Source organism: Sebastes fasciatus, chromosome 15, assembly GCF_043250625.1.
Source record: "Sebastes fasciatus isolate fSebFas1 chromosome 15, fSebFas1.pri, whole genome shotgun sequence".
In the NCBI taxonomy this organism is placed as follows: domain Eukaryota; kingdom Metazoa; phylum Chordata; class Actinopteri; order Perciformes; family Sebastidae; genus Sebastes; species Sebastes fasciatus.
In genome coordinates, this window is record NC_133809.1 from 11166459 (window position 1) to 11396914 (window position 230456).

Consider the following 230456-nt stretch of genomic DNA (forward strand, 5'->3'; position numbering starts at 1 on the left):
TGCAGTAAACAAAACACAAATACAGGCCAAAAATGTGACAAGTTTGTATCGCAACCTGTGGCGGAGACGCCATCTGTGTGTGCGTCACATCGTAGGGTAAAAGTGGTAAAACACAAACGCGTTATAGATCACCGGGGGTAAGTAGTTTGAGCCAGTCAGCCATGTAAACAGACAGTGTAACACTTCATCTCTTCCATATTACTCCGTCTCACATATACATCTCTCTTTCTGTGCAACCTTTCTCGCATCTCCTAATGGAGTTGTCTGCTCAGACAGACAGATTGGAAGAATGGAATCAAAGACATTAAGGGAGAGAGACTGAGTGAATGAATGTGCGTGCATGAGGGTGGGAAAGCGAAACTAATAGCGAGAAAGTCATAAGACGTAGACTGAGCGTGAGCGGGGCATATCCCACTATGATTCCCAGAGCAGTTTGTCTGATGCAGGAGGAGTGAGGCGGCAAGGGAATGGGAATATTATGCTAATGGGGCGAGGGATTGCAACAGCGACGCTGACACAGAGGGATGATGGGATTTTAGCCCTCCTGGGGAGGGAAAACGGGGGCTGCGGCGGTGCATGTAGACTGTGGGTGGGTTGGTAGGTGGGTGGATGGGGCCCTGAACGCAGCGGAAAGTTTAACACCTCGTGGCGCGGGAGGGGGAGGAAAGCACGGCAGAGTGACTCCTCTCCTACCCTTCATGCTGTCAGAGCTGTCAGTCAGGCAATTGAAAGAAGATGAGGAGCAATGACACAGTCTTTGTCTCGGCAAAGCAAGAGCAGCGGTCCGGTTCAGAGGTGGGGGTGCAGCAGGAGGGGAATGAGTTATGAGCGGGAAGGCGAAGAGGAGCAATGATGAAGTGATCGGAGGGAGAAGGGGAGCCTTTTTAGGGGCCGGCCCACTGTGATGGAGTGGCAGCCATACTGGATGAGTCACCCCGGCCTCTGGGAATGATGGGTACTTTTTCAGATAGTTGTCAAGTCACATTCTGTGATTAACAAGAGGCAGACGGCGAGGAGAGGGAGGATCAGTTTATGCGACAGTGCAACAGTGACGTGACTAAAAACTGATGGGGTTTGTGTCGCCGCATACACGGTTGAGCTGTTGAGAACAAACATGTAATTCTGAAATACACATAACATTATCCGGTCTGTAAAACTGTTGTCAAGCTGTATTTATTAAAGTACTTGGTGTCTCATGTAAGGACACAACAAAACCTGCAATTGCTCTTAGCGTTTCTCATAATTTGAAACAAAATCAATTCGGCTCACAGGTTCTGATTCTTTCCTTCCACAGAGGCTCTCTGGTGGGCATTTAACGGCACGTAGTTCACAAAGAAATAGTCATCAATCAATTCTGTTGAAGTTCTGTCAAGCAAAACTGAAGCCTGCGTATTACGGGGAACTTTGGCACGTTTTTTTGCTGACATTTCTATATTTGAATGTGAGGCATTGTCACAGACACATTAAAGTAAAAGTCAAATCCTCCCTTAGCTCAGAGCAGTGGTGGAAGAAGTGCTCCGATACTTTACAAAAGTAAAAGTAGAAATACCACAGTCTAAAAATACTCATTAGAAGTAAAAGTCTCAAATTCAAAATAAGTAAAAGTACAGAAGTATTATCAGAAAAAAGTATCAAAACTAAAAGTACTCATTATCCAGAATGGCTCCTTTCACAGTGTTATATTTTTATAGAATATTATATTATTATATTTTTATTGCTAGCACACACATGAAAGAGCATTTTTATGTTGCAGTTCCTCAATGTGGAGACAGTAGTAGATGCTTTTTGTACTAATGGGTTGATTTGATGTATAAATGATGTGGTTTTTATGTAAAAAGTAGGGCTGTCAAAGTTAACGTATTAATGCAAATACATTTTAACAGCACTTTCTTTAACAATCGATATTTCGGAGGTTGTAGCAAGCTCACTTTTAAAGTTAGAGTGAAGATACTGGCATCATATAAAACTAAAAAACCTAAAGAATCCATTGGTACCAATCATGTCATACTAGCTTGTCGAGAAGGAGGCTAAATAACGCTCCAAACTTGTGCTACATTTTGGCGAGGAAAAACTGTCATGGCCATTTTCAAAGGGGTCCCTTGACCTCTGACCTCAAGATATGTGAATGAAAATGGGTTCTATGGGTACCCACGAGTCTCCCCTTTACACACATGCCCACTTTATGATAATCACATGCAGTTTGGGGCAAGTCATAGTCAAGTCAGCACACTGACACACTGACAGCTGTTGCTGCCTGTTGGGCTTCAGTTTGTTATGATTTGAGCATATTTTTTATGCTAAATGCAGTACCTGTGAGGGTTTCTGGACAATATTTGTCATTGTTTTGTGTTGTTAATTGATTTCCAACAATAAATATATACATACATTTGCCTAAAGCAAGAATATTTGCCTACTCCCATATTGATATTAAATACTTGACAATCTCTCCCTAAGGTACATTTTGAACAGATAAAAAATGTGCGATTAATTTGCTAATAACTTGAGATTAATCGTGATTAACTATGGACAATCATGCGATTAAACATTTTAATCAATTGACAGCTCTAGTAAAAGTAACTAAGTGTCAAATAAATGTTGTAAAAAGTACCATATTTCCTTCTGAAATGTAGTGGAGTAGAAGTATGAAGTAGCAGAAAATGGAAATACTCATATAAAGTATGTCAAAATTGTACTTAAATACAGTACTTGAGTAAATGTACTCATCCTACCACTGGCTCAGAGCTTCCACCAGATTGAAGTTGCTTTTTGGTGAGAATGTTTTTAGATCCCCTACAGCTCTGCGCCTGTTGTTAACATGCATCTCTTGTCTGGCTTTTCCATAAACACGATTAAGATGAATTACACTTCTTCATCTTCGTCTCTCTAGCAATATGCCGAGGCATCACTCACATCGCTTCCTGTCAGAACGATGCTATCTGAGCGGGCCTGCCACCTGTTTGCCATCCGTAATGGGTTGATTTTTTGTATGTGAACTTTTGCATGACATCTTCATTAGATAGATGATACCCCTCGGTTTATTACTTCAGAACAGAGCTAATACCTTGGAGTTATCTTTACATTTATAGTGTTTATGTTGTCAAACTGTCGATGTCACAATTTGGAACAAAAGCCTCCGGTAAAGTGGCTAACCGGCGGAAAAGAAAAGTGCTGCTTTCTGGTCCCACGCACATCTCTTTTTTGTTTCTTCAGTAGATGTCAGAGCAGACGGAGCGTGTTGCTGCAGTGGAAAGCCGAGTCGCAACTTGATTTGTGTCTAATCCTCCAGTGTGTCTGCGGCGTATAGCAGCCATCACTCACCGCTAACTGTGTTAGCCATTAGTATCAATTAATCTCAACAAACACTGTCGGCCATTACACTCAATACATCACCGCGGGCTCTGCTAACTATGTACCGCGCCGAACACAACAGTCGCACAGCCCCGTCGCTCTGCGGGAGGAGATGAGAGATACATGTGTCATTCCCCATATGGCTAAGTGAGAGAAAGAGAGGTGCAACTAGAAACAGGGAACTGAGACAGAGGCTAGGGGGGAGAGAAGAGTGAGAAAAAGAAGGTGATGCATAACTCATTGTGGGCCCTGTGGGACGGAGGAGCGTAGCCTCTGTCAGCACAGTAAATATACTCTCAGTATTTGTCATAACAGTTCATTAGTGCTGGGGAGAGATTTACGTAGGGAGCAGGGGTGAGGAGAGTGGATTAGGAAAAGGGGCATTTTGTTTTCCAAAATACATGTGCGAAATTTTTTTTTTTTCTATAAACATATTTTAAAACTCCCCGACAGTTGGCACCTTACCACATAAACGTATTTCCATTAAGCCTTCCCCCGTCTCTCCATTTCTCTCTCTCTCTCCAGCATTTTTAAACTGCTTAAATTAGCCTCCTCATCATTCTGCTCTTTATAATCCTGCCTCCCTCCCCCTTTCTCCTCTGTTGTCACTAGGAATAGAATAATCTATCTATTGCTCTTTACACGGCGGGCTGTGCATTATCTAATATAGGAGATGGGAATGTGTTGGGCAGCGAGAGAGAGAAAGAGATGGAGAGAGAGAGAGAGAGAGAGAGAGAGAGCGGGAGTTGCGTCATGCCTTATATATCATCTTGATGAGAGGCTCTGCAGTACTGGACTGAGTTTAAGTTGGACCATGTGTGGACTATGTGGACTAAGGTTGAGCACCCATGGGGAAGGCTGATCAAAAAATAAATGAATACATAAATAAAACTGCATCTTTTTAACAAAATGCATCTGTTTATACTGCTATTATTGTCCATTATGAATCATCATCCAATTAGAAATTGTTACAGCTCTGAGTGACATAGTGTTATGTTGTGGCCAAAGTGTATGTAAATACCTCAAAACTGTGTGCTGGTGTAGGCCAGTGTTTCCCATTAATTACCTAGACCCGCCACAGTTTCATAATGAACCAAAGATATTTTTTACACTTCTCAGCGAGTGGGTTTGCGCAGTCTGCCCGGGGGATTCACATCGGCGGGTCAGAGAGGGCCGCTCGGTGTGGGAGGATCCCTTCTTGGGACTTTTTCCCCGTTGCCGGCTGGCCCCTGCTGAGCATTGCCTCCGCAAAGACCGGCTCCAGGTCGGCTTTTCTAAAGGCGCAAGTGTAAAGGTGGCCCGCAGCTCGTCTTCATAGATCTAGTCTCATAATTTTGCTCTCAAAGTGCACCAGATTGATGCATTTAACTTTTAAAATGTACAAGATTTTCTTCCAGGAGAGCATGCCCCCCGACCTTTCTAGAGGTTCCGAGGTCCACCCACCCGGGGGATTCACCTCGGCGGGTCAGAGAGGGTCGGCTCTAGGTCGGATTGGAAAGGCGCAAGTGAAAAGGTGGCCGGCGGCTCGTCTGCATAGATCTAGTTTCATAATTTTGTTCTCAAAGTGCACCAGATTGATGCATTTAACTTTTAAAAAGTACAAAATGTTCTTCTGGGAGAGCATGCCCCCAAACCCTCCCTAAAGGTACTGAGGTCCACCCACCACAGTCTCACAAAATCCTGTGGAAAACACTGTTTTCAGGCTTGTTGTAATTTGTAGCACAGCAGTGTTGCATTTCTTTAATAATTACTAAAGCAAGTGCAATAAAAATGGATTTTTGTGTCAATTATTACCTTGGTGAGATTTACAAAATTTGGGCACCCACGGTGTGGATAATTCAACATTTTGGGAAATACACTTCCGAGAGTGGTATCAAAATATTGATATCAACCTCATGTCTGTCTGTATCTGTGAAACGCCAGGCCTGGCTGCGTTGAAAATTAAAATTTAAATGCCTATATACCCACAACTCTAAGGCATATTTGGACACTTTATCATGTTTGTTTAAGCCATACATAAATAGAAATACAAAAACAACAATTTTAGGTGATTTTTTTAGGGAGAGTTTGCACTTTTGCGTAGCATCTTAGGCTGTACCGTGGGTAGTCCGATACGCTGAGCACAAGGTTTGGTTGAAGTCTCTGTAACAAGCATGATGATACCAAACCTGGCAACTGTACTGTGACAACAAAACGTTGAGAAGCTGTGCAGTCAGGCACACATCTGATGTTCGCCAAGAAATAGTTCTATTACATAATTTTCTCCTTAAAATATCTATTGTCTATCTGGAGGCTAAATAAAGGAGAAGTAACACTTACATTTGTCAGATTTAGAGGACACTTTGGGCAGAGCCAGTTTAAGTGCTCCTTCTGCCTCCGTTCTTTATGCTAAGCTAGGCTTAACACAGACTCCAGCTCCTTTAGTTAATACAAACACATCTCATCTCAGAAAGCAAATAAGCGCAGCACTATCTCCTTAAAATGTTTGAACTCTTAAAAGCTGCGCTAATTAATATTTTCATATTAACAATGGGTCAAGTGATTATGTAACATGAAAGTTGATGAACCTACAAAGGATATCGCTCAGCTCTGCAGTTTCCCATCAGCTCTATGAAGTGTTTCAGTATCTTTTAGCTCAGTGCTTTGGTTTTATGGTCCGCAACTTTACTGTTTGGTTCTCTCTCACTGCTCTCATCAATCTTATTCTCAGTCACAGCCAGATAAGGCCACTGTGTGCTGCTTGCCCTGCACCAAACTAAAGACTTTTACAGAATTTAGTGGCTAAAAAGCGATATGTCCCTCAGTAGTTGGTGGAGACCAAAACAAAGATAAAAGGAGAGTGAATGTTCAACTTATATCAGTCAGGCATGCAATAACCAAATGTGTGCTAATGTCGCTGCATGTCTGCTGGATGTATAAATAGCAGTGGTGGAAAGTAACTAAGTACATTTTCTGCTACTTTATACTATTGTACTTGTTACTCCACTACCTTTTATTTGATACCTTTTAGTTACTTTGCAGATTGAGATTAACAATACAAAATATAATCAACAAATAATGATGATTTATTATTATGGATAAAGATAAAATGTTATTGATCCCGAGGGTACATTCACAAGCGTCCCAGCAGTATATAAAGTAGTTCAAATTAGCTCCACCTTTACCAGCTGCAACATTAACGTGATGTAAGCTACACATGAATGCATCAATAATTATAATTCAGTAATATAACATGAAATGGGCCATTCTTCATAATGAGTACTTTTAATTTTGTACTTTAAGTTAGGGCTGTCAAAGTTAACGCGATAATAATGCATTAACGCAAATTCATTTTAATGCCACTAATAACGGGGTCAGAGTGAAGATACATGGCATCATATGAAACTAGAAAAACCTAAGGAATCCATTGGTACCAACCATGCCATACTAGCTTGTCATGACGGAGGCTTAAAAACGTTCCAAACTTGCGCTAAATTTTGGCAAGGAAAAACTGGCATGGCTATTTTCAAAGGGGTCCCTTGACCTCTGACGTCGAGACATTTGAATGAAAATGGGTTCTATGGGTACCCACGAGTCTCCCCTTTACAGACATGCCCACTTTATGATAATCACATGCAGTTTGGGGCAAGTCATAGTCAAGTCAGCACACTGACACACTGACAGCTGTTGTTGCCTGTCTGGCTTGAGTTTGCCATGTTACGATTTGAGCATATTTTTTATGCTAAACACAGTACCTGTGAGGGTTTCTGGACAATATTTGTCATTGTTTTGTGTTGTTAGTTGATTTCCAATTATAACTATATACATACATTTGCATAAAGCAAGCATATTTGTCCACTCCCATGACAAATCTCCCTTTAAGGTACATTTTGACCAGATAACTTAGCGATAAAATTGCAATTAATCGAGATTAACAATGGAAAATCATGAGATTAATCACAATTAAATATTTTAATCAATTGACAGCCCCACTTTAAGTATATTTTCATGCTAATACGTTTGTACTTTTACTTAAATAAGATTTTGAATGCATGACTTTTACTTTCTACACTGACTTGCTACTTTTACTTAAGTAAAAGTTCTGAGTACTTCCTCCACCACTGGTAAATAGGCAGCTGTTTGCTAAGAAGTTCCTCATATCAACTTTGTAAGATGATAATATGTCAGTGTTGTGTTTACAGTTTATTCCGATGCCCTCCAGTGGCGAAAAATTCAATTAATAGTGCTTTGAAGACAGACAGGGAGGCTGACAGACAGACTTCTTGGTCATCCAGGCACTTACAACAGCTGTGCCTGGTCTGTGGGAATCAACTGGCTTTTGCAGCCTTTTAAGACACTTCTTAGAATGAGTGCTGACATGCTGGCACGAGTGCTGATCCGCTCGGGGATCGCCTCGTAGGTGAGTTTCATTATTTATTCTTCAGATTAGATTAACTATAATGGACGGGGGTCAATGACCCAAGAAGATCATTACTTATCCACTGACTCAGGCAGCGGCCTATACCTTGCTATTCCTCAATTACCCGCTGACAGACAGCCGCGTTGGAAAACCGGGTCATGCCAAAGCCTCAGCCTCCCCACGTATATTAGGCTAAATCTCCTTCCTCTCACCCCGCTACCCCTCTCTGGGACTCTCCGGGGAACGTGGACGAGATTGAGTGCTCCATTGTTTCTGCTAATGCGGTTTAGCTGCCTGTCAAAGAGGCGGTTTGGGAACTGCTCTAGTCTTAACCACCAGCTTGTCTCTCACTGTTGCTGTATACGTGTGGGTTTGCTTGTGTGTACATGATACTGTAAGCACTTTGTATACATAAATCATATGCATTTCTCGTCGTTTATGTTAAATTACTTGCAAATATTAATTTCACAGCCCACCTTCTTATCAGTGCTTTCTCATGGCACTTTTCTATAAGTTCGCCTGCCTCTTTTATCCTGCTTCCATGCTTAAAAACTTGCATTTATTGGTTCCTCTCTTTTTAACCTCCCCCCCCCAACCCATTCCATATGTCTGCTTAACCATAGAAATGCATTTAAATGTATTTACCCCCTATCTGCCTTTGCTCCCTGACTGCCAACCCCGCTTTCCCCCTCTTAAATAAACCAATTTAATCATGGAGGCTTCTTCGCCCTTGTGTGTGTGTGTGTGTGTGTGTGTGTGTGTGTGTGTGTGTGTGCGTGTGTGCAATAGCGAGAGAGAGAGAGTGATCCCCACAGGCTTGTGTGTGTGTTTGCAAGTGTGCACGTGCATCCTCCACTTCCCCTGTCAGCGGTGGGTTCAGTGATGCCCAGCATACTCATCCAAAAATCGGTGTGACCTTGCCAGTCAGCTAGTCAGTCAAGCATTGCGGGGCATCTAGTACACCTGCCCTCTTTATACTGTTTGTGCGCGTGTGTTTGTGTGTGTGTGTGTGTGTGTGTGTGTGTGTGCTTACTGTATGTGCATGTGTGGATGAATTTCCCCTCCTCCTCATTTCCTGTCTTATTTGTTTAACTCTGAACTGTAACACACAAACAAGACCCAAGTCCCCCAAGATCAGCTGATTAGCATCTGATTGGGCCTTTAATCCTAATGACTTTTTCCACCACACGCTTTTAAGATCAGACTGGCTTTGTCGCCCAGTTCCAGCCAATAAAACACGCTCCCTTCAGGCCTGTCCCAAAGTGACAGCGATGATTGCATAACGTCGCATTTTGAATGTCGCCGCTTGAGATCGCGAGACAAGCTGGGATACCCAGGTGGCAAAAATGAATAAAGTATATGCTATCCTTTCCCATAACTATTAGGGCTGGGATGATTCACTTATCTCCCGATTTGATATACTATCACGATACTTGAGTGCCGATTCAATATGTAATGCGATTCTATATTATGATTTATTGCGATTTTTGGTAACTTTTTCAATACTAAAGTTGAATCATACACTTCTAGGGACTTTTACTTTGGAAAATCTTTAGATTAATACACTAAAAATGATTGATTTTCAGCATTTATGTAGTCAGCGATGTCCTGAAGTCAAATATATCAGTCATTGTCAGGCATTATTTATTACATTTTTTCCAGCCAAGAAAAAGAATAAAGACATTTCCCTCACATATTAGTGGCATTTCTTTCTAATCTATAAGGGACATGTAATGTTTTATACTTCTGGTAAATATAATACAATCTTATTTCCATATATATATTTTGTATATACTGTTCCCTTTGTTAAAACCTTAATTTGAAAACCGGATGTCACACATGTATACTTCCGCTAACTTCGCCAAGTCCATCGCTAGCTCTCCCGTCAGCTCCGTTCTCTTCATACATCCATGGTCGGCTCCATCGGGGCCGTTTGAATGCATTTAACATAAATGTCAGCATATGGGCGCAATACGGTAACGTTTCTTGTCCATGACAGAGTTAGCATGCAGCTTTAGTCGTGATGTCTAGCTCTGCTTTCCCTGGCAATGTGTGAAACCCAAAGTGTTTCCATACTTTACTGTATGTGTAGTGTTTACCACTTTGTATTTAATATGTGAGGGTGCAGGTCGTATCTACGCGGACCCTCTGATGTTTTCTACTTTCTAGTTTCGGCTAGCTGCTGCCGGCTGCGGTTTGTGTTTGTTGACGTATTCGATTCTGGCATTAAAGAATCATGAAACTCCTGAAGCATTGAACAGGTGTGTATTCAACAATTTAGAACTGTAATAGTTCTTGAAAATGCCTGGATGTGAGTGTTTCTAACTAGCTCTAGAAATGTGAAGCAGAGTGTTATTGCAAAAAGAGCCCAAGTGCTGAGCAGACCTTCCCTGGATAAATAGAGATTAGAAACACACACACACACACAGTTGCCAGCCAGGTCTTACGTGAAATAGACCAGGCTCAAAGGCGAATACCAAACAATGCAGCAAGGAGCTGCAACGCCGTAATTTCAGGACAAGCGCGAGTAATTCAGCCAAAGGAAATCCTGATCTAGCATCTCATCAATCACTTCCGCGCGAACAGCAGCACCTGTGTGTGTTTTGTTCTCATTCTGTTAACTTCCTGTCTCCTGTGGAGGGACGTTGAGCTTAATTCATTTCTCTAAAGAAGCAATCTGGCTCCGGGCCGTTCGGCGGAAAAAAAAAACGGAGCGGCGTCTCCATCATCTTAATATCAAAAATGGCCCGCGTCCCTCCCCCTGCCCCTCATCTGCTCTAGCTGGCACGCCCCGGGGCCGTTTGTCAGGCAAACAGCGTCTCATATGAGAGTGGGGTTGACATCGGTCCATCAGGAAAGACAGATGACACGTTTCACTACACCTTTATAGAATTGCAGAGGCTTGTCCGTCAAACTGCCGCAGAGAAGAGGAAAACCCAGTGGGTCAAGGTAGGAATGGAAAGAGTTTTGCTTCTGATTCTCTGTACTTTACTCTGCTGCCACCTTCCTCACTTGTCTCTGTAATGGATTATGCAGACAAAGCACAACCAGTTCACTGTTGGCTCAAACCCTATTACATATAGAGGCTGGATGTGTTCTTGGATAAGACATCAGAGTGTGTGTGTTTGATTCTTGTCCTGGAAAATGTAATCCTGAGATTACACTTGGCAAACTAGAACACTAGTGGCTGTGCATTTTATGAACCGATCATCACTGATGTCTTCATCAATTAACGAGCTTGTCAAAAGCTACAGAGATATACTTTCGAGGCCCTGCGGCATCTTGATTGCTTGCCCTCGTTTTACAGATGTGAGTCATTCATGCAGCATATCGGTGCACTTTCACACCTGTACAAAACCTGCAATTTCCTCATTAAATACAGTCTTACTTCAAATTTGTACATTTATTAGTAATTATTAACTTCTCAAAATGTATGTAAATCAGGAGGAAACCTCCGGGTCTGAAAAGTGAGGCCAATGTGGAAGTGCCTTAAACTTGCATTCTTTCTAATAGCCAGCAGGGGGCGACTCCTCTGGTTGCAAAATGTCACATTGTATAGAAGTCTATGAGAAAATGAGCCTACTTCTCACTTGATTTATTACCTCAGTAAACATTGTAAAATGAGTTCATGGTCTCAATCGCTAGTTTCAAGTCTTCTTCAATACAGCATGATGTTCAGTTAGTAAATTATGGTCCCATTTAGAGTCAAATAGACCATAAAGCAGGGGATGCTTTAGGGTGTGGCTACCTTGTGATTGACGGGTCGCTACCACGGCGTTGTCCGGTCTGGGAGTTGTCCGTGTTGTCCGGTTTGTCTCTTTACATGCATAAATGACAAAAGAGAGGTCATTCAGGTTTATGTCCACAGTCCTTCTGAGTGCTCCAAACTTCGCCTTTTATTGTCCAAAAGCACATTTAATTATCATTCGGCCTCGACATGTTTCATGTGTTCCTGCTTTGGCCTCCTGTGACTGTAACATTTTTCAAATGTAAAGTAGTAATTAGTCTGAGCAGTGCTAACAAAGCGGATAAAAGCCGGTAGTCTGCCATCTTTGTTAGTGTTTCTAGTGCAGGCTCATTACACAAAGCAACAATGGGCATGTGTGAAATGAGGAGAAACGCTCCGTTTTACACGACCACACAGATACAAAGTAACCGGAGTACAAATATGCACCTGAGAAGGCGTTTTCAAAAATATCCAATTTGTTGACCAAAAATTCTGTTTGCGTGTGAACAAGAGGCCAAAACGTAAAGGAAAATATCTGTTTTTAAAAATATCTATGCCAAAATGCTAAACTCGAGGCTTCAAAAGCGTTGTCCGCAAACCAATGGGTGACGTCACGGTGACTACGTCAACTTCTCATATACAGTCTAGGATGTAAATGCAAGTTTACATTTTCCCCGCCTCTTTTGTGATTGAATAGGGTGGCTGTTGAAAGCATCATTGTGAAACAAAATTACAGTTATTTTTTTGTATATGGTGCAGCACCAAGAGCAAAACATGTGGAAACCTGAAGAATTTGAAATCAGCCTAGCTGTCCCTGGTGTGCAGCTGACATTTCTTTTTTTTTTATTTCTTTTTTTTTTATTAAAATTCTTTTTATTTCTTTTCCCTATGTATTCCTCCTCCCTCCTGCAGGCTGATATAACTGTTGGAGGTGATTTAGTATCAGAAAGCTGGTGAGGAGGAGGAAAAGAAGCAGAAAGGGGGGAGTTGTCCAAAGGGGGAGTAATAGATGGACGGGCAGGGATCACTAGGGGACACGGGAGGGCCGAGGAGCTGACACCGAATCGTCTGAATCAGGGTTTCTCAAGGACTTTTGTAATTCACAGTTTGATCTTGGGCCTTCGGGGATCGTAGGGAGATGAATGGAAGGAAAGGTGGAGGGTAGCAAAGGAGGGATGTGGAGGGAAAGAACGAAGGGGGCTGAGGAAATTGAGAGAACAAGCTGGTGTTTTAGGAAGGGGAGATGGATTGGTATCTGATACAGTGCAACTCCGATGACAGATGGGCCTTGTTGTTTTCCAGAACCACAGAAAACAGCCGGGGCGACACCAGTGCTCCTCTGTTATAAAAGTGTGTGGAGAGGTCGCCTTTGCTGACAATTAATGAGACAGGGGGGGACTGTCCAACACGGGAGATTAATGTTGGATATTCACGCTAGCAGTGGATAAATCTAGCCTCAAGCTTGCCACTTTGAAGCACATAAATTACCGAATAGCAGTGGAATAAATACACGACTCAGTGGAAACACCTCAATTGTTACTTAGCAAACCGGTTACAAAAGCACTTGTTTAAGTGGCCGAGGTGACAACGACTGACCCCCTCATCATACTAATTCAATAGTGTTCTCTGTTTTAACTGTGCTGCAGCAACTTTATTGATTGTAAAACAACAGAGCGCTAATTGTCTCTTCAATTTGCAATGCATTTAAGTCTAGAGAGGATCGCGTCCTTATCAGCGCCGAGCCAGGCACCAGGAAATCGTGCGGGAGTCTCACACAGAAGCACACTCCACTGGATGCATATACACATATAAATAGACACGGGCGTGCACACATAATGCCTACACAGACACACACACGAAGACGCACAGCCCTACCTGCGAGCGGGGACCACCCCGGAGGCCGTTTCATCCGTCCAGTCATGTATGTGTGTTTTTTGAATACCTCAAAGGCTCGTGCCGTAGCCCGCCACTCCGCTCGCTCTGCAGCCCTAAGCTGCGGGAGGCAGAAGGAAAAAGGATTTGCGACTTCACCACTGGCTGCGATGCTTTGGCGAGTTCTGCCTATGTGGGATTTAAGTGGCTGAGAAATTCGAGGGCAGTTGATTCAATCCACTGACTGATCTGTCTTTGGCAAACTTAATACACGAATATAAGATTTTAAAACCTCAGGGGCGAAAGAAGCTCTCGACTACTTCCTTTTCAGCGGGTTGTAATAAAAAGTGTCATTGTGGGGGGGAAATACTCTCCATAGACCCTGCGGGTGCAATTTACTAGGTATTTGAATATCATAAACCATGCACACACAGCCAAACCACAGGCTCGAATCCCAAATGTTTAACACTCTGTGTTTACGAGGCAACTAAACTATACGTTGTGAAATCGCAGAGTTCATCATTTATGGTTGCAGAATTTCCACATTACAATTTTTTCCTAAATCTATCCAAAGTGTCAGTTCCAGTGGTTTGCTTTTGCTTATCCTTAAGCCAGGACCGGCTTATAGTGATAAGAGGAGCTAGCCGAGGGTCATCAGCTGCTTAGCCTCTATAGGCCTGTGTGTGTGGGTGTGTGTGTGTGTGTGTCCATCCTTGCATTTCAATGTGCGCATGTTTGGTTGTGTGCCATGTATGTGCGTCCACATTCATTATATGCCAGCATATGCACAAGCATTGTGTGTTTTGTGAGCGGTGCTGATGTGGAGCGTATATATGCAGAGGTATTCAGAGAGGTCGGGGATCTGCTTTATCTCAGCTCTCCGTTGCTGTATAAGAAATTCCTTCCCTGACCACATTCAGGGGCCAATCCTATATACTGCACCTGCACCTGCACTGAGATATGGTCATGCAGCTAGATGATATTATGGCTGTTTAAGTATGCTGAAAAGTACTGCTGGCTGCTCTCCTCCGTATTACTGTAATTGTATTCTGTGCCTGTGTTATTATATTATAATCAGTTATTCTGTATCTGCTCTGTTTCTTTGTTTTATCTTCCTCCATGTTCCTCAGCCGAACAAAATTCAGTTGGGGCGAATAAGATGATGTAGAGGTAGGGGTGTAAGAAAATATTGGAAATATCGAGTTTTGCAATATTGTGTTTTGTGATATGTATTGGTTCTCAAAAACGCTATAATTAAGAGTTGACATGCAAAGATGAACTCCGTCAATGCTTTATTTCATTTGTAAAGATATGAACCCTCTCAGTGTGTGTGCCCTCTCAAAGTAGTGCTATAATGTTGGATAGTACAAAGTACTAGTACGAAATATATCGTCTTGCTTACAGTATCACCATATAACGCTATTTAATACACAGCTTTGTTGAATACTCGATTGTGATTGGTCAATCACAGTTTGTTATTTCTTTATAACAGACCGTTGCTATGTATAAAAGACCGTTGCTATGTATAACAAACCGTTGCTATGGGCGCAGTTCTGATGTCGGACTCTGGCGGACCATTTTTGTGTCAAATTATTGATTTTTGTAAGTAAGTAGCCGTGTAATAAGCGGGATAATGTACAGCGAGCCGGTCATTATTGTAAAATAAACCCCTTCAGTCCGCTTTGTGTCAGGGTCCACACCTCCGCGAAGTTGCATCGTCCTGGTCGGGGTTTATTTTACAACAATGACCGACTCGCTGTACATTATCCCTTACATATTAAATTGCAACCCCCTGTATCACGAAAAGTATCATTTTCTTGCCAATGCACGGCCCTAGTTGACATGAGAACGGTGGTAAAAACATTTATAAGAAGTTGTGATGGCCAGGCGGGTGCATTCTGGCAGTTGAGACCAAATGCAACACTTTTATTTGGACTCTTTATTGCTTGGAGACACCAAATTTGATTTTGTTCGATCTGTTTGAGGTAGGGATTAAAGTTAAGCATAAAAGTTAGTTAGAAAAGGGCAGAGAGGGCACAGTTGGCTGTCTTGATTCCTCACGATTAACATTATGTGAGGAGGAACATGTTTGTATCCGACATACATTACAACTCGCAGCCATTAGGGCCGTTTCCAGCAAGTAGCCTATTAAACTCAAAACGAATCAAATGATTGCATTGGGTGTCATTATTCTTTTTTGTTTACATCTACATTTTATCACCTAATACGTGGCTCAATATAATCATTAAGTGATAATCATTAAGAATATTTGTTGAGACTTAAATCAGCCTCGATCCCATTCTGATAGTTAATGTGAAGAAACAACTCGAAAAGGAAAAACTATAAAAAGGCTGTTTACTAATCTGCATAACCAGCCTGTGACGGAGGCTGCAAGTATTGTAAATGTTTCTTTAAAGGGGTAGAGACACAAATATGTTCTGCTTTATTGTGTGCACTCCATTGTGCTTTACACTACTCTGGTAAATGTTGTAAAACACCCATCTTATTCAGAGTAAAACAAAAGAAAAGACAATTTAGCTCGTTCACAATGCTGTTTCACTTGTTTTAAGAATTGTGCACTGTAGAAATACCTATTTTAAAACACAGCACAAGGCAGATCAGTGTAGCAAGATGATCCTTCATGAAGTTCATTTGTACTGACAATAAATAATAACCTGAATAATAAAATAATCGTCTTGTTTTACTCTGAAGTTACAGGTCGTGGCCAAGAAATAGCCCGTCACATAACCACCGGCGTAAAATATGGGATGTTGTTTTTACACAATGACGTGTTAATTAATGAGCTTTAGAATAGGACTGGGCAATATATTCTTTATATTGATATTGTGATATGAAACTAGATATCATCTTAGATTTTGCATCGTAATATCATAATATGGCATACATGTTCTGTCTAGCCGTTCTATTATTTGCCTTTATCCACTTAGTCATTATATCTACATTACTGATGATTATTTATCAAAAATGTCATTGGGTAAATATTTTGTAAAAGCACTAATGGTCAAATGTACAATATCGTTGCAATATTTATATCAAGGTATTTGGTCAAAAATATTGCAATATTTGACTTTCTCCATATTACCCAACCTTACTTTAGAAGTGCAGGCAGGTGAATTTCGTTACCTTTGGATAGAGCCAGTGTGTAACAATTAGGGGGATCTATTGGCAGAAATGGAATATGATATTAATAAGTATGTTTTCATTAGTGTATAATCACCTGATACTAAGAATCGTTGTGTTTTTGTTACCTTAAAATCAGCCGTTTATATATGTATAGGGAGCAGGTCCTCTCCACAGAGTCCTATCTTGCACAGCCATGTTTCTCCAGTAGCCTAAAACGGGCAAACTAAACACTGGCTCTAAAGAGAGCTATTCACATTTTTATGTTTTTGAGTCAACCGCCATGTTCTCCTACACACTTGGCACACTACAGAAGTTGGTTGCAATCTGCAACCTCACCCCTAGATGCCACCAGATCCTACACACTGTACCTTTAAAAGTTTTTTCCCCCTGTTTCTGATCTTTGTGCTACGCTGTAACCTACCGCTACATATTACCATACAGATATGAGAGTTTAAATCTTCTAATAAAACTCTCTGCAAGGCAGCACATAAGCGTATCTCTCAAAATATCGTCTGTGTAGTGATTTTAGTAGAACATTTTGTTCTCTTTTGTAATTGGAGGAGAGGAGAGGTCTTCATAATCTAATGGAGAGCTGGGCACTGCAGGAGAAAGAGAAGCAGCCACGGCTGTAAGGAAATTATATTGCTTTTAGATGATTTAGAGTTTCCCTTTTAGGGCATTTTAGGACAATCAGATCTTGTATAAAAGTTGTTTACAACCCACTTGTAAGTGTTCTGTGTATTTTCCGATTATTTACCGTTCAAAATCACCCAAGACTCATACGTCTTTATTCCGGAGCGGAAGGATTATTATCCAAGACGTTATGAGGTCTGAACTAACTTCCTGATACTAAATCCTTCCTATACTGCATGCTGCGTTGTAACTCCGGACATAAATCACGTCTAGGAGCAGCAGCGTTAAGCAACACACAACTTTATGGAGCATCATTAGATATGAGGGTTTAATAGTGGAAATTTATGCCTATGGTTAATGAACCAAGTCTCAAAGTGGCTGTAACTGTTTCTGAACTGCAGGAATTAATTGGATTGCTGCAAAAATAGTTAAAGTACACGTCAGCCAGATATCTACTTTATATTCTTTACAGTTCAAGGAAATTTCTGTCTTTGATGTAAGAATTTCCATGGCGAGATTATTGATTCCCTTTAACTCCAGCTGGGAATCGGGCGCGTCTGGCGTGGAGGGAGACTCATGCATGAAATATATGGAAAATTTCTCGATGCATACAAGTCGATCTCCTGATCGGTTATATTATACACCTTTACACGTTTATATTAACGCCTCTCAGTCCGTCTATATAGACGTCAAACAAGCGGGATTTCCAAAATTACATTTACCGGGATGGAATCACGTTCCTCATTAGAAGCAACTTTTATCCATTGAAATCAGTATTTTCCTGTCTGTCTAACTGAGTGAGATCACACCAGCAGATCAATAAAGAGCTCTGTTTACTGTGTGAAACAAACACACCCAGCAGGCCATTATTCTGTCCCTCAGCATGATAGTAAAAATACATCATAAACATCTTCCAGCTGGCCTGATGCCTGGGAATCGATTATGGCTTCATTGATATCCATTGTAGCATGTCATAGCGGCGGTAATGATATGAGGAATATTAGGCCACTGACAACCATCTGTTTCCAAAATCTTGACCTTGACTTCCATGTAGTCACAGCTAAAAACGAGTCATGGATTAGATCTCAGAAATATGCGTGATGTATTTGTGCTGGTCTCGTGTTGACTATCCTGTGAGATCGATGTTCATTACTTGTCAGTTTAGAGCTTAATTATGAATGGTTATAATTAATGCTTTGCTGGTATGATGAATGGGCGTCATTGTGCGTGGTGGCACCTCGTGCCGGCGGCGACAGCGGTTTACAATATAATTTCTCCTCTGAGCCCTTGGCTATTTCATCCCCTGTGACCCCCGTGCTCCCCGTGCATTTTCTGCCTCTTCAGGCTGCCAATCGATGATCTAAATTGTCTTATACATAAGAGATGATGCAGCGGCGCCTGAAGGAGATGCATCGTGAATGGAGCTTGTCAATGGAAACTTTGTATCTTTTTCACATTTTTCTATTCACATTCAGATATTCTCTATTTGGAGGGCCATAACAGAGCTGCAAAGTATGAGGAGTTATTTCAGGCATGCAGAGCACGTCAAAGGCTTCGAGGGTCATAAAACTCTGAATTTTCAGTACAAAATATTTAAAAAAGTGGGTTTAAAAATAGATGGTATTATTTGACAAAAATTTTTTTAAGTACAAGGCCCACATATTGAAAATGTTCCAAAGCTTCCTGCCACATTTTGTGGCCTCAGAGGATGGACATGCACAGTTGTCATGGAGATCTTTCAGTTGTTATCACGTGATATTAAGTATGGAATTTCAGGCACGTCAAGATGCAACCCGGTATCACGTCGGGTGTGTAATAAACCCACCTGTCCACCAGAGGATAGTGTGTCAGTGTGATGTTTTGCCTCGCCGAGCTGTGAATATTACACAAGTCTGAAGGTGCAGTACCGGCAGAGGGGCAACAAAACCACTTAGTTAGGTTTAGGAAAAGTGTCATAGTTGGCTTTAAAATAAGTACGTACAAAACGTACGGAAAACAATTTAACGTAAGTACAGCAAACACGTCACAGACTTCACTAACGTAACTTACAAAAACAAAACTCCGGTCTCCTGGTTGAAAGTCATGTGTTTGTTGGACCCGTCCACCTCCCCTCCTACCCGCCATACAGAGCCTTTCTCACTTTATATTCTACCTCACTAGCTCTGAGCGTAGCATATTTACACGGGTGTGTTTACATGGCAGTCAGTACAGACTACATGGTGTACAATTGACATGCCAAAAGCAAGAACGGCGTTCTTATGTATTGCAAGCTTTTGCCTCGCGCATTATCGTGTCATTTCTAAGCCTTTTCTTTGGCTGCAAGATGGGTGGATTTCTATTTTATAACTCCCGTCTCTGTTCAAGCGTGCTCTAAAAAGTCTAAGCTTGTGTCCTACATATGTAAGGAGAGAAGTCAACTACAATTCCCAGGGCCTTGCAGAAAAGGTTTGGGAATCACTGGATTAGATTTTACAGAAATTTGATTACACATTCAGCTGTCTGTATCATTTCAATTCAGGATTGTGGGTCAAGTTAGGACGAACTCAACAGCTATTGTGCCGTGTTTTGTTCCCAATTAGTTTGCAACCTTGTTAAATACAATACAGTACTGTCGAAGCAGGTCGTACAAGGTTGACAATAAACCAATGAACCTTGGTAGAAAACCAATGAAATATAAAGAGGAGGATGGAGACCGGACGCTGTTATGTTGCCTTGATATTCGTCCCGCTTGAGTTTCTGTTTCAACAAGTGTTGAAGGGGAAAAAACAAAACTCCTCCGGATGTGTCTCGCGGCCAAGTATTTGGGAAGCAGGCTGTAACTTTGAGAGAGGTAAACAAGTTAATGGGGTGACATGGGACCAGCACCCAGGGGTGTTGGTACAATTCAGGTATGTCGTGTTCTCCTCTCATTCCACTGCTTTTAACAATTGACTCAAATGTTCTGTAGCTCCTGCACAAAATCCTTTTGTGTTTTTTTTTTCTTGCCTGTGTCTACATGTACAGCACAGAAGCTCTTGATGTGGCTTTTCCAACGCGGAGCTTCGTTTAGGATCGTCCCGGGAGATTTCGGAACTTCTTTGGGTTGAATGGAAGCACTGGTCTTCAAATGAACACTGACAGTTTGGTTTATTCCTCCGTCTCAGTGAGTAATCAGTCCCCATCAGCTGCCCCTAGAGCACTGTGGCGGGGTGGAGTGTGTGTCTGTGTGTGTGTGTGTTATTGACACCAGCAGAAGGACATAAACACCCCCAGGTTAAAAGAGGATGTAGCATTCTCTGATTTATTTTCGTTTTCTAGACCATACCTCATAGGAGTACCTTACAAGCCCTCATATTCATTTACAAAGACCACACACACACTCACTGTAAACACATATGCACAGCTGCACTAAAATCCCAGGATTAAAAGCTTCCGTTTGGTCACAAATTCAATGTGTGTGCCTTCCTGTGTGTGTGTGTTATGGTGTATGATGAAGAGGGAGAGAGCGGGAGGGGGAGATTTTTTTGGCAGTGTGCTGAGGGAAGGTTCAAAGCTGTGGGTTTTTCTTTTTTTTAGCCGTCTCTGCTTCAGCATGTGCACCACCAATGACCTCAATTAGCTCTGCGTCTGATAGACACACACCCTTGGATCACACACACACGCATGCATACACTGGGATACAGTTTAAAGAGAGAGGGGACGGCAGTGGTGATACAATAGGATTAGTGGAAGAAGAGTGTTTCTATTTGCTATTCAACACATGTTTGTTGCACATTTTATTATTAAAGGTAAACTTTTCCTGGTTTTCTGCCTGTTGGCTAGAAATAGAAGGATTGTGACACAGCGTGAGAAAGCGACAGAAGAAGAGAGAGACAGACCCTATCTACAAGGAGAGGGGCGAGACAGTGAGTTAAAGTTGGGCACAGATCAAAGAGAGGCTGTAAAAAAAAGAAGAAGAGAGGAGACAGAGAGTCACAGAGCCAAGAAAGAAAAGGAGAAAAAGCAAACGAGTTCAAAGACGCCAAAAAAAAGAGGGAAGAAAGGCCACAGAGGAAGAAGATGGAGGAGAACTTAAAGGCAGGGGAAGAGGATGAAATGGGGGATATGAATGAATGAAAGGAAAGCGGCATGGGGACTGAATGAAAACCAGAAGCAAGAAATGGAAAATGTGAAGAAGAGGAAGGAGCGGTTCTGTGCACAGATGTAGACGGAGGAAGCGGGGATCTGTCAAACGGCGGGCTCGCTGAGAAACAGCGCTCTGACCTTCACGAGACAAGCTGCTACCGCCGACGAGAATTTATGCACGCTATCACTTTTTATTATTGGCCTAGTACAGAGAGAGAGTGTACAGTATATGTGTGTGCATATGCATGCATGCGCGGCGGCCATATGCGTGGGACGGAAAAATTATGAATGAACATGAGGATGAGTGTGAAATGCGTGTGAGCGCCGTGTGTGGACGCACGCCAGCCACAGCGTGAATAAGGTAAAGATTGAGGGTTTTTCCCTTCATCACACACATTCTTCCTCCTTCTCTTCCATTTCTTTGCCCCCCCCCTACTCTCTTTCTCTCAGCTCTCCGCGGGAACTCCATTAGACCTTGCACTATGTTATCTTATCCTGGAAAAATAGCCAAACCGCCTGCAGCTACAGAGCAATTATTGTACACCATATCTCAGGAGGTGTTACAAATTAAACACGGCTCGGGTCATGCACGTTTCAAAGCATACAAGCAAACGTTCACACTGTAATATCCCGCCAAATCACCCGTAATCACAAGTATCCGATCCCAACGGTTGTGCAAGCTTTCTCTTAGACATTTTTTTAATTTGTTATACAAGTAGGAAGCACCTGAGGTGCAGAGTATAAGAAAAGGTCATCCTATAATGTTAATGGAGTTACAACAACTAGGGCTGCACAATAGTATATTAATCACGATTTTGGCTTCCCACAATTAAATGAACGTTATCGACTGCAATATCAACGTTCTGCTCCGCTCATAAAAGACTCAGAAATCAAGCGCTTCCTAAACTAACAGCTAGAAATGTACCGTCAATCAGCAGCCAATTGAAGATGGACGGTTTTCAGCAGTCTTGTATGTCCGAGTTTTTGCTGGTCACACACACAAGTGCACACAAACACACACACTCTCAATGTGTCGTCCGTGTGGAAGTTTTTCAGTTTGAGTGAAGAAGACATGAAGCCGCAATTTGTCGCAACTGCAAATCAAAATCAAAGGTAAGCTGTGGAGGAACAACATTAAATTATTTTATTACACGGCTTTGTTGAATACTCGATTCTGATTGGTCAATCACGGCGTTCTACGGTCTGTTATTTCTTTATAGCAGACCGTTGCTATGTATAACAGACCGTTGCTATAGGCTCAGTTCTGATGTCGGACCATTTTTGTGTCAAATTGTTGATTTTTTTTAAGTAAGTAGCCGTGTAATAAGCGGGTTAATGTACAGCTAGCGGGTCATTGTTGTGAAAGAAACCCCTTTCAGGGTGATGAAAGACCCCCGGCATTGCCCTGTTGGGGGTTTCTTTCACAACAATGACCGGCTCGCTATACTTTATCCCTTACTGGAACAACTAACTCAATCAAACACTTACTGTATATTGTAACGCTAACGTTAACGGAGGTTCCATTGAGTTACATTATGGTGCGTTCAAGCTCTACTTAGTAAATATGAGTATTGGGCGATGGGATATTATAACGCTGTCATGATGCGTTCAAATATAATCTTGTAAAATGTAGTTTTTGGCGAGAAACTTGAATACAGTTATTTGAAGGAGATTTCACAGTAATATATAATTATATATATAATAGATAGAAGATATGAGAGAGAGAAATATGACCTGTTAAACTTCCTAACATTAGCTCTAAGCAGCTTATAATATATAATTACAACTATTAATGCGAAGATTTTTTTTAATCAAAGCAAATATTTTAATAAATATAATAAATAATTTATTTCCTAATCATTTGAATTGTGTGTTTTTATGCAAATGACTATAAATGACACTATATAGATAACAATTACAAAGTAAAATGATGACATTTAGAGTTCTTGAGCACACCATGGAAGTGAAAGCAGCCTTCTGTTTATTTAAATGTGAAATTGCAATAAAAATATATAGTCCCTAAAATATATAATCATAAATAATCTAGATTATCATTTTGGCCATAGTCATGCAGCCCTAACAAAAAACCCAATCATGAGTCATCAAGAGCGAGGGGATATTGTTAAATACAATCTAAAGATTAGTGTGAGACTTTGGCGGCCTCAGGAAAATTTAGCTGAGGCCGCAGTAGTGAATAATATTCTACTTCAAAACAGTCAGTCAGTGGAGAAATGATGTGTCCAAGTAGTTGGTCTGAAGAATAAATAGCTGAATTAATTGTGGTGTAGAAGCCGTCTTACTTCCCTCTCAGTGGTCCACACTGTGGTTTTAACCCCCCGGGGATAGAACTGAATGAAAAACACCACGTGAACTCAGCAGCAACAGAGTTTTCTAGTCAAATTAAGGCAGATGTATTAAAGAAAGAACTCTATTAACAAGTGGTCCACGTGTTGTGAAAGCTTATCAGTGAACAGCGCGATCACAAGTGAAGTCTTCTGAGGTAATTGGGTTCCGAACAGGCACCACTGATCATGCGATGTGAATACTTATTTCTGTATTAAGTTGTGCAGTATATTTTTTCATTTTTAATTTGCAGTGTGTGAAATGATAGGAAGTCTATCCAGCTTATTCAGCTTGTTTGCCGACTGTTTTCAATGAGTTTAGAGGTTTATGGACGGATACTTTTCACGGCATTACATAACTGAATTAAATGCAGCCCCTTGGGGATGAATGCAGATGAAGTGGGGAAGACATATTCCGCTGCTTTCCGCACCGCTGCTGTACTTACGGGCTGAATACTGTAACCAAAACAAATTGCTTCCTTGTAGCTATCCTGCAGTACTAATGCGGGATAGCTGCACGCGAGGCGGATTTTCTACAATAGCCACCACTGCAGGTTCATTTTCAGTGGATTGAATAAATATCTGCTGTGCAGCTCAAAATGTCAGGGAACTTAAATAAATGTACACCAAGGGAGCTTGCAGACTCTGCTTTTTTTTATTATTGTTTATTCCCTCCTCCTGGTATCTTTTTCTGATCTGAGCGTGCACACGTGTGTGAGGTTATGTATCATGCCTCAGTGTGTATCTGTGTGTGTGCGCATTTTAGGGTGTGTTGCGCAGATTGCAGGAAGCTCGCGCTAGCAATCTGGCTACTTTAGAAGCATCTGCATCTATGACGGCAGTCGTCCACCTGTTGTGCGCGCCAAAAGTACTGAAAGGCTTTCCAAGAGCTTGGAGGGAAGTGAGGATGTGGGGGGGTGGGGGGGAATTATCACAAACACAGACTGATAGCTTCTGATGTCTGGCCATGGAGCCAGTTGGAGATTTGTGGCCACACCCCGACATGAGATTGGCAAAGCTGGAGGACAAACTTTTAGCTTCTTTTAACTCAACCCCATGAAAACACACACACACACACACAGATACCTGCTGGCGTCACATGAACACACCGATACCTGCAGACACACGGCAGGGCTTAAAATCCCCACACAGAAACGCACACACACTCACTCACACAACACACAAACCACAGGCTGTTTTCTGACATGTGATTAGCGATGACTCCTAAAAGTTAAACTGGCCTCTGGTTGCACACACACACACACACACACATGCTGGACACACACGCACACACACACCCACACACGCTGTACACACACACACTCGGATAAGTTAAAGAGGTTTTCTGCCCTGTGGTTGTCCTTGGGCAATATCATCACAGAGAGAATCAATAGAGCCATCGCTCAGAGTGAATGGAAGGAAGGAGAGAGACGGAGAGACATTGAGAGATATATAGGAGGAGAGAGAGAGAGAGGGTGTACAGAAAGATGGGGGGTAGAGGGAGAATAATAGATGTGAGGCAGGGGACGAGGGGGAGAGCTGGAGCAAGGAAGGGAAAGAAAAGCCAGAAAAGTGAGTAAAAGAGTGCATCATTAGAGGGAGGGAGAGTAGCAAAGAGTATCACACAGGGATGAGAGGAGGAGTGAAGTAAGCAGCTGGCAACGGTGTTTGAGGCGAAGGAGTACAAAAGGAAGCTGAAGACAAAGTGACAAGGATGGATGAAGGAAGCAAGTGGAAGTAGAACAGATGGAGGAAGAGGGAAGGAAAGCAGGGAGGGAGAAAAGGGGATGAGTGAGTAAGCAGAGCAGGTAGTGAGTGAGAGAAAAGGAGGGGAGGAGGTAAGAGCAGAAAATAAGTCTGTGATTGAGGGAAAAAAAGAGGGTAGGGAGAGAAGGATGCAAAGAAGGGATGATAGAAGAAAAGAGTGAGCCAGTGATTAATTGAGACAAAGACTGACCCTGCAATCAAATTTTGTCAGCCACATGATATACTGTTCACGAATGACACTTTATTATGTCTTATAGGATCAAACTGTGATGTAAGTGCTCTTGTCAACATGGCCGATCAGAGCGAGGCTTCCTGCTTTGAGCAGCAATAAATTGCATACGATAAAGTTGAAAGTAAAAAAACAAAACACAGCTATATTGGTACAGAGCATTTATTGATAGCTGAAGTCATGACAGATTCAATTCCTTGTGTTGTGATTTTTTAAAGCTGCACTTATCAGTTTTTTTTATATTAATGGATCAAATTAGGGGTGTAACGATTAACGTTTTTACAACAATAGGATACGTATCACTGTCCATGGTTCCGATACGATTCAAGGATGCTCATCTAGAGTGATACGATACGATTCAATGATTGAAATCGATACAGTAACTTTTTTGTTGCCAAAAATTCAATCAGTGTGACTGTGAAATAAATACCTGGATACTGGACTGGTCAGGATTCCTCAAAGTTTTTCTTGTGTCCCAGTAGAAAGTCAACACTCAGTACTTTCCCACTACATGAGACATGCAGACAGAGTAGACAGTAACTTTCCACTGATGCACAAAGAGACATCGCTACATACATAGTAATTTTCCATTACAAAGGGAGCCAGGGATAAATGAATTATGGATATAAACAAGTTAACACAACGATTAATGGCAAATACACACACCTTTTATTTGAAAATAATAAAAAGTAGACCCGCTGCTTCAGTTCTCAAGATACAAGGCAGTGCAATATTTAACAAAAAATAAAATAAACCAACTTCTCTTCAGGTCAAATGAACAGTGGTTGAACCACTTGCATCTGGTGGATGATTGTTCAATATAAACGGTAGAGCAATAATGTTTATCAAAAGATAAAGTGCGTGGCGTTTCAGTAGGAAAGTGGAAAGATTGGTCATGTCGCCATTGTTTTTTATCTGGCCTTTGCTCGTTTTGCAAACAGTGAGCGATCAGCGAGTGATTTATCAAAGACATCTCCCTTTTTGCAAAAGCCTTTATGTTTCCACACACTGGACCTCAAACGTGACTTGAAAATCTCTCGCTCATCTGGCTCTTCATCAGCCATGCTTCGTTTAGTCGTCGTCTTTCTGAGATTGGCGCTGCTGGCGCATGTCATACACAGGGAGAGTGAACCGGAGTAAAGTTTAACATTTCTTTACTATTAAAAGTGCTAAAAAATACATCCATATAACGTTTGTTGTGTTTTTATACAAGGTGCAAATTCTTAGTATCGATACAATAGATTATTTACTTTGCAAATCAATTTTAGATCGATATACGTCTCCTGTGAAGGACAACTTGCCGAGTACCTATCGATGTCGTTGGATTGTAGGAATATAAATCGATACATCGATATAGTAGATGAATCTCGTGAAAGGGTTGGCTCGTAGTGACAAAAACCCACATAGAATTATCATTTCCAACTGCACCAGGCAGCTGTTTGCAGCAACAACAACGACAAAAAAACCTTCCCAGCACCAAACAGCTGACAGAAAAAGTTAGCAATAGTTGGTGAACATAGCAGCGCACAGATGTTTTTCTCCGGAGTTGGCAACAGAGCTAAAATGAGAGTGAAAGGCAATGATTCACTGCCTTCTCTGTTTGGAAGTGTCACCTCTGTTGCACCTTTAACCTCACCCAACGGTGATGTCTCTGGGTGCTGGAGCAGAGCCAAATATACGCACTACGGGCATTCTAGTCACATGCCGAGGGCCTCCTTGCCATTATTATTATTATTATACAGGCATTATTTACTGTAGGCTACATTAAAAATATTAGTATGGAATAAAAATAGAACATATATATATGCTATATGAATTCATCGGACTGACTTGTATGTAAAAACGCTACGGAGACGCTACAATTTACTGATGTTCCCTAAATGTTGCATATGAAGGCTAGTGCTACTGTCCAGCGACTCCACATTGCAGACTGTAACAACATAAGGCTACTGTTTCAAAAATCAGAGAATACATTTATTAATCAAGGCATTCATAAGAACGTAGAACTAGCGGAACGCAAAGTATTTTTTTGTATTTCCGAACGATTTTCTGTCAAAATCAGCGGAGGGAGGCGCATAGAAGCAGCTGTTGTGGTATGTACTGTAGTGCGCTGCAGCTGGAAGGCAGCTGCTAGCAGTCTTGTATTCCTGTTTCCATGGTAATGTAAGATGGCTCTGCATTACCATATTCAACTCTAGACAGTGCTACAGCTACAGTTTTTTGTAAATCCACAGTAACTTTCTGTGCTGACTATGATTTGGATTGTCATCGTTTGTTTGTGCGTGTTGTCGTAAACCTTTTGTATGCATTTCATTTGTTCATTCTCAATTCATGGAATTAATTGTCCTCACGTTGTTCTGTGACGCTAAACATTTGGTAACGTGCATTTCAATTAGATAGGATATTAGCCCAGGTTGATTGAATCTCATTTTCAGTAGTATTTGTTCATTAGCACCTGCTATAAACAATCCAGCCTCCCCGCTGCTCCCACAATTCCAATTCTCTGGCACCGCCGCTGACTACGTGGGAGTTAAAAGTCATTTTGTTTAATGAAAATGTGCGTGGGAGGGAGTGTATAATTTAATGTAATCTATCCATTTAATCTGGCTCTGTCCTGGAGTACAACTGTACATCACTGCGGCCAAGTGATAAGTTAAATCACTTGAGGGCAGTTAACAGGTGTTAAAGGTCCCATATTGTAAAAAGTGATATTTTAATGTCTTTTTTTATTATAAAACAGGTTAAAGTGCTACATAGATACTGTGAAAGTATCGAAACACTCTGTCCACGGAGAAATACACACAACCCGTATTCAGAAACTGTGCTTTTTAAATGTGCCGTCAGGATATCTGTACAATTGTGATGTCACAAATCTACAATATGTAGACCATTACACAGATTTAAACGTAAACATTGTGTCCCAGTTTATTTCCGGTTGCAGTGTATGTGAATGACATCAACAGACAGGAAACATGTACCCAAGCTGTTGCCTAGCAACACAATTCCGTTGCAATTCCATTGAAATGCACTAAAACGGAGCGTTTCAGACAGAGGGTAAATACAGGCATATTCAGGCAGACAGTATGAGGAAAATAATGTGTTTTTTTAACATTAAAGCATGTAAACATGTTCTAGTAGAAACATGAAATACAAGTATGAACCTGAAAAAGAGCATGACATGGGACCTTTAAGTTACTCTTTAAATATCCTAATTATTGTTGACTATACAGTAACATGAATGGCTACAATCACTGGCCAATGACACAGCTTTTTTCACTTTTGTCTAACCCTAAAACATGCGACCGAGAACAAGTCAATGGTCTGGACAAGTGAGCAGTAGCAAGAGGTGGACAGCGGCGATGGGCTTCTGTGAAGACGTAATTACACGAGACGAGTCCCGGCCAGGAAGGCAGCCTGTCCGTCGTCATTTCATTAGCAGGTCCCATGTTAATGCAGTGACAAATGGCCTACACGGGAAAGAGGCTGATTAGATTGGAATAGATCATAGAAGACATAGATTAGCTCATATTAGCCTCATACAGGACCTCTCATTATTACCCAGCTGGCCTGTGCTCCTACTCTGAGGTGAGCCTCGGCTCCCCTCCTCCTCCTCCTCTTCCTCCTCTCGCCCACTCTACACATTGCAAACTGCTGTGAGCGCTCGGGGAGAGGCATAGTGGCCTATATTAATGTAATCCCCTGCACCTAGCACTGCCAGCTCAGCACAGTGCAGGCTCCTCTACGACAATGGGAGTAATGGGTAGTACGGCTCTTACTATTATCACCGCTCACCGTTAGCCAGGGAGACATTAACCTGTGGAACCCAACATGTCCATCTTTTCTCACCATGACGGTCTGCAGCAGCCTGATTTTTTTTTTCTTTTTTTTTTTTCTGCACAGCGTGAAGAAACTGATCCAGGAGATGCTTAATGTAGGCTGCGTGTATACTGCTGTTCCAAAGGATTCTCTATCTAGGAGAGAAAGTATTGAGTACATTAATTTCTCCAGCAGCTAAGAAAATTGCATTTGAAAACACAGTTGCGAGGTAGAGCTAATCTTTTTTTTTTTACCCTGTAAATGAACAAAAAATGTAATTAACCCACACATCCCTAAGGCGCGAAATGAAAAACACACACACTTAGTTTACACACATCAGGTTGATCGAGGACAATTTGCTCTATATTTGCTCCGATCTTAAAGATACAAGTTCTTTTGCTGAAACGGTCTTAAAGCTAAACTTTTAACTCGCTCAAACAATTTACAAAGATTGTATGGAAATGGGCAAATATTGTGGATCAAAGGCTCGTGATGATGAAATGATGGTGAAATGAATAAATTAAGCTTCTCGAGAAATATAAGGCAAGAACTCAAGTCAGCCGAACTGTTTTTGAAAGACGATACTTGAGGAATTTTAGTCCAAGTCGACTCTGGCAAAATGAATAAAAACACAGTGTTTGATACAATTATATGTAACAACATTTTTCAGATTGGATCCTATATGTGTTTTTACAGATGCTGCATGGGGAACAAACATCATCTATCACTGTGAAATTAATTCTGAGGCCCTGCTGTAATTACCCCACACAAATGAAATCATGGTTGAGAAGACTGCTATAGACTCCATCTCATGCTGCTAGTCTTGTTACTGTGCTTCTCCAAATTAACATCACATTTCCCGTAAACCTCATTACTTACCGCAGTAAAGCGGCGTTGCGACTTGTCACTCCTCCTCCCGAGCATCGCTCTATGCACTTTTTTTAATGTTTTACTTAAGAGGATAAATACGTTGGAAGTGATTCTTAAGCTTTTCATTCATTCTGCCATCTGCCATCTCATGAAACTCTGAAGGCTTTAATTAAGCTTCAGCCTTTTCCACTTATGTGCTGTAAAATAAGTTTGCTGTCAATCTGACCCAATGACACACTTCAAATGCATACAATATTTTGCACATGTTTATTTCCAAGAGAATGAGTCTAATTTCTAAAAGGTGTTGTCTTATATAGCTGCTTTAAAGGTGTTGACTAAGTCAACAATGTCCAGTATAGACATTTTCATTACCATTCTGTTGCTAGGGCAACAGGTTTGGTCCGAAATTACTTCCTGGCAGCTTCTGCCTTAACAAACATTGCAACAGAGAATACAAGAGGGCCCATTTAGAAAGTTTATGTTGTCAAGGTCTATAGGGATGAGACAATATAATGTGTTTTATCACAGGTCGTGATAAACAAACATTGATTGTGGTGAATTTCTTTTATCTGGATAATTGTAAATATTCTCACGAGTGACTTTAGAAAGCTGTCTAGCTCGCTATCATGGTAGAGAAGTGAGAAAATAGAGCCTGATTTAAAAAAAATACAAGAAATATTTTTTATTATTTAGATTTATTTATGCACATTTATGATTACCCTATTTAAGATTGTTTGTTTGTTTTTCACAAAAAAAGGATGTTCACTAAAAAAAAGATGTGTCCTGCGATGCAATAAAGTTAATGGTTTATTTACAAAATGTAAGGCAAAGTGATTCCAGTATGCTTTAGTGCCATTTTAAGAGTTTTAAGCGTGTTTTGATGATTATCGGGATAATATTGTGAATCGCATATTTTGGCCAGGATAAACGTGACACACAATTTTCATGTCGTCCCATGCCTTACTCCAGTAAAGGATATTTGAATCTTTTCCAATCAACACTTCAAAGTTGCACTCATTTCTTATTTTTTAGTTTTTTTAGCCATTTTGAGAAAGTGGAACAAGCTGTAAACACCACATTGACAACATGTTATGGCGATCAAATTAGCAAACTGTTGCCTATTTACACATCCAACAGACATGGACCAGCATTAGCATTCATTTGGAGTCCTGCCTCTGGCCACCTGAGGAAAGAAAGTCCAATATTTAGTCTGCTTTTAGCTCCGTTTTGGTCTCCACCAACTCCTGACAGTAAAAATGGCTCTTTAGCTGGTAAATTCTCCACTATGTTCACCAGCTAGTAGCTTGTTGCTGTTTGTTGTTTGGTGCTTGGCAGGTAGCGTACAGTCAATTTAAAAGAACATTTTCATTTGCTGCCTGTTACAACTGGAAATTACAGTAGGTTTATGGAAGAAAAACGTTAAAGTTGCAGCCTGAAGAGACCAAAACAATAAGCCAAAAAAAGCTAAAACGCTCTGTAGAGCTGAAGGGAACTGCAGATTTGGGTGAGGTTTGTCACTATGGGTGACCTCTTTCACATTATACAGTAATTCGATTTTTCGTTAATATGACAAAATATTAGTAGCTTTAAAAAATGTTAAAATCACAACTGATATGTCCTTTGAACTTATGAATGAAACGTGTGAAACCACTGTTGTCACAGCTGTTCTCGTCTCGTAATTGTTGCTTTTGTGTGTGAGTAAATTATTCAGTAGTTGTCATTCAATCCCCAACAGCAATGTCACGATTAAACAATAACATTTAATTCTAACTGAGCCCGTCTTTTCATAATGCGGTTGTGTGCAATTGTCAAAGACTGGAGTCGCCATGGGAATTTTCCGTAGCCAATAAAATCGAGTTTGTGACAACGTAAGGAGGAATACAATAAATGTCACCCGCCTTGATGTCAGTGTTGTGCCCCAAACAATCTCTGTGTCATATTAATGATGACACAAAACCTGTCTCTATTTTGACAAGAAGCTTAGTTTTTTTTTTTTTTTATCAAAATGTCATATAGCTTTCTCTACAAACACACAGACAATTTTACCCATGGCTTATTGTTTTTGCATTTCCATCCATTTGTTTCTGCACCACATAATCTGTTTCTCGAGTGAAAATTGCAGAACAAACCACAACAATCTGTTCGAAAGCAGGCCAATAATACCACAAACAGCATCTGTTTGTTTCCCGTCTTTTGCTTTACATCAGCGACAGGTGTTAGATACGTGCTCGCGTCAGCCGAGATAAAAGACGGAGAAAATGTGCAGATGTCAGTCGATACATGCGCGTGTCTTCATTGTTGCTTATGATTAGCACACGCTCGTAATGAGACTGTATTCTGAACACAATGGGATAATCAAAGACCAAGAAGGAGCATAAAGAGGAAGAAACGCAGCAAAAGAGCCGCAGGCAAAGCCCAAACTTCCACCTTGGGAAAGTTTAAATGATTAAAACCCCCTCTATCCTGCAGCTCATTATGCGCCGTGTCCCACTATTGGACCTCATCATTTTCTATAATTGCCCCCATTGGCCGAACTGCTATCTGGCCTATTTTGTCCCATTCTGCTGGCATTCCTCTAGCGACCCTGACCTGTCCCAGGCCTTGTCGTGTGACTGACAGCCCATTAGAGGACCATTGATTGGTTGGATCTCGGAATGTGGGAGCCAACCTAATTAGGGCCGAGTCCCTCCTCTCTGAATGTCAATTGAGACCCTTGGAGGAAACAAAACACCAGGCAAACGAGGTCTTTTCCAGTCCTCTGGATGGAGACTGTTGTTTTTACTCTATTAGATTAGCGTAATTTACAGTACAGAGCCTAAAAAAACAACGAGTGTGTTTACGGACACAATCTCAGGGAACGTTATGGGCAGAGCAATATATTATGCACATATTAATCAGTCATGTCCCAGCACACAAATACGCAAATGCACTCCCCCTTGGGAATTGACTGTATATTCCCTTATTCATACACATTTATTCACTGAAACGTTGCCAGAGGTCCTGATTAACACTTCACCTCAGTCACCTCCACAAACCCACATGGGGAGGTGAATTGAGAGGACACACACATTTGTATGCATGCACTCACAGAAAAAGAAACTTTCTGTCTCCCCTTTTTTCGTGCACAGACAGACATAAGTGTGTTTAAACATGCTAAGACGCACACCGGCTCGCTGAGACGGGATACGTGCGTGCATGTTGTTTTCTGGGAGCTGGTTTTTGCCTGCAGCACGTTTGGAGACTGTTTAGGATAATCAGTGCAGCTGGTCCTTGACTGAATCCACTATCCCGACATTAGTCATCTCTCGCCTTTTTCCTCCCTATTCATGCAACAACAACAGCAATGTATTCCTTCCAAAACTTACCTTGACAGTTTGGGTTTTAATGGGTTTGTGAATTCAGTCATGAAATCAGAACCCCTTGTGTGGTCACAGGAGTGCTCAAGATGATTTTTTTTTTTACTCCAGGCGAGATGCTAATGAGACGTGTTGTTGATGACGCTTTTGTTACGAAAAATTGGTGCCAGTGTAGATGACAGTTTATAGTAAGGATAACACGTTAAACATGAAAACGTACTGTATATTTCTAGTATGTATATATTGTGTTTCTGTATTGGAGTTTCTATGTGTAGCAGCTGTTTGTGTTGTGTGTTTTTTTGTTTTGTGTCTGAGAGTCCAAGGTCTTTTTAAGGACGCCAACTTAACTCGATTTGCTGATCAGCCGCAGCTCTCCCCGGCAACACAGGGAAAAATGAGAAGGACAGCTGATCAGGAAGCTCGCCAGCGCATGCAAACATACATTACATTTTATAAGTAAGTTCTCAAGTGACGTATGAAATATTCACACCCAATTTAAAAGATACATAAATGTAAACCCTTAAAATGCAACATTGGCCAACTCCGCTCTGAATATTTCATTCTCGTATTCAATTGTTTAGAGCTTTTTGTGTGAAATAATTTACTACTTAAGAGCATTTCTTTGTTACGATCGTCAGAAGAGAGTTTTGGTGTTTCGTGTTTCAACTGTTTCAAAAGCTTTTCTATCCTGCCAGAATGAAAACAGTAAATTAAGCTAATTCCTCTGGGCACCATGAGTGCTTGTACAAGATTTCATAACAGACCATCCATTTCCTCTTTTCCATCAAAAATAGCGCACATACGTATGCAGGTTTTTTAAACATGGGAAAACCCGCTAAAAATAGCCAATCGACTCCTTTCCCATTGTGAGTATGACGTGCCGTTGCACTGGCTTTTCTTTTTTTTTCCTGATGTGTCACGTTCAACGTCACAGACGCGCTGACCGTACCGGAAGCAAGGTTAGTGAAGTGTGTTTACAGTGGTTACTTCTTTCTTTCTTTCTTTTTATATATCCGCCTCTTATTCAGTCTCTCTTTCAAACTCTCAAACCAGAATTGGTGATTGTTGGAACAGTGGAAAGAAGGTTTGGATGAGTTCAAATGACTGTCGTTTGACTGGAGTCTGGTGGCTTTGAGGAGAGCATATTAATTGTATGTTTTGTATATTAATATATTATAATAATTGTCCAAATCCCTGATGATTGTATTTATCATATATTCACTTCAATGCGTGTCACATAGCATAGCACCGGAAAAGGGGCAAAAATGAGTGTGTCGACCCGGGTGTCATGTTTCCATCACTGCTGATCGTAGCAGGAGCTAAGGCTGTGCAATTAATCAAATTTCAATTATGATTTTGGCTGACAATTATTATGAAAACAAGATAATTGACATAAAGCAATTATTGTGCCACATTCCGTTTTGCAATGATGCTCTCGTTTTGTCATGTGTTATGAATCCAGCGCACCCTTTTTCCTTTAGAGCGGTACACTTTTGCCCCACGTGCCGTGTCATCACCATTCTTATCTATTTAACCAATGTGTTTATGAATAAATTGTTTACAATAGCACAAAGATCTTCATAGATCTAGCCTCTTAATATTGCTCTCAAAGTGCACCAGATTAATGTATTTAACTTTAAAATGTAGGCTACAAAATGTTCTTTCTAAATGCATGATGTTTTTTAAAGTCAATGAGCGTTCCTTTTTATTAATCATGATCTCAATATTGACCAAAATAATTGTGATTTTTGCCGTAATCGAGCAGCCCAAGTGCTGGAGCTGATAAATACCTGTGACTACTGCAGAGACATTTGTCCTGGGAATGAATACCAATTGTAACCTTTCCCACTGAAGACAAAAGCCAGGTGTTAGTGGTTGTTAGTGGGGGGTTTTGTCCTGTGGGAAAGGGGCTCAGTATAGTTGAGATATTTCAGTCTCGACCAAAGTAGGTGAACCAAGCAACCAACAGATTGACATTGCCATCCCTAAATGTAAAAACAACTTGCATAAATACCTATTTTTTTCAACTGCCTGCCTTCACAATAAGCTAAATGAGATCTTATAACACCAGAAATGTGAGCGAGCGTCTTTTTTAAACAGCTTTCAAAAATCCACAATAATGAAACCTGTAACCACCTGAGTGCTACATGAGCAGCAGCTGGAAAACAAAACAAGGAAATCTTGGCAGGAAATGGAACACACACAATCACACACACACACACACACACACACAAAAGCCCTCACAATGCCCTGCACTCTGCCACACACACATGTACAGTCACAGACACAGTACACACACACATAACTCACACACACAAAGACACACATACACGTGCAGGGTGCTGCTGTTGCTTCCAGATAAGTCTCTCTCTATAGACCAGTGTCTTTGTACATCAGGGGGAGCAGAGGGTGAAAGGAACTGAGGAATGAACTCATGTCGTTAATTTGTTTCAACTCTGAAGACATTCACACGCCAACGCCAAGTCTTCCCTTAACATTCCCACTTCTCCTGCTCCCTTCAACCCTTTCCAGTTTTGCTACACGTGATTTGTCTTTCTTTCTTCCTTCCTTTCCTTCCTTTCCTTCTTCTTCCCGTCTCTCTGTCTCACCCCTTGTTAGTCAGCGTTGTACTAAAAGGTGATATTAGTGCCTTTAGCGCTGTGCCAGGAATACTAACTCACCGCTCCCTGGCATTTCGACAGCCTCTGCACTACCTGGGTTTGCACTGCCAGATTATTTAGGATTACATTGACACACACACACACACACACACAATGAGGCGCACACATGCAAAGACTATTCCCCCTCACAGAGGAGCACTCACCCTTACTCAAATTGGCAGTTGTTGTTGGCTCACCCCTCAGCTGAACCACTGTGTTCTCCAGCAGTCTTCTAGCAGTGTAATTGCAGTTTCGGCTCAGGAATTAATCACTGATGTGCTTTAAATGGTGTGGGTTGTGTGTTTGGGGGCAAATAGCGAATTTGCCGTCTACCTCAAAGAGACGCACAAATATGAAAGGGGAGAGTGAGGGAAAAAAAAAAGATCAGAAGAAATGGGGATGAAGTTGAAGGCAGGGACCGAATTGGGCGGAGCTGAGGGAGATAAACGGAAAGGGGAACGGGTGAGTGTGTGTGTGTGTGTGTGTGTGTGTGTGAACGTTTAAAATGCAAAGACAAGAGGGCAGGTGGAGAGAGAGGCATGGAGGAGACAGAGGGCAGCGAACAGGAGGAGGGATCTCACACAGTGAAACAGAGACGTGGCCCCCGCCAGCACAGATGAAGGGCTACTTTAATTGGGTTTCTGATGCCTGCTTAATCCTATTCTCCATATTAATCCCTTACAATGTACATAATCAAAACAAACACACCCATGGGGGCGAAGCTGTTAATAGGAAACAGTAATACAGATAAAGAGTGCATGTGGGACACCTGTGTACAACCTTCGGGGACGAGCTATGGACGTGGCCCAGTCAGCGCTCTCCCTGCGCAGCGATTGGGTGCCGAAGGGGGTTTTGCGATCACACTCGAGACCCTTAATAAGCTACGAAGTATTGTGCCGCTGCGATGTAATTGTGCAATCATTCTATTCTTGAACGCGGCTTGATATATCCATGCACGAGTGCAACAAGTGGAAGCAAGTCACCTTGCCTAAAAATAAAATTACATCTAGGGCTTCCTGTTTCTCAGTTCGGTTTTATGCCTATACTGCTGAAAACGTATCTATTCCCAGTGCTCCCAATGCTTCTATTCGTCATGCAGCCACTTACCAGCCTCTAGAGTTTCCAGTGTCTATACTTAACAATGCATATAATTAATTTCACAGTTAATTCTTCTCGTTCTCATGGTGGATTTTATTTGGACTACTTTCTCTAGACCGTAAGCCTTTTTAATTAATCATTTTATTAATATTTTTTATGGTATGCCCATATTAGTGGCAACTGGGGGAAGATGCTCCCCTTAAGAACGTTATCTATTAACTGGAACATAAATATGAGGTGTTTGAGTGTGTTATTGTGCATGAACCTGCTCGGTGTTGAAGGAACAGCTTGCCTCTGGGAGTCATTTTGATTTCAGATGTCAATAGATTTTATGGTCTGCATAATGAATGTTATCTAATCAAGAGCATTGTTTTATTGATTTCTCATTTACACAGGAGAATAAACTGTTTTTAAAAGGCCACGTTAATTTAGATGGGCTACTTTAGTGGTAGTTAGTGTTAAAGTGTGCAAGTAAAGGTGCAATGCATAGTACCTGGCCACCTGCTCACAAAGAAATAGGGGGCAGCATTTCATCTCTACTACTGAGTCCAAACCATCTAAATTTACAGTCATCATTTATATAAAAAAAAAGTCAATTACTAACAAACAGTAGGGCAAGAATTCACAAAATTCATCCAAACTGCTGAAACTCTGAGAGCCGGTCAAAATAACACTACTATTAGATAATCTTCATGTTTGGTATCAGCCTATAGTTAGCGTTAGCCATCTGTGTGTGGCCTGTCTCCCGGGCTGCAGTGGGCTCCTGGTGGCGGCAAGGAAGGAATAAAAATATGAAACTATTTCTAGTTTCTGTCACTTTGTATATAATCCAGTAAACAAACTTTAAAAACACGCACGGACCCTGTACCTTCAATGTGACAAGCCCTCTGTGCAGCTCTACTTCTTCGATTAATTAGGGCAGACTGGACGCTACAGTGAATCACTATCGTCTCTCGACGTATAAGCAGTATTACAAGACAGGATGGGCCGGGGCTAGCTATAGTTATGGTAAACGGACTTGTTTTTATATAGTGCTTTTCTAGTCTTCCGACCAACCAAAGCGCTTTACGCTGCATGTCAGCATTCACCCATTCACACACACATTCATACACTGATGGCAGAGGCTGCTGAGGTGCCAACTTTTCCCATCAGGATCCAATATCTAGATACTCATTCACACACCAATGGCTATGCCTTCGGGAGCAATTTGGGATTAACTGTCTTGCTCAAGGACACACCGACATGTGACCCGGAGCAGCCGGGGATCAAACCACCGACCTTCCGATTGGTGGACGACCTGCTCTACCCTCTGAACCACAGCCGCCCCAGGCATAGTTAGCATGTTCATTTCAGTAGATATCTCTACAACACAATACACAGACGTCTTTGACATAATGTCAACACTGTAATGTCTTCACATTCTGTTGATAATGTTATTTCAGTTTTTTTATGTTTTAAACTAAAATTCTGGCCAGATGTTACACATTGCACCTTTTAAGGCATCAAAAAAAAAAAAAAAATAACCAACAATATTTGAATTGTGTCGCCAAATCTACATTTTGAAGAGAAGTCTATGACTAAAGTATGGTTTCTTCTTCACTAATCTTTTTTTTCTTCTTTAAATTCTGATTGTAATTTGTAGTTATAATTAAGGTGTTCCTTTTAAGCAAACAAGCTTGAAACATGATATTTTCTCTCAAACTGTCATGTGGGTTAACATGTTCTTTAAGACTGTGTAATGCTGAATCGCTATAGTAGTAGTAGTAGTAGTAGTATATATACAGTGTTCAACATAATAATATAATGTAGCCCCCAATATGATTATGAGGTGAGAAGAGAAACCGTTCTGGTATAGCGTTTGATTATGGGTATTTTCTGGTATTTGACATCTTGGATGTAGAAAATAGCTTCAGCAGCCTGGTACATTCAGACACATTTTATAAGGCACCTTGTGATGAACTTGACTTGACCCAATAATCATCCCAGTTTACAACATACAGTATGCAGTGAGGAACACTGTTTGTATTTGTTCCAGCCCGTCTTCAACAGGTACCTGAGGGAGAGTGTGTGAGGAGTGATGCAAGTTTAATGTTGCTGGTTTCTGCGGCAGAACAAAGCCCACAGTGCTGGTTTTCATCTTTTCTCTATATGGAGCTAGTGGAGCATGAGGAGAAGGAGGAAAGGTAAGAAAACACTCAGATTTGTCGGTAAACCGCGGTGGTATCACACCAGGTCACCCAGCAGGCTGTGAAATGACTTGTTGATCCCGGGAACGTGTGAGGCACAGAGAGGCAGTGATACCTTTATCTGCGGGTACGTCAGAGAAACCTTTTCATGTCAGACCGCACGCTGAAATAGGTCTGCAGCTTCACCCCACGCCAAAGCCGCAGAGAGAGAGAGAGAGAGAGAGGAAGTAGAGGAAGAGCCGAGGCAGAAAAACAGAGCGAGATAGACATTTTAAGCATCAGTGGTGTCTGACAAACAAGAAATTATCAGAAAAAGAGAATGTGTGGTCCCCAAGAGCCACACACCACTGCCCAGATTTTCTGCTGGACATACTGAATGTTCTGCTCTAACGCTGGCAAATTAGATCAGGGGAAAGAGAAGAGAAGAGTGAGTGCAGAATGAATGAATGAAGGGAGGACTGAGTGCTGTCCCTTGCATGAAGCCAAATTAGCATGCACAGTAGATCTCTTTTATGGCGTTGGCGCTGTCCGTGGTGCTGAAAAGATGTGGTTGCACAACGGATAATGTTCTACTTGGACCGGCAGGGAGGAAGTGGGAATAAATCTCAAGACGAAAATTGAGATTTCAGCAAGCTATTAGCTTTGTGCCGGCCAACCTGGCAGGGACATTGTGGTCAAAGCTGCTTAAGGTGCTAAAAAGTGTCCCATTACCTCACAAAACAAATGGCCACCCTCTATAACACCATCCAATTTTCTCCCACTTTCTTGGGGGAAAAAAAATCCATCTTTTTTTAAACTTGCAGCAACGTCTGCCCCCACTTAGTCGATTAGTCGACTAATTGATCGTTTTTTGGTCGTAGGCGACTAAGAGTTCTTTAGATGATTAGTCATTTTTAAGCCTCTGTGGCGGCGATAGCCATGGCTTTATGTTTTGGGGTTGTCCGTACGTATATACGTCAGTCTGGTCCATTCTCGTGAAAGCAATATCTCAGGAACGCCTCGAGGGAATCTCGACTTGGATTCAAGGATAAACTGATTAGCATTTGGTGGTCAAAGGTCAAAGGTCAAGGTCATTGTGACCTCACGTCCGTCCCTTTCTCGTGATATCTCAGGAACGGCTTGAGTGAATTTCTTCAAATTCGGCACAAACGTCCACTTAGACTGAAAGATCAGCTGATTCGATTTTGGTGGTCAAAGGTCACTGTGACCTCACAAAACGTGTTTTTGGCCATAACTCAAGAATTCCAGGCCGTTCGCACGAAAAAGGCGTATAAATGCCACGATAATGCGCAATAGCGTGCAATAAGTACGCCTTTCTTGGTTTCTGCATGTCATTTTTTCTACGCCATGCATCCTGTACTGACTGAAATGTAAACGCATCTGTGTATAAATGCTACGGTAAGAGTTAGTGACGTAGTATAAAAAGCAAGAAAGACCACATATGGTTGGCGGTTGGGGAGGTGAATGGGAGGTGGATGGGCCCAACAAACACCAAACTTTTAACCAGGAGACCCGTGATCGAGACCGTTGTTTTTTTTTGTAAGTTACATCAGTGATGTTTGTCACGTTTTTTTATTGCCATTTCTGAATTCGTAGTTGAGTTACGTTGTTTCCGTATGTATTTTACTGAGTTTACATACATATTTTAAGCCCAACCATAACATTTTCCCTTACCCTAACTAAGTGGTTTTATTGCCTAAACCTTTTAGGCAATAAAATGTTTGCATGGCGTACAAATGACACAGGAAATGGCTAAAATGCTTACTCATGACACGCGGAATGTCCGTGTAATGTTGAGACCGGGTTGAGAATTCAAATGCTAATTATGACAATTTCACACAAATGTTTAAAAATGATGAAGTGATGAGATTTTGAACAGACATGGATGTAAACGTGCAACCTAACTGGCAACTCCAGGTATAAAAACCTTGAGGTGGGTAATTCTAGTTTATGCTTTCTCATGCTTAATGACTTAGAAAGACTAATGAATTATGAGCACATCTCTGGTAAACACCAGATTTAAAGTGGTGTGGAGAAGTTGTGGAGAAACTTTAGTTTTACAGATCTCTGTTGATTAAACTAATCAATTAGTCAAGAAAAAAAAAAAAATTCTTTGCTGGAGGACAGCCCTGGAGGGAAGTGAGTTTATTATTTATTTAGAGTTTACTAAAGTGCAGAAATAGAGGAGGAAGCTCTGGTCCAAAATGTCTCTGTTGGATTGTCTTTTTTTTTTATACAAGATTCATAAGACAAGTCACAAGGACACATCGTTGATTGCTTGTATAGCTTCAATTCTGAATGAAAAAACATATTACGTGCAAAAATTCTCTCCGGGACCCGAAGAAGAGGCGGAAGGAAGGAAGGAAGGAAATGTTACCCGATGCATTTTTCATTAAAATTCAGAGGCATCCTCCGTGAGAGGTTAGATTATTGGCCGGCAGACACACACACACACACACCCTCACACACACCCTCACACACATACACACACACTCTCACAGCTGGTGCGCCTTCCTCCAGCAGAGACTGACAGAAGCGGGGCGACCGCTCTATGCTGTGCGCGCCTCTTCATCTCTCCTCTCCATCTCCACCACCGGCGCGTCTTTTTTACCCAAAAAGAACCATCAAGTCCGAGAAAAAGAAGCGGTGGAGCCGGGAGAGAAAAAGAGGAGAAGCTATGCCATCTCCATCTCCCGCCGAGCACAGCCCAGTCCTCCTCTGTTGTTGTGTGTCGTCGCTGCAGCATGGTGTCTCTCTCTGGACTCTGGACCTACTGGAGACCTCATCTCCTCTTCCTCTCCTCCACCAGACTTCTCCTGCTTCTCTTAACCGTCTTCTCCTCTTCCTCCTCTCCGGAGCCCTCCTCCTCCTCCTGCCTCCCTCACCCGCAGCCGTGCCACCTCCTCCTCGCCCGGATCGGACACACCGTGCGCCTCGGTGCGCTCCTGCCGACCCGCCAGCCGGCACGGATACAAAACGCGCTCAACCGCGCCCTGGCTAGCCTCCGGCACCAGAGCTCCTCAGGGGCAGCAGCAGCAGACTCCTCTTCGTCCTCTTCCACCACCACCACAGCCTCCCAAGCAGCACCTCCTCTTCCTCTGCTGCCCTACAACCTGAGCCTGGAGATGGTGGCTCGGTCACCCGCCGGAGGAGACCCGGAGTCCCTCTCCCGGAGCGCCTGTCAGGACCTGGTGGTCCGGGGTGTTTCTGCAGTGCTCGCCTTCCCACGCTCCAGAGAGGAGCTCATCCAGGTGGAGTTCCTCTCCTCTTTCCTGGAGATCCCCTTCATCTCCATCCTGGAGGACACAGAGCCTCTTGTGACTAAGGTAAAAAAAAGGATGGATAGTGTTTTTTTTGTGTGATGCACCTGTAGCAGTTAAAGGAACAGGGGGGAAAAAAGGTTATTATGGGACATATGTCATTGTTTCTTTATGCACTGTGAACTTTAATCAGCAGCAAACCTCTGGGCCAAACATATTTTCATTTGGACCTTTTATCACAGAGTTGACACTCACTGGATGAACCTTTCTCGTTATGCCTGTGGCAAGGATTTCTGTGTCTGAGCTGAGCTGCTGCAAAAACTCATCTCACCATGCCACATATTAAGTCACGCCGAAGGCAAAAAGGAGTAGTGTGTAAGGGAAAGGTAATTGTAACAGGGCATAATGAGATTAATTATTCTCGAGAATAATTAGAATAATGCAATTAGTGAGTACAAATATAATACGGATAATTGGAATAGTAGATTAAAAGGAGCGTTTAGTGTCTCCAGCTGTTAAATTGCACCCACTAAAATGTCTTCTTCTAGCCAAAGTGTGATGTTCTGATTGATCTGAGCTGAGCTTCTTTCTGCTGGTGAACCTGCAGGCCCCTTCACATGCATGTTTAATACGTGCCGGCTCTCTGCCTCGGTATTGGACTGAACAGTCAAGCCCTCCAGCTGCAGAGGTTTAAAGTGAAATGCTCTTTTTTTTCCTCTCTCTTTAAGCTCTCTTCTTGTGTATGTGTGTGTGTGTGTTAACAGACTCTGTGTGAGTGTGTGTATTGTGTGTGCGCCTGCAATGGGAGAGTGTGTGCATGTATGATTGAAGACGGCCGTGTTTTGGCACCTTTCAGATCGAATCACTCAAACAGTTGAGGTGCTGATAGATGGATGCTGTGGAGAGGTGCGGTGCCGGCTGCTCGTGCCATTTTGTGCGTGGTCACACATATGTGTGTTTGTGTGTGTGTGTAAATTTGTAGGTAAGCAATAAGCGTGCGTGTGTGTGTGTGTGCAAGTGTGTGTCATGTTAGTATTCCCAGCAGCAGTCGAGCTGCTTGCCAGTCAGTCAATCCAGCCTCAGTCATATCCGCCTCTATCCAACTGAGCAGCCAACTGCATCACACACAAACACACACTCACACTCACAGAAAGGCACATAAAGAGGACTTCAACTTTCACACAGGTCCAACACTACACACACTTTAACACACAGGCTGAACTAAGAGGAGGAGGCATTAGGGAGACAGGGAGGAGAGAGAAAGGGAGGGAGGGAAAGATCTATAGTTTAAGTCTGAAATCTTTGTCCTGTCGCGTCTCTTTGTCAACAATGGATTGCTTATTCAATTTCAATAAAGCTTGCATGAATGAGAAGTCACACCACTTGACGAATGTGTCGGCAATGCGAGGAGATAAGCAGGGGAGAGCAGAAGGAAAGAGAGAGAGGAGAGAGGAGAGAGGAAGGGGTGGGCCGGGATGGAGGAGCTGTGGGAGGCCTTTCAGTTTCTTTAGAAGTGTGCCAAGCAGAAACAACCATCACCCTTTTTCTCCTTTTCAATGTTTTTAGCAATAATTTCTGCATTTTCATATAAATTGATTCATGTTTTGTTGGTTAGCTTTGTTGTTTATGCTGCAGAAAAGTGCTTCAGCCTCATATTGAATTCATGAAATCTGTTTTTCTTTTTCCTCGTTGTCGGGGCTGGTCTTTCGTGCTTCATAGAAGGTGACATGTTCTAGGTGTCTGGCAGCAGCAGCAACATCTGTTTGTAAGCCGTGGAGAGAAAACAGGGCAGCTACGGTGAGGATATAAAAGACTAGGGGGCAGACACTCAGAATTAGAAATGAGTTGAAGATGTCACAGTGTACAGCATGTGACCAAGGACGAGTGATCTTTAAAGGAATGAACTGCAGAAAAACCAGCTGTTTAGAACCAAAAATATAATAAATAGGAATAAGAAACTTGATTTGCATAATATAAAATATCAAGAATGCTCCCTTTCTGTTTTTTGTAACAGTGTATGCTGTTGCTTGGGTAAGCAGTATAGTGCTGAAACTGTCCTTTATTCGTCCTTTATTAAGCAAAAATGGCAAACTTTGTCTGTTTCCATCGTCTCATATTTAAAGGGGACCTATAATGCTCATTTTCAGGTGCATACTTGTAATTTAAGGTTTCTACTGGAACATGTTTACATACTTTAATGTTCAAAAAAACGCTTTATTTTTCTAATACCGGCTGTGCTGCAGCACCACTTTTCATCCTATGTCTGAAGCGCTACTCTGATTGGTCAGCTGGCCCACGCTGTTGTGATTGGTCAATCGAACCAAACTCTTCGGACTTCGCTCTGACTAGCTTTGTTTGAGGGCGTGTCAAACTAGCCGCTAGGCAGGTGTTATGCAAATGTGTTAATTAGTGACATCACCACGTTACGGAAGAAAAGGCGGGACTTCAAGCAAGGTGTCTCAGGCAGTTCAGGAGCAGTGTTTCTGTGGAGGAGAGTAACTCCCTTTGGCGTGGACTTTGTAACAAAAAAAAATGTATTGCACTAAAGGAAAGGGAAAAAAAGCACAATAGGTCCTCTAAAAAAATTGCAGCTTTTTGCCATTTTATATTCTTGCAAAGTTGATATTTTTCCGATTTGAAAACATCCCCTTCCGAGGGGTATTTTTCACTATTTTCTGACATTTTCGTCAGTCAACAACTGATCAATTTCTCACGCGATTGCTTTGTCGAAAGCGGCAAAAATCATTATTTGCAGCCCTCGAACAGTTTGGTTTTCAGTACGTGGCCACAGTGAAGGATTGTGAAGGATTGTAATGCATTGTTCTCTCTCTCACACTCCAGGGTGTACCTCCAATAAGCTAAAAGGAGGCTGGTAGGAGGTGGGACGGGTTCTCAAACACACACAGAGAGGGCAGTGACGAGTGGGCTGGGACAACAGGGAGGCAAATTGTTACCCTGTACAAACAGGAAACGGTCCTCTGGTTTCTCTGCTGATAGCTAAACACACAAACAAAAGATATCATTCTAATTAAAAATGCTATTTACATTTTAGCATCCGTGAAGGAGGAGTACTCCTGAGAGGGGGAAGGGAGGGCTGGAGGAACGCAGACACTAAACAAACACCTCTGCCAAAAAAATTGCCGGATCCGTCACAGATTGATCCAAATAGAGTTTTTTTTTTTATGTTTGTCTCTGGAAGAAGAGTCTTCTCCCTGGAGTTTTTTGAAATTGTGGAGATATTTCTGCAGGGCATTGGGAATTGAGCCCATGTTTTTTTCTGTTGAACAGATCCCTTCTCTGGACATCAGAGAGCGGTACACCGAAAGAAAGAGACACTTGCACATGCAGCAGGAGACACTTGCTATGCTTCCTTCCATGCTGTCAAGTAGATTTTACACACATTTTTAAAATACCCCCCAAAAAATGAAAGGTGACTTGTTGAGTGTGTTTCTCTCGCAGACTAAATAGACGTCCTCAAGGTCAAAGAACATGCCCATGAGAAAAGAGCAGAGTCTCTCAAGAATTAATCTCTATCAACAGATTCTGCATTCATATGCAGAATCTGTAGGCAACGGGACAGGGTTGTGATATCGGAAGCGTTCTGGTTTACTTTTGTAGTTAGGGCTGTGTATTCGCAAGAATCTGGCGGTATGACACGTATCATGATACAGGGGTTACGATATATTCTTTAATCTAATTTTAGGAAAACTATTATAGTATACACAACTTGGATGAGAGACGAGAGTGAGAGTACTATAGTATAAAGAACACACCGCCATATCCATAAAATCTGTTGACTTTTTAATGCAATCAGAACAGTGGGATCTGCATTTGCATTTAATCACTGTAACATCCAACATCATAGCACTACTTTGAGAGGACGCATCTCTTTGCAAATTAAATAAAGTACTGACTGAGTTCATTTTTGCACGTAAACTATCAATTAATAATCAAGTATTTTGAGAACCGATATAGTATCACAAAACACAATATTGCGATATTCGATATTTTCAATATTTTCTTACACCCCTATTTGTAGTCTGAGTAATATCGACCAATCACGTACGAGCAGGATTTGGTTGAATGCATGTAAAGAGGCGGAACGCATTGGCCCAAATGCAATCTCAGAACCCATCGGCTATCGTCTGACAATGATTGAGCTTTTTATTGGTTTAAAGTTAGCTTGTAAAGTTCTATTTGTGAAACAATCCGGTCGTGCACATCGTCTCTCAACTCCAACTCCAGTCTTGCGTCTCAAAGTTGCTATTCGGACTTGGCCCAGATATCCCTGGCTACATTGGAATGCCAGAAATATAGCCCCTTGACCGCAGAGGCTCATGCTTCATTTATGATTGCCGCGTCAGCGAGGGTTGTGAGTGTCCGCACGGCCAAAGCGACGTCACACCATCAGGCACTGTCCTTTGCGTGGGTTACGCGTAGCAAGTTTTCGCCTTTCCCTGCACATCCAAATTTTTCTAACTACACGGTCGCGGATGGGCAGCGAAAATGGAGAACTTTGAGGAGCTTTGAGACTGTCCGTTTGCCGCGAAGTGAAACCCGCACGGAGTAGAAAAGATCCAAACGTTTCCTCGTCACGATTCCACATCAGCTCACGTCGGTATGGCCGTCCTTGCGGAAAGCATAACCAAAGCTTTATCAGTCATCAGACCAATATCCGATGGCTTCCGAGATTGCTGAAGAATTAATTAATATTTGGCTCTGTAATGTCTTTCTTTAGTGTCAGCTACTTTTTGCCATATATCACGTCTTCATCTGAAGACAAAGTATTGAGACTCTTGGCACAGCCACGATGAGGGGCGTCATGCAGCATGCGTGACATTTTCTTGGAGGTTGTGATGATAGATGTTTTCCCACACTATACCTTTGAGTTAAGCCAAAACCACCGCTGAAGGGTTGTCATCATTATGTACTTGACGAGTGACTTTCTTTTAATTATCACAAAAGTTTGCTATTTTTCAAATATTGCCGTGTTGCAATATGGGTGAAATCTAAGCACCGGTGGAGACGCTAAAGGACGCAGACAGACAGAGGGACAGAGAGGCAGACGGAGACAGAGGTCGGTCGTCTGCCTGCGTTCCTCCTCTCTCTGCTTAGTCAGACAGAGCTGTGGGACTTGGTGATGCGTCTCAGCAAAGGAAGTGCTTATTCCTCCCAACCTACTTAAGCTAATTAGAACCAGTGTGTGACCCCTAACTGTAAATCTCTGCCGTTCATCTATGGCAGGGAGGATGGGAGGAAAGGAAAGAGGAGGAGAGAGGGACAGAGGGAGGAGGGGAATGAAAAAGGAAATGGCCTTCTAATTCCCATCAGGGCCATTATGGGCATTTGGGCAGGTGATTTGTTCATCAAGCTTCTCACGGAACGAGGGTAAGAAATGAAATTAATGTTTAAGTGAAGAAATTCAGAAATAACCTTAATTAACCCAAAAAAAATAAACGGTCTGGGTTTTAAAATTGGTATCCTACCAGGACGTGTTTGTAGTAGCAAAGTCATTATGGAATAAAATAATTTGTCTGCGCATTTGCAAACAGATTTAATTGAGAAAGAACATCTATTCAATCCGGTTCTAATGCAGCCGGCCTTTTTTTTCTTCTTTTTTTTTTTTTAACCAAACAATTCTCTGACATTCGCTGATAATATCACAGAAATTATTTTGTGGATCATGATTTCTATTCCGGAAATGTATTAGCCAGGGAGAGCTGAAGGAAATGGTTTTTGCTGATTCCTGAATGTGATTAGGTGAGAGGAGTGGTATGGTGTGAATTCATTATTTGTCATTCTTCACAGTGGAAGCCGTCACTTTACTCCCCGCTTACACCTTTTTGGCTGCGAATTCATCCATAAAGCACAATGAATGTACAGGATTATATTTCACAGAGTCTGATTCTCAATACCATTCATGTTTCTTTCTCTCTTTGTAGCTCAACTAGCTCCATTATTTCCACATTAAATATTATATTAGAATACTCCCTACAAAAGAGAAGAGCATTTTATTCATATTTCACAGTCTAGTTTCTACCTGCCTTGTTTTTTTAACCACCCCTGTACATTATAAATACAAAAGCATATTTATTTTAATCCTGTTGCTCTGACCTCTTTGCACTTGTTACTGTGCTACTGTATTAGTAATGATGTAATTTAGCTTATTGTGCTGCTGCAATTTAAGTCCCTCTGAATCACGGCATTAGCTGAAAAGCCTTAACTGCAAATGTTGATGCCATTGTCATTAGCCCTCTCCCTAAACTATAATCACTACAATAATACACACTCAAATACAGTCATGTAGTGTATTATTCATGCATATTTTACAGATTTTATGATTCTGAATAACCTTTATTGTCCTGGTGGGGAACTGCTTTCCCCCCTCTGCAATCTATCCATCCTGCATTCTTTCATTAAGTCACTTCTTTTTTTTTTTTTTAATGACATACCTCGTTCTGCTTAGTAAAATGAAGATTAGTACAGTAAAAAACCCAATTTGCGACTTTGAATGAAATTACATTTTAATCCAGGGACCCTGCTGAATAAGACGCATTGTGGCTCTGAGCTAGCCCCGCTCTCAGAGGACACGCACGCTGCACACACTCGCGCACACACATCCCATGCACGCACGTATGCAGAGAAGCACATGCGTTCACAAATGTATACCTTCATATATACGTGCTTCACACTCACACGGTTGTCGGCTCTGTGCTCACTAAAGGTTATTAAGCCTAATGAGGCTTTACAAGGCCATACAGCCTTCAGTGTTTTCTTTGAGATGATGAGGGGATTTGTGCCCCGGCCACAGTGGGATAAACGAGTGGAATGAGGGGGGACAAAACTTGCGCCGAGCCAGAGCCGCAGGCGAAGTGACAGTTTCGAGACAAGCAGGCCACTTAATGCAAACAGCTCAGAGCTTTTTCTTTATTAGTGTTATGATGACAGTTCAGCGCCGTCTTGACTGAGCCAGATTAATTGAGCAGAGCAGAGACAGCGGAGTGTGTGTTACCCAAAAGCCCCATTTGAGCTGCTCAGTGTGGCATTTGAGTTTGTGTTCCAATGTTTGGCTTGTGTTGTTGCCTCCGGTGAAACAAATGTTTTTCCAGTGCCTCGACAACAGTACGATATTTCTAAATAATAATAATAAAAAAATTAAGCAGACCAGTGATGGATAGAGGCAGAATGGATTTATTAGGGGGGAGAGGGAGATGTGGTTGTCATTATAGAGAGTTTATATAGAGGGATTGAGGGAGGTATGTAGGGATCATGGAATGAGGGATTAAGGAAGAGAGAAGGAATCAGTTGGTAGGGAATGCTAAAAGGAGGGATCAGGGAGGAAAGGGGGGATAGGGTGTTAGGGAAAAAGGGAAAGACAGATCAACGGAAAATAGGAGGAATCCAGCAGTTGGGTATAAGGTAACGAGGAAGGACAGGAAAAAATCTGTTGCAGAATGGGGTGAGGAGGGTCTGAAAGGTGAAGAAGTGCCCTAAACTTGCATTCTTTCTAACAGCCAGCAGGGGGCGACTCCTCTGGTTGCAAAAAGAAGTCTGATTGTATAGAAGTCTATGAGAAAATGAGCCTACTTCTCACTTGATTTATTACCTCAGTAAACATTGTAAACATGAGTTTATGGTCTCAATCGCTAGTTTCAAGTCTTCTTCCATACAGCATGATGTTCATTTAGTAGATTATGGTCCCATTTAGAGTCACATAGACCATAAAGCAGGGTATGCCTTAGCGCGTGGCTACCTTGTGATTGACAGGTCGCTGCCACGGTGTTGTCCGATCTGGAAGTTCTCCGCACTTTCGTCTTTCGCCGCCGAACTTGAAGCTTCAAAACGGCAGTCCACAAACCAATGGGTGACGCCACGGTGACTACCTCCACTTCTTATATACAGTCGGGATAGAGAAAGAAAGAGGGGGATTAAAGACAGTAGCAGGGAACGATGGAATGAGGGCACAAGTAAGAAAGGGGGAAACTAAGGAAGTGGAAAAATAGGGAAGAAGGGCTCAAGGACAAAACAGAGGAATCGGGTGTGTGGGGAGCAGGGAAAGGCAGAATCAAGGAGGAAATTAAGGAATTCCGTGACAAGAAGCAAAGAGGGTAAAAAAGGGAATGAGGGATTAAGGGAGAAAGGGAGGAGTAAGCGGTTGATCACACCGAGACGCGTCGCTACAGGCCCGGCCGCTTCAAAAACGCCTTGGCAAAGACTGTCGGGCAAAACAGCAGGGCGCCTGTTGAGCGGGGCTGCATGCTTGCAACCGGGCGATTAAATGTGATTAACGGGAAAATGTGATCTCTCTCTCTCTCTCTCTCTCTCTCTCTCTCTCTCTCTCTCTCAAAGGCAGTAGCCTACATGAAACTATCAAATGAATTCCCACTTCCCTCTCGCATACTTTGTAGCTCTCTCACAGTCCAACAGCTTACTTGCTAGACAGGAAGGCAATTCAGGCACTCCAAAATACTAAAACAAGTGGCAACGAGTAAGGAAATATATTAAAGCCTTTATTATAGTGGCTAAATCATTAAAAAAAAAAACATGTTTCGACCACTGTAGGTCTTCATAGGCTGTATGGGAGCCTATACGGAGAGAGGAAACAATTTATACATTTTACTTATTTACAGAAAGCATATAAAGTCGATATTCTTGTTAAGACCAGGATACTTTAAAGCATCCAATCGATGGATCCAAAAAAGTCAAGTTTTTGTAACCCATCACCCCCCCTGACCAACGGTTTACTGTGTTCAATGCCCTCTATGTGCAACAAGGAATCATTAGCATCGTGATACTCACTAAAGTGTCTAGCCATGGGGTAAGCGCGATTCCTGACTCTGATGGCATATAGACAAGACAGGCGTTATATGACATAGGTAGTATTACGGTTAATGAAATCACTTTGTTTATAGGTTTTATCTGTGTTATGCTGGAAGATACGAATGCATGAGCCTGTCCCGGAGAGTAGGGGCGCGTCTAAAAGAAAGTCTGTTGTTCTTAACGATCTGCTCAGCATGAGTACTATATGTAGTGACAAAAAAAAAGAACAAGACTGGTGCTGAAAGTGAGAATATTTCATTTTTATGCATCTAAAATACGCAAAAAAAATGTGATGTGCAAGAGAAGAGAAGAGCGCACGGCATAGGAAAACAATGGTTTTGCGGACAACGCGTTTCTAGCCACACGTCTCGGAGTGAACAGCCTCTAAATCAGTAATAAAATAAGCGAAGGAAGGGATCAAGGCAGGAAAGGAAAAAGATGGAGGGGGTCAGGAATGGGAAAGGGAAAAAAAGGGGGATCAGATAGTAGGAAAGGAGAGCAAAATGAAGAAGGATATGGACATGGGAAGGAAGGAATAGCGGGACGAATTAGGTAGGGAATGAATTATGTGGTGATTAAATGAGAAAGGAGAAGAATGGAAGGAGGGATCAAGGAAGGAAGAAATCATCTAGGAAGAAGGTTATGAAACAGGAAGGGATAGATAATAGAAGGTTGCAGGAAGGGAAGAAGGGAGGGTATTGAGGGAATGCAGGGAGGGATGACAGCAGGTCTGGGCCTTGTGCTTTCTCTTCCATTGAGGAGTTTGATGGAGGCAGTTTTATCTAAACTGTACCGGTTCATTAGAGGATTAGTGAGTGATAACTCCGAGCTATCTGTGATTGAAAAACACCCTCACACCTTCATGCACACGCCCCATACAGATAAGTGAACACACACACAGACACATTTTGTCTGATGCAAACTTATTCAAAACACACAGATAATAAGACACATGTTGACACACTTTGAAACTTTCCACATCCTCCTAAAGTTACTCTCATCTCTCCCTTCCATAGAACCAATGCTGTGCAGCAGTTGTTTGTGTGTATGTGCGTGTATGGAAATGTGTTTTATTGTGTTACTTTAGGTGGCAACTGAGGCAGAACACCGGGAATCTGGGCCAGGTGGGCGTCTGTGATAAGGGCAGACTCGGAGACAACACACACACACATATATACAGGGCCCTATAGAAGCTCCCATAGGTCACAGGTGAAAGACGAGCAGACGGGAGAGGCAGACAGGAGGCAAGACAGGTGAGAGAAGGTGAGAGAGACATGTGCTGATGTGAGATTAAACAGATGCTGACAGATGGCTGTGGGACACGGCTGAACGAGTGCCAAAGCGACAGGTTAGCCAAACACCCAGGGGTGACGACGAGAGAGTCGGGAAAAACGACCAGAAAGGGGAAATGAAAGTAACAAAGGATGAAGAGTAAGCAAGGGATAGAGCTACAGAACGAAGCGGGCTTAGAGAGACAGAGTGAGCAACTCAGACGAGTTGAGAAAAGGGAAGATTAAAAACTGAGAAATAGACAGCAAAGTAAAGCGAGCAAAGCTATAGTAAGAGATAAAAGAAGCGAAAAAGGGGAACCAGGAGGTGACAAAAAAAATGTGATGGAGCGTCAAGCTGTCAGAGATGAAGTTATTCGAGAGGCGGGCTGAGGCGCAGACAGGGGGATTGAAAGATGATAGACCCCAAGGTAACTTCTGTGTTCCTTCTGGGATATTTATGTTGGGAGTTGGCAAGAAAACAGGGATGATTTAGAGTCCATCTGGATGGGCATCAACACCACCTGCCCGCAGAGGAAAGGCTGTCTGTAAGGAGACACACATCAGTGCACCGGTGGCGCTCGCACACATCGTTACATCGTTTACATGAGTTACATGTGTAGAAACGTGGCCATTTCGCCCATTTGGCTCTGCTCCAACTCGTTGGATTTGAAATGAAATAATCACCATCTTGTTGCAATGAATGCCGGCTTTTACGACAATGCACCGGGGCAATGAACCGAAACATACAGAGCAGGCAACCTTTTTAAGGCTAAAGAGTTGAAGAGACTTCAGGGTGAAAATTCCCCAAACTAAGAAAGTGGAGAAGTGAAGTGAAGAAGGCTTGCACCTCACCAAGGCATAAACCAGGTGTCTGCTGATGCCCATGGATCACAGACTTCAAATATTAAATATGATCACTTTGTTTGAAGTCAAAGTCCTCACTTTTTGTCTGAGTAAGCATAAATGTATAGGCCCACTACAGCTATTCTAGCTTTCCTTTTTTTTTTTTCTTTTTAGAAAGAGGATCAAACTATTTTTGATATATTTGTGGAAACAGTGTCTTAGCCTTGAGCTTCCAGATGGGCGTTTCAAAGAGAGCTGGCTTTGCTAAGCGACACGCTGTCAACCTCCATAGTGTGCTGCTGACTGATGACCGTCATATTGTGTAGCCTCCGATCATTAATACAGCAGGGGTTTTTGAAGTTTGACATTGTAGCCCCCCTGCAGACAAACAGCCTCTGTGTACTGTAATGTAAAAGAAATATTGATAGTGCAACAGGAACTAAAGTGACTAGAGACCATCTTATGATGGGATGACACCACATCCTATCCCCTCCTTTCTCAGACCACACCCATCTTCAAACTTGGCCTTCATTTAAAAAATAACTTCAACTTAAAACTTTTATTAGATTCGTCATATACATACATGAAATTTGACTTCTACATTTAACCCATCCTGAGCATTTTAGGAGCAACTTGGAGTTCAGTGTCACACTCAAGGACACGTAGACATATGGACAGTAGGAGAAGGGGATTGCACCGCCAACCTTGTGGTTAATGAACAACCTGCTCTACCCACTGAACTACAGCCACCCCTCCCTGCCTTGATCTCAACTACACACCTGTAAAGTTTCCTGACTGCATCTTGCACAGTTGTGACGCTTTCGCGTAGGTGTCTCCATTTTGGGAGGTAATCATGCTAAAATTTTTGGCAATACAGTTCCAATAGTGCTTTGGAAGATGTAATCAGGATGCATACAGTAATGTTGCCATGGAGTCAGCTACTTAGCGGTGTGGGCTACAACTAAAGCCCCGTTTCTTTAGCCTATATTTATTTACATTTTTGCAAACTGACATCATTTAAAAGCCATGCCGAATTAGCTGTTAGCAGTCCCTGTTTGCAATACACCTCTAGATGTACAGACAACTATCAGCGGATTACTGTGATACTGAAGAAAACTTAAAACGGTGTTATAAGGAGCGTCTCCTGAGCTATGATTTCTAGATGTTTATTTGCGATGACAAACAAAACCAAAAAATATCACTACCTGCTTTACTGAAACACTTCACACACTTCCCCACACGGATAAATGCACACTGCACAATGCAGAAACGCATAACACACCTGTGATCTCCTGTAACTGCCATATACTACATAGACATATTGCTGTAGATGCAATCACACACTTGGACCTGTATGTAAAACCCAATGAAATACACGCTTGCACACACCCAGACATGACAGACAGCTCTACCCCACACATGCATGGATACGCACGCTCAGTGAGATTGTATCCGGGAGCATCCATCATACACACGAGGGGTTGTCATTTGTTGGGAAGTCTTGTTTCGGTTCTGTCTCTCTCTTTTACTCCTACTGTCTGTCTCTCTATCTCTCTTCCTCCCACTGTCTTTGTCTGTCTCTCTTTTTTTCCCACTCTCTCTGTCTCCCCCCCCCCACTGTCTTTCTCTATTGACCTCTGTGTTCGCGCTGCCTCCATAAAGCAGAGCAGAGCGGAACGACTGATAAATCCTGAGTGATATCCCAGGCTGGCTGCTGGTGCAGGGGAAACATCAAGACAAACTGATATTCATATGCACAACATCTACCACATAAACACTTTTTATGGGCTTGAAGGAGACATGGCGCAACCGATGAAGAGCCACCGCGAGACGCAGGGTAGCAGGGGGGAAGAGATTTTGAAGGGGAGAGGATTGAAGGCAATGGATGGGTGAATTAGGCAAGGAGACAATAAATGAGAGCTTAAGGGTGTAGTGACACAAAGAGGAAAAAGAAAGACAGAGACGGAGAAATAAAGGGTGGAAATGGGATGTGATCAATTTTCCTTCCTCATTGCCCTTCATACAGAGGACAGACCGTCCTCCAGATAGCGCTAAAGCAGCTTCCCTGTCGCACTTATCTCCTGCCAAGTCACGCAACAGAGCGGAGCAATATTTCACTATAATTCAGGTCAGTAGCATGCATATATCTTGCATCTATTCCCCATTCGCTCTGCTTTTTTTTTTAAAAAGTAGAGCCGGAAAACACTGTAAAATTACAATTATTTATAACACTTTTGGAGGATTTATTCTTCGACCGAGATTTGTACTATTTGGAAAGAAGACGACATCCATGACAAATAGCAAGGAACAGAAACAAATAACTTTCTGTCTCAAAGGGGAGTGTGATATCTTTATGGCTGAATGCCAGCCAGTCTAGTCTGTATTGAACTCCCCAACTTAAGTTCTCGGGTTGTCGATACAATATTGGATGAGAAACATGAATGTTGTGTTTGTGGTGTATGTAAAGACGCTGTTGCAGCAGGAAACAGTGCAGAATTGAGCAGAATCAATAAGCTCTGAGCTACCTCAGGTGAGGAAAACAGAGTAGTGAGGATTTTTTAATTGAGGGAAAGGGAACGGTCAAGCAGAATATTTTAGTTAAAACGTCTGGGTGGTTCTGTTTGTTTATTTTTCCTGTTCATGAGCAGTTGAGTGGACTAACATGAGGGTATGTCAGGCTCAGTTTTTGCGGTTTATTCTATTTTTTTTTCAGTCATGACATTCTGGCAGAGTGGACTGGCCTTGAGGCATTCAGGTGGAATGGTTTGGTTGAAAGGTCCTTTTCAAGCGGGACAGCTGGGCAAAGCGGTTGGACGGAGATATCTTTTTCACGCTGCTCGCTGCTGAGAGAGAGTTGTCAGGTATAAAATTGACCTAAGGAAGAGATATCTCAATTTTGGTCGAAATACCGCCAGACTGAGTGGATTACAATCTGTACTTTACTTTAACAATAGAAGTTTTTATGTAAGATTGGTTGCCTTACAGCTGGTGATAATGTAACAGGCATTAGAACCATAGAAAGAAACTGCTGCACTGTTAGTCTCACCCACGTGGCTTTCTTCACCCAGCTGTCTACATCAAGAAAAGGCTTTCAGCACAGTGTCTAAAAATATTTTTTTCCATCCAGTTCAATGCTGAGCTTTGTGAAGAAAGTATGAAACTAAAGTTTTTCAGCCCTCAACGAATGCATCTTTGCATATTTGGATGGAGAAAAAAGTCCTATACAAGGGATTAAAACTCACACCTCTGTCCATGTCCAAATGGGTCACCATGCTGGAATATTATTCACTATCTTTAAATATAAATCCAGTGATGTTTCTAGGTATGCATCCTGTGTCTCTGATGCATTAAAGAGGACCTATTATGTTAATTTTCAGGTTCATACTTGTATTTTGGGTTTTTAGGAAAACATGTTTACATGCTTTAATGTTCCAAAAACGCTTTACTTTTCTCATAGCGGCTGTTCTGCAGCACTTATTTTCACCCTCTGTCTGAAACACTCTGATTGAGCTCCTGACCGCCCCCCCGAAAAGTCCAGTCTGCTCTGATTGGTCAGCTGGCCCACTATTGTTATGATTAATCAACCAAACCAAACTCTTCAGATTCCGCTCAAGCTCCACTCTAACTAGCTTTGTTTGAGGGTGTGCAAAACTAGCCGCTAGGCAGGTATTATGCAAATGTGTTACTTGGTGACATCACCACGTAACGGAAGAAGGCAGGACTTAAACTCAGTTTCAACACGTCCAGGTGACGCACCCTATTTTTTTCCCTTATAATGTTACATTGTGAACAACAAATCCGTGTTGCCAAAAGAAACCTTGCTGACCGGTCCCCATTTTCTGACCGTGTGATTCCCGTATTCATAGTCTCAATCAATCCTCACCGCACAGAATTCATATCAACAATCACGGCTACAAACTTGATATTGGTAACTAATCTCACGTGGCCTCTTATCGATGATGTATTCACTCATGTTGATGATGCAGAGGACGCACCGTGTTGAAAAAATATTCTCACCAGTGGCCGTCATTTCCGTACCGTCTGCGTATGTAAATCTAACCCAAGACGATACCGTGTTATTCAGTCTTAATGAGCAAAAGAGGAATGTAAAAACTCTTCTCATAAAGAAAGAGAATAAGCAGATTTCTCGAAATGTTGAGCTATTAAATTAAGTCAGTAGCTTATTTAAATTTATCTGGATTGAGTCACACTGTTAAATGTTTTTAGTTTCTGAAAAAAAAGATATCATTCTATTTATTACAAAATGATGATTTGAATATAAATATAGTTATTCTTAAAAAAAGATATTGATCTAAAGTTTTGAGATTTGGGATTTTATTTGTTTCATTTTCAGATACATTTTCAACATACATGAATATAACCAGAATTATAAACACATCAAACACCAGTTTAACACTCAAAAAAACTGAAATCTTAATGGGGACCCACTTAAATGACCACCTGTGGTTCCTGTGGACTCACTACATTGAAAAAATATCAACATCACTGTACATAAATTTCCAAAGTTGCCAAAATACTAAACCACTTTGAAACAGTGTTGTTGTGCTGAGGTTATATAAGGCATTATACACTTATTCCTCTGGGATGAGCTAGCTCAAATGTTGAATACTCATCCCACAGCTCTCCAGCTGGCAGTGAAGAAAAAATTAGGTTACATTTTCCATGAGAGATTATAAGCGTTACAAATAATATTTCATGCTTTGAATTTCTGTCACATTTTTTGCTCCAGCTGAATAAATAGTGGGGTTTTACATGTTAGTCAACTGGGAGACGGGGGACTTCCTCTCATCCGGCCACTAGTGTACATGCTTCTCCAGTTCTGGTGTGATTTATGTTTTCGGTTTGTTTGTTCTTTGGCAAAAACAAAATACAGCTATCATTGTTTTGGACATTTCCAGCGGCAGTCACTCCCAGACTTTGTTTAATGGTGCTAATTTTCAAAATGGCAGCGTATTAGAGTTGCAGCATTCATTGGCAGCCCTGTCAGCTCTGGTTAAAGGATGCCTGATAAACCAGGACGTGCCCAGTCGCTCCATTCCAGTTCTCTGTCCGTTCTTTGTCAGTCTCAATCAGACCGTCCTGACTAGAGCAGAGCTGGGCTAACGGTCCACTGCCAAGGCTTTCCCAGCAGCGGCGGTGCTCTGCCAGCGTTACTGTTTGTGGGCATGTGTGTCTTTTGTCATAATGTTGGATGTGAAAAATACTTTGTGTGGTCTGTGTGTGTTTTTAGAAGTGTGTACATTCCAGTCCTGTCTTCCATCTGTTGTGCAAGAGGATGGATTTGGGTCCAAGTTGGTGAAATACTTTGATTCATTGAACGGCTATTGTATCACATCTGAACTTTGAAGTTCTTTGGATGTAGTTGTTATTAGAGTTGGGCTGATGGTGGATTTTTAAAGGCCGATAATAACGATAGTTTGGAGCAGGCTGATTGGCCGATATCTTCTTTACTTCTGCAGCAGCCTAGTTGGCTACTTTTGCATACGCCGTTTTTATTAAATCAATTTTGTGTCACTCCTAATTTAATCATTTGTAAGAGACTATAATGTAATGTGATTTGCTGGATTACATCATTGGAAAAGGTTCTATTTATTCACAATGGGCGGATGCGCTGTTCTGTGGCTTACAGTATGACTAGCCAGGATTACTTCTGTTGCACATGTCGTACATTGTTAAATGCCACTTCCTCTGCCTCTTATAAACCATTCATGTTTGTGCATATTCCCCGTGAAGAGAGAAAGCCAAATTGGTAAGTAAGTAAGTAACAGTTGAATGATTTCTTTTCCTCCCTGTCTGCCTGTCTTGTATCTGGGACAAAGAGCTGATAGTGCTGCGTTATGTATTCAAGAGATAACTTTTTTCTCCCCCTCTACCTTGACTTTGTGTACGGTGCGTCCATGCAAAACGGTGATATATGTCCCTGCGTGACTGGTGGCGGCTGTGCAGCCATCGGCCATTATCAAAGCCCAGTTCCGCCGATAACGAAAGTTTGTAAAACGTCCTATTGGTGCCAATCAATCGGCCAAACAGATCAATCAATTTTTGACATATTCTCATCTCATAGTATAAAGTTGTCATGGTAGACGTGTTTGCCAACAGTTTCTTACTTCCACATCCAGCAGACACTGAGCAACATTCATCTGGAGTCGTGTTTCTGGCCACCTGACAAATGAAAGTCCAATATTCACTCTTCTTTTTGGTCTGTTTTGGTCTCCACCAACTCCTGAGACAAATAAGTGTCTCTTTAGCAGCTAGATGCTCCACTATGTTCACCAGCTAGTTGCGTACTTTGACTGTCTGCTGTTTGGTGCTGGACAAATAGCATACAGTTGGTTTGTCAGACCTTTCTTGCTGCAACAGAAAGCCAAAACGATGAGCTAAAAGAGGCTAAAAAGCTCTGTTCTAGCGACACCTTCCACATGGTCATTTGAGTTGGAGTTCTAAGTTATTTCTAAATACATCTACAACTTAGTTAATATTGTTGAAAGCAAAATCTAAACATATTCCATAAGGGATTTAAAACATTCAGGCCTGTATTTGGGAAGTGGTCCAGTTGCACATCAACAGACAGCATGCTCGTACGTGTGAGTGTACTATACACAGGTCAAACTGTAGACTATGAAGGAGTGCTGGTCAGTTGTAATTCCTCGCTGGCACTTACAGGATGAGATATTGATCGCAGCACACACAACTTATTTTCCTGCTTCAAGTAAATCAGGTTGTGATTGACAGCTCCCGGACTTGGACCTGTCCATCCCCATCGACTGTTGATTTCATCAGCATACCTTCCTCCGTTCTCCAGGACCACCAGTGGGTTAACCCTGCTTTCAAATCAGCATCAGCTGCTTCTCCGAGAGGCATTTATTAACAGTGGATATTTTCCAAAAACCAAACAATATTGCCGGTTGTCTCTCTGTAAGCATGCCCGAGATTGCACAAGCCTAAGTGATTAGTTCTGCAGCGGCACAAATCGCTCTGAGGTAGATTGTCAGCGCAGAGTGCAGGAGGTCCTCGGGAGGAAAGCATTCAGTCCTCCAGCTATTTAATTATGAGGGCGGCAGACCCCTGGGTGCATGGCTTCATTCTCTCACAACAGTGGCTCGCTAACAAACTCCGTTGAGTGCCTTTGATTGATCTGTAGCCATTTGAGGTGGCCGTGAAAAGACAAAAGGCAGCAGAAGGAGGGAGTGGGGGTGGGGGTGGACAGGGCAGGGGAGGTTGGGAAGAAAGATGGGAGGGAAAAAGAAGGGGACGGGGAGCGAGCGGGATGTCTGCAGGGAGAGGGAATGAGGGATAAAGGGGAGCAAGGCGTGGATGGATGGCTGGAGGGATGGGCAGAGAGAGAGAGAGAGGGGTGGGGATGCTGGCGTCTTTCCTGGCACAGCACTTTCCTGCACACACACACACACACACACACACACACACACGGACCCGGGTGGTGCATTAAGCCAAGCGCACATCAAGCCCACACAAAAACACACTTGGTTAAAATGTTGTTAGGGCTTCCACAGTATCAGGGGAGCAGAGATGTGGATGTATTTGCATAAGTGGGTATTATACTCCGAGCCAGTGGACAGTAGCGATGGCTAAAGTAGATAAGATAAAGCTTTCATTCTCTCCCCGTCTCCCCTCCCTCACCCCCGTTACCACACACAAACTCTCCATTTACTGCTCTTTTTTTCTCACTCAGGACAAAAAAACGCCTCTCTTCTTCCGTTTCCTCCTCCGTCTCCCCTCTCGCCGACCGAACACATTTTTGTTGTGCAGCTAACATCCAACTTCTTCCCCCCCTTATCGGCTTTACTGAACTCCCAGCGTGAGAACTTTTTCAATTATCCCTGCCTCTACCTCTGTGGGTTAGGGACGAAGGAGGCACTGTTTTGGCAGGATAAAGCGTCCGCAGAGGAGAGAGAGGGGAAAAAAGAGGAGAGAGGGGAGGGGGTGGGAAGTTGAGGGAGAGATTCCGCAGTGACTCCGTTCCAACAAGTCATCTTTCATTTTTATGACTTCAATCAAGTGTCCTTGAAGCCTAAATATACTCAGATCATGCACTCTTCATCCTGGCTGGAAGGCTGGGATACCTTTAAGGATAATAATACCTGCGCTGCCCATTATGTGCCCAGGATTTTAATGAGTGTCACTCTAATGTCGTCATTTATTAGCAAACAGTGTCCTGTCGGGGCTCTGCTCTGGCACAAATACAAAAACATTTTTCTCCTGGTCATTGTCTCTCGCTGTGCAGCCTCTCTCTCTCTCTCTCTCTTTCTCCCTCCTGTATCCCCTCCCACACCTTTTATCCTCCACCTCCCTCCACTCTCTCACACACACACACACAGTCTCTATCTTTCCCTTGGCAGGAGACCACTGCAGTTTGTCACATACTGTGCAATATGGTGCAGATTGGAATCACTAAAAGAGTATTTCTATTTCTAGTTCTCTCTGTTTCTCCATCTCTCTCTCTCTTTCGGTGTGAGAGATAGGAGGGTGTAAACTTGCCGAGGATGTAACCTTGCCCAGAGAACCCCTCGCTTCAGAAAGTCAACTGTCACCTTTGTGTGTGTTTCAGGACAGTTACAGAGTTATAGGAGTGTGTAATTCCATCTGCCAGCGTCGACCTCACTGGGATACTCTGAGTGTGTGTGTAGGTGTGTTTGTGTGTGTGCTCATCAAAGAGCGCACACAGCAGGACCGCCTCCTGTTCCTTCAGCCGTTCCTATCCCTTGTCCCATTGCAATCCTTCTTTTTCTCATTAAGACGTGTCCTCTCCCCTCTCTGTTTCTCCATCTCTCTCCGGTTCCTGTCCATTTCCTCATGCTTTCTTTTTTTTCACAACCCCTTTCTCCACCCTCGACTTCTTGCTCTATCAATCTCCTCTACTCTCCATTTTTGTTTCTCTCACCCTCTCCCTCTCTCTCTCCCTCTTATCGCTTTCCTTCTCCCCTCTCTCTTTCTCCTCCTACTCATTTCCCACCTGCATGGGATTGCTGTTCGGAGCCAGCGAGCCCGGCGCGTGTAATACCCTGACCAGAGTTATTTAGCCGCGTTATGACAGGTAGGGAAATGAAATCACCACTTGGCCGTGCGCGCGTGTTTTTCTTTTCGTTCCCCTTTACTGTTTCTCCTTCCCATTTACGAGACCCTGCTGCAGGGCTATTTTTAGTCGGCTGCCACCTTCTCACTGGCTTGTAAAACCCGACCGCCAGAAGTTCACTTAGGCAGAAATTCTCTATCATGATTGCTGGATTGATGAATGATATTGTTATCTGCATTGTTCTGTTTTGGCATGAATAAAGACACACACACATCTCTCTCTCTCTCCTGCATGGTCTGTAATGTTTCATAACTACTTTGGAGAAGGACTCAAAACTTCAGTAAATCTGAGCCGACTTTTGGCTGAAGATAAATTGATCAGTTCATTGATCTTCTATTTATGGGCCATGCTAGCAGCTTGGCTCTAGGGATGGCAATGTCCGTCCGTCTGCCCATGACTACTTTGGTCCAGACTGAAATATCTCAACAAATGTTGGATGGATTGCCATTCAATTTTGTCGTGATCCCCAGAGGTTGAATACTATCGACTTTTCGTGATCCCCTGATATCCATTCCCCACGACCATGAGGTTGACGGAGGTTTTTGAGTGAAATATCTTCACAACTATTGGTTGGTTTGCCATGAATTTTGGTACAAACATTCCTGTCCCCCTCAGGATGTGATGACCTGAATTTTCCTCGAGCATATTTACATAAAAAATTTGAATTTGCCCAGAAGATTGGTTTGTTGCCAAATACCTGCAAAACTAATGACATCCCCATCAGGATCAGCTGTACTTTGTATTTAATGCTAATTAGCAAAGTGAAATGGAGAGAACATGGTACACATTAAACCTGCTAAACATCACCATGTTAGCATCGTCATTGTAAGCATGTTAGCATGCTGATGCAATGTTTGTTAATGCAGTAGCTGACAGGAAGTAAACTTGGACCAAAGCTGTTACCTTTAGCAACAGAATGGCAATGAAAAGGTCTATAGTCGGGATTAAATGAAAGATTCCTTTTAACCCCTTTAGATCACATCCCCGGTCATATTGTGCACATATTTAACAATATATGGAACAAAATTACAAAAAAAAAAAAACAATTTCTTTGTATTTTTATAACAAATTCCAATCATCTTTTCTTCCTGTAAAACAAAATATGACGTGTGCTTACGTAAGCTAGTACCAACCAATTTCAACCAATAATATCATGACATCCATCCATCAATCAATCTGCAACTTTCAGCGACAACATTCGAAGCCCGCTGCTTTTTAGCGGTCCAATGAAATGCAAAGGATTTGACTTAAATCCCTCTCGTAATTGTACATCGCTCAAATATTCCATTTTACTTGGGAATACTCACAGAACAGAAGCTAAAGACACTCTAACTTCCGTTTCACTTGGACTTTAAGGGCAAGTGAAACTAGTCTAACGGCAAACAGGTGGACAAAATGGCGAGCAATTTCTAAAAAGAAATTCAAATCATGAGATTTTTAGATTTACGCACGAAAACATGACACAAACCAACATATAATCTTATAAATCCCAACCTATTGTTCCCTCAAACATCATGAGATCTTTCGCCAGAAATGTCTGCAGGATGTCATACAGTACTTTCAAAGTAGAACACTAGGCTTCTGATTGGATCCTACTCACCGAGCTATACTAAACAATTTAAGGGGGGAGACTGTTAACATGCTTCAGTCTTGATCAATTTAAAATGTGTCTGAAATGGCGTCAGATCAGCCAGTAGAGGGGCTTTTGTTGGTGCAGCCAAAGCCCTGTTATGCCTTTGCTTCCTCTCATACTGTATGTAGCGTCATGCACACAGTTTGTATGTTTTACGACGAGCAAGTTGGTCACATCACCTCTCAAGCAGAAAATGGTTGGAATGGATTATGCTCCCTGTAGTTCTCCCCTACAGTAACTCCATGTGCTGGTGTTCTCATATTTCATTCAAAACCTTTCACACCCTCTGAAAGAATCCCGTATCAGTCCAAGTACCATTAAAGTCCAATGTGAATTGATTTGCCCATGCTTTCCGTAAAGAAGTGGCTATAGAAGCCTAGAGGTCGGAGAAAGAAGCAGGTTGGGATGTTATGGTTGCTGCTGGGAAAATGTGAGGAGAGTACAGTATAAGGTGCTTTTTTAAGCAAAGTGGTGGAAGATGGAAGAAGACCGGTGTGAAAGTGCCAAACTGTGAATGTGAAGCAGGGTGAATATGACAAAGCCGGTGCATGGTTGGTTGATATTCCCTGGAAAAATTTCCAGTTGAAAAGAAAGAAACTTTTCTGAAATGGTTCTTTGCGGGGACAAAAATACTGCTGCTTTGCTGTAAGTCAGGAAAAAAAAGCAGGAACTACTTGAGAGCACACCATTTTCATCTGCATGTTTTTTTCCCCCAAGCTCAGGGGCCCAGCCGAGGTGACAGATCGGTCCCAGGGAAAGGACAGGCTGCCTGATGTTCGAGAATGGAAGACGTGTGAAGTTCTGATCCGTAAATGTCATTTTATCTCTTGGCTATCTTTCAAGAAATCATTCACTCTGTATCTCTCTTAAGGGTGCAGTTTTCCACACACAGGCACACACACACTCTCTCTCTCCCTCATCTGTCAGATGCCTAATCTGATATTAAAAGTACTCCCAAATGCTACACTACCCTTCAAAGCTCCCATTTACCTCTGAGACACATGCGTATACCCGCCAATGGCACTCCCTCCTCTTTCAGTCTTACTTAAACACGGGCACACACCCACGGGGACATTGATTTCTTCTCCACCTTTTCTCTCTCACACACACACACACTCGCACACACCGACCTTAGGCTTGCCGCGGCAGTCGGTGTTACCGGTGTCACATGGTGTTCGCAGATTACATCACTTGTCCACTGCCCCCACCATCTTTTTTTTTGATAGAATTAAACCAGTTTAATGTAAATGTAAATCAACTTTTATTGTAACACATTGTAATATCACAGCACACAGTGAAATGTAGTCTGTGCATTTAACCCATCCTAGTATTAGGAGCAGTGGGCAGCTCCTATACAGCGCCCGGGGAGCAGTTTGGAGGTCCGGTGCCTTGCTCAATGGCACCTTGGCAGTGCCCAGGAGGCGAACTGGCACCTCTCCAGCTACCAATCCACTGTCTGTACTTGGTCCGTTCTGGGACTTAAACCCGGCGACCCTCCGGTTACCAAGCCAAGTCTCCACGGACTGAGCTACTGGCGCCCCTTAAGTTCATTTTCAGTGCCGTTTTTATCAATACAGAGCCGGACGACAGACGCTATTAACTGAAAGTATCTGTTCCTTAGGGAGCCTCAGCAAAGATTTCACACACGGGGAGAGAGAGAGAGAGTTGACAGACAAAACAATGGCGGAGGATTTGGTGTCAAAGCAAATAGCAAAAGCATCTATTTAGCGATATTTCGGATTTAAACCCATAATGAGGCAATCGTCGTGCGGAGGACAGAGCGTTCACAGCCGATGTGTGCAGCCCAGCAGCGCCGGCTGGAAACCCGTGGGCTCACAGTGAAAGCTCGACCGGAGAGGCCAGACACACGGCCATCCAACGTTAAAGACCAAAGTCAGTGCTTATGAGCATCATCTTTTCTTGTAAAATGTCCGCTGTAATCAGTAACACCGGTATTGTCACGAGTTTATTAACTGGTGAGAAAATGTCCTCACTGTGACATCCCAAACTGACATGCTAATGCCACCGCAGCCGCTCTACAAATGTCAGGTGGGGGTGAAGAAAGAGGAAGGGGTGAGATGTTGGGGGGTGGAGGATGGGGGATTGAGTGAGAGATGCACACATCAGACACGAGGAGGATTTCACTTTTGTGTGAAATCACGTTATCAGACCGGTGCAGGGTATGCCAGCCGGGAGAAGGAAGCAGGAGGAAGAGGAGGAGGGGCAGAGAGACAGGAGGGGGAAAAAGAAATGTTCTAGACACTGTAGGCTTTTACATCCTGGCTACGATATAGTATAAGCAAGAGATGTTCTATTGATGAATTATTACTAGAAAGAATCACATTCCGTGCCCAGGACTGTTTAAGTGCTTCATTTGGATGTGGATGCGGACCGGCCAACAGGATTGGGTGTCAATTTCATGGTTACTTTGTCTTGTACACCAACCTAAGCTTCAAAGAAATGTCTCAGATAGAAAGAGGAGCGTATAATCGCCGACATAATGTGCGCTCACACATGCTCGTGCATACTATGCACGGTGTTGGCATAATCTCCCCCTGCTTTGGCATGTGGATGTGCACACTTTTCATTGTATATGCATCATATTAGACACAGTGTTTCAGTGCTTGCTGCACTCACACATGTGGGTAGCAGAGTATGTTTTTAAGAGGAAGTCACACAAACCTGTACGTACACTCACACACCCTGCACTGTGCTATTTATTATTTTGTTATTCCTCATCCTGTATGGGTAACATTAATTATTCATCGCCCCAAATATCATCCCAGGAGATTAATACGAAATTTATCTGTCCCAATTCCTCACCGGCAAATGCACACCCGCGCCCAGGCTGCACCTGACACTGAGCAAGAAGCCTATTTGCTATGCAGGGGGAAACCTCCGACGAGCCGAAGACCTAAAGTTGAGTTAATTAAACATTAAGCATTAATCAAAATGGGATCGTTAATCTCGACACGATTATCTGTGATATTTTGTAAATGATGTGTTCCTCCTCGGGCATACTGAGTGGAAGGGGGGACGCACACCCGGGCATGCACGCAAGCTGACAGTCGTATATACACACTGCGGAGACGATTTGCATAGCGCGATGTGTGTGTGCGCATGTGTGTGCGTATGTGGGCTGACAAGCCAGCTCTCATTGCTCTTTGATGCCCTTTACATGTTTCAATCAACATCAATCAACGCTCGCAATGCAGCTCTTCATATTAATTGAGACTGAAAAATGCAGCCGCAGAGGGAGAGGGGAGGGAGGACATTCACAGATCAGTGGATATCGCCTTCATTCAGTTAGAACATAATGGGGTCAGATGTCATCGTCGACCACGGAAACTTCGCTGACCTACGCACACCGCACGCACACACACTCGCACAAATCACACTGGCTCACATCTGCTCTCGCCTAATTGAAAGATCGCACATTAAGGAGGTGTTTGCCAACTAAGGAAATTAAGTTTGGCTCCTAAAAGTCCCACCGCTTAGGAAGATCTGACGCATGCAATCTTTTTTATGAATCTAAATTGGAGGTGACTTTGTGGAGTGTTAAACTCTGAGCTGGCATTTACAGAAAGGATTATTGCTTTCTCTGCTTTCCCTCTTTTTTCTTTTTCTTGCTCTTTAGCTTTGAGCTGCAGCTATCACTGGGTTTTTGTCGAGAGAGAGAGAGGGACCGGGTCTCTGGCTCCGAGGCGAGTCTGGGTCTTATCGTTGGCTGACTTTGTTTCTGGATATGTCTGTTGCCTTTTAACACCCGTTCAGCCTCAAACATTGAGTGTTGATGCCCTTTCATAAACTCACATTATCATCAGAGACCATGCATGCATGGACACCCAGGCACATTGTTTCACACACAGTCATACATGTGTACATTCAGCACCAGAGAAGTTGCCATCTAATCCCCTGCATTTCGCTCCGAGCTGACAATAGTTGCTTCGCTGTAAGTGGGCCACCCTTGCGCCTTTGTTGATGATAACACACCAAGTTATTTTCCACAACTATGAACTGCTCCAATTACACCCCCCGGCTAGAAGCACTAATGGCAGATAAGTGATTAGGACCTAGTGCAGAGATTTGCCCCATTTATTTGATGCTGCAATTAATACTGAAACTGAGGTAACAGAGAGCCAGATTAGTGACTTCTTTTTTTTTTTCTGCTGCCCAAAGGGAAGAGGCCGAATACCCAACAATGGTAGTGATTACATAAATGGGGGGTCTTAAAGTCCTGTTGGCTTAGAAGCATGTATCTGCAAGAACATTCTTCTGTGTTTTCTTGACTCTGCATCCAACGCAGCCTTCCAAAACCATATCTCAGTGAAAAGAAACTGCAACTGGACTCTCTCCCTGTACAGAATCTAATCAGAAAATATGCTTATTGGCTAAAACCTCCAGGGTCTCCAAATGCCCTAGGTAACTGTCTGTAGATTACATAGTTCCTGGCAATTTCACTGATGGCAAATTTGCACTACTAAACAACTTTAAAAACTAAACTGAAAAAGGTCACAAAGCGGGTCCTGAATTTTGATCAGTCTTGAGGCCCTTTTTCATCGAAGGTCTCCCTGTGAAACTCTGGTTTTAATACCTCTAATAATATTAAATTGACATTATGCTGACATGGTGGATATCTCTAAAGACATTTGTGCTTCGTTAAATTACCAAAACAGACTGACACACAACAAACCAGGTAGTATTAGGCAGTGTTTGATTCGTTGTTTGGCCTATAAAATAATGAAAAATGTCAATCAGTGTTTGTCAAAAAGCCCGAGGTGACGTTCAACACGTTTTGTTAGTCCTCAAGGATACACATGACCCGTTTTGGTGAGTGTTATTGAATGTTTGCATAGCTTTTGTTCGTTCACAATAAAATGCCACAGGGCACCTTTTAAGTTTTTGGAGATTTTTGTCGTCATGGTTACAATAAGAGCTACATGGTTTAGGGTTGGGGAACAGTCATGGCCATCATGGCTAAAACAAACTAACATTGACTGTCTGTAGGAAAAGAGGAGCAAACAGTGGTCTCATTTGTCATAGTCTGATGTTTTGTTGACCCAACTAACCACACCGACCGCCGACCTCCCTCTGCGGCCACTGTAGACGTCTTGTCAATTGAACGTATTTCATTTTGGTGCGTTTGCTGAAACAACTGTCGTTTTTCTTGGGAGGACAGTCTCTCTGTGTACCTGTGGAGCAAAATGGGCCCACAGCTCATTTCTGCACAGAGCCCCCCTAGTGGGTTAAGTGGCTCTGTCCATGATATGTGCATTAGTCACCAAAGTGCCAAGGGTTGGATATAATAACAGATCAAAATTGAAGAGGCAGTATTGACATATTGTTACGTGTTCTTTCCATTACAGTACGTGTGATTAATTCTGGTCTTATGAATGGAATGAAACAATACTACGTTTGTCAAACCCCACAATGGATGCGCATCTTTAAGGTTGCTTAAGGGTTACATCTAAAGGGAGAGATTGATGAACTAATTAGACCTCTGTATGGAGGATGAGTCATCAAAATGACTAATGGCATATTTACAAGGAAAAAAAGGGCTCAAGGGCTATGTTAAGTGCAAAGTTTTTGTAATATTATTTTATTATTTTCATCTGTATCATCCCCCAAGAGTATGTTAAGTACACCACTTTAGCCCTGAAGAAAAAAAATCCTTGTTTATTTAATGGGTTCCTTAAGTGAGTAGAGTGACGGCGTATTATCCCGTCGAACACATCAGATACATTCACCGTTTATGCATTTAGATGGTGCACAAATGCGGTGCGACTGGCTGGAAAAACTGTATCAGTCAGGGATTCACTGCTTTGCTCTTCATAGGACTTCATAGAGCTGTGGTTGCTAAAGGCTGACATTTACTGTACTTTAGATATCATATGGTATGTGTAACCACTGGAGCATTTGGCCAACTATTTCATTACAGCAAAGTATAATGTTTGTTCCTTAACAACATCACACGGTATACAATAGCACTTTGCATGCGGGTGAAAGTTATTCTACAGAGGTGTGACCCTGAGATCAACGTAAGCCGTGAGCGAACTGTACTCCTCCCTCTGTTTTCGGATGAATAATCAAGCAACCTGCAAGAATATGACTGTTTACTATTATCCAAGGAAGGGAAACAGGACAAAATATTTCCCTCCTGAGAGACATTTACTGCATTTTCAAATCTGCATTTGACAGCTGCACTGCTGTTGTTTATGTTTTGTAGTTTAGGCTCTGATGAAAAACATAGTGTGTGAGGCATGCATAATCATAACGTAGCAGCTTACGGGGCAAACAGCTGGCTGCCAAGGTCACTGGTTTGAATCCCACAATATGTTGGTGCGAATGAATGAATGGGAGTGAATAGCACACTTTCCTGACCCTTCTAAATGACCACTGTGCTGTTCTTGAGCAAGGCACTTCTTCCTCCTGTCAAGGTTAAAAGGACGTGCTTGTGTGTTGTGCAGCTCTCTGAATATGACAACCGGTCTGTTGCTGTAGAAGAACATGCATGCTCAGCAAATAGTCCCAGGATGAATAAAGGTTTAAATATAGATGTTACAGTGGTAGCTGTTGTAGGAAAACATGTCTACATCTACTTTGAATTAGGGCTGAAGCAGCCACTGCAAGTAATCCTCTCTTGAAAGTTATTAATTAGAACAACATTAGCACAGTTTATTGGCAGAGTGAGTTAATGACAGGCACAGATGCACGAAATTTATATGGGCGTGTGTTTTCCTATGTGTATGTGTGGATGGAAAAGCCAGGGAAATCCTGGTTTAATACAACCTGGGTTGAACATACAGGTTTTCAACAAACTGCCAGGTTAATAAGGTTAACCCATAGAAATAGAATAGGAGTAGAACGGCCTGTTTTCCGTGGTCATTTGACGATAACAAAAGAAAATGGCGATTGTTTTTAGTTGTTATGGTGACAACACATGTCAGTAGGGCCGTAAAGTGTTGTCGCAGCTCGCCGGGAAGGGATTGGACGCAGCTCCAGACGCCACATCCATGCCAGAGACAGATGGGCTGGCTAGTTAGCTAGGTAGCTTGTCCATCCACGGAGCGGTGGGGAGTGAGGCGTAAGGACAGCTAGAGCCAGCCACCGGCCCGCTGTTCAGCTCATTTTCTGTAACCGGTGTCGTATTAAAGCATGGCAGAATAAGCAAGCTATAGCTAACTAGCCAGCTGTTCGCTAGTTACTCATCTGGCGATAGCAATGTGCTTTCCTACGCTGTGACAAGACTGTGTGGATGCAGCATTATAACTGCAGTAGGCAGAATGTTTTTGGCATCATTGGGCAAACAATCCATAATAACCTTTCAGCATATTGCATATTCAAGTGTTATGAGAGAAAACTAGATTTCTGCACTTCCTCATGGCTCTGTTTTCAGGCTTTAAAAATCTAGCCTGTGACGGGAGACTTTGTCCAATCACAGGTCATTTCAGAGAGAGAGAGCGTTCCTATTGGCTCTTGATTCAACAGGCAGCTGTCAATCACTCGTGAATGCTGATCATACGGTCAAATTAGGCAGTGCTGATCAAATATGAATTAATATTCTGTTACTGTAATGCCTATTTCTCTCCTCAAATGTTTTCAGAAACATCTTGTAGTGCACTGTTTAGCTGTAAAATGAGAATGTTTGCTCCGGGCGGTGCTTGGTATTTCCTGAACTGATCTCTGCTGGGTCACAAAGGTTCTCAGTTTACAGCTAAACAGTACACTACAAGATGTTTCTGAAAACATTTGAGAAATAGGCATTGCAGTAACAGAATATTGATTCATATTTGATCAGCGCTGCCTAGTTTGACCATTTGATCGGAGTTCGTGAGTGATTGACAGCTGCTCAGAGACGGCAGACTCTAGCTCGGCTCTGATTGGTTGTTTTCCTCCGGTCTTTGAAATCTTGCAGATGCTATTAGGAGCACCAGGAGGACACAGAGGCACATGATTTTTTTTCAGATTACCTGTCTCGTGCACTACTGTCAGGATATAGTGACCGCTTTATAAAGATTACTTTTTTTAATCATATTTGATCCAATTCGACCCACTACTGCTTTAAGTTGTTAAATTTTACTTATTTACTTTGGCTCTCTATTCTTCCTAACGTTACTACTCCACTGCTCGTTTTAGTCTATCTGACTATCTGATTATCGAACCACATGTTACCACCGTTACTTTGGAGATTGCAATTGTATAACTGACAGAAATCGGGGGGAAAAGTATAAAATAAGACCCAAGTTGTTATAAAGTGTGATTTTTCTTTCTTAAGGTTCCTTCTGTGGTTTCTCAGTGCAGCCATACTGCTTGCATCTGTATCCATGTCCTTGTCCCCGCTTTTCTTATACAGAGCTCATGTCCTTTGAAAATTACTTTCTGAGCCATTTTCTCGAGCCTTTTACCGAAAACCAAAGTTGACGCTGAGAACAAATCAAAAATCTCAAAGCGAATCCCCCGAGGCTGGGTGGGGCCCAGTACAGGGGGACAGCGGATTGGGTTGATACAGCAGCAGCACACCACAAGGACATTTTACTGCTGGATTTCATTTCCTGCAAAACTCTATATATTCATCTAGTAAACAAAACAATCTGCTAAAAGGTATGACTCATGTTTATAATAATACTAATCTAAAATGTGCCTCACGTTGATGCCTGGAATCATTTTCAGAGGGAAGAGTAAGCAGTATCATTCTTTTTCAAATACGCCACTCTGGAATGAAACTCTCCATTTCTACATATCCTGCTCATTTTCCTCACCAGAACTGGGCCGAGGCCAAGCAACATGTTCATCTGTGCCCCAAATCAGCTCACCCCAAATGGCCCCCGAATCGACTGGAACTCACAGTCACATTAGAGAGGCACTTCTGGCGTGAACGGGGTGCCGTTTGTCATACATATTACCCCAGATTCAGATTGGAGTCTAATAGACTTTTTGTTCACTTCTTCTGTCCGCGTCGCTCTCGCTCCCAAATTTTTTTTCCCCTCGTCTCTAATTAGCCCCTTTATGCTCGCTCTTGCACTTGAAATCGTTCAATCCGGCCCGTGCATTTTCATCTCCTCTGTCTCTCTCCGTCTGCCTTTCCATCTCTCCGTCATCCCTCTCTTATAGAGATGGATGAAAGGGGATATCAGGGAGTCTGGGCGGAGAGCTCAGCTGATAGGCTAAATCAAGGCAGGTCATTTACTCACCGTGAGCCCATCCATCCTTAAGCCCCCACTCTCACACCCACACATCCTTGACTCGACACACACACTCCTCGCACAAACACACTGCCCCTAAATGACTTCCATCTCTCTCGGTGTATTATTTTACTCCTGGGAAGTCTGCTCCGAGATTCAGTATTCAACTGCGACCGGAGCAAAGGGATCTTTTCCATTACGAAGTTGTTTCGATCACACGAACCCGAGCACACTCACGCTCAAAACAAACACGCACACACACACTCTAAGACTAAGAAATATCACAAGTACTCAGACACACACTCGGTGCTCTAGACACCTCATTACTGGCATGGCGTGCTTTCACCGCTGGGGTGTTGTGAATAAATGTGTCCCCCCTGAAGTTGTTTCTGTTTGCGGCTATGCTCCCCGTGGACTGACTGTTAATGACATCACGCCACTCTGCATCTGTACTTGGGGAACTGTTGGTATCGTTCTCACGGTAACTAAATAATGTCGCCGTGTCATTGGTCCAGATGCCTGCTGGTCGAATTACAACCCAGCGAGAGGCCATTTTCTACCCAGACAGCCTCCGCGCCACCCAGAACAGCTTATTTTACCCCCCAACATGATGGCATGATTACTGCAAAATGCTTGACGCCACCTCCAGCAGGTTAGCAAGTCAGCGAGGGAGGAAGATAAAACTTGTGGGAAGAGAGAGAGAGTTATGATCTAGAAAACCGCGGTGATGGAAAACCAGCGGAAGGTGTTTCGAGAAGGAACAGAGGCGCACCATCGCGCTGTGTTCGTGTTTGACAGATGCGCGGCGTAATCAGAATACGGCGTGTATGCGCTACTGTAGAGTGGATGGATGAGTCAGGGGAGAAAATGCGATTACAGCGGCAATCATAACTCAGATTAGCCTTCCGCTGTACCTCTCGCCACTGTTCAACACAGGAATCAATCACCATCACATTCGGTACGCCGCCTCATATCACACACAGGGCCACACCAAAAGGACAAATATTATTCTCTCCGGCAGAGAAAACAACATTGTCTATAGAGCAAGGACAACAATCGCTCTCTTTAATAAATAACGGCAGCTATTATGATCATAAATAGTGAGGGGGGCCAGAGGCTGTTTGTAGGGGGGAGGATGATACATGAATCCATTCAGCATATTTCTGCTGCGGGCCTGTATCTCTGCAACCGAGGGGATCAAAGGAGCTCCCGACAAAAGAGGCGCCGATGCAGCGTGCTGAGATGACAGCCTTCACCCAATGCTAGCAGTGCACTCAGCACTAACATTGGCTGACTGGAGACCTGACTAACCAGTCCAGAACAGCACTTTCAGTCCCCCCGCTGTTTCCTCTATCTGATTATTATTGATGACATCAGGACATTCGCGAGGCCCGCGGAGGCTCATTAAATCAGAAGTCAACTGATAATGAAAGTGAACACTCTACACTGGATTACTTCATTTACTCCACGCTGCAAGAGTAGCATGTGTACGCTTTGATACGCACTTGCATTTTATGAACTCCCAAACGGATCGCCGTTTGATTGTGACTTGATAATCGTGTTGCAAAAAAATTTCCTCATGGGTAATGTACAAAGCTCACATTCACTTGGCTGCTTTGAGTGTGTGATCAGTCAATCTGTGTGTGTGTGTGCGTCGTAATATGTGTGCGCACATGTGTGTGTGTCTCCATTCTAGCTTTCATTGCTGCGGGCGGGAAAATGCTGCTCTGTGTCTTGATCATTCGAATTAATTTGAAGCCACGCTGAGAACAATATTCCATCAGATGGTTTGTAAATCACAGGCATTCTCATTTTCGGCACTCACACACTCTCGAAGACGCACTCTCGCACTCAGATACTTTGTATACACAAATACAACTACACAAACACATCCACCTCGTTACGGTTGGTTTCACGCCGATGTAGAAAATGAGCGAATCCCATTTTCTCCCAGCCTTTTTCTCCCATTCCGAATGATCCCCATAAACTCCAAGCCTGGAGGAAAAAAGAGGAGACATGGCCCGTCAAGTCTTTTTATGGCTTTTCCCACATCGCTCAGGACTACAATGGTGTTTTTACGATGTTACTGTATAACCCCCCCGCCCGACCCACCACACCACCAGGGAAACTAACAAGGTCCTTATGTTTAATGGACTCAACACGCTCATACCTCCAGCAGCCCCCAAATTGTCAGAACGATGCGCAGCCCAAGCAACGAGCAACCATTTCCCTCTAATCAAACCTAATTTGAAGTGCGTTATACACTTTTTTTCGCCTGTTGGTTCATCACGTTTCTCCCCCCAAAGGGCCACAATCTCCTGCACACTTTTCTGCTCAATCACTATATGGGAGATGGTGGGCGTAACTGGATCCCAGTCAAGGTATTTGCATATGTAATTTAGCAGTGACGATCGACTGTTAACTGTGAAACAAGATTGAGCCCCCTCTTTCAATCTGTGGCCAGTCCTGTGGTGGCGCCTAATAGCGTGTATCTTACTACTTATCACTCTGTTTCTCTGAGCCAACAGGCTGTTATGCTTAGATAACCATAGTCATTTGCTGCGTTAAGTGGCTGATTGCTTCACAGTTGCGTGTGCGAGCATGTGGCACACTTTCATGCATGTGTGAGCACATAAATGTAATTTTCTGCCACGGCCTGTGTGTTTATTGCAGTTTGGTGTGTGCGCGTGCACGTGTGTCTAACGGCGGCAGGCTCTTTCCCCCCCCACAAAGCTTAGCTCCAGTCCCCGGCAGCATGGCTGAGTAAGATTAAAGTCAGCCATATTACACTTAGCGCCGGGAGACGTAAGGAAATTGGGAGAAAATTAAACAATGTCATTTGCATACAATTACACAACAGCACGGCAAAACAGCTCGGTTAGCCGCTGTCTGGTCAGCTAAAGAGCGCTGCTCTGTGTTGCTTCTTTAACTATGCAATCACCCCTGTTTATTTGAGCTGCGAGAGAAAGTTGGAAATAATCACACACGTCCGACAGTTTCTTTATTCATTATGTATGAGCTGATGCATGCTAGTTGCTCTTGTTTTACTCCTTTGACAGTTCTGCACCGCAGGTTGGATCAAATTGCTTAGGTTGGATCATTCCATGCGAGCATGTGAGCCCACATCCGCTGTGACATTTTAGTCTGACATTCACGTTACGATGGGCTCAGTTTCCATCTCAGGCGTTCAGGTGAACTATAAGACTTGCACCCTGCTGAGAAAATCTTTCTCTGTCTTCCTCAAGACACGCCGCCGTCACCGCCTCTCTTTCAGCTACATTCAGATGCAAACCAGCACCTTTCGCCTCCTTTCACAAAATACGGATATTAAACCACATATCAATTCCTCTCCCATCTTTCATCTCCAACATATATTCGCATTCACACACCGATCTGTCTCTCTTCCTATCTCCATCCTCCCAAACACACAGCCAACTCACCTGGTGAAATATTAATGTGCTCAGTGAAGTGTTCTTGTTTGGAGTGCTGCCCTGACCGTGAGCTTTGTTTCTGGGCCGAATAGAAAGCTAAGCAGCCCATTCACAGGCTCAGGCAGAGGTCCACACGTTGGATGCAACGGCGAGGACAACTCGGGAAAAATGCCCTCGCTGTCTCCCCACCGACGCTTTGCTCAATGCAAATGCTTCATGAGTGCTATGTCAAGCCCGGCCGAGGCCGCTGTGAGCTTTCACAATAAGTCAAGCTGCAGCGAGTTAAAGAGATCCCTAGCCCGGAGCTGTGGAGGACGGACGAGAGGAGATACCCGGCTTTTCAGAGCTTCGGCTTACATCTTAGGCCTCTTTAGCTTCCCTCAACCACCAAAACCCTCCAACACACAAGTCCCACCTCTTTATTTTTTGCTCCAACTTGCTTTTAATAAGCTCTGAAACTGCAGGTGCTGTTGTTTCTTCTGTGCCCCCCTTTCTTTTTTGGCGTTGTGCATTCGGTTGCACACCTTCCAAGTGTTTTCTCATGGAGGCCTAAATAAGGAATGAGCTTAGTAACTGGGAGCTGCTCCCTCCTGTTCTGATTCAACGCACTCCTGTCGGTTTGCTTACTCCACATTGCTCAAAGATCCCTCTGGGTTTCTGCTTGAGTATTCACACCATGCTGTGTTTGTACTGTATTTGTGTGTGCGCTTGCACCGGTGCCTACTGCATGCGTGTCCGTCTGCTGTCTTGAGTTTCGGCGCATGTACTGTATGTGCGCACATGCAGTTTGTTTGAAGACCTGATCTTCGGGCATCAAACAACACTCCGGATTTGTTTAGCAGAGGTTCGGTTCAAGGCTTCTAATTTGCAGATGTGTGAGAAGCGGTATGGATTTGATATTTTATACCGGAATAATGCTGACATTTCTTTTAGACGTGCTTATCTGGCATTCTTAGTTCAGAGTCTTTAGAAACCCGTGCTTGCTTGCGCATAGAGCTTTTACCTGAGAAGAGAAAAAAAGATAAGAGCATACAGACAAACACACACTGGACCTTACGGCTTGAAAATGTGTCGCTGCTTAGAGAAAACACCAATTACGTTCCCAACCGAGCCTGAAAAAGACCTGTGTAAAAGATCAGTCTGGGTGTGGATTGACCTGAGCAGTAGAGCCGGACTTAGACGGCACCATGACTGACAGGATCGAGCCTGTTTGTGTCAAGCTAGTCTCTGAACACTGAAAAAAAAAAAATCATAGACATGTTTCTGTTTTTCAGAGAAAACTGCCAATAGTCAAACTTTCCAGTTCCAGACAGTACAGCCACCTTTTTATCTTGTCTAGATTGTGACATCATAAAAAAAACCTACTGCTTGCATTCCTCTAGAGAGCACAACACGACCCAGGTTCCCTTTGGTCTGCTAAAAAAAAAAAAATGACATTTTACATTCAAATGTCCGATAAGTTTAACAGCAAATTGGCCCCGACCCAGGGCGAAAGCACTGGATGTCGAAAATAAACACAAATTCTAGCAGACAGCCTCAGCGGATTTGAAGATCTGCATTTACGCATACATATATGCATACATTACACACACATACATTACGCATCTAGTGTGTCACAGGGATAAACACTGATGTTGCCAGCTTATTTTTAAGACATGCTGGATTAAGCTGGAGTGATGACTGGCAGGGATTTCATTATTCTTGTTACACTGAAATTCTTCAAGATGCTACATGTTAGGATTTTGTCATTGTTTGATTAACGATCGTTTCAGCCTGTTTTGAGAATTAGTGGCAAACGGCTCTTTATTAGATTCATAAAGAACATACAATGTGTGTGTGTGTGTAAAAGGATGTAGTAATGACTACAGGAATTAAATGGAGGCTATCTTGCAGTAAGATTTTTGGGGCTTACCATGATTTGGCATCAGCGGCTAGCTCAAGAAGTGGCCCACTGAGCAGCCAGACCACATTTAAGATGTCCAATTCAAGTTTTTTGCGATTGGTCCGTTACGTAACGATATGGAGATGGTCGGCTTAAAGGAACGGAGTGTAACAATTTGGGGGATCTATGTTTGGCAAAAATGGAATATGATATCAATAAGTATGTATTCTTTAGTGTATAAGCACCTGAAAAGAATCGTTGTGTTTTTGTTACCTTAGAACGAGCCATTTACGTCTACCAATGGAGCGGCCGCCATGTTTCTACAGTAGCGCAGAACAGACGAACCAAACATTGGCTCTAGATAGGGACATTCAGGTTACCATTTTTTTCACATCGGTCACCGTAGTTCTCCTACACGCTTGGTACATGGGAGAAGTTTTAGTTGGTTGCAATTAGGATTATTAGGCGATATGTTAAAATTTTCCAACCGTCCGTCATCAGCCCAACAACCGGTGATTGCCGATATATTCATGCAGGTGTGTGCATGTCCCCCGGGAGATCAGCTGTTCTAGTAACGGAGCATCATTAAACACATTTCATTCAAACTCAACAGAAACTAAATAAAACTCATCAAAACCGTCTTGGTTAATCTTTCCAACAATCACCAACTCTGGTTTTGTCGAAATGAACCCTTATTTCACTGAGTTACATGTGAAAATATGCTGGCTCTGCACGTCATTTGGGGGGAAATTACTTTGAAAATAGATTCAGAATCATCAGAAAATGGCTGAGAGAGAGACTTCGGCTGACAAACATTGTCCAAACAATCGCCCACAAGAAAAACAGTCGATGGCTGATATATTGGTCCATTCGCCCAGCCCTAGTTGCAATCTGCAAGCATGCTTTCAGACCAAAAACAGCTGTGTTACAAAAAAAATACAATGGGCTGTGTTAATGGTAGCATGTTGCTAAAGGTGCTGGTGAGACAATGAAATAAATCCAGTTTGAGTGACAGATTAATGTGTTGAAGGCTTATCGGATGCCTAAACACGGTACACCAGTTTATAACCCTGTGAGACAGAATTTGGAAGGAATTCTGGAAATTTCCCACGTTCAACCTTTTGGACTGACCACCCTGTGTTTTTGTTTTTTTGCCAAAGCCGTCTGCGTTGGCATCCCTGGCGCTGTGTCACCAAAGTGGCCTCATTTAAATGAATGAGTTGGCTGTATTTTTTTTGTTCATTGCTGTTGTCTTTCTGATCACGGCTTAACAGTTCTCAACACAAAACAACAAACAGGTGTAGGCTCTCTCCCAGCCCAACAGCAGCTCAACAAAGTCGACTCTCCACGCTGCTACGCAGGACTTAATACACCTAATAAGAGCCTAATATTAAACCTAACACAGGTTGAAACCACACCTGGGGTTGTGTTTACTCAGAAACTTTTAGTGATATTTCATACTTGATGCTGTTTTGTGTTATTATTAATGTACATTACCTTGAACAAGGCTTTTTCGAGAAAGTACATCACATTTGTACCTATAAGCACAGCAGAAAATGCTGCTTGGGAGTTATTGCTCTAATATATCACTGGAATTAATTGTGCCAAAACATTCAAATGCAGTCAAGAAGGGACTGCGGTTGTAATAGGCAATAACTCCAGTGCTGTTTTTTAAGTTTCATTGGGTTGGTGCTTGTCACGTTTGATTGCCCCCCAGAATTTCCGAATAAGTCCTTCCTCCTCCAGTCATAACAGCAGAGTGCTTCCCCGTCTTATGGACTGGAACTCATGCCTTCACGAAAAGCCTCATATCGCTTTATCTCCTCAGAATCACATCACAGCTCCCACATCTGCCTCCTCCTTTCCCTCTAATTTGCTTTCTCTCCTAACGGCAGCAAGTACAAATACAACTCCTCTAATGCTCCGGTTTCGCTCTTGTCATTATTCTCACGTCCCCGCTCTTGAAGTAATTCTACCGTTGTGCTCACTGTGAGTCGCTCTGGATAAGAGACGCCGGCTAAACGCCTCAAATGTAAATGAAGTTGTAAAAGCATCTCTCTAAAAGTCAAGCAAGTTAGCAGTAATTGTCAGCGCCAGAGAAATAATAAAGTAACGCTGGTGCAAAACAGCTGACACAGCTGGGATGTCGCGCAGATGATCATTATTACAATTAATTTGACAATGATATATCTGGTAAGATTCTGTCTCTGATTTTATAACAAGCTGTATTCACTAGGAGCATGATTTACAGCGTTTTTGTACACGCTCATCTTCTGTTTGGTCACATTCTCCCATTTTTGCCATTTTTTATGCATACTTTATTCAGAAACATAACATTAATATTTGTCCGTACATTAATATTTAAAGGATAGCTGGCATAGATTGATCGTACCCAGAGCAATGTAGAATAAGAGCAGATATATACATGCTAATTCCTCCAGCTGCCTTGAGGCTGTTTTGATCTTCTATCGTCACATTTTGGGCGCTTTGGGATTCTTTGACAAAATATGCGTGATGTCAGTTTAATTCCTGACAGTAATGTGATGAATCACACCTGTAGCCGGCACCTCCTTCCTATCTCTATTCCTGTGTGCCGCCTGCCGCCGTCTCACCAACAACCCACCACCACCGCCACCGCTACCTTTCCGGCCCCCCGTTGAGTTCAAACGGAGAGTCCTATTTTCACTTGTCCCCCTCACACACACTCCAAGCCTCTCTCAGGAGGATAAACACATACGCCGCATTAATTCAGCCGTGTCTTTGCAGACTTCTGTCAAATATATATTTTTTTAACTCTCTTAAGGGACTCAAGGACTCTCAACAGAGGGTCCTTCCGTTTACTTTGTACTCCCGGGTGGGATATTTCCATTTGAATGGATGCCTGTAGGTGTGGGTTGGGTTTAGATATCTTCAGATACACGTGTGTGTGAGTGTTTTCCAGAAGTTTCTTCATGCATACTTTATTTATCTGCATTGATTTACAGTACATGCACAAATTTAATGAAGTATTGTTCATGCTTTTGGTGTTTTGTGTGCACATCCGCTCCTGCATATGTTATAAAGATGCTGAAAATGCGTTTGTGCCTGAGGGTGTTGTTTACGAGCGTAGTGTGTAGTGAATACCTATCATCTCGCTTCAATGAGGAAGTGCAAATCTTAAGTCATGTTAAGCTAAACTTTGGGCTCTCTGTATAAAAGCAGTCCCCCCCCCACCCCCCCTCAACCTTGCCTGGAGCGCTGATAGGATGAAAAATGGATAGAAGCCCCAAAGGAAGCAGGGGGAAGGTCCATCTGTGAGCTGCATTCAAGGACAACAGTGTTATCCAGTTTGGAACAGTATGAAACAAGCCAGTGTTTTCAGTGGGGTTTGGAAACGCAGGGCTTCGGGATGAACTGTGGATGCTACTGTTGTCTTGCCAAGCCAACTGTGATGTTGCAGATTAGACGCGAATCATTGACTCCTTGTTTGAGTCGGCACGCCTCTCTTTCTCATTCAGAGTGAGAGATAATGAACAAATGTGACTGATTGTTTTTGATCAGTGTTGTGGTGAATTACTGCAGCAACAGGGATTGTTTTTGCAGCACTCGGGCGCTCATAAAAGCTGCGTTTAATGTGATTTTATGTTATTCAGCCCGGAGGTGTTGGGGTTCGGTTATACCTATTAATCTCTGTTTTGCTCTTGTTTTCTCTTCTCTCCCGTTTTGTTCCCTCCTCCATCATTTTACTTTTATCTTTCACACCTAACTTTCTCACTTCTCTCCTGTCTTCTCTCTTTTTTTTGTTCCACATTCTCCTTCCCCGTCCTCTCTGATAGAACCGATTCCACCTGCAGATGTCGGCCCGTGTTCCTCCATCAACGCTGGGCAGCCTGCTGCTGGCGGTCCTGCAGGGGAGAGAAGGCGACAGGGACAGAGGAAGCCGGGGGGAGAGCAGCTGGGGAGGAGCAGCTGTGATCTGCCCCGGATGGGAGGAAGGAGGTGAAGGGTTGCTGTCTCACCTGCAGACGCACAGCGGTTCCAACTGGCATTTGTGGGACATCATCAACCTGACCCTCGTCTCCGGGGGCGGGGATAGAAGAGGGGAGAGCAGGGAGGAGAAGAAGGAGGATCAGAGGGAAGAGGAGGCTTTGAAGATCCTCTCCACCCGTTTCCTGCGCTCCCCCTCTCCTATCTCCTCCGTTCTCCTCCTGGGATCCGACCCCGAGTGCCTCTCCTCCGTCCTGCGGGCCGCTCAGCGCCTCGCTCCATCGCTACCGGCGCTGCAGTGGATCATGGGATATCCCTTGTCTCCAGATTCGCTCCACACTCTAGGAGGTCCCCTTGGATTGTTAGCCTACGGGGAGGTGGGCCGCAAGCCGATTAGCTTCTACATCCGGGATGCTTTGCAGCTGATTGGCCACGCGGTTACCGCGGCGACCATGGTGAGGCCGGACCTGGCGCTGATTCAGAACATGGTGAATTGTTACGACAAACCAAACCGACATGAGGTGCCCTCTTCAGGACAATATCTAACCAGGTAAATGCACACATGCACTGTATATACACATTAAATAAAATGGGTCAGTTCACCCAAATTACAAAGAAACATATGCTCGCGTTTACCTCCATCAGTATCTGTCTATGCAGATCATTTTGGGTGCAATTAAAATTCAATTTTGCTATAAAAACATCAGTATCACTCATTTGTGTAATGTAGGATGTGCAAGAGCTTGATGCCTGATACGCTACTAACCTTGAGATGTCTGCTTGTGAGAGACACATCTCTGCACAAACTGCAACTTCCACTGTACATTCACTGATATTCTCAAAGCTAAACTAACTCTCTTCTGCTCCACTGCTCGCGCGTTTTCTCACACACTCGCCACCGCCGCTGCTCTCTCTCTCTTGCTTCACCACTCACTTCCAATCTTTGCACTGGCTCTGCTATACTCCCACAACACTAGTTTTCCTCCTACGTCGGTCACATTCTTGTTATGCAAGACGGGCTTCACTAGATATAACTTTAGTTTTTTTTGTGTTTCCGTGGAGTTTGTGTTGGAGTCTGAGTTGTGGTGGCTAAGGCACTCGCAAGCGTGCATGACGTCACATTCGTGGGATTTTCCCCGATAAACAGGCCCGGGTTCTTCACATTAAAAGCAGTCTACAAGCTGATAGAGGAAACCCAGAAAGTCGCAGAATATCTAATTTTTTAAGTTAGGATACAATCTTTTCACAAATTGGCAGTTAAAAAAACAATTTACATGTGTAAAAAGTTACATACAGTCCCTTTAATTTTTGTGGCACTTTGCTAAAGGTCAAGAGAAAGGTCAGTTCCAAATCAGTACCCTGCAGCTGGTAGTGATTTGTTCAAGAAAACTTCAGCAGAGTTGACGATAGAGAAACTTATTCCTCTTCCCAAAAATGGAATATATTGCTTTAGGATGCAAAGGATTAGTAGTGGAATATATTGCTTTAGGATGCAAAGGATTAGTAGTGGTCTGGTCAGGATTTGGCCACAATTACTCCCTTTGACCCCTGCAGCCAATAGGCCAAACAGTCCTTTTGGCTGGTCACTTAAAAATGCTTAGCCGAGGTTTCAGAAGTATACACATTTAAATCACCGAGTGATATATGGAAGAAAATGACAAACTGCAATTAAATTCCTCGGGTCACACCATAAATGTCTGTAAGCTCGTTAGCTTTCTGACTGACGCTTTGGCATCTTTGAGGGGAGTTGCTGGCTCCAGTTGTGGTACTATACGCTTCGGCTGCTGCCCTTGTCTGTCCTCTGCACCGCGGGGGTGGCTCCTTCTGAATAGCGCTGTCATACTCAGGGAGGGGAGGAGGTCTTTATGGCATACAGATTCACAGACTGACACCGGGGAGTTTTGTCTGTTCCCACCTCGCTGTTGCCGCTGCTTCAATCCCCGCAGCTTTTAAAAGAGGCCTCTGACAGCTTTCATAGGTTCTGTCAAGGTGCAGTCTGTGATAACGCATACACACACGCAGTAAAAAAATATATTGAAATACGTAAATGTTTTCACTTAAAGCGGAGAAAACTAAATCCTCGCATTTGTGCAAAGCAAAAAGAAGAAAAAGACATGCATACATTACAACCTCTCTTATGTGGCTGATACTGAGTGATGCACTGGAGCCCCCTGCCATAATCTCACTCCAAAGTTAAGTATCTCTGCTCTGCCGGTTGACATGGATATTTTATAACGGTGCAGTGGATAAAACAGCATGTATCCAACTTGTGTGGTCATGTGGTACTGGTGAGAGAAGGATTTGTGGTTTTGAGCTGGGCCCACAGCAAATATTGAACACACACGGCGCCTGCCAGCTGAGAGTGATCATCAACACCACCCACATACTCACAAGCTGGATTCTCACAGCGTTCCCTCCTTCTGCAGTTAAGTTGAGCTCTGGGATGCCAGAACAATTTGGCATGGAGGGCCAGAGGCTAAAATAAGTGGAGTGGGAGTTGGGTGACAAAGCAATATTATTGAGACATTCATTATTAGAGTTAGAAACAAGTTTATTAGGTTTAATGTGATTAAATTGCTCAATTTCAGCCACGCTAGCAGCACGTCCCTATGGATGGCAAGCAATGTCGGTTGGTCCGGACTGAAATTTTTCAACAACTATTGGATGGATTGACTTTAAATTTTGTACAGACAGTCATGGCCCCCATGAGGATGAAGCCTACTATTTGGTAATCCACTGGCTTTTCCTCTCGGTTGATATTTGAATTTTTTAAAGGAACAGTGTGTAGCATTTACGGGGAGCTATAGACAGAAATGGAATATGATAATAATAAGTATGTTTTCTTTAGTGTGTAATCACCTGAAAATAAGAATCATTGTGTTTTCGTTGCCTTAGAATATGACATTTATATCTACAAACCAAACACTGACTCTAGATAGGGCGATTTGCATTTTCACGTTTTAGTGTCGGCCACCGTAATTCTCTGACATGCTTGGCACACGGCAGAAGTTTCAGTTGGTTGCAATCTGCAACCTCACCGCTAGATACCGCCAAATCCTACACACTGCACCTTTAAGCGAAATGTCTGAACAACTATTGGCTAGATCGTGTGTTTATGTACCACACTGAATGAATTGTATTAACGTTGGTGATCCATAAACTTTCCATCTAGCGCCATCGTCAGGTCAAAATTATACCTGTAAATTCATGACATTCCCATCAAGCCTCAATTGCTAACATGCTAAACTACGATGGTAGCCATGGTAAATATTATACCAGCTAAACGTCAGTATGTTAACATTGTCATTATGAGCATTATAGAGTGCTGATGTTAGTTAAACACTAATGTTGGGCTGCAACTAACGATTATTTTCATTGTCGATTACTCTGTCGATTATTTTAATTTTGATTTTAAATTTTAATTATTATTGTTGTTTGGTCTATAAAATGGCAGAAAATGGTGAAAAATGATTGATCAGTGTTTCCCAAACCCCTTGTTTTGTCCACAACCCAAATATATTCAGTTTACTGTCATAGAGGAGTAAATAAAACAGAAAATATTCACATTTAAGAAGCTGGAATCAGAGAATTTAGATTCTTTTTTTCTTAAAAAGATACTCAAACCGATTAATCAATTATCAAAATAGTTGGCGATTAATCATTGCAGCTCTACGCTAATTTGCCTAAGTACGGCCTTAAAGAGCTACGAGTGTGGTAATGCTTTTAAAGTGACGCAAACTTCATCAGAACACCAGGGAAAGTCACAATCTTTCTGTGGAGGGCCAATTAGGAGATAATCTAGACCACCAGAATAGACTATTTATAGTAAAGTCCTCGATAATATAGTGTCAGTGACCTTTGTTTCTGGCCTGTGAAAGACCGATAAAACAGTCGTTCTATCGCACTATTCAAACCGGTCCAGTTAGACTCCATGCCCTGCAGTGTACTCGCTGATTCTTATCCCTTCCACTGCAACAGCCAGACATGCCATTGCTCCGGAGAGCCTTAACAAAGCTGAAGGAAGTAAGAGACTTCCACATGGAAAAGGCAATTAACAGCTCAGTGCCCAAGGGACAGAGCGAGGGAGGCGGGGAGGGAGAGAGGATGTCTGGAGATATAAGAAAGAGAGGAAAGTGTGAGGGAGGAAGAGCTAAAACGCTGGTACTGTTTTTGATTCAAAGCAGCAGACCAATGAGGATAAAAATGGAGAAACTAGCCACTTTTGAAGTTGTTCTTACAAATGTCCAGAATCAAAAAAAATCCCCGGGTGCGTATTCCCAAAAATACATTAGAGAGAAAGGATGAAGTAGTCAAAGACAAAACAGACAGATGAAAGACAGGGGAAGTAGGAAATAGATACAGGAAAATAGGAATAAAGTCAAAGAAAAGGAAGGAGAAAATTGTGCAGGAAAAGGATGTGAAGGAGGAGAGCGAAATACAGTAGATGGAGGGTTGTTGTTATCGGAGTGAGATCTGCCAGTCAGTGCCATCTCACTCGACACGGCTGCCACGCTGATTCCATCTCCCCCGAAGAGATTAAAACCGTTGAAAAACAAGCCAGCTTCGTATCCACCGAGACAGACAGAGAGGGAGTAAACTTCCCTCCAAAGTAAAAGAGATGTAGGGATAAGGGAGTGAGACACATGCCTGGGACTCTCTTATAGAGTCATCATTTACCGGCCACTCTGCTGACATTTACTTTCAGAGTGTGTAAACCGGGGCCAGGTGTTAGTGAGAGGGAACCATCCCTCTCTGACACCACTTGGCTGACTTATCAACCTGCTTCGACACCCACAGTCATTCTTTAAACGCAAGCGACGCAACACAACAGAACCCATAACTAAAAGGCGTCGCTGCTTAAAAGTGTGCTCTACCTTTCGCACCCCCTGCTCTTATCTAACGCTCCTATCTCACACTCTTATCTCCGGGGCACGCATCCAAAAAGTGTCACAAACTGCGGGAAAGGAAGCCTTCGCACTTCTCTGCTCACTTAAAGAGATGTAAAGCGAAGCCCTACGGTTGATTTTTTTGTGGCCAGCCGCAGCCATTACATTATAGTATATGAGTCTGGAGTGGGTCGGCTTGATGAATCTGCTGTCTGTGGGATATGATGATTCAGCCGCGCTATTACCATGAGTGATTTCAGCTCAAGGCAAGGCTAGCACTTCCGCTTTATGGTCGCAGAGACAGAGGGAGCCGCTGATGAGGAAACATAAGTTAACGTGGAATGGGATGGGAATGACTTTCAAATCAGTGGCATTTTTAATCAGCTCTTAAGAATTATGGGTGCACGGAATGGGTTTATAAATGGGCATTGTGCCGTTGAAGTTAAATCGCAATGTCAAGAAAGAGGGCGATGGAACAGAATACGCAAAATCTCACATGCATTCACATGTTGTCTGGTGTGGTGCAGACGGGCTGTAGTCCAGCCCAGGCTTTAGAGGTGAGGTTAATGACCCTGGTGATCAATTCAGCCTTTTTCATTTTCCCTCGCATATCCCATATTTAATGGAGAAAGTTCTCCAGCTCATCAATTCAATATATAACTTGGGAGACGAGAAAGAGGGAGAAAAAGAAACGAGAGGATAAAACAAAGTGCAAAAAGGAAAAAAGCTATTTTTCTACCAACTTTTTTTTCCATTAACAGGAAGGAAAACTTGCCATTTCTAGCTTTGACCCAGACATAATCAACATTCCCCGCACGGTTCAACGACCGCACCGAATGCAGTGATCCCTGCATACTTTAACATTTAAACATACCATACACAGTGACCCCGCTGTCGATCCCCCGCTAATCAAGACACGATCAAACAGTACTTGAATGGTTTCACATTGAGACATCACCTGGCGACGGCAACACGATCAAATGCTAAGCAAGAGCTAACAGTCGCCGCGTGGTTCAAGAGGCCAGGGCAGATTTATGTGCGGACGGGGATTGCTCTTCTTAATTTATTCCGCCGTGAAGGACCAATGCGGGGCCGCCGGGCGAGTGAGACGAATGGCAATGACTGTCGGTATGGACTGGCAGATAGGAGGGGGACCCTCACTGCACTGCATTAACTTTTAATTATGACTTTCTGGGCGATGCAATTACCCATCTGAGACTAGATTTGCTAAAGCTCCACAACCAGACCATGCCCGTCTGGACCCTCGTTTTGTAACTTATTTCTTGCTTTTTCCACATTTTTTTTTTTTTTTCATCTGGCTTGTTTAGTGTTGTGTATTACTGCGGGCTACGTTTCTAAACTGCAATTGTTACAGGTACCAGGCTGCAGCACCCATAAACAGCTAAATCTGTCCTGAAATACAAGAAAGAAATTATGAGATGGGGAGATGTGGTTTTCCTTTGCTGAATTCTTTGCCCATTATTTATTCACATAGCACATTCAGTCCTCAGTATTCACTATTACTGCACATTTTCCATCTCCCTAGTCACATTTTCCATGTTCATAAAACTAATATCAATACAATAAACAAACACATTTTGTCTCTGCGTCCACTTTTCATGTCTTTACATTTGACTTTCCAAATATTGTTTGGCTATAACTGCCTCATAATAGCACTAACACACACAGATACTGTCTAGTATCACTTGGACTTACATATAACAGTACTATTAAACAAACATATTTTAAAATCTATGCTTTTTAACAGCTTTTAACACAGTTTTTAACAGTTCAAAATATGTGTTTACACTTGACCAATAATGTATATGGAGCCAGGATTGAAACATAACAAAAATAGTGGAGACCTGTGGCCTAAGCTAACATTTTACCGCTGGCATAACAAGTGTGTGTTCGCCTTTTCTGTTATTCTCGGCGGGCTTTACTCTTGTGAAAGTGAAACAAAGTCTTTCTCCGTTCATTATACTCTCTCACTTGAACTGAAATTACTCCTCAGCATTGAGCATCACACAAAAACTCAGCAATGGATCTTTGTTGTCTCTCGCTTATTGTCTGTCTGTCTCTCTGTCCCTTGAGGTTCCTCTCCAACACTTCCTTCACCGGGGCCACAGGCCTGATCCAGGTGGACGCCGGCCTCTCTCGGGTCCTCTCCTCCCAGCTGTTCCACGTGTGGAGCCTGAAGAGGGGCGCTCTCGGCCAGCCGGCGTGGGTGACCGTGGGCCAGTGGACCCGAGGCAGGCTGGAGCTGGAAGGGGGGATCCTGGGACTGGTGGGAGGGTTCAGGAGCAGCCAGGGGCAAGGTCTCGGAGCCGGGGTGAGGGGAGGGGACGGCCAGGGGGACGGCAACGTCGGAGGACGCTGGAGGCCGGGAGAGTCCGTCGAGGGACACCGCTTGAGGGTGGTGACGCTGGTGGAGCACCCGTTTGTCTTCACGCGGGAGGTGGACGAGGACGGATTGTGTCCAGCTGGTCAGCTCTGTCTGGACCCCAGAACCAACCGGTCCGACATAATCCAGGGCCTCTTCAACCAGCTGCACAACCCGAACACTACGGTCACAGACTGGGAGGGGACTGGTGAGTTCTGGTTTGGCATTTGAGCTTAGAATACTGTATTGGTGAAGCATGAATGAACTCATGTACTACCTATCAAAAATACATTTGAACTTGTAGGAGGCATCAGTTATAATTTATGAAAACTCGAAGCTTCTCTTATGTAAACTGTTGGCTTAGATCTCATTGCTACATCACTGGCTACTTCTCTACAACTTCTCCTCAAGTTTGAAGTGGATTTTAGAAGTAAAATCAATAAGGGATCATGGCTGCTTTGGCCAGTCCAGTTCAAAACTATACAGGTGCAATGTCAAGGGCTCATCTCTACAGCTCAAGCTCAATGCAGAGGATTAAAGGCATTAAATCAATAAGAGATCAAAACTACCGTGTCCAAGAAATACCACGTACTATATGTCTGACGAAGAAGACTATTGGCTGCCTATACAGCAGTAAAATATATAAGGCTTCTTAACTTTCTTTGACTTGAATCAGCAGATGGCAAATGGAAGACAGCAATCGAAATTTCTTTTGAGGATGACATAGGAATTCACAAAAGTCCATATGTTAGTGCTAACGCAGACCTTTGTGCCAAGTTTCAAGATCAATTGGCATACTGCTGAATGTTGATTGACTGAGTTTGCAAAGAAAGGTTTGCCAGAAAAATCAAAAATGGCGAAAAAGTGTAATAATTGATATTAAAGCCTTTCCATCTTGCCAACTTCTCTTTTTATCCCCAAACAAAAGTACATGGGTCGGGGCGGCTGTGGCTCAGTGGGTAAAGCATCCTTTAATCACAAGGTTGGCCGGCTCCTACTGTCTGCATGTCAAAGTGTCCTTGGGCGAGACATTGAACCCAAAATTGTTCCCTGGGTGCTTTGCATACGAAGTGGACATAGTCACCACACCGTCACCCATTGGTTCATGGACTGGCATTTTGAGGCCTTGAGTTCGGTATTTTGGCCGTCGTCTTCTTGTTTTTTTTCCCCCAGAAGTTACACAAGAGGGTGGAGCTATGTACAACCGAACACTGAGTTGTAAAATATATTTTTAGGCAATCAAAAAGGCTATAATTAACTCTCATGAACTGAAAACACACTGTGAAAGGGTTACAATTGTAAGACGAAAACACGGACAACTCCCAGACCGGACAACGCCGTGGTAGCGACCTGTCAATCACAAGGTAGCCACGTCCTAAAGCATCAGTTTAGTGTGACTAAATGTATTAAAAACATACAAGCACAAGTATCCTGTGAGAATCCGTGAACGTTTCCATATCCTATAGATACATTTCACATTATCTTCACTTCTTCTCTGTCAGACCTACCGGAGGACCTGAGGAAGTGCTGCTACGGGTACTGCGTCGACTTGTTGGAGAAACTGGCAGAGGACATGGGCTTCACCTTTGACCTTTATATCGTGGGAGACGGGAAATACGGAGCGTTTAGCGGGACGGGACGCTGGACGGGGCTGGTCGGCGACCTGCTAAGTGGAACCGCTGATATGGCCGTCAGCTCGTTCTCCATCAACTCTGCCAGGAGCAGGGTCATCGACTTCACCTCGCCCTTCTACTCCACCAGCCTGGGCATTCTGGTACGGCTGCTCAAAGTCATCATTAAGAATTTAGAGTTTGTATTTTAATGATTGTGGAAGAAACGGGGCATGTCCTGAAAATATACTGCATTGTGAGTCAGTCAGCGTCTTCAGTGTTACTTTGATTTGTCAATCTCTCTCTCTCTGGCTGACACTGTTTCTGTGTGATTTGACGATATGGTCTGCAGCTACTGAATTTCACCCTCACGCCGAAGAATACGGGATCATTAGTTGTGAATAATTAGTTTTCTGCGTTTTCAGCGGACAATTATGAAAGTTCAAAATGAAAGGCAGTTTAAGAGTCTGTATAATGAGTCTGAGAGGCATTTTTGCGAAGCCGTCTTAGAGTCCTCAAGCATGCTGCAGTTATTCTTTGATTTGTTAACATCTCCCTCTGTGGCTGACAAACTACGATGCATAATATGATCTGACAATACGGCTCCGTTAGAAAAAAGTGATTTCTTGCCCTTACAAACTGATGAATGGAACCAAATAAAAACAATGTATGCAATTTTTTTAAGAGTAATTATGCCTAGGAGTGTTTAAGAGAAGTTTACTGACAAGATCCTACAAACTGGAGGTTGAAATATAATCACAATTACGTGCAAAGTACAATACAAGCCAGTTTCTTTTTCTCTTTTTGACCTACCAGGTTCGTAGCCGGGACACTGCGGCCCCCATCGGAGCCTTCATGTGGCCTCTCCACTGGTCCATGTGGGTGGGCATTTTTGTCACGCTGCACCTCACCGCGCTCTTCCTCACCTTGTACGAGTGGAACAGCCCCTTCGGCATGACACCCCACGGCAGGAACAGGCTGCGCGTGTTCTCCTACTCCTCCGCCCTTAATCTCTGCTACGCCATACTGTTTGGACGGACTGTCGCCACCAAGGTAAAGCAGCTCTCCTCTCTGTGATAAATAGGCATCATGCAGGGTGGGGCAGGGAATGGAAAATGCAGAGAAAGAGGGGAGGGGATGTGTATTATTGTTAAAGAGTACACAAACAGTGATGGCAAGTCGAAAGAGGAAGTTAGAGCGGGAAAAGGCATGGCGAAAGATGATGGAAATGGCCGGGGAGGGGACAAGATTGATAGGAGAGAGGTTAAGAAGGTAGGCAGTGATGAAGTGGAGAGGTACAGGGAGGATAATGCACATACAGGGAGGGAGAGGGGAAAGGGTAAGTGGGCCGACAGAGATTGAAGGAGTTATGGGGAGGATGATGGGGATGGATGAAGGAGGAGAAAGCGGGAGCGGGTAGAGGTTAACTCCCCGAAGTAGTCGGACTCAAAGTTGAAAACAAGAAGGCAGCGAGGAGAGGGGCGACGGGGGGGCGGGAAGGTGAGAGTGCAAATTATGAAATGGGCTTCAAAAAGAAGGTAATAAGGAGGTTGACAGAAAGATGGCGAGATGGGGTTGAAAGGGTAAGTGGGCAAGCGGAGAGAAGGATCAGGATGAGGGTGACGTGGAGGTGGGCAGACGGAGGATGATGTAAAGGTGAGACGGTGGGCAAAGTTTGAGCGCCAGGTGGTTAGTACGATGTGTGAGACGAGTGATAAATGGACTTAGACTTCTGAAAAATACGTAGCAAGGTGAAAAACAATGTATTGCCCTTCAAAGATTTGAAAAAAAAAAATCCTTATTTTCATGTCATTTGTTTGGTGTAAATACGTAAAGAGATTAAATGCACCTTTGCAGTAACAGCATTCTTCAGAAACCTGTCAGATTTGAGTGATGGTGTCACACACCCGACGCTCTACGCCGATGAAAAACAACTGTCCTCTGCATTCGTTGTTTTTTAAACAGCAACATACGGTGCCAAAATCCATCATTATGATAACTTGCTCTTCAAAATGTTCATGCAGCACATGACAAATAGCCAAAAACATAATTTGCTTAAATTATTCCTGTCTCCTAGTGAGTATGCACGTCATCATGATATTTCTTTAATCACACTTTTGTCCCTAAAGGAAGCAGTGAACATGACTTGGGTGGAACCGAGGCCAAGCGATTAGAGAGACCTTCCCGTAATTGAAAGGTCGCAGCAATGTGTCAGTTAACAGGTTGTGTCTATTAGTAGCAGTGTGACCTGTTAAAATGCCCTTGAGCAACACTCTGAACCTCTGTGTGCTGGGTCACAGCCAAAGAGTCATGTTTATTTAGGCTATGAGGAGGACAGTGGGAAAGTAAATCGATGGCTAAACTGCTAATCAGGGCTGGCACATGCAACTAAAATCCTGTCAAGTGCGACTAAACATTTTCATTGGTCGCCCCGGTGCTCCTGACCGTAGTTCTGTTTCTGTGTGTATGTGTGAAACCGCATGCTGTAGCTTACTTCACAACACAACCTTAAATCATACCGGTAATTCAAAATTAAGAGAACTATTCTTTCACACACACACATATGGGCATTTGGGGTTGGCGTCATTGTTGTTGGAGATGCAAACATAGATGGTACAGTTTATAAAAGATTGATTGTCTTTTTGTATATTTAATAACAGGAGATAACTTTACTGCTAATTTAACAGCTGATCTGCTCTGAGCGCATCCACCGTCGCTCTCTCTGTCGCTCGACCACAAACTCGCTGCACATTACGCTACTCTTATACCAACATGAAGTATAAACGGGAATTGCACTTAAACCCGGTCTTGGCCATTTTCACATGGTAATACTGCGAGTATCAAAGCTTGGCGTGGCATTTTTACAAGTGTCTTCATCTGCTCTCATTCGCAATGCGGGACAGCGACGTAAAGTGGCCCCCTTGCAAACCCTTACTTCTACTGACCCAACATGTTCGGCGGAGATGACCTCATCTGACTTCAAAAACATTTATCTGCACCTTTATTCTGGTTTACAATCATTTGAATTGGCTAATGTATTATGAAATTACAATGTGTATGGGAACTGACAAAAAAAGAGAACGCTTAAAATGCATTGATGCAGCACAAAAAGTTGCTGTGAAAAATCTTGGGTGCACCTAATTTATGTACTGGTGCAACTAAATGAAATAGTTAGGCGCACCAGTGCAACCAATGTAAAAAGTTAGTCTGGAGACCTGCTAATAATAGCTTAATTCCTTGTTCTAGTCACCTTTATTGTATTGATCAGGTTTAATGGTCCTCAATACAAATTAATCAAATCGAAAAACTCTTTTTTGTTCTTTCCAGTAACCAAAAACATGAGCAAAAGTGTAAAAAATACTACATTAGCTTGTGAGATTACAGGTTAGGTAAAAAAAAAATATGTTCAAGACTGTGTAGTATTTGCTCACTGTGGGAAAACTGGCCCTGGATACTAGCAGAGGTTGATGTATTTGCTCTGTATTTGATGTTTGGTGTAATACTTCAGCAACCCCGATCAATGTTACTTGAAATACTGTTTGCCTTCCCTCAAGCCTTTTCTCTTGTAACGATAAGTTAAAACATATTGTTTGAATATTATGTATGCTGTCAAACAGGTCTTACAGTGTACAATTTAAGTTTTGAAAAAAACCTTCCCAAAACCCAATAGGCTACTACTGCAGTCTTTGAGCTTTTAGTGTGCATCCTCCCTTTCTCCCCTTTTTAATTCTCCAACTAATTATGCAAAGAGTTGAAAACACAACGAACACCTCCGTAATAATGGGTTACAACCTTGTTTGTATAATTAATGTCTCATTAATCCCGAGCCTTTAAAACACTAGAAATCCATCTCTTTTCTTTGGTTAAGTGGGTTTTAATTGGTGGAATAAATAAATGATCACAGTGTTCAGGTGGATTCATTCCCCGAGGCAGGCAATTTCATGGAAAGATATTTTTGATGTGCCTCAAAAACAGTCGCACTGTGTTAGATCCTCTCCTCCGCATTAGCTCCTCGTCTGGTCTGTTTTGATTAACTTGATTACTCCGGGTTAGATTGGGATTTTTAAGGAGGATGATAATGGGGGGGTGAGAGCCTCAGGGGGGTTCTGCCTTTATAACATCACCTGAAAGCACCTTTTGTCACACATTTGTATTTTTAATCATTTTAACCCCTGTACAATCTCAGTTTCCTCCATGTTGTTTGTTGTTTCATTTTTGTCTTGACATCGTGCCATTTTTCAGATATTTTTAGATTCATTCATCATCAAGATCAGCTATTCTTTCCTCTATTTGATTTGTTTAATTAATTAAATAATTAGGCAAAAAGCTAAACAAACCCAAACCGAAAATTCTCTCTCCGCTCCGCAGACTCCTAAGTGCTGGACCGGGCGTTTCCTGATGAACCTTTGGGCCATCTTCTGCTTACTGGTGCTGTCCAGCTACACCGCCAACCTCGCAGCGGTCATGGTCGGGGAGAAGACCTTCGAGCAGGTCTCGGGAATTCATGACGACAAGGTCAGACCGCATGCAAGGACACAAACTTGCAACTGCATGTATATCAGCACCCCGCACACACATACACACAGACACACACGCCACAGCTACATGTACACACAAACTAATCTTACACAAGGACAGGCTAATGAGTATAGAGTGGAATTATTTGTGGAGGATTATTCCATATCCCTAAACGCTTTAGGGAGTTCAGTTTGATATGAACACCATCATGATATCCATCCCCTCCTCTCTTTCTCTCTCTTTATCACCTCCACCACCATCTCCACCCTCTGTTCTACCCATGTGTCATTTCCCCAGCTGCACCACCCGTCCCTGGGCTTCCGATTTGGGACGGTGAGGGAGAGCAGCGCCGAGGATTACATGAAGAAGAGCTTCCCCGAGATGCACGACTACATGCGACGCTTCAACCAGCCCACCACCCCAGAGGGCGTACATATGTTGAAGTAAGACACAATGTACATTTCTTAAAAATAAGATAAAAGACCTCATTAAAACCTCTCATTGAAATGCACTCCAGACCTAAACAATCCAGTCACGTTTACGTCTGTTATCTGTGGTTGTCTGTATTCTGGGCACTTATTTTTTCATGCGACACTGTGCATAGCAATTCTGTCTAGTGACAACAAGAGCAAACTTGGCATATTTACAGCCACCAGAGGCAATTTAAATACAGAACATACTGTGAAAATCATCCCGTAAGATAGAATTCACAGGTGCTGTTTCTCTAATGGCCTACGGAAAATACTTAATACAGTTCATGATGTCGCCTGGTGACATTCTGGTGGCATACTTGCCAGCCTTGAGACCGCAAAAATAAGGAGGATTTCCAAACCAAAGTGGGGGGTCTGGGGGTCCTCTCAGAAAAAATTGAGTTTCAGAGACCTTGTTTCCTGCATTCTGGTGACTTTTAAAGAATGAAAATGACAAAATAATAAGTACACTACAACAGCAGTTTTTGTTAAATAGGCCTACTTTTAATTTTACTTTTAATTCTCAGGAAAGAAAACTGAATAATTCGCCCCTCTGGCATGAATTTGTGTGAATCTCTGGTATGAACCAGGCTAATATTCATGAGTTTTCATTAGGGCTGTCAAAGTTAACGTTAAGAACGCAAATTCATTTTAACGCCACTAATTTCTTTAACGCATTAACGCAGTCGATCTTTCGGAGATGGTAGTGGGCTCAGTTTTAAAGCTAGAGTGAAACTAGAAAACTTAAGGAATCCATTGGGACCAACCATGTCATACTAGCTTGTCAGGAAGGAGGTTAAATAACGCTCTGAACTTGCACAAAATTTTGGCGAGGAAAAACTGCCATGGCCATTTTCAAAGGGGTGAAAATGGGTTCTATGGGTACCCACGAGTCTCCCCTTTACAGACATGCCCACTTTATGATAATCACATGCAGTTTGGGGCAAGTCATAGTCAAGTCAGCACACTGACACACTGACAGCTGTTGTTGCCTGTTGGGTTTAAGTTTGCCATGTTATGATTTGAGCATATTTTTTATGCTAAATGCAGTACCTGTGAGGGTTTCTGGACAATATTTGCCATTGTTTTTTATTGTTAACTGATTTCCAATAATAAATATTTACATACATTAGCATAAAGCACGCATATTTTCCCACTCCCATGTTGATAAGAGTATTAAATACCTTAAGGACCATTTTGAACAGATACAAAATTTGCGATTAATTAATTAATCGCTCACTGAAGACCCTTTCAGACACAACGCGACAACGGTACCACTGTGCTCTGAAACCCGTTATTTCCAAAGGCTTGCGCCACGTAACGTGATGCTTTGTTTCTGTGATGTGCAGCAAGCGCACCAGGAAAAGACTCTATTGCCGTCTGGGTGGAAACAGAAGGGCTTATGGCTTATACACGCTGTACAGTGCCAGAAACATGTAGAGATAACAAAAAGGTGAAAAATTGGGAGAAATGCGGGACAATTCTGACCCCGGTAGAGGGCAATGAAAAACAGGAGTCTCCCGGGAAAATCAGAAGGGTTGGCAAGTATGTCTGGCGGTCATCCATAAACGGTGAATAATGGAACAACTCCTTGGATGTGTGCAGATTATCTGAATCACCAGTCGCACGCCTTTCAATTATAGTCGGATCTGATGTTTTAATCAAAACTTCAACAAGCCCACAAATCAAATGTCAGAATACTCACAAAATGTGTCACCCGACGACATCATCAAATCAAATTTTGGATGCTTTTATTTCCAGCTCAGGGAGGCTGTTTTTAATGTTCGTACCTGCTGACATTCCTATCTGACATCAATGCAACAGCTCAGCGTAGCTCAATGTAATTTGTGTTTTAAGGTTGATCTTCCCTTTGATTTTTATTCCCACCTGCAGTGATGTTGTGTTGAACCCATCAGCGGATGTTTTCTTATTATAGTGAACACGCTGTTTGATTTTTCATCTGACAGAGATACCGTCACATCACTTTGTGAGCTGCGTATATATTTACACCCCTGCATTAGTATGAGCTCCTCCTTATCCAGAGACGTTTTAGCACAAGGTTTAAATGAGGTGAAAGGCTATGAATTACATAAATTACATTTAAAAAAAAAAAAAAGTCTACCCCATTTGAGAGGAAATATTTTTGTTCATTAAAAGTGTTGAATGTAGAGATGAAATGAGGGCCGAGGATGAATTGATGAATCGGGTGTCGAATGGGGATTATGAGAAGATGAAAGCAGGAAGGCGAGTTTATTTATATATCACAATTAATTCACAAAAGCAATTTAAAGTAATTTACATAATGCATTAAAACATTGAATAAACTCAAATTTAATGGATAGGAACAATTTTAAAAGAAATTAAAAAATATAGAAACAGGGAAATAAATAGATCAGGATGTCAGAGAGTGGTTGTGGTTCATTTAAAAGCACTAAATAGTAATACAGTTTATTTGTATAGCACTTATTAAAACAAGCATTACAAATTGCTTTACAGCAAACATAAAACTAAATACATAATAATGTTTAAATAACCAGGCAGCATGAGGAAAAAGAGGAATAAACTTAAAAATGGATGATTACACTGCACTTTATTCTAAATGTAAAGAGTAAAGTACCATTTAACTCAATAAAAAATAATCCTAACAATTAAAGGAGAAATTGTAAGAAAGCTTTTTGATCAAGATAAGGCTTCAAATGCAATTTAAAAGAAGATGCTGATGTAGCAAGCTGGAGTCCCTCAGGCAGGTCATTCCACAGCCGAGGAGCCCTAAAGGCCCAGACACAACAAATCAACATCAAAGAAATAGTGGCAACAAAGGTCGACTATTGCGTCACCTGTGTCTTGGCCAAAAAGTTGCACTCGAACACACCACAGAGATGACAGCCAACTAGCACGTATACGTCCAGCACCTGTGTGAGATGAAATAACTCTCCCCGCTAGCAGGTCTGTATTTGTCATTCAAAAAGGGAAACCGAAAGAACGAGGACGGCAGATATACTAGCCGTTGTTATGATACATAGATGAAATAAAGCGGCGTTTGCTGATCGCTTTCACGTTCGTTGTGAAAGTATCCGTGTATTTGATTGATCAGATGAGATGAAGATGAAAAATGAGAAAGGCCTTCTGTGTTTGCCCACTTGACTTTACTCGTTGGCTTGCTTTCCTCGCTTTCGTTTCTCTTCTTGTGCACTGATTCGCTTAAGCTGAACAGCCAATCAGAGTGATTTTTCTCACTGCCGAATTAACATGCTGAATCGGCTAAAAAAACTCTGACACAGGCAGACTAGAGCCAACGGTGCGGGACACACCACAAAAAATAGGGCATCAGACGCTCACTGACGGCCCCAAACTGGCCAACGGCCAACCGTCGGCTAGATATGTCAGGGCCTTAACAGCAAAAGCTGGGTTCCCTTTAGCCTTTAAGTGTGAGGTGGGAACAGTCAGCAGGTTTCTGCCTGAGGATCTCAGGCTGCGTAGTAGTTAGTAAGGGGACAGCAGCTCGGATATATAATCTGGGGCCATGAAGGGCTTTAAAAGTAATAAGTAAGATCTTAAAATCAATCCCTAAAACAAATGGGCAGCCAGTGTAAAGTCATTAAAAGTGGAGTAATGTGCTCTCTTTCCTTGTTTTTTGTTAGGAGTCTTGCTGCCGCATTTTTCACAATTTAGAGTCCATTAATTGATGAGTGATTTATACCTGTTAAAAGACCATTATAATAGTCCAACCGTGAGGAAATAAAAGCATGAATAATAGTTTGAGTGTCGTTAAAACTCAGCATTGGTCGTATCCTGGCAATATTCCTCAAATGGCAGTAGGATAACTGGATGACCTTGTTAGTGTGATTCTCAAAAGTGAGGTTATTAAAGAGAACACCCAGGTTCCTGACATTTTGTCACCAAGAGAGGACTGGATATTGGGATGCAGATTGTCAGGATAAGGAGTTTAATTTACTTATTGAAGGAGAAAATTTACCGACATAATATCTGCTGGACAATTTGTAAGGCTGGAGTTTGTAGTTTCGGTAGCCTTTACTGGGGAGATACAGCTGCGTTTCATCAGCGTAGCAGTGGAATGAAATTTTATGTAAAGTGGAAACCGCTTATAATAATCACGTCTGTCGAGGTCAAATTGCTCACCATAAGCAGATGATTATTATAACCAAATTTTTGTTGTTGTGCATCATTTCTCATGCAGATTACCATCCAACTGATATTTGTATATTTATTACATGAATACCAAGTAATGAAAGAGACCGCTTCGCTATTTTCTGGCTTGCTGCCAATTCTTCTGCCTTTTCCCTCATTGAGGGTGAGGCATTGCCGTTTTTGGTCGGCTCTGCAGCGCGAGTGTGTATGCAGAACGGCGCCCCTTTGCCGGGGCTCCTCGTTTTCTCACTCGGTAGTGACGTGACATGGCAGGAGGCGGGGGCCGGTCTGCATGTATGCCGCAGAGTCATTTGAAGATCGGTAATTACGTATCGAAGCATTATCAACCACTTGACGAGAGCGGCTTCAACCGCAGGTGCTTCCCCCGTTTATTCAGAGAAAATTACTTTCTTTTTCCCGTTTAGATTTCAATGGGCACGCAGCATCAGCCTCAGGTATCCAGCCAGAAAGCAGATGGTCCGCTAGGCAAAATATCATGGGACAAAATTCAATTAACGTTAGTCTAACATAGTTTTAAAATGTTTTTCCATATGTTGTCATGTATGAAAAGACCCAAAATGAACACTGTAAGCGGACTACTTGATTACGATAAGTGAATTATTAAAACAGAGTTTTTATAGGAATGCTTCTGTCCCAAGCTTTTCGATCCATATAAGCGGTTGATCACTGTAACAGTGATCACTATAAGTGGTTTCCACTGTATAATGTGGCCAAGTTACTGCATTCTGATGGATCGAGGCCGGATGTTTTAATGAGATGTTTGCACACAGGCAGTCTCCAAATATTCTGGGACGCAGCCAGAGGATAAAGAACTGTTAATTAATCACATCCATTACTTCACAGAGAAATTTAGGAGGTATTATATCTACAAGGGCTGGAGGAGTGTTTGAGGTGCGTCACAGTGACCATGAGCTCATTTAAAGAGACTGGCATAAAACTTGATAAAGTAGCACGGTTGGAGCAGGGAGCTTCAATGAAAGAATCAGGAGCCACAATTTTTGATCGTATTTTGCTGATTTTAGCATTAAAAAGGTTAAAAATTTAAAGGTCCCGTATTGTGAAAAGAGAGATTTTCATCTCTTTTTTATTATAAAGCAGATTTAAGTGCTATATAATATTGTGAAAGTATTGAAATGCTCAATCCATGGAGAAATACATACAGCCCGTATTCAGAAACTGTGCCTTTGAAACAAGCCGTCAGGATTTTTGTACATTTGTGATGTCACAAATCTACAATATTTAGACCATTTCACAGTTTTAAACATAAACTTTCGAAATGTGTCCCATCTTATGTCCGGTTGCAGTGTATGTGAATGACATCAGCTGACAGGAAGTAAACATTGACGCAAGCTGTTGCCTAGCAACGCAATTTCGTTTCAATTCAGTTGAAATGCTCTAAAACGGAGCGTTTCAGACAGAGGGTAAATACAGGCATATTCAGGCAGACAGTATGAGGAAAATAAATTTTTTTTTTACATTAGAGCATGTAAACATGTTCTAGTAGAAACATATTATACAAGTATGAACCTGAAAATGAGCGTATGGGACCTTTAAGACATTCCTCACTAGATGACTAACACTGATTAAAACATACCGGATATAAAAGATGGCCCACAGTGTTAAAAAGAGCTCTGGGGCTGTGCTTATTAGTAGGAATTAAAACAGAGGAATAATTGGCCCTCCCATTCCTAACCTGCTCATTAAAACAAACCATCAACTCTTTCATTTGTTGATAATGTGTTTGAAGCCTTGTCTTCCTCCACCTCCGTTCCACCCTTCTGCAATCTCTTTTATGAGTGTGAGTGTCATTATTCATCCAGGGTGCCAATCCTATACTCCGTTTAATTCCTGTCTTAAAAGGTGCAACAGGATCTAAAGTGGATGTACAAAGGAGGTTGAAGTCATTCATCAGCTTGTCTGTGTCTGAGGAACTATTTCTGGCTTGAAAATTGGATGAACATTTTTCACAGTTTCCTCTTTCAAAGTGCGTGGGCGTGTTGTTTGAGTCTTGTTTGCCATGTCACTTTGGAAAATACTATCAAATGAAATGCATAAGGGATCAGATACGTGCAAGTCAATGGAAAATTATGCAGCCAATACTCGTACCACAGGTACACACCAGGGCTAAAGTGGGACCATGGTTATGTGTAAGTCTAAGAACATGTTGTTGTAGACTAAATGCATCGACTATGTTAAGAAACTGTGGCAAATGAGTCAGCATGGATATTAAAAAAACAACTAAAATAATTCTATCACAAGTAAAAACAATAGATGATAAAAAAACTCTGAGAATTCAGGTAAAAAGTCTGATGTAGATCTAGGAGGATGATAGATGAATGCACAGAGGGTGGGGGTCGCATAGTTCACAAACCTGACAGTCATCCCCAGATTTCAACCATGTCTCTGTTAAAAGCATAATATCAAGCTGATTAGAAACGATAAAATCATGTATAATAAAAGTCTGGCTAGAGAGAGCTCTAATATTAAAAAGACGAGACAAAAAAAAGGGTGCCAATGAACACTTAATAAATTAGCTGACACAACAGGTCTTGTCGGCCTCACACAAGACTTCCTGTTGCTAATCTTGATCGGGAAATTAAAAATGTCAACAGAGGGATAGAAGTAAAGCGCAGCAATACATTTATCCATTACTGGCGTCAACCTCATCACATCCTTTGTTATCATATTTCTTGAGTTGATGAGGAGTGATCACAAACCTTGCCACAGTGCCCTGGTTTCTGTCGGAGTACACCTAGCTAGTATATTTCTCAAAATCTGCGACCAGGATATATTGTTCACACATGTAAAGACACAACCAGGGATACTCCAAAAGCCCAATCATACCCGGGGTACTAGTGTCCATGTATACACACTCAAAGATGTGGCATCTCATGGCTCCTTTTCTGTCCTGTGGTCTTTGCAGGGAAAGAAGCAGCATGCAATAATCATAGCATATAACTTCTCTCCTTTTCTTTTAATTGAAGTTAAAAAAAATGTGTTTTATTACTTTCTGTTCTAAGAACATTATTAACTAGTTTTAATAACTTCATATGAAAGCTCACATAGATACACAGAATACATTAATTTAGCACTAGTGGAGGAAGTATTCAGATCCTTTACTTAACTACTTACTGCAATATTAAAATATTTTGTTACAAGTAAAAGACCAGCAATGAAAATGTAAATTTAAGTAAAAGTTGGTACGTATTATTGCAAAATGTACTTAAAAAAGTAATCATAATGCAAGCTATGTATGTAATTATATATTATATTATTGAATTACTATTCCTGATGCATTTGTGTAAGAAACATTTTACTGTTGGAGTTGGTCAAGGTGGTGCTAATTCAAATTATTGTATATCCTGTTGAGATAGTTCACTCTATAACATTCATCATATTTTAAAAGATCATATGTTTTGTATGTAAAATCTTAATCTGTAACTAATAAGTAACTAATTACAAAAGTCGTCATAAATGTAGAGGATTAAAAACTACAATAATTCCCTCTAAAACATAGTGGAGTACAAGTATAAAGTATCATGAAATGGATAATACTCAAGTAAAGTACAAGTACCTCGGAGGTGCAGCACTTAATTAAATGTAATAAGTTACATTCAACCTCTGGAATTCAACTAGAAGGACAAAAATGTGTTTATTCCGGCTTACCCGAGTACAGACACACACAGCCGTTCTATACCACACACAGCAAACACACACACACAGCTATAACCACGTACGCTTCTCCGGCACAATGCCTACTCCACAGAGCACCAGCAGAGATGCTGAGATACTGCATGTGCTGACTTTGTGATACAAGTGGGAAGATACAAAGCGCTTGTTCAGAGAAAGAGGGTGAGAACAGGGAAGATGAAGGCGGCGTTTGTTTGCGTGCGAGGCGAAGCAGAAGTGGAAGTCACAGCAGTGCAGAGAGCCGGAGTGAGGCAATAAAATACTGTGTTGGCAGAACTACTGACCCCAATACTGCACTCAAATCTTGGAGGGAGAAAAAAAAAAAAGAAATACTCAAAAGCCGTCTCCTGGAGAGACAGAGCGCCTCGGGCTACACATGGCAGCTGCACAGGAACACGGATGTATGGGCTCGGAGGAGGTAATGCAAGCACGCACCTACGCACAGGCTTACCTACACACTTTCATGCCTATACAAGCACCCTCACACACATACACACACACACACACATCAGTCTTATCCAGAGGCCCAGCATCGGATAACTTCCGACCCTCTTTAGTCCCAAAAGAAGCGTATCCTCTCTCTTCTCCCTGTGCCTCGATATTTGACAGATGGAGAAAAACAGACGTTTCTGCTTTCCCCGGCACAGCAAAGACTGTAAAGTCAACATTTTGTTTAGCAGTAAACATCCTGAATAACAAGAAGTTTCAGGTAATTTGATCAGCTTGTGCTCTATTTTTTTTTTTGCCAATAGACTGTCTGAGTGTGTGTTCATGCTTTTTCCAATAAATGCGTTTATGCTTGTTTATCTGTCTGCCATTTCAATTTGGTGTATGTGTGCGCATGTTTGTGTAATTCGTGCATATATTGAGATGTCTGGGGTGTATGTATCTTTTCTTCTTTATCAGTGTGTAGGTATATTATTCAAATCCAGTGCTGTGAAAGTTATCTCCCGTCAGCGGCAGAGGCTGCCCGCAGAGGAACGCTCTATAATTAGGGGTCAATTAGGGTCAATTGGATCGATACTGCCGGAGTAGGAGAGTCTTCGGCAGTGTGTATAATGCCTTATCAGTCCGCCACAGATGCTGTTGGTTTAGGTAATGATGTATGTGTTTACACAGTGTATTAGAATGCAGTTAATCTCATCCTCTGTATAAATGACAAAACGGGATGACGTACCCAAACACGGGGTTTCTGCATGGGTCTGGGAGAGTGTGAGAAAGTTTGGGAAGTAAATCTGATTTGCAGGTCTTGGAAAGTTTAAGGTTAGTTGTCTTCAATTAATGCTTCTCTCTCTATCTCTCTCTCTCTCTCTCTCTCTCTCCTGTGATCTGTGTCTGTGTGATGGTGGTGAAGGACAGATCCTCCTGCGCTGGATGCGTTCATCATGGACAAAGCCCTGTTGGACTTCGAGGTCTCCATCGACGCGGAGTGCAAACTGCTCACGGTGGGGAAGCCTTTCGCCATTGAAGGTGCGCATTCACACACACTTGTTTTTATTACTTGTGAGGACACTTGTAGTCATTCCCTGGTGGCATCTTTTAAAAAACGTCTTGGTTTCTTTGACTTTTGCTTAATCTTATAACATTTTTTGTCTGTTTTTTTGCAATTTTATGTGCCTGTTTTATATACAAGATTAAGAATTTGTTTCGGTGCGCTCAACAACAAAACATGTAATCTAAGGCTGTAAAAGTTAACGTGATAACACGTTAACGCAACTTCGTTTTAACGGCACTAATTACTTTAACGTAACTTTTAACGATTTTAAGGTTGTAGCGGGCTCAGTTTTAAAACTAGAGTGATCATACTGGCATCACATGAAACTAGAAAACCTAAAAAAGCCATTCGTACCAACTGACGTTCCAAAATTGGCAAGGAAAAACTGGCATGGCCATTTTCAAAGGGGTCCCTTGACCCCTGACCTCAATATATGTGAATGAAAATGGGTTCTATGGGTACCCACGAGTCTCCCCTTTACAGACATGCCCACTTTATGATAATCACATGCAGTTTGAGGCAAGTCATAGTCAAGTCAGCACACTGACACACTGACAGCTGTTGTTGCCTGTTGGGCTTCAGTTTGCCATGTTATGATTTGAGCATATTTTTTATTCTGAATGCAGTACCTGTGAGGGTTTCTGGACAATATTTGTCATTGTTTTATGTTGTGAATTGATTTCCAATAATACATTTATACATATATTTGCATAAAGCAACCATATTTGCCCACTCCCATGTTGATAAGAGTATTAAGTACTTGACGAATCTCCCTTTAAGGTGCATTTTGAACAGATAAAGAATGTGTGATTAATCGCGATTTACTATATTAATCAATTTGACAGCCCTAATATAATCACACAGCACAAGCAACAAAAACATACTGCCACACACTGCCACAACAACACAGTAAGCATACAATGAATACAATTGTGCAACCAGATGGCTCATGCCCTTCAAGTGACAAGTTAAAGTTTATGTGTTTGTTTATACAACCAGTGAAGCATTTAGGATGCGTATTGCTTCGGGATAAGTGCCATTGTGGAAACGAGGTTTCTAGTCTTAATACTGTGCAGTCTTTTACCCGAAGGTGGAATGGAGACTGAATGGAAGGTTTACAGGCTGTGAGGAGTCCTTTAACATTTTCTAATCTAACGGAAATCTAATTTTCTTTTTACTTTCCAGTCTGTCTTTATTTCCTCTTTTTTTCTTTTTCCTCTCTGTGAAGCGAAAAGTTTATTTTAACCAAAACCACTAAATGTCTGTCCCCGACCTTTGCACGAACCATAACATAATAATAGTTATATTCTTAACCCTAAAATCTAGTTAATATCCTAAAATAAATTGACCTGCTTTTTGTTCCCAGATGGCAGGTGAGTCCCCACAATGGTGATTAAGTAGGCTACTCACACAGATATACACACACACCAAAAGTGGCTCACACACATATAAATACACACTTGTACATTGTAATGGAAATTCAATTTATATTCCGAGATGAGTCCTAATGAACGTTGAAATGAGGATCTCGAAGAGATGAAATGTCTTTGTTGTATTTTATTCTTACAAGAAGAGGCACTGGTTATACCGAGTCACACAAAGTCTGTAGAAGAGTGCGCTGCAGGAAATTATTACAATGTGACGATATAGAAATCTACAACAGGGACTGTGAGAAAAAGGAATTGTTTTGTACAGATAAGGAGTTGTTTTACTCAGTGTCCCAGTAAAAGTCAACACTCAGTACTTTCCCACTACATGAGACGAAGAGCACACAGACAGTAACTTTCCACTGTTGCATAAAGAGACATCATTACATACAATGTAATTTTCCATTACAACATGCACTCACACACATAAGAAAATGCGTAAAAATACTGTACCTGTACACACATGACATACTGTTTAGAGAGGCGAAGTCCCGCCCCTTCCGGTGGACCCCATGGGACCTTATTTCGACTTTTGTATTATATTTATATTACGTCGTATACTTGAACAATTTTACAACAAACTGCGACTTTCTTGACTTGCAAAATTATGTTTTTTGACAAACATATATGTGATTCACGGTGCAATTCAAACGGGATCAAAGAAATATTTGTCTCTCTGCGTTTTTTCCGAAATATATTCCCATGGTGGTCCACCGGAAAGAACAGGACTTCGCCTCTCTATAAGACCGCGCTCTCTCTTTCATGCAACATTCATACAACACAGAAAAGCATACACATATAGAATATATACTGTACACCTGGCAAGCTTGCACATCTACACACACATACTGTAAGAAACATACATATGCACATACTCACACACACACGTTCAGAAAGAGGATCAAATACTGTTGTTAGCTACATGACTGACAGAATAACACAGCGATTCACCGTATGAACTTATAACGCTGCAGGTAAAAGTACTCAACCATCTATTATTAACAACAACACCCAGTCAGAGCACTTTGGAAATAAAGCTTACAGGTCAAATTAAGTGCAGCATAGTCATGAAGCACATAGATAAATCCACTGCCAGTCAAAAAAAACAGCTAATGATCCACTAAGGGAGTTATCATTTTCACGTTTTTGTACACGAATGAATGAGCTAACGCAGGTGTATTTGTGTGAGAGCACTGATGGTTGCATCCTGTGTTCTGGTGCTATTGTTGAAGGAAATTGTTTTCTTTCAGTGGGAGGACATTTTTTTCCAAAGTAAAGTCATTACTTCTCTTTCTATCTGAAAAAAATCACAATATGAACCACGGCAAGCGGGGGGAAAACGAAAAGCCACAGAATAGAGGCAAGAAGCAAAAACATATTTTACACCACTGCCTGTTTTCATGTTAACAAAGTTGAATTGTTCAGTTTTCCTTCCGTCTTTTTATCCTCTTTCTACACCTATAACTTATGTATGTGTACTACCCAAAATAAAACTACTAGAACAAAGTCTAAATTCATACATTAGTAATATCCTTTTAAAAGAAGTTTTAAAATATTACCAAAATAGTTCTATGTGGTATGTAGTTGGACATGCTGACCTACATGTGCTGTTACACTATCCTGCAAGCACTGACATGAAATCTTTATCTTACTAGTCGGCAAACACAACTGCAACTTGCATCACTGTCTGCAGCATTGCTTTGTTAGTCAGTAAGTCAATACGGCCTCATTTCATTCTGTTTTGAGATATGGAGACTTTGGTTACAAGTCTAATTGCCATTGTGTTGTGTTCATTAGCTAATGATAAATTACCAGTAATGAATTGTGTTTTTATAATTAATTGCTTTGCACAATTATAGCCAGATGTACATTATTATGACTAGTAGCAGCAGTAATGACAGTAGCAATTAGGACTGGCTCCATATTGCAATACAGCGTTATTGATAAGCCAACCGCAGGGGATGCCAGGCAGCCGCCACAACCACTATGTTCACGTTATTTCTATTTTGCATTCTTTGCAATCTGATCGCCGCGTGTTTACAGAAATACTACAAATACTACTATTCTGCGCCGGGCGCTGCACGTTTGGTGTTTTTTTTTTTATCTGGTCGCCAAACGCTGCACTCTTGACTGTCACTTTTTACCCAGCCATCAAACCACAATGGAGGAGGGGCTGGACAAATACCAAAAAGACCAACCGTCCAGCCCAGTCGCACAGCAGTTCGTGAAATGGTCACGAAATATAATGTAATGATTCGTGTACATATAGTTTTATAACGCCAGTTGGCATTTATAAATGCAGTTGCAAGCTATGTGCTCTCTCCAAGGGGGGACTGTCAAGAGCAGTGGAGCTCATTTTAACTATGTTTTTATACTTAATAATGATATACTACTTAATAACACACCTTAGTTTATTAATTGATTTATGTTTTGTATTAAGAATCTGAATCTGTAGCTAGTAGTAACTGATATTGTCAAGTTAAAAGTACAATATTTAACTCTGAGATGTAGCCTAGTGGAGTAGAAGTGGGCTATAAAGTTACATAAAATGGAAAAACTCAAAGTACAAGCACCTCAAAATTGTACTTAAGTACACTACTAATGTGCTTACTTTTCATTCCACTACTGCTAGAGCACAAAATTGCTTACAAGAGCACAAGATCTACCCTCTAGACCAGGGGTCTCAAACTCGCGGCCCGCGGGCCAATTGCGGCCCGCAAGACGATATTTTGTGGCCCCCACCTTGATATGAAAGTTTAATGTTAGTGCGGCCCGCAAATTTTTTTTTTTTTTATAAAGTTTTTTATAAAGTTTTTTTTGGGGGCATTTTTTCATTTTTATTGACAGGACAGTGGATAGAGTCTTGGAAAGGGGGGAGAGAGAGAGTGGATGCGGAAAGGGCCACAGGCCGGATTCGAACCCGGGCCGCCGCGGTCAGGACCAAGTCTTGTTACATGGGCGCCCGCTCTACCAACTGAGCTAACCAGGCGCCCTCGGCCCGCGAGTTTTATGTGAATGGCAGTTTGCCGTTGAAGGTCCCTTTGTTGCGCGAGCCCGAGCTGAACGAACCTACCAATCACAGCGGGGTATATGGCTCCCGGGGACGGGCAATCGGCCGGGCTTGATGCAAGCAGAGAAACATTTCACAACAACTGTGGCGGCGCCCGTGTAACATCGCATAAGCTTGATTAAAGCTTGATTTATACTTCTGCGTTGAATCGACGCCGTAGCCTGACGTGCACCTCTCCAGAAATGTAACTACACGTCGCGGCGACGCAGACCGCAACAGCTGTGATTGGTCCAGTCTCTCAGCGATGCTGAGCGGCCAGGACCAAGTTCTACTTCTCTCTGCCTCCATCTTTTCAATGTTTGTTCACACAAATCCACTCAGATATATTTTCTCTTTTCGGCGTTGCAGTAATGTAAAAGTTCTGTGGTTCAACAGTTATTAGCTCCAACTCCGCTCAGTTTCTGTTTGTAGTACAAGAAGAAGAAGGAAACTCATAGAGACGCCGCCGCCAACTAGCGGTTTGGTGGTGTAATTGCAGAGCAACACAAACACAGCAGGCACAACTTTATTGCGGAGTGACACCAAGTGGAATGAATATATATCTTGTCTTTTTCAAAGCCTGCAGTGAAGAGAAAGGTTGGTGACGAGCACAGACAATTTCAGGAAAAGTGGGAGACGCAATAGAGGCCATGTTCAGAAGAACCGTTCATGTTCTTCAATGTTCCATTAATGTTCAGGACAGTTCATGTTCAGAAGAACCCATTCAAGTTAAAGAACTGTTAATAATGACGTTTGAGAAGATTGTTTTTTTTTTTAACAAAGCTTTTTTTGTGGAATACCTGATGCGGCCCAGCCTCACCCAGACTCTGCCTCCAGCGGCCCCCAGGTAAATTGAGTTTGAGACCACTGCTCTAGACTCTTAATAGCTCCAGCCTCTTAATTTTGCTCTCAAAGTGCACCAGATTGATGCATTTAATTTTAAAATGTACAAAATATTCTTCCGGGGGAGCATGCCCCCGGACTCCCTAGAGGGTCCGAGGTCAGGGTGGTACGCCTCATTTTGAGCCAGGAAAACCCTCGCTTAAGGGCGATGCATATGCTCTAAACTGAATACATATGAGCGGTGGGAACAGGAGTAAATTGTATCACCTTTACAAATAAAACCTGCTGACGACCTGTCGAAAGAAATTCTGTCTTAGCCCTAATAAAAGTCCTTTCATTGAGGTAAATACAGGTTCCAGCCATTATAGCGAGTTTTATTGTATTCTCGTCACACGTCATCAGCGCATATACGCCTTCTGAAGGTGACTTTGAAGTGAAATTTCCGCTGGCTGAACACATTTATTGGATGTATCAAGCGTTTAACCTCTAACCCAAACTTGTCACAGTAAGGTTTTTACAGGTATAGAATTAGTGTGTGCGCTCGTGCCTGCCGTTTACATTTGCATTTAACTGCATGCATATTACATGTGTGTGTGCACTTCCATGTGTATTTGGTTCAGTTCAGCCTTTTCTTTTTTCCTCCCACCTCTGAGACAGATATAGAGACAGTAAATAGATGCTAGTAAGGGCGCCGCAAGGGACCAAACACTAACTTTGATACCATTTCTCTGTCAATCAAAGTGTAACCTCAGAAAGACCCCACTCCCACACTCCCTACTCACTGTACAACTCTTGCTCACTGGAGATCATCTACTACTTTCTTCACTGTGAAGACAAAGTGAGCCGAGAGACAACGCCGCAGCAGCATTGCTCGTGATTGTGAGGATGAGAAAACAGGTCTCATTGGTATGTAGAGTGGGTCAGTTTTGATGACTACCTGATTGGTTGTCGACATGAAAACCCCAAGCAGTCTTTGGTAGCTATTCACCCCCACAGCTTGCGTGAAGAAGAATGAGATGGGTGTGAATGAGTCTGAATGGTAGGTAAGAAAGAGCAGGAAATGGCCCAGACAGGAAATGTGAGAGAGGAAAAAAAAAAAGAGGACAGGAGATGGAAGAAGTAAGTAAGAGAAAGCACAACAAAGGTAAAGAAAGGGAGGGCCAGTGAGGGGGGTGCGAGCGAGGTGGGAGTTGAGCACAAGAAGGAGATAGAGGGCTTTCAATTGCCCACTGCCAGTTTGCGCCTTTCTGCACAGCGAGTGATAAAAGAGCCAGCCAACAGAGTCCCCTAATCAAGACAAACCTTCACCCCAAGCAGATGGAGCGAGGGAGGGGGGAGGAACGGACAGAGAGAGAGAGAAAGGATGGAGGGAAAAAAAAAAAAAGATAGAGGAAGTGTTATTTGGTCCATATGAGGATGCAGGCAGGATTTATAGAGCGGTTTGTGGTCAGGAGATACAGGGAGACGGAGGAATTGGGACTGTGGAGCCGCTGCGGGCGATGTGCTGCTGCTGAAATCTTCAGGCTACTTAAGTGGAGAGAGATGCGAGGGTGTCGCTGTGCGTCTGTTTTCACTGAGTGCTGCTGGGAGATGTTTACGACAGCCCAGACACACCCCATTAATAATATTGCCACAGAACACGCAGCCGCTCACTGCTTGTTTGTATGTATGCGTGTGTCTTTGTGTGTGTGGGGGGGTGTACGTGTGTGCATAAGTGGTCTGCCGAAGCTCAGTGAAGCAGGACAGAGCGCGTCTGAAGATCAAAATGAGGCTGGCAGAAGAGTTTGTTGCCGGGGTGAGACTGTTGTTGGTCGGGCAGATCACGTCTGGCAGGAGTGACGTATGGACGCCTTTTGTCTGCTTAAGAGTGTGTGTGGTAGAAGAGTTGAATTCCAAAGTAAGATTGGCTCCCTTTAATAAAATATGCCTCACAGAAGGCACTGTCAAAGTTGATTACTGTGTAGGTCTGACGCATTTCAGGATTCACGGTTTACAAACTGTGTTTTTGTGCTGCTGTATCCTGCCCTGTTAAGCTTTAGCAAATTAAACTGATTAGGTAGAGTTGAAGTGATTAGTTGATTGGTAAAAAAGTTAATCAGAAACTATTGTGATAAGCAATTATCTATTAAAGACAATTTTTAAGTAAAAATGCCAAACATTCCCTCGTTCCAGCTTCCCAATTGTGGGGATTTGACTAATTTTTCTGTCTTAAAGAGGACCTATCATGCTCTTTTTCAAGTGGATACTCATATTTTGGGTTTCTACTACAACATGTTTATGTTGGGGCTGTCAATCAATTAAAATATTTAATCGTGTTTAATCGCAAATTAATTGCACATTATCTGTTCAAAATGTATCTTAATGGGACATTTGTCAAGTATTTAATACTCTTATCAACATGGGAGTGGCCATATGCTGCTTTATGCAAATGTATGTATATATTTATTATTGGAAATCAATTAACAACACAAAACAATGACAAATATTGTCCAGAAACCCTCACAAGTACTGCATTTAGCATAACAAATATGCTCAAATCATAACATGTCAAACTCAAGCCCAACAGGCAACAACAGCTGTCAGTGTGTCAGTGTGCTGACTTGACTATGACTTGCCCCAAACTGCATGTGATTATCATAAAGTGGGCATGTCTGTAAAGGGGAGACTTGTGGGTACTCATAGAACCCATTTTCATTCACATATCTTGAGGTCAGAGGTCAAGGGACCCCTTTGAAAATGGCCATGCCAGTTTTTCCTCGCCAAAATGTAGCACAAGTTTGGAGCATTATTTAGCCTCCTTCCTGACAAGCTAGTGTGACATGGTTGGCACCAATGGATTCTCTATTTTTCTAGTTTCATATGATACCACTATTTTCACTCTAGCTTTAAAACTGAGCGTGCCACATTCTCAAAATCGAAACTTTATTTAATGCATTGAAGAAATTAGAGGCGTTGAAACAAATTTGCGTTAACTTGTCATTATTGCATTAACTTTGACAGCCCTACAGTAAATCCTTTGGTACACAGGACATTTTGTGTTTTACATTTCTATCCGCAATTAATGGAAGACCAAAGGAATGCTCCATATGGAAAGTCATTAACAGAAATACAAGAAAAACACTTAATAATTCTTGCCAGTATTTGATTATGAAATAATCTTTTACAACTACAGCACAAAGCACAGAAGAAGAAAGCAGTGCTTGGGAGCAGAGATGTCATAAAAGAAAGAAAAAAAGTAGTATTACAAAGATAATAATTTATGAAAGATCATAAGTTCTTCGTTTCGGAAAAAGAGTTACACTTTCGAACTGTATTTCGAAATAAGGTCGTAAAATTTTTATAGCCTTTATAAAGTGTTTTGGAGTAAAACTTGATGTGCTCGGGTGTGTCTGTGAGCGACTGAGTAGGTGTGTGGGGGATTTGAGTGACAGCTTAGGGACTTGTGATGGAATATGCGGATGTCTGGGGGAAAGAATCAAAACAAATGACAAGTGGCTGCCCACTTGTATTTCACTACATGACTGAGTGCTCTAAAGAAATGCGGATGCTGATGACAGAAAAATGGTGTCTGTCTGCTGGAGGAAAAAAAAAAAAAAGAGGAGGGAGACGTACGGAGACAAAGCAGGGGACTCGGGAGAGGAGCCGAAAGATAAAGACAAGAATGGAGTGAAGTAGAAATTGAGTGAAATTGAAGGGATGACAGAGATAAGGAGCGGACTAACAGAGGGAGAGACTAGCGGCAATGGTGGGAGTGAAATGACCTCGGGTAGTGAGAGAGGAGGGATGAGAGGAAGGAAGTGAGGACAGAAGGGAAAGGGAAGCTGAGACACGTCTTTGTCACGTAGGAAGCAGAGTGTGACAGTTACGTGAACCTTAACTATTCTCTGTTTCTGTCCGCAACCCCCATCAGGCTCACACACCTTGACAGCCAACACACACACTCGAAAAACAGCTGCCAAGTCCACGACAATCACGCACATGCACCAAAACGCTGTTGGCACGACGGTGCCTTTCACTGCAGCACAGATGAAATGAAACAAACAACCCCAGGAGGTCTTGTATAGCAATAGATCTCCGAGAGGCTCTTTTGATTCCGAGCTGAGGGGATGTATTTCTCTCGTTTTGTACCTGCGGAAATGTAATGCTAAACAGGGAGGGGACGGGCAGAGCTGCAATTTCTCTCCAGCTCTCAAGTTGCGATGATACATGAGGGTGCCACTTCTGAAATTAAAGCAATGAACAGCGGTGGGGAAAAGTACTTAAATCTGTTGCTTAATTAAAAATATTGTAGTTATATAATTTTATTGGTGTATGTTTTATTGCTGCGTCTGGTCTCATTACTCCACACACACTGCCGGTGTTTTGCCTTTTAACAAGAGGGAAACCAGGAAGTCCAAGGCGATACCAATCAAGGGATGGTTTCTACAAATCAAGCACAGATTCATATTTAATGTCCTAGGACAGCCGTTAAATCCATATCGGTGACAGCGGCAGGTTTGATCTCTAATTGCACATAATGTTATAGCATTTAAACAAACATCACTGTGCAAAGTAATCGATAACTGCAGCTGTCGATTACAGGTACAGATGGTAGAGTAGGAAGGACAATTTGTACTCAATTATAGTACTTAACCATGCTTGGTATCTATTTAAATTTAAACTACATCACTGTAAAACTAGTATAAATGTATGTATATGTATATATATATATATATATATATATATATATATATATAAAGTGTATGAACGTTACACATTTAATTAGATTTTTTTTATTACAAAAGAACACTATAAAAAAAGATCCACAAAATAGCTCTAATGTCAGCATGTTGTGAAGTTCCCACAGCAAATGGAGTGAAACTGAAATTGGCCTTTGTTTGGCCTTTGCACAAAACCCGAGTCTTGTATCTGTAACCGGAGGGGATGAGTGTGAAGTGAGCGTGGAGTGGATGCTCTGCGTCATAGACTACGATAAGTGTTGTGCAACTGTCGGCTGTGGAGATGAGGTCAGCGTGGGTGAGAGGTAGAGGGTCCAATTATTTTTTGATGCTGTGTGGGTGATTTTTATGGGACCTGGAAGTGTGTTGACAAAACGGATTCCGTAGCTGGAGAAGGACGGTATTCTCATTCAACACATTCAGATTTTTAATGTATTTTTCTTTCAAAGTATGTCATAAAACTGCTAGTAAAAATATGATATTTTCTATATCTATTATATGCTGATGGCTGAACTCGTATGAAGTGTCATATATCTCTTAAAGACTCACTTTTTCAGTGCTTGTGCACACGTTTGGGTATCTGGAGTGCCTACCAACCATAGACTGTATATAAGAAGTGGATGTAGTTACTTTGACGTCACTCATTGGTTTGTGGACTGCCATTTTGAAGCTTCGAGTTTGGCATTTTGGCCGTCACCATCTTGGTTTTTTGCAACCAGACGTGACAACCGAGCACTGAATAAGACATTTTTAGGTGACCAAAAAGGTTACAATTAACTTCCATGAACTGAAAACACACTGTGAAATGGTTAAAGTTCAAAAACGAAAACGACTCCCAGACCGGACAACGTCGTGGTAGCGACCTGTCAATCACAAGGTAGCCATGCCCTAAAGCATACCCTGCTTTATGGTCTATTTGACTCTAACTTGGACCATAATTTACTAAATGAACATGCTGTATTGAAGAAGACTTGAAACTACCGATTGAGACCATAAACTCATGTTTACAATGTTTACTGAGGTAATAAATCAAGTAAGAAGTAGGGTCATTTTCTCATAGAGCAGACTGGGCCTTAAAGAGACAGGCGCTACAACGGAGCGTTTCAGACAGAAAGTGAATACACGTATATTCAGACAGACACTATGAGAAAAATAATTTGTGTTTTGGACATTAAAGCCTGTAAACATGTTCAAGTAGAAACCCAAAATACAAGTATGAACCTGAAAATGAGCACGATATGTCCCCTTTAATATTCCCCAAGCTTCAGAGAGCTGAAAACATGAATGGAAATGTAGTCAAGTAACAAATTAAAAATGTTCACAGGAAAGAAAAAAAAAGTAAAACATTAATTGAGGGTGACAAAGGAATGGAGTAAGGTGCACAGGTGAGAAAAGAGTAATTTAAGGAAAACATCTAAAAAAAAAATTAAAATGTTACCTAACAGCATTAAAAAACATAACAGCAACAAAAAAAAATACATGACTGGCATTTCTTCACCTTAATTTTGAGTCTCCTCTCATAACACATGGTGGTTCTGGACCACTTCCTCCCACATAGTGTTTTCATTTACATAGAAATAATTTATATTACACTAATAAATCACCGCAGGGGGACCACAGCCATGTGAGTGCATAACCCAAGGGAACATAACTGCCTGTAAGGAGCAGTCAGGTACAATATGAGTGCCCTATCCACTGAAGGGAGGCTAGGGGGGTTGAGTCAAACTTGATCCCGCTACAACCCCGGAGACTACGTGATGTCAGCCCCAAAAATCTGACAGGTGTGGGATGCTGGGAGTGGGAATGAGCATCGGGCACGACACAATTTGTCATTTTATCTTGTGAAGTGTTTCATAGTGTAACAACTCTGGTCTAAGTGGATGCCTCACAAGGCTGTGACAGAAAGACTAGTAGTTTGGCAACGTCTGTACAGCAGGCTCCTTGATGCTTCAGAGGCCTTAGAAGTCGACATTGATCCCAGAGGTCTGTCTCTAGGCCAGCACTAATCCATCTTTTACTCTCCTGATACCAATTCCAATACCTCAAGTCAAGGTACCGATCAGATACCAGTGCTCTCTTTTTAACAGCTTTAAAGATTTATAAACCTCGCTGCACGGAATTCTTTTGGACTCATTTTTATGGAGGGTAACATCAGGGCAGGGGTTGCTGAGGCACTGAAAACTGAGCCTGCTGTGACTAAATGTAACTGATAGAAACATTGAATTTTTATAATGACACTGACAAAGAAACTGTATTTAATGTTGATGGGTAACATCTGGCCAATACCTGATCCACTTAAAGGTACAGTGTGTAGCATTTAAGGTGATCAGTTGGCAGAAATGGAATATAATATTAGGGCCTGTGTCCACCACAGTGTTTTTTCCCAGCTGAAAACGCCCGGCGCTCCTCTGAGAACACTCCGCTGGGAGCGCTTTGGAGGCGCAGCATTGTTTCAGCTGAGACGCTTTGTTTGAGTCTGGTTGCTATGATACGAAATATCCACAGAAGTAAACATGTCAGCATCGGTCAGGACAAGGTGTTGTGCTTGTTCCATACTGTAGATATGGCTTGCTCTGGATGAATGGAACGCTGAAGCACGTAAGCAGAGAGGACGGCCCTGCCGGTCTGTGTGGTTTCATGAGATTTTGTGGCTGAGGAAACATTTCTGCGAGTATGATCAGATCAACTTTATCATCCCACACAGGAAATTAGTTTGGTCCAGTGCTCCAGACATAAGGACAACAAAAGTCCACAGCAAAAACAATAACATAAACAATAAGACCCAACATACCCATAATAAAACACATTTGATCACGTCTTTGTGGTATTTGTCCCGCCCCTCCTCCACTGGGATTGGATGGCTGGGTAAAAAGTGACAAAGTTGAACATTTTTCAACTCTTGGTGACCTGAAAGAAAGAATGGATGCAGAATAGACGCTCAGCACCTCGTCACGCTGCTGCTGTTTATACTATAGCGTAAATATGCGGCGCTCTCATTGCAAAGCATTAAGAAAATACGCTGGCCTCAGGGAAAAAAACACTTTGGTAGACACGGCCCCTTAATGTTTTCATTAGTGTATAATCACCTGAAAATAAGAATCTCTGTGTTTCCGTTAGCTTAGAATGAGCCGTTTATATCTACATACGGAGTGTGTCCTCTCTTCAAGGAGCCATATTTCTACAGTAGCCCAGAAAGGACAAACCAAACACTGGCTCTAGATAGGGCCGTTTTCCTGTTGGCCACCTTAATTCTCCTACACACTTGGCACACGGGAAAAGTTTCAGTCGGTTGCAATCTACAACCTCACCGCTAGATGCCGCCAAATCCTACACACTGCACTTTTAAGTCATCACCTTTGCAAAGTCTTGCAGATCTTAAACGCCAGCAGGCTAATATTAGTCATATGCCGGCATTAGATGTGCCTACTATTGTGTTGTGAGAAGCCTCAAAAGCTGTTAGTATGGAAAGTGATAAATGGAGGAGAAAACCGGTCAATACCATAATTTGATCCACAACAGTACGTACTCTGTACCACAAGAGACACCCCCTTTGTTTCCCTACACTAATACTACATCCAGCACAATGTATATGCGCTGTATCTGAAAAAAAGTGTTGATTCAGATTCTAACTGAAGCCTGTACACCCATAAATCTCCTTTTTCCAGAGGGCATATGCCCTTTGGCTAACCACACCTGGCTGACTGTGGTTTCCTATACGCATTATATACACCAAGTTAGACATTAGTCTCCTCCTCAGGCACGCCTCTCAGATTCTGTTACATGCAGCATATGTATTTACACCTGTTTGTGTGTGTGTGTGTCTCCTCTCTCAGGCTACGGTATCGGCCTACCCCAGGGCTCTCCTCTAACCCGTAATGTGTCAGAGTTCGTGAGTCGCTACAAGTCTGACGGCTTCATGGACATGCTACATGACAAATGGTATAAGGTCGTGCCCTGCGGGAAGCGAGTGTTTGCGGTGACGGAGGTAAGTCATCGGCGGGTGGGCGAGTGTGTGGTGTACGTGTGTGGTGTGTAAAGCGGAGCCGTCTGCCACTGTACTCCTATAATCGAGTCTCCCTTTGGGACACGGACTGGATTGCCTGCCAGCTAAGCGCACACGCGCTGACGGACACACACACACACACAGACAAAGACGTACAATCACATAAACTCGGGCCTATTTACTGACCTTAACCAGAGTTACAGGCACGTACTGTCTGAGCGTCGATACTTATTTCTGTCTTATGTGCGCTACAGCAGAGAACTCTCAGTTCTCGCCCTCCCCCCTTTTCTTTTCTCTCCTTTTAGAGAACTGGGGATCTCTAGACGGAGCGCGCTGTCTGTATCTATATCTCTTGTTTGTGAAGAGAGAAGCAATTCAACTCCCTTCGGCCATCCCTTTTAAAACCCACTTCAAAGTTGATTCATATTATAGCAACAGACGCAATTACTCCGTCATAGGTTTCTCCAGCGAAATGAAAACTTCAACCTGCATCAGGAAGTTATTACCATTCATCACATCGGAAAGCCCAGAGAGCGGGCTTCTCTCGAACAATGCGCGCGATCTTGCCCTCTGGATTGGGAGCAAAAGGAGGTCAGTGTTTGTCGCTGATGAATTCGTCGAGTCAGCATGGGGCTAATTGCCATCGGAGGCGATGCAGAAATGAGCCGGGCGAAGGAAACCTGATTAGAGAGTATTGGAAAAGCTCGCCACTGTCTCTTCCCACTTCCTCCAGGCCCGCGAAATGCCTCATAAGAGATAGACGTTATGTCAAGGGGAGTGTGGGCGAACCAAATGGGAACAAACTGCTCTTCAATTAACCGCCGCCTCCTTTTACCGTCTCTCTTCTAACTGCTGTTTCTTTCTATTACCCTCAGTTTTGCTTCCCCCTCAGCTCTTCATGCTTTTCTCTTTTCTCCACATCCTTTTCTTTCCCAAACATGTCTTTTACGCTGTCGCCCTCTCCTCTTTATTTCTATTCTCATGGGCTTAAACAGACAGCACAACAGCAGAATATCAATTGCATGTTCACAAAAAGTGGCCTAAATAGTAATTATGTAAATACAAGTCATCAATCTTTTTTTCTTTTTTCTCCTGTGTCGGCTTACTAATCTTGTCACTCCGCCAACCTCCCTTTCTCTCTTCTCTCTTTCCGCCATCAGACTCTACAGATGGGGATCCAGCATTTTTCAGGCCTCTTTGTGCTGCTGTGTATGGGGGTGGGTGGAGCCTTGCTGACCTTGGCAGGTGAACACACCTTCTATCACCTGGTCATCCCTCGCCTCCGACGCACGCACACGCTGCAGTACTGGCTGCACACCAGCCAGGTGAGGAAGTACATCCTGTACGGATACATGCACACACTCTCATGTGTCTCTCGCGCACACACACACAGAAAAGATGCACAACTGTAATCCTTGTTACTCACATCTGTATGAGCACACGCAAAGACACGCATATAGTCACATGCCAGCACACTGGAGTTAACTCTCATCTCGCAGGTAGGCTATGCCCTCTACTGTTGGGAACTAACAGTCAAGAATAAGACTTTTTATTTTATTTTTAAAACTTAATCACATCATGTTTTATAGGACACATTTTTAATTAATCAGTTTTAAACTTTAAGCTGAATTTATTGCCAACAAGCACTTTGTTAATTAGCTAATTAATTATTTAAATGAGCTCTGTAAAGTTACCTAAATTGTTTGAATTAATTAGTTAATTAAGTAAAAAGGTATCACACTGTTCCCACTGGCAGTGCTTTATTCATTGTTTTTTATCCATTCTGAGGCAATTGATTCATAAACATCTTAAACAGATCATTAAATGTACCTTTTTTCATTCAAATTCTTGTCCTTTTATAACTTTTTACGCCGTGCAAAATATGCTTTATTTTACATGCAATGGAGCGCTGCAGGAATGAGTCTTAAAACCTGGAAATTTGTTAGCGTTTTAGCACACTCGTCTCAAAGTCAATGTTTTTTTTAATGGGTTTTAAAAAGGCGGTGGCTAAATGAGACTACTAAACATCATCACACCGACTCGTCCGCCTTTACAGCCTCGTTGTGTTTGTATACTAGCACTCATGCAACCGTGGTGTAGTTCATTTATAGCCTAACGTTAAAAAAGTGGTGTTGATTTGTGGAGATTAACTTAAGGAACAAAACATGTAAGTAGCATAAATGTTTGTTCGCCACAGAGCTTATGTTCTGCATTAATCCAAAACCCAATGGAAAAATCTCATTGGCTTTTTGTCGAGGGGAACCAGGGTGATGCCAACTTCCTGGTTGGCCTACAAAAATACGTCATCCCTGGAGCACTCCATTCAAATCTGTTATTTTGTAAAGAAAGGCACACAAAGAAACTGACTTTTTTATGCGATAAGGCTGTCAGACAATTGGTGCCTTTATGACGACCACAGGAAGCACAAATTGGGGATTTAAAGGTCATATTTTGTTATTTTATGATAGTCTAGCCATTACCAAATGAGCTGCCTGTGGCGATATTTCTGAGTGAATAATGGACATCGAGACTGCTGTTTGTTACATCCCTCTGAAAGGGCAACCACTCCCGGGCAGCCTTTAGCATTCATCACCACCCAGCTCAGTTATCTGAGAGGATGACATCTGAGTTAGTCCTTCAGGATAATCCCCAGCTAGAGTGAGAGTCTCCCTTTCCCCTCAGATATCTTCGGGCATATATATCAGCAAGAATTAAAGCAGAGTCATACCTTCTAACTTGGGTACGTGGGTAAGTGGCTACTCACTTGGGTACCTAAATCAAAAAGGGCTTAACTGATACCTTAACCTCTCTTAAAGTTTTAAGCATAGAAGAACTGTCTCTCTCTGAATTTACAATCGTTTAATTGAATTATTCAGAGGAGCACTAGAGCAGGATTTGCAAGGAATAGCTAGTAGTCACCAGTGTTCTGTACGACTGGGAGAATAATGGGTCTTACAAATTCAAATCTCTCCTGATTTATTTCAGAGCAGATGAAGTGATGACAAGATTCAACTTACTAATCAGTAGTTCTCTTATATTTCTTTTTCTTTTCTTGCAGAAAATCCACAGAGCTCTCCACACCACATATGAGGATGTCGGGAAGGAGCTGACGGACCTCGACCAAAAGTAATGAAGTCACTAACTGACTTCATCTGCATCTACACACTCAAATGTCACCTTTCATTAAATCAGAATAAGCCAGTTCAAGCACATCAAGATTAAACAAGTTACACTAGATTCGTCTGGCAAGACGTTGTTTCAAGAGTTTTCTAGGATTACACATCACTCTTCTGTTGAAACATCTGCCTTATTCTGTCTTCTGTCAAGAAACTACCTCTAATTTATACAAATTCTTAAAGGAAACAGTTTGACATTTTGGGAAAACACGTTTTTTTTCAGTTTTTGCTGCAAGTTAGATGAGAACCCACTCTCATGTCTGTACATTAAATATGAAGCTTCAGCCAGCAACCGGCTAGCTTAGCTTAGCATAAAGACTGGAAACAGAGGGAAACAGCTAGCCTGGCTCCGTCCAAAGATAACAAAATCTGCCTACCAGCACTTCTCTAATTAACACGTTCTATCTTGTTTGTTTAATCCGTTCTCAGCTGCTGACGGCTTAATATTTACCGTACAGACGGTTATCAATCGTCTCATCTAGCTCTCTGCAAGACAGCGAATAAGCATATTTCCCAAAATGTCAGACTTTAACTTTAAAAAAGAAAAAGTCAATTTGTATTAGAAACAGGTTGAAACAGCCACACTTTCAGACTTTTTCACTTTCAAGAACAAGGTCCCACATTGTAGGAAGTGAGATTTTCCATGTCTTTTTATGCCTCCGTGCCGGCGACAGACGTGGCCAGAGGCGTTATGTTTTCGGGTTGTCCGTCCGTCCGGACTATTCTCGTGAAGGTGATATCTCAGGAACACCTGGAGGGAATTTCTTCGAATTTGTCACAAACGTTCACTTGAACTCAAAGATGAACTGATTAGATTTTGGTGGTTAAAGGTCACTGTGACCTCACAAAATGCGTTTTTGGCCATAACTCAAGAATTCATATGCTAATTATGACGATTTCACACAAAAGTGATGACATTTTGGACAGACATGGATGTAAACAGACACTTGACTGGTTGGCAGAGGCATACAATTGCAAAGCGGTAATTCTAGTTTGATTATAAAACAGGTCTAGGTGCTATATAAATACTGGGAATGTACCAAAACACTCAATCCAGAAATGCACACAGCTTTTATTCAGAAACTTTGCCTTTTAAACAAGCCATCAGGACTTCCGTAAGGTTGTGATGTCACAACTATACAGTCGCCGGTAGAAGTGCTGCTAAACTCTGTGTAGTTGACACACACACAGTGAGTCCCCCGGCTGCAGTGACGCTGTGAAGATGGCGATAGAGCAGATGCACATACCTGGAAAACACTGACCAATCAGAGCAGACTGGGCTTTTTCGGAAGGGCGTCTTAAAGAGACAGGCGCTAAAACGGAGCATTTCAGACAGAGGGCGAATACAGGTATATTTAGACAGACAGTATGTTTTTTAACGTTAAAATACAAATAAACATAAAGAAACATGTTCTAGTTGAAACCCCAACTACAAGCATGAACCTGAAAATGAGCATGAAATGTCCCCTTTAAGTCAGATAGTACTGCTTAGTCTGCACTAGATAATCCCATTAACAGTATATATTTTGTATTTGCTTATAGGAAAATGTATCCATGTATACTGCTGTACAGTATATCTCACTGGATATATGCCCTTTGCTGTGATTTTCCTCTCTTTCACTAGCCCCTCCTCTTGTATCTCAGAGAACTGCACCCTACACAGGAAGCAGCATCAACCTCCTCCCCCATCTCCTCCCACCTCCCTCCCTGCTTCCACTACAGCTGGAGACACCTGTAACTCCTCGCCGTCCCACGAGCCCAAGGAGAAGCGTGTGCACTTCGACCTGGAGACCCTCCACAGCTACCGCCTGCGCACACACACCGCCTCGGTGCGCGGCAGGCCCGGTATGGTCGGCCGTCCTGGCCTCGGCCTGGGAGGGTGGGGGCTGGGCAGCCTGGGGTGTTTTACCTCGCCTCCACAGATTAGCCTCCATGTTAACGGGGGGCCTGTCTCTTCACTGGCTTCCGCAGGCTTGGTGCTCACTCCCCTGGGCAGCAGGGCCGCTCAGACCAGCCTGTGGGAGGGGGAGCTCCAGGACCTGCAGGGGAAGATCGAGACGTTCCGCAGCCAGCTGAGAGATGCTCTGGCCAGGAGAGCAGAGATCCAGAGCAGCCTGGAGAGAGAGAGAAGCGGACTTGTACGCAGAGACACCAGTCTGGAGAGAGAAAGGGACAGACAGAGGATACAAACTATTAACACAGACAGAAGTAGCTCGACTCAGCCCAAACTCCCTGAGAGAGACAGGACCAGCCAACTGCAGACCCTGAACAATCAACAGTCAGGGAGGGCTAACCAATCAGGCGGTCCCGGGACTTTGGAGCACGGGCGGAGCAGCCAATTAAACACAGTTAACAGTTTGGACAGAGGCAGAGCCAACCAGATACGCTCTGTCAACACTCTGACTGGAGAAAGAACTGTCCAATCACGCACTTCCACCAGTTTGGAGAGAAATCGAGTCAACCAACCAGGCGCCGGAAACATAACCGCCCAATCGCGGAACACTTCTAGCCTGGACAGACAGATGGTTAACCTATCACGCACTCTGAACACTTTGGAGAGGACAAAAGCCAACCAATCAAGTGTAAGCAGCGGGACTTGATCGTCGTTCCTGACGTGTGGGATTGTGGAGGGAGTAGCGCAGTCGGTACTTGCATAGCCGTGGGAAGATGGCTTTGTTGGAGTTGGATAAAGTTTAGGGGACGCTTGCTGGATAATGACCGTATATGTTAACTCACACCATTACTTACTGCAACCTAATAATTTTCACACTCAGAATTATTTCCGCACTCGCTTAAAAATTACAACTAAAAAGACTTTAACAAACTAGTAAAATGTCTACATCATCCATGATATCATAAATAAGCAATGTAATCTTTGTGGAATGAAAGCCAATATAATTTCAGCTAAATCTCAGAAGAACCAGCTCAGAATAAACTGGGATTAGCCATGACAATATGGGTAATCTGACAGCGCTAAAGTTACTGTGCTTGTTGGGGAGACCTGTGGTTCACAAGAGGAACCATCAACCAAACACAAGCCTATCAGCTGAGTAAAAATATGACCCGTTTCACTGGTTAAAGAGGCCCGCAAGCATACAGAGATATCAGCGACGAGAGCACAGGAAAATCAAAAAACAACGATCAAAACTATCTGAAAATACACATGAAACATCTGTGTTAACCGAGTGCCAGACGCTGGAGATAACGATGCAAATAAAACAATATACTTTAAGTAATTCAAGTAATAATTTCCCAAAAAATGTGAATGATAAAGGAAGAAAACTGTGACGAAAGAGTGGTACAGACCTGAATCGATGTACCTAAATATCCCGTGAAATTTAAAAAACAAAAAAAAGCATTTTGTGTGTTGATAACCTGTATCCTTGTGTGTATTGTCCCGCTATCAACACTAATACCGCTGTGTCAAAAGCGCATTTTTGGATATTTTTATAGCAAAATCCCACCCTCATAAAATGTGTCAGAACTAAAAAGGTGTGAGCCTCTCCCAAACAGACGCTTTGAGATGGTAATTTTCCTCTGTGTGTGATGGTTCCTGCATAAAAGCGGATACTAAGGCATCAAAATGCACTTTAATGTGTTGTTATACTGTCTGTAGTGGAATGGATTCAAGTCATTTAGACCCAGATACACACTTCAAGCCCATTTTATGGCTGCCAGGTGTAGTTAACTCAAAGTATCATGCCATTTAAATTGTTTTTTTCCACATTGTGTCGTTATGGGCAAAGGACATATACAATACAGTACAGTCTTTCATAAAGGGCAACGCCAGTGTCATGAGGGGTATAACTCAGTCTGTGAAAACAGTAATATAATGTCATCTGTGGCTCTGAAATGAGCTTTAAGTCTGAGAAAACAAATCCCTGATGACAAGTAATAATTTGGAGACTACACAGCTTTGTAAAAGATCTTTTCTTAAACACAAAGCTGTATTTAAGTTGGCTTAACCCTCCTCCACATCAAGTGTAATAAAAAGATGCTGTGGGGAAATGTAGGATTCCTTAGGGGATCCCATTGGGTAAACTCACGACCCCTAACTAAGTGACATATTTTATGGATCTTTCATATTATATTCAGTGCATGAAAATAACAGAACAGCTGATAAACTTTACAATTAACCCAAATAGTGCAGGAGGTTTGTGTAAAGTGATTTGGATGAATTTTGAGCAGATTATTTTACTGTGAATATTACAACAGACATGAGTTTTACTATTATTTTTAGGAACTTTTAATATAATTCTGTCTGTTTTATGTATTTCTTTTTAAATTTTAACAATCAAACATACATTATTTTTTTGACAAATTCAGTGTTTTCTTTTCCCTGACGCTTGGCCATTGTTCCATTAGCTCTTAGGTTGTTTAACTGCGTACTTTTCTAATGCAGGATGAGGCTGTTTAGTAGAGAGGGAATGTGTTCAGGTCTTATCCTGTGAAACCTTTTTAAAGTTTATATTTTAAAACATAATCCAAACTTTAAGAAGAACAATTTCATTTAGTTTTCTTCACAGAAATGAATTAAATGCTGAGATATAGGCCAACTGTATATATCTTTTTCTTTTATAAAAGGTTGTCTTGCACCCTTTAAAATCAAGAAGTCCTCACTATCCCCCCGTTAAGCTTCGGCTAACCCTAATGGGGTCGGGACCCCTAGGTTGAGAACCAGTGCTATAGACTAAATGTCAGGATTCTTGTGAGTTCACTGAACTTTATGGAACTGCAATACTAAATCACTGCAGTACCCCTTTAATTAAAATCATGGCTCTTTCTTGTATAGTGTGTTTTTTGGGTAGTGACCCATCCCAGTAGTTGCAGGACTACATTAACATGTAATGTGTCTATCACTAGCTGCAGCAACATGGGTCAGAGGTGTGTTATTTGGGTGTCCGTGTTCAAAACTGTTTCCATTTTCTAAAGTGTTGTAGTGTAGTTGTAGCTGTTGTCTATATCAGCGGTTCTCAACCTGGGGGTCAGGAGAAAAAAAATAAAATAACACATTAAAAATAAACCAACAGGGATCACCAACCTGATTATTCCGGTAGATCACGGATTGAAAAGTTTGAGAACCACTGGTCTAGGTTGCATAATTTTAAAGATGGCGGTTCTTTATATCCCCTTCAGGCTGTCTTTAATTACAATCCAACATCGTGTTTACATGGAGCCGTGCAAAACAACAGAACAAAATTGCAATCTCAAAGTCATTTCACCGAACCTTTAATTATCACCGTCAACTCAAAACAGTTGCGTATCTGCCAGTAAACAAGTGCCATCAATTTTGAATGAGTTTGCTCACCCTGTATTCATTACTGGAGGAACTTATCATGAGTCTGGCAACAGTGACGGTACTGCGCATGAATTCACACTGATTACAGTTTACTAGCTCCCTGCTGATCTGAGTGAGCTCCGATAGATGAGACCTCAAGCTGCTTCTTGTTTTGTTTTTTGTAATCATTAAAATAGATGTACATTTTTACACCGTTTCCACTCAGATAAAGCATATTTTTTTTGCTTTCTGCTAAAAAAAAGTGAAGTAAGTTCAATGACGAAGAGAGAAGGCCCTTCAGAGGTCGACTATATTGGGACTCAGTTATTCAGTCAACCACCAGAGGGAGCTGCCTCCCTGCTTCCCGCGGCTATGGACAATGGAGAGTTTATGATTGAGGTTTTATTCCAACAAAACAACTTAAATAAAAATGACAGACGGAAGTTGTTGTTCTCATGCAACAGAGCACCTGGGGAAATAAGGCCTTTATGAAATCACTCCGGCACTATACAATGTCACCTAAAAGTATTGTGATACTCAATCTTTAAACAGGTGTTGGGACTTCAAACGGCCCACAGGTCTGAGACGCAGACATTGATATTACTGAACCAGAACTTGAGGCTTTTATGACGGTACCGATGTACATTTAAACGTTTCAAACTTTGCTGTGGTGTGAAGTGGTTGTGTTCACATGCCATGGTGTCTATGAGAAGAAAAAAATATATATTTTAAGTCTTTAACGAGAGAGCGAGAGAGAGCTTGTGCTACTGGATATTTAAAGAAATACTTTTAAATTTACCCCTTATAAAGAAATTGTATCAGCATATTATTGAATTTTATCATAATGATCATTCTCATGTTTTGAAATAAACATTTATATACTTATTTACTTGCATTATCTCATGTTTTCAGTGTGAACTGCAGAAAGCAATGACAATTCAGCTTTGACCTCCTAAGGATAATACGCTGTAAGTGAACTCAATGAGCACATTGTCCAAATCACTTTCACTTTCATTTAAAATCCATTAATCCACTAATTTCATTGCATATATGTGTGATCATTAAATCAAATGTTGTTTTAATGATTTTTGCAGGTAGAGTTTCATCCAAAATTGTCAAGGCCACTTCATACGTGAGTACAAGAACACTAATTTCCCACAAATGACACTGGCGTAAAAGTCAAAAGCGCCAATATAAAATGTGTTATTAAGCACTGCTGTGTGGCTAAATGTGCAAGATCGTGGCCGTTTCAACCTCTCAGTTCATCACAAGTGTAAAACAGAACATCTGCCCCAACACTGATGAGCTTTAATTGGTAACGAGTTACTGGTGTGAGACGGGTCCCAGTAAAGTGTTGTCAGGTTCTTAAAGGAACATGATACCTTTTGCTGACAATAAAAGAAATAGTCGTAATTAATGTTAATAATTAAAGGTAGGGTTGGTAGTGCTGTTCAAATAAATTTTTTGTTATATTTTTTACATCCCAACAGCAATCAATAAATCAAACGCTCTGACAAAAAACTGAAAACCCAGTATCTGTGGCTGTTACAGGACTGTAATAAACCTGTCCGCCCATTCTCATTCCAAGGCTGTCAAATACCGACGCTTTGTCAAGGCCATTGGCGTTAGATACAGCACAAGGCACGCTTTAGCGTCAATATGAGACGCACTGAGCATTAACTACAATTCAAACCCATCCGCATCAATATTAACGCTAAGGAAAAGTGCGCCAGGAGTGTGGTGACGTAGCTTTAAGAGCGAAAAGACACACCGGGCAGGAGGGGGGGGGGAGATAGACGGGTTCAACAAACATAAGGCTTTCATCCAGGAGACCGCTGTTCGTGTCCTGTGCGTTACGTTACAATCCGCTGTTCGTTTGTGTCTCGTGTTCGCAACGTTCAGTTTCATTTTCACTGTACAAACGTAGTAGTTTTTAGCCCAACCATGTTGTTTTTTCCTAAACCTAACTATAGTAGTTTTATTGCTTGTACCCAAGCACGTATTTTTGTTTACCTCACAACATTAAGCTTGTGTTTACTGCAACCGAAAAGTGACGCCAAGGGCTCATTAAGCACGTGTTTACTGCAAGAGGAGATATGACGAGTTGGGATGCAAATGGTTGGCAGTCTGACCGTGCACTCATTGCGCGTCACCGGTGTCTTCCACAAGCTGCTAGCTTTCCAGCTGTGAGTACTAACAATAGTCATGTTTACGTTCATTATGATAATTTTTGGGGGGAGTGGCTTTGGAGGGAGGCCTGAAGGGACAGACTGTTGTTTGGCGACTTTCTAGATTTAGGGACTTTTGGAGCTAGGACTGCTAGCTACTTTCATTAGAAAAGAGATGGCAACACTGGGCTGGGTTTTTACAGTTGTGTTTTTCCCCTTTGGACTTGCCTTCCCACACCTGTAACCTGTTAATGACTATTGCTCATCCAGTATAAAAATGTGAAAATGTGCTCCTGTTCTTTTTAGCACTTGTGAAGATCAGAAGGGGGTTGAAAGATCTGCTTTTTGGGGCACAGCCATTGTGCATTAGTACATCAAGTATTGCAAAAACGCTGGACCTCACCACTTGGGTCTCCAGCAGAAAAACGAGTACTGAATCACTAGTGTTTGTGTGAGCATTTTGTTGTTTACAAGCTCTGTATAATGCAGCTTCAAAGGGGCAAAGCCTCTGCTCCGCGCTAATGCTTTAGGATTCACCGTGTTGCACGGTAAAGCTGTAGCATTACGTCTAGTGGAGAAAAGAAAAATAAGTTGCAGCAGCTCTAAAGCTACTGTATAAGTCAACTTTAAAGGTGCTTTATTCCATATCCAGAGCATTAATATAGCAGCAAACAACTATTTGCTACGTAAAGATAAAGAGGGGGTAATGTCTACCTAAGCAGAGAAGGAAATCACTCTCCCTCTGTGTGTGTTGTAATCAGAGCTTTTCCATGCTTTGTTGACAAAGTCGGGCCGGACACACGTGCCTTTTAGTGCGTGTGAGCGTGCCCCACTGGCTAGCTCACGGCTGCCGCTCTGCACTGCTCTCATACGGCGGTTACAGCTGATAATGCCTTCCCGACCCACGACGTCGATGCGGAAGCGTAGCGCCCTTCCTCCTGTTCCCCCTCAGGTTAACACCGTTAGATCTGTCAGCACTGCTCGCCATGTTGAGAGGCAATAAATATGCGCTCAATTTCACATTTAGCACCTTTAAAGATCTGCGACTACCTCTTGCAATTTTAGGACAATATAAATGTGAACATTTTGACAAACAGGACAGTCAGATACTGCTGCACATTGAAATGCACGGTGCGATACAATCCAGAATAGCATCAGCTGTATTAAAGTATCTGTCTTGAATGAGTAAATCTACACACACTATAACAAAGTGTTCGCATAGAGCACTTAAGATACAGTATGCAGGACTTATGGATGATTATGGTGTTTATCTTGTCTGTATCACATTGTAATTTATTGAAATCCATCTTACAAAGTGATATCTACTATAATTTACATTATACAAGTCCAACCAAAGTAAAATGTGGGATTGCGGCACAAAAAGTGAGGTGGGAATCACAGGTGTTGTTGTTTGTTGGCAAAAACCCAGAGACTAAGAGATGCCTTTGTTCCTGAGGAGGAGGTGTGAGCACCACTCCACCTGAGGGTATAATAGTATCGTTTAACTTGTCATGTAATGACAGCTTTCAACCACACAGAGGCACTTGAACCCGTCCCTACAGGCACGTGAATGTAGGAGCGGAGATACCTGCAGACAATCAGATTATGGATATTTCACTGGGAACGTGTGACAGATACATGCGCTCATTTCCAATCATTTGATCTAAAATATAGCAAGCCATGTATCATCTGAGTGTGTGTGTGCGCCCCTCATGTAGTCAGTCACACTTGAGTCACCCCATGTAGCGGTGGCCTAGATAACATAGCAGAGCAAATCATTGTTACACATTCCATCTGTATTGATCCATAGTCCTGTGTGTTTTCTTAACCACACAATCATAGTTACATTAATACTCTTTTAAAACGCCATCTAACACTGACAATTGAGTGCTTAAATGAAATGTGACACTTGATGAAGGAAGGATGGAAATTGATACCACAAAATAGAATTCTCCTGTACAGATGAGAGCTAACAGCCTGTGGGATGTTTGAAGAGGATGAGACAGAGAGAGAGAGAGAGAGAGATGGGTGTAGCATGCTGATGATTTAGTGCCGGTGCATCGACCACATTGTATGAAGTGAAGATAATCGCACGGTGATAAAGCCAATCAATCACATGTTCTCTGCACTCGCACGTGGTTGGATTCTCCTTGTTGTAATAAAATAAGCAATGGGCTCTTTGTCAGGTGACGGGGTGCACTGAAGGGGTTGTTAAAAAAAATCAATTGGAATCCAATTGCAAAATTGTGGGCTTTCATAGATGGATGTGTCGACATGCAGAGATCTACCCATCATGCAACACTATATGAAGTGTGTGCCTCAGCCTGCATTTACTATATGTGCATGGATGGATGTGTGTCCCATGCATACCATTTGATTTTATCAAGGATCGACATTAATTGGTGCCATAGCAACCAGCTAATCTTCCTGGGGTACACATTCAAGCACATGCAAACATATTAAAGCTGCAGTAGGCAGAATATTTTTGGCATCATTGGGCAAAAATTCCATAATAACCCTTCAGCATATTGTAATTCAAGTGTTATGAGAGAAAACTAGACTTCTGCACCTCCTCATGGCTCTGTTTTCAGGCTTTAAAAAATCTAGCCAGTGACGGGAGACTTTGGCCAATCACAGGTCATTTCAGAGAGAGAGCGTTCCTATTGGCTGTTCATTCAACGGAGGCAGCTATCAATCACTCCCGAACTCCGGTCAAACTAGGCAGCGCTGATCAAATAGGAATCAATATTCTGTTACGGTAATGCCTATTTCTCGCCTCAAATATTTTCAGAAACATCTTGTAGTGTACTGTTTAGCTGTAAAATGAGAAAGTTTGCTCCGGATGGTGGGCGGTGCTTTGTATTTCCTCAACTGATCTCAACATGGCAGCCGGGTCACAAACTTTCTCATTTTACAGCTAAACAGTACACTACAAGAGGATTCTGAAAACATTCTCTGAAATGACCTGCGAGTGGCCGAAGTCTCCCGTCACAGGCTAGATTTTTTAAAGCATGAAAACAGAGCCAAGAGGAGGTGCAGAAGTCTCTCAGAACACTTGAATTACAATATGCTGAAAGGTTATTATGGATTTTTTGCCCAATGATGCCTAAAGCATTTTGCCTACTGCAGGTTTAAACATTACAAATGTATTGAATGATGACCTATTCTCAACTGTAAGACAGGAGAGGCCCTCGTGCATATACAATTCACGTTGGATCCATGCACATGTGCTGCATGTGTGGGTGTCTACATGAGATGGAGATGGTCTGCCTTTTTTGCTCAGACTAAATAATTGGGTCACATGTTTTGAAGAGCAGTTAGGAAGAATTTTAATCAAACTTAAGAATCCCCAATGTACATCCCTCCGGCGATCAATTACCATCCAACTGCGGTTAATAGTAAAAAAGAGTGCTGATTCAGTGTTAAAGAAAATACAATTGTGGCGATTTCTGTATCTCAGAGGCACTGTTACTGTGGCCAAATCCACCATGTTGAGAGGCGCATAAGTAGTCTGTGGGAAGCAGAGAAGAGTGTTCATCCACCTCCACCTCACATGGCTCCCTCCCTCCCTCTCTCTAGTGCTTTGTCTAGTAGGTAAATAGGAGCCAGGCACTGTGAGTGATGAGTTTATTAGCTCCTGCCAGCTGTGACCCACCCTTGGGTGTTATTGGTGGTGGTGTTGGTGGTGTGTGCGCGTGGTGCTGTCAGGGTGGTGGGGGGGCCCTGTGCAGGGAATGAGGAAGGGGGGAACAGAGGAGAGACGAGGGAGTACCCCATGAGAAGCAGAGAAACTCCCTGGCAACCGGAGACAGGATCAACACTAAAATGGGGCACCACCACCCTATTCATCTAGCACCGAGCAGCGACACCGAGCCAAATGACAGAGACTGAGAGAGGAGGAGAGGGAGAGAGGAGAGTGGGGGTGATGGTGGGGGTGACGGTGAGGGTGGTGGGTGCTCCTGTGTGTGCAAATGCATGAATGAGTGTAAAAACCATTGGAGGTTGGTCAGCAGGGACTTCCTCCTCCTGCTGCTCTGCACAAATTAGTCTGCACAGATTATTAACATGCACTGTAAAAAAAAAAGTGTAAAGTAACAGAAATTTTCCGGCAGCAGGGGCGCCAGAAAATGTCTGTTAAAAAACGGAAAAATACTGTCCGTTAATTAACATAAATAAACTGTAAAAAAAAAGAAACAGTAATTATCTTTATATAATTAGCCTTTATTACTGTAATTTTACAAGAAATATTTTACTTTTAACATATATTTATTGTTAGAATAGTCATACACCGTAAATCTAAGACCATTTACATATAAATCACAAATTAAACATGTAATTTTACGTTGCAAAACCCCCAAATTTACATTAACTCTCAGAAGTTTTGCAAAAAAAATCTGTATTTTTACAAATATTTTTAGAATTCCATGAAATCCTTTTCTTCCGACATAAATTAATTGTTAAAATAGTCATAAACCTCTAAAAAACAGAATAATTATCTTTTAAAATGATTAAGAAAAGCTTAAATACAGATCATTACGATTGTGATTACAAAAATACTGTATATCTAAGACCATTTACGTATAAATCACAAATGAAACATGTAATTTTTACATTTTTTTCTGTCATTTTGAAATACATATAAAAAATGTAAAATTTCTCGAAAAAAACTGTAAAACAAATAGGTTTTTTTGCAAGTGTCCCTGCTAATGCATCACCAGGTTGTAACAATGATTGACATGAGAGAGGAGGAAAAAAATGTAGTGAGAGGAAAACACGTGGGTGCTAAATGGATCACTTTTAAGCCCCATTAAGAATTGATAACTGTGGGAGCTATAGAGATATAGATCTCTTACAGGGAGCATCTTCAGCCACCACGAAATGTACACCACAGACACACAACCTCCTGCACAGCAGACTCTCTCTGATGTTAATTGCCGCAATGTCATTCATGATGAGTCAGTGAGAATCGCAGAGGTGTCTGTGAATGTGCTTCTTCTCAACGTGGGGGCTATTAATCGATGCGTGCGTGCGTCTGTGCTTGTCCACGAGGGAATCCAAATGCACCACAGTGGTCAGACGCGTGCCACACCCTTCTAGAGTAAACAAAAGACAGACAGGGTGACATGTGAGCCACCACAGTCTCCATCCAGAGGGGTCAAAACAAACGCGTCTGATGGAGCGAGCCTATAATATCATAATTACAGTGAAATTGGCTCCTCCAGCTCGTAGATGAGAGGTTATCTTAAAAAAAAAAAAAAAAAACGCCCCCTCGATCGCTTTTACGCACACATGCGCATTCCCAAAATCTCCCCCCTTTGTCTCTGGTCTCTTGTCTCACGGTGGTAGCCCCGAAACAGGAATTCAGCGGGTAAAAAAGGAGGAGAGAGGAGTGTGCATGTATGGACCAGACTGTCTCCTCCCCCCACACACCAGAAGCGCACACACACACACACCACACTCTCTCCTCCCCCTTCCTCCCTCCTCCTCCTCATCCTCCTCCTCCTCCTCCACAGCCCCATGCCTTTGTGTGTGTGTATGTATGTGAAGCTGGACTGCGTACCCGAAAACCTTTTGCATAGAGAATAAGCTTTTTTTTGGGGAACAAATCTGTGGAAAATCTGAAAACTTGCAGGTGCAAGAGTAAAGGAGGAATTGGACGCACGTGAATCTCTTCACTTCTCCAAAAGAAGCCAGGGAATATAGGAAGGAAGGAAGGAGGAACCAGCCAAGTGCCGCAAATTGGACTTTTCCACCATCAGCATCTCTCTCCTCCTCTCGCCTCTCTCTCTCCATCCCTCCTAGGTCTCCCCTACTTTACTCCCAACCTCATTCTCCCAGTCTCTCCTGAAGGCATCCCAGAATAGCCTCAAACACACACACCGGAGCGCTCTCTCTCTAAAATATTAGTGGAGGAGGGTGTTTTGGATTTTGGGGGTGACGCTGGAGATGGATTAACAAAAAAAAAAGAGGAGGTGCACCGCAAAACTGGAGCATAACGCACGACCACGCCGGGGGGGAAGGGGGCGACGGGACTCGGTGAATTCACGGAGCCCCCGGGACAGAGGTGAGTAGAGCCTGCTCAGGCTGTCCGGTAGCTCTTCCTCTCTCCATGCATGCATGCTTTCATCCTCCAGCAGCAGCTAAACCGACCGACCGCTCCATCCTGGATGAGAGCTGAGAGCTGCTGAGAGGCGAGCAGGGAGAAATCAGCACATGGTTTTCACGTTCATTATTGATGATCTCATACAGCAATCTGCTGATTTCTGCTTGTGCTGGAGGAGCTCTGTGTTACCAATAGCCTGTGTTCCTTTATTGTGGCTCTTTTTGATATAGTAGCTTGTTAAAAATCTAACCTCCAGTATAGGAGAAAAACAGCATGTTAAAACAAAATGCATGTTCAGAAATAAAACATGTTTTCCCCTCCACGAAATCATAACTATGTTATGCAGCTTATTGAATTTGTATCAAAATGCTTAAAGAAAATGAGCTTAAAATGCTGGTTTGATATATAAGTGAGCTATAGGAGAAAGGCAGCAGTTAAAACAAAATGCATGTTCAGAAAAAAACATGTTTTCCCCTTCCAGGAAATCATAACTATTTTATGCAGCTTATTGAATTTTAGGATTCAAATGCTTAAAATGCTGGTTGAATATATAAGTGAGTGATATAGGAGACCCTCCTCCTCCACATGAAGGCGAGCATATGGCCCTTTATGTCTCTGTGGCTGTTAAGGGGCCCTGCAGTGGACATCATGGCTTTGCAGATAGCCACAACTAACTTAGTTGATGGATGAGTATAGCCAACATGGTGAATGGAAAAATGGATAAACTGTACTGTTACACTTTATGTTCACCTCATTTTATTCATTTTCAAGTTCATGTTTCCATGGGTCATAATGAGAGCAGTGACTTTACACTGACTGTATTTGAATGTTCAGTCCATGTGGCTCCATGTCAGGGCTATACTATGCCATATATATGGTCATATTGTAAATACTATACAGAAATCTTTGCTTATACCTATGTGGAATCAACCAAAATGTTTTGTTATGGCAAATAATTATGCTTTTTTTTGTTCTGATTTGACAAAATTCAAATTCATGCTAATGGAAAATAGGACTGCCACTTTTCCGTGATTAAATAAACACTATGTTTTTCCTAAAACGAAAACAAAATACATCCTTCAGAACATTTTAACCAGAAGTGCACTATCACACACAACTATTTTCCTTTTTCATCAAAAGACAATAATAAGCATGATAAATGTATGTGATCTCCCATCTCCTTTCAATCATTTCATAGCCCCCTTAACTTCAAACACTCTGCTATATACATCGTTCCATGCTGAGACTGCAACTCAGTTATTTTCAATATTGATTAATCTGCCAATGATTTGTCTCCTGGATTAATCGACTATTTGGTTGTTTTCAAAAATGGCATCAAATAACAGCCCAAACATATCAAGCTAACTATCACATAACACAAAGAAAAGCTGCAAATCGTCACATCTGAGAACCTAAAACTAGGTCATGTTTGCTCATAAAAAATGACTTAAATAATTATCAAAATAGCTGCAGATTAATTTTCTGCCTCCTAATTGATTATCTGATCGTTTCAGCTCTATGTCATGCAGTGCTTACTATTCTCCAACGTGTTAAACAACTACTATATATACTAGATAATGATACTCCACTAAGGCAGGGGTTCTCAAAGTGGGGTCCGGGGACCCGCAAGGGTCCTTGAGGAGGTTCCAGGGGGGTCCCCAGCAAAAATGTATTTTCACCATAATTCCATCCATAACCAACACAATGACAGAATGTATGACTATTACAGTCATGGGTTTAATGCACTTTCTGTAATAAAACATCTAAAAGCAAAAATCCTATCAGGGATTCTCTACCCTGGGAGAAAATCTTATCAAATGGGGGTCTAATTTGTGTCAGTTTAGGGGGGGAGAAGTTTGGCAACCACTGCATTAAAGTATACAGTATATGCTATAATATCTAGACAACAATAAAGGAAAAACCAAACTAAATGAGCAAAGAAACCCAACAAAGGTAGATGCTTCCCAGCAGGGCACGAGGGGTCCCTGAACGTGATTTGAATCATATATAATACGGCCTTCGTAGATCTCAACTCAGCCGAACACCTACAGTATGTTCAGCGTTCTCCAGCACCATCGTAAAAACATCAAATTAGGGATTGATTTTTTGGAAGAATGATTTAGACTTCCAGACACTATGCCAAGTAGCGCTGTAGCTTTATCTAGTGCGCCAACATCTTACTGAGACACTTGATATATTGGGGTTTTTCTTCCAATTTATCACCCGTCTGTGTATTATAGCATACAGATATATACATATATCACACTACACCATATCACCAAAGCATATAATAAGTGATGCTACTCAACAACACGTAGCCTGACGTACAAAATACTCATTGCATTGCACTGTACTGTGCAATATACCATACTACACACCCAGTCTATACTAACACCTCCACCCCCACTCCTGTGTTCCTGTGTGGTGGTCACTGAGTCTTGTATCTTCCTTGCCGTCTGACAGACTGACAGACTGTTTCTGTCCACCGCAGGCTATACAACCCCCCCCCCCCCCCCCCTCCCCCACACACACACACACACACACACACACACACCCACACAGATGTGATGTGCATTGCTTAGTCTATACAACGCATGGTCTTTGCAAGCACAAGCACACATTTTGCTGTCACACCAACACACATATGCCGAGCCCCGGAGGACAAATGCTGGTGTGACAGATAAACGGGCCTCTTTCTTTGGTGTGTGTGTGTGTCCATGTGTATGTGTGTGTGTTGGAGTGAGGTTTAAGTGCTGACTGGAGTAGGTCACTGAGACCAAGCGGCTGGGAGAGTGAGACCCAGGACCCAGCGTCTTCCTAAGCTGCTTTCAGCTACACTGGAATCCATCCATCCCAATATCCTCCCCGTCTCTGATCCTCACCCTCCTCTCCCATCAACCCCCTCTCCCACCACCAGCACTACCAGACATATACACAAACTGGAGCTACACTCTTTTATCATTCTTCTTTTTTTTTTACGTCTTTGATCTCCGCTTATCTTGTCCCCAGTTCTCTCCTATTCTCCTTTCCTCTTCTCCTTTCCTTTCCTCTTCTCTTCCTTTTCTAGCGGTCATGGAAATTAGACTGTAGAAGTCTTTGATTTTCTGTGCCTTGCACCGCCTCAGGGTCAGGCCCTCTTATCTCGGAGAGAGACAGAAACAGAGAAAGAAGGATGGAGAGAAAAAGAAGGGGGAGAAGAGAGGTGTGAAGGCAGAAGGACAGATGGCAAGAGAGGGGAAGGTGTAGAAAGGTCGGAAAAAAAGCCGAGACAGGGTTTGTTTGTAGACAGATATACTGTAAAAAGACAAAACGGTGAAGAGGAAGAAAGGCAGAGAAAGTGCCAGTGAGAGAGGAATAAGCAACGCTAAGCAAACAGAGCAAACGACAATCAAATGGAGGGATGAAAGAGGCAGAAAGAGGTGGAGATGCCTTGACAGCTTTAAGCCAAAATGAGTTTTCTTTAAGGATGGTATTTTTGGATTGAAGCCCAACATCAGCTGCTCATATTCAATCTGCCTTAAATTTGTCAATTTGTGTGCCAGAAAAGGGAAGTAGAAAATGTCATTTGCACAATAATGGGAGACCAAAACTCTCCGCATTCTGAATAGTGTAGTTCATTTTAGTTTGCTCAGCAGGTCTGTAACACAATGGGCTTCATGCAAGAAGCAATATACGAACACATTTGCTCTAATTTTTGTTCATAGCCACGATTTGTTCTCATTTTCTTAGTACCCATTGATTTCTGGGATTCACCAATGTTTTCTTTTTATTCTTCTTCTCTTAGGTAAGAGAATATTTTACAAGTGGTCGAGAGCACTCTTAAAAAGAATAGAAAAAAACATCTTCTTTTCACAGTCCACAAATTGATTGTCCAACGCAAGGAAATAAAAGTTTTAAATTAGAGGAACATAAAAAAACAACTACGGCTGTCAATCGATTAAAGTATTTCACCGTGATGAATCATGATTGTCCATAGTTAATCGCACGCTTTTTATCTGTTCAAAATGCACCTTAAAGGAAGATTTGTCAAGTATTTAATACTCTTATCAACATGGGAGTGGGCAAATATGCTGCTTTATGCAAATGTATGTATATATTTATTATTGGAAATCAATTAACAACACAAAACAATGACAAATATTTTCCGGAAACCCTCACAGGTACTGCATTTAGCATAAGAAAATATGCTCAAATCATAACATGGCAAACTGCAGCCCAACAGGCAACAACAGCTGTCAGTGTGTCAGTGTGCTGACTTGACTATGACTTGCCGCAAACTGCATGTGATTATCATAAAGTGGGCATGTCTGTAAAGGGGAGACTCGTGGGTACCCATAGAACCCATTTTCATTCACATATCTTGAGGTCAGAGTTTTTTTTTACCTCATTTACAACAAGCTAGAATGACATGGTTGGTACCAATGGATTCCTTAGGTGTTATAGTTTTATATGATACCAGTATCTTCACTCTAGCTTTAAAATTGAGCCCGTTACAACCTAAAGATCACAAGTTGTGTTAATGCGTTAAGGAAATTAGTGGCATTAAAACAAATTTGCGTTAATGCCTTATTATCACGTGAACTTTGACAGCCCTAAAACAAATGCATGAATTTCATATAATCTATCTATCTATGTTCTTCTTCTTCTTACAGCATTTCTTTGTGTTGTGCCAGAGTATTTGCACAACACCTTCCCTATAGTGATTAGAAGCTGTTACTTATGCTAATACCTGGCCTTGTATAGTGCTTAGGGAGCGTTGCCTATGCTAATAATAAGCAAATTGCAACAACTCCAATTTTTGATCAAGTGGGATTCATCATTCAGCACACCTGGGTAAGAGCAGATGTGGATGGTTAATGTGCAGCAGGTTTCATTGCGTATTTTAGAGAGCGACACACCTCAGAGGTATGCTCATCATATTGGCTGGTATGCAATTTATATTAAAAAGTTAATACTGACCAAACAAAATATCTGTGGATGTTGGTAGAAAGAGTAGGGAACTAGAGGAAATACAGAGAGAGAAAAAAGATGGAAGGTGATTGACAAAGTGATAAGTAAAATGGGACACAGAGGGGTGGGAGAGGTAAAGAGGGTGAGATCGAGTGAGCGAGGAGGAAGTAAATGGGTAGAGGACAGATGTAGAGATAGAAGGACAGGCAGGAAGGAGATAGATGGGGAGCTGTAGGGAGAGCTGTGAATATTTAACTCTGTTTAGTTTTCCATTCGGGGCCCTTGGCTCCTTCTTCTCTCTGAGGCCTTGTGATCGCCTACAGGTTACCGAGATGTCGGCATGTTTGTGTGCCTACATGAGTTTATGAGGAAGATGAATTTAGAGCGTAAAAAAACTATGTGGAAGTTAAAAGCTTCCTTTTGAATTAGAATTTCTGTTTGTAGATTTCACTAAAACTGCAAAAAAAAAAATGCACCTCATTACCAAACAACACTAACAAGAGGTCTCATTCTTCAAACTGCTGCATTTTAATTAGTGCTCTATATAAACCCTTTTAGGCTTAACCAGCCTTTGAAAACTTGTTCAACCTATGTTTCATTCATCAGAAGATGAAGTCCAGGCCTGGCACAAGTTACAACATCTTTTGATGCTCTCAGAAATATTGATACATACATGAAAGTGCTCTGAAGCCTCCTCTCTGACATCTCCTCTGAATGTGTCATCCCAACAGGCTGCGACTGGCCGCACAACCCCAAGATGACGTCCCCCAAAAACAAAGCCAAGAAGAAGCAACCCAAAGACAGCATGACGCTGCTGCCGTGCTTTTATTTTGTAGAGGTATGTGTAGATAGATTGATGAATCACCTTTTTTTTATATGCCAATGCTTGGTCAACATGACTCACTACTCAATCGATCACTAGCTGAATCACTTAGTCATACTAGTAGTGACGTTTTATGTTCATCTGGATGCATCTGACCTCTGCTGAAAACAGAGTGTGATGATTTTCACAAGCAAATTTTATGGTGTCATCACTTTCTTCTCGTCCCTCGTGTGTGAAGGTGTGTCGGTTGTTGTGGTGGGAGTTGAGATAAAACATTGGATGAATCACCCCTTTCCAAGCACATATTAAATGCTAGTCACTCTTTGCTTTGTCCTTGTCCTTGTGCGTGTGGCGGCGGGCATGTGTGTGTGTGTGTGTGTGTGTGTGTGTGTGTGTGTGTGTGTGTGTGCACATGACCGTCTAGCTCCCCATCGTCCTGTCCTCTTTGGTGTCCCTGTACTTCCTGGAGCTGACGGATGTGTTGTCCCCGGCGATGGTGGGCTTCCGTTGCCACGACCGTGACCTCTCCATGCCCTACGTGGAGACGGGCGATGAGCTCATCCCTCTGCTGATGCTGCTGAGTTTGGCCTTCGCTGGTCCCGCAGCGTCCGTAAGTCCATCATACACACACAAAGGATTGTTGGTGGCGATAAAAGGGAGTGCAAAATCAAGGGAAGTTTTTACCTTGCACGTCAGCTGGATTCTTGTGATGTCACGAGATCACGCCAGAATCGCAAGATCACATATCACAAGTTCCTGTGCGTTGCTGGGCAGATAATTAGTTTACCAGATGTTTGTTTCACTGCTGTAAACGGGACTGATGAGAGCAGAATTTGCAGTCGGAATCGCCAAAAAGCTAAAAAGTGTATTGAGCAGTTAGTCCCAGTGGGTTTGTCACTGCGCCACATTTGATCTACTGTTCATGTAAAAATGTTGACTAGTGAAGCTTCACAAGAACAAAATCCTCCCATACTGGAGTCAGGATGATAAATCTTGTCTCAGAAGATCAGCGATCTAATGTGTCTCGGGGTTTGTTTGTGAGTTCCACACAGAAAAATGCTTGTTTACAGAAAAATACACAGATCACACAAATATGCAAACGTACAGCTTCTCTAATGCTCACAAAGCAAATTCAATCTCCCCTCAGAAATGCCGGATCAATGGACACACTGATAAATACACACCTGACATTCCAATACACACCATCAAACACGCCACAGGCCTCCCTGATCAATACGCACACAGACACACACACTGCTAATCCATCAGCAGCATGGAAACGAGCAGAGCTCTCCAACACTCATCTATCATTCAGATTGGAAGTGATCACTATTCGATAGCGCCTCGCCTCCATTCTCCTTCCATAGCTTTCTCTCTCTCACCGTAGATCACAATCACACAAAATGGATATTTGACATTAATAGCACTTTTACCCTTTCTCCTCTCGGATTCTTTTCTCTGTTTGTCTTTTTCTTTCTTTGTTCTCTTTTGTATTTTTCTCTCAGTGTTGTGTACTATACAATGTGGTAGAAATGTATTTTTTTTTTACCTCCTTCTCTCCCTCTGTGTGTAGATTATGATGGGAGAGGGCCTGATGTACTGTTTGCAGTCCAAACTGAAGACGTGTCCCAAGTCGGAGAGCAGCATCAATGCTGGAGGCTGCAGCTTCAACTCCTTCCTACGCAGAACCGTGCGCTTCGTCGGTACGTCCAACTACTTATCCTTTCGGGGCTTTTTTGGAGGGAGTTTTTGGAGGAAACATGGCCGTTGCTATGGACATAACAATAGTTGTGGCGTAGCTTGCCTCAGGGGCCCATCTTTTACAGGGTCTCATTAACCGCATGGTTTGTCAAATAGCATTATTCTCCCGTAGATGCTTATTATGTTGGTGATGAAGAGGCATATTAAAAGCACATGATCCAAAACACTGAAGAGATTCCTTATGCTGTGCATTTAAGTTAATTGGGAACTGCGTAAGTGTGACAGCATTGCAGATGCAGTGTTCAGACTCACGTGTTTTGACTTAGGTTTTTATTAGGGGTGTGAAAGTTAACGCAATAATAATGCGTTAATGCAAATTTGTTTTAACGCCACTAATTGCTTTAATGCATTAATGCAGTTTTAAAGCTAGAGTGAAGATATTGGTATCATATGAAACTAGAAAAACCTAAAGAATCCATTGGTACCAACCATGTCATATGGAAAAACTGCAATGGCCATTTTCAAAGGGGTCCCTTGACCTCTGACTTCAAGATATGTGAATGAAAATAGGTTCTATGGGTACCCATGAGTCTCCCCTTTACATACATGCCCACTTTATGATAATCACATGCAGTTTGGGGCAAGTCATAGTCAAGTCAGCACACTGACACACTGACAGCTGTTGTTGCCTGTTGGGCTGCAGTTTGCCATGTTATGGTTTGAGCATATTTCTTTATGCTAGATGCAGTACCTGTGAGGGTTTCTGGACAATATCTGTCATAGTTTTGTGTTGTTAATTGATTTCCAATAATAAATATATACATACATTTGCCTAAAGCAAACATATTTGTACACTCCCATGTTGATAAGAGTATCAAATACTTTACAAATCTCCCTTTAAGGTACATTCTGAACAGATTAAAAATGTGCGATTAATCTCGATTAGCTTTTTTAATTGATTGACAGCCCTAGTTTTTATTGTTATTATTTTTCAGTTTAATCATATATTTTTCTCCTTTGGAGTTGTATATTGCAATTGTGTTTCACTTCTCATTTTCTTTGAGTTATCATCACTGTTTCGATAACTAGAATATGGTAGTTAATTGCAATTATTGGTTTATGTTTTTCAACCTGCAGCACGCTCCCAGCGCTCCTCTGGTCATTGGACCGCCATGACCGGAGAGATCACTGCCGCTGCTCTGTCTGTGCTCAGCGTCTCCTCTCCTCATCCCTCTGTGTTTCGCACACGCAGAGGGATGAAGAGAGGAGACGCTGACTTTGAGGTAGATGTAGGCCGAGATGTAGGCCTACCTCAAAGTCAAGTTTGCGGGCCCTATCCCCCTAAATGGTGGCGTTTTGAGGCTGATGTGTCCACGCATTACGCACCGCCTTTCCGGCAGTGCCTGGCTGCAGGCCTATGTGTAGTGCAGCCTCCGGAGGCCCTTTCAGACAGAGCAATCAGATCTCAATATGGTCACTGGAGATACAAATTAATGCCAGGTGTAAATGTAATCAGTTTATCTAGATACTATCTGGATACGAGGTAATGCAAGGTGTAAAGGGGTAAAGTTAATTGGCAACTTATGCATCGATACAGAGGACTAATCCTTCAAAGTAAGGTCAGTGGGGGATTAAAATGTCTCCACGTGTAGCTCACATTTGGTCCTTAAGGATGCCGACGGTAGTAAAGAACAAAACGCTGTTGTTTTTAAGATGGAAATCAATTTTGGCTCAGACAAATTGCTCCATTTACCGGCTGAGCCCTCAACTTGATTCCACTTTTTAAAGTAGGGAAATAAGCTAATTACATGCATTAAATGAAGGGTGACTTGAAAAGAAATAGGCATGATATACCGCTCCACGGGAAATATCCGGAGGCACACTTTGAGCTTTGAAGTGAACAGAGTAATTAATTCACCTTGCCAAATTTCACTGTCTGCCGAAAAGCTTCACAACGTAAGAAAGTGAAGGCTCGTCGTGTCACTTCGGGTTGTTGGAGCGAATTCAATTAAATTTTTTCTCCTCGCAACTGCAGGTGTTCATAAGTGAACAGCTCATAGTGAAGAAACCACCAGGGGCTCTTAGATCATCTACCAAGGCTGCCTTACCATCTCTATCTCCGTCTCTCCCTCAGGTGTTCATGTGTTCGGTCTCCTGGCAACAGCCCTGGTGACAGATGTCATCCAGTTAGCTACCGGTTACCACGCCCCATTCTTCCTCACCGTCTGCCAGCCCAATTACACGGCCCCGGGAGTGTCATGTGACAACAATGCCTACATCACACGGGACATCTGCATGGGGAAAGACCAGTACGCCATCATGTCAGCTAGGTAAGACACAGACATGCATGTAGAGAGCCTTAAAAACAGCATCCATGGGCACACAGAAAGTCTCCATCTGCATCCGCATATACAAAAGAATAGAAAACATAGACAGACAAATATACAGTGTATTTATTACTGGATATTAGTTTATGCTTCTTATCTCCCTAGCAGGCTGCTCCCATTCCATTAAATAAGAAATGGTGCTTGCTAGTTGATGCACAAAACCATTTACAAACATACTATATATTGTATAAGCCTGCAGTTGCTCATACAAATAAATGCTTTATCAGAAAATGCTACAGAATACATTGAGTTACAATGATGGATTTACAGTAGCTGCACAGTATACTGTATATTGCTACACATCCCTATCTTGCAGGAGAGTATATGCAAACTAAGGCGAGGAGTCATCAAAACTAATTTGCATTTGAAGAGGATTAGAGGAGATTAAAATAGCGAAGGAGTGAAATTATTGTCACAGTTGGATGTTTGAAATAATACAATATTTGCTTATCAATGATATGCCGCTTAGTAAAGTTAAGGGTTTTATTTGTAAAACAAGACTAACAACGCCCTTCATTGTTCGGTAGCATCTCACTTGCAGGTGTTGTTTGACTTCTGAAGAAACTCTTTAGCAGCTCAGCGTGAAAGATGCAGACAGACAAGCTACAGCATATGGGTATTAGACAGGCATAATAAGTGCATACTGACAGAAAAGATTACAGCTAAATATAGCTGATATAGGGATAATCCTAATGGTACAAATACACACACGCATGTTTGTACTGCTATAAGAGAAGCCATATTTACGTAATGCATTCCCCAGCTCCTAGCCCTAACCTTAAAGGAATAGTTTGACATTTTGGATAATACGCTTTTTCACTTTCTGCTGGAAAGTTAATTGAGAAGATTGATAACAATCGAACTCTCTGTCAGAAAGTAAATAAGCGTATTTCCCAAAATGTCAAACTACTTCTTTAACAATCACAACTAAATGCCCAAAGACAATGGTACGTGTCCACAGTGGTGTTTTTGGACACGAGGGATCACGTCGCCTCCCAGCATTGGACATTTGATGGGCACACCTCTCCTTAGATGATTGACAGGTGCTCTCCTTCCCTGAAACAGGAAACCAATACACAATGGAACATTTTCCTGTCTTTATCTCAAGCATTGGAGGGTTAGTAGTGGTGTATAAATACATGACTACTAGAAAATATACAGGCTACACCCTCCTACAAGCGCGCAAACACTTCCTGGCTGCACCTGATTGGACGAACGCTTTCACTCATGGGCTGTCTGATTTTGAACCGGACCTACATGGCGGCTCGTTTGGAAACTTTCTCTCATATTACGAAAATAGCTAATCGAAAAGTGTTCTTGGAAACATTTGAGGCGAGAAATAAGCTGTGCAGTAGCTGAATCCATCTTCATTTTAGATCGTGAAAGGTTAAAAGTGTTTTGGGAGTTTACAGAGGCGGCGAGTTGCGCCAGACGCCCCCGGTTTTGCATAAAGTACACTAGACCTCAACCTTATTCAAATGAGGAGCGGCCAACCTAACGCCTCGTCTCTCGGAACGCACCAGGCGCTACCAGAATGCATTGCACAGCTGCTTACATAGACAATGAATGGGAAGCGTGGAAATTATGAATCCTGTGAACACGTACCATGAACCCAACAATTAGCATAAACTTGACCTAAATGTAATTCTAGCCTAAAACCAAGTCTTGACCCTCAAACAGGCCTTTGAAAAGATAAGGAGCAGCCGAAATGATTCTAAATAAATGTCCTAAATTCATATTGGTCTTCACAAAGACAGCAGAACACTCACTCAACCAACCCACACATACACTCAGGTTTAGCCCTGAACAAGTGGGAGTAGGTAAACACAACAATGAACACACTCACACAAACAGTGCCTTAGTAAGGCAATTAAATGAGATTTATGATTCAGTTTTCTAAACTCTAAATTAGCGGCTTTGACCTCAGCTCATTCACTCTCCTCTAATGTTCCCACTAATGCCCCATGGTATTCTGTTTGTGTTTATTAATGCTCCCGTCCAAGGACGCACGCTCAGTTTGACGAACACACAGTCGGGCAGTCACACAGGTTTTAACGTCAAACACGATCCCGACAACACAAACAGCTTTATTCAGGTTTATTCAAGAGGCAGTAAACACACCAAGAATCCGCTCAGCTTTATTTTGTGAAAACATAAATCTCTCTTTGTCTCTCTGCCTTCTCTCTTTCACACCTAACTCTCCCCCTTTCTCCCCTCAGGAAAACATTTCCATCCCAGCATGCAACGCTCTCTGGCTTCGCTGCTGTCTATATCTCCGTAAGCACTTCTGTGTCTCACTTGCCTCCTGTGTCTATGTACTTTGAGCATGATGTATTTGCATCATATCCGGTATGCTTGCATGTGTTTGTGAATTTGTGTGTGGTTTATTGGGGGTGTCTTTAGTATGAACAGATCATTGACTGTAACTTTGAAATAGTTTATCCTATTTTGTACAACAAAATCCTTGGTGATACATTAATGGTGCTAAACTCCAAATTCAGAGCATTAATGTAGCAGTAAACGACTATAAGCTATGTAAAGATATAGAGGAGTAATGTCTACCTGAGCAGAGAATGAAGTTGCTCTCCCTCTCTGTGTGTTTTAATCTGAGCTTCTCTGTGCTTTGTTGACATAGCCGGTCCAACCGCGCATGCATGTTAGTGCATGTGAGCGTGCCCACTGGCTAGCTAATCGCGGCCGCTCTGCACTGCGCTCACACGGCGGTTACAGCTGATAACGCTATCCCGACTCACTGCGTCTGCGCGGAAGCGTGGCTACCTTGCGCTTGACAGGTCGCTACCACGGTGTTGTCCAGTCTGGGAGTTGTCCATTTGAACTTTAACCCTTTCACAGTGTGTTTTCAGTTTATGAAAGCTAATTGTAACATTTTAGTCGCCTAAAAAATTTCTTATTCAGCGATCGGTTGTACTTAGCTCCACCCTCTGGTGTCACTTCTGGTTGCAAAAAATCAAGATGACGATGGACAAAATGCCGAACTCAAGGCTTCAAAACCGTAGTCCGCAAACCAATGGGTGACGTCACGGTGACTACGTCCACTTCTTATATACAGTCTATGGTTGAAAGCCATGTGGAGGCAATCCCTCAATCATAGATACGCTCTGAATTTGGAATTTAGCACCTTTAATAATATGTTTTTGCACTACATTTCTTTATCCTTAGAATTTTTCTTTCATACATTTTCATGAGTTTGTGCAGTTGACAATTTATCTGTTCAATTATCTGTGTTCGTTATAACTATCCAGATGTTTCCCTACTTGTTCTTAACCAACATTGCTGCTGGCAACATGAAACTATTTCCTGCATATCAGAGGGTTTCTAGCTGGAATGAAATCACTGTCACTTCATACATAAATCACAATTACGTTATGGTGTTTACTCACTCAGAGATTTACGGATTTCAGGCTACAGTACCCTCAGGCCAAAGAGCCATTTAAATCTCACATTAAAAAAACAACAGGAACTGTTCGCTGTTACATCCTAGTGCATATTGGTAGCAGCTTTTTGCTTTTCTGTAGTCCGATGCTGACAGCAGCAGTATGTGAACTGTACGGCAAAGTAGCACTGTCATTTTCCCCATGAGGTAACACCCTCCTACACACACACACACACACACACACACACCCTCCTACACCGATGGCTATTGGAGCTACTGGTCATATCACTGCTGCCTCGCTAAGCCCACAGTGTGCTCATTAAAGCTCACCAGACCGATTTCTGATGAGACAGAAAAGGCAGGAGGAGGAGGAGGAGGAGGAAAGCAGCTGTTTTTGGTTGCTAGAGTTACAACATGTTGTCTAATATCTGCAAAGTTGAGAAGCAGCCCATTAACGCTGCTGTCAGGTCATTTTTCTTCAGTGTTGTTCTACACCGCCCACTACATGAAAACATGTTTTTCTTGTATTCAAAAGACCTTTACAATGAAATGAGACAATTCCACTTGTTTCCATACTTTCTTTTCACACATTTCTTTTTTTTTAGAAACGAGCTGAAACCCGACAAGAAAAGCAGATCACTTGACATAGCAGACAAATTGCATTGGAAATAAACTGTGAAATGTCACCCTTCGGACAGATTCTTGCTCCAAGAAAAGTTGGATTTGTATTCTCACTACTGGATGGACAAGCTTGTTAAAATGGATATTTTTGCAAAGCCTGCTTCCATGCCACTCAGCTGTCCTCCACTTTATGCATCGAAATATAGCGTGCATGCAGAGAATTTCAATGTAAATATATAAATATATTCTGTCTCCCCTCCCGTGTCCCTCCTGCACTCTGTTTCACTGTCTGAATATTCATCTTAATGCAGTTAAACTCATATGCAGCTTCTTAAAACAGCTCTAACAATCAATTAACATTTACAGAATTGCCACGGAACAAAAACAATGTGAGACAGGTCGTTTTACTTTTTCAATGTAATGTCACCTAAATAGAATTATTCAAATAAGTGGAGTTGTATTGGAAACAAGTGAGAATATGACACCTCAGTTGGATAAAAGTGTCTTTACAGGAAAAAATATTTTGGGAAATACGATTATTTGATTTTGTGCATCCATATTTATGCGTGCCTCTCTCTCTCTATCCACAGATGTATTTCAACGCCAGCATCAGCACCACGACCAAGCTGCTGAAGCCGCTGATGGTGTTTGCTTTCTGCATGGCGGCGGGCCTCGCCGGGCTGACGCAGATAACTCAGCACCGCAGTCATCCGATAGACGTCTACGTGGGATACCTCATAGGAGCCGGCGTCGGAGTCTACCTGGTTAGTTAAAGGTCCCATATTGTTGAGAGTGAGATTTTATATGTCTTTCTTGATTATAAATCAGGTCTAGCTACTAGATACATCTTGTGAAAGTATCGAATCCATGGAGAAGTGCACACAGCCTGTATTCAGAAACGTTTAAACGAGCCGTCATGACTTCCGTAAGGTTGTGATGTCACAACTATACGGTCGCTGGTAGAAGTGGCGCTTAACTCCGTGTGGTTGACCCACACACAGTGACTCCCCGGCTGTAGTGACACCGTGAAGACGGCGACAGCGCCGATGCAGAAGACCGGAAACACTGACCAATCAGAGCAGACTGGGCTTTTTCGGGGAGGGGTTCTCAAAGAGACAGGCGCTAAAACGGAGCGTTTCAGACAGAGGGTGAATACAGATATTTTCAAACAAACGGTATGAGACGAATAAAGTGTTTTTTGAACATTAAAGCATGTAAACATGTTTTAGTAGGAAACCAAATACAAATGTGAACCTGAAAATGAGCATAATATGTCCCCTTTAAACAAAGCGCACAAGAACAAAAGATTTATCTGCGAACAAATTATATTAAAGTGCCTAATTTATTTGTTTCAAGGTAATTACACCTTTTTATGCTAATGAAACTCGCTGTGAAGTGAAATCGTCTTGAAATGGATTTCCTATTTCAGGATTTAGTCTGTGAAATGAGTGCCAGCATATGTTTGTAGGCATTTAGGGATTTGTTTTGTCCCCAGGGAGTAGTTAACAGTCAGCATGCAGCGTGGTGAATGACCGAATACACTCAAATAGATTTTTTTGTTTTTAATTAAGTAGTTTAGTTGTTTTGCCGTGACTGAATTGTCCCGTTGTATTATTCTAACGCTATCACAGCATGTGCTATCAAACGCCTCTTTTTTTAATCACCTCTCCATACTTTTCTCTCCTAGCTGTTTTGTTTTTTTGTTTTTTTGGCAGGCTCTATATATAGCTTTTTCTATTACGGAAGGGGAAAAGAGAGAGAATGAATAATCCGATAAGAATTCTCTGGAACAATTTCACACTTCATTTTAAGAAAACATTTTCCACGCTTCCGTCCTCCTCTCACTCTCTTTCTTCTTGTCGTCTTTCACATTATAAGAGGGGTAGCGTTTCCTCCTGTCATTAAAGGATGCTTTCTGAGAGAGGGGGACCAGAGTGAATCATGCTGACCTCAGACTAAACAGGAAGAAGAAATGCCTATTCATGCACTTGCTCCCCACTAATAGGAATATACATTTTTCCTTCCCACAGATTAAAGAAAACAGATTTTCACGCTTCAGTCTTTATTTAACATGCTGGGTACGTCTATTTCCTCCTTTGTTTCTCCTCCCCACCTCCCTCCCCGTGTCAGGCTGTGTTTGCAGTGGGAAACTTCAAAGCATCAGACGAAGACGCTCCCTCTTTGCAGAGACTGGCCCCGGCTCAGCAGAAGGACCTGAGGGTGCTGAGCCAGCGGAGTCATGACTCCCTGTACAGGAAGACTCCCAGGGTGTCTGAGAGCAGAGAGGAGCTGGGGGCAGGGCTGGGGTCCGGGGCTCGCAGTAAGGTGAGGAGGGAGAAGGCGTCCCTGGCCTCCCTCAAAAGAGCAAGCGCTGATGTGGAGCTCCTGGCAACCCGGGGTCCCATGGGCAAGGAAACCATGGTAACCTTCAGCAACACCTTGCCCCGAGTCGCAAACGGCAACAGCCCCATCTCCCCCTCCGACGAGCTGCCTCCCTCGCAGCGTCACATGACCTTCCACGTGCCCTTTGACCCCCAGAGGTCTCGGCAGCTGGTGTCAGAGTGGAGGCAGCGCTCGCTGGAGCTCCGCAGCCAGAGCTCGCGGGACGAGGAGGAGGACGGGGGAGATGAAGGAGGAGCAGCGGAGGGAGATGGAGACCTGGAGATGCCTTCCTCTCTTTATCCAACAGTGCAAGCCAACAAGGGCAACGCCACCCCGACGGGAGCCAGGATGGTGGTGGCGCCCCCACTCGTTCACATCCCCGAGGAGGCCTCTCGGCCGCCGCCCGTCTCCCCCAAGAGCGCCAAGACCCGCGCCAAGTGGCTGTCGCTCACAGAGGGAGGAGTGAAAGAGCCGGGCCCGGGGCCGATTGCGGTGTCGACTCCCCGCGTGCCCAACACGCAGCCCAACCAGCCGCCCAGCCAGCAAAGAGTCACTCAGGTGAGAAGGAAATTAGAAAATGAGTGACTGCAAATCATAATAATTACATTATTTTTCATTCTTTGATTTCTAGTGGCATGCAGCCACTTCTGAAAAATATAGTTTAGACTGGAGAAGAGATTTAATAGCTGCCAAACACTCTCCTGATGATTTATTTTGTTGGTAAAATCAAAACATAACAATTTCTACGAGTACTTTCACAAGGGTTCAAACACTTATTGTAGTTGGAGTTAAATCTGTGAGGGATATTGAATATGTTACTATTAGGGGTGTTACAGTTAACAAGATAATGAAGCGTTAATGCAATTGTGGGCTTGAAAGCTAGAGCGAAGATACTGGCATCATATGAAACTAGAAAACTTAAGGAATCCATTGGTACCAACCATGTCATAATAGCTTGTCGCGAAGGACGGTAAATAACGCTCAAAACTTATGCTAAATTTTGGCGAGGAAAAACTGTCATGGCCATTTTCAAAGGGGTCGCTTGACCTCTGACCTCAAGATAAGTGAATGAAAATGGGTTCTATGGGTACCCACGAGTCTCCCCTTTACAGACATGCCCACTTTATGATAATCACATGCAGTTTGGGGCAAGTCATAGTCAAGTCAGCACACTGACACACTGACAGCTGTTGTTGCCTGTTGGGCTGCAGTTTGCCATGTTATGATTTGAGCATATTTTTATGCTAAATGCAGTACCTGTGAGGGTTTCTGGACAATATTTGTCATTGTTTTGTGTTGTTAACTCATTTCCAATAATAAATATATACATATGTATTTGCATAAAGCAAGCATAATTACCCACTCCCATGTTGATAAGAGTATTAAATACTTGACAAATCTCCCTTTAAGGTACATTTTGAACAGATTAAAAATGTGCGATTAATTGCTATTAAATATTTTAATGGATTGACAGCCCTAGTTACTATTACCGTTTACAATATTTACAGTAATAAAAGTCCCTGAACTTTATTACTCGGCTGTTTTGTCAATACAAATTGCTGATTTCTATAGTAAATGCCTTTCTTGAGATTGAAAGTTTATTTTGGAAACAGCAGTTGACAGAGCAATAGGTAAGGTCCATCCGCTAGCTGATCTGGAGCAACTACTTGAGCACTCTTCTGAGCGTCTTTCATTTTTACATTCTGAAGATGTTCTTCTTGTCCTCCAGGTGATAGCCATGTCTAAGCAGCAGGCTCATGGGGTCGCTTCGTCCACTAAGACCTCAGAAGGCGGTGGCTCGTCCTCCGGCGGCGGCTCCAACTGCTCCGAGTCGCCCTATTACCGGATCCCATCTGATCGAGACAGCTGCACGGGGAGCAACCCGGGGAGCATCGCCGGGAGCGGGAGCATCGTCACGATCGACGCCCACGCCCCTCACCACCCGGTGGTGCGTGTGTCAGCCGCAAACGGCAAGCCGTGGGAGTGGAGGAACACCATCAGCGGTAACATGATGGCCTCCGACATGGCGGGGGACAAACACCGCGTATCGCTGCAGCGGCAGGACAATATCAGTCACTACCGGGATTACCGGACACTCCCAGTGAAAACAGACTCGCTCTGCTCCTCCTCGGCCAGCGGCAGCGCCGAAGGAGGACCGGAGCTGCCTCCCCCGCCTCTTCCTACCTCCACCTCCCCTCTGCCTCACCCTCATCACCTGTTGTCATCCCCTCTACCGCCGCCGCCTCCTCACTCGTCCACTTCCCCCTTGCCTCCCCCTCCTCACCCAAGCTCCTCTCCGATGCTACCTCTTCTCCCTCACCCTGCCTCCTCTCACATGCCCCTCCCTCCTCACCTCCTTACCATGGCCCCACCACCCCTTCCGCCGTCCTCTCAAATGCCCCTTCCTCCTCACCCATCCTCCTGTCAAATGCCCCCGCCTCCTCACCCGTCCTCCTGTCAAATGCCCCCGCCTCCTCACCCGTCCTCCTGTCAAATGCCCCCGCCTCCTCACCCGTCCTCCTGTCAAATGCCCCCGCCTCCTCATCCGTCCTCTTCCCCTTTGCCGCCGCCACCTCACCACTCATCCTCCATGCCTCCACCTCCTCACCCGTCCTGCTCCGGCATGCTTCCCCCTCCTCCCCATCCCGACTTGCTGATGGACGGCCACAGCCAGGCGCTGTCCCGCTCCTCCACCCTGCCTCGTCGGCCCTCCGCCCGCAGCCAGGCCGAGCAGGAGCACTACTACAAGGCCATGCAGAACGAGAGGATGTTATAGTAAAGACGTCGTTGTCGTTGTACTTCAGGAGACTCAGCTGAAAAGAGACAGTGAAACAAAGTAGCAGGTGAATAGAGATTTATGACTTTTGAAAAATGACAAAAATGTTTAGAGACTCTGAGACCAGAGCTGCAGATTTGGTCAAAATGCTGGAAATGAAGAGGCAGCAGGGGTGGAGAACCACGGGGAGGTCTGGCAGAGCTCACACGCACTCAGCAGGGGATCTGGTTTTCTCCTGCTCACACGTACTGCCCACAGCGCCGGCTCAACGGTTCCGACTGGGAAAAGAACAGACAAGAGAAGAAAGGGGAGTCATAGAAGACAAGAGTGGGGTGAAGCATTAAAAAACGCAGCTCACCTCGTTTCAGCACGCACATCCTCTGTGTTTCTTTAAGACACATTCAGAGGAGGAGCGGAGGAGGCTGCAGCTGAAAGAGAGATATCACGCTGAACGGTCTGGGATTTGCTAAATCAAGTTTCCCCTGAGAGGGGGGATAAGACGGAGAAAACAAAACAACTACAGGCAATACTAGCTCTCCTTACACTAGCGCAGCTGTTTGAGATTGCCAGCCGTTGACACACTCGTGCTTCAAAGCACCCAAAAGCTATGAATAAAGAAAAGAATGCAGTTCAACCACAGGTTCAAGAGTATTAGCCACAACCCACAAAAGCATAGGAGTCGTTTTACCCCTCTGAATACACAAACCAAATGGGAAAATTTATGTTTGACGCCAAGCAAATCTGCCAGTATCCACCAGAGAGAGCTGGCTTAGGAAGCGTTGCTTCTGGTCGGGGTGTGAGAAGGAGGAAGAGGAGGGGTGGGCATAAGAAGGATCACGCACAGTTGGGCACCCCTATACAGACGTCACTGACTGGATTACTGTTGTAAACATGAGAGGCGGTGGAATGGAAAGAGAATTGTTCCTAAATTGAAGAGGGTGGCTGGGCCGCGCGGCACAGCGAGCCAGGCCGCCAGTCTGTCTTTGCTGTGTGCAAAACCTGCCGCGGAGCCCGAAGCAGCACTAAGGAGATTAGCGTTTGTTTATCGAGCCACGCTAGCACACTCTTCCCTCCGTAGCCCTTCGCGTTTGGCCCTCTGGCAAACCACAATGGTGACGGGACTGTTAGTGGAAAGCTGCCCAGCCAGCGGTGCAGCCCGCCATCACCAGCAGCGACATGCACGCTGGCTCAAGCAGGTGCTGGTTGGATGCGACTAGCTGGCTTGTGTTGCCGGCAGTCTCTGTTTATACCTGTTTGCATTTCAAAGATAGTGGTACCACTTTCTAACCATGCATACTTCATAAGGGTTTATAAGTTGTTGCTTTATTACTGATCATTTAGTTATGCTTATTACACGGCTTTGTTGAATACTCGATTCTGAACGGTCAATCACAACATTCTACGGTCTATTATTTCTTTATAACAGACCGTTGCTATGTATAACAGACCGTTGCTATGGGTGCAGTTCTGATGTTGGACTCTGGAGGAAGATTTGGTGTCAAATTATTGATTTCTTAAGTAAGTAGCCGTGTAATAAGCGGGATAATGTACAGCTAGCTGGTCATTGTTGTAAAATAAACCACTTCAGGGCAATGCAATACCCTGTCAGGGTTTATTTCACAGTAATGACTGGCTCGCTGTACATTATCCCTCACATAGATCAATAATAAGACATTCTTAAAGGAACAGTGTGTAACATTTAGGGGGATCTATTGGCAGAAATGGAATATAATATTAATAAGTATGTTTTCAGTGGAGGCTGGCATCTTCAATCACCTTTTCCGACCTCAACGCATATAAATTCGCTTTGGCGCTTCACTTCTTCCGCTCTCTCCAGGCTCTGTCCTAGTTCCCAGCTTTCCTCCAAATACTAAAACACATGCCTCATACGCACATCAATGCTCTTACGCCACACACACACACACGCCCAGGAGAGTGTGTCTGCATGTGAGTCTCACCGCTAGATGCCGCCAGATTCTACACACTGCACCTTTAAGAGCAACTTTTGGGTTGTCAGATGGTAAAATATCTTTCATTGATGTCTTTTTATCTAGCTATGTCATTTTTCAGGAAGAGCTCTGCAGGAAGACTAAATGATGTTTACAATATTTACAGACTTACAACCCGTTATTCATCCACCTGTCGATCCATCATCCAGACCCGTTTATCCAGGGTCACGAGAGATTGTCATTATTTAAGTATGCATTATAAGAAAGTGATACCACTAAACATCCAACCAACACAATGACGGGGCAGCAAAACCTTCAGAAGATGCTGACAAAACTATCTAGACTAAAGGTCCATTTGCTCGCTTGCTCTGGAGCTTTTGACCCTCACCACACAGTCCTCATCAGCAGATGTTGTTTGCTCCGTTCATGCTGATGAGGACCATGTAATGCGGTCAAAAGGTCTAGAACAAGCGAGTAAGTACATGTCCAGTTGAAGTTGTTTTGTCAACTGCTGTTTCGCACCGTAGGTCAAGAAAGAGCTCACCGCTTAAAGGTTTGCATCTAGTTTTTGACATTTTTAGATGAGACAATTAATAATTAACCGTAGAATTAATCTAATTATTAACTGATAATGAAAATATTCATTAGTTGCGGCCCTAAAAGGAACATGCTTAAGATTGAGAGGAAGTGCCTGTTCCTCCTGCTCACCCCTGCCTCTCCTGTGTATTTATACTCTCTTGTATAAAATCGTTACCTATCGTTTCATACATCCAAGTTTTTTCTAACTATCAAGAAGATATCCCGTCCAATGACAAGTGCTTTATTTTACCTTGATCATATTTTAACGAAAGACACATCAAAGAGTTGTTTTTCACCCATTGCACCAACACCAACATCTGAAGGGGTACATGAACTGATTTTGTAAAGTCGTGCTACAGTAGGAAGGAGGGGCGAGTTAAATGGAACAAGTTGTATTTGTAGTGGAGCTTCCTCAGACGAGGAGCTGGTAGATAATGTTGCTCGTCGGTTTGTGCTGCATGTGTGTACGAGTGTGTTTTTTTTTTTAAACTTGTGTGCTTCAAGTCTGCGCCGTTACCTTTTGACAGACAGACATGCTGCATTTTACAGTGCTGGTGATTATCGTACTACTTTCTCCCCCCATTTTGACTGTAAAAATACTTGATATTACCTAATATTATTAATACTATTATTATTCCGCAGTCCTCTTTTATGGGCAAATGTTTTCTATCTGTGGTGATGTGTAACATTAATAACCCGATTGAATAAAAATACGAAGACTTCTTAACCGAGGTTTCATCTTGTGTTACTAGTGTATATAGTATACGGCTCAAAATAGAGAGAGGGTCAATGCCGGAGCAGCTTTTACCGACACTCTAATGAAAAGGATCTTCTCCATTGATTCTTGGGTTATGAGTACTTTCATGCTCATTCATACTGTACACTCACACACTGACACACGAATACACAGAGCCAGACAGATACTGCACATTTGCAACATTTGCAACATTTGCTCCTTTCCTGTGGGCTTGTGTCAGGTTTCCATAATGAATTCTGCTGGAGTGTTGGTCAATCCCAGATGACCTGCAGGGACGCAGCAAGTATTGGCTGAGGCCTGAGTGTGTGTGGGTGTGTGTGTGTGTGTGTAAAATGTGTGCTTAGATTAGATTTTGTGTGTTTCTGAGCACGTGCACAGGCTGTGTTTTCTGGTAAATTAAAGGGATAGTTTGGGTTTTGAAGTGGGGTTGTATACAGTACTTATCCATAGTAGGTGTATTACCTACAGTAGATGATGGTCGGTGTGCCCCCAGCATCGAGAAACAGACAGGTGTACCGACACTGGAGCAATACAAAGTAATACAGTGCTGTGGATGGGGACGGCAGAAAAACTTATTTTAGCCACCTAAAAGAAAGACTCATCTAAAAGAATTGATGTCTGTTTAAGTGTACACTATATTTAGAATATTTTCAGCGCTTGATCTTGCCGTCAGACAGCCTTTTCCTTCTTCTTTCTGAAGGGGAACTGAACTGAAAGTGAAACGTATCTAAGCTCTCTCAAAAGCCAGCAGGTTCAGATGACAGTATAGATACGTTTCAGTTGCACAGTCTTGCTGCAGTTCGTGAAATAGTCATGTATTTTAATCTATTGATTTGTGTACATAGACACGAATTTAAATTTTTTTTTGTGATGGTCAGCACAAAATCAATTTGTATGTAAATCCATGTAATTGTGGACCACAAAGTATAAAAAGGAGGAGGTTGGGGTGTATTGGGTAGGTCAACAAACACAGGACTTTCGCCAAGGAGACCGGTGTTCGTGTCACGTGTGAAACCAGAAGTCAACGTTGATTTATTTGTCACGTAACTTCTGGACTTAAGTTACATCACTTCCGGTATTATTTTAACCCAAACCACGATCTTTTCCTAAACTTAATTAAGTAGTTTTGTTGCCTAATCCCAACCAAGTTGATCTTTTCCTAAACCTAACTTAGTCATTTTATTTTGAAAAGACTGGAGCAGAAATTGACATGTGCATTACGTGTTGCTGGACATTCGTAGGAAAATACGTTGTTGAAAGTCTTGCTGAGCGTCACGAAAAAAAAAAGAAGGAAATTTCATGACTATTTCACGGACTGCCATAAGACTGTGTTGCAAATGTTTTAGGAGAGTCTTTCTTTTAGGAGGCCAAAATAAGTTTTTCTGTCGTCCCCGTCCTCAGCACTGTATTGCTTTGCTCCGGTGTCAGTGCTCCTGTCTGTTTCTCCAAGCTGGGGGCGCGCGGACCATCACCTACTTTAAGTAATACACCTATTATGGATCTCATACAACCCCACTTCAAAACACTGAACTATCCCTTAAAAATGTGCCCCTTTGTTTATTCTGATATATAGCATGATTCACATGCATTAAGGTGGATGATTATGAAGGTATGAGTTGGGGTTTGTGTGTGTGTGTGTGTGTGTGTGTATAAAAGTAGTATGTGGTCCAAATGTAGCGAGGCTATGTGTCCATTCAGATGTGTCACATTTCTCTATCTGTATTCATGTTTTGTGTTTCAGCGTGCATGCCTATGTGTGTGTGCGAGTGTGTGTGTGTCCAGTGCTTCGGAGCATTGAGCTGTGTGATGAGGCCATACAGGCAGCGGGGGTGCAGATGGTGTACTGAGGCCTGAGGACAGTCAGCCTGTCCATGACTCACACACTCAGCAAGCCAGCAGCTCTCTCTCTGTGTCTCTCCCCTCGGTGGCCCAGAAAGCACAACACAACAAGTGTGTATCTGTGTGTGTGACTGCGGGAGGCAACAGAAAATGCGGACTGAGCTGTCTTTATGCATGCGTCTATTTTTGCAAGCCTGTGTGTACGCTTATATCTGTGTGTATGTGTGTGTGTGTGTGACAGTGAGAGTGGCTGTCCAGGGGAAAGCTGCTGACAGTCTTTTCAGGACTGATTTACCACCGCCGAACAGCACAAAGGCCTTTTGTCCACAGCTCTCACTTTGTCACTATCATTCTACCTACTGCCACCTCACCGGGATCCTTGTGAACCTTAACACATGGAGGAAGGGGATTTGGAGCTTTGGAGCTTATATCCTGATTTTCCTGCAGCTCTCAGTTTCTTGAATGAGGGATTAGGATTCGTAAGGGTCGCGGGGATCATTTTACTTTCAGTCCGATCAATATAGGACGTCATTGTTGTTAAAAATCAAATATTGATCTTTTCTTTTTTGCATGTAAAGATTGTAAGATCATTCTGATTAGGATCTACAGGGATTGACTATATTGACAAGCCCCTTAAAGAGTTATTCCTTCTCAGGGTCCATTGGTGAAGTGGTTGAGGAACCCCTGTTTAACAGCCCTCTTGACGGGCTTCACCAATTAGAAAAGGGAAACGAAAGCGATGGTTTCGTATTCCTGTGGAGTAACCGTTGTTAAAATTCTCAGCCCGGCACCCAGAGTGAATTACATTTAGTCTCACAAGGGCTTATTAAACCGTGTTAGATATCCTGTCATTTGTCGACCCACCAGACAAGGACCTTGTAGCGAGCTCTTTCAAATCCCAAAAGATAACCAGCCTTAATGTGCCAGTCAGCCGTCTCCCGCCACAGCTGGGGGCTCAGACTGACATTTCTGGGAGGTTGGCTTCACTGAGTCAGTGGCTGTATTTCCTTGTTTCTACCTAGGGATCCAAGTACATTTTTAAAAATCATCTATTTTTTATGTGACCAAACGAAAGACAACAATAAAATCATGACGTACTATCTGCCAAAGTAGCTGGTATTGTAACGCAACATCCACACCCAGAATTTGCAGACATTTTGCTGGTGGGAAGAATTATTTCCCTCCATGGATATAGTCTTGGAGTTATGCTGGCTGGCTGGCTGGCTTGCTCTTTAACCTGCAGGCTACAGTATATAGGGTGATAAATGTCATATACCAAGCTACATGTTACAGTGTTTCAGCCCAGCTGGGAGCCTGACATTTTTATAGGTCTGCCCTGCACCTCAGGAGGCCACTGCTGCTTTACGAGAGCTTGATTTTCTGCCCTTCTGAATCCTTATATATTCCTTACATGGACCATTTTTATAAAGAGTCTACAGCCATGCTAGACACAGCATTGCTTTGAATTAAATGCCAATGTCAGCATGCTAACATGCTCACAATGACAATGCTAACATGCTAATGTTAAGCAGGTTTCATCCATAGACTGTATATAAGAAGTGGACGTAGTCACCGTGACGTCACCCATTGGTTTGTGGACTGCAGTTTTGAAGCCTTGAGTTTGGCATTTTGGCCGTGAATAGAACATTCCAGGCGACCAAAAAGGTTATAATTAACTTTCATGAACTGAAAACACACTGTGAAAGGGTTAAAGTTCTACGACGAAAACGGAGACAACTCCCAGACCAGACAACGCCGTGGTAGCGACCTGTCAATCACAAGGTAGCCGTGCCCTTATGGTCTATTCGATATTAAATGGGACCATAATTTACTAAATGAACATCATGTTGTATTGAAGAAGACTTGAAACTAGCGATTGAGACCATAAACTCATGTTTACAATGTTTACTGAGGTAATAAATCAAGCAAGAAGTAGGCTCATTTTCTCATAGACTTCTATACAATCAGACTTCTTTTTGCAACCAGAGGAGTCGCCCCCTGCTGGCTATTAGAGAGAATGCAAGTTTAAGGCACTTCAGCATTGGCTTCACTTCTCAGACCCGGAAGTAGCCCACTGGTATCACAATCTTTGTTTAGCGTGTCAGCATGCTAACATTTGATAATTAACACTAAACATAAAACACAGCTGAGCCTGATGGGATTGTCATTACTTTTGCAGGTATTTGGTCATAAACTAATGTATTGGACAAATTAATATTTTGACCTGATGGTGGAGCTAGATGAAAAGATTTGACATGTCATAGCAGGGTAAACACAGGTGTAATTAATAACATTAATTATGGTCCTGTTCCATTTAGGTGGGCCAGGGCCCTGTTATTGTGCATGCTGGCTCACTGGAATGGCTATGACACACCAAAAAGAACAAAACCATAGTTAATTTGATGAACTACACCTGTGTTGACCCTGCTATGACATGTCAAAATGGCTGCTGTGGAAGGGGCCTAGTCATCCTGAGGGGGGCACGAATATCTGTACCAAATTTCATGGCAATCAATCCAATAATCGCTGACATTTCACTCGAAAACCACAAATGTCAACGGGCGGCGCTGGAGGAAAAGTCAGAGGATAATCAATGTGAGTATGATTCCATCCTCTAGAGAGACGAGGAATGTCTGTAAATTTCACGATCACAATCAATGTAGTGTAGTTGTTGAGATATTTATGTCTGGGGCCAAAACATCACTAGAGCCGCACTGCTAGCACGGCTGAAAATTCATGAAACTCATCCATGCTAGAGTTCAAAAAAAAAAAAAGGCATGGCTGAGAGTCTGTAAATAAGGCTGTTTCTAAAAATTCCTCGAAAGTTGTCTTTGCAAAGATGCAAAGCTTTCATGTGACAGCTTAAAGATACACTCTACAAAGCTGAGGAAAAGTAGCTCGGTCCCCGCTCTCTCCGCTTCTGCAATTACACTTGATATGTCTGCTTGGCTGTCTCTGAGAACTGAGGCAGTAAAGATATAGATAGAAACTCCTGTACCCCCTTACCCCACACATGCATGGGTGCACACGGAAGCACATAAACACGCTTATACATTCCTGTCAACATTGGCAGCAACACGCTCACTAATACCCAGGTTTAGAGATCTAAGACAAACGTCCTTCTGCAGACAGACACGCAATCACATAAATATTCACATATACGCTCGTGGCTACTTTTGCCCTCGCGCTATTTGTCTACATGTAGACGAGGGGGGGGGGCAGTGCAGTGTATTTGAGCATGAGTGGGCTGATGTGGTGGTGGCCTTACATGCATGAGTAAGACTGTACAGTACATGGCTTCAATACCCTACAGGCATAGCAATGGGTAGTAACACACTGACACAGTTATCAGACCAGACTAATGTGGTCTGGGTCTATGTGTGTGTGTGTGTGCATGTCTTAATGCATGTGTGACCCTTTCATGCATCTGTGTGTTACACTCTATACACTGTATGTTCTCATTTCACTGCCCTTTGACCTCTTAACCCTCTAAATCAAGTTTGCATGTACGTCCATGTGCTGGCACGTGTTTCATGTGCCTGCATGCATCTGCGACGACTGCATATGCCACACGAACAACACCGTATCCCTGCGCGCTGTCTTACCTCTACTCCCGTACGTCTTCTCAAATTCACAAATACCTCTCCTGCCGGGAAAAAAAAGAACTGTCAGATGTGTCAGAGTTTTCTAAGGAAGCTCTTGGCACATGATCACGCACTCTTGCAACCGTCTGACCCAGATTCAGTCCTCACATCTCCACGGATAAGATGCTGAGGGATACTATGCATTATACACAGAAAAATAAAAAACACACAAACATTTATCTACCTCTGCAGCGCTGCACATATCAAATAGTACACTTTATCAAATCTGCAGCACGTGTAGCTACTGGAGCACGCATACAGTAAGTCTTTCATCAAAGCAAATAATCCAGTATGAAATTAAAAAAAAGACAGTCCCATCGTCGGTCTGGGAGCCTAAATTTAATGAGTAAATTAGAGCGCTGCGGCACTGCACTCATCTGTACTCATGCCTGCGATCCATCCTATTTCATATCAGCTGCAAGCAGGGGAGCGGAGACAAAGACTGAATCTAAATGTATCTGACTGGGTCTGACTGTTTCTGAGTATTTTCTAACCTGGTAGTCATGTTCCATCTTGTTATTGTGTCATGCATGGTGAGTGATGATCAGAGGTTGAAGTATGAATAGGAATATGCAGTGATTGATGAAAATGGAACAGCTACAGAGTAGTGCAAGGGCACAGAAGGAAGGGAAGAAGGAACAAATACACAACAGAGGGAGGGAGGACAGGAATGAAGGCAAATAATAAATGAGAAATGAAGAAAAGGGAAGCAGAGCGAGAAACAGGACAGAAAGAAGAAAGACATTATGATAGATGGATAGAATGCACAGACAAAAACAAATGAAGGAATTAATAGATAGAAATGAATAATGTAGGGCTGTCAAAGTAAGCGTGATAATAACGCGCAAATTTGTTTTTCTTTAACGCATTAATGCTACTTGTAGCGGGCTCAGTTTTAAAACTAGAGTGAAGATACTGGCATCATATGGAACTAGAAAATCTAATAAATACATTGGGACCAACCATGTCATACTAGCTTGTTGCAAAGGAGGTTAAATAACGCTCCAAACCTGCACTAACTTTTGGCGAGGAAAAATTGGCAAGGCCATTTTCAAAGGGGTCCCTTGACCTCTGACCTCAATATATGTGAATGAAAATGAAAACTTTATGATAATCACATGTTTTCACACATTCACACATTGTTAATTGATTTCCAATAATAAATATGTACACAAATTTGCATAAAGCAAGCATATTTGCCCACTACCATGTTAATAAATGTTTAAATACTTGACAAATCTCCCTTTAAGGTACATTTTAAACAGATACAAAACAAAAACGTGTGATTCATTTGCGATTAATCACGATTAACTATGGACAGTCATGTGATTAATTGAGACTAAATATTTGAATCGATTGAGAAAGTGTAATGAGAGAGGGATAATAATCAAGGCATAGAGGGGGCAATTGAGGAAAAAGGAAGGAATAAACAAACAAATAGCACAAAGAGGGAATAGAGGAAGGAGGTGAAGCAAGGAACTAGAGAAACAGAGCCAAAAAGGAGGCGAAGGAAGGAGGGAGCATGAGGAGAACTAAACAGGCATCAAGTAAGGAAAGAAAAAGACGGGAAGAGGGGATGAATGGATGACAGAATGCAGTAGATAAGGAAGGATAAAGAATGAGGGTAGGAAAGCTAAAAAAGGATGAATGAAGGAATAAAGAAAAGGAGAATCGGGGAGGTAAATCAGAAGAGAGAGAGAGAGAGAGGAGTAAATGGATAAAGCACAGGAAGAAAGAAGGCAGTATGGAAAGGAAGCAAAAACAGAAATGACCAAATGAATGGAGGAGAGAAAAAGGTTGAACTTTCAAGTGACATTATTGTTGACAGACAGAAACAAAAGAGCCGTCACTCCACTGTGACTCCCAGTCGAGCCGATGAATGGATCACTGGCTTTGCCACGATACTCGCTGACCTGCATAACAGCCACCGATTAACACATTGTCACATCTGATGCCAACTTGATCCAGCACCAGAGGGACGGGTGAGGGGGTGGAGGTCATAGTGATTGCATGTATGAGAGACAGACAGACAGGCTATTGAGAAAGAGAGAAGAAGAAAGTACAGCTACAGCACCATGAGCCAAACGTGTGTGTGTGTGTGTGTGTGTGGGTGGATGTGGTGACGGGACGGTGACAGTAGGTGTGTAACTAATGATGCCGCCTCCTAATGAGGCCCGACACATCCGTTCACACTCACATTTTCACTGCACGACCCTCATTATCCCCCTGTGGATTTACAGCAGCAGACTGATGCGCATTTGTGTGCATATTCAAAAAGGACAGCCAGATTAAGAGAGCGATATTGAGAAAAAAAAACAGGAAAAAAAACAGAGACCAAGCGCCGATCTTTCATTATTCATGTCTGGTTTCTGGTGGCGGTAGTCTGTCGCCATGGAGAGAAGAGAAGAAGAATGACAAAATGAAACGAATTAGACAGAGACAAGGTAGAAAGGAGGTTAGAGAGAAACATTGTCTTTTGATGTACTCCAGTGAAACAGCTCATTACAAACCAGAGCAACAAAAGGAAAGTGCAAAAATTCTCCCACTCTCCCACACACACACCCACATGCACAGGCACGACGGAATACAAAACCCATCTACGGTAGCCCGCAGAGGCACGGTTGATATTTTAAAGCATACAGTGAGAGAGTTAGGTAGACAGGGAAAGCAGAAAAAGAGAAACATTTTGGCATTTTTCTGGCCCAGTGCACTGAGGGTATTCCAGGATGGAGGAAACTCTTTCTACTCCGTCTCCCCCCAGGCCTCAGTCTGCCTTTCAGCTCCCTCCCTCTCTCTTATCCATTCACTTTCTCCACCCTCCCCCCCTCCCCTGCTGTGGATTTACACCCGCCTCCTCCAAATCCACTCAGTTATTTTCATTTTGGGTAATTTCTTATTCCTCCGATGTTTATTCATGACCGAGGTTCTGAGGGAGATAAGAAGCCAAGTGCTGAGCCGCCCCCCGAGGGCTGCGAGGGCTCCAAGTCTTTCCGCGTGCACATAAACACTACTGGAGCACATGTTTGCATGAAGACGCACGCACACACACGCTAACCCTCCCACAAACACTCCACCGTTTTTCGGTTTCTCGTCACATTCAAACCGAGGTGTTTTTTATCAGATTCAGCCGGCTCAGCCTCTCTTTGCTGTTTCTGTTTGTCAAGGAGAAAACTATTTTCTTTTGGGGATGTCAGTGCCAAAACATGTCTGACCCTCATCTGTCAGCAGTGTTTATCATGATGCCATGACACACACACACACACACACACACCACAAGGGAGGTTTATTTTCCAAAACCCTGCACCCCCTCCTTGTTGTATTTGTATGTTGCCTACTTGGTGATTCTGTGTTTGCAAGCGTGCACGAGTGTGTGTGTAGACAGATTTGCAAATGGCCAGAGGGAGGGAGAGAGAGAGAGAGAGAGATGAGAGACGGGATGTGCAGAACGTGAGCGAGAGACACAGAGAAAATGAGGCGTTTGTCTCTCAGAGCGGGTTAAAATCCTTCTTATTCTCCCTCACCGGCTCCAAAATCTGCTCAGCTACTTTCCTGTTTCCACACCTTCCTCTAAGTCCCAAGACAATACACGCCAATCTGATCCCTTTCTGTGTCTTTCTTCTGCACCTTTTCCACCTCTACAAATCCTGAGAAGCCAGGGACGGAGTCTGAGCTTGTGGTTGGCATGGGAGTGTCTGCCGGTTTGATCACAATGGTGCAACTCCCTCAGATAACTACCCATAATCACACTTGCAGGTTTCATAGAGTTCCACAGACTGTAGGATGACTAAGTTAAACCATGCTTTTGACAATTGCCCTATTGGTCTACTTTTCTCCACAGTGACGATGATGTGTAACTCCCATGCCCCCATGTTAACATCTTAGGTTACACTATATTGCGTTCTAATAACCCAGTTTGCATTGATATGGTGATTTGCAGGTGAAAAGACATCTGAAGTGAGTTCAGTTTAATTGAAATTTGAGGGTTTTTTTAATTACTGAAGTGCTGTTGAAAACGTTTTTAAGTAGCCTGGATGCCTAAAAAGAATTTTGCAACTGCAAATTATCAAATCATTGCTTATTGGGACCTCTGTAAACAATTATTCTCAAAGAGTTTCAGCTTTCCAGTCGTGCAAAAGACTGATTAGGGACCCCAGTACGCAGAAATGTTCAAATACACCATTTTAGTATAGGCGAAAATAATACATCTATACTGCATACAAAACGGCATGTTTTTCGCCCCAATCTGCATGTGATTATCATAAAGTGGGCATGTCTGTAAAGGGGAAACTCGTGGGTACCCATAGAACCTATTTTCATTCACATATCTTGAGGTCAGAGGTCAAGGGACCCCTTTGAATATCGCCATGCCAGTTTTCCCTTGCCAGAATTTAGCCTAACTTCGGAGCATTATCAAATGGATTCCTTGTTTTCTAGTTTCATATGATATCAAATTAGCTTTTCAATTCAAATTATTTAAGACTGAGCCCACTACAACCTCTGAAAGACGGTAATGTCGGACAGGATCGCCGGCAATCCCGTGGGTCTCAGAGGGTTTGATAATTATTTTTTAGGTGAGCTTGAGCACCCCTCCAAAGAGTCTAAAATTGCCACTTAGCTGCAATATGGTGCTATGAGGCAACCTGGCAATAATAGGCCTTTTTCACAGCAGACACTTTGACTTGTCATAGTAGAAAAAGCTGCAGGTGTCACTAATAACACTAACGATGGCCGTGTTCTAGTCCAAGTGTCCCAGTGAGAGTGGCAGTGAGCCAGCAGGCACAATACCTGGATCCTGAAATCAAAGCAGCTAAATGGAATACAGCCATCGTTCATTTCATTATTTACACCTGTGCTTTTCCTACTGCGACATGTCAAAATGTCCTCTGTGAAAAAAGGCCTATTACGTCCACTAAAAGTGCTTGTTTCTTGCCATGACAGGCTCCGGTTGGGTTGTGTCTAGAAGGTAACCTATACAAATTGGTGAGGTGACGTGTTGCCAGAAGACAAAGGTGGAATAGTGGAATACATCCATGGTGGAAACGTGAGTGTCAGACGGGCAGTTTGTTGTGTTGGAGTACAGAAAGCGTATAGTTTAGTGTTATCTAAAAGATTTTCAATGTCATGGCTAAATATTTAGATGATTTCCACAATGTATAGATGAGGTCTTTGAATTCGATGGCCGCAATTGGAGAACAGATAATGGATGGATGGATGGCCTTCTTCTTGAGAGGGACTTGGACACAACATCAATCAGACCGGATCAAGCGAAAGGTGAGAACAAATGTTTTATTTCTCTGTAGGATCCTTTTCATAATGTTGTCAGACACTTATAATAACAATCTACGTCTGTCAGTGGAAAAAACAAGCACTTTCCCTGGCAGCTCCATGTCTGCCTCCTACAGCGTTCTCCCTCAATACTGGACCAATTAAAAAACTTGTTAGCCCAATTAGTCACAAGTCACATTAGACACAAAACATTGGAAATAGGGTCCAGGTTGAAAAATACTGAAGCTGTCCATTAAAAGCCTAAAAAAAACACATCAGAATGTCTTTTTTTTTTTTACTTTAACTTTGCATACTTACAGTAGCAATACATTTTTTTTATGTCATAGAGAAATTCTTAAGATTTAAACCCAGGTTTTGACAGGCTTAACTCAAAGGAGTGTCTGAGACATACAATTTACTGCCCTTGGCCTAAATACATTTGCAATATTTGCAGAAAAACTATCCTAAAACATCAAGTGCATGAAATTAATATTTCTTTTCTCTGACATGTTTATGTCATGTTAGGTTTGTCTCTTACTATCATAGCCTATAGGCCTATACAAACTAATGCTAATGACTAATACTGCAATAAATCCTACCTTCATGAAGGTTATAATGTCCCATGAGTCATATAATTTTATAGGCTACATGTAAGAAAGTCCTCTTGGATGTTAAATTAAATTTAAAAAAAAAAAAAAAAGTATTTCTTGGTCTAACCATCACCAAATGAATTGGCAGACACATAAACCTTGAACACGAGCACCACCTGCTGGATTTTAGCTGCAGGTGCAACATATTTTGGTTTGGATGCAGATGTGATAGAATAATTTGGGTCAGACAACAACAAGGCGAGTCCAAATTAGTCGTCAGCACTTTTTTTAATCACTTGTGATTCATTTAGTGTACTCGATTAAAACAATACATAATCGATGTGGCCCATCTCCAATGAATCCCTGCTCCAGGCTGTGTGTGTGAGGCCATTCAGCCAGCCTCAGTAGCTGGAGGTTATTTATGTAACAGAATGAAAACACATCTTGAGAACTCCACTAGATGGAGAAGTGGGGCAGAAATTGAAAAGAATGGTCCTTTTCTCCTCTTCCTCCAGCAGGGTAGGAGGATTTGATCCCATGCATTTTTTTTTGTCGGCTGCACGTATACAACAGCCCTGAAGCAGACAGCCTGCTTCCATCGGACGTCATATGATAAAGGCTGGAGAGGAGCCAGCAGGGTTTTGGAGAGAGGAGGACGCGTATCTCAGTCAGTCAGTCAGTCAGGGCCCCCTTTATCTCCACGAGGCAGGGAGGCGTATCCTTTCTCCCCTTCACATACCTCTCTCTCTCTCTCTCTCTCTCTGTGTGTCACCCATACTCTAACTAGACTCCAACCTGCTCCAGACGACGCCCCACCACCGCCCATGAGATTCAGAGAGCCGTCGTGCGTCGATTTTGCGCTCCAGAGGAGGAAAACCATCGAGGCTCTTCTTCTTGTTGTTATTCTTCTTCTGCGCGCTCAGGCTGCCCACGGCATCATCATCATCATCACCTCGGCAATAACAGGAGGGGTGCCAGCCAGAGGAAGAGGAGGAAGAAGAGGAGGAGGAGGAGAAGGAGGAGAGGAAGAAGGGGTGGTATAGAGTATTCCGAATTGACGCTCAGAAAATAATAACACAGCCTGTTTTGGAAAGACGTCCGTGGCGGGAAGCGAAAAGGGATCTTGCAAAACTGAGTAAGTCGTGATTGTACAGTGTGTGTGTTTTCCTGTGTCTGACCTGCTTATTTATTATTATTATTATTTAAGCTTCCAGCATCCTGTAGCATCCTTTTTTTGACTCCTCGGGTTGGAAGGGATGATAGAAGGGATGGAGACAAGGAGGAACATATTGGCTGTATCTTTTCTTCACCCTTACTGTAAACAGGAGGCGCAGCATCCTTCCTTCCAAGGGTGCTGGATGCAATTTTTTTAAGATGAGCTCACAATAAAGCTGGTATTTGGACGTGAAAAAATAGAACAAAAAACAGCTGCATGATCATGTCATGTCAACAGCCTTTTAGTAAAGATGCCCCAGAGGCCCTCTTCTCTTTTACTGTACTGTTCTGTACTGTCATGATGATACAGCCAGGCCTGACAGGTGTAACATGGAGACATGTTTACGCGTGTGCCTTTTTGAAAGATGCATCATGTAATATCGATCTGTTTTTGCGCGCAGAGTGTTTCAGGATGTGTTCTAGCCTCGATGGTGATTTATTTTCCAGTGGCGCCATCCAGTCACTGCACAGGCTAGGAGATGATGCTGCTTGACTGTATATACAGGCTGTGTGCATGGAGGAGAGAGGAGATGAGAGGAGGGTATAACTCTGTGGTTGGTGTTGTGATGTGAGCAGTCTGCTGCTCCAACATGGCGCGCATGAGCTGCAAAAAAAAAAAAAAACCTTGGCCATTACATACTCCTGTCTGGAATTTACACCCGTGGCAGCAGCAGCAGCAAGAGAATGAGTCTGTGCATCCCAAACTGGCTTTGCAGCTCAGGTTGCCACTGGTGATAGTCCTCTTATTAGAGTATCACATACAGGCTTGTGTGTGTGTTCTCCTTCTGTTGAGTCTCTGAATAGAACAATATCAATTGCACCAACTCCTATTTTTTGTGTGTGTGTGTGTGTGTGTGTGTGTGTGTGTGTGTGTTTGATCACAGTATAGGCGACACACCGGACAGAGAGTGTGTTTTTGTTTGGTCTGTGTGTCCATTGTTTCTGTTCTGCACCCTGATGTGAGCAGACGTGGTGGCTGTTGTTGGACAACATCTTTGTTGACACCGAGGTTCATGGTGATAGCAAGCAGCAGAGAGTCTGTAAACATGACACACCCCGAGAGAATTTTCCTCGAAGTACAAGACAGGACATAGAATCTTTTGTTTTATTCGTCTAAATAAGCTACAGTGACACCTGTTAGTTTGACTCTTCTTCCGTGTCTTCTGAGGTGTCTAGACATCTGTCATATCAGCATATAGGTGTGAACTTGACTGACTTGATTTCAAGTCCTTAAGGGGTCAAGACAAGTGCAAGGAATGATGTGTTTGGGTGTGAAATGTATAAAGGTGTTTAGCACTGGCAACATTTTGTCTGTCTGTGTCATAGCTATGCTTACAGTTTAGAAATCTAGCAAAAGGGTACAGGATAGGACCAGATTTCTGATCAAGAGTCATTAAACAAAACTAGGGCTGTCAAAGTTAACGCAAATTCATTATAATGCCACTAATTTCTTTAACGCGTTAACTCAACTTCAGATTTTTAGGTTGTAGCGGACTCAGTTTTAAAGCTTATATGAGTGAAGTGAATACTGGCATCATGTGAAACTAGAAAAACCGTATAAGGAATCCATTGGTATCAACCATCATACTAGCTTGTCGCAAAGGAGGCTAAATAACACTGGCAAAAACTGTGATGACGATTTTTAAAGGGGTCCCTTGACCTCTGACCTCAAGATACGTGAATGAAAATGGGTTCTATGGGTACCCACGAGTCTCCCCTTTACAGACATGCCCACTTTATGATAATCACATGCAGTTTTGGGGAAAGTCATAGTCAAGTCGGCACACTGACACACTGACAGCTGTTGTTGCCTTTTGGGTTTGCCATGTTATGATTTGAGCATATTATTTATGTTAAATGCAGTACCTGTGAGGGTTTCTGGGCAATATTTGTCATTGTTTTGTAATCTTAATTGATTTACAATGATAAATATATACATACATTTGCATAAAGCAAGCATATTTGCCCACTCTCATGTTGATAAGAGTATTAAATAATTGAAAAATCTCCCTTTAAGGTACATTTTGCATTACAGATACAAAATGCGCGATTATATATTTTAATCGATTGACAGCCCTAAACAAAACACGTTATGACACCCTTTTTTGCGGGAAACACAACGTAGAAAACGACAGTTAGAAATCACAGTTTCCTGTGGCTCACAACCTCTACCTTGTTAGATTATGTGCATTAGTCTTCATTGTCCAACATAGTGGAAAGTTGTCCTTATTTACAATATAAAATACACAATAACACAAAATGCACATCTCTGAGCACATAAATGAAAGCACCAAATTAATAATCATTTGGGCAGTAATGACACTACGTGGCCTTTAAGAATCACTGTTTGTTGCCTGTTCTGTTGTTTTGTTGTATGAGCGAGGCATGTTAAGGCCTCAGCCCGGCTGTATGTGAGTTGAGGGTCTATATCCGGTCGGCCGCTCTGTGTTGTGTCAGCGACTGGCAATAGAGCTGACAGCTCTTGTCTCGTCCACCCAATCATCATGCGCCATTATGACTCTGGACAGCCACATTTCTGTGTGTCAGGTTTTGTGTGCGTATGTGTGTTATTTGTGTGTGCGTTTTAGTCTGTCTTTGCATATATGTGAGAAAAAAAGATTGACAGTATATATGTGTTTGTGTGTGTGTGTGTGTGTGTGTGTGTGTGTGTGTGTGTGTGTGTGTGTGTGTGTGTGTGTGTGTTGATGGCTGTCTCCTTGTCCGGCAGGCTGGGCGCCGGGGTGGATCTGTTTTCACCAATTTAGATAGGAGAAATGGGCTGGTAACCAAGGGGGTCATTCATCCTAATCTTTGACTGTCAGTGAAAAATGAGGTGAAATGTGAACGAGTGACACGCTGTTCTACCAACCAACTACTGTCAAAGTGCCCAACACAAGTCCTCAGCGAGCAGGACTGGGAGAAAACTGGACATATTGGAGCGAAAGTGTGAAACTGTTGCCAAACAGAGCACACTCACTAACTGCCCTGATTAACACAGTGTAAACAGGCAAAGGACATCCAAGTGACATTACAGTTTTGTTACTAATGCAAGAAAAACCAACTCACTCACAAACATGCTCACTTACACTACAGTTAAGTCACACCAACATGTAGCCAACACATCATTAAAGTAATCGGTTTATATTAAAGGTGCTCTATACGATATCCAGAGCATTAACATAGCAGGAAACAACTATTTGCTATGTAAAGATATAGTGGAGTAATTGAAAAAGTGCTTTTAGTGCATGTGAGAGTGCCCCACCAACTAACTCACGTCCGGCGCTCTATCACTGCTCTCATATGGCGATTACAGCTGATAACGCCATTTGCCATTGTTTCCTTGTTAGCGCTGTTAGCGCCATTAGCTACGAGACCATGTTGAGAGCCATGCGGAGGCAATAGAAAGGCTGCCAATCTTGCATTTAGCACCTTTAAGCGTCTTTCAGCCCATTGTTTTGGTTTTCCAGCTCGCAACGTTGTTGTTTTGGTTCAGTCCATAGACTATAGGCACTTCCTCCCACTGTACAGAAGCAAAGCCAAAATATCCCAGATCAAATAACTAATTTAAACCAAACTTTAAACAAAATGAACAATTGAACAGACATCAGTGTGATAAAACTACCTAAAATGACAGAAACCATCATTTGGAAAAATGTATTTGACGTGTACTTTGATTTTTTAGTTTGACCCATGTCCCATCCGCGAACATGTAGGAGGCGAGATTTATGACCTATACTGCAGCCAGCTACCCGGGGGAAATCAAGATGTTTTGGCTTCACTTTTGGGGAGCTGTCATGTCGTCCATCTTTACAGTCTATGGTTCAGTCTCACGGCTCCCATCAACATCGTTTCCACCTGCAGCAGAGAGATGTTATCTCCGATAAACCCACTGTATGCTACACACCCGGCACCGAATGGCAGACAGACAAATTTAGCGACTAGCTGGTGAACACAGTGCAGCATTTAGCAGTTTCAAGTCCAGTATTTCCCCATTAGGAGTTAGTGGAGATCAAAACAGAGCTGAAAGAAGACTGAATATTTGTCAGGTCAGAAACCCATCGCTCCAAATGAATGCTGAAGTTGCTCCGTATCTGCTGGATGTGTAAATAAGCAACTGTTTGCTGACACATTCATCATATCAACTTACAGTAAAATGTGATAGTATGTCAGTGTTGTGTTGTTTCCACCGCCCCCAAGAAGTTGCACAAAAAAAGCAGTTAATGCAGGTTTAATGAAAATGTCAGGGGGTTAAAGGTAACATTACTTCTCCAGCAAAACATCTAATATTTTTGCTTTTAACAAAGCACTACCAGCGCTAATGCATGACTGCAATTTGCTAGCATTTCGGTGGCAGAACTGGCTGGTTCAACATCATTACCAGAAGACAGCAGACACTCTCACGGGTTCACATCCTGCCCTGAGCGAGTAGCCTTGGAGTGATAGATATTGCTAATGACCCTCAATGACTTTTACTGTCATTAAGAAACCATTTATGCAGTGGTTATGAAATCGCATCAGCGTGGCAGTCGAGGAAAATGAAAGTCATGCATTACACAGGATCCTTACAGTTACTGTACTGAACGATGGTATTTTAGGGGTAAAAGAGGGAAGTGGAAGTGAAAGCTTGCTCAGCAATCATACAGATAAGGAGTAACATCTGGGCAGATGGTAGAGAGATGTGAGATGTTATTTGATAATGCGATGCAATCGACCTTTCTGCCTCCATGTTTTTTTTCTCTTTCTATTAATCTCTGCCTCCTCTTTTTCTCCTGGATAGTCACTTATTCTTAGCTTTTTTCTTCTGACTATCTCTCATTACAACCCCCCCGCCCCTCCTCCTTACTGCTTTGTCATGACAGATAAGGCGAGAGAGGATTTGTTTTTTTCACTCTCTTCCCAGCAGATAGTCTGTCTTCTGATAAACTGTCATTTTTAGACACTAAAGTCATTTTAATCTCAGAGGGAAATGTGCTCAGTGGTGTGTGTGAATTGTGTGTCTTATGCGCCCCTCCCGAAACACACCCACGCGCTCATATGACGATCATCAGTGTTGTTGCAAAGATGCTATCAAAAGCACTATTGATAAGAAAAAACTCATCCATTTTTTTTGCACTTTAGATAACCTGAAACCAACACCACACACACACACACACATTTACACACATCTGGTTTAAGGGCAAGGAGGAGAATGAATAGCAGGTCTTGTCCCCTTTATAAATGAACTGTCGTTTTTTATATAATCCCAGAGGAGATTGGACAGGGTGATATCAGACAAACATACTTAGCGTTAACAATTCCTGAGCCTCTTGAGGGCCTTAAGTGGAGATTGGGATCTTGCCATAAGGGAAGGCACCTATTTGGCCCTAATGGTTCCTGTGTTAACGTTGAGAGGCTGCTCCAATAATGCGAGTCCATATAGGCTTCTTATGTCCGGATATGTAGAGTTTGCTGATTGGCCAGAGAGCACGCCGGGACACAGGAGACAGTCCACTATAGAAATTGACTTGTCTGTAAACATAAAAGCAGTGCAGTCAGCAGGTCATGTCGATGATAATGCCGGTACATTGTTTCCTCGAAAAGATGCAGACTAAGGAAAGTCACTAATCAGAACCACCACCAACCTATTTACTCATTCTACTTCAACTTCTTGAAATATGTTTAAGCCTTAATAGTTATAGACACATATAGGCGTGTAGCATTTTTGTGCTTTACCAATAATCAGATGATTGATTTCCAATGAGCTATTCATGGGTCAGGACATTAGGGTATATTCATTCAAGATTTTTTTATTGCAGTTCCTATACATGCATTAAAATTAAAGCATGTGAGAGCATTCCCACAAGGGACACATTGTCACAATGTCTGCCTCAGTTATGTTTATTCCCAGCCCGTTCTCATTCCCAGGGAGTCAAATACTGAGTCTTTGTCACAGCCGGCGGCGTGTGATACCGCCGCACAAAGGACACTTTAACACCAGTATGAGACGCACCGGGCTTTCCATTAACTACAATGTAAAGCCATCTGCGGCAACAGTAAACGCTCAGAGAAAGTGCGCCGGGAGTGACATAGTTTAAAGAGCATAAAGACACACTAAGGTCGGGCGTTAAGTTTCACTTTCACGTTATAATCAGCTATTCGTTTGTGTCCTATGTTCACAACGTTCAGATTCATTTTTACTTTACAAACGTAGTAGTTTTAAGCCCAGCCATGTAGTTCTTTCCTAAACCTAAGTGGTTTTGTTGCCTAAATCTAAAGGGACGCCAAGGGGCGTGACAAAATGTCACTATGTGACGAGTTGGGATGATAATGTGTTGTCATTCCTGCCTCTCTGCCCCTTCATTGACATTTCTACCTGTCCACCAGACGCCTCACACTTTTCCACCTGTCCCAGTCACCTGACTCCCACACTCGGCCACTTCCTCCTGCTCTGCAGTAACCCCTTTCCCGCCCACCTGCTCACCTGTTTCCCATTTCCCTCATTAGTCTCACAGTATATATACCAGCCCCATTTCCACCCACATTTTGCCAGATTGTCTAGTTTGCGTCCGCCCTAGCGTGTCAGCCGTTATTCTGCCTGTCTGATCCACAGACTGATGATTCTCTGCTGTCACCCCGTTGGAGACATTTGCCTGTTTTTACTGCCTTCCTTTCCCATTTTCACCCATGCATGAGTTTGATTGAAGTAAACATAAAACGTGTATCTCAACCTGTCCGCTTGTGAGTTGTGCCTTTTGGCTCAAGCTTGCTGTTATTTCTGAGCCATTACACACATTGTAAATGTTGCTTTATTGTAGCTGTGTCGTGAGAAGCGGTAGCAGAGAGATTGGTCCTTTTTCTTCTGGAGCATTCAAGCCTTTTTGTCAAGATTCCAAGTTGTAGAGCTGCTGTTTGGTTGCTAAACCAAGTGACAACAACAAGTGCTTGTTGGCTCGCTTTGTAGTAGGGCTGCAATGAATTATTTTTAGTTTCAATTCATCTTCCAATTATTTTCTTGATTAATCGATTCTTCATTTTAGTCTATAAAATGTCATAAAACAAGTGGAAAAATCACCACTATCATTTCAAACAGCTGAAGCTGATGTGTTCGAATTGCTTGTTTTATTCATTATTTATTCAACAGTATAAAACCCTGAAGATTTTCAGTTTGCTATCGTATATGACATGAAAAGTATCAAGTCCTCACATTTGAGAAGCTGGAAATAGTGAATATTTGGCATTTTTTGCTTGAAAAATGATTAAAATGCTTAATTGATCATCAAAATAGTCAATTTTCTGTCAATTGACTAATCGATTAACAACTCATTGTTGCCGCGGCCCCTCTCCACTGCCATTTTTATTGTGGTCATGGACCTTTGTGTAATCTCTTTTTTGTGCCTTTAGCTTGTTCTCCTCTAGCAGTTTTATGATGCTGCTATAAACAACCAAATCTTTAACCATGCTGTTATCTCAATGTTAACTTCTCCTTTTGTGTCCAGAAGCTCACAAACTTCTGCATCTGTTGTCTTTGTAGTGACGCAGCATGTAAATCAGAACAGATTGTTTAGCAGGTGGGGAGTTAAAAGGCCTCTACATCACACTCAGCAGTGGTGGTTGTCGCTCCACCCTGTTGCCCAAATTTAGATTTTTTGAGCACTGAATCAAACATCCCAACTCAGACCTATCTGTGACATCAAAGACGTTACAGTATATGTAAACGCTTTTCTACAGTGTACAAGCTGAACCTTCATGCAGCGACTGTAATCCAAACACAGCAATCAATAAAAGTGTCACAAGAGCTGTAGACTCTGCGTGCATTCTCTAGATATATAAAGAATGAACAAGCAAACATGACGACTGAACAGTTTGTAGTGTAAAGGTTTATTGTTGTGGAAGTAATGAAGGTCGAGTGAAGAAATGAGGCGAGTTGATGAGGAGGAATCCAGGGAGAAGAGATGGGACTCACAAGAGAGGGGTTTCTGGAAGACACGTGAGGACTGGCACAGAAGGTTTTAGTCAGGTTAGGGACCGATAACAAAGAAGTAAAGGCAGAACTTGATTGAACAGGGGATTGGGGGGCTGTGTCCAACAATTTTTGTAATTTTCCAAAACCAAAAATCAATCACGCCCACTTTATTCAGCGATTGGTAAGGTGACAAAGTAGGCAACTCACAAACTCTTTTTTTCATTCTTAACACAACTACGCTCACTGTTTTTTTGTACAAATGAGAGAAACATTATGAATGCCTTCAAGGAAAGATTGGTTGAAATTTGAATCATGTTCCACGCACTTGTGGTACAGTTGTCTGCTTGACAAAGTTATAAAAAGTTAAACCAGATCTTTTTACCAACACACAACACTCCCATATCCTTAATGATGTGACCGGGTTATTTTAGCTTGGGCTCGATGACTACACGCTTTTAGTGTTAGGGGGTTTGGGTTTCACGCGAAGGCTGTGGCAACAAACTGGGGGCATGGAGTTTGAAACGTGGGCCAGTGTTGTAGTCAAGACCACCTAAACCGAGACCAAGTCATGACCAAGACCAGAGTGTAGTGAGACCGAGACTAGACCGACAAACTCGTGAGCTTGTGTTTACAACATGGGAAGTCGTGTACATGACATGCTTGACGTTCAAATGGTTAAGTTGTGAGAACACCGCTGCTGAGCAACGGCAATATTAACGTTACTGTCGGCGTCTAGAAGCCACAGAGGCTAACAATTTAGCAAGCTACCAAGTGGGTAACGTAATGCAGTAAATGCAAAGGCATAATGACAGAGGAAAAAATTAGGCAGTTGGGAATATCAACATTTTCCTCTGCCATATTATACAATTATGAAGAAAAACAATATACGAATAAAATTACAATATTATTATGCACCGAAAAGTGATTCAACTCGGAGCTTTCGGAATTTTTCCACTTATGAGGTCGTGAATACCACAAGAGGGGAACGTTCATATGGACTCTTCTCGTGAACACAGTAAACACGACCCCATTTGAAGGCACCACAAGACCAAGGCAGGGCGAGACCGAGTCAAGACCAAGACCAGACCAGACCAGTAGGAGTCCCACACTGCATTACGCACTTATGATAAAATGCGGAACACACAAACCATAAAACGCTCCTAAAAATGATCTGAAAGATCCACATTCCCATAAAAACACGAAACAAATGATTCCTCTCCATTCTCCTTTTTTATTGCCATATAAATATTTAGAAATATTCCTGCAGTCTTGAAATAAAATTAACCAGACCGGGTAAAAATGCTGCCGATGGCGAGACCGAGACCTTCAAAAAGTGGAATTGAGACCAATCTCGAGTATTACTACACTGACATGGGCATTTATAGGGAGGGTCTTTAGCGTAGGTGCATTATGGGTAGGATCCAGCGCTTCTGGAGCTTGACTAATGATAAAAACGACAGTATTTCGGCCTCTGCTTTTTTATTCAGCCTGTTGCAAATCCTTCATTAACTTTATGTAAGTGACTAAATAGTTGATCTTTGTTAACTTGCATCAAGGTAATAGCTAAATAGAAGATCTTTGATACAGAGACTCAAAGCTCATTACCTTGTATTATCCTGTTGTTGTTGGTGTGACATCAGAACTGACTGTCAACCCTGTCTGACCTCCTCAGCACCCCACATGTCTCAGTCTGTGTGTGGCTGCTCGTTTGTCTTCTTCCACACTATGTCACTTTCCTCTGTACTGACAGAGCTGTTTATGGGTAACCCCTGGGGGGGGGGGGGGGGGCTGAAAGGCGGTTTGCCCTCTGACCTTTGGAATACTAACATGAGACCTCAGCGGACTTCCTCCAGTTTTTATTGGCACTGCACTGTTTATGTTTCAGATAGAAGGAGGCAGAGCTGCATGGTAGTGGAGAAGTTGTGCTGTGTGTGTGTGTGCTTGTGTGTATGTGTGTGTGTGGCCAGGGCAGAAAGGCAGGGAGGAGTATTGTTGTCCCTGCGCTCTTTTGGCCTGAAGGAAGGAAGATGTGGAAGTGGGGAGTAGAGAGAAAGAGAAAGAAGTGCCACTCCAGCTCAGCGAGTGTGAAGGGGATTTGAGATTAGTTTCCTCTTCCAGACTCTCTCCAGTTTTCTAATGCAGGGCCCGGGTCATTAAGCTCAAGAGTCATTTTCTCAGTCATCATTCTTTCTCAAGAGGAGACATTTTTGTGCCAGACAGTGTTTTTTGTGTGTCTGTCTCTACATGCTTTTTTCATTCAACAATAGCCAGCAATTACTGTCTTGTGTCGCATCTGGGATCTGTCCAGATTTTGAATAATAGTAAGTAATAAGTAATTAGATTTGTCCTTGACCTCTCAGTTCCATCTGATTTCTACACAGGCTTGTGTGTGTGCTGGGGGAGTTTCATTATGGCGGCGCATTATCAGTTAAAAGGTTCTTGCTGTTATGAATTAACACCCGAGTGAACCCATTTCCCTTTCACAAGACACAATGTTGAAATGGAAGTAGATTGTGCATGCCAGTGTTGTATAACTGGAACCATTAGAGGCCATTATCAGGGTTATTTGTTGTCATTTGTAACGTGATATGAATAGTGTAAAAAATGTATGTTATTCTTTCGGTGTCTTTTCTGTTTTGTTTTTTGGCTACTTGTCTCATCAGCTTGTTCTGCGTGATAACAGACCTCTTACTCTGATTGTAAGATGTTGCCCCTCTGCTCTCTGATTGGTTAACGAGATGGATTCTAATTGGCCAACAAGCTTCCAACAGTTCTTCATGTATGTATGTAGTGCAGGGCATTTCAGAGCTCTTCCTCAGTATTTAAATCATATATAGTTAAACAATTATGGTTCACTTTAAAGGATTAGGCCGTGATATTCTATATGTTTGCAGCAGTCAACCAATCCAACTGTTGTAAGGCCATTAAATAGGCGTTTTCAGTCGTTATAAGGACCATAGATGTGGGTCAATAGATGCCTACTACACCCAATAGTAGGTTTTATCATCTATTCACATGATAGATTGCCGAAAAAAGGTACAAAAGAACAAGACAGCGACCCTAGCGACCGTAGTGAGTATGACAGGAGCAGAAGCGGAAGTTAGGTGCTGTAGTATAGACAGCCTGAAACTCCATATGGGGTGGAGGTTGGGGGCGATGGATGAGACACAAAACACAGAACACAGGGATTTCACCAATGAGACCAGGGTTTGCATGCCTTGTGAAACCAACAACGTGTAGTTGGCTTTGTTTTCACAAGGCTTAAGTTTCACTTTCACTTTTGAAACAGTTATTTGTAGCCAAAACAAAATGTTTTTCCCTAAACTTAGCTTAGTATTTTTGTTCCCTAAACATAATGTTTAATGCAGTTTTACAACATGTTAGAACGTGTCGCTTTTAAGTTTCACTTTCACTTTTACAACGTAGTAGGCCCCTACTGACCCACATTTATGGTGCTAACGCCTATTTCATGGCCTGATAAGTCAAATCGGTTGCAAGAACAAATGTGTCTCAGCCCTGAGCCCTTTCATTTCTATTGAATCAAAAATCTTTAAAAACATGCCATGATTATATACTTTTTTTATTTTTTAAAGCTAATTTTCTCAAACATCTGGGCACTGTAGTTTTTTGCAAACGTTACTCAAGAATAGTGGATTTCAGCGGTGGATTTGGTGCGCTATTGAGTCTTTACGGCAACTGGATTTGATGTTTATGAAATTGACTCAAAGTAAACTACAGTGCCCAGGTTCATCTTAATGAAGGATTATGGCATTCAGTAGGGTTGTTAATCACAAGTTTCATCACGATACGGTATTATATAGATTCTTTGGACAACGATACGATATTTGCTGATATCGTAAATCTGCCACGATACAAATTTGATTCAATTCAGAGGCAATCAATATGAGAAGATATCATATGCCCATTTAACACAATCAATTACATTTAGATAAACTCCCAAAAAGCAACTAAAATATGATTTGACAATTTTATTATTGGGCTCTGTAGGAAGGAGGTGCGCTGTTTTCAGTTTGCATTGATGATACTGGATTGTTGAATCAATATATATCGATCCAGGTCGATGTATTATTACAACCCTAGCATTGAGTGCAACAGTGTGGCTCACTGGTGTGTTTTAAATAGTTTTTGGGATACAATGGAGGTCATTGGCACAGAAAAATAAGTTATATCCTGCTTTAACTACACAGACAATGCTTGTTAGTGGGATAAATTTATTTTTAGTTTTGTTCTTTCATATATAAAAAGATAGAACTTGTCCTTTAATAATTCTTCGCGTGAGGTATTAAATTCATTTATTTTATTTTATTTACTCATTGTGCAATCTAATGAAGCACAGATGCTATAATAATCTGAATACGTGTGAACGTGGGAGGCCGAGATCAGAGTCAGTCCAATTCCAGGTTGTTTGTTTAAGATAATCCTAGATTAGGGGTGATAAGACCTGTTGTAATCTGGCACTACGGCCGACCGACAGACACATAGATGCCCGCGGCCGTCCCAGAGTCACACAGCGTGACTACTAGTCTCATGTACAGATCAGTACAGCGTGTACTTGCTGACCTTTTTACTCCCAGTCTGTGTAGCGTAAATAATGAATATTTTCTTAACCGACTTTTCAGAACACATCAATGCAAACGGCGGTGGCAAACTTGGTTCCTTTACAAAAACAAGCTTTTAAAAGTGACGTTTTTGTTGCAGCAAGAACAATAATTTTAGGTGAACATATGATGTACATCCTGCCAATTCAGTCTTTTCTTCTCACTTGGAAAGGAGAGTTTTAAATCCAGGTGGGGCTTTAGGTTATCATGATATCCCTAAACAAAGACGCCCAGCAGGATTATCATTCACTGAGCTCCATGGGCATTAAGGTAATCACTTTTAAGGCATTTCAGGCCCAGATAGGGAGTGTGTAAAGTGACTGCTGGTGCCAGAGGAACATGATGCTATTAGAAGAGGATGCTGGTGCTCGATGCAGGCAGTTAATGTGTTCCTGGAAATGCTACAGCAGCAGTGCACTCAACAGGGAATAGGGCCGGTCATTAGTCCGTTTCCCCGACTTCTTCTTCTTCTTCTTCTGCCGTGAACCTGCCTTGACATATTGACTAAAACATCCCTGGTTTTAGTTTGTTGTTTGTATGCAGACAGCTTCCTCTCTCAGTCCTCGCCTGGCTGATAATCTTGATCTATATTTATCTGTCTCAATATGTTTCTGCTGGCTGGTCTGTGAGCCGACTCCCTGGATGTCTTCCTTTCTCGCTCATAAATGTAATTACTCTACTAACCGTGTTGCAGAGATGCTTGTCTTTGTGTCTGCTTTCCTTTCTCCTGGTTTGTCCATAATTTATGAGAGCAGCAGCAGGATATTTAGGCCAACGATGTTCCAACAAGGCGGACATATTTTTTTCCAATACATCATAAAGAAATCATTACAGCTGTGTAGCCTCGAGGTTAGAGGTTGAGATTTAGGTTTGAGTGTTGGGACAAGCTTGGGAAATGTGTGCACTTAACCCCCAGTTGGTCCAGTGGACATCTGTTGTTAACTTTGAACTAGATAGTTTTGATCTCAATGGATTTTCACTGTCGCTGAGGGTTGAGGATTTTTTTTTAATCTCACTTTTGATTCGACAAAGTAGTCTTAACTCAAGTTCAACTTTTTGCCTGCTTTTGGCAGAACTTTCAACTGTATCTCACTGTCTTCATCAGAGAATAGTTTGCTCAGTTGTGACCTATATGGCAATAGCAGCTAAAACAGTTGAAAGCTCTGGAAAAAGCTAATAAGTGGACCTTGAGTTTACCAGTCCCAAAATCAAGGATGAACTTTCTTTTTTCAGGCAACTATTTTATTTAAGCAAATATATCATATAAGACTAAATTAAACACTAGTGAATTTGAAAAGTTTTATTTTCTTAAATAGAGAAAAGGTTTCTGCAGAAAAACACGTCGGTAGTCATCAGAGTAAAAAACATTTCAAACGATACCCAGCTCCAATTAGATCCTCATAAACGGCTCGGGAACATGTGCTCAGCGTTATCTGTAAGTGTTGACACTTACCAAGACATAAAATCTATTGTTTAAACTTGCATGTTAAAAGTTGTGTCAACATAACTTTAAACATTTTGGTTAATTACTCTGACAAATTAGTAGCTGGACACTTTTATGTTAAGTTGACTTAAAGGGGACATATCATGCTCATTTTCAGCTCCATATTTGTAATTTGGATTTCTACTAGAACATGTTTACATGCTTTAACGCTCAAAACACATTATTTTTCTCATAGTGTCTGTCTGAATATACCTGTATTCACTCTCTGTCTCCGTTTTAGTGCCTGTCTCTTTAAGACCCCCTCCTGAAAAAGCCCAGTCTGCTCTGATTGGTTTGTGAGAAAAATATGGTGCACCTTTGCAAAGGTAGTTCCAATATGTTCTCATCCCAACTCGTCACATACTGCTGCTTTGTCACGCCCCTTGGCGTCACTTTAGGTTTAGGCAACAAAATCATTGGTTGGGCTTAAAATGACTACATTTGTGAAGTGAAAATGAAACTGAACGTTGTGAATACAGGACATGAACAACCAGCTGATTGTAAAGTGAAAGTGAAACTTATCGCACGGACAGCGATCTCCTGGATGAAAGCCCTGTGTTTGTTGGGTTGTTTATGTTTAGTTGCCATAAAATAAACCTTCTGTGTTCTGATCACTCTATCATATACACTATATATTCCTTGTTAATACGACCAAATTCAGTGTTCAAACACAAATTATGTGGTTAAAAGTTCTTTTGAGTGGAGAGAAAATTTAAGAGCCATGAGACTTTTATTTTGTGTCAGGTGTTCATAGCTCTCATGTTGCTTTACTTGGACGTTTTGTGTTCAAGCTGTTGCCAATAAACTTTTGAGTAGTGATTTGGGATTTACAATGTCAGCTGGTTTATTCAGAGGAAAAAAAAGTGGCCTGCATGTTTTAACAACTGATGTATCTAACAGACATTATTAACATAATAGAAAAACATGTCACTCGTTCCGTCAGTTTCCATCCGTCATAGCTATACGCTTTGGGTCTCTGATGATGCTCGCTGTGACCTCTCGCAGGTCAGGATGGTCAGCCGGTGCTTCCAGGCCTCCTTCATACCACTGATGAACTGATCCAGATGCTCAGTCAGCTAACTGCCCTGCTTCCGTTGTAACCTGAGGGCTGGGAAGGGAAGGAGACTAAGGGAGAAAAATAAGTTATAAAACACACATAAACAGTACCTGAATCAAGGCCATAACAACATAATGTACTTTTGAATTTGGAGCTGTATTTTATTATTGATTGATGAATGTGACAGTGCTGGCTTCCCTTATTCAGGCTCATCTTACTGATTTTACAGATGTTTTTTCGTTCTTCCTGTTTGTGCTGGATCAGTGGGGAAGGCGAAAATTCGAAAGAATGTGTCTGAACAGTATTTGTGTGTGTGTTTTTGTGCGCGGTTAATCAGATGATTGTGGTTTTTCTCCGGAGGGTCTCCATGTGATGGTAATGTGGTTTGGTAGAAGAGCAGAGAGCAGTGTTGTGTTTGAATATGTGTGCCAGAAGTGTGTGTATGCATACTGTGTATAATACCCCCCCAGAGGTCCTGCTGTGATTGGACAGCTGACTTACAAGCATGACAGGAAATATGCTTCTTTATGATTTGAGAGGAGCCAGTGTTGTTGCATTTACATGCCTTTGTATGGGAAATAAGTGTAGCAATCGGACCGACCCTACAGCAAGGGCAAGACAGGAATAATTTGCTCTATTGATACGTTCACAATCCGAGCTTTGTGAGTCCTCAGTTTGGGAAATGATGCAAGCAACTTCACAGTAACAGTGGGTGTCCTGGCCACTCATCAGCAGGAGTGACACGATCAAACAGTTTTAACACATTTTTATTGGCGCTGCAGAGGGGTGGGTCGGTGGGGGGGAAGTTATGTAGAGTTGTTGTGTCATAGTTGTTGTTGCAAGAGTTTGGATTGGACCAGTGCAGAGAAATCCGAGTCCCATATGTGTTATGATACAGTTTGGGCTGGAAAAGGCTCACTGCTGCTAAGAGGTTGTGGCCACTTTGTGCGCTTCATGCACCACCTCCAATCTGTAGGAAGCACATTTTTTTTCAGGCTATCTATGCAAAGGTGACACATGTCATCCCTTATAATTTCTATATTAAACATTTGTCCCCTTCAATTAACTTTATCAAGTCGCTAGAGACATTCTCAACCATGCTTGAAAGTTAATGTGGTATCATAGGTAATTAGGTTATGAATGTCCTCACACATTATTTCAAATAGAGACATTACACTGTACCTCATCCATTTGTCTTAAATGTAAAATTGTGATATCATAATTAGGACTACAACTATTCACTATCATTTCTCAAGTACTTGATAAATCGTTTGGTCTTTAAAATGTGGTGTTAGAAAATTGTGAAAAATGTCCATCACAGTTTCCCAGATTTCAGTTTAGTTACAGTTTAAAACCCAAAGATATTCAGTTTACAATGATATAAACCAAAGAAAGGTGTCAAGTCTTCACAATTCATCAACTAATTGTTTCAGCTCTAATCTTAATTTCATCATAAGACTTTCATCAGAATTAGTTTTAATAAGAAAAACAGTCTAAGGCTGGACGATATGGAGAGAATCAATATTGCAATGATATTGTAGGGTTGTTTATTTCACAAAATACTTACACAATGAGATTTTTGATAAGAAATCATCAGTAATGTGGATATAATGACAAAAAGTGTGGAAGGCAAATAATAGAACAGTTAAAACAGTCTGGTAAGTTCAGAACATTGCATCACTTTACTGTAATGCAGCCTTTAAAAACAGGAAAAGACGACACTTGTGCAATATTACAATATCCAAAATCTAAGGCAATGTCTAGTCTCAAATCACAATATCAATATAATATCGATATATTGCCCAGCCCTTGTTCAGGAACAACACTTGCATCCATTTTTTTGCCAGCTATCTCATGTTCAGTGGAAAAATGTTATATATAGTACTATGGAGTGCATTACACTTATAGTATACCGTTAAGAACACACAGCCCTCACTGAGGGAGACTAATCTGGCTTAGGGCACTCCCCAGTAAATACCCTCCTCCAAAGTTGAAATGAAAATAACACCCCTGTACTGTATGTACATAGGAATGTCATTTCAGATATGATAAGCCAATTCGTATTATAAATAGATCTTCTTTGACTGATGTCAGAGCTCACGGTGAACAATAATCTACTTGGAATAGATGTCAGCCATTAACTACAGAATAAAAAAATGAAACTTGTTTTTTAAGTGGCTCTAATACTATGATAGCTTTGTCCCGTCTCAGTCCCTCTACTCTCGCTTCAGCTCTGCTTCCGTCCATCCTCCGTCCCGGAGCTCCGGTCTGGAACCTATTAGAGCAGGAATCTCCAGCAGCGTCCTGCTAGCACATTAGCATGCCTTCACTGACTCTCCCTGACAGGAAAGAGACACTGATTTAGTGCGAGCAGACAGATATTTAACCTCAGTCACCAGGAAGTCTTTGGAAGGTAAATGGCTGGTGGGCGAATGTGAGGAAAAAGTTGTTTGTCACTGTGTGTCATGTCTGATGTTGGTGATCATGTGTGGTTGAATAACTCTCTCTCTCTTTCTTTCCTGCAGGATGGCTGAGGTGTCACAAGAGGAGAGACTCCAGGCCATCGCTGTAAGTTATTTGTACACACACACACACACACACACACAGTCTGTCTCTTCCTTTCTATCTCACACACACACACACATCCAGAGTGCACATCAGGGCACAGTGATGGCTGCAGAAACAACAAATCATTGCTGCTTGTCAGGATCTGACCGCCCGTCTTAATGACTCAACCTTTTAGATCCCATCTCCTTCACCCATTAGAGGACATCGAAAGCTAATGCAGCGGTGTCTCTCCTCCCTGTCTCTCTCTCTCTATCGGTCTTTTCATCCTTTCGGTCTGTTTGATCCTCTCTCTTTGTCTTTTCAGACACATTTTTTAGGTTTCTGTCCTGTATAATTATATGTTGGGATAAAATTTTCACAAAACATTTAGAATTTATGGCAGACACAGTTACTGAGACGCATTTGCATTTGGTTTGTTGCGAGTGGTTTTATAAAATCATTACAGTCATTTACACAATGATTTAAAGGTCCCATATTATACACATTTTCAGTTTCATACTTTTATTTTATGTTTCTACTAAAACATGTTTACATGCTGTTATGTTCAAAAAATGCTTTATTTTCCTCATACTGTCTGTCTAAAATGCTCTGTTTTAGCGCATTTCAACAGAATTGCGTTGCTAGGCAACAGGTTAGGTCCACGTTTACTTCCTGTGGGCTGATGTCTTTGACAAACACTGCAAGCGGAAATAAACTGGGACACATTTCAAATGTTTATGTTAGGGCTGCACGATAATGGCCAAAATGATAATCATGATTATTTTTTATCAATATTGAGATCACAATTATTTATCACGATTATTCATTGATTTTAGCGACAACATATTTTATTTCGCTTTCACATTAAAATAAACAGAGCACTGTTTTTTACTTCCATGCTGTGCTACAGCCCTGTTAATGTACAAATTAGGACTGCACGATGTTGGAAAAAACATCATTGCAATATTTATCTTTTTTCTGCTACATATATTGCAATATGAAAAAATACAGGAATATTCACCCTACCCTTTTGTTAGCAACATTTTTAAGTTAAGTGCTTACGTCTGGTGCACTTCAAGAGCAAAATTACCAACATTAAGAGCTAGATAAACAATTTATGCTCTTGATTTATTCATAAACACATTGGTTGTATGGATAACATCTGTACCCAAAAGTGAAGCCAAAACATCTCGTTCACCGGCTGGTGGCTGGCTGTTCGTTTAGGAAGCGCTTGATTTATGCAGCAGAGTTTTCTATGAGCAGAACGCGCATTTTAAACGTCAATATCGCAGGCGATCATGTTCATTTAATTGTGGGAAGCCAAAATAGTGATTGTAATTAATATTCGATTAATTGTGCAGCCCTAGTTTATGTTTTAAACTGTAATGCTATGTTCGCAAAAGCAACAAAACGGCCAGCGTGGCCAGCTGCATTGTCGGCAAGTCGCCGTTGAAGTGTTGCTCAAGCCCTTGTTAACATAGTTTTGTCGGTGAATAGCACTGGGGACTGGCTAACGGTATTTTTTTTTAGATGGAATGGAACTGGGTGATACAAAAACATGTGATTGGTTGATGCGTCGCCACGTCATAATAAAGTTGAGATCAGCTCAACTTTATTTGTAGCGCGTAATGCAGCGGCAAGTGTTGGGTGTCAGTTTGTAGCTTCATGTCACCGGCTTCCTTTGAAAATGACTTGTAGCCTGTTGCTGTGTCGCTGGTAGTGTGAACACAGCATAATATATTGTATATATGTGACATCAGAAATGTACAGAAATCCTGACGGCTCGTTTAAAGGCACAGTTTTTGAATATGGGCTGTATGTATTTCTCCATGGATTGAGCTTTTTGATACTTTCACAGTATTATGTTGCCTTTCAACCTGCATTCTAATAAAAGAAAATATGGGACCTTTAATCTGAACATACTGAAATGTCAAAGCTTTGAAATTCCAACAGAAATGGCCTCCATGTAGAAGTGTAATGTAGTATGATAAATACAATTTATCAACAATGTTAGGATCGCAACATAAACTTCAAATTGACTTCAAATTGACTCGACATATAGAGTGAATAATATGTGCCAATAAATAAAGAGTGCATACAGTAATGTTACACCAGCTTCCCACTCTTTCTCTCTTACTCTACTAAACACACTAAGCAATTACATTGACTGGCGCATAATGTACTCAGTCATCAAAAGTGTCCATTAAATCATCAGCGATACCATTAAAGACGAGGGCTGGGTATGTTTTGATGTCGATAAAATACCTGCGTTTCAGTTCTAATTGCTAATAAATTTGGCACCCGGCCCTGTTAAAGACACAGAGTGGTGTTTGATAAAAACATCTGTGTCATCAGGTTCTTAGTAATGTGTTGTGCACTTGCAGAGTAATCGTGATGTGTGTCTTGTAACAGGAGAAAAGGAAGAAGCAGACAGAGATTGAAAATAAGAGGAGGCAGCTGGATGATGACCGACGGCAACTCCAGCATCTCAAGGTATGCACACGCTCACTCCCACGTGCATACACATTTACATTTCACACATTGCCCTATTTGTACTACTGTACTTGTGAGAATCATTTCGCTGCAGTTGGGTTATTTGAAAATAAAACGTCACAATAATGTAAGATATTGTCTGCAAACAGGTGGAGTTTGCTAATATTTCAGAGTTAGTTACAGCACAGTTAGTGGGGTTGGGATGCTTTTCTTTATTGCAGCTTTACATTGTAATGGCAGCTCGCAACAAACAAAATCAAACACTGGGATGTCCTTTGCAAAGGGAAGGAAACTGTGCAATGATTTGGACAAGCTTCCCTTTCCTACTACTTTAATGTCCTTAGCAGCAGGCTTGGGACACATGTTTCCATTTGACCTCTACACCTTAGGTAGGAATCCATTCAGGTCCCTGAATCAAACGTTATTATCCACACTGTAAAGCTTCAGTTTCATTCACAACACCTCAAGAATATTACAACAATGCATTAGAGTAGGCTACCTGGATTCATCATGGTTGCACTTATACACACATTGAATCAGTAAAGAACAATAAAAGACAGCAGGAAAGTAGATGTTCTTAGCAGACTGTCACAGTTATCCCCATATTTGAACAGTGTCATGTCTCCCCCCTCTCTACGACGGCCAAAAAAACAGGCTATAAAAGCTTTTGATTTCCAACGTGCTTGGACTACACGTTGTACAAGCCAGTCCTTTTCTAGTATAAACCGACCCAAAATTTCCTCATCCACAATCCTCATCTGTAGCTACGAAACTCTGTCCATCCTGTTTGGATTATTATAGGAACAAATGCACTATAGCAGAGGTTTTCAAAGTGAGAGGCAGGCCTCCACATGAGCCCCTTAATGTAAAATATTAAATTAGTTATTATATTTATTATCAAAAGAAGATCACATATCATAGCCTGAATGTGTGTGATTTGGTCAAAAAGATTCAGAGTAGGGGTGTCGTGATACACTGGTATTGACGATAACGTGGTATTTAAAAATGAAATATTGATATCATGTTAATAATACACATACGATAATATTGTGTAAATAATCCAGCACCTCTTATATCATTTTATATATACAGTTATAGCTACAGACTCGTTCTCCACCTCCCTACACTCGCATTTAGAGAGCAATTGATTTGCAAAAAAACCCACTACTGCACATATTCAGTGGGCAGCATACCCCGAAAACGTTTTTGGCGTATGCACCAGGTGAGCAATTCTCATAGGACTGAATAAGCGCCACCTTGAGGTCCAGTATCCAGTTCTTATAATACATCCATGACCTCGCAAATTCCACCATCTTGAGTAAACTGGTGTATTTGCACTGTACTCGAAATCCTCTGAGAACACTCCAATCCCATTTTGTTTGAAATGTACTGAAGCCCTCACACTGATAAGATTAATGTATTTATGAACACAACTCTTTGCAGGTGTAACCTGAACTCCTACATGCCTCTCCCTTACTCTCACCAGAACCTGAAACAAAGCTGAAATACTGCCGGTCAGCTCTGTGCTTTCTGGGAATTACGCTCTACATGGGAGCAGTGTTTAGACACCCAAATAACAAAATGAAACTCAGCAATTCCTTGTAAATCTATCAGTCCCACATAGTGAGATACTCCCCTGACGGCTGGTGTCCCGGTATGTTCAGAATGGACGGCAGATAACACCGGCAGCTCCTCCACACGCTGTTTATACACACACACACTCCCTAAAACACACATTCAAATCTATCTACGTGCATGTGGACACACACTCATTATATCAGCGCCGAGGCTTTTGTCGGCGTATGTGTCAGCACTATCAAAGCTATTTCAGCCGGACAATTGTGCAGGTCACAGATACTAGCAAAGGTTGCGGTGTGTATGCACCGGTGCAGACGTGTGACCTGTGTGCTATTGCCCTTGCGTGCTCCCACTTTTTCTATTTTCAGAGCAAACCTTCGTAAGGGTGTATCTCTACGTGTGTGTGTTCGTCTTTGTGTGCGTGGCTTCATGAAAGAACACAGAAGCCTCGGACAATGCGGAGGGCTTTGGCAGAGGAAACCGATTTTTGTCCCACTCCCACCAACAGGAAAGGGCTCTTACTCCCACCGCACCCCGCTTTCGTCTCACACACACACATAGATACACCGAGGGGAAGCGTAATCACGCTGTACAGGACCATTAGAAGGCTCTTTGTGAAAACCACAGCAAGTGTTGCTTTTCCAGAAGCGGCTTTTATGTGGAAAACCCAATAAATGTCTCCGTTTACATGCCACAGTTTTACGAGGGTGAACCTGCCGTACCATTAAATCACACTAATGCAGGATCATATACACACACAGTCACACTTTCAACAGTTCTGACAAAGTGGTGAGATGAGGTAATATACAATGTTTTTAACACAAAAGGCATTAATAGGAGTTATGTTTTTAATTAGCCAGCCATGGCAGATACGATTATGCATGCAGCAGCTGGCAGCCTCTTTAATTAAAACCTCTGAATGTCAATATACTCCAGAAATATGTGAAACCCATAACAGTTTTAAAGGGGAGCATATAGAAACTAATGTTCCAATATGAAATGACTAATATTTACCATTGACATACTTCTACAAAGTTATTAAAAGCACAAACTTAAAGTCAAGCTAGTTGTTTCCCCCTGTTTCCAGTGTTTGTGCTAAGCTAAGCTAACCATCTCATGGCTGTAGTTTAATATTCACCGTACCACCCGATTTGACTGTAATCAGGCCATTAAATAGGCGTTACCGGTCACTATAAGCACCATGGATGTGGGTCAATAGGGGCCTACTACGTGGTAAAAGTGAAAGTGAAACTTAAAAGCGACACGTCCTAACACGTAAAACTGAATGAAACACAAACAAAAAGGCCTTTTAGTTTTAGGCAACAAAATTACAACTTTTTTAGGTTTAGGCAACAAAAACACTTTAGTTTTTCGGGAAAAACATCGTATTTTGGCTTAAAATACTGTAACTACGTTTCAAAAGTGAAACTTAACGCTTATAAACACAGACAACTACACATTGTTGGTTTTACACAGGATGCGAATCTCAGCCTCCTGGGTGAAAACCCTTTGTCTTGACCTCACTGTTGTTTTCTTTTATACCTTCTTTTGGTAATCTACCATGTGAATAGATGATAACACCTACTAGTGGGTGCAGTAGGCCCCTATTGACCGACAGATAACGCCTATTTGATAGCCTGACACCAGTCTAATCAGCTGACTTTAGAGAGTGGTGTCAATCTTGTCATCTAACTCATGGCAAGAAAGCTTTTTCCACAAAATGTTGAACTATTCCTTTAAAGGATGAAAATAGTCGATTAAATAAGAAGAACTTCATAGTGAGGATAAACTTTATTTTGGAGAAACCAAATCATGTATTTTCAAAGACTAAATAGTTTAGGGATTTCACTTTGTAGAAGGAAAGATTGCCAATTGAATTTTGAAATAAAGCTGTTTTTGCGACAGCTGCTCAGTACATTTGGAGGTGTGTGTGTGTGTGTGCATGTGTGTGAGTGTGTGTTTCACAGTTCCGCCCTTTGTCTGCTACGTTAGCAGCTTTTACTCTAAAGAACAATAGAGAGAGACGTAACTTCAGCGCTCCAGCTTTATGACCGTTCACACAGACTGGTGTGTGTGCGTGTGTGCACGTTTGAGTGCGCATGAGTGAGTACATTAAGTGATGTCAGGCGTTTTGGATAGTAGGGTGTGGCGAGAGAGAGAGAGAAGCAGGGTTAGATTCAGTGCCCCAGAGACCATGCAGGGCCGGGGTATGAAGAGTGTTGAATTACACCGTGAGAGTGTGTGTGCTGTAAAGCTCTATTGAGCTGGATGTCTGGAGCTGAGTTACTCAATGGAGAAAAGGGAGAGTTGAAATAGAACAACAGGCATTTCTAAAAACAGATTACACACACAGATTGATATTGAGGGAAATACAACCTGACATTTACAACCTTATTCAGTGGACAAAGCAAAAAGTTCATGAACTTTATGACGGATAGAGATGCATACGAGAAAGAGAGGAAGGGGCGGAGAAGAAAAAAAAAAACCAGGGGGGAGTTTTGCTGTTGAAATTCTTGCATCACTGGAGAGGAATTCACTTCAAGCACAGGTCCAGATTTTCAGTCCAACTCGTGAAAACGAGGTTTTTTTTCTAACACTTTTCCATATGGCCAAGCAGGGCTAAATTTCGCTGCACGGTCTAACAGCTGCGAGTAAGACACACACTGTTATATTTACCTCAGAGCATGCCAAGTATTTGCTTTGATATTAGCCTATCTGCAGGAGGGAATGTGGATGGGGAGTCAAGATAAGGATACAAGGCTGTTTGGAAATTGATAGAGGAAACAAACATAGACTGAAGAAGAGATAAAGAAGTGACGAATCCAACTCAGAACAAAATATATACATTTTACTCCCATGTTGTTCTTCATTTCAATTCATATGGGAGTATTTAATTATCTTGTCCTAGAATTATCTAATTATAATGATACTAACAGTTAACAATCAGCATATTTAGTCACAGTCAGTGCTCTCAACTAGCCCATAAAGATTACTGTCAAACTCCAGGAAATGTTTGATGCGGTTTAAGATTAGAACTATTTCATTCTTATCTAGATTTCCAAACCCCATGCTCAATTGAGTATATAATAGGAGAATTATATCAATACTTTGGATTTTCCTCTTCAATGCCAGAAGCTTTTGATGCCCTGGCTGGATGCCATAGTCCACTTGGCAACAACAAGTTGGCAGCGGTTGAAATATGTGACAGAATCAGAGTCAGAGTGGCAGCAGTCAGCAGAGAAGTGCTGGACACACTCGCTGCTGGATTTCTGTTGTAGATTAGCTAAAAGGACTTGTCGTTCTTGGTCAAAATACCGCTAATCTCTTCTTCTGAAAGAAATTACACTGACGTCCAAGTGAGAGAGAGGGTGAGAAGGTGCTGCATTGTGGGTGATTGAAGTTCTGCTAATGAATTAATCAACTGCTCCTGATGAAAGAAAGGAATGATCAAAAGCCCCCTGCCTGCTTATGCTCTTTTCATTATAGCTGACATACACACTCATACACCAAGCCGAGGGAAATTATAGTAAAAAGGTGTTCTTATTTTTATTACTGTTACATAGGGGTGGGAATCAGCAGAGGCCCCACGATACGATATTATAACGATACGTAAGTCACGATACAATCTTATTGTGATTTTAAACATTTTGCGATAAGATATATTGTGATATATTACCTTTCTTTAACTGCAAATCATGCAGTTTGTCAACATCTGTTTTATCTAATACAGCTTTTACTCTGTTCATCTCAGAGTTTTCATTCACATATCTTGAGGTCAGAGGTCGAGGGACCCCTTTGAAAATGGGCATGCCAGTTTTTCCTCAAAACTTAGCGTAACTTTGGAGTGTTATTTAATGTTCTTTCCAACAAGCTAACATGACATGGTTGGTACCAATCGTTTTCCTTAGGTCATATGATACCAGTATCTTCGTCAGAGTGTTAAGAGGTTAATAGTTTATACAATAGAAGATTGATACTTGACGTCCGTGTATCGATACAATATTGCCACGCAAAATATCACGATACTATGTTGTATTAATTTTGTCCCCACTCCTACTGTTACATTTAGAAATTATACAAAAATGACTTAATGCCTTTTCTCCATGTTCATTCTCAACAACAACATGTTCATATTTGTGATGTCCTCTTGCAGTCGAAGGTAATGAGGGAGCGCTGGTTGTTAGATGGCGCTCCGGCGGAGGAGGAGACTCAGCAGCGTCTGCATGACGACGAGGTGAAGACCAAACTCCTGGAGCAGGTCATCCTCAGGTCAGCATTTTCAAAAACCCAGATCTTTGAGACAGACAGTCCAGAATGTTGTTTTATTTGCAAGTGAACGGGTCAAATATGTGTGGTTGTCATGGTAAAGATGGAGGCATGCATGCGCTCATCATGTGGTGCATTTTTAAAGCTGCAGGACGAATGAAGATGTATCCTCTCATTCTTCAAGCCACATCTACATTAATCATGGAATATAATTCTTATATCACACTAGATAAACATCATCACACTGATTTAATGTCATGTGACGGTTATGCATTGCATTAAAGGTGATGTAATCCAATTGGATTATCTAGGCTGAGACAAATCTTGAGAAATCGGTCATTGAAGCCATAAATAATTGTGATTTATTCATGTGGTATTTGAGCTTGATAAAATAAATCTGATTCCAGTCTGTATATGTCTGAGTGCCGTGTCAAAGCATAGGTAGATTGCATTATGAACAACCGGTCAGTATTTTTGTACATCTTAATATTGCCTTTAACCCATTTGTGCCCGCAACTTTATTTTCCTTTGGTGGAAGCGTTCTCTGGGCTTGCATAAGCACTAAATGTGAAGACATTTTCAAAATCGGTCAAACCATTTGTCTGAAAAGTGAGTTTTTGGGAATATGATGGGACTACTGTTTTGCAATAGACATTACATTTTAGGAAAAAAACAGTAGTCCCATGTGCCCAAATACTAAATATAGTATGATAAGAAAATGTCTGTATCTCATAAAACTACAAGGAGCACAATCAAGCATTTGGTATATATGAACTCATAACAAGTTGAATATAAAAAGATATGCACACATATGCAGTGTAATTTCCATATTTCATACATTCGTTCATACATTTAATAAACAATGTTACTGTCTTTCCTCATTTTTCAAATATCCTGACTATGACTATTAATGAAAGTGTGATTTTTCATGTGATCTAAAAATGTCAAAGTCGTACTGTTAGATACTTGCTCAAAGTATGACCGTACAAAATTTCAAGACTTTTGACCAATCAGAACAAATGTTGTGTCATTTTTCCTCATCATACTAAATATAGTCTTTGGTCACAAATGGGTTAACTAGAAATGGCACAGTGGCTAACATGGTCATCTAGATAAAATATTTAAGGAACACATCTTGGTCATCATTTTTTGTGGAACTGATCATATACTCAGTTTGCTTATATATAGTATTAAAGTCTCTGTGGTGTAAATTAATTACAGATTCATTTAAATAATTCATTTTCACATGTGGTGTGTGTGTGTGTGTGTGTGTGTGTGTGTGTGTGTGTGTGTGTGTGTGTGTGTGTGTGTGTGTGTGTGTGTGTGTGTGTGTGTGTGTGTGTGTGTGTGTGTGTGTGTGTGTGTGTGTGTGTGTGTTTCTGAGCCAGGCTGGAGCAAGAGATTGAAGATCTGGAGACAGACGCTCCAGCCAAGGGTGTGGCCAAAGAAAATGGAGGTAAGTTCAGTACCCATGGCAACATATGATCACACAGGAAAACCATGGCAACACAGCCTGGACACCTGTGTCGGAAAGAGCGAGAGAGCTAATAATGGCCTCTTCATTTGCTCTAATAAATTGTTCCTCTCCGCCGGAGGTAATTAAAACAATATTTCCTCTCTGTCTCTTTGTCTGTGTGACTTCACCCTGACCACCTTCTTCTCTCCTAACCTCTCTCAATGATACTCTGGTGCTCCCTATAGGTGAGAACGGAGTAGTGCAGAGCTCCGGTCAGACCCCCAAGAGAGAGGTGACGGGGATTGAGGCCAAGCTCCTGGGTCCCAGTCCTGACCAGGCTAGCGCGGACAACCCCGTCACCCTGGTGTTCATGGGCTACAAAACGGTGGAGGAGGAGCAGGAGACCCGCACGGCCTTGGGGATGGAAGGGGTGGACGGCAACGTCAAGGCCGAGTTCGTTGTCATCGAGGACGGGGAGGCGAAGGCGGGAGGAGAGGCGGCCACAGATGAGCAGGCTCCACCGAATGGAAGCATGGCGGAGAAAGAAAAGGCCAACGGAGGCGGAGAGGATGCAGAGAAGGAGAAGGAGAAGAAACAGTCCTGCAAGTGCTGCACGGTCATGTGAGCTGTGTGTGTGTGTGCGTGTATGTATGTGTGTGTGTGTGGGTGAGTACACACCTGTATCTGTGCAGGCATGTGTGCCATTGCATGTGTCTGTATTTGCAGATGTGTGTTACTGTCCGTGTGGGTGGTGTGTACGTGTGCGTGTGTGTGTGTGTGTGTGTGTGTGTGTGTGTGTGTTGGGACTGGAAAAAAAAAGAAGTACACAGCCAATATACCAACAATGAGAGCCAATACAAGCTCCAGCTACAACAACAAGAACCACAAAGACTCATAAGTACACTTTACTCTGTATACTTTCTCTGATATGTATTTGACTTTTGATTTCTATTGATATTTTTCTATTTTTCTGTCTTGACATTTATATTGTATTCAGTATGTATATCTTTATTATGGGACTGTGTACTGTAAGTTCATTGTTATTATTGTTGGGGGGGATAAAAAAGAAAATGTATTAGCTCTCTGGATTGTACTGCTACCCGCTGGGGGAAATCTGGAAATCATTTAAGTCAAAACAGCAAATTATGAAGGACACAGATACTTAAATATATATATACAGTATATATTTCTCTGTGCAGGCCTACCAACTATTTATCGGTCAATTTCATATTGCAATATTGTCTAAGATATTATTTTAAATAGTATTTTAATATATTGATATGAAATTATGTTTTATACAATGTATTTATTGTTTTTTTGGTTCTCTATATCATCTCAAACCATTAACTGCATGTAAGCTTGTAAGCACTACCGGATTCAATCATAACAAGTGTCTGTGCTTTCTTAGACTTCATAATGTGCTCATATCTTTAGTCACACAAGTCTTTCTATCAGTAACAGTTGAGCAGTGTTAGAGATGTGCATTAAGTTTAAAATAAAGCACGGAGACAAAGCGGCTGATTAGAGCAGCGACCATATTGCAAACCGCATTAGCTTCTCATAGATAACTATATGTGACACATGTACACGAAGATCACAGCTTTAGTATTTTTTAAATAAGATGGATACACTTGCTTTACGATCAATAGAGTCATGACTAAACCATCGCGCAAAATGCTTAAATAATTTAGTTTCTCTCAACAGTAGAATCAATGTGAATCTTATGAGGTAGCACTGCATGAAGCCTTGCAACTGTTTTGACTGTCTTGTCACTTGTTAGGTCTTAATTATACGCTTTCACGTTCACATGAATGTAAATCCAGGGGTTAAATTGGGATTAGTTCTACCGTAATGAGAAGAGGCGGGCTTGCTCAGCTCACCGTAAAAACAACAAAAAAAAAGCTTTTTGTCTCTTTATGAACCAAATAAAAATCTGATGATTCTGTAATTTCACTGTGTGTTGGTCGGCTGCTGGTGTCTGTCCTGCTCGCTCCCAGTTTAACCCCTGACTCTTTGTCTGTAGACCCGGGCCCAATAGTACTTGAATAGATTTGCAGAAAAAGAAAAAGGTTTGCATTTTGATTAGACTTTTCTCGCTAATAACGATACTCTCTGTTGACCTTAAAGGTGTTTTATACGATATCCAGAGCATTAATATAGCAGCAAACAACTATTTGCTATGTAAAGATATAGAGGAGTAATGTCTACCTGAGCAGAGAATGAAGTTACTCTTGCTCTGTGTGTGTTGTGATCAGAGCTTCTCTGTGCTTTGTTGACATAGCCGGGCCAGAAGCGCGTGCCTTTTAGTGCATGTTCGCCGTAGCACTGGCTAGCTCACAACCGCCGCTCTGCACTGCGCTCCTACGCCGGTTACCGCTGATAACGCCATCGCGAAAGCGTAGCACCCACCCTCCGGTTCACCCTCAGATTAACACTGTTAGCTCTGTTAGCAGTGTGGCTGTTAGCACAATTAGCAAAGATATAGAAGCAAAGAGACGAAACTCCGGTGTTTTTTTACAACAGCCGCCATTGTGGACTGAAAACACACAGGCCATTTCAGTAGAGACATTAAATATGACAACAGAATAGAAATACATTTTTTTATTTTTGTACGGCACTTTGTTGGCGGACGTTTTACTGGCGTCGCTTTTTCAGTCCAAAATGGCGGAAGCGTAGCTTTGCTGCTGGGCGCTGATGTTGCAATGGAACAAACAACTGACTTTCACTTCTTAGCAATGTACGTTCTTTGCTGTTAGCAATGAGCCGCCGGCTCATCTGTAGCCATGTTGAGAGCCGTATAGGCAACAGAAATGCTCCCAATCTCGCATTTAGCACCTTTAAATCGTTTCAGTATAAGAACACATTATAAAGACCACGGTTGTGTCCATGTACCCAAGCTTTTTTAGTAATTATTGCATAAGATACAGGCCATATTCTATTAAAAATAAACAGTCTAACCATTTTAAACAGTGCAGGGTGCTCGCAAGATAAATCATGCATGTACACCAAAGCCCTGAAAGCCTATTGTAATACATTTTGGCCCGTGTTTACTCATTTGTTTGGCAGACAGTAGAGGCCATGGACGTTCTGGGTCGCTGATGCTCCACGCCATCAATGCTTCTCCTCCCCCCCCGGCTCATCCATGTCTCTGATTCACCAACACACCATCACCATTATCACTCATCCTCATCGTCAAACACACACAGCCCCACCTTCTATATGTTCGGAGACACGCAGTTCAAAAACCTCTGAAGTTGGTGCTAATCCTGAGTCTCGTGACTCGCCTAACACTCTCCATCCGCCAACTCTCTCTCTCCCTCTGTCTTACTCAAATCGCTGGTGAGGGGGATTGTGGGTATCTACTGCCTCCTGCATACATTTGTTGGATAAGAGAGTCTTTTTCGCAACCTTCAGTGCCAGATGCATTTGCTCTTGTCCTGCCTACATTTACCACCAGAGAAATGATCCCTTCCAGAGGGAGGTCAACGGGCGTGGACAGATGACATTTAGTGTATGCTTTCCATTATGTACACTTCCACTGTAATTGTACAACTTGCGATAACTTTCTTTCTGATATTGACTCATGTTTTTTTTTTCTTATGGCCTCTTTGCAAGGCGCTATATTGTATTTGATGTGTGTATTTTTCAAAAAAAGATGACTACATCTGTGTATTGTTGGTGCCTTTGTCAGGTTCAGTTGGTTGGACTTGTCTGTCTGCCGTCATTTTTAGACCAGGGTTTTTCTTGCTCTGCTCCTGGTCATGATGACCCAATGAAAACACTGCCTTCTACTCGGGTAGTACACGAATATTATTCAAAATTTTCACAAGATGACTATAAATAAATGCAGCTCAAACGATAGGTAATATGCAGACTACTGTTGGTGTCTTGAAAAAACTTTGTATCCTGTATTAACTTTTTTTTTAATTGTTGATTTCACCGTTACTGACAGATTATTTTTAATCCACACATCAAAGAAATGTATCAAACTACATCCAAAGTATTTTATGGGGATACAAACTTTATGCAGGAAACTGACAGTCTATGTACAGTATATACACATATGTGTGTATCTATATGCATACATGTATCTGTAAATTTGTTGAGCTAAAGCTTTGCTTAATTGTGGGTCTCTGGGACAGCAGCAGAAAAAGCAACCTTGTGTTAGACCAATGCCTGTTCATCTATTCTGTGGTCGTCTAAATGTTTAATCTTGAATAAAACTACTGTTTGTTTACAGCAAGTCAGATAAGTGTGTAATCAACCAGACGTACACATGCTGCATATAGAAGCGTATAGTATAAGCCATGATTAATGATGTGTGAGTGGTTTTGGCACCTCAGCAGCTACAGATGGACACCCTTCTGGGGAGATGCACACACAATTATAAATCAACCAATTATGATGAGACTAACGCAATTAACTGGTAAAAATAACAAGGGAAATGATATGCAATTGAACTCTCCATCATTTATGGAGAATGTATAATGTAGAGGAGTAAGTTGTGATTAGAGGAGAGTTATTAAAGACGGGATGGAAACATGAAACAGAGTTATAGAGAGCAGTTCCACCAGTAGAACCGTATATTGAGCATAAATGGGATTTGAGCATCATTAGAACTACATATGTCAGTTGATTGGGGTATTCTGTAAAATGCACTACCCAAAACATGCCACTAGAGAGCATACGTCCACTGTTTTGGAAGTTAATCCTGCTACAATATTGTCATTGTCATTGGTGGAGGGGCATGTAAACTGAGCATTCATCAGATGGAGGTCAGGTATGCACTATTCAACAAAGCAGATAATGATATTGCTTTATGCTGCAGCAGTTGCCTCCAATAAATAACAATTAAAAGATTCTTGTGAGCCCAAAATGAACGTGGCATATTCACGTTGTTGACTGCATTCATTCTCTGTGATAGGTGACAGATTTTAACATTTAAGTAGCAGAAGTGTTCCACATCACGAGACAGAGAATTTATTGTGTGCTGTTTTTTAGGTCACACCCCTGACTATGCTTTTCCACACTCACAGGAGGAAAACACAACTGCCCTGGATTTGATCAGTGGAATATATAAAGTCATTGGAAATAAAAAGGAGATGGAATTTTTCATTTTAAAATGAATTTGAAAGGTAAAGGAGAAAATTTCTGGGATAGAAGTCCAAGCAAAGAAATCATCTCAATCAGCCCTATATGAGGACAAAGCTAAGTCTAACTGCTGCTATGGTAACAGATATGTCAATAGTTTGTTATATGTAATCCTCAGCTACCCCAGTATTAGACACAAATTAGGATGGACACTTTGTAACGGTATACCGATATCGAGGTATACCGTGGTAGGAAAGTTCACAGTTATCATATTGTGTACATTTGCTGATCTACGGTAGCCTATTGAAAAATCAATGACATAAGTGAGTGAGTGTGGGAGTTACAGATACAGACAGGAAGCAGTCTGACTGATCTGTTGTGCACCTGTATTATGTTAATTGTTAATAATCATAGGACATTATATAACATAGGTACATGCAATTATTTTATCAGGTTTATAATTATGTTTATTATAGTTTTGTTCTTGTTCCATTAAGGGCCATTGTAACTGATAATACTACTGCTAATAATAATAATAATGGTGTAATACCATGAAACCCTGATATTTTCTGAGACGTTATCGTTCCGTAAAAATCTTATAGTGTTACAACCCTAATGGGCACACAAACAATGTAAAGAAACTCAAAATCTAACCTCATGTGCCCCTAAATAACATTTGTTTTTGCCCAATACCTGGGTTAAATACCAGTGAACATGTAGTCCTTGGTGGTGCAACAGTGTTTCAGCACCAGCTCATATTTTCTAGGAACAAATCACTATGCGCACACACATCTTATTCACACACATCACCAACTGTGACAACTTGGCACTTTGTACTGCTGTTGTTAGCCACTTTATCTGTGTTAATGTTACTTCTCAACCTTGAATTTTAAGACACTGCTATCATTCAGTTTCTTTCTTCTTCTTCTTCTTCTTCTTCTTCTTCTTCTTCTTCTTCTTCTTCATATAAATTAGCAAATCAGTCTGTGCATTCCAATACCCATACTACCATACTATTTAGTAGACCAGAAAAAAATATTTAGTATGTCTCAATACATAGTATGTCAAATGCAGTATGCAAAAAAAATCAGTATGTCCTACTGCATCCGGTCCCATTTTGCAGTAGCCAGCATGCTTTTCTTGCTATTCTGACCCACAATCCACTGCAGAGCAGATATATGAGCAAGAGGGTCAAAGTCCAAGGTGTGATGTTATGATGAGTAGGAGTATGTCCCAATTGTATGCATACTACATGCAAAAATATGTACTTTGTAAGGGCAGCTGCAGTATGTACTAGAAGTAAAGGAAACATTATGTGATTTGGAACACACCCAGTGTAAATAACTGCCTCTTACTTGTGTTTTGCTTCCTTCTGAAATGATACCAGTTTGTCCATGCCTCACCTACTTTAATTGAGCTGTATTCTCCTGAAATGATACTTGTGTTGACAAACCAGTATCAGGGTAATTACCTTGATTGTGTTGTGCCCCACCAAAACCAGCAGTGTTATTCACATGCTAACTACACTGAGTGGTGGAAACGGCAGCACGTGTTCCCTGAATCTGAATACTTCAAACCATTCAGTAAATCTGAATACAGTCCACAAAGTTTTTGGTCACCATGTGATTCTCCCAACACATGATGTGGGATGAAGGTTAAATATTATCTTGATTCTCCTAATCCTGAGTGAATTCTCACATATTAACAGTGGTGCAATCAATTAAACTACATTTACTAAAGTATATACAATTTGGAGGTACTTTTGAGTATTTTTCTTTTTATGCAACTGCAACCCTACTACATTTCAGAGGCAAATACTACACTTTTTATTGCACCACAGACTAGTTACTTTGCAGATTATGATTTTATGCTACATAAAATACATACATATGAGCATTTTATTAATATATATACGATCCATTGTAGATTAATCTAGCCAATAGTAGACAATATAAAGTAGCCTAGCATATGGTTCCAGCTTGTCTCTACAAATACAAATGCTACTTACATATTCATGCATATTACTTATTAAATACTAAGATACATAACACTCACATGGGCCATCTTTCTGCATGAGTACTTTAACTTTTAAAAGCCTACTTCAAGAACATTTAGCTTATTCTGTACTCTAACTGAAGTAAGATTTTGAGTGTATGACTTTTACTTATAATGGAGTATTTTAACACTATGGTATTGCTACTTTTACTCAAGTAAAGGAGCTAAATACTACTGCTCTTTAAGTCCTGCTCTCCTAAACTGGTACTCATTTAAATGCCACACTTCCTTGGTTATTCATCTTTAAAGGTGTGTTTATGCAGCTGTCCACGTACTGTATAATCATAACATATTATAGATAATTATATTAAGATATTTTTCCCCTATAGTCTTTAGGTAGAACTCAACAGGCTGTCCTTCACTTGTATGTTATCAACGTATTGAGTCCTCATCATAAATCCCCCTTTTTCATCACATCATACACAACTCAAACAAAAACATGAACTACTTTGATAATATAATTATGTTCTTTCTTTCTTTCTTTCTTTCTTTCATTCTTTCATTCTTTCATTCTTTCTTTCTTTCTTTCTTTCTTTCTTTCTCTTCCACAAAATGATAGTCGTCTTGTCCAATCGCGTCGCCGGTTCCCAGCTCAGTCCCCGCCCGCTCTCTGGCTCTTGAAATGCAGCCTGGACTAATCAGCGCTCGCCTCATCTCCGTTGTGTTCAGCCATTTTGTCAAGAAGAAAGCCCGTGAAGTGTGCCGCCCTCCCTTCAGCTCCAGACCTGCAGTTAGTTTCTTGTGCAATGGACGGGTAAGTGGAGGAAAAAGAAACCACACTTTAAGACTTTAATGACGCGAAACTCACCGTTGTGTAATGTATAATAACATTGCGTGTTGTTTGTTGTGTTGTTTTGATGCTTTGTTGGTTGTTTTCACTTCACGGTTACACCGGGGAAAGTTTTGAAACAGTTTTCATCAAAACATGCAACAGTTAGCATGAAGCTAAGCTAACTAGCAGCTAAGCTAAGTAGCTAAGAAACGTTACTTATGTGAACACATTTTTTATAATTATGTGTAAACGGGACTTAAATGTTACTTAATGTTATGGTTGAGCACTTTTTTTATTTTTAATAACATATGCTGGCATATTAGTTAGCTTGTGTAGTGTTGCTAACGCTAGTTAACATTTCGCTAACTACCATGGTAACAGGGTTTCCCGGGAGAGCTCGAGCGCTAGCTAAGAGCAACGTGTCTCATTTCCGCATTCATTTGTCTGCGGAGCGCCAGGGCCATGTTGTTAAGATGTCTGGCCTCAACATTTGAGCGTTGATTGAATCAGACTTCTCTATGCAGGGTAGGATACACACAATACGCGTGTTGTGTGTTTTAAGGTTACGTATTTGAAGCTTTTGATCACTTCAAAAGGGGCTTTCCAGTGCGGATGTTACATCGATCTCGCTTAGCTCGACGTGTTTTTTCTATTTGTTTTATTATTATTACTGGTTTACAATGCAAAGTGACTACTCTGAAGTTTACTCTTATGTTTTGCCAATCCACTACAGCCGCCTAGACGCTGAATTGTACCCTCTGGGAGCCGGCTACGTCCCTGAAATTGAGTAAGTATTCTTTATTTATTTATTTTTTTTTTGCACGACTGACTGGCTTTAGCTAGATTATTGTGACATTTCTAGTTCAGTCAATTAATGAGGAAGTTCAAGTTGCTTATGGTTGGACTGTACTAGACTATATCATTCTTATTTGCGACGACTGTTTTTGCTGTTGTGGTGAATTGTTTAATATGATCTCGTTATTATACTGCTTACTTGCACCAACAAAACCAAAGCAAATTCCTAGTGTATACCTCTTACACCTGGCAATAAACACAATTCTGATGGCTATGGCTATTTTTCTTTGAGTTCCCTGTATAATCCTGAATTTTCTCTTTCATTGCTTAACCTTACTAGGCTATATCATTCCTATTTGTGACGACTGTTTTGCTGTTCTGGTTAATTGTTTAATATGATCTCGTGATGGATTATGGCTAATTTTCTTTTTGATTTCCTCGTATAATCATGAACTTTCTCTCTCTCTCTCTTTCACAGCAGTGTCCATGACATATCAGTTGGCACAAAGGTAGGCATTTTCTTCTCTTTGCAGCTCTGCTTCTTTTCACTTTCTCTCATTTTACTACAAGATGAATGCCACATGTTAAATTGTGTGTGTAGTTGTATAAAACTCCCAACATGGTCTTTGCAAAGTAAATACTGTAGTTTTGCATTTGTGAGTGGTGTTGTGATACCCATTGAATCACTTGTTGCCTTAATAGATTTTCTAGTTTTAAAAAAAATGGCATTTACAGTTTTATTATATAAAGATATTTGTGCTGTAATTGGAGTTGCTTTCTTCGTGAAAATAGCTTAGAGATCAGATAATCCGTTTCCGTTGCATTTACATTTGTCTAACTGTGGCTGGGATATCTGCATGTGTAACAAAACAAAATTAATTTTTAGGAAGCAGCGGTTTGAGAGATTTTTTTTTTTTTTTAAAGACGGTGGAAATGGAAAAGAACTGTGGGACACTAGGGACTTGAGACACATAGTCTGTTAGTGTGCAATAGCTTCCTCTGTAATTACAGAACTGCTGTCCAAAGCCATTTCTCATGTGTAATGAGTTTTCAGTTGCAGACCAGCTCTCCTTTTTTAAAGATTTATGATATACAACGGTCAGCACAGAGAGGTAGCAGCAACCCTCAGGATTGTGGATATGGAATATTTGATAATTCAATTAGAGTAGATTATCTGTGGTGGGGCTTTGTTTTCCTGTCCTGCTTCTGTTGGGTTGTGTGGCTGCAAGGAAATGAAACTTCCTGTTGTTTATTTTGTGTGTTCCTTAATAGCATGTTAGCCTCGCTGGAATGTTAAGAAAGCAGCTGAATCCTGCCCCGGCGCTTGATATTTATTCAGCTTTGTTTCTAGCACAAGCCTACTCAACAAACACCAGTGAAACAAATCAGCAAGAATTGTCCAATGTTTATCTTTTTGCACAGATCTGCTCTTATTCCAGTGACGTTGTATGTTTATGTAACGGCAATAGCAGCCCTTCTTTACATGTTTGTTTGTGCAAACTTGTTGAAGAGGGAGCACATGTTTTTTGCAAACTGCTGGTTGTTAACTTGCATACCCAATAAAAATGCCTGCCTACGTAGTAATCCTTGGTAACAGTGCCTGGGGCAGCTATGTGTAGGAGGAGTAATTGAATTAAGGGCTGTTACCATCCAGCCTCAACTGTCTTCATCCTCCAGGCCAAAGGTCTTTACACTGTTTAAACAAGCACTCTGATACACCCGCCCGCAACAGGGACACACCCCACCCCCCTCTATTCATTTCAGTAAGGCCTGTTGTTTTTCAACTTGTTAACAATGCGCACTTTAATGGGTGCTGATCGGATGCACTCAAGATTTGACTCCTGGCGTGATTCTTTCTTTAACTTTTCCTGTTTTCTGGATTTGATGTACTGTGGTAATGATGATGCTGAGTTATGGAGCGCTGCCTTGCTGGAATCTGTAATTATTCCGTCTGGGCAGAGTGTCTGGCATTCCGCGGTCGCATACCAATCTCCCCCCTCCAGCCCCCTGGTGAGGCACCGCTCCCAGCCCCCCTCCACTGGCAAAGGCTGATCACAGTGAACAAACATGTCTGTACCTGTGCTCCTCTCCTTTGTGCTTTTCCTGAGAGATTACCCCCCCACAACAGAGTCCAAAATACAGTTGCTTGCGGACGCCAACACCAGTACAAATGAATCATAGATTTAGTGTCCTTATAAGAGCATAATGTTTTTTCCAAATGCTGCAAAGGCAGCTTTTTCCTCATCCTTCAATGCAAACCAGGTGGGATGTGGTGTATGGAGCAGGGAAATTGCCCCCAGTCCATGTTCCTTTTTTAAAATGAAGTTCAAGGTAGGCCATTGTCAGTGAAAGGAAGCTGCTCACCAGTTTCGGCTTGTGGGCCATGTGTCATCGTATCCTAACTGAGGGTTGCTATTATATTGTCAGCATCCCGAGCAAACAAAGGAAGTGAACAAGTCGATGCGCATTTAGTGGGTTTCTTTGTTGGAAAAATGGGTTTGGCACTGTGTTGGAGTCAACTAACAAACTTTTGTAAGCTATTTTTCTTGGCTTTGTAACTTTACCTTGTGCTTCTCTGCTCTTCCCGCAACACTCCCTACAAAATCTATAGTTATATTCTTCAATCATTTACTGCACAATTCTCTGTTTTGTATGTGACTTTATGTTCCTGCTCTGTACTATATAGACTGTCTTAGCTCTGTGGTTATTTTTAGAATGAGGAAGTAGGGGGAGAGAGCGTGAGTCCGGCCATGGAACAGTAACCATCAGTCCCCAGGAGGAAGTTTAGCTAAACCCTGGAAGCAGGCCTGATCTAGCTGCTCTTCCTGTTTGGAGCTGGTCTGCTGACTGATAATGTGACATTGCCCGCCCACAAGCATTGAGTCAGGCGGGAGCCGCTTCCTTCATTTCTCATGGCCTGCATCTGGCCTAGACCCATTTATCAAGAAATTTTTTTTTTTTTTTTCTTCCCACCAACTAGAGCACACCACTCGTTGTTCGACATTCATATTTTTACCATTACGTGTGAGTTTAAACAGTTAACCTCCCATTTAAAAAACCTTTTTAAAGACCTTGTTTTGTCCTCTTTTCTCTTGTCTTGTCAGAGACTTTGCACCTTAGTAATCTTAGCTCAGTAGTTGCCTGCCGTGTATGCATTCCATTTATGTTAAGATTTGAACATTTGCCAAACTAAGAGGCCCCAGATCCTGTGGCCACAGTGAAAAGGCACAGGAATGCCTCTTGTTGCTCTAAGTTCATGAATTTAGATAGCAGACGCTGTTTGCGTGGGCCTCAGAGTGAGAGTGACTGACTCAGCCAAACCATCTGGAAGTCAAAGGGTAGTTTATTCTACTGCATACAGTGTTGTGCTCTCATGGCAACTAACTCAGTACCCCACACCGCCCCTTGACAGTGTTTAGAGGCACCACTAAATGTTCTCTCTCAGATCCCCTTATTCCTGCCTTTTTATGAGTAGACTTTGCAGCCTGACTGGAACCCCCACCACCTTGCATAATTAAAGGCCAAGACTCACAAGGTGGAGTAGAATGCTAGCAAACCTGCATGACTGGTTGTTGTTAAAGCGCTCCGGGGCTCTTCAACTCCCAGAGAGTCCTTGGGGCTCCATATGTGTGTGCGCTGCCGTGTAACAATGCCCCTAGTCTCAGCCGGAACAGGACCTTCATTGTAGAGTGCTGTAGAGCTTAGGCTGCTGAGCCACTTCTTGTGACTGCTATACTTCATCTCGCACAACCACAAACACACTCCCAACCATGAGAACAGCCCTGAAACAGCACTTTTTATCTACTAGAGAGGGAGGGAGGACAGTTGGGCTGTTTCAGCAGACAGTAAACTAGTGTGAGCTGGGAGTATTCCCATCTTGTCTTCCGATCCAGAGGGCTTTAGTGTGTTATCCTTCCTCCTAATACTGAATTATGAGAAGATGGGTTGTACAGACTGACAGCTGCTGTCAAGCTGAGGTGTTACTGCTGACGTGTGTGCTTCAAGCTGAATAGTAGCTGTTCCTCCTTGAGTGTGATTGGCATTTATAAATTGATAATTTGGCACATTGCCCCTGGGTCAGAAATAATGACCCATCCTGACTGTGGCTAAGGTCTGGAGCTAGGCATTACTGTTGGAGAAGAGTATAAAATGGGATAGAAAGACATGATTGAGTCAGATATCCCTGCTGACAAGCTAGGTTGTTTAATTATTCTTGGTGAGGAAGGTGGAGTTCTTCTCAAGCGGGTTTGCTCAATCCTCTTTTGGTTATCAGATTACTTCCTGCTTTATCACACAATGGCTCGGTAATATGAGAGCCGTGCTCTCCACCTGCTATGCTGTGCCCTCATTGGTGAATGCACTGAAGTGAACCATTGTTTTCTGTCTTTCTGCAGAGGGGATCCGACGAACTCTTTTCTTCCTGCATATCCAACGGGCCCTATATCATGAACTCAGGTAGGAGGGGTTGCCATGGAGGAGTGAATCCTTTTTTATTGAAGTGCTTGTCGTTTGTGTTGGTTTGCGTTGCCACGACGATCAATCCATTATTCAGGAAGAACCAGAGCCTCCTGTCCCCTCCCTGATTGTATCTGCTTCTGTTTTTTTTCTCGCAGCCAATGGCAACGACAGCAAAAAATTCAAAGGTGACGTCCGCAGTCCTGGTGTTCCGTCACGTGTGGTCCATGTACGCAAGCTGCCCAACGACATAAATGAGGCCGAAGTTATTGGCCTGGGACTGCCATTTGGGAAGGTCACTAATCTGCTGATGCTGAAAGGGAAAAACCAGGTAAGGACTGATTTATGCAGGTCTGCTCACCAACCTGTGTGACTTGCCCTCCTGGGTGACATTTCTCTTTAGGCCTGTGACAAGGGATCAGCTTTCTAGCGAGCTGTCCTGACCTGAAAATTATGACAGTGGCCCCTTTGTCTCATCCTTGTGGTTTAGTGGGTAGGAGGAGAATTCTACAGGCTGAGATTTCCTGGAGGAAGACATTGAATCCCTTTTTTGACTGTCTTCATTAACTCCCTATTTTCTATTACCTGCCATTCTGTGTCTAAACCAATAAAGATGTCAAATGGAATTTGGCTAAAAGTAGACAGTGACGGGCAGTAAAAATGCTCGTAATTAGGTTTATAACAGACCTGCTAAGTTATTAGGAATGCTTATTAAACATTGCCTCAGAGTAGCACTTTATATGTTATGGGAGAAACAAACTTAATGTTTCTCTGGTCCTCCCCTGCAGGCATTCTTGGAAATGACCAGCGAGGAGTGTGCACAGACGATGGTGAGCTACTACTCCTCTGTCACCCCCGTCATCAGAAACCACCCCATTTACATGCAATACTCAACCCACAAGGAGCTCAAGACGGACAACTCCCCCAACCAAGTGGTAAGGGTTTGCAGTCACATGTACACACACTTGCTTTTCATGTTGACTGTTTGGATTTTAGGCTTAAATTACTGTTATAGTTATTGCTAGATACTAAGGGTTATGATGTCTAAATGCAAAAAAGGTAAATGTAATTTTCCTTCCACCAATCTCAAATGTATTGGTATAAACTTTGTGATCCTTTTAAAAGACTCTGAACAGTGTAATGTAATGTTTCATAGGTAAACCACAGGAATTGGCATCCACCTTACATTCACTCAGTTGTTTATTACTGTATACTTTTCTCCATCCATGTCTAAGAAGTTCCTCTTTCTTTTCCCCTCAGCGTGCCCAGGCCGCTCTGCAGGCAGTCAATGCACTGCATGGAGGTGGGATGGCAAGCATGGCCATTCCCGCAGATCCAGCGACCATGGGAGGAGCAGGGTCCCAAAGCCCTGTACTCAGAGTCATAGTGGAAAACCTCTTCTACCCCGTCACCCTGGATGTGCTACACCAGGTACAGACCGTTACTTAGTTGTTTCGCATATATTCTAGGCTCGCCAGTCCCTTTTTTAATCTTAAAACAGGCCGTGTACTTTGGTTGGTGGGGTTCACTTGTCAGGATTGTTATTTCCAGGGTCTCATTGCTCTTGAACATTAAAGTGACATATGTATATATTTTTTAAAATTGTAAATAGTCTTTTTAACACAACTGCAATTATTTAATCAGACCAACCTGTTTTTCTGCTATTGCACTCTCAGACTGCTGTTGCTCAACTGTACAATGTGTACTCACACAGACCGATTTCTTATATATTTTGATAATTCGTTGTTGCATTTACCTCTTCTTTCCTCCTCTCGTCATTATGTTTCTCTGTGGCTCACATTTATTACTTTCTCAGCAAAATACATTGCAAATCTGTTACAGCTACATTAACAAAATATGCATGTTAATAAGAGTGGGACACTTGTTTAAAAAAAGATATGCAAATTTATTCCCTTTGTTTATCTTCCAGTACAGTTTTAATGAAAATGATAATGTGTGTGTTGTGATTTCACCCCTAATCATGCTGTCTCCCCCCTTCAGATTTTCTCCAAGTTCGGCACTGTGCTGAAGATCATCACCTTCACCAAGAACAACCAGTTCCAGGCTCTGATCCAATATGCCGATGGCTTGACGGCTCAGCACGCCAAACTGGTAAGACTGGTACAGCTAATGTTCTTTGTCACGATGTTTCAGTCTCACGTTGTTACCACCACTTTTGCAGGAGTGTTGAGATTGCACATTGCAGCTTCAGTGCAGTGTTAACATTGTGGGACCAATTGATCTAACATGGAACTGTAGTTAAAATCAACAGTGTCACATATGTTATCTTAAGTCTAATTCTCCAATGTTTGTCTCAGTCTCTGGATGGTCAGAACATCTACAATGCCTGCTGTACCCTGAGAATCAGCTTCTCCAAGCTCACCAGCCTCAATGTCAAGTACAACAACGACAAGAGCCGGGATTACACCCGGCCAGACCTCCCCACTGCGGATTCACAGGCCTCCCTTGACCACCAGACCATGGCAGCTGCTGCATTTGGTAAGATTGGGTCATGATTTGAAGAACAGGGTACCTGCAGAGTCTTAAATGTACTAAAAAGCATTGAATTTAATATTCTAAAAATAATGCCTTAAGTTAAAAATATTGAATTTTGTTTACAACAGTCTTCCTTTTTTTCTCTTTGTCTTTTTGTTGAATTAAATAAATAGCATGACATCATAAATAACTGTCAAATGTATAATATGTTTTGTGGGTGTAATTTTAGTTTGGTGCACCTTGGATGTTATACAACAGTACATGTACTGTTTACGTCAGTGTATTGCTTTACGCTCTTGAACGTGGCGTGTACGCAAGCTCTGACGGAAATCAGTCAGTTGTCAGGAAAGAGAACAAAACGCTTCACACCTTGCTACTAACAAGCTGACGTTAGCTCGTCGCTTTAGAATGGGCAAGTGTCATTTTAATGACGAACCTGGATTAACAGGTTGTGGCCAAGGGAGCAGAGCATTACATTTCATTCTAAGTGGTATTCAAAAGGTCTTAAATTTAACCCTGTAAGAAGTTGTTTGGGTCTGATCACATCTATAAATGTTAACAAGCCTATATACATAGTCCAGTTGCCTTTGAATTAGCACTTTCAAGGTTTTACTTACCCAAATATGTCCTTTTATTTATCAGTTTAATTGGGTTTTTTTTAAGCACTTTCCAAGCATTTGCCCGGGGTGCTGATTGTTATTGCCAGTACACATTTGATGGAGAGGTTTTGGTTCTTATTTTTTGTTCCTTTCTTTTGTCGCCAGCTGCTCCGGGTTTAATCTCAGCCTCTCCTTATGGTGGCGCTCATGCCTTCCCCCCAGCCTTTGCTATCCAACAGGCTCAAGGTCAGTACACAAACTTTCTTTTACTGCTATTCCATTTCAAATGAGACCTCTATCTCTTCTCCAAACATTTGCCTGCTACGTACAATATGTAATAGGCCTCGACGCTAACACTCTTCTTATATTTCCTAGTTTCTTTATCTTTCTTAACAGATCCCTTCAGTATGAAAAGAGAGCAATAAGTAAAAGTGAAAGTAATTGATATCTTGTTCCTTTTAGGGCTGTCGATGCCTGGTTTTCAAGGCCTGGCGTCCCTGGGTGTGGGCCATGGCGGCATGGCGGCTGCCGCAGCGGCCGCTAGCCGGCTCGGCCTGTCAGGGCTCACTGCCTCTGGGGGACACCATGTTCTGTTGGTCAGCAATTTGAACCCTGAGGTCAGTACACTCACTAGGCTTAAACAGTAGTACATCCTGCCACTGTCAGTGCAGTGGTTAAAATGTTAGTGACATTTTTATTTTACACTATGGTTCATGGACCTGGATCCACTTAGCTCCAGTATTTGGGCCCTCCCATTTCCCACCACCTCCATGTGATCAGTCTAATCGGAGTCCCCTTACCACCACTGTTTTGAATGAAAAGGGGGTCATCGAGTCAAAACCGCTTCTCTTTCAGGACCTCTCTGTGTTTGACCAAACCTGCTGCATTTCTGACCTGCCACTTTGCTCACTGTGAATTTTAAGTTTATTCAAAACACTAACTTCTTTTTTTAAAAACTTACCATTTCATATCTTCATTTTTGTCCATTAGTTGAAATCATTCTTGAGTTGTTGGAGAGACAATATTACTTTTTTTCTTATTTTTTAAAGAAACACACCATGTCCATGATTTAATATAGTATGTAGAATGTATAAGTAGTCACTCATTACATTTACTGTAGTTGTGTAGTCATTACATTAAGAATATTAATTTCGAGATCAGATTTTAAGACACAGGATTATTAAAATAGACATTCAGATTTCACTGTTTTATTCTAATGTAACTTCAAATAATTTAAACAAACTTAGCCTGTAATTAAAAGTACATATTGTCTCTGCCTTTTTCTGTATTTCATTGTTAATCTTTTTTTTCTCTTCTTTTTCTCCTAGTGTTCCCATAGTGACAGTGCATTTTAATTTAGCCAGTTCTACTGTCTGAAGCACTACATTTCTTTGTGTATACTGACCTTGTTTTTTACTTCCTTTTTCTCTCTCTTCTTTCTCTGTCCCCCTCTCCCTCTTTGTTTTAAACCCCCCCCACCCCCCTCACCTCCTCAACTCTTGCCAACTGACTGCACGCCCCACGACCAATTGTTCCCACTGTCCTCCTCTCCCCCTCTGCCACTCCTCTGTTACTACGACAACCACTCCTCCTTCCACCCACCCAACCCTCTTTCTCCCCTATCCATCATCCCCAATTTGGACACCACCCACAAATTGAAAACACAACATTGGCACCTCATTGGTCCCCCCCCCCCCGATTTTTGCCATCATCTGTCCCTCCACTATCTTCTTTCCTTCCTCCACCTCATCTCTTCTTCCTCCTCTCTCATGCTGTTTGAATCCTCTCCTCCTCTTGTCCTCTCTTCATTCTCTTCGTCCCTCATGCCTCTCCTTCCTCCATGGTACTGTGGCCTTCCTGTGGACCTCGCTGCCTGTGGCCTGCGGACATGTCCCGACTCCACTCCACTGTCCTCCACTCCGCTCCGTCTCTTTTCCCCTGTCCCCTGTCCCCTGTTCCCTATCCCCCTTCGGCCCCCTGCCCCGCTGCTCCCCCTGCTGTCTCTAAAGAGCGTTACGCCACACTGCCTCTTTATTCTTTTCGGTACGTTATCATCCTTTCATCTCCTTTTTTTATTACTACTGTTACCTGGCAAGGTGGGCATGTCTTGTCTCATGTTGTTGGCTTTATTTTTTTTAACCACTGATGGCTCGTCATCAGGCTACAGGGCTATGAAGGGTGGGGGTGTCTGTTTGTTTGGGGGGTTTGTATGACCTGTTTTGGTTGATGTGGGTTTGTGTGAGGAAAGTAAGGTGAGAACACCACTCAAAGCTGCAGCATTTCATTTTAAGGTTTAACCAGCCGCGGTTTACTGTCCATGGGCAAAAAACATTTACAGTGTTTCATCTTCAAAGAGCGCAGCCCCTTAATGGAAATATTGCCTCTCTAAATACAAATGTGGGGATCATTTTGTTCGGGAATGAGGCGGGAAACTGATCTAAATTCTAAAGCATCACCCCCAGGAAGAGGATAAAAGTTTATTTGGTTCTGCACGGTCCAATCTTAAGCCATGAAAATTCAGCAAATTTCATTTTTTGTTAGGTTGATTTTTCCGCGGTTGCCTTGAGTCGCTCAGCAACAGAACTCACAAAGATGAAATGCTGCTGCTTTTTAGTGACTGTGAGTTGACATATCCCTCGGATTATGTCACCATATTATTCCTTTGCAGTTTGTCTAATGTAGGTATGTGCATGTTTAGTTTATTCCTGCATGTCTCTCTATTAGGCCCTCAAGTTGGTCAAGAAATCAACTTTTTCTTCACTGTAGAGCGATCAAACCGATCAGAAGCACTCATTTTACTCCTCTTTGATTTTTGCCTTCAAATCACTACCTCTCCCTTCTCGAGCATTTTAGCAGTCAGCATCTGTGTAATTGTAATCTAAGAGGGCTTATGTAGGATTAGTTCTAGAGATCCCATGCAGAATTGAACATGAAATTAGTAGAATAGCCTGACGATTACTTATTAATCAGACAGTGTTCAATTAGTAGCAGTATGAATATTAATGTCCCTGATGTGATGGTTTAAATTGTTTTTGTTGCTGTGATTGGCTGTGTAGCTCCTGTTAAGGCTGTGTTCTTCTTTGTCGCACTTGTATTGTGACCCCTTCCTCTTCCTCCCTAGGTGTATACGGCGATGTGATGAGAGTGAAGATCCTGTTTAATAAAAAGGAGAATGCTCTGATCCAGATGTCTGATAGCACACAAGCTCAGCTAGGTAGCTACACTCCTGCCTTGCAAAACACTGCTTTCTTTTGATCTATCATTTTCTTTCATCTTGTTTTTTCCCCTCACATCATTTCACCATGCATTGTTTGGAGCCAACTGAGCAAACATGGCAGGTCTTCTTTTGATAAATGACTCCCTGTTTTCTGATTATTAACTTGTTTCATTTGTTTTACCATTCATAACTACTAGGGCTGTCAAAGTTAACGCAAATTCGTTTTAACGCCACTAATTTCTTTAACGCATTAAGGACATTTTTAGGTTGTTGCAGGCTCAATTTTAAAGCTAGAGTGAACATACTGGCATCATATAAAACTAGAAAAAACCTAAGGAATCCATAGGTACGTCACACATGTCATACTAGCTCGTCGCAAAGGAGGCTAAATAACGCTCCAAACTTGCGCTAAATTTTGGCGAGGAAAAACTGGCATAGCCAAATGGGTTCTATGGGTACCCATGAGTCTCCCCTTTACAGACATGCCCACTTTATAATAATCACATGCAGTTTGGGGCAAGTCATAGTCAAGTCAGCACACTGACACACTGACAGCTGTTGTTGCCTGTTGGGCTGCAGTTTGCCATGTTATGATTTGAGCATATGTTTGTCATTGTTTTGTGTTAATTGATTTCATATAATAAATATAGATACGTTTGCATAAAACAAATATATTATCCCACTCCCATATTGATAAGAGTATTAAATACTTGACAACTCGCTTTAACTATTTCAACTATGGACAATCGTGCAATTAACTTTCATTAAATATTTTAATCAATTGACAGCCCTAATAACTACTAAAAGTAAGGATGGAAATGAATTAATCTTTTTAATGTTTTCCAGCTATGAGCCACCTGAATGGCCAGCGTCTTCACGGCAGGGCCATGCGTGTGACCTCATCAAAACACACCACAGTGCAGCTGCCCAGAGAAGGCCACGAGGACCAGGGCCTCACAAAGGACTACAGCAACTCGCCGCTGCACCGCTTCAAGAAGCCTGGCTCCAAAAATTACTCCAACATCTTCCCACCCTCTGCAACACTCCACCTCTCCAACATACCGTGAGTTGCTGCTGCAAGAGCCTCATTTTCATTCCCCCTCTCTCTCCCCAGCAGCTTTTCATGCTGTAAGCTTTTTCCTTTGTAGTCCTGACTCATTCTTTTCTATATTTAGTGCTAAGTAGTTGTGACAGTGTTTTCTAAACATGCTACTCTAGAGGTGCGTTTTTAGATTTAATCAGGCCTCCTGTGTCTTGTTTCACAATACCAGTAAATAAACATGAACATGCAAATAAGTGAAGGGAATGTAAACCCACATAAATGCTCTATGGTAATTCTTTGTTTTCCCTGCTGCTTTTCAGGCCTTCTGTGGTGGAGGATGACCTCAGGAGGCTTTTTGCCAGCTCAGGAGCCACAGTCAAGGCCTTCAAGTTCTTTCAGTAAGTCTCAGTCCAGTCACTCTCAATTTCCTTGAATTGTTTCCTTATGGGTGTTTGAATTCTTTCTTCTATTTATTGTTTCGAGTCTGAATAAGATGTTTTGGAGAGCGTAGAATCAGTCACAACATAGCAAATAGCAAGAAACACTCGCAAAAGTGGGTGGCATGTTGACACTTTGAGAACACATTGTTCCCTCTTTATTTTTTAAACAGAAAAGACCGCAAGATGGCCCTGATCCAGATGGGCTCAGTCGAGGAGGCGATCGAGTCCCTCATCGAGTTCCACAACCACGATCTGGGAGAGAACCACCACCTTCGAGTGTCCTTCTCAAAGTCCACCATTTGAGTGCCTTTCCTCCCTCCCTCCAGGTCTATATCCACCTGAATGCTACTTTTGTTAAGGTTGCCTTCAGTGGAAATGGCTGTGGTTCTTTGTAGAATGTTGCTCCCTTCACCGTTCTTAAACATTCTCCATCGTTAATAGGTTTGGGTATCATATTTAATCTATTTTGCTTCCAATTCCTTTCCTCTAATTTTTATTACAAAGGTCTTTGTGCACCACGTCCGTTTTTTTTTCGTGTGCATTTTTTAAAATCCGTCATCCTATTAAAAAATGTTAAACACAGAAACCTTGCGCACGGAGTCTGATGCGTTTTTATATTTCTGTTCGTTGCAAAAATTAGAAACTGAATTAATTACATGGTTGCGTCTGATAGCACTAGTCCCTAACGGGGCTATGGAATGCATAACATTAGCAAGAAGCTATTGTTTAGCCACCCAGAGCACAATCACAACCGTCTAATCTTTCCTACATTCTTTGTTTTGCAACCATCCCCAATTCCAAGCTATCTTTAAATTCTGCAACTCTGTATTCTTTTATTTCTTTATCGTAAAGTGCTTTGTGCTGGCAGACGAAGTGAAACAGTTTATCAAGCCATTTTGGATGATGACGTTTGCACGGACGGTGGCTCTGAGTGATCAAACAACCCTCTTGTTTTTTGACGGATGTTGAAAAACAATTTAGAAGATCAAACCTTTTCCGAAAACCTTTAAGACAGACAAACGTTTCAGAGTCGGTGTGTAAACGTGATTGACACAACGTGGTTTTTAAACGTGACAATTTCGGACGAAAAATACGGACTTGGTGTGCAAAAGTCTAAAGTCACCAAAATATGTTGAAAACAAACATTATTTTCTTTTGATTTGCCGCGTCATAAACTTAAATCAGCACAGAATACAAGGTATTTTAAATTAAAATGTAGACGAATATGAATATTTTCTCATCACACAAATTGTTTGGCATTTTACATTTGTTTGTATTTGAATTTGAGTAAGTGTTGCTAACATCAGCTGATTCTGGGGCATTCTGATTTTGACAGAAGACCTCAACAACGCTGCATTCTTGAACCACGCTGCAGTATCTCCACTGGAGAAAGTTGTTTTCGCTTACATTATTTCCCTGTATCCCTTTTGTGAAGCTTAGCTACACTTGTAAGCGGTAGGTCCTGCCCATAATGATGTAAACACTCTTCACATACCTCGGCGCAAGTGTGACAGACAATGTAAACAAATAGGTCCAAACTTTAAATGAAATCGAAGCGTGTTTCTGGTTCCAGTTCAGGACCGGTTCTCGGTACCCAAACCATTCATTTGTTCCATCATAAAGTTGGAAAAAGGGGCAACATTCTGCAATGAAACATGTTGTTATATTGGAGGTAAAGTAGGGGCAGCTGATGAACTGTCACTTTAGACCAAATCGCTAAAAAAAAAGAAAGACACCCTCCACCACAGATGCTTATGTGGATGAATCGTATCCACACCAGACACACTTCAGCATTCCTTTTACTATGATAGCCGTGTGGATATATCTATATGTGTGCGTGCCTTTTTTTGAAATGCCACTTTGAACCCGTTTGGCCAGTCAGAAACGGTTTGATACAAAAGGATTTAATTTTGGCTCACAGACCAACCAAACAATCTATTTCCCCAGTATCCATTTAGATTTTATCTTCTTGTAACAACCCGTCTATTCGCTTCGGGGGATCCATACCACTATCTGAAGTCATTCAATAAGGATGCGTTTTTTCTTTCCATATCTGTATCGACAGTCTTGTGCCTTACTTTGCCCCGACCAGATTGCCTTAAGCATCGCTCTGGCTTTATTTGGAAAATACTTTTTTTTTCTTTCATGCCTTTTGTGGTATGTACCAGCATTGTTAAAACTGTGGGGAAAGTGGCTCATTCAATCTTCTGTTTATTCTTAAAAACACAAATGTTTATCTAGGGATTTGTACGCATATATCCCCATTTATATGTATGTAGAAACTATGAATGTACGTCAGTTAGATGCCTAATATCCTTGCTAGGTGATGTAGCTCTGTTAGGTGTATTGTGGCAGGAGTTAGAGCTGTATCCAGCCCTCCTGTCTTACAGTCCCCGCTCACCTCCATGTAGTCCTTTTTCTCAGGAGGGACACCCGGTGTTCAGGGGCGTCATTTAACCATATTATGTTCATCTATACGTGGACACCTATATATTCATTTATCTTTTCTTTTAATGTTAGCATTTACATGTGTATCACTTCTAAGCTTAACTGATGTGTAGTGGCTGGGTTTGATCATTATCACAGTGCCTTGAGTTTTTAATCTGAGGCTGCAACACTTTTCTGGTCAGTTGGCTTTGTTTACCTCTCGTTCAGGTGTTTTAATCTTACCGGTCTGCAAAGATGCCTTTATCTCAATACATTCAGGTTGATCATACCTGAGAGAGAGCAGCTCGGAGGCATTCGTCAACCGAATAAGTAACAGACTGTGTAACAATCCTAAACCCAGTATATATATATTTTTTCCTTAAATTCAGGATAAACAGGATTACAAGGTGGGCTCGCCCTCACCCGATCCCGTCTGTGTCCACTTTAACGCCACAGTCAGGTTCTTTAGTGCACTTTTCCCTCAACCATAGGTCCAAGTTGGCACCGTCACGCCGAAGTCTTAAACGTCGTCACATTCCTGCGTGCCTCAGAGCACCGGTTTTTCCACAGCCTCGACTCGACCACTGTAGTTTTGGACCAGATACAGATGCGCTCTGTCTCTATTTTTGTAAAAGATTATTATGCATGGTTTAAACGAAGCTTCATGTAGCTACAGGCGGTTATTGCTGTTAAAGGACCAAAGTATCTTCTACCCCCTTGCTGTTTTTTGTAGTGTTGTGATTTGAGTTTTTCCACATTTCCACACAAGTTTCCCTTTTTTCCGTTTCTCCGATGCCTTGGACAATTGTCACATGAAGTTATATCAGCCTATACTGTATATTGTATCCCTTTCTGTTGGATTGATATTACAAAGAGCCTACTTTGGTAGAGATTGCTTTAGAACGGATACCTAATTGAACCACAGTCCTAGCTGTGATGTTGATGGTGTAGAAGATTATATGCCTTTAAAATTGTTTTTTTTGTTGTTAAAAGCTTTTATGTTTCTCCTTTTTTTTTTTTTATATGGGGGCGGGGTGGGGTTATTGTATGAAGCGGGATTGATGGTTGTATATATTCATGTTTTTGTACCACAAAAATCATTTGGATTATATCCTCTTTACGTTCAAAACATGTATATTTTGATAAAACAAATACAGACCTATTGAGCTCTGCGGAGCTGTAAAAACACAAAAAAACTTTTGTAACACAAAGACATTAAACCTATCTGAACACACAAGTGTCTCTGTATGTGCCCCCCCACCCAACCCCCTTCTTTTGCCATTCTGTTCTTGTCTCTTGCATCTTCTGCTGCCTTCAATAAATCTTTAGTTTGTTCCTTCTTTCATCTGGCCTCATTTGGTTTCTGTCTCTTCCCCTCTGTCCTGTGGAACTGCTGCTGCTCTGTATCGGTTAACACCTCGTAACATTTTCCACATTTCCCATCCTGTTTACTACCGGTGGGTTATTTAATCTTTTTTACTACATTTCCAACTTTGCACTCATCCCATCTGACTGACTGCTCATCTGGGCTCAATCCAGTTGCAATCCCTTGACGACACCACTACTACGATGATGATGAATGTGGGGTGACTTTGATATGCAACGCTGGATACTTGCTAGTGTCAATGATTCTGAATAATCCTCCCGTGCTCTGCTTTGACCTTTCCAGTTTAGCAGGTCTGTTTGACTCAGAGAGGAGTCAGGTTGCTGTGGAAACTAAGTCGCTGTTTCTCCTAAGATGAATAAATAAGATAAAACACAAGCACGGCTATCAGGCATATCTGACATCCATGTTTAGCAACGAGATCCTTGGGGATGTGACGGGGGAAAGAACCTCTATGACAAACTAGCTATGCCCCTCCTGAACCACTAGGGGGAGGTCTTGCTCTCTGCTGGTAATCAAAGGCTTGCTGAGCAGAGGTGACTTTACCTGCCACTCACACAATGTCAATAGTTAGTGGCTTAATCTCAAGTGCATGCTTGGGCTTTCTGGCATTATACCTTCGTTTCTTCAACTTCCATATAAAGCAGAAGAGAGGATTAACCTCAGCTCTTCCCTGCCTTTTGAGAGAGGGACAAATGAGAGGAGAATTGAGTCCAGCGGTGTCTGTATTTGTGGCTGAGAGGAGCTGGATTTTCTTGTATAATCCCAGCAGTTTGTGGAGTGTAGTGTGAATTCCACAGCGAAGGCACTTGTTTCTCTTATTATGCATAAGAAAGCATGCTTGAAGGTCACAGTAATAACAGATACCTGTCTCATACTTGCTAAGCGTTACCAACATGACAGAAATCTCAACAGCAGGTATTAGGATGAAAAAAGAAGCTCTTGAGGTGATTTATTTATGTTGCTCTTTGAGTCATTTTTGCCAAGATATGTTCAGGTACCTTTTTTTTAAGGTAGTGTATCCCTGCTAGTCGGAACTCCACGACAGCAACTTTGATGCTGCTTTGATACCTCAGACCCTTGTTTACTTGCAGCATCTTTAGTATTTCGCTCTGCACTGAGAGTAATTTAGAGCAGTCTGCACAGAATCCTCTTTGGAATATGCTGAAATGCAAAGAGATTGCATAATTGGGTGGAAGGGTAACTCAAAGTAAGATGATCCAAACATAGATTTGTGATGTTTTTGGGGGTTATCAAATACCACTGGCACACAAAATATGGTACTTGATATCTTTTTAATCTGTCGAGACACATTTTTTTAAAAGCTGAAATTGGCAGCACTATATGTACAGCATGGGCATACATTTATTTCCAAAAGTTATTTGGCTTCTTTCTTTGGTGTCATACTGTATAAACTCTACAAAATAAAGAAATGTAACTCCATTTGCACTTTTAAAGAGGACCTATTATGCTCATTTTCAGGTGCATACTTGTATTTTGGGTTTCTACTAGAACATGTTGACATGATTTAATGTTCAAAAAACGCTTTATTTTTCTCATACCGGCTGTGCTGCAGCATCTCTTTTCACCCTCTGCCTGAAACGCTCTGGCTTCGCCCGAAATCACTCTACATACGCAATAGATGTACTATCGTTCAACATGCTTTTGTGTGAATAAACAGTATGTATCTTTTCGGACGCACTGAGCAGTAATTTACGTCGTCACTTCCTGAGAACATCCTTGCCGGTTGGAGACATGTAACCATGGTAACTCGCACCAACCTCATGTGACCAAAAACTACGGTTTGTGAGAATCAAAGTCTGAATCAATTTAAAGTATATATTACGCCTAGCAAAGTGAAATCTTATACTTACACTTAAATTGAAGCGATATTGATGTTACAGAGTTGTCCGTCAAGGTCTGTTACGAACGTTGTCATCACTACCGCATTGCATTGTGAGATATTTATGCCGCCGTAGTGTCCAGCATTGCATACTGTATTATTTCACCGGAAATAGTATGCAATTTGTGTACTATTGGTTTCATTCTAAGGTTTCGTGCTAAATAGCATGTTATGGAATTTCAGACGCAACCTCTGTTTGAGCTCCAGCTCAAAATAGCCCAGTCTGCTCTGATTGGTCAACCGACCAAACTCTTTGGACTCCGCTCCAGCTCCGCTCTAACTAGCTTAGTTTGAAAGCGTACCAAAATAGCCGCTACGCAGGTGTTATGAAAATGTATTACTTGGTGACATCACCATGTTATGGAAGAAAAGGCGGGACTTAAAGCAAGGCGTTTGGGGCAGTTCAGGACCAGACTTTTACATGCACAAAAAAACTATATGGCACACTAAAGGAAAGGGGGAAAAAGCATAATAGGTCCTCTTTAACTGGTTCAATGTGCCGTGCATGTTACCGTACCCCTTCCTCCTCTCTTTTTTTTGTTTGCCGAGTCCAGACCCTGGGGACCCTCCTGGCTTCATCCATCGCTGTGTGCGCCGGCCTAAATGAAACCATGTGGAGCAGTGATCCTTCCACATCTGGCAACGCTTATTTACATTAGTAGTGCGGCCTCTAATCAAGCAAATACTGGCAAACACCAAGGCCACACATACATACAAGCCTGGTGGGGACTGAATGGTGGTTCAAGAGACAATCCTGTATATCATTTGTGACATGTTCAATCTCCACAAAAGCCAGTTAGTCACTGCGGGTAAAGAAATGTGGATGTGTGATGTGAGACTTGTGAATGGCTGCTTTGTTAGTCAACAGCTTGAAAAGTCTTTTATGTTTTGAAGAATCTGGAGCTGGGAGATAATTCATGTGTCTATAATTTATGTCTGTCTTGAGCGGAGTTAAACTGCAGAGCAATCACAGACTTATCCAGCTATAAATTCGGGGATTTAACACCCTTTTAAGGAGGCATGTGTTCCTACACTGACTCCCTGACCCACATTCCTGTTAGATTTAGGATCACTTAAGAGGCCTTCATATCTGGATACACCCAATACTGTGTAGCCTGCACGGCTTACATGAGATTTAGACTCACTTTCAGGGTGACACAGCGGAGAGGAGGGAAAAGCCTCAAGCCGAGGTGAAGGATGTCTTTTTGGTCTATAGTGGCTCCTCTTTTAAAAAAAAAAAAAAGCCATCAGGAGACGATCCACCTGTTTACATATGCACGCCCCAGACAGATGTTGAATAATTCATCCAACAGAGGCGGACAACATGCAGCTGTATTTGGGTTATGGGGGGGTGCATGGGTTCTCTCATGCAGCCCAAATTATAGGCATTACTTTGCAGGCAGAGGAGGGCAAAAAAAAAAAAAAAAAAGTAGGACACTTTGCATAAAGGATCCAACTGAGAGGCGCAATAAAATGGAGCTGCTGAAAGGTTCAGTTTCAGATTATAACACAGGTCTGTTTGGATTATAGGAAAAGGTGAGGCAAGTCAGTGGGTTTGATTTTTGGAAAAGTATACCCTACAGAACATCCTTTTCTCTGGAGTCTATAAATTGTATTTCTCTCAGTTCAGTCGCCCCCTTCTAAATGATGCAAATGAACTTGTTGCCAAATCATTTTCTTGAATCAATTCCCATCTTGTTGATGGGAGTGGATTGATCCCCACTGGAGCTCATTCTGACACACGTATTGAAAAATGACTGTGGAAACAATGTGGTTACTAGACGTCCATCCACTGGAGCTGAGACTAAATACCTAAGATGGATATGTTTTTGCAGAGGAGTGTATGTGTGTGTGTGTGTGCGCGTGTGAGACAGCAGCAGCAGGGGTGGCAGCGCTCTGTCAGACAGACGGAGAGCTATCTGGAGGTTTTATGGCTCACAGGTTTCTAGACTTCGCTTGCCCTTTGGGCCTAATGGACACTGATGGAAAATGACTCCACTGTTCCAGCGATCCATCAGACGCCCTCTTCCTCCCTCTCCCTGAGCTCCATCCATCAGGCCCACGGCTTTCAAACACATATTAGTGAACTTTTATGGGGCGCTTTACGCGTCCAGCTGTGGGCGCAAATAACGCGCCTGAAACTGGCAAGCGCTATATGTACAGCACGGGCATACATTTATTTCCAAAAGTTATATGGCACCAAAGAAAGAAGCCACACTGTATGAACTCAGGTTCAAAAACTCAATTTGCACTTTTAAAGAGGACCTATTATGTTTATTTTCAGGTGCATACTTGTATTTAGGGTTTCTACTAGAACATGTTTACATGATTTAATGATTAAAAAACGCTTTTTTTCTCATACCGGCTATGCTGAAGCACCCTCTGTCTGAAACGCTCTGGCTTCGTCCAAAATCGCGCTACTTACTCAATAGGTGTACTATCGTTCAACATGCTTTTGTGTGAATAAACAGTAGTGTGTATCTTTTGGACGCACTAAGCAGTAATTTACGTCGTCATTTCCTGAGAGCCTCCTTGCTGGTTGGAGACACGTAACCATGGTAACCTCATGTGACCAAAACGACGGTTTGTGAGAATAAAAGTCTGAATCAAGTTAACGTATATATTACGCCTAGCAAAGTGAAATCTTATACTTACAGTTAAATTAAAGCGTTATTGATGTTACAGTGCTGTCCGTTGACGTCTGTTATGAATGTTGTCGTCACTACCGCATTGCATTGTGGGATATTTATGCTGCCGTAGTGTCCAGTATTGCATACTGTATTATTTCACCGGAAATAGTATGCAATTCATGTACTATTGGTTTCATTCTAAGGTTTCGGACATACTAAAATATCTCCCATACTGCTTTAGCGTACTAAATAGCATGTTTGTTAGTATGGAATTTCAGACGCAACCTCTGTTTGAGCTCCAGCCCAAAAAAGCCCACTCTCTTTTGATTGGTCAACCGAACCAAACTCCGTGGACTCCGCTCCAGCTCCGCTCTAACTGTGAGGGCGTGACAAACTAGCCGCTAGGCGGGTATTATGCAAATGTGTTACTTGGTGACATCACCATGTTACAGAAGAAAAGGCAGGACTTAAAGCATGGACAAGGACTTTTACATGCACAAAAAACTATATTATAACACACTAAAGGAAAGGGAAAAAAGCATAATAGGTCCTCTTTAACTATAGTTCAATGTTCCACTCACACAGCTGGTTGTTTAATAAAGCCTATAACATTTATAAACAAAGACTACAATTTCCAGCTTAATTTGAATTCATCTGTTTGCACCTATAAATTCATAAATCAAAGGGGCAGTTAACTTTTTCTCAAATAAAAATGCATCCCCAACATGTGTATCACTGGGACGCAGTGAGTCAGCCTCGACTCCCCAGAGGGTGCGCGCCACGGCACGGCTATACAGACCCCGCCCGCGCAGAGAGAGAAAGCGAGAGAGAGAGAAGGTGGGGGTTACTTACTTACTTCCACCGAATCAGGGTGCCGGTGAGTGTTGTTGCCGCCATATAGGTGGAGGTTGCATGTTCTCGGATTTAAAGCTGTGATCATCAACTGCGGCCGGTCACCGTGACGCACAGGACAACCGAACCGGAGTCACATTGGATTAGAGCCAGAGACAGCGGAGGGAAGTTGAGATGCTGTAAGAGAGAGAGAGTGGTGAGAGAGAGAGAGAGAGGAAGAGGAGGAGGAGGAGGATGCTCCAGTCTCTCGCGGTTGTTTTTGTGTGATGATAAGTTTGGACTGCAAATAACGTGGAAAGGAGCGCGCTCGTGTAATCTGGGATGTATTTTCTTTGAACTGCAATAATAAGAGGAGAAAAAGGTCAAGTGGACGCAGTTGGACGCAGTTGGACGCAGTTGGAGAGGTCTGCGGTGAAGGAACAAAGCGTGCGTCAGGCTGAACACAAAAATCTGGGTAAAAACAAATATGACGGCCGATTTTTTTGACTTGAGTCTGCTGAGCTGAAGAGCGACGATAGATAAAATGACAAACCTTCGGGTGAATTCTGGATTGTGATTTTTTTTTTTTTTTTGGGGAGAAATAAATAAGGGGGGATCTTAATCCAAAGGCGGCGCATGCATCCATCTCCATCTCCTGCATGGTGCTGCTGCTGCGCGTAATGGGAGAAAAGTTTCGGACCTTGCAGAAGGAGACGCACTCGCAGCATCGCTCGTAAATAACATGTGAATCCTGCTGTTTCAGACCAAGTTTGAGAGTGAATTTCAGCCCATTTCAGTATGACTTGAACAACAGCTTTTGGGGTTTATCGGAACTCGCAATCAAGCCAGTTAACGATCCATGAACCACCGATTTGTCCAAAAGACGCGCAAGACGGACATTAATGATCTAAAGAGGAGGATTTCTGCAGCAGCAGCAGTGACAGCCTGATCCCAGAGAGAAAGAGAGAGAGAAAGAGAGATTCCCAACTGGATGTCTATGATGTTGTGCCAGCTCGGGCAGAGGTGTGTGATGGAGGTGATGGTGCTGACCATCCTGTCCTGGGTGTC

At 42.2% G+C, this 230456-nt stretch overlaps 5 protein-coding genes across 12 annotated transcripts in view; all 5 read left to right on the forward strand.

Moving 5' to 3' along the window:
* Nucleotides 1-42170: 42170 nt before the first annotated feature.
* Nucleotides 42171-129547, forward strand: LOC141783318 (glutamate receptor ionotropic, NMDA 3B-like). 3 transcript variants are annotated; one of them, XR_012597249.1, is made up of 13 exons: nucleotides 42171-42877; nucleotides 82801-83501; nucleotides 89932-90428; nucleotides 91723-91994; nucleotides 92647-92883; nucleotides 96199-96345; nucleotides 96646-96791; nucleotides 106033-106148; nucleotides 120044-120195; nucleotides 121374-121538; nucleotides 123272-123339; nucleotides 125034-125234; nucleotides 125361-125489. XR_012597249.1 is itself a non-coding variant. In XM_074660553.1 (12 exons), the coding sequence occupies exons 1-12, from the start codon at nucleotides 42296-42298 to the stop codon at nucleotides 125987-125989; spliced, it is 4059 nt and encodes a 1352-aa protein (XP_074516654.1). In that variant the 5' UTR covers nucleotides 42171-42295; the 3' UTR covers nucleotides 125990-129547. The 3 variants fall into 3 exon arrangements, 2 of the variants coding, with proteins under 2 accessions (XP_074516654.1, XP_074516655.1); XM_074660553.1 differs by having other exon boundaries at nucleotides 125014-129547; XM_074660554.1 differs by lacking the exon at nucleotides 125361-125489 and having other exon boundaries at nucleotides 125034-125274.
* On the forward strand, nucleotides 125927-159225 carry LOC141783319 (phospholipid phosphatase-related protein type 3-like). 2 transcript variants are annotated; one of them, XM_074660556.1, is made up of 11 exons: nucleotides 125927-125971; nucleotides 129580-129635; nucleotides 129762-129799; nucleotides 142620-142726; nucleotides 143136-143321; nucleotides 144285-144414; nucleotides 146547-146742; nucleotides 149019-149076; nucleotides 151405-151578; nucleotides 152945-153754; nucleotides 154926-159225. In XM_074660556.1, the coding sequence occupies exons 4-11, from the start codon at nucleotides 142646-142648 to the stop codon at nucleotides 155970-155972; spliced, it is 2682 nt and encodes an 893-aa protein (XP_074516657.1). In that variant the 5' UTR covers nucleotides 125927-125971; nucleotides 129580-129635; nucleotides 129762-129799; nucleotides 142620-142645; the 3' UTR covers nucleotides 155973-159225. The 2 variants fall into 2 exon arrangements, with proteins under 2 accessions (XP_074516657.1, XP_074516656.1); XM_074660555.1 differs by lacking the exons at nucleotides 125927-125971; nucleotides 129580-129635; nucleotides 129762-129799 and adding an exon at nucleotides 136109-136899.
* Nucleotides 159226-171137: 11912 nt separating this feature from the next.
* On the forward strand, nucleotides 171138-201199 carry palm1b (paralemmin 1b). Of its 2 annotated transcripts, none has more exons than XM_074660162.1 (6): nucleotides 171138-171730; nucleotides 189437-189479; nucleotides 191871-191951; nucleotides 197683-197798; nucleotides 199184-199251; nucleotides 199497-201199. In XM_074660162.1, the coding sequence occupies exons 2-6, from the start codon at nucleotides 189438-189440 to the stop codon at nucleotides 199874-199876; spliced, it is 687 nt and encodes a 228-aa protein (XP_074516263.1). In that variant the 5' UTR covers nucleotides 171138-171730; nucleotide 189437; the 3' UTR covers nucleotides 199877-201199. The 2 variants fall into 2 exon arrangements, with proteins under 2 accessions (XP_074516263.1, XP_074516264.1); XM_074660163.1 differs by lacking the exon at nucleotides 171138-171730 and adding an exon at nucleotides 189212-189324.
* Nucleotides 201200-207017: 5818 nt separating this feature from the next.
* On the forward strand, nucleotides 207018-223877 carry ptbp1a (polypyrimidine tract binding protein 1a). 4 transcript variants are annotated; one of them, XM_074659830.1, is made up of 16 exons: nucleotides 207018-207151; nucleotides 207903-207956; nucleotides 208446-208473; nucleotides 212359-212419; nucleotides 212578-212750; nucleotides 213208-213354; nucleotides 213680-213850; nucleotides 214421-214531; nucleotides 214738-214918; nucleotides 215680-215760; nucleotides 215977-216131; nucleotides 217524-217557; nucleotides 218636-218728; nucleotides 219578-219794; nucleotides 220094-220171; nucleotides 220384-223877. In XM_074659830.1, exons 1-16 carry the CDS (start codon nucleotides 207144-207146, stop codon nucleotides 220514-220516), a joined length of 1725 nt encoding a protein of 574 aa, XP_074515931.1. In that variant the 5' UTR covers nucleotides 207018-207143; the 3' UTR covers nucleotides 220517-223877. The 4 variants fall into 4 exon arrangements, with proteins under 4 accessions (XP_074515931.1, XP_074515930.1, XP_074515932.1 ...); XM_074659829.1 differs by having other exon boundaries at nucleotides 207019-207151; nucleotides 208443-208473; XM_074659831.1 differs by lacking the exon at nucleotides 207018-207151 and adding an exon at nucleotides 207595-207694 and having other exon boundaries at nucleotides 208443-208473.
* Nucleotides 223878-229235: 5358 nt separating this feature from the next.
* The window catches only part of LOC141782976 (ephrin-A2-like), a 94804-nt gene continuing 93583 nt past the window's right edge, over nucleotides 229236-230456 (forward strand). Inside the window, exon 1 of the mRNA XM_074659835.1 lies at nucleotides 229236-230456. This exon is cut by the window's right edge and continues 66 nt beyond it. Coding sequence (XP_074515936.1) covers nucleotides 230380-230456 — 77 coding nt within the window. The 5' untranslated portion in view covers nucleotides 229236-230379.

What these genes read in the sequence shown, in the direction of transcription:
- LOC141783318 (XM_074660553.1), top strand. Translation starts at nt 42,296, where the DNA reads ATGGTGTCTCTCTCTGGACTCTGGACCTACTGGAGACCTCATCTCCTC. An exon ending in GACGGACTGTCGCCACCAAG is followed by an intron (nt 92,884 to 96,198) that starts GTAAAGCAGCTC and finishes TCCGCTCCGCAG; the next exon opens with ACTCCTAAGTGCTGGACCGG. An exon ending in CGGGAATTCATGACGACAAG is followed by an intron (nt 96,346 to 96,645) that starts GTCAGACCGCAT and finishes TCATTTCCCCAG; the next exon opens with CTGCACCACCCGTCCCTGGG.
- LOC141783319 (XM_074660556.1), top strand. Translation starts at nt 142,646, where the DNA reads ATGACGTCCCCCAAAAACAAAGCCAAGAAGAAGCAACCCAAAGACAGC. An exon ending in CGTGCTTTTATTTTGTAGAG is followed by an intron (nt 142,727 to 143,135) that starts GTATGTGTAGAT and finishes ATGACCGTCTAG; the next exon opens with CTCCCCATCGTCCTGTCCTC. An exon ending in GCCAGCAAAGAGTCACTCAG is followed by an intron (nt 153,755 to 154,925) that starts GTGAGAAGGAAA and finishes CTTGTCCTCCAG; the next exon opens with GTGATAGCCATGTCTAAGCA.
- palm1b (XM_074660162.1), top strand. Translation starts at nt 189,438, where the DNA reads ATGGCTGAGGTGTCACAAGAGGAGAGACTCCAGGCCATCGCT. An exon ending in GGCAACTCCAGCATCTCAAG is followed by an intron (nt 191,952 to 197,682) that starts GTATGCACACGC and finishes GTCCTCTTGCAG; the next exon opens with TCGAAGGTAATGAGGGAGCG. An exon ending in TGTGGCCAAAGAAAATGGAG is followed by an intron (nt 199,252 to 199,496) that starts GTAAGTTCAGTA and finishes TGCTCCCTATAG; the next exon opens with GTGAGAACGGAGTAGTGCAG.
- ptbp1a (XM_074659829.1), top strand. An exon ending in GGCTACGTCCCTGAAATTGA is followed by an intron (nt 207,957 to 208,442) that starts GTAAGTATTCTT and finishes TCTCTTTCACAG; the next exon opens with CAGTGTCCATGACATATCAG. An exon ending in AAGGCCTTCAAGTTCTTTCA is followed by an intron (nt 220,172 to 220,383) that starts GTAAGTCTCAGT and finishes TTTTTTAAACAG; the next exon opens with AAAAGACCGCAAGATGGCCC.